This window comes from Haemorhous mexicanus, chromosome 6, assembly GCF_027477595.1.
Source record: "Haemorhous mexicanus isolate bHaeMex1 chromosome 6, bHaeMex1.pri, whole genome shotgun sequence".
In the NCBI taxonomy this organism is placed as follows: Eukaryota; Metazoa; Chordata; class Aves; order Passeriformes; family Fringillidae; genus Haemorhous; species Haemorhous mexicanus.
Window position 1 is genome coordinate 1,938,071 of NC_082346.1, and position 288,358 is coordinate 2,226,428.

Genomic DNA, 288,358 nt, shown 5'->3' on the forward strand with positions numbered 1-288,358 from the left:
TTGTAACTTACTTTTGTCAGCACAATCCCTCTCACTGGTTATCAAATAGCTCTTGGATCCAGCAGTTCTTTGGAGAATGAATCAGATAAGGGTTATTACTTGCTCTGGGGAAGAAGGCTGCTGGTTTTGCCTGTGTGACATGTAATACATGAACTCAGTTAACATCATTTTAATTATGTTTCCAAGATAGACACAAACATTTTGTTAGCACGGGCTTATCTCTGGCTCAAATATAATTAAGAATAAATATAATATGGCCTAAATATAACTAATATAATCTCTGGCCTAATTAAGAATCTAGGCTAGAAATGGAAGAGCTGTCTTTGGGCATTGCAATGGAAACACAACGAATAAGATGGCAGAAATCCTAAATATGAAATACAAAATCTAGTCAAGCAATAATGGCATATTGTAAAGCATGATGTGATTTGTTTATATAACAGCTAATGGAAGGTTTTACACAGCTAAGTCCCTTCCTCAAGAGTCAAAAATAATAAAAATGACTACTGATTAGAATCTGCCACCTTAGAAACCTAAATAAATTAATGTGAAAAGCACAAGTGTTACTAATTACAGTTAAAAGTAACTAAATGTGTAATTTCTGAGATCCATCTATTAAAGATGATGTTACACTTTATGCTAAACAAATCCTTAAATTCTCCCCATTTCATTAAAAAATTTAATACTGGAATTTCATAGGCAGGGAAACCCATGACAGTTCAGGAGAGGCAAAGACAAAAATTGGAACTCAAAGAAAGGAGTTGTGAAATCAATTAGTGAAATGATTTCCGTTAGGATAAACAATTTTGCCCTGTGGGAACTTGAAATGAGAGATGACTTTCAGTCGGCACAAACGTTGTTCCAAGTATATTTTAAGAGCATCGAGTGTCTCCTGAGAATTTTATTTCCCACATGGCAGAAGGTCATCTAAATCCCAGCATCACGGGCCAGCACCCTGCACTCCCTACTCCAAGTGCTGAACCATGTGCTATTTGATGTTTCCCTGATGAGTACCAGAAACAACCTCATGCCAAGACCCTTACATCCTGCAAATATGGAGGATTCTTCCTTCTGTCACCCCTTGACCCACTTCACAGGCAGAAGCCACAGGAAGGGGATTTACCAGCGATGCCTTGTGATGCACTGTGGGTTCAGTGGTAAAATTCTCGCCTGCCACGCAGGAGTGCCCGCGTGAGTGGGGTGCCAAGAGCTGAGTGCTCCTCTGGCTCTGGTCCAGGGGGTTTTCCAGATGCCTTCTGCCCCATCTGGGCCACCAAAAACTGATGCCTTGTGAAGGTTGACCTAGAACAGAGAATGGACAGAGTTAGAGAATAAAGTAGGGATTTATTAAACTGAAAACAAAAGCTAGCCCTTTTCCCTGGGAAACAAAACTCACCTTCCTGGGTTCCTGATGGCAGATTGCAGGAGCCATTTGGCACTGTTAAACCAGCCCGATTTGGCACTGGTGCCAGCTTGGGTCTGGGAGGCATCCTGCACAATGTGGAATTTCAGGAGCCAGCCGGCCACTCTGGGCCACAGGCCCCTGAACCAAAACTCCAGGCCTTTTCCCTGGGAAACAAAAGTCACCAGCCCAGGTTTCTGAGGTCACTTTGCAGGAGGCACTTGGCACTGTCAAACCAGCCCAAGTTGGCAGTGGTGGCTGCTCAGGTCTGGGTGGCATCCTGTGCAATTTGGAATTCCAGCAGGCAGCTGGCCGCTCCAGGCAACAGGCCCCTGAACCAAAATTCCACCCCTTTTCCTTAAGAAACAAAACTCACCTGTCCAGGTTCCTGGTGTCAGTTTGCAGGAGGTACTTGGCACTGTCAAACCAGCCCGAGTTGGCACTGGTGCCAGCTTGGGTCTGGGAGGCATCCTGTGCAATGAGGAATTTCAGCAGCTAGCCAGCCACTCCAGGACACAGGCCCCTGAAAAAAAATTCCACCCCTTTTCCCCGGGAAACAAAACTCATCCACCCAGGGTCCTGATGGCAGATTCCAGGAGCCACTTGGCTCTGTCAGACAATCCTGAGTTGGCACTGCTGCCAGCTTGGGTCTGGGAGGCATCCTGCGCAATGAGGAATTTCAGGAGCCAGCAGGCCGCTCTGGGCAACAGGCCCACAAACACTAACACCAGCCTTTTTCCCTGGGAAATAAAACTCACCAGCCCAGGGTCCTGATGGCAGATTGCAGGAGCCAAATGGCACTATCAGACAATCCTGAGGTGGCAGTGGTGCCAGCTTGGGTCTGGGAGGCATCCTGCACAATGAGGAATTTCAGGAGCCAGCAGGCCGCTCTGGGCAACAGGCCCACAAACACCAACACCAGCCTTTTTCCCTGGGAAATAAAACTCACCAGCCCAGGGTCCTAAAGGATTGCAGGAGCCAAATGGCACTATCAGACAATCCTGAGTTGGCACTGCTGCCAGCTTGGGTCTAGGAGGCATCCTGTGCAATGAGGAATTTCAGGAGCCAGCCAGCATCTCCAGGCAATAAGCCCCTGAAAACAAAATTCCACCCCTTTTCCCTGGCAAACAAAACTCAGCCTCCCAGGTTTCTGAGGTCACTTTGCAGGAGGCACTTGGCACTGTCAAAGCAGCCCGAGGTGGCAGTGGTGGATGCTGAGGTCTGGGTGGGATCCTGCACAATGCGGAATTCCAGCAGGCAGCCACTCCGGGCCATGGGCCCAAGGCCTCCATGGATCCACCTTGGGCAGCACAAGAGCCCAGCCAGGGCTGCACCCAGGATGAACCAAAATGGTCACAAAATGGACAACCAGTCATGGGGTCTCTCACTTTTATCAGTTCTGGTCCATTTTATTTTTGAGTTAATTGTCCAATTATAGCTTTAGCTTATGAAATCCCATCCTTGTTTTTCGCACTTCAGTCCATGGTGTTTGTGCTCTTGGGCCTGAGATTTGGATCATTTGTCCTTGGTCCTCGGCTAAAGGAGGAATTTTTCTGTCTTCTTGTCTGCAATTGCCTTTTTTTGTTGCTTATAATCTGCTCAGCCAGCAGTGAAACAATTCCCTTTCCTTCTCTGCTACATGCCCATTCTGTCAGCCTCCAAGAGCCAGGATCCACGGCGGAGCTCTTCCCTGCCCAGCCCCAGCACGAATGGGTCAGGGCCAGGAAAGCACTTGCCTTTTTCCTGGGCCCTGTCAGCACTCTTCAAAAAGAAACACACGATGGCACTGTCTGCTCTCAAATGAGGGAAACGCAGCCAGCCCAGCTCAGAAACACACCGAGTGCAGCACCCAGTTGCAGAAGTCTCAGCTCTCAAATCTACTGTGCAGCACACAAAGATTTCTCTGATCTTCCCCTTCTAACTGCATACTCTTTTTTACACCACATGCAAAGGAAAAAATGAACTGCTCTGCTTCAACAAAGCTTTTTGCCCTGAGTCTGCTAACAGACTTGAAGACATCAGGCAAAAACAGAGCTTACAAAAGTGCCAGCTGAGAAAGATGCTTGCTTCCTACAGTTTCAACTGCACCCATTAAACTACGAGCACACACCTGCTATGGGCACTTTCCTTCCCAGCTCTGGGTGCCGTCCTAATCTTTCAGTTTCACACAGTCAGGATCCAAAGAGAACGGCACGGGGGAAGGCTCACACACGGAAGCTTCATTCTTCTCCATGTGTGATCCAGACAGCACTGAAGCCCAGCCATGGCATTCAGCTTTGCTGCTTTTCAGCGTGTCTACTCCACAGAACCACTGTGGTTTGTGCACAGTTTTTCCTCGGCTCTAGGTACACTCATGTGTTTTCTGCTCTGCAGAGTCCAAGCTCTCCTTGGAACTTTCACTCAGGGAAATGTGGCAGGAGTGAAGCACATGCTGGATGAGTCATTCTATGTCCAAAGCATGCAACACAGCACCAGAATCAGCAAAAGGACTATGAAAGCCAGCAGTGGCTTTTCACTGCTGTAAGACTTTTCTTTTTTTTTTGAGAGAGAGAACTCTTTTTCAGTCTTTTCAATCTCTCAGAGCCCGCTAGCAAACATGAAAACTTCAGGCAAAAACAGAGCTCACAAAAGTGCCAGCTAAGGAACATCTCACAGCCTACAATTTCAACTGCACTCATAAAACTATGAGCACAAAAAACTATAGCACCTGCTACGGGCACTTTCCTTCTCAGCTCTAGGCACTGTCCTAAGCTTTCAGTTTTGCACAGTCAGGGTCCAAAAGGGATGGCACCACTCACTAATGTTTCATTCTTTGCCTTATATGATCTGGACAGCACTGAAACCCATCCGTGGTGTTCAGCTTTGCTGCTTTTCAGCGCTACTCTACAGAGCTACTGTGTTTTGTGCATGGTTTTTCCTCTGAGACCTTCAATGTCCATCCAGCTAGGTGGCACCACTGGTTTTCAAGCTCTTTGCTATCCAAATGTAGGGTAGTACACGGCTCCTGCTGTGCCTCTCCATGTTTTCCTCAACACAGGTATAGATGATAAAACACTCTCATGGGAGGTAAAGGCCACTGAGATCATTATGCCCAGGGACCTTTTCTGTGGGAGCAATTCAGTAGAATTATTCAGTGTTAGCTGTACACCAAATATTGAAACTGGGTGTCCCATTCCTTAGGAAGGGAAACAACTGATCTACTGCAGCTGCCCACCAAAGGCAAAGGCCTTCAAGTTTTTTCTGTTCTGAAAATTTTGTGTTGGAGCAATCCTCGGACATACTAATTACTGGATATATTATACAAATTTTGATAGTGTGCTCTTGAAAGTGTTTGAAAGTTCTTTTCCATAGGAGGGAAAGCATCCAGCTCTAGTGTTTCTGGTTCTCTCCTGGGTGTCAATGGTAGGTAAAGGCCTGCTAAATGCTTTCTAACCTGGCAACATTTTTGTGGAAGCAAGCCCTGGATTGTGTTCAATAGGTGAACTCAGCTGTAAATTTCATTTGTCGAATCCACATATTGAAACCAAGCATCTTTGTGTCCTGACATGCTGTGTTTGAGTAGTGATGTTTTCAGCTTTGGATCTGTACCCTGAGTTGCTTAGTTAGCCATGGTCCATTTGCTTTTTTTGCAAATAAATATTATCATCTAGTGGAACTGTTAAACAGCGACAGAGGCAGGGTAAAAGCCAAGATCTTTTCTCCTAGCACCTTTGTTTGGGAGCAGTAAGTGGAGGGGTAAGGTTTTGGATTCTGTTTTTCTTGGTTTTCAAGACTGAAAGAATGAGATCCTGCATATATCTGGGAAGGAAAGAGAACAGCCTTATTGTTGGCAGTGCAGTTTATAGGTTGAAAAAGAAAGGTTCAATCCAGCACTTGCTCTTTCTTCTGGGCCTTGGTCTCTGAGACTCACTGCTGAATTTTTTTGTTTTTATTTTTGTAAGACTGAAAATGTACAGTTTTACATAGGACTGAGGAAGAAAACACGCAGAAGTGTGTGGAGCAGTTTATAAGCTGTAAGAAGAAAGTGAAAAACTCTGGCTTTTTGTTCTAGGACATTTAGTATGGTAACAATTTACTAAACCTGTTAAGTTTTGAAGTTGAGCTCCACAACAGTACATGCAGTCCAATAGGAAACTGCATTGCTCCATAGTGTGGCTAAAAATTCAGAGGATGCAAGTTAAAAGAGGAGCCAGCAAAATTTTTCTGGTCTCTTTTTGTGACTAAGATTTTTGCCAGACATTTTTGATTTTGTAGGTGGACTCTGCAAAAGTGAAAAAATGTAAAGGTATATAGAGCTGGAAACAAAAACCACAGCTCCAGTGTGTGTGTTTATGTGTGTGCAGTTTACAGGAAAGCTGCCAGAGCCATTTGTTCTAAAGCCTGTGTGTTAGAAAGAATGTGGTAGTACACATGGTAGGACAGGGAAGCTCAAACCCCTGGTGGTGGGCTGTGGTTGATATTCTTTGATGTGTATATTAAACCCAAAAACTGTTTTGTCCCTGTCACTCTTTGGCCAGATTAAAATTATAGGCCTGGACTTAGAGAGAGAGAAAAAATATGAGTGCATACAGGTGAAAGTGAAAAGCATAGCAACAATGTGTGTTGTGCAGTTTAAGACTGTAGGGGAAAAGTGATGCCCAGAACTCTTTTTTGTTCTAGGACTTTTTTAATGGTGGAAGCAGTTACTGAACTGACAAGGAATTTGCAAAAGCTCTTCACTGTCCATTTGAAATGTTCATTTTGCACAATAATCAAGGGGCAATATCAATTCTCCTCCAGCTGTATGTAATAGCAACTTATTTCACTTTTGCAGATGCTCACTACAAGATTGAAAATATCCCACAAAAACCTTGTACACAAAATGGGCAAGAGGAGAAAGCTGTTGCTGGCTTCACCTTTCCCTCACTCCCCTGGAACTGCACCACACACATTGGTGTTCTGTGCTGTCCTTCTCAGCAGCACATTCTACCCTGTAGAAAGGATATTTAAAATTTAAACTGTCCAGCAAGTGCTCCCAAAACCAAGATCCTGGAACAAAATGACATTTGTAGGCATCGCCTTCCTTTCCCAGCCCCTAAAGTGCTCACATTGTCACCAACATGTTTTAGGAAAAATCCTTTCCTTAGGATTTTTCCCTCCTGAGAAGCTGAGAGGCCTCAGGAACAAACTGCAAACAATTCTTATCTGCTGCTGTGGAATGCAACAGGTGGGTCTGGGATCGGTCTCATGTGTTTGTTTGGAATTAACGCCCAACCCCAGTCCAGCTGTCTGGACTGTCTCTGTCAGAGACAAACCTTTGTTATTCATTCCTTTTCTATTCTTAGCCAGCCTTCTGATGAAATCCTTTCTCTTCTGTTCTTTTAGTATAGTTTTAATATATTTTCTATCATAAAATAATAAACCTAGCTTGCTGATACATGGAGTCAACTTTCTCGTCTCTTCCCTCATCCTGGGACACTTGTGGACAATACTACACTCACATAACACAGCATTATTCACTTTCTCTCAGGTTTGTATACCTGCACATTTCTTTCTTGCCAATGCAGGATGCAAAAAGGACCTGCCCCATTTACTGATCACACACTCAGGGTACCAGGAGAAAGCACTTGTTGGCTTTTACCTTCCCAGTGCTGCTGTCCTGGAGTGACTGATCACAGGCTGAGTGAGCCGAGCTACAGCCCACGAGGGGGAGTTTGTCTTCTCTTCAGACCTGCAAGAGGTTTTATTGTTTAATATCGTCCAATTTCTGGGCTGGTGAATGCTTTGCCTGTTAAATAAACAGGTTTTTTTCCCCTTTTCTCCAAGGAAATCTTTTCCCAAACCAGATGGGGGAGGGGGCTACTTGGATTTGCTTTCTAGAGGGACCTTAATTCGGAGGTTTCCTCCAAAATGTGCCCCAAACCAGGACAGCTGCCTTTCACTAGCTCCGCTAGATGGCAGGGTGCACTCACCAAAGAAGCAAATGCATCGTGGTGTTTTTAATCCACTAAATATGCAGATCCAACGTGGAAAAAGTCTTGTCGCTACTCTCAAACAAAATGTTCCAGGACAGAAAGATTTCACTGACATCACTGTTATTTTCAAACGTGTATTTGAACATGAAGTGGCACACACCTTTCCCTTGCAACACGTAGAGTGCAGCCACCTTATGGTGGTGTGCAATTTCCTCCTCAGCATGCACTTTTGTATGTCCACAAGGGCTTTTCCATGGGAATGAAAGCATGTAGCCCCAGTGCTTTATGTAGTACACATTGTAAAGATTTCATCTTTACCTGCCCTGGGAGGTAAGGATCAGCAAGACATTTTTGTCCCACCACTTTTGTGTTAGGACTGTGCTCAGGCATGCTCATTCTTGATGGGATTATTTAAATGTTGGTGCGTGGCTTCACAGGGAAGAAAAGCATACAGCCTCAGTGTTTTACATGTAGCCTTCCAGGGGGCAGAAAGGGCCAGAAAACCACTTCTGTTCTGCCACTTTTGTGTGAGAAGAATCTTTGGACAAATTCATTACTGGACCTGGTATCCTCGTTTTGGTGCTGGCCATTGAGAGTGTAACAAAATGTTTGAGGTAGATAAATGCTGAATCATCACTTCTGTCCTTCCCTCTCTTGTGCAGGAGCAAAACTTCCCAGTCTTTATCATTATATCATTGCTAGCCTGTTGAAAGAGCTTTTCCTTGGGAAGGAAAGCATGTACCCACTGTGTTTCAGGTGAGTTAATAAGATGTCCATGGGAGGTAAATGCCACCAATCACTTTTCTTCTGTTCTCTGTTGTGTGGCAGCAATCCTTGGATATATTAATTATTGGAGGTTGTATCCTCATTTTGTGGCTTGCCTGCAGAAGTGTCAGAAAGGCTTTTTCCTTGGGAAGGAAAGCATGGAGTCTTAGTGTTGAGATTGTAGGTTCTAAGCTGCCCATGGGAAGTAAATGCCAACAAGTTCTTCTGTCCTTCTCTCTCTTGTGTGAGAGCAATCCTTGAATGTATGCATTGTTGTAAGCCAAAACCTAATTTTCATCAGGCCTTTGAAAAATCCAGGAGGTTCTCTTCCATGGGAAGGAAAGCATGCAATGCCAGTGTTTCATGGGCTGCCCAGGGAGCTGATATCAGGAGGAATTTCTGTCCTACCACCTTTCATGTGGGGTCTTTCTATTTGTGTGATCTTTGTTGCTGAATGTTGGTGGTGAGCTCTGGCCAGAGAACATCAGTTCCACTCTTTGGGAAGGAAAGCACTTCTCCTTGGTGTTTCTGATAGAAGGTGCAGTCTACCAATTAGAGAAAGGCAAAACAGGGCAAGGTAAGGGTAGGCAAGGCAATGAGAGTTTTAGGGGAAGAAAGCAAGGCAAGGCAAAAATGGGAAAAAAGAGGTAGGAAAGTCAAGGTGAAGTGTGACTGACTATGGCAGAGCAAGACAACAGCGTGGTGGGAAGGGCAAGGGGAGGACATGGAAGTGTAAGTGAGGAAAGGCAAGGCTCAGATGGGAAGGGCAAGGCAAAGGAAGGGAAGACAAAGCTGAGCAAGGCCAGGGACAAAAGCTGTAAGCAAGTCAAGGCAGGAGATGGGCATGCAAGGCAATGAAGTGCAAGGGAGTGGTAAGAGGCCAAGGCAAGCCTAGGGTTGGCTTTGTCAGGAAAGGAAAGGTCATAAAAGCTGACAAGGAAGACACCAGAAAACTGTGTCAAAGGAAGAAAAGGGGTGTTCCTCTGGGAGGGTGACAGGGCTGACAGGCAGGCTGAGGTGCCTTCAAATCAACACATGCAGCATGGGTGACAGACAGGAGGAGCTGGAAGCCACTGTGCTGCAGGAAAGTTATGACCTTGTTGCATTACTGGAACTTGGTGGGATGAATCCCACGAGTGGAGTGTCACTACTGATAGCTCCAGCCTGTTCAGCAGATACAGGGGGGAAGGAGAGGTGGAGGGATTGAAGTGGATTCCATGTGAGGAGCTCTTTTTGCAAAAGAGCCATGAGCGAGTCAAAAGCCTGTAGGTAAGAATCAGTGCCCAAGGCAGCAAAGGAACCTTGTGGTTGGTATCTGCTACAGGCTGCCTGATGAAGGGGATCCTATTGACAAAGGCTTCCTCCTAAAGCTACAGAGAGCATTGTGCTCACAGGCTTTTGGCCAGCTGCAGGGCTTCAACCACTGTGCAGTGGAGATCCTTTCTTGACAGATGACTGAAACAGAGTTTCAGTGACCTTTTCAGTTAAGGTGTGTCATGTGCAAAGAAAAGTTGCTTTTGGCATCACTAGAAATTAATGCCAGCTGTAGATATGAGAAGATCAAAAGTCTCTTGCACACTGAATATTTTGAAAGACAGCAGACTGTCTTCAGCAAGATTTAGGATCAGATGCAAAAAGCCACATCTCTTTTCTGATTAATGTTTTGGCTGTGATTTCACTTTTTTTGACTCTTTACCTGGATAGTCTTAAGCCATAATTTGTCATTATTTGGTCAGCTCATGAGGGTTCTTTTCTTTTTAAAATGGTATTTTCTCAAGGCAGAGAAATTGCAGCTATCTACCTTTGAGTAGAGGAGCATATACAAAGTGTCAGGGTGAAAGATTATTCATACCAGCAGGAAAAGGCAGACTGTTGAATGAGAGGTAAAATCTTAAATGCTAAAACTGAAGACAGCACCACTAAGTCAAATAAAAGATTTGTCTCTTTGCTTTTAAACTGATACAAAGCAAGAAAATGTGAATTATTATAACTACTTTAAATTTAGTAAAAAAGGTGCTGAGATGTGCATTAAGACAAAGGTGGAAGTTTACAAGTTACAAATGCTGAAAACACTTCGTGCTAGGGATAGCACAGCATTGCATCAGGCAGTTTACTATTCCAACTGTTCTGGAAAGATTTACATCTCAAAAAGATATGGCATATGGATTCTTAAATTTGACCAATAATGACACACACACAAACAAGCAAAACAGTCTCTCTTCTCCTCCCTTTCTTTCTGCTTTCTTCTCAGAGAGTATGTGACCAAGGAGAAACTGAAAGAATCCACGAGTGACAGAGCTTACTGCAATCAATCCTCCCTGATGGAGTGATCAAAGGCCAACTGCAGTGGACAAAGCAGGGCTTTATCCTTTAAAGTATATTTTATCCTGTTGAGAGCAGCACAAATAGAGGGCATGAAACTGACTTCCCATGGCTGCCATCCAAGCTAGGAAACTGTAACTCAGCACCACCTGCAAATTGTTTTTGCTTGAATCCCCAAAGTAATGATCCTCTCTCTCTCCATCCCTTAAACTCCAATTCTGTCAGTTTTTCAGTGCTCAGAAATGGACTAGTTAAGATAGCAGTGAGGGAAAAAAGGAACAAAATAAACATATTTTATTGTGTAAGTAAGTAGATTTGAGATGGAAGTACTAAAAGGGAAGTATACATGGACCCCCATGCACACAGTTCTCTTTTTACAGTTGCACTTTAGGACTGTACTTCAGATGTGGTTACACAGCTATCTTCCCCCCCTGCCCCTAAATATTAGAACCTAATCTGCCACAAAACTACATGAAATAAAACAGACTGAGAAACAGACTTGAGAATGACTGTTGTTTACAAAGAAGGTAATTTACAGTATACAATTACTGATAAAGGTAGAACAAGAATTCAAAACCTGGACTGCATTACAAAGCATTTCTTCAAACATCCATTTTGGATTATTGCTGTAAGGTACTAACTGGTCTGTTCTAGACTAATTTACAGACATTCATAAAATAGTGAAAAATCCATGCTTTAGAAACCTGGGACATTTCATGCCTTTGTGCTAACAGAACATGAGGATGAAGTGATTGGCAGTTTTCAATGTAGATCAGTAGCATTTAGAGGTTTTTTCCTGGTGAACTAACTGATTCTTCGTATTTTTTCTCCTTTTTTTCAGGTGATTTTTTATCTTCAGGTGTAGTCCATGGAGGGCTGTGAAACTTCTGTAGAGGTAAAAACATAGTACAGAATCCATATGGAATACATATATCCATAAGCAGAAATAAAAAATGTATGTTAAATTAAAATTAAAATTCCATGGTATAGAAAAACATATAGAATACATATATCCATAAGCAGAAATTTAAAAAAGTATGTTAAAATTCTATGGCAATGGAATTGTCCCTGGAAAAGGGTCCTGATCTCTAGTAAAGAAAGGATAATTAACAATTATGCTTTCTTTAGTGCAAAACCATACAAGTCTTATGCTGCATACAGCTTCATATCAATGCATATTTTTTATATATATATATATATATATATATAAAACTAATTATGTATGTATTCAATATTTAATTATTTTGGAAATCTCTCTCCCTACTCCTGCTTCCAGGGCTACAGACATCACACTACCAAATTAAGTAATTTGACTACTAATTCATTTAACTATGAGCTCTTAAAATATTGAATAGTTTGCAAACTGTTACCAGCCAGAAAACATTTTGAGCAGATGAGCTGCAATCAGATGCAGTCAAAGTCTGAACTAAGTAGCCTTCTCTCTTGAGACAGAACTTGGTGAAGAATGTGGAAGAATACTTCAAGCAGCTGCATTTCACAAGACCTTTGAGTACAGCCCCACCAATTACTCTTAGAGGGAATACCTGAAAGCTTGTGCCTGTTTCTGCAGCCTTCAAATGAGATGTTGAGTCATTACGATTCCCCAAACATGTCTTGGCAACCTGTCAATAGAAATGTCAGAGATATTTTTTCCAAAATCATTCAGCTTTCAAAAAAAAAAACCAAAAAACAAAAAACATCACCGTGTCTTCTCTTAAGCCTACTTGATGAAATGGAACAAAGTTTTCATAGCTGAGCTTATCCCAGACTCCCATCATCCCTGTAAGTCTTCAACAAGATAGTCCTGTGACAGCCAGTTTAACAGCTTGAAACTTGATATTTATCCAGCTTTTTTACTTCATGTTTAAATCTCATCACCAACAGTGAAGTTTACCTCTACAAGTGGTCCTAGGGAACAGAAAATTATATACAAGTGTCTCTTATGGGTGAGGAAATAGTAACAAACAGTAGAAAATCAGAATTACAGTTAGAACTCCTCTATTACGACTCTCTTGTCTAAACTCTGAATCTCTTGGGTATAAGAATCCCTGAAGAGGAATATAAAGTCACTGAATGGGGAAATCAGATGACTCTCAAGGTCCTCATTTACAGAATCAAATTTACTTCAAGGATTTTCTTAGTTTGAAATTTTGTTATAAAAATGGCTTTTGTTTTCCTCTTGTTACACCCTTTGGAAAACAATTGGAGAGTGCAACAGGATCAAAGCTCTGAAACTGATTTAAGAAAATAAAGCAAAATGCTGTAGTTGTTTAGAAATGTGTACAATTTTGTCTCCAATACTGAATGTCCTTTGTCATTGAATGAATAATGAACATATAGTGTTTGTTTACTGCAGGAAATTAAGGCAGTAAATAAAAGCACTATCACTTCTATTTATCAGAGAAGATTCTATAAGAACAAAGCAAAAAATCTAATATGACAACAGAGAACTAAGAATAATTTTATAAATTCTTTGATGTTTTGGCAGTACCAAACAGGTGCTTTAAAATGATATGTTACATGCATAAGAATTATTTGACATGAAAAGGGAATGAGGTAAATCATGGTCTAAAAGCCAAAATTTTGGGAAAATAGAAAAAAGGAAGGGACACAGGGGAAAAGCTCTGCAGAACTCTGGTTCTGCACAGAGATTTTTAGGAGTCAGGCATTGGAAAACATCTCTGGAAAGGCCAAGAATGAGGTAAATCATGGTGTAAAAGCCAAAATTTTGGGAAAATAGAAAAAAAGGAAGGGATACAGGGGAAAAGCTCTGCAGAACTCTGGTTCTGCACAGAGACTTTCAGGAGTCAGGCATTGGAAAACATCTCTGGAAAAGGCCAAGAAAAAGCAGTATTGAAAAGATGCCTCTAATAAAGTACAAATAAACTAAAGAATGGAAACTTTTGCAACAATATTTAAATTACTGAAATTAGTATTTTTTTAGTTTTGGATGAATTTCAGGTTCTGTATCACAGGATATTCTACCCACTTCTGGCTATTACTGGTCCAATGACAAATTTCATTACAGATAAATATCAGCAGTGTCTAATTTCCAAATTTGCTACTCTGTATCCCCTTTGTCAATACATTTTCATTTGCATTTGTTCTAATGTAAACTAGACTAATTACTGTCTAATTACTAATTACTGAATAGGCATAAACCCCATAAATATAAAATTGCAGAAAGATCACAAATTTAAGCTAGAAATGCTTAGCCACACACTTAAAAACACCAGCTGGAACCAGCAACTAACCATTTTGATTTATTTTTTGCCTCAGTAAGGTTGCATGTTCTTCTCTAGTTCGTCTTCACTACCTTAATTCTTCCAAAATATAAATCACATTTTATTTATCAGAGACACAGTAAAAGGATCTTTGTAAATTTCTGAGAAAGGATTGCTGAAATATTAGGTTTCTAAGCAACAGAGGTTTTTAAGTAAATCATCAGTAATTTTTCTTAAAAATGCTGCATTACAACCTTAACTATCCAACCTTAATCTTCCTTCACTGGAAGTTAAGCAGCTGTAAACGCTTCAGAAAAAATTATGCACAGCCAAGTAATGAAAAAACACAATTAAAACTCTTCCTAAGTGTTGAATTTTCTCCAAGTGAGTGTGTTCACTGAAGTAATATGATCCTTTGGGAAAATAAACTCCTTCCAGCTCTTTCAGAACTTCAAGGTTCTGACATTATTGGCATTCTTCTTTAATGCCAATATATGAAGGCTAACTGTGGAAAGAGACATTTTCTGTTCACCTCTCAAGGCTAATAATTTGAATTCTTCCTTGTGTCTGTCTTCCTCTCCATGTTGATGTGAGAGGATGGTGATGATGATGATGAAGTAAAAGGCTGCTAGACCAATCTCATCACCTGCACTATTTTTATGTCCATTTTAGCCTGTGTTAAGATGGACAGTGTGTGTACATCTGCTGACTGACTAAACAGCTGCTGACTGACTAGACAGTTGGAAATACCAGTTGCTAGAAGTACAAAAAACAGCCACCAGCTAATCTAAATAACTAAAACCTTGATTTTATGGAAAAGTGAATATTTTAGGTGTCTTTCATCACAGTACTTGATACAGAAATTAAATACTCTCTTGATTTTTGAAATGCATTAACAGTTATTTTCTTTTCCTTTCTCTTTTAATGAATTCACTTCTGTAAAAAAGAGCTCTTTAAACTTTCTGACACAAGTATTTAGCCTGAATTATTGCAGTCTCTATTGAAAGTATTCTAAATTTCATCAAGCCTTACACAACTTTTCCAAGGAATACCTAACCTCTAGTCATAAACTAAATTGAGTTCCCTCCAACTTCATAATTTTACACGTGTTTCTTCTCCTTCTTCAAATTTTATTAAAAACTGAAGTTTCCTTTACCTTTAGATATTAAGAAATGTGCAACAGCAAAGAAGGCACTTTTATGGATATGCAATTTCTCCTTGTTCTGTAGAGGACGTGGCAGAAGGGAGGTAACTCATAACTGAACAAACTTATAACACCTTTGTAATAAATGGATACAGTATAATTTTTTAAAAAATTATTGTATACTGAATTATATAAGATTTTTTTTCCCCAGAATTTTCTTCACACTGTCATGATCACTAACAGCAAGTTACTCAGTTACCTCCACAGGATTTTTTTTTTTATCCTAAGACATAACAATATATTCACTATATATTGAATATTTGATTATATGTATATATATATTTCACCTGCAAATTAGTCAGAGCAGCATTATACTTTTTGAACTATTGAGCAGAAAATCCTCAACAGTCAGAGCAGACTCTCACAACAAAATTTGTCTTGCTCATTTTTTCTGCCTTTTTCCCCTGTTCTATTTGTATCTTTATAATTACAGCCACAATCCATGCATTTGAGATTTCTGTTTAGGGCTCATACCATACTGTTTGACTGAGTAAAAGCAGCAGATTTAGCTTTCTGTCAGAGCTGTCGTGGGAAAACCACAGCTTACAGCTTTTCTAGACTGGCAGTGAACAATATCACATCCTTTCAACTGGTACACTGTCATGTCTTACACCTCCCCAAAGGCTTTGCTTTGCTAAACAAAGCATCTGTGAAGGCTGCACCTGATTATTAGACATAAATAAATTAGAAATAAATATAATGATATGTAAACAAGGGGTTTGCATCTCACTATACTGCAGGCAAGGCTTCACCCAGGAACAAACAAATTTTTGAACTGGTTAAACATCAAATGACACTTCCCACCACTGCTCTTCCTGCAACAGCTCTACCAGTTCCATTAAGCAGGTTTTAAACCTTGATAATACATAGGCACAGACTGACAGCAAAGAGCATTTGCTCCTCAGCACTTGCATACAGAACACAGTGGGCTTGTAAAATGTGTCTGCCATCCTGAACAGGAGAAGTCCCACTGACAGTCACCTGAAGCTTTCATGTTTTCACACAACCCAGATTAGGTCTTGTTTTACAGGTGAGCTAATCTTACATCTTGAGAGTCACACTCCTGGGTGCTTTGATTTTCTTCCTTTTTCAAGGCCACATGAAAATTCTCTTTCTCTGCTGAGGCGTTTTGCCAGACCTGATAAATAAAAATATAAAATAATAATTTAAAAATGTGATATAAGTGTGATAAAATATCAAATAGGTCACACCTGAAAATTTAGGACAACAATGAATAACCAAGAGGTCATATACTGCAAACTTTATATATTCCATTTTCAGCAAATTTTATACAGGGAAGTTAAAACTTCAGACAACAGTTTTGAAACCTTTCTCATGTCACTTATACTGCATTGAATTACTGAATAACATAAATGATGATCAGAAACTATCAACAGGACAAGCCAAACTAAGCAGGTCACTATTTACAATTTAACTTGAAGCATGAAAAATAGTTCAATTCATGGTTGAAATAAAAAAGTTCAAATAGTTCTCCAGTCAACAGCTCTCCAATGAGGATTTGTTAGTTTTATAGAGCAACTGACTACAGGAGGAAGTAATGTGGAGATAAACAAATTCTAAAAATCAATATAATGGTTTTGTTAAATAATAAATGTGATTTGATACCTGTATTGAGTGACCTGTCTGTTTGGACTGAAAGAAATCACAGTTCTTGAAACCTAAATTTCTTCCCATGGAATAAAAGAAGCATATCTTCGATAAATAATAAAACCAATGTTCACTTGATTTCTTGAGTACCTGACACAGTGAAATTCCATGGGATGCCAGCAAAACCAGAGAGCTTTAAGCCCTACTAACTGAGGGGAATAAATGCCTATGCACAGTACTTACTTCAGAATTTGATTCTTGCTTAAGATTGTACCTGAGCAAACGAGACACAATTTCTCAGTGTGTTGTACTCATTGTTGCAGAACAAGGGCAAGTTTGAGATTTTAGCTGAGTTGTCATCAAAAAACTGAAATTACACCTTGTCAGTAAAAGGCAATACAAGATTTCAGCCTTGCCATCAGCAACACTTTACTCCATAAGAGCAACCAGTGAGAGTGGTGAAATATTTGCTTTCTATGATCATCTGTAACCAGGTAGGTGTTCCCACAGCTGCCCACAGCTTCTGTCTCACTTTAATCATTTGGCTGATGTTTAAAGAGGAGAAAACTACCTCTTGAAAAGCATCTATATTTTGAGTGTATACCAAGATATGAAAGCTTGTGCCTTAAAAAACAACAGCTAAATTACACTTTATTTAATCCAGTTCAAAAATTTAACAAGTCCTCTTAGATCTCTACTGCTCTGTTGTAGATGCTACTGCATTTCACACCAGGAGTCTTCTGACTTTACAGGTAAAAGAAATGCTCTATTGCTGCTCAATTCATGTTCTTTGAAGTCAGCAAAAATATTTGCCAAAAGCCAGCACTGCTTCTAACCATGTGGCCATGTGTGATCTGAATCCATGTCATGGATTTGGAGGAGAGCTTCCTGCTGTGTAAAGCTGCTAATGACACATCTGGGGTTTGGTCCTGAAAGTCCCAAGCACAACCACAGCAATTTCAGTGGAAGCTGAGAAGGCTCACTGCCCTCACAAAAAGGGAAGGGCTTCCTCTAAGACTTTCCCTGCCTCTATTTATTTAATCCCCAAATGCAGCATTTTCTGTGACATTTCTGTGCTGACATTTTCCTGAGATTAATTTCCCATCCTGGCACATGCTTTTAAGGAAATGTTTGTGTAGCATTACAGGATTGGAGTCCTGAGTTCAGGTCTCATGGCACTACAGCTGGGTCACTTGCTTATCATAAAGTTCTGCCACAGCCACTTTTATAACTAATCTGATGGTGTGTTGCTAAGGTCCATGGACATCATTTGCATAGATATCCCAAGAGATCAGGGCCCTAAAACCTTTATTTATATTGTGTAGGCATGCAGATGCTGTTGGATGTGTTGAAGAGCATAGACATACCAGTCCTAAATTGCCTTCAAGGCACTTTGCTGCAGCAAATATACTTGAGCATATAATACCCAGATAAAAGGAAAATTAGAATAACCTCTAAATGGCAAGGAAAAAATTACATTTATTACAAATATGAATGGGTTTTCTAAACAACATCTCAAGACCTTCTTCAATTATTGTTTTTCAAAGGACTTTGTAATAAACTTTTATTATTCATATCATTAATCCTTCTATTTAAATGATAAAGTTTTAATTTCTTGTTTTCCTTAGTCAAATAAAAAACTGGGGCAACTTGAGAAATAACTGGCTTGGCATGTAGTGAAAGCTATATCTACTTTTGATCTGCTGTAGTTACCTAATGGTTCAGTTCTGTGGAATATTATCTTTGCTACAGGTCTGATAAAAAAGCACTTAGATATCAATATTTTTATAATATTTATTTAAAGGCAGGATAGCTCTACTATGGTTTTCTGCATGACAGTAACAAAAGTATCCTTCAACTCTCATTTCAGAACATAAACTTCAGATTTCAGGGTCTTCTATTGCTGTCTGGCAATATATTACACAATTTTTTTTATTCAGGAGATCTTTCTAAGTATAAATAATTATTTGAAAATATTTTCCCCAATACCTTGAATACTGTAGTCCTGAATATGCAGCAAGACTGCAGAGTCCCCTACAGGTACTCCCAGTACCTCCATGGTCATGGATTTTATACTTTCTACCTACTTATTCTGCCTCCTGCAAACACCAACCCACATTCCAAAGCAATTTAGCAGTCAGAGCAGCTAAAGAATTACAAAGACAGACACAGAGCACTGTGTGACTGACCTGTGCAAATCAGAGCCTTGGGGGAGCTGAGAATTCATCCCCTAGATGGTGCTGCTCACTAAAATAAACAAAGTGAAGCAAAACCCCAAAACCAACCTTCCACAAAGTGAAGCAAAACCCCAAAACCAACCTTCCACAAACTGAACCAAAACCCCAAAACCAACCTTCCACAAACTGAAGCAAAACCCCAAAACCAGCCTTCCACAAACTGAACCAAAACTCCAACCAACCTTCCACAACCCCAGATCAGAAGGACAAGATGGCAGAAAGCACATAAGGAAAAAGGCATCCATAGCAATATTAAAAAAGGAAGAAAATGAAAGAGGCATTGGAGACAAATGATAAGTTAAAAAAAGGAAATTTGGTACGTTTTGAGAATCTGTCTGTATGTCACTAACAACAGCAGATATTCAGGCAATGCTGTCTTCTTTTCTCCTGGTCTTTAGTTCTTGCTTGTCACATAAATCAAAACCTATTTGGAACAATGAAAAAGGGTGGAGCTGATAAGATGGCTTGAAAGAGCTCACTTGAGCTCACTTAAGCATGCTTCAAAGAGCTCACCTACTACATTTTGCAGTGAACAGTGCCCCTGATTTAATAAATGAGAAAGCAGAAGTCCTGCATGGCAAAATGCAGGATCAATTAATTAGTGCAAATTACAGGAACAGAGCTTTGCTTCATTCAGTTGCCCATGCTGCACTTTACAGCCCTTACCCCACTCAGGGGCAAAAAGTGAAACAACAGCCCATCAGAATTAGGAATCTTCTGGCAAAATATAGAAATAATGTCATCTGCAAACACATCCAAGTCTTCTTTCAGGCCCTGAACATGAAAAATGAATGAATACATTTTTGGCTTCCTGAGAGACCTCACACACCTAAAATAAATTAAAAAATGGGAATAAATAAAAATCAAAATGGCAAGTAAACTGTGGTTTGCATTCTGCATAGGAACAGGAAAACTTTAGAAATACACTGTAATAAAATTTTAAAAATGAATAAATATCCAACTGCAAAGCACAGGTTGCACACCATTTGTACAATACAAACTGTATAGCAGCAGGCAAAACCTGGAATTTCATTTGTATTATCTTTGCATCATAAGCTATGATATCTATCCCATTAGGATTTTACATTTTTCTAGACTTCCTAGCATTTGGGAAAAAAAAAATGTTGAGAGAAAAAAAAAAAATAAAATAAACCAAGCCCCAAAACTTCTTCAATAAATAATATATACATTTTAATCTCTAAATGATGTATCTGGACACAGGCTGGGGTTGTTAATCCCCTTGACAGGGATTCAGACTTGCTGTAGTTGAGGATGTGTGATATAGTACACTAAATATACTGCAAATATCTAGGCACAGTATGAAGCTGAAGGGTCACCTTGGCCAAGCTCAATTGCTCTTGGTATTTATGTAACACTCTTACTGCCTTTCCACAGAATTTTATGCAAGTCAATACCTTTTTAAAAAAGCTAGGCGATGTGCTTCTGCTATTTTTGGCTCTAAATTCACACAGAAACAATTTCATGCAGCTCTACAGAAGCTAGTTTCACCTTAAAATCATGCATTTGTGATGATTTTTCACTTATTTTCTTCCATTTGATCTGCAGTGGGAGTTAGACTTTAAACCTTTCTGTCTACCCTTGTGATTTTCTAGGGGGTGTTCTGCCACAGCATGACAGAAATGTGAAGGAAGATAAAGCATGGAACCACGAAATCACATTTTTTCCTCTCAAATGTCTGATGATTCAGAGATTCAATTATTGCTATTATGACAGCCCAAACTATGGTGTTACATTCACAAACAGAAAGGCAGTTGAGGATGGCAGCTGGTTCCCTCATGTAGATCTATCTATCTATCCATCTATCATCCATCTATCCATGTATCTACCTATCCATCTACCTATGTATCCATCTACCTATCTATCCATCCACCTATGTATCCATCTACCTATCTATCCATCCATCCATCTATCTATCTATCCATCTTTCATCTATCCATCCATCCATCTACCTTCTATCTATCATCTATCTATCATCTATCTATCCATCTATCTTCTATCTACCATCTATCTATCCATCCATCTACCTTCTATCTATCTGTCATCTATCTATCTATCATCTATCTATCCATCTGTCTATCCATCTTTCATCTATCCATCATCTGTCTATCCATCCATCTATCTTCTATCCATCTATCATCTATCTATCATATATCTATCTATCCATCTATCTTCTATCTGTCTGTCTATCTATCCATCTATCTATATCTATCTGTCTATCCATCTATCATCTATCTATCATCTATCCATCCATCTTCTATCTATCATCTATCATTTATCTATCCATCCATCCATCTTCTATCTATCTATCTATCTACATCTATCTGTCTGTCCATCTATCTATCTATCTATATCTATCTGTCTATCCATCTATCATCTATCTATCATCTATCTATCCATCCATCTTCTATCTATCTATCATCTATCATCTATCTATCCATCCATCTTCTATCTATCTATCTATCTATCTATCTATCTATCTATCTATCTATCATCTATCTATCTATCTATCTATCATCTATCTATCTATATCTATCTGTCTATCCATCTATCCATCTATCATCTATCATCTATCTATCCATCACCTATCTATCATCTATCTATCTCTATTAATCTATCATCTATTATCTGTCTATCATCTATCTCTATTTATCTCTATCTTTTCATCTATCTCTATCTATCTATCTATCTCTATCCATCTTCTATCTCTATCATTTATCTATCATCTATCCATCTATCTATCATCTATCTCTATCTCTCTCTACCTATCATCTATCCATCTATCTCTCATCTATCTCTATCTATAAATCTATCTCTATCCATCATCTATCTCTATCATCTCTCTATCCATCATCTATCATCTATATATCTATCTATCTTCTATCTCTATCTATCTATCTATATCTATCTATCTATCATCTATCTATCTCTATCTATAAATCTATCTCTATCCATCATCTATCTCTATCATCTCTCTATCCATCATCCATCTATATCTATCTATCTATCTATCTCTATCATCTATCCATCTATGATCTATTATCTCTCTATCCATCATCTATCTATCTATCATCTATCTATCTATCTATCTATCTATCTATCTATCTATCTATCTATCTATCTATGCCTACCTATCTATCTCTCTCTCTCTCTCTCTCTCTCTCTCTCTCTCTCTCTCTCTCTATCTCTATATACACATATACAATATGTACATTTGAAAACTCATTTTGTTGCTCTCCCCTGTTGGATTCAATGAGCACCTTATAAAATTCTGACCCCGGGAGGAGGCATCTCTAATCTGACATTCATTGATTAAAACAGTTTCCCAATGTTGGTATTAGTGAAATGACTGAATAACTTTCCTCTTATTAATTTTTCCTTCTAGAACAGCTGTGTCCACAAATTCATGACAAGGTTGTTGTTGGGAGAGGAGCAGATTTTCTTCCTGCTGTGTGAGAATCATTGCTGTTTGCTGTACAAGCACTGCTCTGTACAAGCAGAGCAAAACAGATGGTGAAATTTCAGTGCTAATTCAGAGCCAGACTATTTGATCAGAAAGACAATAATACAGATATCAGCACAGATAAATAAAGATAGTAACAAACTTAAAAACATAGAGCTACCCATTGGTATTTTTCATTCTAATTGCAGTGAACTGATCATAGATCTGGGTAACAATGAATAATAATAAAAACCACCTTTCATTTAGATGAGGAATAAAGATCTTGCAATTAAAAAATGCAGAATAAGCATCCTATTTGAAGCCAGAATAATTTTAGTTTAACCTAGTGACTGAAATTTCAGTTACAGACATTCCTTCATGGCAAAATTTATGCCAAGGAGCTGAAGAAGAAATTTTGTATTTTCAAGAAGAAACAGAATGTATATGTTTAAATACTTGTAGACTTCACACCAGGAGCTACAACATGGGAGAGATGATACACAAAAAGTTCTAAGACTTAAATGAACACATCATGAACTAAATGTAGCTTGACTGTAAAAGGGAGTAAAGAAACTGAAGGTATTAGGCAAAAATCTTTTAAATACTCCACAGATGTTTAAGGATGGGTGTAGAAGTTTTAGATTCTATATAATAGAAATGAATTCCTTTATTGCTGGTGAGCTATTGTACTTACAAGTGCTGGAACCCAGGACATCCCTCTGGCTGCCCTGGAGGACTCCAGACCCTGGCAGGGGGCTCAGAGACCTTGGCACGGAGTCAAAACCACCTGTGCCTTGGATTTTAGCCCATGGAAACAATTCCCAACTCTGTGTGAGGAGTTACAAGCCACAAGAGTTTGAGTAGAATGACAGTGAATTTGAAACAGGGTGAAAGAGTAGAATTTTGGGGGTTTAGAATGGCTTTTCAAGAGGCAAGAGGGAGGAATCTGGGTGTGTCATGTCCTTCTCCTCCTTCTTCTCCTCCATACTGTAACTTCCAGTACTTCTGTTCCAGAAGGCAAGTGTATTTTCTGACTAATTATAAAACCTTGAAACCTTTTATTCCCATAAATACAAATTTTTTAAAGCTATTCTACAAACTACATGTAATGGCATAGTACTCCTAGGACCCTTTGCATTAAGTGATTAGTGAAATATCAGGCAAGTAGTTTTCATTATATAATCTTAAATGAATGAGGAAAATGAAATTAAAATGCAGCACTATAATCAGAAGACCTTAATTTTTAATATCTCTACCTTTCAAACCTTTCCATTGCTCTTGATTCTGGGTTTAATGATTCCTCTGGTAAATATGAAAAATGAAAGGCAGTCTGAACTCAGATTTCATTGAGATAGTGACAATATTCACTACAAAGACCTGGCAGGGTTTACAAGGGAAAGAGGCAGCTGTTGGACATAGTGTTTACTAATTTATTTCAACACTGTTTCTTTAATCACATTTTCCCCAGTAACTCTGGCCCAAGTTTCTTGGCTTGACACTTGATGTGTCCTTTTTCTTCAATGGTTTTTGGCTGTTGCCTGGATTACATGCCAGTGTGTCCTTTGCCAGGGCTGCACTGAATTCAGTGGTGATATATTGGCCTGACAGGGAAAGACATTTCCATACAGGCTGTTAAAAATAAAATCTGCATCATTCCATGTGTTTGGAAAGAGCTTGACTCACCTATTTAAACAATAAATATTAATGGGGTGGGCAGCAAAGTCAGGTGGCACTAGGAGTAGTCAGCAATGATGACACAATATCAGATGCTAAATGATTCCCTAAGGAAATTTACTGTCCTTTAAAATTTTATCTGTTCAGCTCTTTAATATCTAAAAACCAAAATATGCTTAAGGTTAATAGAGAATAAGGGATGGTTAGAATTCTGTCTGGCTGACTGGATTCCAGAGTTACCTAGTCATTTTTTTAATTTGGTTTTTTTTTTTTTTTTCTGTAATGATTGCCTGTGTACTAACAGGCAAAATCTGGGCTTCTCTTACACTGGATACCAGCATGCAAAATAGGAAAGGGCTGAGTTACACATTTATAGCTCCTTTTTTGCTGAATTTCTGCTGCTGAGGTCATGGATGAAAGCATTATCTAAGAGGTTTTATACAAGGGGTAAAATGGTGGAATGAACTTTCAAGGTGCATACATCAAGAATTGTATAGATAATCTTTGTGGCAAATGTTATGAGACAAGATGTCCACAGGAGTTTCTTCTGTCCTCAATGTGTATGAGGATATTAAAAATTCACAGCATAAAGCAATTATCAGTGATTCCAAAATATGACATCAGAGAGCAGGGGCAGAAAGCAAACCTTTTTTTTTAGTGTCTAATGCCAGAATGAAGTATGGATCATTTCACTTCAGATTTCTTCTAATAATCATTTGCTTAGCAGTAACTCTAGATGTCCTTTAAAAATTTATCTGTGGCTAAAACACTAAGAAAAGGATATAGAATTAATTAGATTTGAAAACATTCGGTCTTGTTGAATACTCATGCATACAATAAATATTATTACTAGATGAAAAAACTTGTTAGTAAGTTTTTATAAGTCAATTATCTATATTAGATTATATTTAATCCTGTAATTTCACATTCCCTTATTAAAAGCTACATTTTTAGATAATTTTTTCTCCTAGAGTGGGCAAGTTCAAATACCTCATACTTTGTAGATGCAGAGCTCAAGGATTGCTAGAGAGATGGGTGTATGCTCTTGCAAATATATGTATATATAAACTACATGTAAAAACACACCTTCTGCTTCATTTTTCCACCTCTTCTGAAGTCTTAAAAGAGGCACCCTTCATCCTTCACTGTAGGGTGTCACTGACATGTTTATGAAAAATCCTTCCCTAAGGATTTTTTCCTCTTGAGAAGCTGAGAGGCCTCAAGAAGAAAATGCAAACAATTCTTACCTGCTGCTGTGGAATGTCACAGGTGGGTCTGGGATTGGTCTCATCTGGTTGTTTCTAATTAATGGCCAGTCCCAGTCCAGCTGTCCAGACTGTCTTGGTCAGAGACAAGTTTTGTTATTTATTCTTTTTCTATTCTTAACTAAGCCTTCTGATGAAATCTTTTTTTTTCCCTGTTCTTTTAGCATAGTTTTTACATCATATAGATCATAAAATAATGAACCAAACCTTCTGAACATGGAGTCAATATTCTCATCTCTTCCCTCATCCTGGGACCCCTGTGAACAGTGTCACAGTAGGGAAAGGAACTTTCTTTTCTATGACTATTGAGGTACTTAGCAGCATCTTCAGTTGTGTGTGGGAGGGTGATGTTACCACACTAAAGAAACTGAAACCACCAAATAAACACATTCATCCAGCAACACTCTTCATTTCCTACAGCCATCATAAAGGAAAAAGCAATTATCCACGGGATAATGAACACTGAGTGACATTACTGCCACCCAGAGCAGCCATAATACACACCAGAATACATTTATTGGCAATTTCAGCCTTTCCAAAGGAATGAAGCAGCTATTCCAGTTACAGACATGAACAGCTCTATTTCCAGGGGGACAAAGCCAAGGATGCCCAACCCTGGACGAGGTACAGACCCCAGGAAGAGCAGCTTGGTGAATCTGGAACCCTTCTGAACCATGACCTGAATTCCATAAATGGGCTCACTTGGAGAAGGGCTTTTCCTTTTGAGGCTTTGACTTTCCTCCCTCAATTCTGCTTGAAAAGAGGCTTTTTTATCGATTTAAGTATGGTAAAGAAAACTTTTTTAAAAAGCCCCTCTACTTGCCTGTGTGAAAAATGTGTATTTTATGATTGGCTTTTTGCAAATATTAAAATGAGTATTAGATGTGTTATGTTAGAAAGTGATGCTGTATTAATTTTCTTAAGCAGTGTGGTAAATACAGTTTTAGGTTATAACATAATGTTAAAATAAAAACTATGCTATGTAGGATATTTTTTTTAAGAGAGGACTCACAGTGAGATAGCAACCACAGGACACCTAAATCTTCCTGAGAAAAATAATTTATTGCCCCATTATCAGAATGAAATGAACTTCTTCCTGCCTCGTTTTCTCAGGATGAAGCTGTCAGGACTCAGAGGCAGAAGCTGACACTGCCCAGACAGAATCCTGTGTGTGAATGGAATTGATGCACCATGGATGAGGTGTAGGAATGTGCACCAGGCTGTTGCTTTAAGGGTTAATCCTCTGTTAACGTGGGTCCTTTTTGGGGCTTATGCTGCCCACAAAGAGGTACCTGGACTGTCTGTAACTCTGTTTTTATTGTCTCATATTGTCCTAATCCAAATTGTCCAAATTTTTACTACTGTAATTATATTGCTACTTTTATAACTATTTTATTATTATTAAACATTTAAAATTTTAAAAACTAGTGATTGGCATTTTTTCACACCTGTTTATCTAAGTCCCTTCCAAACAGTTGCACTTATAAAAGATTACCTGGCAATTTAATGTGACGACAGTTCCACCAACAGATACAGACTATTGTCTTTCAAAAGATATGAGAGAAAAGGGAATTAATAAATAATTTATAAATTACCTCCAAATATGTAATGATTAAATATTTAATAGTAACTAATTATATTACTCCACTGCTTCAAACACTCAATTTAAGCACCATCCAAATAACTTTCAAGGATTTGAACCAAAATACACTCAATGTTAGAAGTTTTTTGTTGCAAATGAATGTCTGCTTTTCCATTATATGAGAGCACATTCCTTCAGACTAACTGACATTTAATTTCCTATTTTTTATTTTGCATTTTATCTATTATTGTTTTAGCATAAAATAATAAATGTAGAAAAAGGGGGAGATTAATCATTTTGGAAGATGATGGGGTTCCAGGGGTAAGGCAGTAAGTAGTATTTTACATTGCTCAGGGCTAAAATGAATTTTAAAGGCTTGGATTTAATCCCTAGCTCATTCCTCAGTTCTTATGCCTTATGATTCAATGCAATACTTCTAATCAAGTTACAAGAAAATTCCTAACAATGGCCAAAATGCTCAATGAATATTTTCTTTATGAATATTTTCCAAACCAGATCTTTGCTCAAATCAAAGAAAAGGATCTTAACTGTTTTAACATAAAACAATTTTTTAACTTCCTCTAATGTTTCCCGCTTGGCTGCCTATACACATATCAAGGCAAACTCTGTAAGATTAATAATACATATTTCATAAAGATTACATGCATTAATAATTTCAAATAAATCTTCAGTATATCTTTGGGTAGCAAAATTCCCTTGGGAGTACTTTCAAAATTACACTCTGTTTTCTAAACGACTTAACATGATCTGTTAGCTCCTCTGCACATTTTCTGTGTTCATTTACAGAGACAACCATAAAAAAATTGCTAATATTAAAAAAAAAGGAAAATGGGGTTACTAATGTGCAACTGCAAAGACAAATAAATTCAGTTTAAATGTCACTGCTCACATGCACATATTTTTAACAGAACATGTAACAAACACTTAGGAAAGCCAAAAGTTGAAAAATATATTATTATTTTTCTGCTAAATGCACCTTCAACTAAAATTAGAAATAGTGTACATTTTACCAATCATCTCTGCTGTCACCAGGCAAAAAAAAAAAAAAAAGAAAAACTTAAGAAAAATCACTTGATGTGAGTAGGTGAGGAAAGATCTAAAATAATAACATCTGAAAAGTAATTAAGGGGTCTTTATCTGTTTCTGATAGAGAAAAAGCTTGTCCATAAATCTGCTGAACACCACAGCAAGCTGGAGGCTGCTCTGTTTGGGGTCCTGGCTTTAGACTGCAGCAAAATCAGGTAAACTGGATGGATGCTGCAAATGCTAACCCACAGGTCCATGTCAGACCTTTCACCACCCCTAACAATCTGGATTTTGATGGCATTTAAAACATTTCTTAAGAAATTTAAATTCTGTATATACATATACCTTTCCAACCACTGTCAAGCAGTAGTCCACAGGATTTTGAGACTTTTTATGTAATAGATTATGGGAGACTTTATTGAAACATCTGAGAGGGAAAGAGCTGATTAAAAAAGGATATTTGGAGTAATTATGGAGTAATTTTAATTTACAAGCAAACAGATCTGCAGTTAACAGCCACAAAAAGTGCAGCAATAAACAATGAACAGTTACCACTTTGACCCATCAGCACATTGCTAATTTCAGAGCTGAACCCTGGGGTGATGGGCTACTTACACTCTGCAACAAAGAGGAGTGAGGGCAAACAGTGAATGAAATGAAGGCAAAGATTGTGCCACTAAAACTTGGAGGAAAAAGATATTTTTTGTGTGTGTGTGTGTGTTGGGGGGGAAGGGTGATTTAACAGACTAAATAAGAGATACCAGGTACTTCTTTCCATTTCCCTTGATTGTATTCAGCTGAATAGAAAAACCCCTCTAAAGGTAATTTACTATCAATATAATGTACTAATAATGAAGACTTCTGTAGAGTAAGTAATAAACCCAAAGAGCTTTAGGTTTCAATTTCATGGTCTCTGGTGTTCAACGTTTTTCCAGCGTGTAATAAAATTTTATTAAAAATTAGGAACAGAAGAAAAAGGGCTGTAGAAAAAGTTCTGTGGTATCTTGATGAGGCAACAGCAAAAAACATAATCTAATGTAAATTTCAGAAATAAAAGTCATGAGCAGGAATTGCCATAACCTTGTGAACCACCATTAACATCAATACTGGATTACAGCTGCCATCTAGATGATCCTAATGAGAATAAAACTCTATTAGCCCAAAGGCTGCTATGAAAAGCAGAATAGGAGAGAGTTACACGAATAAATAAGTCATGTGTTTGCAATTTAATTACCTTCTATCTATTTCAAAACAAAATTCTTTCTCCATTAGCCTTACAGACACTCAGAGTACCTGACACTTCTGAGGTAAGTATCATAGGAGACATGTATTCCTTTACCTTTGAAATTAAATCCTATAACAATGGGTAGCACCATTTTTCAATGCCATTTTATCCTTCCAATCTTTATGCACTGGGAAAGGTTTACATGATTGCATGTCATTACTGCACAGCACAGACTGTGTCTGACTCTCCTCTCAGTGATTGCCTTTTTTTCTTTTTAATTCCAGTTTTCTGACCCCCTGGTTAAACACAGTGATCTACAGGTGACTGAAACTGCAGGTCTTGGTGAGATCATGAACTGTGGCAGCAGTAAAGCTGGAGGCAACAGGAGTTGGTAAGTTCTGAGGTACCAGAGCTGACTCCTAAGACCTAAATGGAGCACAAATCCATACACTGCCCTCAACACTCCTGCTGGTCACTTAGAGCTGGCCAAAGATAGAAACACAGGGAAACTGAGGCAGAAAGGACTTCTCAGATCAAGTCCAATCACCACCTACCACTGCAAGGTCCACCACCCAACCATATCTCGATGGTTTTTATATTTTATATCTAATATAAAACCACAGATATAATATTTTGTGCCTGTTAGGTTTTCTTTCTGATGAAGTTATGAGGGCACATGTTATTTTTACCCCCAGCTGTGAGCATACAACTATTTTCAAATAATAACCCTAATCACAGAATTACTGGATCACAGAATTAACTAGATTGGAAAAGACCTTTGAGATCATCAAGTCCCATTCCATTCAGCCTGTATTTTCTGCACTGATACAAGGAATCTGACGTGGCATTCATAGGTTGTCTTCCAACTTATGCTAGGTACAAGATGGGAATGGGTGCTGTTGTTTACAGTTTGAAATTCAAGTGCATTTCCACTCTTAGAATAGTGCAGCTCACAAAACACACAAAGCCTGCAGGGAGCTTATAAAGAAGAAATTAATTTGGGGAATACATGGAACAATGCTTTTCCTTTAGGAGAAAACACTATGGACACAAGTTTTCCCATTTTATTTTGGTATCTCTGTGTTCCCCATGATTTTTGTATTCAAGCTCAGTACTGGAAACAGAATTTTCTTGTTTCACATTTGATTTTGGATTGCCATTAATGTTCCACAGTGCTGCTCAAGCTCATTTTGTTGTGTTTGGAGTACAGGTGTCTTTACACAGCCCAGCCAAAGGTATTATCACAGTTTTTGGTTTGTTAAATTGTTAACCTTCTCCAGAAAGAGGAATTAATAGAAATGGAGTAAGAATGCAGTCTCTCCACTAGCTCCACAGAAATTCAGAGGTTTTTTTTGTCTTGCCAAGACTAAGTGCAGAAAATGCATCACAAGCTCTCCAGCAGCAGTGCTTTGATTCTCTGACCACCCCAACCCACACCTCCCATGGCTGGCAGCCCAGCCAGTGTTATGATTTCCATCCCTAAACTACACTCTTTAACTATCCAGGTCCTCAGGCATTCATGTGGGGGACAAAAAGGAAAGCAGAGTTTCAGTCCTCTTCTGTTTCCCTTTTTCTCTTCCATCACCACCTCTGTCATGTGAATGAGGCAAGAAAAGTGCTACAACAAAAGGCAGATCCAGCTCTCTGCTAGCTTAGAAGGATTTTCCCCTGGCAGAACATAGAAGAGGTTTTGAAATTACAGTGCAAAAGAAAGATTATAATAAAAGTAATAGAGAAAGATAAAAATACCATGGTTAAGGATTAATGATCTGCCTTCTGGTTGTGCTTGATTTTAGTTGTGTTATTGAACACAACTGTTAGTTGTGTTATTGTGCACAGAGCCCTAAACCCATTTGTCAGTGTGTACTTTCAGCACCAGTGCTGTGTTATGACAGGTACATGACAGGCAAAACGGCTCTGAATTGAATATTACTGTCAATTAACATGGTAAATTCTGTATTTTATATTCTTATTCTGCAAATATTAATTTATTGAAGACATGTCAAAGAACAGACCTCAGACTTATACTGCTTTTGATCACTTTAAGATGACTTTTTCTTGATTTAAATGTAAAAATTTCTCATTACTACACAATTTTCCAGATTAATGAACTACCCAGAACAACTTTATTTTGCACTGATTCAGTCACTTAATAATGCCCTGCTTTGCACACATTTTTTTAAACCTAATTTTTTCTTTTTCATATCACATTCTCTAGAAAGAAACAAAATGCCCAAGTACTTTCTTTTCAAGAAATGTGCCAACTTGCTTTCCTAGTTATCCTTTCCACACCAGGTTCTTGTGCTAAATCTCTCTAACAAGCCCTCAGGTATCACAGTTACCAATAATGATTACAAATATACAACCCTCTTATTTGGAACTTTTTTTTTTCTTTAAAATGAGGGAGCAACCCCATCCCAGGGATAATTGCCCCCAAGTGGTACAGATATCATACACTGGATGATTTATCCTTCCATGGATTTGAAGTAAGTTTGACATTTTAGAAAGTAATTTTTAGGCTGGAAGAGAATAATTTAAAGATATTTACCAGACAAATTATCATTTGTTGCCTGAAGGTGAAAGTGCTGCTTATCAGACATGACAAGACCTGTAAGTGCTGCTCATAAGTTCCCACATTTATGTATGATAACACATTTAATTAATCACAAACACTTATATTCCCCCCAAATACTGGCCTGCTGTATCAAAATATTTACACAAATCTAATGATAATGAAAAAGAGAGCTATACATCTTTTTTTAAGAGTTAATTGGTGTTTGTCAAAGGGGGAAAAAAAGAAGCCAAGGAGAAGATATAAAACAAAGGGTGTCATAATAAAAAACCACCTATACAGCTCAAGTGCAGAGGGTGACTGACTGTGATTATCAATTTTTTTCACAGCAGCAGATTTCATTGGTTTTGTAATCAAAGATAATACACAGATCTTTAATAATAACCTATACAGCTCAAGTGCAGAGGGTGACAGACTGTGATTATCAATTTTTTTCATAGTTGCAGATTTCATTAATTTTATAATCAAAGATAATGCACAGATCTTTAATAATAACCTACACAGCTCAAGTGCAGAGGGTGACTATGATTCTTTGCCAATTTTCTTCACAGCAACAGATTTCATTAGTTTTATAATCAAAGATAATACACAGATCTTTAATGATAACCTATACAGCTCAAGTGCAGAGGGTGACAGACTGTGATTATCAATTTTTTTTCATAGTTGCAGATTTCATTAGTTTTATAATCAAAGATAATACACAGATCTTTAATAATAACCTATACAGCTCAAGTGCAGAGGGTGACAGACTGTGATTCTTTACCAACTTTTTTTCACAGTAGCAGGTTTCATTGGTTTTGTAATCAAAGATAATACACAGATCTTTAATAATGAGGTGTCAATGTGTGGAGGAAGAGGTTTGCAGGCCATTCTTTCAGACATTTTCATGGCCCATGCCAAGTGCAGAGAAATATGAGAGCTGCCTGTTAAGAGGCAGTTTAACTGGTTCCAGCACTCCTGCATACAGAGGACTGGAGGCTGGTTTCTCAAAAGGCCACAGCACTGAACTGCTGACACATTTTACCAAGTACATTAAACACAAAATCTATCATGATAGTTGAAAAAGAAAAAAAGAAGGAAGAGAACTCTATGTTTCAGTCAAATATCAAAAATCTAGTTTTTATTCTGTATTCTCATGTCCTTATGTGTAACATCAAGGAGACCCCAAATTCTCCAGAGGCTCTGACCCTAGACCAATGTTGAACAGACACATCCTGGCTAGCTGGCCCTTATCCTTCAGTACCTCTCTCAAGACAGAGGCATGAACACTTCCAACCTGAAGCAAAGCACAATAAGAGCAAGATAAACAATTCTACAATTCAACAATTATTCAGGAACAACATGCTCCTGAGATCCCAGAGCCCTGCTCAGCTTGCACAGCCTACAAAAGAAAAGTCTGCCATCCTGTAAACACAAATCCAGTGAGTTTAATCTAAATGAACACTATCACACCCATGTGCTGCTAATAATTAATGCAGCAGAGGTAATCAGTTTTGGGAATGATGGTTTCATCCTGCAAAACAGATATTAATAAAGCAACAATCATAATTTTAAGAGTAGCAATGTGATATCTAGTTTTATAATTATATTCTGCTTTCTGAAATGGTGTTTTAATTACATATAGAAAGATTACTAATTTTTGGCTTCAGTAACAGTAAATACCAACAGCTGCCATATATAAATAAATGCAAACTGGCTATGGGTTAGCAATTCCTATTTTTATTTCAGTTTTGTAATGAAAGGAGGACATTGAAGTGTCCTTCAGTCATTCTTCTGTACAACTTCCTTTTCACTGAAATTACAGATTTCTTCTAGATCTATCTACTCAATCAGTTGAATTCAGGAGCAAAATGCAACACTGCAGATGAAAATTACTGGCACAGTTGTTAATCAGTGTGAATCTTGACTGTATTATAATGTTTGAATTTACTGACTCAAACCAGTTTTCATCTTTTTCTTTCCTCGTGCTTTCTCTGAAACTGCCCTGCTCATCTTGCAAGACTGGAATATTCCCTATTGTCAAGTTCACTGATCCACTTTGGCAATTTTGATCTGGGTGTCCCAGATTATTTTATGTTTTTTTATATGATTTTTTTATCCACTGAAAGAAACCATGATAAGCAATCCCATATTACTGTTTAGTGCTGCATTACCACAAACTCACCTTCAGTGCCTGACAGGTGAATGACCCTCATTTATTTTAAATGCAAATCCATCTTCACTGTAGATTTGTCATGCAGACATGATCCATTTACCAAGTGATGGAATTTTGTTACTCAGTAAAATGTAGCTGCTTCCCAACTAAAAAACCAATTTATTGACTTCATAGTCTTAGAATTATCCTTGAAATTTGTCGTAATCTTCCAACGAATTTGAAATCCTCCTTAGTCTCAGTTTGATGGTTTTACAGGACAAGATGTTAAAAAAAATAAAAAAACCAGCCAAGAGTGAAACCATACCTTGGTGCTTGTCCCTTGCAGTAGAACTTTGGAGCCCTTTGCACTGGGGGAGGTCAGCCTCCCAGCTGGTTTGGAGGAGACGAGGTTGGCGGTGGCAGGCTGGCTGCGCAGAACAGAGGACAGGCAGAGCTGCACAGTCTCCTTCAGGGCTTTCAGCTGGGACTCCTGGGGAAAATAAGGAACCATCACTCCTCTGAGATGGGCTGTGATGAGCACAATGGCTTACCTTCCCCATCTGTACTAAACCAAACACTTATGAGCAGCTGCTGCTTTTTTTTTTACTGATGGAAGGAATTAGAACTGTCCAAAGCAGCATTTTTATGGGATTAGGTGAACTGTACATTAGACTCCAAACTAGGAAGTCACTGCACTCTCTTCCCATCCCTTCAAGCATTGATTACTGCAAATAGTACTTATTTATAAATTTTTTTTAAAGGAAAAATGCAATTTTCAAAATATCATACAGCATCCAGCCTTTTATGCATAATATCTACAGAGAAGTCATAAGTATTGCAAGACACAGACTTTGCATGGAGTTTTGTCTATAACATTTCTAATAATTGCTATTTTTCCACATTATAGATAGATTATAATCCAATTAAAATGGCTTCCCTCATGGGAACATTATACTTTTGCACTATAGAGTAAAAAAATATAGGTCTTTTTAACACTTAAAAATATTTTTGTCCAGACCCACTAGAGTCCATTAAGCCAAAATAAAAGTTCTAAGTGGTAAAGTGCTTGAGACACATGTTAGAACATTTGTATTTTACTCCCAGAAACACAGATAGATACATTAATGGAAATAGAAGGCTGTAATTTAAATAAACTGAGAGAGCAAGAATAATGAGATAACTACAGCAGTGAGGAAATCATATTTTAAATCTTTATTTCACCAAAGCCAGACCTGTCAAATGTTAGCCATTGAGGTAACTTTTTACACTCACATCAGGGGGAGTTAGCAGCATTTGACATTAAAAAACCACCTAATTTCTAGTTTTTTTTCTTTTTATTAAACATGCACCTGTAAATACAGAACATGTTCACATTTCAATCATCAAAGATTTTTTAAAATTTACATAAATCAAGGTGTACCATGGCAAAAGCTGGTGGAAAACATATGTATATATGGTGAAAAATGTGTATATAACATTACACACTACATACAGAGTATATAAAATATCTAGTATAAAATAAAAATATGTCATACTCATATTAATCCTAAGCAATGGCATACAGAACGTTTTAGTTTATTTTCTTAGCAAATATTTTTGAGACCATGACAAATATTTTGTTTTACATCAGATAAACTTCCCCTGAACTGAAAGCAGGGAGTGTTTCTCCTAACTGGAAAAAACTGAGTGTTTTTCAAAAAAACCAAACAAAGGTTTTTTTGAAAAACACTCAGTTTTTTCCAGTTAGGAGAAACACTTAGTTTTTTCCAGTTAGTAGGGTGTATTTCAATAGTGGGGAAAAAGACAACACTAGAAAGACAATTAATGCAGAGCACAAGAGGGAAAATTAAAGAAAGAGGAGATGGAACATGTTATCACCTGCCCTGGTAACTCAGGTTCTTGTTAACAGATCCCCTGGGGCAGATTAGAGTGAAAAACACAGCATTATTTGTGGTTTTTATATGTTTTATTTTAGAACAATTTGGTTGCAATGAAAAGCAAATATGTAAGTGTTTTGGTCATTACCTACAATAATATGTCAATAAAAGGGAAGGGAAGGTTTGGCAAGGGAGAAAAAGAAATGAAAAAGAAGAGAAAGAAAGAAGAGAGAGAGAGAAAAGGAAGGAAGTGGCGGAAAGAAGGAAGGAAAGAAGTGGCGGAAGGGGCGGAAGGGGCGGAAGGGGCGGAAGGGGCGGAAGGGGCGGAAGGAAGGAAGGAAGGAAGGAAGGAAGGAAGTGGTGGAAGGAAGTGGCGGAAGGAAGTGGCGGAAGGAAGTGGTGGAAGGAAGTGGCGGAAGGAAGTGGTGGAAGGAAGTGGCGGAAGGAAGTGGCGGAAGGAAGGAAGGAAGGAAGGAAGGAAGGAAGGAAGGAAGGAAGGAAGGAAGGAAGGAAGGAAGGAAGGAAGGAAGGAAGGAAGGAAGGAAGGAAGTGGCGGAAGTGGCGGAAGTGGCGGAAGTGGCGGAAGTGGCGGAAGGAAGGAAGGAAGGAAGGAAGGAAGGAAGGAAGGAAGGAAGGAAGGAAGGGGCGGAAGGAAGGAAGTGGCGGAAGGAAGTGGCGGAAGGAAGTGGCGGAAGGAAGTGGCGGAAGGAAGTGGCGGAAGGAAGGAAGGAAGGAAGGAAGGAAGGAAGGAAGGAAGGAAGGAAGGAAGGAAGGAAGGAAGGAAGGAAGGAAGGAAGGAAGGAAGGAAGGAAGGAAGTGGCGGAAGGAAGTGGCGGAAGGAAGTGGCGGAAGGAAGGAAGGAAGGAAGGAAGGAAGGAAGGAAGGAAGGAAGGAAGGAAGGAAGGAAGGAAGGAAGGAAGTGGCGGAAGGAAGTGGCGGAAGGAAGTGGCGGAAGTGGCGGAAGTGGCGGAAGTGGCGGAAGTGGCGGAAGTGGCGGAAGTGGCGGAAGGAAGGAAGTGGCGGAAGGAAGTGGCGGAAGTGGCGGAAGGAAGGAAGGAAGTGGCGGAAGGAAGTGGCGGAAGGAAGGAAGTGGCGGAAGTGGCGGAAGGAAGGAAGGAAGTGGCGGAAGAAGATAAAAGTAAAAAGATATGACCACCCATGGGTCCAGTTAGAGACTCGATTGTTGCAATTTTGCTGTCCATTGGTCAGTGATATTCCCAGTCTTGTTTCCTTGGAGATGAGGGAAAGCCCATGGAACACAGAGCTCAATGTTTGGGCTTATGTGGGAGTGCCCAGGGTACCTCTCCTGAGGGAGCAGTTTACACTGTCTGGTGCCACACTGTGGACAATGGAAGGTCCCAGAAAGAGTCTGGGGACACTCTGGGCATCTTTGATGGGTTATTACACTTTCCAAGACATGAGAGCTGCCTCTCCCATCAGCACAGTTATGCCCCATCAGAAGGGATGAATACCCTCAAGCCCACTGAATGTCCTGTGTGAATGTGAGTGTCCCCATACCTTCCCTGGGGAGAGGAGTTTTACCACTGAGCCAGTCATTCACACAATCACATAGTCCCTGGGTTGGAAGAGACCTCCAAGACCATCCAGTCCAACCCATATCCCAACAGCTCAGCCAAACCCTGGCACCCAGTGCCACATCCAGGCTTTGTTAAACACACCCAGGGATGGGGACTCTATCTCCTCCTCAGGCAGGCCATTCCAGAACTTTATCACCCTTTCTGCAAAAAACTTTTTCCTAATATCCAACCTGTATTTCCCTTGGTGCAGCTGGAGGCTGTGTGCTCTGGTTGTGTCAGTGCTGCTGGAGACAGAGCCCAGCCCCAGCTGAGCACAGGCACCTTTCAGGAGCTGTGAAAGTGATGGGGGCACCCCTGAGTCTCCTTTTCTGCAGGCTGAGCACCCCCAGCTCCCTCAGGGGCTCCTCTCAGGGTTTGTGTTCCCAGCCCCTCTCCAGCCTCACTGCCCCCTCTGGATGTGCTCAGTGTCCCAAGGTCCTTCCCAAACTGAGGGCCCAGAACTGGGCACAGCACTCCAGGTGTGCCCTCCCCAGGGCCAGGTACAGGGGCAGAATCACCTCCCTGCTCCTGCTGGCCACACCATTCCTGACCCAGGCCAGGGGCCATTGGCCTTCTTGGCCCAGGGCACTCTGCTGGCTCATGTCCAGCTGGCTGTGACCAGCACCCCCAGGTCCCTTTGTGCCTGGGCACTGTCCCCAGCCTGCAGCACTGCAGGGGGTTATTGTGGCCAAAATGCAGGACTGGGCACTTGGACTCATTAAACTTCATCCTACTGGACTCTGCCCATCCCTCCAACTGTTCCAGGTCTCCCTTCAGAGCCCTCCTACCTTCCAGCAGATGGACAAATGCTCCCAGCTTAGGATTGTCTGCAAATTGACTGAAGAAAGACTCAATCCCCTCATCCATGTCATCAATAAAAACAGTGACCAGAGCTGGCCCCAGCACAGAGCCCTGAGGGACACCCTCAGGTGGGTGCAGCACCCTCACCACCACTCTCTGGACTGGCCACCCAGCTCTGAGCCCAGCACAGAGTGCTCCTGTCCCAGCCCTGGGCTGCAGCTTTTCCAGGAGGGAGCTGTGGGAGACAGTGCCAAAGGCCTTGCTGGAGTCCAAGCAGACCCATCCACAGCCTTTCCACATCCACTGGTCATAAAAGGAGACCAGGCTGGTCAAACACGACCTGCCCCTCCCAAACCCTGCAGGCTGGCTCTGATCCCCTGGCCATCCTGTAGGTGCTGGGTGGTGACACTGAGGATAAACTGTTCCATCACCTCACTGGTACTGAGGTCAGGCTGACTGGTCTGTAATGACCAGGATCCTCCTTCCCATCCTTGTTGTGCATGGGTGTCACACTGGGCAGCTCCCAGCCACCTGGAACCTCACCAGTGAGCCAGGACTGCTGGAAAATGATGGAGAGCGGCTTCCCAGGCTCATCTGCCAGCTCCCTCATCCCCCTGGGGTGGATCCCATCTGGTCCCAAGGATTTATGAACATCCAAGCAGCTCAGCAGTTCCCTGACTGCCTCCTCCTGGATCACAGGGGCCCATTCTGCTCCCTGACACCATCCACCAGCCCAGGAGCACAGCTGTCCTCAGGATGAGCTGTCTTCCCACTGAAGGCTGAGGCAAAGAAGGCATTAAGCACCTCTGCATTCTCCTCATCTGCTGTTATTAGGTTCCCTCCTGCATCCAGTAGAGAACAAAGGTGGTTCTCACCCTTCCTTTCACCATTAATATATTTGTAAAAACATTTATTATTATCCTTTACAGAAGTTGCCATTTTAAGTTTGAACTGAGCTTTGGCCTCCCTAATTTTTCTCCTACATGCCCTAGCAACCCCCATAAATACTTCCTGAGAGACCTGACCTTCCAAAGATGATACATCCACTTTTTATTCCTAAGTTCCTCCAAAACATCCTTGCCCATCCAGTTATCCATTTGACTCAGGCACCCTTTAATTTCTAATTGGCAGCAGAAGATACTAGCATGCTTCTTTTCAATGTAACATGCCTTTAATTCCAACTTTTCAAGTTGGTGGCTGCACAGGCAGCACAAATCACCATTTGTTATGGTTAAATGGGCAGAGGTAGCAGACTGTCTAATTCTGCAGGATGACATGGACTCAGTCATTCTAGTCTGATATGACCTCAGTGCACCCATCTGAAATCACTCTCCTCTCATCCAGAAATTTCTCATCCTCTCACTTCCTAATCCTGCCATCCAGTGCTCATTCTTCCTTGGCTGCAGCCACTCCAATTTTGCCAAACCAAAGGCAAAAGAAGAACCAGTAAATTTGTTTCCATCCTGTGCAAAGCATCATTCAGTATTGACTTTGCTGACAGGAGATCTATAAATGAACACCATGAGAGCACAGGTGAAGGAAACACTGTTGGAACCAGGGATAGAATCTGACAAAGTTCTCTATAACCTTGCACAGATGGGAATGTGGCCAAAACAGGCTGCTGACTGGCCAAAATACTGCCCACAAAAGATGCATGACTTCATATTTCCCTGATCTATTTGTACTCCTGTCACATGGCAAGATCCACAGAATCAGCAAGATTCATCTTTAAGACCACCTGTCAACACAGCACCATTTTAATCACCCCTAAACCCAAGGTTTAGAGGTGATTAAATCTTAATTAAATCCAGATGCCACATCCAGATGCCTCTCTAACACTCCTAGAGGTGGTACTGCCACCACCTTCCTGGGCAGCTTATTCCAATGCCTCACCACTTCTGCAGGGAAAATAAAATTTCTTATTTCTAATCTCCCCTGGCACAACCTAATGCAATTCCCTCTCATCCTTTCACTTGAGAGGTGGCAGAAGAAACCAACCCCTGCGTCAGGAGAGTTTCCTTTCAGACAGCTGTGGAGAGCCATGAGCATGAGCCTCCTCTTCTTCAGACCAAACAAGGCCAGTTCCCTCTGCTGCTCCTGAGAAAAGAGCTTTTCTAGGCCCTTCACTGCCCTTCTCTGAACCCACCCCAGCAGTAAAATGTCATTTCTTAAGTGAGTGGCCCCAAACTGAGCGCTGTGTGAGGTGTGGCCTTGCCAGCTCTGAGTACAGGGGGACAATCCCTTTCCCAGTCCCACTGGCCACACCATTCTTGCTGTCTGGGACCTGCTCATACAAAATCTGTAACCATTCCAAGGGTCCATGGAGGGAAACAGAAAGCTGCTCTGGTGTAAATCAACTTATGGCCCACACTAAGTCTACTGTCAGCACAAACTATAGCTCAATAAATATCTAAATCTACTAAAAATCAGGGACAAAAAAATTGAGCTGTTTTTTTTGTTTCTAATTTGACCAGCCTCTTCTTAAATAACTTTGCAGATGGACTTAACTTCCCATACCATAATCAGTTCCACTGATTTCACTCTCACGTACAATTCAGATGCAACTTAGCATGCACCTAAATAACTGCAAGGCTTTCACTTGTTTTTTGTCAAATTACACCAAAACACCCCCAGCTGATACAGGTAAACACTTCTTACTTTGTCAAGGGCTGCGTTTTCCAATTTGTCTTTTGCAACTGACAGTTTTTGCTCCAGATCTGTGAGCTGTTGTGCCTGTGGGAACCAAGAAAAAAAGCTGATGCAATTTCCAAAGCATTTTTTTCATGTGAGAGAGAGCAAAGAACAGAAATTTTTACAGGTTATATATATGGGTTGGGTCAGATTTGCTTTTCCTGAGGAAAAAAAAAAAATTCCATACTATAAAATATTAAATATTAAACCATAATATCCTTCTGGAAAATTTAAGGTATTCAAAAGTCTTTGAATAATTTTGTTCATTTGTCTGACTTCTGAGTGCAATTTGAACATTGTTTTGTAGTTTTAAACACTGAGATGCCAACATTAAGCTATCAGACAAATTAGAAAGCACCCAAACATTCTTGCATGCAGACACCTTATGAAATTACACTACCTACTGGTATAGAACATCAGATTTTTTTTCTCCATGTCTTTTCCTGGAAATACAAAAGGAAAATTCACGAGAAGAGCTGACTATGCAACTACACAGCAGGAAAGCACTTTGGGAGACTTGTGTTTGAAGCCAGGATCAGGCTAGCAGCCTGCACCCTGAGTGGAAGGATTCAGGCTCTGTACAATCTACCTGTCATTCATGGAGTGCAGGGGCTCAGAAGATGCTTTTAAATGTTCAGTAAATAAAGACAAATATTTTCTCTCTCTTTGCCTAGGAGGTGTATAAACCCAGCCTGTTCACTTGAAGGAAATACATCTTCTGCAAGGATTTTCTGTTTCAGGGAAGCAGATCCCTGCAGTTCCCAGCCTTGTCATTAATAACACATTGCTGTGCAACCTAAAGGAATAAGGATTCTTTTGCTGTTGTACCTGCAAAAAACCCCAGCCTTGTCATTGTTTTCCCTGTTGGAAAAGGGAGCCATAGAGAAGGACACTGGAGTAGCCACTTATCTTTTCTCTCTGAAATTCTGCTTAAGTAAATACACATTTTGTACATGCAGAATAATTGGATAAAATCCTCATAAAATCCTTCACATTTTCATTTCAACCCAATATTTGCATTTTCCCTCAGCACCATTCCATGCTCCCAAGTTTCTGCAGTTCAATCCCAGCCAGAGATTTTTTCTTGACAGGCCTTTGAAGACCTGCTGCTCTCTGCTGAGTGCAGCACAGCTTAATGGAAAACCACACTGCACAAATGCTGTTTGGTGTAAATGCCATAAAGGTGGTTAACTTGGTTTCTGCTGGGCTATGACAGCCATAAATTAATGTCATGGATGGGGTGATGAGCTTAGGCAAGCCTGTAGCCCTCAGCAGACAGCTAATGTGATGTTCATTGACACTGGGCATAGGCTGTCCTGCTAAATGAGATGTCCAAAGCCTGGAATTTGCAGTTCCCAGCTCATGCAAAGAACTGCTCAGTTGCATTTTAAAAGAGGATTAGGCATTTGTCTCCAGATTTATCACCAGAGTCACAGCTTCACAGGTCAAACTTGATTCAAAGTGGAAGTCAGCTGTTTGCTCAGATGTGGGAAAGTCTCTTGAGAATTGCAGTCCCTGATTTACCCTGCATCACTTTCCTTACAGCTAACACCAGCCACAACACACATGTCAGACCATTGGCTTGATCCTTTAGTCTGGCAACAGGGGATTCACTACAGAAATAATCCTTCCATTTCATCAGTTTGCAAAATTTAAGTGGACTTATCACTGATTTATTAGAGAAAAAATTACTAAGATATAAGAAGTTGCTAGACTTCAGTAACTTTTTGGATTTTTTCCTAAATATGGGATACAATATCACTCACAAGAAACATGGCCACAGACAATGTCTGAAAGACTGAACATTGACTCCATGTGATGCAGAGACTCTTCTCACAGAACTAGACCAAGACACTTCTCACATCATAAACATTTTTATATTGTTACTTATTACATTATTTTTCAGTACAGCCATACAAATCAATACATTCTCAATTAAAAGAGGATCAAGATTTGAAAACCTGTAGGATTTCAATGGTAAAAAGGAAATGACACAAGATAACACATGACAAACGTGAGGCTAGGCTGGCACCTCTGACAGTGTGCACTGCTGAAGAATTAGAACCAGGGGGAAGAAGGTGAGGTAACTTCTTCCTCCAGCAGTGTTACAGTTCAAACCAGTGGAAAACCAGAGCTACAGTTCTGAATTAGAGGGTGTCTGGTTCCCTTCAACACATGCAATAATTACAGAGGCATCTGAAAGCCTGGGTGGGTGACAGAAAGCAGGCACTGGTGATTAGAAATGACTCCTGTCCTCTTCCTTTCAGGGCAAGATGGAACTCAGAGAAACTGCTTCCACATCAAAAATGCAGTTGGAGGAAAAGTACTTAAGCTTTATAATAGATATTTTATAAGCTTTTATAATAGATATTTTCCATGACAAAGAATTACTATGTTGTAATAACACTGTGCTCATACAGGAAAACATTTGTGGTTTATGGTGAATAGCTGCTCTTCCAAAGAACAGGTTTCAAATGTATTAGTGTAGGTTTTCTGAATGCATCATTTGCCAAGACTTATTCTCATTTTTCATTTAACTGTCCTATGTTGATGGACTAAAGTTTTCTGTAATGTTCATGTATATTTATTTCATTTCACAGAATACTGAGCAAATAGCTCAGTGATATCAATCCAACTGAAACCAGTAAGAGTAAAATTCTGGCATTAAAAATGGATTTTGATCAGCAATTCACTTGAAAGTAGTGATAGTTATTTACTTCTCAGTACCAAATCTGCAGAATAATCTGATTTTTTTTTCTGAAAGTTTTTGTCTCTCAAGGCTAAATTCATATTGCAATAGTTCCACTGCTGCTGCAATTTAGGAGTTTTTTAGGGAGCCTAAATGAACTAATATGGCTTTGATGCTGAGGAAAGAAAAGGATGAGCACCAATGGGACTACTCAAGCCCAATTCTAATAAGCTGCAAAGAGTCTTAAAAAAAAGTAGACTGGAAGAGCTAAAAAAATATATTAAATTCCTCTAAAGTATTCTTATAGAATGAGGTCCTTGGCAGGGAACAGTGAAATAAATGAAAGCCTTCCAATGCCTGATGAGTGCCTGCAGGAAAGCTGGAAAGGGACTTCAGGAGTGACAGGACAAAAGGATTTAGCCTGAAAGAGGACAGGTTTAGATGAGATGTTAGGCAGAAATATACTTTCTGTACTGTTCCTCACTGTGAGGATGCTGAAAATTCAAGGGTGCCCAGAGAAGCTGTGGATGCTCCACGGGGATGCTCCACCCGTGGAAGTGTTCAAGGCCAGGCTGGATGGGGATTTGAGCAACCTGGTCTAGTGGGAGGTGTCACTGCACATGGCAGAGGGAGTTGAAATCAGAGGTTGTTTCAGGTCCCCAGTGCCCTTTTTCCATACTGAAAAATATATATGCTAACAACCCTCCACCTTCTTGTATAAAGATATTCAAAAATTCCTGTCCTGTAAGGGTTTTCCAGCAGCAAGCTGGGTTTAGATCATCAGGCCCCTCCTGTGTTGTTAACATTAACATATTATTAATGATTATATATGGCAACAACATGCAAATGCCAAATATGACATTTGAAACAAGAATACACACCAATAAAAAGATGCCAATGTAAACAGGGACATCTACTTTCATCCTCATTTCTCTTGGGACAGAGTTAATTTTTTAGCAGCTGGTACACTGCTGTATTCTGGATTCAGCTGGTCACACACTGATGCCTTGGTTGCTGCTATGTAGTGTTTATCCTTTGAGTCTCATGCTCTGCTAGTGAAGAGGGGCAGGAAAAAAACATCTGGATGAAGCAGAGCCATTACAAGGGCCATTTTCAGTGCTGTCACCAGGACACCACAATGGCCATCATGGGAACAGGAAGAAGAGACAGAAACTTTTTAGAGAGACTTTCTAGACTTTTTTTTTGTCTTATGTGCAGTCTTTGATAGTTATTGTCTCATATAACCTACTTAAATGTGCTTAGAAATGCTACCCAATAAATGTATAACAACAGGAAAGAGTCCTCTTCCAGACTCTGTTCAGCTGTTATGCAGCATGATGAAGTCAGCCTGTAGCTTATAGAAATTATTATCCCTATTAATGCGTTGCAAGATCTCTGGAAAAAAAAAATCCCTAATATTTTGCACTGCATTTATGTTTATAACTGGTATTTTGCAATAGTTTTTAGTTCAGTTATAACTTTCCTACACGGCTCTGGTAAATTTTCCAAGGGAGGTTGCACAAGATCCAGAGGCTGAAGAAACACACTGGATGAATAAACACAGCACAGACTAAAGATCCTGTCTGAAAGCAGGGGAAATTGCAGTATTCTCTCAGGAAAATCCATACAACAGGCCAAAAAAGAAACTGCTCCCAGTTTTCTCCTGTCATCTCCTTCGAAGACTGAACTATAGCAATTATATTTACCATTACAGGGCAATGTAAAAGCAGCAAGAAAGACAAGAGCATTCTTTCTGTGCTAGGTACATGAATGCACAAATAAAATTATAGAAAAATGACATTCCTTGTTTTTTTATTTTTTTTTAGAAAGCTTTTTGCAAGGAAAATAGAAGTTTAATGGTACTTTGAGAATAATGAAGCATGCTTTAAAATCTGTTAAATTTAGTTTTTCAAATAGGCAAAGTCAGCTGAATTCTGCAGCTGATAATTTTAATTTAAATACGTGCAGATGCAAATCGTGGAATATGTGAAATGGGGTGGTTTAGGATCAAGCCTAGTCACCAGCAGGATTCAAATCTGGAAAGCCTGAAACTTGCATCTTCATCTATGTGCCAGCACAAAAATACTTCTCTAAAAGATCACCACAAATTTTAAATATGTAGTAAATTATTACAGGCCCAGAAAGCAATCCTAATGTTTAGACAAGTTCTCTGCCAAAGCAGGTCTTTGGTGGTTTTCTGCTTGGCTTTTTTCCTTTGTTTTTCTTTTGTTATTTCACCTCTTTCTTTGTATGTAATATGGAATCTCATTGCCTTAATTAGGGGGAATAAGTAATTTAAAATTCTGGGAAATCAGTTTACTGTGGCATGTAATTAACTTTGCTAATAGAGAAGGAAACACACATGGCATCAGCTCTACTTCAGAGGGAGGAATGGGACAGATGTTTACCAAATCCAGTCAATATGATGCAAAAATAATTTCACATAGCTTTGTATTGAACCCTACCACAGCAAATTATTTAAATGATTGTCACATGTCAAATAATGACCTAATTTGTGTAGAACCAGGTGTTTCAAAGAATGTGGAAAATAGTCTTGACTCTAAACTTGCAATAGTGATATGGCCCTTAGTTCTTTGGAAGCATTGAGCACTCATAGTACTTGAAACATTATTGAGGAGTGAAAGAGTACTGAAGGTAAATTACAATCCTGTTTGTGAAGCTGCACTTCAAAGAAACACTTGAGCTCTAGAGAATCATCGTGGAAACACTTAAATTTTACAGAATCATCATGGAAACACTTGAGTTCTAGAGATTGAACATGGAAACAAGCTAAAAATCAGGCACAGCAGAGCTGTCAAGTGCTGGCAGCAAGGTTCCCCACTGTTGTGGTTTGCTTTTGGGTTTAAATGTTTAATTTGTAATATGTTAATGTTCCTTCCATGCCCCCCTGCTCAGTTTCCCAGTTGGTCACCCCATATTTTCCCACCTTCCCTTATGTCAACCTCCTCCAGCCCTGCCATGTTTCCAAACTCTCCCCTGTCAATGCTCCAACCCCAGCCCCTGCACCTTGTCAGGTCTGGTTTGCTGCACCCCTTTAGCCTGAAAGTTCTGGGTCAGTTGTGCTGCTTCCCTTCACCCATTTGACAATGATGGATTCACTCCCCCCTCCTTCTTCCTCTTTGGTGTTAAATGAATGGGAACCCCATGCTGCTCCTTGCTGGCCCCTGGCTGGTTTGTAGGCAAGAATAAATATTACCTGACTTGTTGTGAGCTAATAAGTGTTTGTTAAGGCACCAAGTTGTTGTATTATTTGTTAAAATAGCCACTCCTATTTGTTTGCTTCTTTAAGATTAAATACATCTGAACTTTTTCCTGTTTTTCTAGGACTGCCTATCAAGAGACTTTCTCTTAGAATTTGAACAAAAGGGAAAACAGATGGAGTGGTAGATCAAATATGCCTGAATCTGTAGCAAAAGCCTTAAAAAAAAGCAAAGATACACTCAAACTACACCACTGAAGCATGGTCACCTTTTACATTTACAAGAGGAATTTCAATAATACAAGGTACTTGTACAAACTGACATTGGAAATCATTGCTAGATTTGTTTTTATTCATCTCTTATCACTATCATATGTACACATTTGGATTTCACGAACAAAAAACCAAACTATTTTTAATTATTTCCTATTTTAGTAAAACATGAGACTTCTTCCAGGGCAATATAGCCTAAAAATGGGAAGACAGCTACTGAAGGAGAAGTAATTGAAAAAAGAAGTGGTCTGTAATGCCTGAAACAAATGCAGACCTCAATCTAGCAAAGCACTTAAACTGAGAAGTACTTCACTGAAGCAGGGGTTTAGGCTGATAATTTAAATTATTACAATTCAGAGCAGTGTCATTCAAAACTAGTAAGTACCTACTTACAAAGGCAGTGATACAATTAAGAACATCCAGTGGCAATTTTATTAATAATTTCTTGGTTTTCTCATTAAAATACAAAGTGAATTTTAACTTGGGTCAATTTTTTTAAGAATAACATGCTGCATGCTTTAAGGGACTGAAATGTGAGAAAGAGACAGAACCTCAAATTATAATCTGTAGAGATACTGACAAGCTCTATAACCTTGGGTGCCTGAATTAATTTTTGTGATGCTCATTTCTTTGTTCCATGGCTTTATATCACTTAGGGAGAGTTTTAAAAATATCAATTAATATTAATTAATCCCTAATGAATCAGCTAGGTTATAAAACACTTTGAAAACATAAGAAGTGTTAGTAAGACATGATAAAGAGGATATCATGTACCAGTTCACAGTAATGTTAAGGAGAAAGTTGCCTTTTTCCCATTTCTCTTCTTCTCCCACTTAATGCCCAGAGGTCTAGCTCAGACCAGAACCACTGACAGCAATAGGTACCAGAACTTAAGAAACAGTTTCTTGATGTGAATTATGTAAAATAAAAATCAAACAATCCTCCCTATTTATTTCACATATATCTGCAGAATTGATGCCTTCAGAGAAAGCATTATTGTGATGGACATGAGCTGCAGCTTCCCTTCTTGCCCTTTAGAAACCCAGCAGCTTACACCCTGCTGCTGAACTGCTCCAGGAAGATTGCAGTGTTCACATCTATAGGGAGAGCAGACCTCCCTAAAATCCTCAGTAAGGCACTCAGGAAATAGAGTTTAGTGGGATGGGAAGGGAGTGGAAGGGGAAAAGCCAAAAGCCCAGTAAGGTGAAAGTAGCTGGCAGCCAGGGTTTCATCCCAAACATTCATGCTGTGCTGACAGGAGGACTGTCCATCCCATTTACCAGAAAGAGCAACAGCTCCATAAAACAGGCACAACAGCAATGCTAACATGAAATCTGTTATGTTTCCAGTATCAAAGCAACTAGAAATGAAATGTCACCTGTTCTTGCCCAAACCTAGCAGCCTCTCTGACCAAGCAGGGTCCTGGGTCACAGCATGGGGCTGTAACCAAGGTACACCACCACCTGCTTTACCTCCTGATGGACTGCTGAGGTGGCTGCAGCACTGCTTCTCCATCCCTGCCATGACTCACAGCCACCCTGAGGGGTCATCCCTGCTAATGGGCCATCAAGGATTGCCCAGAAAGACTCAGAATCACACCAGCCCACCGTGCAGTTCCCCACTGTGCAGCTCCCCACCCCAGGGGAGGTACTGAACACTCCTGCCTCTGTACAATCTGGAGTTTGGGACAAGATGGCACGTGCCACTGGAGTGCCAAGAATCACAAGAACTCTCCCCCACTTCTCTGTACCTCCAGAGAAGGACCAGACCTTTCCACTGGCTCACTGCTTTGACAAGACCACATCCATCACTCCCATGAGACTGCAACCCCCATTTAACTGGGCTGCTGCCCCCACACTGACCAACAGGTCTGTCCTGACTTTGTCAGTTTAAACCAGTGTTCCTGTACTACTGCCTTCATGGTAATTTTCCTATTAAATTGTAGCTCTGCCTTGAAATCTTTCACAAGATATTTGAGTGGGGTTCATTCCTCCCACTCAGCACAAGCAGATACTTTAAAAACTCTCCAGACTACACCCAGTGGCTTCTGCTCTGCTTAGTGTGTCTGTCTTCAGACATGAAACACACACAAGCACACTGAACCTATGTTTTAGAACCTCAAATGATTCAGGAGGATGGCATAAGGCTGCTGCTCCCTCTGCTTCACAAATCAAATTTTCTTGGACAGGAAAAAGGCTGATGAATAAACCTGCACAAATATTTCTGGTTACATACAAAGGATATATCAGCATTAGCAAAGCAGGCATTCAATCTCATACAGAACTGCACCCTGTCAAGAGATGTTTGAATCATTTACATATAAACACACAATACATAGTTCTCAGTGTAGGGGGCTTTGGAATCCACAATTCATCAACATTCTCCATCTAAAGTTAGTTTTTTAAATTACATTAGATCACAGTTTACCTGGAAGGGAAGTAACTATCCTTATTTTGCAATAAGAGGGCTCAGAGGAGAACCCACCCTACCCAATTTGGGACCTACATCTCAGCTGGTGGCTCTAGTGTTCAATCATGATCAAGAACAGGATTTGTAGAGAGCTCTCAGGGCCTGGCAGAAGGCCCACACAGTGTGCAACCATATGCAAACTTTGAGACAAGAGATGCTGACTTGGAAATGCCATGGAATAGGACAGACATTGCTGGGAGAGAAATGGAGCTAGAAACAGGTTTCAAAATAAGAAATAAGCCTTGCAAATAAGACTGGATACTGTGGAGAAACAGAACTGTGAAAGATGCATTGTAGTGGGACCCATGAGGGGTGATTTTAGATCATTGGCTTTAAGGCATTAACACCACTGGTGTGGCTAAAGCTGAGAGGCCAAGAAACATTTGTAGTGTATTGTGATTAAGAAATAATTCACACCATCAGATTGTGGTGGTGTCACTTATAACATCTGTATTGTCCCACCCTAATTAAGAAATAATTCACACCATCTGATTGTGGTGGTGTCAGTTATAACATCTGTATTGTCCCACCCTAATTAAGAAATAATTCACACCACCTGATTGTGATGGTGTCAGTTATAACATCTGTATTGTCTCACCCTAATTAGGAAATAATTCACACCATCTGATTGTGATGGTGTCAGTTAAAACATCTGTATTGTCTCACCTTGATTAAGAAATAATTCACACCATCTGATTGTGGTGGTGTCAGTTATAACATCTGTATTGTCCCACCCTAATTAAGAAATAATTCACACCATCTGATTGTGGTGGTGTCAGTTATAACATCTGTATTGTCTCACCCTAATAAAGAAATAATTCACACCATCTGATTGTGATGGTGTCAGTTATAACATCTGTATTGTCCCACCCTGATTAAGAAATAATTCACACCACCTGATTGTGATGGTGTCAGTTATAACATCTGTATTGTCCCACCCTAATTAAGAAATAGTTCACACCATCTGATTGTGATGGTGTCAGTTATAACATCTGTATTGTCCCACCCTAATTAAGAAATAGTTCACACCATCTGATTGTGATGGTGTCAGTTATAACATCTGTATTGTCTCACCCTAATTAAGAAATAATTCACACCATCTGATTGTGATGGTGTCAGTTATAACATCTGTATTGTCCCACCCTAATTAAGAAATAGTTCACACCATCTGATTGTGATGGTGTCAGTTATAACATCTGTATTGTCCCACCCTAATTAAGAAATAATTCACACCACCTGATTGTGATGGTGTCAGTTATTACATCTGTATTGTCCCAACCTAATTAAGAAATAATTCACACCATCTGATTGTGGTGGTGTCAGTTATAACATCTGTATTGTCCCACCCTAAGAAATAATTCACACCATCAGATTGTGGTGGTGTCAGTTATAACATCTGTATTGTCTCACCCTTCTCATGAGACTGAAAATGGAATAAAAGTTTTTAAAACACCTCTCAGTTGCCCCATCTCTGGGTCAGGAAAAGGGAATTGTCTGACAAAGAGCTGTGCCTATTCAATGTAAATCAAGGACTTTAAGCTGTAATTCATGTGGTCAAAAGCAGACCTAGTGTTCAGAAGACAATGCTCCAAGGACTGGAAGTGGAGACTGTGATGGAGAAAGCCACATCCAGCCAGATGAAACCACATCTATTCCCATTCCCACTAGACACATTTCCTCCCTCCACATGTGTGCCTTAACTTACATGGTCACAGCTCACTGAAGCAGCATCAGGAGAAGGTGGATTTCCCTGCAGGTGTGTCAGTGACTTGCTGCTCAGCCTTTCTGCCATGTTCACCTGTTTATGGTCCCATTTTCATCTTCTGTAAGCTTTTTTCAGGTGGGCAGTACTTGGCAGGAGGTCCCTTGCTAGGCATTCAATACACCCTACCATAGCTCAGATCCTTTTTTGGGATCACTGTGTATTACCACAATGAAAACAGCAAGTAGATAATGGTGCTGAGCAAACCTACTGCTCAGCCAAAGAAAACAAACTTTCACAGCAAGGCAAGATCAGAATTTTTGATCTTTACCTCTGCTCAAGCTCTCCATTATACTGAAGTTGAAGAAAGATGTGTTGCTTTTGTTAATGCTAGATGGCATTAAAAGTTGAATGCCTAGATCTATAATGTACCTAATTTTTGTCTCTAAATCTGTTTCCCTGGTTTTGGTCTTATGGAGACCAGAAATAAATGTCCCTGAAGAACCCTGGAATAAACCTATGCATTAAAAACAAAACAAACAAACAAAAAAAAAAGCACAGAAATCACACTCTCTTTTAAATGGCCTACATTACCCTATATTTACATATTTACAGCACTGTATCTACAACAGACACACAGCAGAGAGAGCTAAACACTTCAGGAGGACAATTTGGAACTCATATATATTGACATGAATGACTTTGTAAGTAATTCTAGGTCTAGTCCCTTTGGAGATGACTCCTTCATCTCCATCCTTTGTGCTGGGAATATATAAAAGCATTACTCCATTAACAGGCTTCAGTCAGGTTAATCTGCATCTCTCTTCTCTTCCTTTCAACAGGGATAAACTTCTCCCTGTGCTAACAAGGACTTGATGCCCTTCAGCAATGTCTTCCTGTTTTGTCTTCCCCTCCTTTATTTTAAAAAATTTTATTATTTTTAAAATGTGCTAGCTAGAACAGACTATGAATTTGGATTGTTTAAGCAACAGACGTTTCTTTTTTCTTAAATCTTCAGCCCTGAGGAACATTACATTGCTCAAGCTTATCATAAACCCAGAGGTTTGCTTTAAATATTACCAATACTTTGCCATGGAGGAGTGCTAATTAAAGGAAAAACAAGAAGCATCTGAAAAATATTACATCATTCAGTTAGAAAGATGAAAGATATGTTACAGAATGTATGGAATAGGGCAACAGGTTTTGTTCATCAGCAGTCACCTAGAATTTGGCTTTTTGTGAGCACAAAAACATAGATAGAAGTATATTTCTGAAAATGCATTACAGTATTAAGTCTGCTTTGGTGTTTTGAGCTCTTTTCAGAACAAACTTAGAACTGCAATAATAAAGAACTGCAATAATAAGACAAAGTTAGAACTGCAATAATAAAGGCAGCTATCATATTCCTACTTTGCTCCAATGCCATATTAACCCTAAAATTTCAGCTAACTATAGTGAAATAAAACTTACCTTAAAAATCAAATCCTTTTTCCCATAACGAAGCTCTTTCAGCTGGGCTTGAATCTTTTTTGACTGAAAGTGAGGATAAGCAAATCAGGTTTTGTGTTTTTTTTAATTTTAAATATTAAAAAAAAAGCATTGTAAATTCTGAGAACAGCAGACTCTAGATCAGATTGAAAATGTAGAACTCTCCACTCCAAACAATTGACAATTGCTTTTCCAGGTTCATAAGTCAAACCAACCAAAAGCAGAGAGGAAAATGCAGAATGGCACTCACCTAAAGCACACACCTGAGCTGGTACTGTAAAGAACAGAAATGGGCTCACACATTTCAGACAGGAGCTGTTATTAATGCTTTCCATGAAGCATAACTGAAGGAATCACCTTCAAAGCAAACAATCTTATTCTTAGAAGCAAAGAGGCTCCTTAGGCTTATCCAGGTCTTTGTCAAGATCAGGGTGTTCCAGGTGGCATCCAAAGGAACCCAACTATCCAAGGAATGTTAGTTCAGTTTTTATCTAAGAATCCTCTCAAAGTAATCTTTTTTTTAAATAAAATCCACAGTCTGTCACTGACATGTTTTCTGAAAAATCCTTTCCTTAGGATTTTTTCCTCCTGAGTTGCTGAGAGGCCTCAGGAACAAACTGCAAACAATGATTATCTGCTGCTGTGGGATGCAACAGGTGGGTCTGGGATTGGTCTCATCTTGTTGTTTCTAATTAATGGCCAATCCCAGTTCAGCTGTCCAGACTGTCTCTGTCAGTCACAAACCTTTGTTATTCATTCCTTTTCTATTCTAGCCAGCCTTCTGCTGAAATCCTTTCTTCTATTCTTTTAGTATGGTTTTTAATACAATATATATCTTAAAATAAAAAACCAAACCTTCTGAACACGGAGTCAACTTTCTCATCTCTTCCCTCATCCTGGGACCCCTGTGAACACTGTCACAACAGTCCCAACTGACACTCAATAAATTTTCTTGTATTAATTAATGCCGAGTGTTTTGAAGTCCTTGGAATGGATTAAAAGTCTGTTTTCACCTTTACTGAAAGAGCATTCCATAAACATAACACATTACAAAAGCAGTATATCTTTCTTAAGCTGGAATTTTTGGAAAGATTTTATCTCTTTCCACTCGATGCAGTCAAATTCAGTGACAGACTTTTGGGAAGGCTGAATGAATCTAAGGAATCAAAACTTTTAGAACCTGCTTTAAATGTTTAAACAGCAAGGCCAAAATGGTTATGGTGTTCTGTAAAATCTGAAACTAACAGCCAAGATCAGTCCAGCAGAATTCTTTGTTCTGGGACTTTATCCACTGCTACTTCATTCAACAGCACTGACTTCTGACCTGGGCAATGCAATTAATTGAGCTAGGGAATATATTCCACACCACCTAACAACCAGTGAGAAAATGTTCACCAATTTCAATTATTCTGAGGGCTGTGTTTAATAAAATATACAGTTTCTGTGATTTACAAGGCATCCAAATAGGCTGCAGAGGAGCCTGAGAGTGGCAATTAAGGTATAACTCATTTGCTAAATATGAAGCCTGTGATGAAATTAAGAGTCATAAAGATAAATAAACTCAGTGCTGGTCAAAAGCACGTGTATGGCCTGGAACTCTTTGTGATAAAATTTGATTATTTTGTGGATTTTCTGTGCTTCAAGGGAGAGGACCTCTTAGTCCTCTCAGGCAGATAAAATTACCATTAAACACAGGTCTCTAAAATACAGAGTTTGGTAGTATTGCCCTGGCATGTGTCCTGGAAACCCCAAGGTTTGCAGCCCTGCCTTCCTCCTTCCAAGGCCCTGGATCCTTGGAGAAGGGAATCCAGAAGGAAATCCTGTCTGTCTGCATGCAGCCTGAGGCAGCAAACCAAAGCAGGACCTTCCTGGCAGGCAATTCTACCCTCAAAGGGTATTGGAGGTAATACCTGAAAGCAGCTCACACAGTTGTTGTGCTTGGAGAGCACAGTGCTCAATTAAAAACAGAAAACACACTGTGTTTTTCTGGCTGGCACAGCTTAACTGGCAAAACAAGCACAAAAAAAGGAGCATTTCCAGTAGCAATTCTGCTTGTTCCAATGGTAACATGCTTAATAGCTGCACATTTGCCAGGAGGATTCATTAATCAAGAGATTCTCACACTTTGAAATGCACTCACAATCTGCTGTCTTGACTGTTACTTAATTTATGTTTAATTCTCTGCAGATCTCTGACTGCCAGGGCATGTCACACTGCATGTAATAAAATTAAGTTATCCTTAGGCTTCACCCTTAGATGCAAATATTAAAAGAGACATAATCAGAGAAAAGATCTTCAAGTTAAGGACCAAAGGTTCAAATATTATATATTATTATCATCTATAAAAATGCAGCTAGGTGTGGTGCTTTGACCCTGTCTGGATGCCAGGTGCCCACCAAAGCCACTCCATCACTTCCCTCCTCAACTGGCCAGGGAACAGAAAATATTTACTCACATTACTTTAGCCTGGGTTTTTTTGCATATATCATTTCTGTTAAGGTCATTGCACCTCTCCAGAATGAAACCAAAGCATGAAAAACTTCCTCTGTGCTAAAATTTGAAACTTGACCTCCTAAGCACTGATGTCTCACTTAAAAGGTAGAGACTCTAATGAAGAAAATGCATTCAATAATGATTAGGAAAATTTTAGTACAGAGGAAATTCTTTATGCTTTGTTTTCATTCTGGTGAGGTGCAATGACCTTAACAGAAACTATGTGCAAAAAAACCCAGACTAAAGTAATGGGAGTAAATCAGATGCATGTGTAATAGCTTTTGTTTAAATGAAAAGAAAAATAAAGGGAATGCTCACGTGAGTGCAGGCACTTCTGCACTGAGGAATTTGTCAAAAATAGGGCTTTTGTATCATTGTCTATCTCACTCTTCAGCAGAGGGGAGATTGCTCTCCCTCAGTTCCACAGTGACCATTTTTCCCTTGAAATAATGAAATATTCTGGGAATCAACAACAAAAGGACTTTCCTGTCTCCATTTGAAAATGGGCCTTTGGCAATTCCTGGCTCAGGGTAGACATGGAGTCCATGTAACTGAAATCACTTTTATCTATGTTATAGAGGCATATATCCAGAGTTATTAGATTATATATAGAGTTATTAGTTATTATATCTATTAGAGTTATACCACAGGCACGCCCAGATAATTTCATTTGTCTGAAACTTGTATTTGCAACTTGCTTTCTGATACATTTGAAATGCTTCTTGTGAAGACACAAAAATTAGTTGAGATGGCAGCACTGCAGGAACACTTACCATAAAAGCATAATATATATTCTGTATTCTGCTGTCTCTGTATATCTATATATTTTCTTGTGTATCTGTATAATGCACCAGGACCTCAGTACAAAACACTTTGATGCAAACTTTTTGGGTACATTAAATTCAGAATAGAGAGGAAACTTCCTTACCTCTTCTGCATGCATGCCACAAAGCTTGTTTCCTGACAAGAGCTTGTTTTTGAGGCTTTTGTTCTGAAAATGGGACAAAAAAAACCAAAATAGTTTATTAGCAAGTGTTACTAAAATATTAAGGGACCTTTTAACCATTTGATCATACTGACTTAATTTTTTTATATGGATAACATCTTCAAGTCACCAACAAAGATAAATAAAACAAGAGAGATTAATCAAGGCACAGTGTATCCTCTCACAGAATTCTTAAAGGCATTTGCATTAAAATTTGGTTCAACAGGAACAGGACTGCCCATAGAGACCTTCCCAGAGCACTGGGAACTGAAAGCAATTTAGATTTAATAAGCTGAGGTACAAAAGGGCAGAAAAAACCCTCTAATCCTTGCTTGGTGTCGACTCCATAGCTCAGTATCATTTTCTGTAAATCATTTTAACAACTGAGTAATAGGGTCAAGGCCTCATCACTTGGCCTTGATGATCAAAATCAAGGGGTGTTTCTGCTAAATTTTATAATTAAAAATGCAAGCAATAAAACCAGTAGAAAGTTAGTTACCTGACAGCATCCTGCCAAGTCAATATGGTTTTTCATGTAGGAGTTTTAAAATGTATTTCTTCTCATTTTCAGGGAAAAAACCAAACCCTGATAAAATTAATTCTTCATTGTAATTATTTTTCCACTACTCACTCATACTATCCCACAACTGACAATCAAGGTTGAAGATTTCTCTGGAGTGTGAACATTTTTTAAAACTGGTCAAAACCATAAGTATTCATTAAGCAGATCTACAAGTGCTGAACCTAACAAGCTTAACATGAAAAAAAAAATATTAAAAGGATACAAAAACCATCTATTCCTGCATTAATGGGCTGTAAATATACAAAGAGAAACTGAACCCACCCAATTTCAGGAATGTAAGTTTATTACTGAAGAGCAGTAGCTTTCCTGTACATTGAGCACAAGAACAAGCTGTCTTTAGAGGAAAAAACATAAATCCATCCAGTTCAAATTTAGGTCTGCATCCCACTGAAACACTGGAAGCTTTAATTCCAGGACTGGGAGCTTTGACTTTCTCTTGGAAATAAAAACCTTTTTTTCAAAGCAAATGCAAAGAAACTAAAATTTCATTTGAAAACTCATTTTCACGAGTCCAAAATAAGAAGGAGACCTGACATAACTTCACATTTCACTGTTGCTGGCTACCTTTCTGACACAACAGAAAGGAGCTAGGATGTCATTTTGAATGAGACAATCCAACAATCCAGATTCTCTTTGAAAATATGATTTGCATTTAGAGCTGGATGTTGCTCCAGTAAGTGTCACAGTCAATTTGGTTCTTTGTTTTAAAATTTATGTTGTAACTCATCAAAGAGCAATAGCCTATTGTACTAACCACTAGGGAAATACAGAACAAGACACCTGGCTCTGAAAAAAATGGAACTGTACAGCAGATACAGGATGAACAAAGGCAAACAAAATAAAAATCAAAGACATGAAGCACCCCTGACTCATCCACTGCTCACCAGGGGTGCACCTAAAGAACCAGGCTGTACTTGTGAACACAGGGTGAATGTGTTTTACACACATCCTGATGGTTTCAGCATCACCTTCTGGGATGATTAAACATCAGGCTGACTCATTATCCTCCAGTCCCTCTGCAGACTGGTGATGGTTGGTTCAGTAACACCCTGTCCATATTTCAGAGGCAAAGAGAATTTTGAGAATATTTTGAGAATACCATGCAGTAACCCAGAGTGTGAACAGCTGTGTGCCAACAGGACACACAATGTCCTAGATGGTTGTCACAATTTCCACATTTTGTGCCAAATAAACCTGGCAAAAGCATATAGTTATACATATACAGAATTTGTCCAAATCCAAAACTTGATGAAAATATTCAAAGTTAGGAGATGGACTCAATTTTTGAGATTTAGAGAGGTTGGTTTAACATGATTTCCCCATTCTGTCTCATGATCCAGACTGTTTGCAACAAAAGCACCCAGCAGGGTTATCAGAATGCAAGCAAAATATTCCTGATTGCATCCTAACTTCATAATGCTTTTGGAAATGAGAGCAAGCATTAAAAGTTAATATTATCCAGAGTATAATAAGTAGGAGCTTGTTAGAAGTAGATGACAACTTCTTGGCTACAATTTGCATGATTTTATGTTCCTTCACAAATCACATATGGCTGTTGAAAATAGCTCTGCATCCTGATTAATAGTACTCATTCTTATAGCAGAATATGAAGCATACCAGTAAAAACATCTGAAGTGTAACAGAACCTTTTTTTTTAAAATTAATTCTGAATTAAGACCTTTTTTTCTTCTGAAAGAAGTCTAATCAAGTACATATTCTGGAGGAATATGTCCCTTTTGCTAGAAATTGGCTATTCAAAGCCAGATTAATTAATCAATGACATTTTAAATTGACAAAGGCCTATTGATTCAGAACAGAACTTCTGACTTCTAAGACGTACAAGGATTAAAGATTATGCTCCTTTTCTTATTAAACATCCCTCAAAGAGCAAGAACAAATAAACTAATCAGAATTTTACGCAGTTTTAATTTCAAATACTTCATTTGTAATTAAGCACTTCAGTGCAGAAGATCTTGGACATTTCAATCTGAAAAATAAGGAATGAAGTATCTTTAACTATATCTTTAGTAATCAATTTAAAAATTATACAGAAAAATTATTTTAATTAGCAATGGCCTTCTAGACTTGGAGTTAAAATGTCATTATATTCAAAATAAACAGGTATTTTAATGTACTGGAACATCTTAGAAAGCTTTTAGCAAAGCTGTAGGGTGAAGTATTGGCATGCAATCACATCACTGAGCCACGTTCCAGTTGTACCTGCACTAGCAGGGAAAGTCTGTCCTCCATGAGGATCCTCCAGTCAATCCACAAAGAGTTGACTTAATGAAAACACAGACAAGGGACAGCTTGGGTGGGCACCTAGGGGTTCTCTTAATGCAGTGACACAGAACTCCAATTTAATCACCTTTAATATTTAATGATTTCCTGAAAGTCCTTGAACAAGATGAAGTGAAGTCAGGAGTGGGACCTAATTTAGAGGATCCAACTGACTTTTTTTGAGCCACTAATGTCTTCATGAATCACTGACCTACCCATGATACTGAACTTACATTTTATGCCTGAATCCCTTGCCTTGGGAAAAGGGTAATAAAGCAGAATAGTCTAATTTAAAATGAGCTATTTTTCCTTGCTTTTGAAAAGCCTTTCCCCCTATTTAAGCTCAGCACAGCAGCATCAGACAAGATATTTTGTATCAGGCTTCTAAGTATTATGAAAAAATAAAAAGAAGGCTCTGAGTACAGCTTAAACTTCTTGGGGTTTTGAGAGGAAATAGCACGTTTTTGCAAGCTAAACATTTTCAGAAAAATAACCTCCAACCAAACAGACTATATAATATTTCAGCAGAAAACTGAGGAAGTTAAGGACTGGCATAAAAGAGAGTTGGAGACAACATTTCTTAGCAGTTATAAACCAGCCTAACCTGCTAAGGGACACCTAGCTCCTAAGAACATCTGGAACACAAGGTGATCTGCCTGATCATCTTCTAACCACTCCCTAGTTCTACATGGACATCAGCTTCTCCTTAGTCCTGCCATGAATGTGGACTTGGGTGAATATCACAAAGTCAAGGAAGCCTTTCAGTGAGGTTGGGGTCATGCCTGAAAATGGTAATGGTTGCATATTGAGAAATAAACATTTTCTCAGTAATTTTCAGTTGTGTTTTATGTGATGTGATCATCCAAAGTTCTTTAAATTATTCTCACAAAACCTTTCCTGTTGATGTCTTGATTCAATACTTAAGCTCAGCAAAGAAAAAAGGTAATTTGTTGATTGTCACCTCAAACAATGTATTATTAAACAACAGAGGCTGTACTATGTAACACTGAAATTAAATCACCATTCTGAATTGTATTAAAAAGGACAAAGCCCCAAATATCCAAAGAAAATGAGTTGGTTTCCATGCTGAGTTTCTGCCCCAACACACTGTAACATTTGGCAAAGTTACACCTCCAAAATTTGGCAGTGAACTGTGCCTAGAAATGAAAAGCACATGCTCCTGTTTTCAGAAAAATGCATTTCTAGTATTTCCCTCTATCTTTTAGTACACCAGGAACTGTCCAAGAAGTCCTTTCCTCTCTAACCAGACCATTAGTCTTTATGTTATCTCCTGGCATCCTGCTTTCTGTGCTCATTCCAAATGTCACCTAGTATTGATAATATTCTCTGAACAGCTGCACTGATACAAAAGCTACAAAAAGAAATCTGGGTCCATGTACTGGAGCTATTTACTGTAGTTGAATGTAAAAAACCCAACTCTGTAATTACTGAAGGACTTGAAATTTTTTCCTGTATTTTTATTTTCCCTGCAAAAAGCGAGATTGAGACTGCTTGATACCAACATTTCCTCTAAATCTATTTTCATAAATTAGATCACAATCTCTTCAGTGCAACTTACTGAATTTATGTCAGTATGTCAGACTTTATATGTCAGGAGCTCAGCCATGAGTCCATCTAGTTTGTAATGCTTGGCATATTGAATTAGCTTCTCTGCACCCTTTTTTGACACATTTTCACCTCCCCAAAGCAGAGGAGAAATGACACAATATCTTTCATTCTGCTCTTTTTTTCACTTTTCTTTTGATCACCTTTGTCAAGCATTGCTGGGATCAAAAACCCTTTCATTTCTGGTGAAATTTCCAAAATAAAAATACAGTGTTTCAGCCATTCTACTAGATTAGCTCCAGTGCATCTAGTGTAAATATCCCCACTGCATTTTGCACGTAGCAATGTGTGTCATTTTACTGCAAACACTGTAATAAAGACACATCATTAATTAGAAGGACAAGCTATTTACTGTAGTTGAATGTAAAAAATCCAACTCTGTAATTACTGAAGGACTTGAAATTTTTTCCTGTATTTTTATTTTCCCTGCAAAAAGCGAGATTGAGACTGCTTGATACCAACATTTCCTCTAAATCTATTTTCATAAATTAGATCACAATCTCTTCAGTGCAACTTACTGAATTTATGTCAGTATGTCACACTTTATATGTCAGAAGCTCAGCCATGAGTCCATCTAGTTTGTAATGCTTTGCATATTGAATTAGCTTCTCTACACCCTTTTTTGACACACTTTCACCTCCCCAAAGCAGAGAAGAAATGACACAATATCTTTCATTCTGCTCTTTTTTCACTTTCCTTTGATCACCTTTGTCAAGCATTGCTGTGATCAAAAACCTTTTCATTTCTGGTGAAATTTCCAAAATAAAAATACAGTGTTTCAGCCAGTCTACTAGATTAGCTCCAGTGCATCTAGTGAAAATATCCCCACTGCATTTTGCACATAGCAATGTGTGTCATTTTACTGCAAACACTGTAATAAAGACACATCATTAATTAGAAGGACGAGCTATTTACTGTAGTTGAATGTAAAAAATCCAACTCTGTAATTACTGAAGGACTTGAAATTTTTTCCTGTATTTTTATTTTCCCTGCAAAAAGCGAGATTGAGACTGCTTGATACCAACATTTCCTCTAAATCTATTTTCATAAATTAGATCACAATCTCTTCAGTGCAACTTACTGAATTTATGTCAGTATGTCAGACTTTATATGCCAGAAGCTCAGCCATGAGTCCATCTAGTTTGTAATGCTTGGCATATTGAATTAGCTTCTCTGCACCCTTTTTTGACACACTTTCACCTCCCCAAAGCAGAGGAGAAATGACACAATATCTTTCATTCTGCTCTTTTTTTCACTTTCCCTTGATCACCTTTGTCAAGCATTGCTGGGATCAAAAACCCTTTCATTTCTGGTGAAATTTCCAAAATAAAAATACAGTGTTACAGCCATTCTACTAGATTAGCTCCAGTGCATCTAGTGTAAATGTCCCCACTGCATTTTGCACATAGCAATGTGTGTCATTTTACTGCAAACACTGTAATAAAGACACATCATTAATTAGAAGAACGAGCTTTTTATATCAGTGATAAATATGTTCAATTTCCTGCACTCACAGAAGGAGAGGCTGGATTGGCAGAGCATTGCTTACCTCTCAGACCACATGGTAGTCATCTGGTAGACATAAAGGTCTAAAATGTGTGAGGACAAGGTGTGTTTTAAACCAGAAAACAAATATTGCCACGACAAGCTGTAATTCCAGCATTTTTGACATTCTGGATGGGAGGCACCTCAGAGTCAAGGCAGGCTGCTGAACATTCCCATTAATTTACCCACCAACAATGGCCCATTTATGCAGCCCCTCATGATGCCCATTAAAAGGGGTCTAGATTTTCCCTGGAGACTGCAGCACTTTTTCTCCTGGCTGTGAATATCCAAGCCAAAGCCACGTGGGAAGCACAGCAAGATCTAATACCAGAGAACAGAGCAGCCAGGATCTGCAAAGCAGGGCTCAGGAACTCCTGCTTCCCACATTAGGCAGCCACGAAAAGACTTTGCTTTCAAGGTCTGAGCTTGAGTGCTGTGTATTTAAAATCTTCTCTGGAGAAGTTTAAAAGGAGCTGCATGATTGTGGATCCATTCTTGAATGGTTCTCACAGTTTGAAATGTTAAGCAGGCAAAGCAGACTGAGGTAAAGAGCAAAGTCAGTAAAATGCTGCTATGCTCTTAATTTCCACCTTACTCTGCTCCTTCTTTTAAGCACAGGAGAGTGGTTTGCTGCCACAGACATATTTTATGAAAAATCCTTTTGCCAGGATTTTTTTTCTCCTGAGAAGCCTCAGAAATGAAGTGTAAACAACAATTATCTGCTGCTGTGGAATGCAACAGGTGCAACTTTGATTGGTCCATGTGAGTTGTTTTTAATTAATGGCCAAGCACAGTCCAGCTGTGTTGGGACTCTGTTCAGCCACAAGATTTTATCATTCCACTCCTTTCCTTGCTAGCTTCTGATCAAATCCTTCCTTCTATTCTTTTAGAATAGTTTAATATATCCTTTTCTTTAGGGATATAATATATAATTAGGGATATAATTTATAATAGGGATATAATAGGGATATAATATATAATAGGGATATAATTTCTTCTTTAATATATCCTATTCTTTAATATATCCTTATCTCTTTTAATATAATATACATCATAAAATAATAAATCAGCCTTCTGAAACATGGAGTCAAGATTCTCATCTTCCCTCATCCTGGAACCCCTGCAGACACCCCCCCAGTTTGCAGGTAGAAACTTTCTAAAGTCTTTCTTTCCTTACTTTAACATTTGCAAAACATCAACTGTCACTATGTGATGACTCAAAATTGTATTTAACTATTTTTTTCAAATGGTATTAGTAAAATCTGCTTGAGTGTGTTTTCTCTAGATTAGGAGCAGTCTATATACATTGGCAAGGTATTTTTAGGACTGTAAACATGCTTTAGGAAAAACAGGGGCTTGCTGTTAGTTATTTTGCTGAATAGAATGTAGGCTTATTAATTTTAAGAGCAATTATTCTGATTTTGAGTCAACCTTCACAGGACCTTTTATACTAAAAATAGAACCAAAAATATCTGGTGAGTAAGAGAAATAATTCTTCACTTCAAGTCAAAGCCACTAAAATATCCAGAGGCCTATGAATGTGCACAAAGAATGCTCATATTCCTCCTTGAGATTAACAGAATGCAAAATAATTTGCTGAGTGTGGTAACTGATCCTTAAAATTGTATCAGAATTTGCTAGTTGTACTTTCCTGAGATACCTTCTGGATTACAAACCAAGATAGCAAAAAACAACATATGCTGATGGGTTGGAAAAACTGAATAAAGTCTATGAACCTGGAGAACTTCCATGAATACTTTAACAACCTCATCTGGTTAAGACAAAAGTGTTGCATACCCCAAAATAAAGAGAAATCTTAGAAAGACCAGGAAAACTGCAAGGGAAACAGCCATGTAGTCTGTCCTTGTGCTGAGTCTGACACGAGCTGCTCCCAGTGCCTGCCCCAGGCAGAAGTTAGCAGAGATAACCAGCCACAGCCAGGACCCAGGACATCCCTCTGGCTGCCCTGGAGCACTCCAGACCCTGGCAGGGGCTCAGAGACCTTGGCACAGAGACACCTGTGCCTTGGATTTTAGCCTGTGGAAACAATTCCCAACTCTGTGTGAGGAGTTACAAGCCACAAGGGTTTGAGTAGAATGACAGTGAATTTATCACAGGGTGAAAAAGTAGAATTCTGGGGATTTAGAATGGGGGTTCAGGAGGCAAGAGGGAGGAATCTGGGTGTATCCTGTCTTTCTTCTTATCCTCCATCTCCTGCTCTGTTGGTGGCACTTCTGGATTGGTTTAGAGTAGAGACAGACTGTCTAACACAGGTGATAGGAATTGGGAAATTATTGTAAATAAAGCACAGGTGGTTCTTAGAGTAAAAAGCCAACAGCACCCCAAGGGCAGGGACTGTGCCACAACCCGACCTGCTGGGCAGAGCTCAGCAGGGCAGAGAAGGAATGGAACAGAGAAGGGAAAATAAACAACCTTGAAAAGCAGAACTGACTCATCTTGACTTCTTTGGTCCCAGGGCTGGGAAAAAGAGACTTTCTAACACCTTGGGGGTCATCTCACCCACAGAAACCCGAGGCATGTGGACATCACAAGTGAAGACAAAGCTAGGTTGAAACCCAACCCAGACTGTCAGCCCAAAAGGAGGCCAGGGGAAGTGAGAATTTGTCTGTCTGGGTATTTAAGATGACTGTGCACCAGGTCCATCATTCCTGTGCAGGGCCTTGATTAAACACTGAAATTTTAGTGCAGAGAGGTTGGGACTAGATGATATTTAAGGTCCCTTCCAACCCAAACCATTCTCTGTATCTAGAAATGCAAACACATCAAGAAAACCCAAGTTTTAAGAAAACCCCTGTGCCATAGATGTGAGTGATGCCTCCTCTGCAAAGGCCCAGGGAGGTGAATGATGGAGAGCAGCCCAGCTGCTCTGGAGTGGCTCTGTAAGAGGAAAAGGCTTACACAGAAAGCAAAAGACCAAGCATGTCAACTTTGCTCTTTAGGTGCAGGTTCTGGGGTGACATGAATCAGGAAAACTAGCTAGTAAGGATTGGGGAAGAACAAAAAGCAAAAGAACAAACAAAAGCCTAAACCAGTGCCAAAAAAAAAAAAATCTTCAATATTGATCTGAATAATTGTTGTACAGTCAGGCAGCTTAGCTAAAATAGTTAACTGAATTTCAGTGATTTAAGGCTAAGCAAGTGTCAGACAACAGGTCTGGGTTTGAGTTTTTCAATATTATATAGAATCCAATCAAGTCACACCCAAAAAGCTGTAACCACTTAACACATTCCAGTTCACCTTCTCTCTCCCTCTCTCTCTGCTCCCTAGTCCTTCAATTCCCAGTATTTAAACCTCAGATTACTGACAAGGTGCCTCAGGGCAGGTCATGCCTCAGCAGCACAGAGCAGCTCAGCTCCACCTCACAGAGAACCAGAGCTGTCATCCTGCATGACAAGGAGCTTGTGCAAGGTCTGAGCCTGCCTTCTTGATGAGTGCAGACTCAAAACTTGCACATCTCTTTTCAAAAGGATGCTCTAGTCCTGAATTTTTTTTTTTTTTTGTATTTCAGGGTGATGAAAGAAAAAGCACAGAGATTTTAATCCCCTCCTCCAAAGTTTTTCCATCCTGCACAAAACAAAAAAATCATTGAAGACATTTAGTCTAACAGAAGACACACACAAAAAAAAAATCTCTGGATTCATTTTTCACCTTTTTAAATTCAACCAAATTATCTACCTCAATAGATGCATTTCAATACCTATTAGATTTTTTTACTTGAAATGAATAATTAATAGGTTTGGACAGGAAAGCAAATTTGACTGCCAGTAGATTTCCCATTAATACTTCTTTGGAAAAGAAGGGATATAAAAATGCAATTTATCCAATCCAGTTATATCAAATTGAACATTGGTCTGTCAGTCATAGGCAGACAATCTAAGTAATGCATCTAGCCAGGAAATTTCATAACTTTCATGCTTATGTACTTTTCAGAACTGATGTAAAGATCTGGGTCTAGGTCATAGCAGGTGTACTTCTCATGAATGTTTCTTTCAGCTACAGCTGACTATGCAGACTATTTAAAAGTGGCATATTTTTATCTGCAAAGTGTATTTCAAGATTTCTGAAGGCAGCTGAATTTTCAGAGAAGCAATCTTTTAATGAACTTACAGCTCAACAGCTGCATGTCTCATCATCCATAATTATTTCGCAAAATCCAAAACCCCCAGTGATGATAAAGCTGTGTCATTCCAAAGTCCCAGCAGTCCAGGATTAAATAGAAACATTTACAGGCTTATATTCCTGGCAGATATGAGCAACTATCAGACCCAATATGATGTGCCAGAAGTGAGCTGCTCACTCTGTAACAGGCCATCTAAAAAATGAAAATTTTAAATTATCTCTTTTTATACATATTCTATTTTATTCTAAATTTTTGCAAGCTTCTTAGTTCTACTGGTGCTTCTGCATTTCCAAACTTCTAGGTTTCTTTGCCAATAACAGAAATGGCTTGAAATAAGAGCACCTCTATTTGCATGCCAGTCCTTTAAAACTAAATTAACACAATCCACACGATGTTCCAGCTGGAAGTCTGACAACAATTTCTGTGGTATTTGCAGGAAGCACTCAAGGGCTTCTAAAACCCAGATGATTTTGAGATACCTAATCCCTTTCTGCTCTACCTGGCACATTTTCTCCTCAATACCACAGACTTTTTTTTTGTTGTTGTTGTTTATTTTTTTTTCCCCAAAGCCTTGAATAGGCTAAAAATTGCCTTTCTGTACAATGTCCTCTCCTCACCCACTACAGGACAGCTGCAGCATTCAGCTGGAAGGCTGCTGCCATCTATTTGTATCTCCAAAAGGCAAAGCTGAATGGCACTGAAAGGGCAGAAATAAATAGGAAATAAGAATAATAAGAGCAGAATTAAATAGGAAATAAGCAGAAATAAATAGGAAGTTATTTTTACAGTCACAGAAGAGCCTAAAATTGCAAAATTCACAATTTGGCAATATAAAACGAGGGTGAATGCAATATTTGAAAGAAGAGCAGCTATGAAGGAAGCATTTTCATTATCTGTCTCTATATAGTTGTATGCAGGTGATTGTTTCAAAACCTACACATAAAATGCTATCAAATATTGAAATATATAGCACATCCAAGTTCATGAGACTTTAAAAAGCAATGTGTATTCAGTGTTTGGAGGCAGGACCTAAATAACATTATATTTCCTCAAAATCATATCATATAAGTTCAGTCAAATTTCCAAAAAAACCCTGATATAAGTGGTTACTTTCAGGGAACTAACAAACATGGTATAAAAATTTAATAGAGAGCCATTAGGTAGGAATAGCTTTTGGTTCCTCTTCCACATAGTAGCTGACATTTGGTGCCAAAAGAAAGATTCCTTTCAAAGTAGATTTTCTAAATTTGCTATAAATACAGTAAATATTAGAAAAGTCTACTGACCTACCTAAGCAAATCAATGACAAAAAGAAAAATCATCAGACAGTTTGAGTGTTGAATAATGAGGTATTTGTGTTCAGTGAAAGATTTTTAATGACTGCTCAGTAGGATGAGGCTGATATGATTTATGAGAGTTTAAAGGCTCAATTGCAAAGCATCCAGTGGTAACAGATGAGAGCAGACAGCAAGGCATTTTTGACTGCAGACAGAGGAAACTGAGAGCATGGCCTGAAGAGGATGAGCAGCTGAAAGAGACATTTCCTGCTGCTGTGGTTTAGGAACAGAACCCCCAGGTCAGCCCCCAGTGAGACTCTCCCAAACCAGCTCACTCACTCACTCACCTCCCTCCCACTCTCCACTCCTGGAATTGATTTGGGGATTGGAGGCACAAAAGTGAAAATTGCAGCTTGAGACAAGAACAATTTACTAGAAATAGCAGCAAGATAAGAAAATGAACAGTAACAGCAACAATATTAGTAACAAAAGGTGTAAGAAAAACAAATTATACGGAAAGCAAAAGGGTACCAGACCATTTCAGGCACCATGCTCTTCTCTCTCAAACAGAACCAGAAATCAGAGAGTCCCCCCTTCCTGCCCCTGGCAAGTGATGTGGTATCAAACATTATGGTTCAGCCATGCCCCCTCCTGACTACTGTAAATAATTACTCCAAAACTAGGATACATTTATGACTTAAGAAGCAATGTACACATTTTTCAGATTGACCATATCTATACAATCTCATAGACCAAGGAAATCAGAGATTCCTGTTTAAATGACAGCTCCAAAGAGATCAAGGTTTCATACACATAGAATAGTTCAAAAAAGCAACAGAATTGAACAAAGCAGATAAAGACAAGAAGCCTGGCTGGCAAGAGAACAAGGCATCAAATGAATAAAATATTTTCAAGTGTAACGTTCTTTGCAAAATGAAGGAATGGAAAGAAAAACTGCATCCTGATTTAGGCAAATTGTGTGGAGAGAAAGGGATAAGGGGGAAAAGAAATATAATGCTGCTCAAATATTTCATGTTTCGATTCCAAGACCAAATTTCAAAGTAAATTCAGTTTAATACCACTAAACACTATTTAAAACAATGCTATATATTTTATTTGGAATTTTGGGATCAATCTAGGATTGATATTCACGGCACACAAAGCTTAAAAAAAATCACTGTAGGAGTTTCAGTTTTTTTAAAATTTGATTAGGAATCTCAGCTCTGATATTGCATTTCCTTTCTCCTCCTCTTGCTGTGCATTTCTAAAGTAAGCAATAACTGTAAGAACAAAGTTTCCCTGTGTGTCAATAACCTACAGAACTCCCTTTCTGAAAAAGCAGCAAAAGTTACAGAAGTCTCAAACTAAGCATGGAGTCAACCACTGCATTCCATAAAACACTATTTCTAAATGCACCCAGTCCTCTTTGTTGGCTTTTCTGTTCAGAGGATTTCTCTGGTGCCTTTCTTGCCTGCTACAATGCCATGCTTCACACGTGGAGCCAAACCAGACTCTTCCAACATGAAATCTGAATGGAGGTGACAATCAAATGCTCCTCTTACCTCGTTCTGGAGGTCTCGGATCATTTTGCTCTTCCTTTCCATTTCAGTCTTCAAAAAGTTAATCTACAATTTTAAAGAAATGTTGAGTGGAGTTGCTGAGGTGTAATTGTAAACACTAATTATTTTTTTATGCTTTAAAAAGTTTTGGGGGAAAAAAAAACCCAGCCACCAAATCAAAAAAATTTGCTTGCATACCAGATTGGTATAGGTCACAGTCAAGTATCTGATAAATCTACAAACATTTAGCATATTACCTAGAAAACTTACAATCAAGAGAAGAAAATTGCTGCATGTAAATAGGCTGACTTTTGTTTTGTACCAGCAGGCATAGTGTTTCTTTTTCAATATGATCATCAAAGAACTGAGGATTTTTAGAACAATGTTAACTGATTTTCTAACAAAAGCATTTTTCCCTCTAAGAACAAATCTATCAGAGCAGGTTTCTAACACATTTTATTTGAGTGTACAGTGCTGGTCCTAATTAGATGAAGACCTTGCTTCCAGTCAGACCCCCCTGTGGAATAAAGTGTGTTATACATGAAAGCATTCAAATATGGTCTTTAGATCCTACTAAAGTCAATGACTTGACTTGGAAAGTAGAAACTCCAGTCACAAGGCTTGACACTGAATTTGAACACAGTTTAAAAAATTATTTTTACAGAAGAGTTTTTTCAGGACTGAGCTTTAATCACAGGTTATGGAATTCAATGGGGGGAAGGAGGACATAATTATAAAAAAGCTAGGATTAAAAGAGCACATTTCTGTTGTTTTGAAGGAAGATGCTTTTGGATTGTTTAATTAGCAAAATACTCATCCCCATTTACCCTGTGTCCCATGCTGTTGGTACAAAACTCCAGGAAATTCCTCTGGCTGCCCTGGAGGACTCCAGACCCTGGCAGGGGGCTCAGAGACCTTGGCACAGGGTCAAAGACACCTGTGCCTTGGATTTTAGCCCATGGAAACAATTCCCAACTCTGTGTGAGGAGTTACAAGCCACAAGAGTTTGAGTAGAATGATAGTGAATCTACCACAGAGTAGAAAAGTAAAATTTTGAAGCTTTTAGAATAAGAGTTCAGAAAGCAAAATAGAAAAATCTAAGTGTGTTCTGTCCTTCTCCTTCTTCTTAACCTCCATCTTCTTGCTGTAATAGTAATGCTTTTAAATTAGTTTAAGGTAGAGACACTTATTATAAGTAATAATTATTAAAAAATGATTGTAAATAAAGTAGACATAGTTTTTAGTATAAAAAGCTAACACTGCCCTGAAAGCAGAGTGCATCAACCTGACCTACTCAACAAGCAAGTCAGAAAAACATGATTAGATAACAAAAAATAAACAACCTTAAAACAAAAACAAAAAAATCCTGTCGTCTCCTTCAGTCTTGAAGGTAAGAAAAAAAAAACTTTCTAACCCCTCAAAGTCATCTCAACCCCAAAACCATCATGAATGATCAAGGGAAACCACAGCTGTTCTGGCATCACAACAGAAAAACAAAACTCCTGTAAGAAAACAGATTCAGATTACAGAGCCACTGACCAAAAGGTTAATGGGTTGGATGTCAAGGGCATAAAAAAATGAACACTGCATCCACCTGATGTGACAGCTGTTCTTGTAATCACACTCAAGCAGGCATGTCAGTACTTTAAAAAACATCACAGAACTGGCAGCACCCTCAGCTGTATCAAAAGCAAAGTCAGACAATGCTATCATCACTTCAGACAGAAATGCAGGTGGGGGTCCATGAAACTAGTGCCACCTGGCATACATCAATTGAACTTCTTCTCCAAACTCTTCCAAAGTTCTAAGTGCTTTGATTGTGCAAGTACTGATTTCACAGCCACCTGCTGGCAGAGAATGATGCTTTATTCAGCACCTGCCTAGAAATGACATCCACAAACACTGAAATTTAGAACGTGCCTGGATAATAAATATGAAGGTTTTGCACAACAAAAAACAAAGGTCATAATGACAGTATCAGATCAAGATCAATGGGGAGAAGCACAATACAGGTATTTGTTGTGGTTACTTTGTTTTTTCAGCTGTTCAAAGGAATTGCCAGCTACCTACCATTAAATACTGAAAAAAAAAGATGTACTGACCTCCATTAAAGAGTGCTCCCTTTCTTAGATCTATCAGGAATATTAATATTCCTTCAAGGCACTTCACTTCTAGCTATGAATATATATGAAATAATTAAAGAGATGTGATACCAAAATTATTACCTCTGCATAGCTTGGATCTTTTAGGGAAGAGACATTTAAGACAGCCCAGTACTATAAATTTATCCAGTAAATTTGTTTAATTACTCTTCACATACAAATGTATCTTATATCACTGGTATGGACATCCTACACAGTGCAAACACACCATTTTAGCTTAGCTGAAAAAACCAAAAATTAAAATCAACAATTTAAAAATTAAAAAAATATTTTTACATCACTTCCTTTTTCAAAAATAATGAGAGTATTATTTAGGAACTCATTAATTTTTGCCTTTAAATTGTAACAGCATTTTAAGGGTCTTCTGCTAAGTCTCTAACAAATGAAGTGACAAAAGAATATTTAGGACTTTATAAATAGACATAAAGGCTTTTATTAGGAAAAAAAAAGTGACAAAGTACAGATATGGAGAGTTACATAGGAGGGATTGATATGACTTGTGTACTAAAGGGATAATTTTGCCTCTCCGTTTAAGTCTACCCATGTATAAAACTTCATGCTTAAGGCAGATCAATCTGTGTCAGACCATCAGAATGATGCTTTCTAAATCTCAAGGACAGGACATAATATAATTTTCCAGAAGAGATGTAAAAGTACTCCTTTCACTCATCAAATACTGAGAGTGCAGTAAGCAAGAGTAGACATTTATACCCAGCTCTAAATTGATAGGGAAAAAATGGCATTCACCTCTTTCCACATGTCTTCTGCCTTTCATTGCAGTAGACAATTGCCTTTAATTGCTATCTGGCTGCAATTATGAGAGTACATAATGAAAATACATTGTTCTAAGGCTGGACTTTCCAGTACTGAGCAAGGACACTGCTTCCATATCCTGGAGACAGTCATTCAAGACACTCAGAGCTTTGTGTCTTTTGGAGCTCATTATGTTTCTTAAAGACAACAATTTCCATCCAGTGGCCTTTCCTCACTGCAGTTGGTGACCTTGAAATGTTTAAATTAAATTTTCCCCCATCAAAACAGAGAATGCTTTAGCAGATGGTAGTGATCTAATTAAAACAGTCAGACAATAGTAGTTATTTGTGACAGGATGGTAAGATCCCAATATAACATCATTACTGCACAGCCAAGACTCAGCTGTAATCACATTCACTTACCTCCAGGCTTCTCTATCTTGCTCAGGACTAAAATGAGCAGTTAAGGTTTAACTGAAGTTCCTTCCTTAGCACCTGACTATTTTGGCCATATCTGGAAACCCTGACACACTCAGTGTTCATTTTCCTGGTCTGCTTTTCAAGGTATAGTGCAAAAAATTCACTTCAAAAGCCAGAGAGGACTGTCAAGGCTAATATGTAAAACATAGAAAACATTCTTTCCTTTGGGCAAAAAATGTGCTAAATACTTTTAAGAGCAAAGCTAAACAGATTTCACCTATTAGTCTTTCTAAGATGAATGTAAATTTTAAGCTGCAAGTTATAGTTTGATTAGTGAATGAAACTTTTGTCAAAGGAATATTTAGGACTTTATGAATAGACATAAAGGCTTTTATTAGGAAAAAAAAAAGTATTTTTGAAGGGAAAAGAACTTCAGATCGTTTTACTATAAATCTTCCATGTATGGGGATAATATTGAATCAAATTCCCCAAATTCTGTTAACCTTTTATTACTAGCAAAACCCTACTGATTTAAACATGCCCCTATTGTTTATGATTCCTTTATATGTCATATATAAAGTGTTACTTAATTCTCATTTCTCATAATGAACACTGAGCAAAAAAGGAAATTACACAGACAAATTTTTTCCTTTATTTTGTCAACTGTAACTGTAATGCCAAACAATCCTCTAGCATACCTTCTTTAAAACTGCTAGCATGATATAAAATACCAACAGAATAAAATAGAAAAGGTAGATTAAACTTACTCTACTTAGCCAAACTTTTTTTGAGTGTTTCCATATTTCTTTATCTTCCCCCTCACCCAGAGCCAGCCAGCTCTTTATATAAACTTTAACTTAATGGGAAGAAAGTTTTCCAACTTGCTAGAAGTGGAACTATTTCTTAACATGCACACATTAGCATGAAGGAGAGCCAAGCAAAGAGTCAGGCTCCCAAAAGCTCCAAGAGCTTTTTAACCTAATGAAGACAAACAGAATCAATACTTTGTTCATTCAAATTCATTGAAAAACCCCAAACAAACAAAACAAGACACTCTCAAGTTACATATGCCATTTGCTCTGTGCCTTTTGGATAACAAAAGTGAAAATCAGTCAGTCCACCATCTCCAGCTCTGTTTCTGGAAGAAGTGGCTCCACTTCACATTTAGAGATAATAGCTTGACATTACAAATTCTTTTTTCACTGCATGAAAACTTAATACAGATTGCTTTAGGTATTTGATGCTAAATACGAACAAAAAACTTTTTCAGCCTTTAATGATTGTTAAAGAGGACATCAGGGTGGTTTGGAATGATGTCACACATATTTTATATGCATATTGTATAACTCAACCCAGTATGGTCCTTCTGAAATGTTTTTAGATATAAAGTTCTAGTGTAATTCTTGTGAATTCTTACTTGCACTTTTACCTTGACCCAATAAAGAACACCTTCAGGCAGGTGTTAGGTGTTGAATTTGTGCAGCCATACCTACAGCAAGCATTGCATTATGCCTCCTGCACAAATGCAGGGAAATGTATTCCCACCTTTCCCCCTCCCACCAGGGCTTTATTAGTCTTTGTGAAATGTAACTCTGCTTTCATTTCCTCTGATTTATTTCACCAAGTCCTATAATATAAAATGTGCTTAAATCGGACTAGAAACAAGTTTTGCAATTAAATCAGAATAAAATTCAAGCTCCCATTCTATCACTGGTGTTGCAATAAAGTACTTAGACCTTCCTTCATAGAGTTCACATTGTTCTCAGAAAAACAAGGAACCCACAGAGAAAATATAAAAATAACCTTGTGTGTCAGGAATAAAACAACCTTGTGTGTCAGGAATCATATCTATCTCCATTTCTCTTGCAATTTTCATCTGAGGATCCTGAGCTCCTTTTTGAATATTCATTCAGTCTCACTGTACTGCTGAGCTTCACTATGTACATTGTCCTCTGAGGCACAGAGAAGTAAATCACAAGCCAAGGACACAGTTCTGATTTCCTTTGAATTATTAGCAAGTTTAATGTGCTATTAATGTCAAATACTGGAATTCAGCTGGAGAATTCTCATCCTGCCACCACCCCGAGCCAGATTCTGTTATACACTCAGAGCAGCTCTCCCTGGTTTCTACACCAGGTGATGTTTTGCTCACAGTTAATGGCAGATTTTGTTTTGTGTGGAACAAATCTTGTGCTCTTCCAAGTGCCAGAGTGGGAGTGAGTGTGCACAAGGCACTGTGGCTCAAATAAAAAAAGCACTCTATAACAAACACCAACAAACCCATTCACTGTATCTGAGATTTAAGTAATCCACACCTGAGTATCAAAATCCAATCAAGAGATTCAATGCTGAAATATGTTTTCCACCTGCCATTTGGAGCACCAGAATTGTGCTGATAAAGTCAATAGGAGCACACTGAACAAATGTCAGCTTTCCACCAGCATGTTCTGAGTACTCATCAGAGATAACTAGATACTCCTGTTGTTCTTATTTCAGAACTGGATTGAAGGAGGTGGTTCTGCCCCCCACTCTGCTCCTGTGAAGGCCCTCCTGGAGTGCTGTGTACAGTTCTGGTGTCCCCAGGGTAAGAACAGCATGGAACTGTCAGAGCAAGCTCAGAGGAGAGCCACAGAGCTGGGCAGGGCTGATCCCCCATGAAGACAGGCTGAAAGAGTTGTAGCTGCCCAGCCTGGAGAAAAGCAGGAATGGGGATCTCAGAGCAACCTTGCAGTGTGAGAAGGGACCTGCAGGGAAGCCAGAGAGAGACCCTTCACCAAGAACTGCAGTGACAGGACAAGGAGCAAAGGGTGTCACCACGGTATTTTCTGCAAGATCCCCTCACCAGGATTTTTCTCCTGGGAAGCCTCAGAAAAGAAATGTAAACAATAATTATCTGATGGCTTGGAATGTGCTCTGGAGGTTGCTCACCAACAGGTGCAGCTTTGATTGGTTCCATGTGAATTGTTTTAATTAATGACCAATCCCAGTCCAGCTGTGTCTGGGCTTATTATTCATTCTTGTCCAGCCTTCTGATGGCTCCTTTCTCTTTCTTTAGTATAGGTTTAGTATATAATTTTATAATATTTCATATAATATAATAATAATGTAATGAAATAATAATGTAATGAAACAATAATGTAATGAAATATACTATAATATACTATCATACACTATACTATAATATAATATAAATTATTATACATTTATATAATATATATTATAAATCATTATATATTTATATAACTATTATATTCTATAGTATACTATATAATATATTATAATTTCATAGAATTTAATATAATATAATACCATATCATAAAATAGAATTTCATATAATAGAATTTCATATAATAGAATATCATATAATAGAATATCATATAATATCATAGAATTTCATAGAATTTCATAGAATTTCATTAATATAATAATAACATATAATTTCATATAATATAATTTCATGTAATTTCATATAATATAATTTCATGTAATTTCATATAGTAGAATGTCATATAATTTCATGTAATTTCATATAACATAATATAACATAACAATATAACATAACATATTTTCATATAATATAATATATTCACATATCATATCATATAATTTCATATGATATAATATGATAAAATTTCATATCATTTCATATAATTTCATATGATATAATATGATAAAATTCCATATAATATAATTTCATATAACATAATAAATCAGCCTTTTGAGAACTCGGAGTCAAATTCTCATCTCTCACCTGGTCCTGGGGACCCCAACCACCCCACAACGTAGAGGGTGTCAATCACAAGAGGGGGCACAGAGAGAGAGAGGTGAGGCAGTGGGACAGGCTGCCCAGGGAGGCTGTGGATGCCCACCCTGGCAAGGTTCAGAGCCTCTTCAAAAAGGCCTTGAGCAGCCTGATCTGGTGGGAGGTGTCCCTGCCCACAGCACAGGAGGTTGGGACTAAATGATCTTTAAGGTCCATTCCAGCCCCTTAACATTCTACAACTCTAGGATTCAACACAGACAATTTATAGATTGTCTCAGCACAAAAGGAACTTAAATGCAGTTTGTTTTGGTTTGTTTCTGGATATGTGCTGTCCTGGCTGGAAAAAACACAAAATATGCCATCCTTTTCAAACTCAACACTGTTGCCACATTTCCCTTCACAGAGAAAAACAAGGCACAATTCTTCCCAAGGATATTTCTGGGTTTCACATTCTCTGAACCTCAGAGAAAGGGAAAACACAATTCTGGTCACTTGCTGTGCCTGGGTTGTGCCACAGCAGAATGGAACATGGAGATTGTTTACCCAAAGTGAGGAAATGTTTTGTGTCCTTGGTCTATCAGGGCCAGCTGTGTGTGTGTGAGCAGGTGTGGGCAGAGTGAGTGCCTGGCAGATTCAGTTTTAGATGTATAGAATAATATAATATAATAAAGTAATTAATTAGCCTTCTGATACCCATGGAGTCCTCCTCATCATTCTCTCCCCTTTGTCAGAGTCACCTTTGATTTCCAACACAATACAGCTTTCAGATTACTTCTTTTCACTCCTGAAGAGGATAAAAGCTCTTTTTTTTTTTCCTCTAGACAAAAGTACAAGCACCAAAAATGCACTAATTTTATGTTGTGTGGTACACAAGAATGAAAAGTATCTTTACCCTTCAGGCTATTGAGCAACAAAGGAAAAAAATGTGTTTTCAAAAATCAGATTAACTGAAAGAAACCTAGACTAGGAATAGTTGGGTCCACAATCTGAGCTGTTTCTAATTAGAAGGCAGGAAAACATACACTCTCACATTTTGTTCACCTAGGGAATAAAGCCACATACAAATCACAGTCAGACAAAATAAGGCACCCGAAATATTTGTTGAATTTAATAATTACATTTAACCCTCTGTCTTGGACAAACCCTTGCTTTGTGACCCTGGAAGACAGCAAAATCTTCATCAATAAATCAGTTTTTATCCAATATGAGCTAGAAAATAGATCTATAAACACTTCAAGCAGGTTGTTTTCAAATCCAGAGTTGAAATCACAAAACACTTTGAAGGAACCTCTGGAGATTATCCAGTTAACCTATGCTCACTTGTGTCCATGTTACAGGAATATTAATAACCAACATATGAAAAATTCCCTTCTTTCATCTTAGTAAACATGATTCTACTTCTTTTCCCCCTGCAGTAGCAAAATATATCTATTTATGCTCCAGAACATTACACTGCTACATCAAAGTCAAAACAGCTGTGCAGTTGGTCCAGAAAGAGAATCCCAATAAAGCATGAAATCTTAATGGGACTTAAAAATACCTTCCAGAGTGAGAATTCGTTCTACTGTGGTCTCAATCAGACACTCTGCTATCTATATTGCTGCTGAAAATCCATAGAAATTCCTAAAAAAGTCAACAGATGTATGACAGCCTATATTAGTATAGATGAGACATGAGGATCCATAAAGATCACCTCACCAGGGAGAGGACTTAGGCCTAAATTTCCTAAAGTCTCCAAAAGTGTACAAACATCCCTAAATTTCACAGAAATAAGGGAAGACAGGAATCTTCATGTTTTAGAACATTAAAACTTTTCCCAGATCCTTTCTTCTGAAGCTTGCAGAGTGCTAACACATATGTGAAATCCATTTTTTTTTTTGACAAAGTTTTTTGAGCTAATAAATTCTCAAGGCAAGATTAAGAAAAAAACAGAAGAAAAAAACCAAAAATAAGGAAAGAAAGAGAATTACTCACGGTGGCCTGCTGCTTCTCTGCTTTCTCAGCTGCCTCATTAAGCTGCTTTTGAAAAGCTTCCTGGAGAGATTTCACTTCCCTGGGTTATTGGAAACACAGAACACAAACTTCAGCACGAGTGACCATGAGGAAATACTTATTCAGGTTAAAAAAATTAATTATTCAGAGTAGCAAACAGATGTGATTTGTCTATGAGTCTCACCAATTAAATCATAGGGATTCCACAAAGCCTAGTGCCAGTGCAAAACAAAAATTATCTGTGCTGCAAAGTGGCCACTGTTGATATCTGCTGAATGGCCTGCTGTGCAAAACATCTGCCTGTGCATCATTTCTAACTACTAATTTCTAATTTCAATCATTTCTAAAAATGATTGGCACCAAAAAAAGTGAGGAAAGTAGGCAAGTGAAAATCCACTGACCTCGAGACAAGCTATCATCAGTAAGAACTACTTTATATCTGCTTTAAAATAAACAAATAAATCATGCTCTGATAAAATTCAACCTCATCTGGCACTTTCTAGGGACAAGCAATAAAAACATCCAGTAGGAGATTCTGGCATGAAAAGGAAAAAGAACAGGATAATTGCTTGGACTGGGATTTATTTGAATCAAGTGAAAACCCTTTGCATGACTGAGTCAGTCAGAGATTTTCTCCAAATTGTGAAAATTTTCCACCCTCAGCATGTGACACACTTTGGAGATGGAGCAGAGAGCTAAAATGACATATTTCATGACAGCTGTAGAGCTTTTGCAGGATTGCTGCCTGCATGGATAAACTCTCAATGAAGATCAAGCCAAAGCTGGATTTACAGACAGTAACATAAAATATTTTAGCCCTGTGAAAACTGAACTGAATGGGAACCACATACTTTTAAAAGAACTTGCTGCCTGCTGGATCATCTCTTTTTCTAGCTGATAACCCCTGCTACTTTCAGCAATTTTGGCAACACTAGAACAGAAGAGATTTAATTGAAAAAGTGATTGAGCAGCATGAAAGCAATAAACCATCAGCACTAACAGATGCCATCCTTTCAGTGCTGATGATGCACAGACAGAATAAAATGGGGGCAGCATAGTAAGTGACCAAGTTTTACTTGCAGCTTGGGAATTATTGCAGAATTTGCACAAAAGGAATTTTTCAAAAAGCTTATTTTGAAGTCTTACAAAAGCTGAAACCCCAGTACTCTAAATTTTACTGCATCATCCAGCATTGCAGAGCCCCATCAAAGTCACACTCAGACCAAGTGTGCAGCTCATGTTTGTGCAAAGAAAGACCATAACATTAATACTGGGATATATTTTGAATTTTGGCTTCAATGCAATAGATTTAAGCACAATACTTATCACTTTTCTTCATTTACAGCAGATAAAAGGTAGCCTGAGGACCCTGACTAATAAACTGTGCCTTTCCCTAGTGAAATTCTATGAGGAAGATTCCCTGGCACATTTTTAATACCTCTTTCCTACACTGAACTTTTGCACCTCTCTGGAAATTAAATCTAGTAAGTCTGCACACTGCTGGCAGCAGCAGTAGCCCCAAAGCATTTCCTTGTAGTGTACTGTAAAAAATTCCATTTTCTGAATGGTGGAGTGGGCTGCTCAGCAGCAGATTGCTCTGATCCACTTCTTATTTCTGGGAGCTGCTCTGGTGCAGTACACTCAGAGTCTGGATGCCCTAGAAGCAAAAGCCAACATGTATTTTTGGGTGGACCTTGAGAGTGGTGCTTTACAGAGGAGATTAGGAAGGATATTTGAAATATGCAATAAAATTTTCTTTTGGCAGACTCAAGTTTCCCACCTGCAACCAAGATCTGTTTAGCAAACAATCCATTAATACTTTCAATCAATTCCTGTCTCAGTTTCAGAAAGGAAAGCTGCACAACAACCAAACTACCCCAAAACTGCATTCATGCATGGTGAAGGATTTTGTCTGTGCCAGGGACAGCTGTGATGCTGACACCTTCAGTCCCATCCAAGCCACATAAGTATTTAAATAGAACACTAGCTCAGGTCTTTCCTTTATCATTTATTTGTCTGGAATACCTAAAAGATTGCTATGTATCACTGTAAAAATAAGAAATTCTACTGGTATTGGATTGCAGACCTTATTTATTGGATATTTAGGATGTGAAGTTATTTTTCCCACAAAGTTTCTATGAAGCAATGAAATTCCATGTGAACTTCTGCAGTGAATGTAGATGTAAGACAGCCATGGAATTTAATTATTAGCAATGAAGGAAGCATGAACTTAATCATTTTTCTTACTAAACATTTTTCCTAGGGAGAAATAGGAAGTATTGATGCACCCATTATATACTATTTTCTCAGCAAAACAGGTCACTGTATTAGTTATGTTTTGTGGTCACTAAAATTGTATTGATGCTGCTATTTTCTGGGCTGAATTTCAAGAATTAAGAGACACAGAATGATGAGACTTACTCTCAGTGAAGCACTAGGGAAACTGAGACCAAGGACTAGGCTGGGAACTTGCATTCCCAGCCATGGGAACTAATCTTTCAAGTACTCAATGAATAATTTGAAATTAATAGTTTTTTTTCCCTTTCTAACTCCATTCATCACAAAAATCCAATGGAATATTCCAGTTTGCACATGGACTAGTGATTTTGAGAGTCTACACACATTTAATTAAGAGGTTTGAATAAATGTCATCACCTCCAAACTTAGGGATTTAGACACTTTAGTATTTGAATTTTCTAAAAATCCTGAATTTATTTTTAAGGAACACTTCATGACTAAATCTTCCTTTAAAATCCAAAATTCCTTTCCTAGCAGACATTTCACCATACCACTTTAATACATTTTCCTATCATAGGTCCAATATCAGCAAATCCAGCATTTGTTTCAGAAAGAACACTTCCTGCCTTTGTTTTACTGTTACAGTGAGCAGACTCTGGAATACAGCACTGTTTATCTCTGTGGTGAAAGGAAAGGTGGAATTTGCCAGTCTGACAAATTCCACCTTTTAGTCAGGAAATGGAAAGAGAAGGAAGGAAGTGAGGGTCTTACCTTTGGTTCTGGCCCAGTTCCAGAAGTTTCTGCACATCACTTTTGGTGGATGCTTCATCATTTTTTAAAGACTGAGATCAACAAAAAAAAAAAAACAAAAAAACAAAAAAACAAAAAAACAAAAACAACAAAAAAAATCTGCATTAAAGAGATCCTTTTTATTAATAAGCTGTGCAAATATTTAGCCCTCATTCATAAAATGGTCCTGGTGAATTGCAGACATTACCACTTAAGAAAAATGGAAGAATACTCTGATTTTTCATTACTGTAGCTCAAACACAGTTAAGTGCACACAGCTGTGTATTTTTCAAATACTAAATGAGAGATAAATACAACAGGCAGATTTAGAAACAGATGAATGACCAAAAGCATTATTATTTTATGACCAAGTAAGGGTGCATATGCAGAAGATAATACTACAGCTTTTTGCCCATATCAAGATCTCTGTAGTGCTGAGCCTAAAATATTTCACTGTGTAATTTTGCTGAATAGTACCTTCAACTGTGCTGCATTCTAAAATAAATTTGCTACAAGGAGAGGATATTTCTCTAAAAAGTAAGAAAAAGACTACAATAATGGTGATAAAGCAGTTAAAAAACCCCAAATTAAACCCAACTCTCAAACCAAAAGGGTTGAATAATTCAAACCAGAGAATTCTGGAACATAAGAAAATATAACATAATACTATAATACAGCACAGCACTGGTGCATGCACACCACTAGTATTCTCCTGTGAACAGATAAGAGTGCTTCTTCTCCTTTTATTTTTCCCAGCTAGCTTACATCCATGAAGACAAAGATGTATGGTCAGAAAAATAATTTATTTTAAAATGAAATGCAGAGACCAATTTCAATTGATAACAGTCTGAATGTTTTCAACAGACCCACAGACTCTACTGGGAAAAAACAGGTGCTCCCTATGGAGGGGTTTGACACTTGGCTTGTAAGCAAAGTTGAGTTAATAGAAGAAAGAATACTTGATGATTATTGGGTGTATCTATAGTAAGGAAGAAGACAAGGTTGTTAGCATGGAAATTGATTAGAAAAGATACATGAGAATTTTTCTAAGTTAGACTACATGTTTAAGCAGATGTGTATATGTGTTTTATTAAATTTCTGTAAAACTTTTGCCAACTATATTGACACTGATTGCATTGCACCAATGAATATAATAAGTTATTGTGATGTAGTTAATGACTTAAGACCACGCTTTGTTAAGAGTATATAATAAAAAACACACAAAATAAAAATTTTTTCTCTTCCTAAACCTTAGTCACGTGTGTATATCACATCCAACCTAACAGTGACACTCCCTCAGCTGAATATCTGGACCTCAACTCCAGGGAAGCATTTTCAATCTAATTTTTCCTCTGAGGAGTTATTTTACTGCCCTTTCAGCCTAACCATGGCATCCAGAAGTTAGAAATGAAGTCTCAGCTCTCACCACAGGCTCATCCAGCACAGTTTGTCAGGGGAGAGCAATGCCCTGCAGTAGATCCAGCCAGGCTGTGCAGATGGCAAGGCAGAAAGGTAAACTGAGCTAAACTAAAATCAAGTTGAGTGTATGGAATTCAGCAGCCAAGATCCAAGCTGCAACAGCAAAGGCCATCCTTTGCAGCAGCTGCCAGGACAAATGTGAGGCAAGGGGCCAGCTGGAAATGTAACTGGGACACTAGAAGGTGACATATTTTAGTTAAGATCTTAAAATTAGTTAAGAAAGGAAGTTAGCTAGCAAAGATCAAGTAAGTACCTCAGCTAAAGAGTTACAAATCTATGGAGAAAGAGAAGCTAGAAGTGGCAAGGACAGATGAAGCAAATGTGAAGAAGCAGAGACCATGGAAATACCTTGCCTCAAGAATAATCCAACAGCTGGGAGAGGTTTAGGCTGTGACCAGCAGGTGAAAAGGTCCTGCTAGCTGGCTACAGGTAAAGACTTCACCATGAGGAAGACGACTTTCTTCCTCCCATACACCCACTCCTCTATTTCCAAATCCCACCAACCCAATAAAGGGAGCACAGCTGAGCAGCCACAGTGGATTTTCAGCTGATTATAACACAAAGCAGGCAGGTGATGATTATGTATTATGAGTCCTTAGGAAGCACTTGGATATGTCAAACCTTTTCTGTATAAACAGTCTGCAACTCCTTGCACATGTATTTGGAAATGATTCCACATGTGCCCAGTGCTGCAATAAAATACTCTTCTTTTCAGCTTTAATTAGTTGAAGAGTCATCTGTCCATGCTTCAAATGTGTGTCAGCTGCATTAATACTGTGTATTTCTTGTCCTTCCCTTCCTTTCAGTAAGTTCTATTTTCATATTTTCTTTATTTTTATGAAATTGACAAAGGCCCCAACACATTAGGATGAAATTTTCCATGACACTATCAGATTTATGTCAAGTGGAAGATCACCAAAATAAGCAAAATAGGAATTATTCACATAATGATTTTTAAAAAGAAACATTTTTTGTAGTTAAAAGACAGCAATAAGAAAATGCTGAGGTAAGTAAGTAATCTTACAGAAACTGAGACAAAGTCTAACCTGGAGGTTGACTTTAATTCCCTGAAGTTCTTTAGAAGTCTTTAACAGTTGTTGAAGTAGGTTGCTCCTCTCCTTAAAGACTTCCTTCAGCTGTCTTTCCAGTTCTTCATAGCCCTGTCTAACACACAGAATAAAAGCATGAGATCATTTCAAAACATCTGTCAATGCAACTGAAAACATATCTTAGTCCCCTTGAAATCTATATAGGGTGTTTGAATTATTTAAGTTTGGATGAGCTATGTCCCCTTGCCCACCTGTAGAACTTCATTTTTCCTACCATAGATGAATGGATGTTTTATACAGTGAAATGATGTCCAGATTCTGAGGGAGCAGATGACCAGACTGAAACACTGCCAGTGATGGATGGGCTGTGGTGAACAGGACACATCAAGGGATGCACTCAGCACGAGTGACAGTGGGAGATTCTTCTGACCTCAGAACATACACCATGCAAGAAGCAAAGGAAAACTTTGAAAGTGTGAAGTTTTGAGACATCAGCAAGAACAATTCAGCTCTGTTATAACTTGGTAATTGGAACACAGGACTCCTTTAACACAAGCACCTTAGTATCAAGTACAGATTAATGGATGAGTAGAAGCATTCTATCCTTTTCCAAATGGAGCTTTTACTGATTTTTCACACAAGTTCTACAGGATTGAGTAGATAATTTTAAACTGAGCACACCAGCTCACTCTTCTCCTAAATTTACCCTTTTCACTTCTGATCCTCTTTATCATTTATGTCCATTATACCACCTTTGCTCTGATTTTCTGCTGCCCATCTAAAACTTTTGTCTAAGACCTCAGTGCTGTTAGTGTTCAGGAACACATAATCACAAAAAATGATTATATGCAGGTGCTTTTATTGAAGAGCTCTGGGTGTCAGGGGCACAAACCCAAATCTGACTCCGACATGGGTTTGGGATGAACATGTTTTATATTCTATTGTTATATAACTTTCATGTTAATTATTAAACTTAAATTGTTCTATTGTATGCATAGATTTCAGCCAAGCATTGCCTCCTCAGATTAGGAACACACAGTTTCTCATGGTTCCTCTTATGATGATACAATAATTATATTTAGTTACTAAACAATCATCACATCTAACAATTATATCATTTATCATACTACTTACACAGGTGCAACACAAGGCTTAACATCTCAGAGTCTATCCTGACATTTTCCAGGGCCCCACTATCAGTGCTACACCCTTAAATACAGCACTGTTAATAGTGCCTCCTCAGATAGCATCTCCTAATTTCTGTTACACCTTGTTTTATAATCTGATCCAGTAGCTGCTTTGGAATGTAACATTTCCTTTTGATGGACATTACTATATTTTGATGGATACTGCTGCATTTAATAAAAAAAGGAACCTAACAACCTCATGAAATCTATAGAAAATGATAGCAAATCTCTTTCAGTCCAAACTGTTATTTCAGTCCAAATTTGTTATCTCAAATTTTTCATCTTGATATCAGTATCAAGATAAAAAATTTCTACTTTACTTGACAGAACTGTCAATGAGTCTATTGCAATGTTTAATGACTTAGTTCAGTAAAGTTCACTGACAATACAATTCTAACCAATGCTGCTTTCTGCATCATTTACATGAGGGAGGTTTGGAGTAACAAAAGGTAGACCAAAAAATTCAACAAGTGAATACAGATTATGAGGAACAGACAAGGGAAACAAGAGAACTGGCAGTTTAAAAACTCTCTTCACCTGTGAAACATTAAAGACAAATGCTGAAAAAAAAAAAAAAAAAGGGATAGATTTTAAAGAACAAGAAATGCAAAACAAATGAAAAGGGTATAAAAGAAAAATTATTTCTCTAATGCTTGCCAAATATTGCAAACTTATATAAGAGATATATAATCCTCTCAGGTTAAATGACAGGAAGTTATTCAGAAATGGCTCCATGCAGAAAACACTGCAATATAGCACAGGATCTACTTTGTGTCTCTCCTTTCAACAGATGACATGCAGAGCTATGGGGATTAATTCAACAATTCTTGATCCTGTTAAATGGCTCTTTCTGTTTCCTTCCAAAATGTATTGAAAGTAAAGTTTACAAAAAGTGAGACGTAGTAGGGAACAGCTGCTCCTCCCATTTGGCCAGGCACTAAAACCATATTGACTTTTCTCCTTAAAAAAAGTTAAAGACATCTCTTTGAAGTTTGTCTCCATACAATTAGGCTTAATAACATTTCACTGTCTAATAAAAACTGATTGTGACATTTATAGCTTGATGAGCCATCAGTAATGTATCTGAAGAAACAGAATAACATGGGAAGGTACAGACTCTGATGGAGAACTTGATGGATCAGCCAAACAGGCATGCTTTACTTTTTTTTTATTAGGTTTAAGTATGTGTTTTCTTTTGGAAATAAAATTGTATGTTTATAATAGTCATTTTAGGTTAACAGGGATAATATTTATTAATTGCCATTTCACCCATCCATTTGGAAACTTATCTTACTGGTGTGTAGGACTTTGGTGAGATTTAGATCAATTCTTCATTAAATCTTTGGTGGTTTTCACTTAATGTTTCTATTTTGAAAAACACTGAAGATCTATGACAAAACATTCAGGCAAATTGTCTGTCAGTGTTCTCACTGTGTTCAGGCTCTCATCCAGTGCCTAAAGCAGTTAAAAGCATTATTTTTTGTTTGTTTGTTTGATTTTCATCTATCATTTCAGCATCTAGGTTCAGCAGCTGTAGTTTTTGTTGATCCACAGACCACACCAATGCTTACCACATCTGGTTCCTGTCTAAATCCTCATGTTTGCCAGGGCTCACTACACTCAGTCACTCAACTCTTGATCAAGACCAGGTCGTGATGTTCTTGTGACATGGACAAACAAAAAGAAGAACTACAGTTGTATCCATACCTGCATTTGGACACTGATTCCATAGCTACTTCATCTTTAAATGACTTGGAACAATAAAGAAACATCACTACCTTCACAATTGCACCCTTTTCTTTTTTGAGACTCTATGGGAACTACAGATAGATGAGGTATTTTTCAAAGATACCAGTGTAATATATAATGGAGAGCATTAGCAAGTTCAAATATTGATGTTTCTGTCTCTTCCAAATATAATCTTCCAAATAAATTTAAAAACATCCATTTTCTGACTATGCCATGATGAGAATTACATGGGGAGGGAAGAAAGAGCCAAATTTACCACACAGCAAACACAAATAAAGTGCTAAGCTTATCACATTTCAGTCAAATTTGCGTTTGCTGTTGAGAAAATCCTTCTGAGCTGCTGAAATGAAGATATAAAAAGCAAATGCTGACAACAAATGCCCAGCTCACTTCCTCCAGACTTCCCTTTTCTCAGACATCTTCCTGCAGCAGATGGCTCCATCAGCAGCCAGCATCTGCTGTGTTTTCTAGTTGGAGCTAAATGGAACCTCACTGCTAAATTCTTCTTTTCATCAGGTTCCCAGCTCCTTCTTGAGCTGCACCAAGAACTCTGTGAGCTAAACCTGCTCAGGGAGTATGTAACTTACAGAACAGCTGGCTCCATGTATCTGTTTGGGTTTTCCTCCTTCTCCCTCCACATCTCCTTTGAATGACATTTCCATTGCTAGACCAATGAAAGAAAATGCTGCAGGACTAAATTCTTCAGCAAGACAGTGAGATGAAGTTTCTTTGAAGGAATGGTGCATGAACATGCCTGAAATTTACAATGTACGTAAAGATGATGGTTCAAGAAATTATTTCTCCTGAAAAAGATCTTCCTTCACTCTGTATTCATCACATTTTTACTAGATTAATACTGAAACTTATGTAGCTTCATTAAATTGTCTGTATGTACACTTTTTCTTAGCATGACTGTCACACATTTTTCTACATTTTGCATTGGTTTTTGTGATCTTCCCTTAAGTGATCTCCAAAACAACCAAACCAAAACTGAAAAGGGTGGAATGTGGCATTACTGTAGCAATGCTGAAGAATTCCAAATTCACTCTGAAGACATTTCCCACATTAGCAGCATGTAAGTTGTCCAAACTCCAGCCTGCAAGTGTCACTGTAGAATTTAAACTTTTCTAAATGCCCCAAATATCAGATTCCATAATTCTATCCTCATGAATAATTTTCATAGATGAAATTAATATATAATTTAAAATAAAAATTCAATTCAAAAGATTTCCAGGAATTTAATTTTGAGCAACTCTTGTTATAACTTAAAAATCCTCCTAATTCCCCAAAAGAAAAACAAAGATTCTGGAAATATTTACAGCAGCTAGTTTCCATATATTCTCATCTCTGTTAAAGCTGTGCTCCTGTGCAGTAAATGTAGAGATTTTCCTACACTAGGAAGAAAGGTAATGGTCAAACTGCATTTAAATATATTTAATGTTAAGAAACTTATTTGAATAGCTTGCATCATTTTATTTTGAACCTATATTCAACTTCCCTCTGATAATGGCTTAGTCTTGAGGGACCTAAAAATGCTAATTTAAACAAAAAAGCTTTAGACAACTGAGCTTTTTTGCTGGTGCTGTGTCACAGGGCATCACCCACCAAACCCAGGAGTGACTGACACATCTCTGATGAAGCTGCAAGAATTGATCCCCAGGAGGTTGGAGCTCAGACCACTGGGAATATCCAGACTGGCTCTTTCAAAATGCCCTTTACAAGGGGGGGAGGGCATGGAAAATAAAATTAATGAAGGACCTATGAGCTGAGATAACAACTGGGAGAAAATACCCTAAAGGAGAAACAGGTTCACATTTAAAGGTACAAGGTAAATTTATTATTCAGAGAGTCAGAGGAGGATAATGAGAAGCAAAATAAGCCTTTAAACCACCTTTTTTCTCCCCCAGCCAATCTAGTTGAACTGGAACTCTTCCTGATAAATGCACTATTCTCATCTATGTATTTAAGCTTGGCCCTGTAAATGCCATTTACAATTTGCACTTCAAAAAGTCTTTGGCAAAGCTATCTGTTTATGTAGTGTAGATTTTTAATTAGAACAGCATAAAAATATTTACATTAACAGACAAAACTGAGTGGAAAAGGAGAAACTTCTGGATCTGACAGCTTCAAAGATGAATCTTGGAACAGAACATCTTTCACATTTTTGTCTAATGAGACAAACTCAAGCTTTCTTTGCTCTGTAATATGTAGGTATTAAATGCAAGACAGAACCTATTCCTGGTGCTATATCTCTTGCTGGGATGACAATATTTTTCCCTATAAAATTTAACTTGCAGGATTTCCACTGCCATCCAAAGCCAGTGAAGCAGCTTGTGCCAATTAAGTCCACCCACGGTGTTTCTCAGCCTCTTTTTTCCAAATGCTTTCTCTGCAAGTTGAAAACCAGAAAACAGTTGGAATATCATATTTAAAATACATGTGAGGATGAGAGGTACAGAGAGCAGAACCCTAAAGCCTGGAGGCCTTTTCTGGAACTACTCTTTTATCTACCAGTGGAGCAGAATTGTAAGGACATCATGGAAGAAACAGGACAATGAACCCTCATTTAAAAAATAAAAAAATCCCCATGTCTGGCTCTCTTTTAGCAAGTATTGTCCATTTTATTTTTCTCATCCTGGGTGCAACACTGCTGTCAGTTGAAAAGATATTTTTAAAGACTAGCAGATGATCTAGTGTTATGTTAGGCAGCTTTTCTGCAGGTTCTTTTTGTGCTACCTACAGCCCACCCAAGTAAGCACATCACACTATCAAGGAATACATTAAAAAATTAACTGTCCTCAGGGTTTCAGCAACTGAAGAGAAAATAAAAATGCACTCCATTCAGGAGCTAAGAATTTAGCATTAATTTTATGCTAAAAGGTGCAAAGGCTAATTTTTTTAATCTGTTAATTAAAGATTTAGATCCTGGTTGTCAAACACTTTGTTACATAAACCCACCTCAGGTGTTCTCAGCCTGGAGGTTCCAGAGGTACAAACAGAATATTTTTATTATTCTTATAATTAACATTCCAGGTACTCTGGACAGCTATGAAATGTATGAGCAATTTACACCTCAAGGAACTGCATTTTATGTTATATAGGGCCACAAGCCTGAAAACAGACTACATCATGATTTCCATGGTAGTGAAGGACATTTTCAGAGAACTAACACAATGAAGGAGGCAAGTATGATACCATGCAAATTATGAATCTATAAGCCTGTTTTAAGTTCAAGCAATTATGGGGTGGAAAATGTAGGAAATGTAAATCTGTATTATTCTCTAATTCTCTCTTTTTTTTTTTTTTAAGTTAGAAAACCATGGATTGACAGCTGGATAAAATATAGGCTGCATTATTTCATTCCCTAAAAATAATTTTCGTAAACAGTTTTAAGTTTAATTTATTATTAATTTTATGCTAAAAGGTGCAAAGGCTAATTTTTTTAATCTGTTAATTGAGTATTCAGATCCTGGTTGTCAAACACTTTGTTACATAAACCCACCTCAGGTGTTCTCAGCCTGGAGGTTCCAGAGGTACAGACAGAATATTTTTCTTACTCTTATAATTAGCATTCCAGGTACTCTGGATAGCTATGAATTGACATCCAATATGAAATGAATGAGCAATTTACACATCAAGGAACTGCATTTTATGTTATATAGGGCCACAAGCCTGAAAACAGACTACATCATGATTTCCATGGTAGAGAAGGACACCTTCAGAGAACTAACACAATGAAGGAGGCAAGTATGATACCATGCAAATTATGAATCTACAAGCCTGTTTTAAGTTCAAGCAATTATGGGGTGGAAAATGTAGGAAATGTAAATCTTTATTACTCTCTAATTCTCTATTTTTTTTTCTTTAAGTTAGAAAACCATGGATTGACAGCTGGATAAAATATAGGCTGCATTATTTCATTCCCAATAATAATTTTTAAATATAGTTTTAAGTTTAATTTATTATTAATTTTATGGCTAAAAGTTGCAAAGGCTAATTTTTAAAATCTGTTAATTGATGATTCAGATCCTGGTTGTCAAACACTTTGTTACATAAACCCACCTCAGGTGTTCTCAGCCTGGAGGTTCCAGAGGTACAAACTGATTATTTTTATTACTCTTATAATTAACATTCCAGGTACTCTGGGCAGCTATGAATTGACATCCAATATGAATTGAATGAGCAATTTACACCTCAAGGAACTGGATTTTATGTTCTATAGGGCCACAAGCCTGAAAACAGACTACATCATGATTTCCATGGTAGTGAAGGACACCTTCAGAGAACTAACACAATGAAGCAGGCAAGTATGATACCATGCAAACTATGAATCTATAAGCCTGTTTTAAGTTCAAGCAATTATGGGGTGGAAAATGTAGGGAGTGTAAATCTGTATTATTCTCTAATTCTCTCTTTTTTTTCTTTAAGTTAGAAAACCATGGATTGACAGCTGGATAAAATATAGGCTGCATTATTTCATTCCCTAAAAATAATTTTTATAAATAGTTTTAAGTTTAATTTGTTATTAATTTTATGGCTAAAAGGTGCAAAGGCTAATTTTTTTAATCTGTTAATTAATGATTCAGATCCTGGTTGTCAAACACTTTGTTACATAAACCCACCTCAGGTGTTCTCAGCCTGGAGGTTCCAGAGGTACAAACAGACTATTTTTATTATTCTTATAATTAACATTCCAGGTACTCTGGGCAGCTATGAAATGTATGAGCAATTTACACCTCAAGGAACTGGATTTTATGTTATATAGGGCCACAAGCCTGAAAACAAACTACATCATGATTTCCATGGTAGAGAAGGACACCTTCAGAGAACTAACACAATGAAGGAGGCAAGTATGATACCATGCAAATTATGAATCTATAAGCCTGTTTAAAGTTCAAGCAATTATGGGGTGGAAAATGTAGGAAGTGTAAATCTGTGTTACTCTCAAATTCTCTCTCTCTTTTTTTTTTTTTTTAAGTTAGAAAACCATGGATTGACAGCTGGATAAAATATAGGCTGCATTATTTCATTCCCTAAAAATAATTTTTATAAACAGTTTTAAGTTTAATTTGTTATTAATTTTATGCTAAAAGGTGCAAAGGCTAATTTTTTTAATCTGTTAATTGATGATTCAGATCCTGGTTGTCAAACACTTTGTTACATAAACCCACCTCAGGTGTTCTCAGCCTGGAGGTTCCAGAGGTACAGACAGAATATTTTTCTTACTCTTATAATTAGCATTCCAGGTACTCTGGACAGCTATGAATTGACATCCAATATGAAATGAATGAGCAATTTACACCTCAAGGAACTGGATTTTATGTTATATAGGGCCCTTAGCCTGAAAACAAACTACATCATGATTTCCATGGTAGAGAAGGACACCTTCAGAGAACTAACACAATGAAGGAGGCAAGTATGATACCATGCAAATTATGAATCTATAAGCCTGTTTTAAGTTCAAGCAATTATGGGGTGAAAAATGTAGGAAATGTAAATCTGTATTACTCTCTAATTCTCTCTCTTTTTTTCTTTAAGTTAGAAAACCATGGATTGACAGCTGGATAAAATATAGGCTGCATTATTTCATTCCCTAAAAATAATTTTGGTAAACAGTTTTAAGTTTAATTTATTATTAATTTTATGCTAAAAGGTGCAAAGGCTAATTTTTTTAATCTGTTAATTGAGTATTCAGATCCTGGTTGTCAAACACTTTGTTACATAAACCCACCTCAGGTATTCTCAGCCTGGAGGTTCCAGAGGTACAGACAGACTATTTTTATTATTCTTATAATTAACATTCCAGGTACTCTGGGCAGCTATGAAATGTATGAGCAATTTACACCTCAAGGAACTGGATTTTATGTTATATAGGGCCACTAGCCTGAAAACAAACTACATCATAATTTCCATGGTAGTGAAGGACATCTTCAGAGAACTAACACAATGAAGGAGGCAAGTATGACACCATGCAAATTATGAATCTATAAGCCTGTTTTAAGTTCAAGCAATTATGGGGTGGAAAATGTAGGAAATGTAAATCTGTATTATTCTCTAATTCTCTATTTTTTTTTTTTATGTTAGAAAACCATGGATTGACAGCTGGATAAAATATAGGCTGCATTATTTCATTCCCTAAAAATAATTTTTGTAAACAGTTTTAAGTTTAATTTGTTATTAATTTTATGGCTAAAAGGTGCAAAGGCTAATTTTTTAAATCTGTTAATTAATGATTCAGATCCTGGTTGTCAAACACTTTGTTACATAAACCCACCTCAGGTATTCTCAGCCTGGAGGTTCCAGAGGTACAAACAGACTATTTTTATTATTCTTATAATTAACATTCCAGGTACACTGGACAGCTATGAAATGAATGAGCAATTTACACCTCAAGGAACTGGATTTTATGTTATATAGGGCCACAAGCCTGAAAACAAACTACATCATGATTTCCATGGTAGTGAAGGACACCTTCAGAGAACTAACACAATGAAGGAGGCAAGTGTGACACCATGCAAATTATGAATCTATAAACCTGTTTTAAGTTCAAGCAATTATGGGGTGGAAAATTTAGGAAATGTAAACCTGTATTATTCTCTAATTCTCTCTCTTTTTTTCTTTAAGTTAGAAAACCATGGATTGACAGCTGGATAAAATATAGGCTGCATTATTTCGTTCCCTAAAAATAATTTTTATAAACAGTTTTAAGTTTAAAAAAGAAGCAGAATCCATGATAGGAAAGCAGAAGCATCACTAAGATGACAGTCATATTTCACTTACATTGACAAAGGAAAACACAAATGTTTCTGACACATAGATTTAAAAGCTGAACCTAAACTCTGCACTTAGGAGAGAGCAGATTGGTCAATGACTTTGTTCTGGATCTCTAAGCTGCCACAAAAAAAACAGCTTCATCCCAACATTGACCTAGAAGCCTTTATTTAAAATATCATCAATCTACCTACCTAATCTTTATTTTCTGCTCTGTTCTGAGTACACATAGTGCTTATTAACTTGAAAGAGAGAGGAGGATCAGCACCTATCAGGCTGCCAAATAAAAAAAGGCAAACTAAAAGAATGCAGAATCACAGGATCATCTGAGCTTCAAGGGATCCATAAGGATCAGGGAGTTCTGCTCCTGGCCTTGCACAGGATGGTCCCCAGGAGTCACCCTCAGCTCCTGGCACTGCAGAATAATGACTTTAACACAAAGTTAACAGGAAAAGTGTTTCACTGCCACCCCAAAATGTTCTCATTTAGTTTGAAGTCTCCAGCTGCACAACACCAAACCCCACAATATAAAGTACACAGAGGTTTAATTACTATGCTCAAGAAATTTATTTGGATTGGATGAAGAAACCTAACTCATCAGTCTTTTCAGAGCTTTGTCAATACCACATTAAGCAGCTGCCATAAAAAATACAAGATTTCATCCATTTCTTTGAAGCAATGCCTACCATTTCTGTCATTAATGAGCAGACCTGTTTATTAGTGATAAGATAAACCTTGAAGGGCATCACATGGAGTACATTGATTTTGACATCCCTTTAAACACCACCTTCTGCCCTGTGTGCCAACCCTCAGGAGCTGCACAAGAGCAATTAGAACAAATCAATAGATTTTTTTGCTAGTTTCTAAATTCAATAGGTTCAGAAATTATACAGAACAGACACCTATACACTTTAAGAATTCTAACTGAAATCCTATGAATTTACCATTATCATATTTTCCCCTTTCACCTACTGAAAACGATTTTGCTCATAAATCCTCCCCAAAACACACTAATAATTTATTTTCATAACAGAATACTAAGATTATGCTAATTGGATCCTTATAGCACCCCAGAATAAACCTCTGTCTAAAATAATCAGAATTAGACCATGTACAAGACTGGCATCCAAATACTTTTTCTAAATACAATAATCAAGGTGACCAAATCACTTCTGGTAACTTTAAAGCTATGCAAACTGGTAGATATTTGCTCTGACAGTCAAGTTGCTTCAAAAAATAATAAAAAAAGTTATATATAATATATATAACTCATAACACCCTTCCCTACCTTTTACATTAAGAACCAGAGATATCCCAGTAATATTTCATCATCAGTAAATCACTGTATCCTCTTCTCCCACTCCCTTTGTTGAGATGTGTAATTCACTATTTGATGTACATGAACAAAAGCTTTTTCCTACACAACCATCCTTCCAGATTTCTGCAGCAGAGAGGAGGTCAGGGGTTGAACATCAGTTCAGAAGCAATACCCTCTCTGAAAAAGCTGTAAGTTTGGCATGAACTTATTTGGTATTATAGGTTTTATTTTATATTTTTTATTTTATAGGTTATTAGAGAATCTGGCTTAGGAAAAAACAAGGCAAACTGATTTTCATGCAGCACTTGGCCTTTGAAAATTCAAGTATCTTTAAATGGTTCAAGAACACACTGAAGCAGAGATGTCCTCAAGTTTAATAATGAAAACCTCTTCAGAAGTACTTCAGTTGACCAATGTTGATTCTCACCCATGAATATAACATTTGGATATGCATAAAACACTTGAAGGTTTCTGTTCGTCAAATCAACAGGATGTTCTACTTCTGCTCATTCTGAATTTGCACAGAACAATCCTGTTTCATGCCCTTTGTCCTTCATTCATTTTCCTTTCTTAGAACATGCTGACATTTTAAATTCAACGTGATCATCTTCTGCCAGCATTTGGGAATTCTGCATTCTGGGAATGCTGGTACTCTGCAGCACTCAAAGGGAGAAATACACATGACAATAAATAATTTCACAATATTTCACATAGGCTCTTCATCAGCACTAGTTTTCACTATAGTTTCTGACATTTTTTCCCATTGGGGAACACAATTATTTTGTTTATGAATGTGTGAACACTCAAATAAAACCACACCAATAACTACATGTACACAAACATTTACATCAAAGGATTTTTATGTATTTTGGAAGTGCCAACACTGCTATCACACACTTCCCATCAACCTGCTCAATATTTTTCTTGTTTGTGCATCGATTTTTAGGTACATCATGGAATCCCTCAAAGTCTTTTTTTTCTGTTTTCACTAAATTAATTTTTATAAAGGTGCCCATTGCTACTCCTGCTACCTGCCTCGAATGCTCTCAATTCATATTTTGTGGACAGGAGTAAAAGACTTGGCTTTTAAATCCTTATTCCACATTTAGAAAAGGAGAAAAAACTCTGCAGTGTTTGAGAAAGCATATCAAAGTCTTTAAAACAGAACCAAGTCAAAGTAGAAGTATTTCAGCTGTGTGACTGCACATAACAAAAATTAGTTCCCTGTCTCCTCTCAGAGAGGCTCAGGCACTATTATGGAGTTTTCTATAATCCAGTTACTCCTTTACATACATTTACAGTTTAAATATATATATATTTACAACAAAAGAATGTATGTGTATATATATATATATATATTTATAAATTCTCATATTGACAGTTTCAGACAAAGAGCCATTCAGCACTTGCTTACATTACATTAACCAGCCATTTCTATGCACCTATTTGTATTTTCAGACATATATGAACCATCTCATGCCCAAGAAAATACTCTCAACAAGCCTGATGACTCACTCCTTCCTTGAAATCAGAATTCCTAAATCATTGTCTAATTCAAGAAACTTTAGGAAGGGTAAAAACAAGCACTGGACCTTACTTTTAACTGATGTTTCCTCTTTAAGGGAAATCTGCATGTTAACATTTGTCTGAGAGACTCAGTGAACACCAAACAAGCATCTCCACCAAATACAGCCAATATAGTTTTAATTACAAAAATAATTATTTTGAGAGATCTGGCTGACTTTTCTGAATTATTTGCACTAGCTACAAGTAATTCTTTCAGCTTTTCTGTTTGCAATTCTGAAAGGAAAGACAAATTCCATTTAAATTGTTGATCCACCATTACCATGTACATTTTCATGTCTATGCATTATTCTTATACAAGAATAAATGCATAGACATGAAAATATTACAACTATTGAACAGAAAAATGGAATTACATGCAATTTTTATGTACTTTTGAGCACCACTTCATAAATTTATGTGTCATCATGAAATTAAGAGCTTCCAGAAGGGTGACCTGACCCAAAAGAGATCAATTTCAAGGGCACTTGCCATTTATTGTTTAATTGGACTAAGATCTTAGATTAGAAATCAGAATTGTAAATTCAGTGTCATTTATATAATGGTTTTTGGACAACTGCCCTTTAGACTGAGTATTTTTTGTACAAGTATAAATATATCAGCTCTTAAAAGAATCACATTAGAATTCAAATGCTTTACATCTCATGAGTTTTCTTCAGGTTAAATAAATACATTGAAACAGAAACTGAAATGAAGATTTGACCTTGAAGTTGTCTTTTAATTTCTACAGCTCTCAAAGGTACCATAGCATCAATAATTTTCCTGCTGAGATATAAATTTCAGTCAGGAATATCTGCATGTTCATTCAGCAGAGAATCTGGGAACTCTACTTCTGCAGGAATTGAATCATTATTATCTTTTTAGCCTTCTGTAAGTATCCTTTCTGTATTCTTTAGTATAGTACAGTATTCTTTAGCATAATACAGTATCATAAAATAATAAATTAGCCTTCTGAGCACATGGAGTCAGATCCATCCTTCCTTCCTGCCACGAGGGACCAAGCAAACACAATAATTTCCAGCCACATTTCCAGCAACTCATCTTCATCAGCCAACATCCAAGGCCATCTCCTCCATATCTTCATTTTCCTGCCCCTCTTTCTTAAATATGTGTGAACAGGGAGACCCCATGCTTCTCTAACAGGCTGCAGTGTTGGCATGGGATGGAGTGTTAGCACCCATAAATGGAACCAGAAGAAGCTTGTGTCCCCCTCCTGTGCCTCAGAAAATGTCTAAAACCCTACTCAATATGCTCACAGAAGCTGTGAGAAGTTTAACAAATATTCACTGAAAATTGATCTGCAACTTGTTTAAATAAACGCAGACAGAAAGTCTCTCTGAATCAGATGAAATATATTTCATAGTACAGCAGACAATGTGCATTTTGCACAGTGTGTCTTGCTGCAGGTTGGTTCAGGGAGATGCAGTGCAAGCTACAGACAGTGGCTGCAAACTGAAGTCATGCCCCACAATTAAGGCAATGAGAAGCAGTAGGTGCAGTTTGCTCAACTCCTTCACATCAGCTCCAATTAATCAGGTAATGACTTCGCCTAGAATATATGTTTTTGAACTCAGTATAGAATCACAGAATAATTTCAGTTGGAAAAGGCTTTTATGAGCACTGAGTTCATCTGTTAACTCAGCACTGCCGAGCCCACCAGTAAAATATACCCCCAAGTGCCAAAAAACCCAACATCCTTCTAGATTTATAATGAAATTAGGGTTCCTCTTGATTTTCACAAGCACACCCCTGCCTCGTGCATTCCATGGGTATATGCTAGCAAAATCACCTTTGACCCATCCATTCACAAGAGTTACAGTATCTTTATTCTAGATATTTCACTTTCATTCCAAATGAAAGCCAGGAAAACATGCAACCCATGTTTAAACAATAAACCCATGTTTATTAACGCTGACCAAAATGAGATGTGGTACTGCTTAAGCCCTTTGGCAAGAATCAGCTTTTACTCACTAGCAAGAATACAGATCAGCAACTATGTGGAAATTACAACCAAAAAAAAAGAGGATAAACATTATTTGGAAGGAAGATTTTAGAAGCCACATGCAAAATCAAACAGCTTTATTATAAGTAAAAAAAATTAAAATTAAATTCAGCCATCGTACTTAACATTGTAATAAAACTTCAATTTCCTTTCCTAAGTCCTGACTCCTTGTAAGACTTGCTTGTAAATTTAACACTTACACCATTTTTTTTAATGGGATAATTTGCAGAGCTATCAGTTAAGGTTAACTGAAAGCAAATGTCATCAGTTCTGCTAAAGAAGCTGCTAAAGTACCCAGGTCTGTGTGGCTCTGAATGGAGAAACAGCATTTTCAAAATCTGGTAAGCAGCATTATTTACATTATTTACATTATTAATCTCATGGCAGAGTCAAATGAACATGCATGTGGACAAACAAACTGCAGAGACAAATAGCTAGAATTACAGATTTTAATTTCTTCAAGTTTCTCTCCCCTTTTTCAGTCCTTTAAAAGTATGAACTCAAGTCAAAAAACCATTTGTCCAAAAGACATATAGAGATGGAAGAAAGGAAAATAAAGGGTCTGAACCAAAGCCAGCAACTAAACCAAGAGCACCCAAAAGGTGGTGGTGGTGATTTTGATTGCACATAGATATCTCTAAATATGTTTTTTTCCTAGGGACAATAGTCTGCATCCTCATGCATGTTTCAGAATGGCTGTCAGACCTGGCACCTCCCAGAAGTCACAAAAGACAGGACATGCAGGGACATTTTTACATCATTCCAGTATTTTTTTAAATTTTTTTTACATTTTGGCCAGTGACAACTTTTAACAGACCAAAACCAACAAGATACCTTGCTGCTGCTGCTACTCCCTCCTCCTAGGGAGGCAGAGACATGCTAATTCCATCTGGAGCTAAATATAAAGTGTGATCCTTTCCTAGAATGCTCATCCAGCACATCCCTGAGCTGCTGCACACCATCAAGCTCTGAGCCAAGGCTATATTTAAACTGCTGGGTGTCACTTACCAAGCAAACAACCAAAGTCAATCAGAACATCTTGACCTCCTGTTATAAATTAGGAAAGGATACAACTTTATATTAAAAGAAAAAAAAATCTTAATATTTAGGAGGCAAAGTGAGGCATGGAGAATTGCACTCCAGAATAATCTGATTATGTTAGAGCTTGTAAATACCTACACACACATTCCCACATGCAGATCCTAATGCTGGGAAGCTTGTTTCCTGTTCCTTAGTCTTGTCCCTCTCACTCTGGGAAACAGACTCTCTCTAAAAATAAGATGCAGAGAATTCCTCAGGAAGATTCTTTTTTTTTCCTAAATGATGGATGCCTCTCAATGACTTATTTGCTTTCATAACTAGGTCCTTTGTAGTATTAAACATCCTTTTTTAATATTATACTGAAATGCCAGAGATAAACAGTAAGACAGAACTTCAGAAGGGAAGTTTATTAGATTTCCTTTCAGTTTTCAGTTTGGGCTTTTTTCTTGGTTTTAAACAAACATTTCCAAATATCCTTACAATGAGTACTCCTAAAGGCTGTAAACTTCCAAGCTTCTCAAGTCCCTACAATTTCCACAGTTCCAAGGACTGCTAACATGAAATTAAGCCATTGCTACTGCTTAAGTTAAATATAAATATTTATAAAATATTATAATAAGAAACACACTTCAGGCAATGATGATGGGTGCATATTTCCATACTATTTTTAAAAGGAAATAAAATAGCATCATCTAGGAGCTTGTGCAACAGAAAGGAGTGCAGTGGAGTTCAAACACTTCAATACATTTTATGAACAGCTAAAGTCAAAATATCTGGAAATACCAAACAAATAAAATTGAAACATAATGCTGTCCTGTCTTTCTTAATTACAGGACCATATTACAAATATTATTACACTTAAAATATTCAACTCTCTCCCCCCAAACCAAACCAACTCCCAATGAATTAAAGGAAGAGCCCACAAAAAAAGAGCTTCCCACATTGCTCTATTTTTAATTGGGCATTTAACTTTTTAATTGCAATCTGAGAACTTCTTCAGAATATTTATTAAGCTCCTGTTGAAATTCATATGCATATGTAGGAAAATAAAAAATGGTTGTCAAGTTATCACCAGGCAAAACAGAAGAGATGAAGAGATTTTTGCCATTCTTTATCTCTCAGATAAAAAACTTCTATATCCCAGTTGTTGTTCCATAACAAATAACAACAATAAATAGGAAATGCCATTCTTTCTAGTACTAGAAAATCACATAACTGGCAATATTTTAATATTTAATCATGCATATGCAGGAGCAGCAGAATTTGCAATTAATTCATGCAAAACAAAATGCAGCAACAATTAGGTGACCCAGTATTAAAGGATGTAGGTCAGAGGGGTAAAGTAGTAAATGTGTGCCACAATAACAAGTAGAAGTGAAATAGTCTGGTGCATTTGACCTCTCTATAGTTAACAGGAAAATGATAAAGGGCAGTGAGTCTATGAATAAAATCATCCTCACAAAAAAAAGGCATCTTTACTTTTGAGGAGCTATGAAAATTGAACCTCATCTTTAGCCAGAACTGCCATTTAAAAGCCAGTCAGGGAGTTCATACAGACACAGTAAAATCTGAGCAGTACAGCAAGCCAAAGAGTTCTGGAGGAGAGTAAAATCACAGCTATTGTGTTCCATTTTAGAGGAAAAACTGGAGAGGGGTTGAGAACTGTTTTCCTATGCAAGCACACACGTCTCATCAGTGCAGGACCTTGAGTGCAACGCCTCATGAAACAAATATTTCCTTTGCCACCACTTGTCTTGTTGATCTGCACTTCCAGGAATTTGCAATAGAGATGAGAAACCACAAAGCATCAACCAGACAGGAGAAGACTTGCAAGTCCCTTGAACAGATTTCAGTCATTAACTATCACAGAACTCATAAGGGATGGTTGTATAACTCCAAACCAAGTTCAGCTAAACCTCTTCAAGGTTTAGTCATTCCAGAAAATACACAAGAGAGAAAGCTAGGATAAATCAAGAAAGCAAACTTCCTGATTCAAGTTGAAAGACTGGAAACTGTTCCACAGTGCTGGATTTTTATTTCTACTACCAGTGAACAACCTGCATCCCTGAGCTTGCTGCTGAGAAACTTTTCCCTAGAAGAAGATTAAAAAAAAAAAAAAGCCCACTGTAAAAAACACCAATAAAAAATTTTTTTCACACATCACTGAAAATTAGTAGATATTTTAAGTTTGTTTTCATGCCTCAGGAAAAGCATTTTGGTTTGTAATTATTTTCTCCCCCTCTGAAGGGACATGGCCCAAATGTGAGCTTTAACAGAAGGTGTACAGGCTCATACTTCCCAAAGCTAAGCTACAGGAACTGCAGAGGGCTCTGCATTTTATCTTCTGAAGAAACTCAGGAAAAGTACCTTGGGAAGGGGTCCAAAGCTGCTTATGTGCCATTTGCAGGCAGATCTTTCTCCTGCAGAACTGTGATGCTATGCTGGGAACAGAAAAGTTTACTAGAAAGGTCTCAATAAATCACTAAGAAATAAATCAGCAGGAAAACAACCTCTACCATTCTCTACTTTGTGCAAGCAGTCGTACACCTGTACAAGGACATTTTCCATGCTTTTTAGTCAGCTTGGACTTGCACTTTGTGTTGCCATAAAACCCAAGAGCTGTACCCAATATTGCCATATATAACGCCCTATTAGTCACAGACACAAAGACTTCTCCTCTTCCAAATTGTCACTTTGTCTTGAGTTCTTCCTTCATTTTACTGAAGGGACTACAATTCAGCATAAAATCAAAGATTCCAGCTTTCTAAGTAACTTAGAATACAGATATTCTGTCTCCATGGTATTCTCACCTCATGGCATTTCCTGGAGTACTGGATCTTTTTCTACAGAACTTTTTTATTATTACTCCTTCCAATGCACAGCAGAAAAAAGAGAGGTGATAGGAAGTTTATTACAATCATCTGAATGTGATCTTTCCCTTGAATTTCTTATCTGAGAAGCTCATTTCTACTGTTTTATCTCAGGTTAGAAACAGAAACAAGTAGTATTTGTCCAAGCACAGCAGCATTGCCTTTCTTCCAACATACGAGCTATCGACCTTATATATGACCTATGGAATTGATTTTGCTTTCTCTCTTTTTTTTTTTTTTAATTCCTTTTAATGAATTAACTCAAGCAAAGCCAACCAGGAGTGATGTACTGCAGTGGATTTGCTGTACATGATGGACATTTTTCTCCAGTTTTGTTTAAACTAAAACAATAATTTCAAACTCCTCCAGAAAACAACAGCTAAAAGTGTAATACCAGAATCAACAAATCAAATGAGACATTTCATTCACTCTGCTACTCTCAGCTATCCCAGAATTAATCCTTCTGGGTGTCTGTTTAGAGAAAAAGCCTCAGCAATCCCTTTTCTGTCAAGGAAAAAACAAACAGCAGGGGATGAAAGTGAAAAAACCCAACTGTTCATTGACAAAGTGCCAGAATGGCACGGGAAAAAAAATTGAATACAGGCTAGATATTGAACCATCAGAACCCCACCTCCTAGTCCCCACACACCCACCCAGAGCAGAATAGAAAACCCCAGAATGTCAGGGGAAGAAACAACCTGGCTGGCTTCATGGTGGGGTGGCACCCTGCTCTTGCCTCAGGGAAGGAAAGAATTTCATGCAGCAGCTCAGGCAAAACAGAGCTTGTTGAACCTGTGACATTGGTCTCCTCCTCAGAGCAGATGAATTTGGGTGCTTTTGGATTTGTGGATGTTTGAACTCACAGAAGGTAGATTTTGGGGTCCTTTCTCTAGTTGGTTCAGCTTTTCCTCAGGTCTGGGGCCAGGCAGAGTGGTTGCCATGGCTCCCTGGAGCTCCCCATCAACCACCTCTTGGAGACTGTGGATATTGGAGTAAAAGCAAGCCAAACAGTTCAAGGAAAAACAAAAGCTGGCTGCAGGATTGCTGCTGCAGTCTGCAGGCCAAGGAAAGGGGAAAAAAGAACCTGCTTGCTTAAGCTAACAAAAAACCCAAGCTAGCTAAGCAACCAAGCACCCACCAGTCTGCTGTGACAGTGTTCACAGGGGTCTCAGGATGAGGGAAGAGATGAGAAAGTTGACTCCATGTTTCAGAAGGCTGATTTATTATTTTATGATATATATTATATTAAAACCATACTAAAAGAAGAGAAGAAAGGATTTCATCAGAAGGCTGGCTAAGAATAGAAAAGGAATGAATAACAAAGGTTTGTCTCTGACTGAGACAGTCTGGACAGCTGGACTGGGATTGGCCATTAATTAGAAACAACCAGGTGAGACCAATCCCAGACCCACCTGCTGCATTCCACAGCAGCAGATAAGAATTGTTTACAGTTTGTTCCTGAGGCCTCTCAGCTTCTCAGAAGAAAAAATTCTAAAGCAAAGATTTTCCATAAAACATGTCGGCGACAGTCTGCACCACAGTGAGCACCCCCGGGAGCAAGGCTGGGAGCAAAGCCCTTGCAGGAGCCCCCAAAGCTCCTGCTCCTCCCCAGGACCCTCCTAAAATTCACAGCAACCTTTTCTGGACTTTACAGAACACCATAAAACCAACCTCAGACTGGGTGAGTGGTTAAATGAGGCCTCACAAGAAAAGAACCACCAAACTCTGGGAAATCCCAGAGTGTCCAAGTTTCAGCCAGGACAGGGCTCATTTTTAGAGCAGCTGGGCAGAGTGGCTTGTAGTCCCAGAGGATGATCCCACAGGATCACTGGAGCCCAGGAGTTGTGGTCTGCTGTGCACTGTGATGAGGGGTGTTGTTTCATACCACCATGTCACTGCCAGGGGCAGGAGTGAGAGACTCTTGTGTCACTGTCACTTTTTCTGAAAAACCCCTTCACCAGGATTTCTTCTCCTGGGAAGCTGAGGAGCCTCAGAGAAAAAGGAAAAACAATATTATCTCATTTTTCCCTCCTGTGTTTTGCTGCTTTGGAATGGGGTTGGAGATTGTTAACCCAACATGTGAATTGTTTTTTACTTGATGACCAATCCCAGTCCAGCTGTGTCAGGACTCTGAGGAGTCAGCCACGAGTTTTTCATTAGTATCTTGTTAAGTCTTCTGCAAGTATCCTTTCTCTATTCTTTAGTATAGTTTTAGTATAGCATTCTTTAATGTAAGATCATAAAATAATAAATTAGCCTTCTGAGAACATGGAGTCAGATTCATCAATTCCTCCTTCCTGCTGGGCACCCAGCAAACACCCCACTCTTGCTTCCCAGAAGGACACACTTTCTGTTCTGGAGAAAGCGTGGTGGGGAAGAGCCAGTCATGATTTGTCACAGTCTTTCCATGCAAAAAGTTTCTTTGTCTTATACTTTTTGTTACTAATATTATTGCTTTACTATTCCTTTTGTTAGATCATTGCTGTTTCCAGTAAATTTTGCCTCCCATTCTCAACTCCATCCCACTGGACTGGAAAGGAGGAGTGAGTGAATGGTGTTTGTTGTGGGAGATTCTCTGTGGGGGCACTGAATTGAGGAGTTTTAGTCCTAAACACAACATAAAGGTATCCAAGCAAGAAGGCCACAAATATTAAATGTTAATCTCACCTGAATGAAGCTTTTAATTCTGATCAAAAATACTTAAGTAAATTTTTCTGCATTTATGGTTCAGCATTTTGACACTTTTTAGTTCAGTTAGCCTAGTTTGATTTTTCTCCAGAAATTGTGACAGTAGAAATTCAGAGCTGTCCAGTGCAAATCCTGGGTTTTTAACCTGTATGAATGATGATTGTCTACTATGTATTAGACCCAAATGAAGCAAATATTTCTCTGGAATGGAATTGCCTGAGCCTTTTGATCTGTGGCTTGGATGCCTGTTCAGGTACTTGCCTGTAAACCAGTAATGCCATTCCCAAAATCCCTGAGTGCAGAAGACCTGGTACCAGGTGTACAAAAGGAATAGGGGCCTGCTGCCAAGAAGCTGATGACATTACCTACATGTCCCTGAAGAAAAAAACCCAATATTTACTGGAGAAAAGACTGAGAGGTAATGAAACAGTACAAAGACTTCAGAGACGATGAAAGAGAAAAACTACTGTGTAAGCCAAAATAAAGGCATAAAAATTACTTTAGAATAAAGTAAATAGAACACAATAAACTTTATTTACCCTAAAATGAAGTGTTTACAGTAAAATTTCCAAGTTATTCAAGTAAAAGTTCAGATCCCAAATCAATTCTGGTGTCATAAATGGCCACTAAACAGTGTACAAGTGAAGAAAACTGAACACTGTTTGAGAGTGTTATAAACTTCACTTTACACTTTACCCCACATTTCACTGAAGTATTTAAGGAAATTTTTTCTCCTGAACCACTTGGAAAAAAATCTATTATAATCTAAGAATAATCTTTTCAAAAGGATGGAATATATCAGAATTACACAATATTGAAAATTCTAAGTGATGCATTGTTCACAGGGGTCTCAGGATGAGGGAAGAGATGAGAAAGTTGACTCCATGTTCAGAAGGCTTGGTTTATTATTTTATGATATATATTATGTTAAAACTATACTAAAAGAGTAGAAGAAAGGATTTCATCAGAAGGCTGGCTAAGAATAGAAAAGGAATGAATAACAAAGGTTTGTGACTGACCAAGACAGTCTGGACAGCTGGACTGGGATTGGCCATTAATTAGAAACAACCACATGAGACCAATCACAGATCCACCTGTTGCATTCCACAGCAGCAGATAATCATTGTTTGCATTTTGTTCTTGAGGCCTCTCAGCTTTTCAGGAGGAAAAATCCCAAGGAAAGGATTTTTCATAAAACATGTGGGTGGCATTCTAAGTTAATGTAAAACAGCAATAACAAATAATTAAAATACATTAGGTGTATAAAGTACAAAGGAAAATAGGTTTTAAATACTTTGGAGAAAATTAAAGCCTGCAGTTACATTAATGTAATTTACAGTAGCACATGGTTGTGCTTTTCCTGGCTCAAATCATTTCAATGAGGATGCCTAGGGAAATTTCAAATCCAATTTTACCAACAGAGCTCAACCTCATCTCTGTTACCAGACACATCAGCAGCCATGGTGGGTAAGGCTGGAATCAAATCCTCTTTATGCCACAGTTGAGCAGAGAACTGGTGCTGTAAATGCTTCTTCCTCAATTCATCACAAGTGTGTGAAAGCCTGAATCAGCCACACCAGAGGTGAGGGTGAATCTATACAAGGTATAAAAACTGAGCAACTAACCAAAGATTTTCAGCAACAATGATGGGTTTGTGCTGGCCTCAGCATACATACTGAAAAGAAAATTAAAAGCAAGGCAAGTGGGAGAAATAGCTGATTATTGTTTGCCATTTCTTTTGTTATGTTTTTGGTGGGTTTTGGGGTTTGTTTTTTGGGGTTTTTTTACAACACAATCCTCTTGGACTTACTAAAATGTCTTATCATTAGAACTGTGCTGACTTCTTTTTGGCATGAACAGTTCTAGGGAGTCTTTGTGGTTATCCAGAATCATTTCACACAAAAAACAGGTAAAACATCCAAAGTTTTCTAACCTAATTTTTAACTTTCTTACCTTCCAAGGTACCTGGTCTCTTTGGCTTCCTGTATCAATTAAATAAATTACCCCACTTCCTCCAAGAAAGCAGTACTGATTTTTTTTCCATGATATCACCATCCTGCTAGCTGCTAGTTTCTTCTTTCCCTCATTTCTCTTTGGAGTAGACATGAATAAGCTACTGCTCATATTTACATAGCAGTTAGCACAAATGAGAATTTGATATTTCAGGCACTTCCAAAATTTATGTAGAAAATAGCATCATTTGCTAGTCACAATTAATTATTCAAATCCTTACATTGAAGATGCTGTGAAATCTGTGAAAAAATAAATATTCCCATTAATAGCAAAAGATGGGCAAAACAAAAAAAAAAAAGAAAAAAAAAAAAAGAAGGTCCTAAATTTCCAGGATTTTTTTTAGAATGGACAGATAGATGCAATTCCTAGTAAGCTGAGTGCTCAGACTAATAAAATATTACTGTTTTAGCATTGTAAATACAGTACTGGGACAGCTGATGCACAGCTCACACAGCAGAAAGGTTTGTGAATAATTCTGCAAACACATAACAGCTCTTCCCAGATCTCCTGGGTAACCCAAAATGTGCAGGAGCAAGAATCTGTCTCACAAATACACACTTTGCTGTCCATACATGGCACTGACTACAGAAAGAGCCCAGAGCACCCCAGTGAGAGAGTTAAGGCTGATTTTGAGAAAATGGATCTTCTGATATGCTGGGGAAGTAGCAACCCAGGAGAGCACTTCTGCTGGCTCAGAAATTTATCATCCAGTGCTGCAAGGTGAAGGGCTTGGTGTCTTTCAGGCAGAAGAGCAGCAACCAAGACAAAGCAATCCACAGCAGCACAGAATGGCCAAGGTTGGAAGGGACCTCAGACATCATCCAGTTTCAAACTCCCTGCCATGGACAGGGACATTTTTCACTAGATCATGTTCCACTAGATCAAGGGAGACACATTCAACCAGGGACAGAACACTCCCAGGCATGAAGCATCCACAGCTTCTTTTTGCCACTCCTTCCAGTGCCTCAGCGCCCTTCTAATAATGTAAAGATAATTTTTTTCCCCCCAACATCTTTTTTTCCCAATGTGAACCTACTATCTTTCATTTTTCATTCTTTCCTGTGTCCTGTCACAACATGCTCTTGTAAAAAGCCTCTCTCACTCTTCCATGGATGTTCCCCTGAGGGGCTGGAAGGCTGCAACAAGGTCACCTCAAAGTCTTGTCTTTTCCAGGCTGAACAATCCCAACTCTCTCAGCCTTTCCAAGTGGGAGAATTCCTTCATCCCTCTGATCAGCCTGGTGGCTTCCTCAGTCCAACGGGGCAGTGTCCTTCCTCTGCTGGGGACACCCGAGCTGGACACAGCACTCCAGCTGGGATCTCAGCCTGGCACAGCAGAGGGGCAGGAGCCCTTGCCCTGCCTGCCCACCCTGCTCTGGATGCAGCCAGGACACATTTGGCTTTCTGGGCTGCTGGTGCTCGTGGCTGGGTCATGTCCAGCCACTCCAGCAGCACCCCCAGATCCATCTCAGATTCCTGACAATTAAACACTTCCTGAGGAGAACTTTGAACAAGCAAAATAATTAAATAATCTTAGCCCACAGAAATTTTTTTGGCATCTCAGAGGAAATAATAATGCATATATTTTATATATATATATATACACATACGGAATAATAGTTAGAAATATACAGATCACAGAAAACACAGTGCTATTATTTGTAAGAGATAATATCTTAATGAATATATGTTCTTAATGAGCCCTTTTCTGCCAATAAATAGTACAAGGATATGTACTAAGGAATAGTGCAATTTAGTATGGGAAAGCTTTCTAAAATCTATAAATGTTGCACACAGCTAGAGCTGAATAATTCATTAACTGTTTAACACATTTCCTTAAACAGCAATGTAAATTACTGCCATCACAGAGCTAATCCTAATTTTTTGTTTTGTTAAGGGATTCCTTTTTTCCTCCCACAATCTGAGAGTTTAATTGCAAAGTGATCAACATGAAGCTTTGCTAATTAAATCAGCTGAAGGATATTTAGGCTGATAGCCTGCTAGGTGCTCAGATTATGAAACTGTTCCATCACATTAGATATTGTGAAAAATGTGTATTTTATGATTGGGTTTTGCAAACATTAAAATGAAGAGTCTATGTGTTGTGTTAGAAAGTTGTGCTGTATTAATTCTCTTAAGTAGTGTGGTAAATATAGTTTGAGGTTATAAGGTTAAAATAGAAACTGTGCTGTGTAGGATTTTTTTTTTAAAGAGAGGACTCACACCAGATAGCAGCCACAGGACACCTGAATCTTTCAGAGAAAGAGAATTTATTGCTCCATTATCAGGAGAAATGAACTTCTTCCTGCCTCCCTCAGCCATGAAGATTCTGCCAGGATTCAGAGTTAGAAGCTGGCACTGCCCAGGCAGAATCCTGTGTGTGAATGGAATTGATGCACCATGGATGAGGTGTATGAATGTGCACCAGGCTGTTGTTTTTAAGGGTTAATCCTCTGTTAACGTGGGTCCTTTTTCAGGCTTATTTTGCCCAGAAAGAGGCACCTGGACTGTCCTTAACTCTTTGTTTCTATTGTCTCATATTGTCCTAATCTCAATTGTCCAAATTTTTATTACTTTAATTGTATTGCTATTTTTATAACCATTTTATTACTATTAAACTTTCAAAATTTTAAAAAACAAGTGATTGGGATTTTTCACAGATACAGCACATTGTAGCAGCCAGAATAGTTGCTAGTAAAGCCCAGGGTAAGGGAGCAAGAAGGGCCTTTGCAGAACATCCAGATGTTTAATTCAGCAGTGTGGTGAGATGTTCAGGGTCCAGGGGCACTCATGGGGACAGCCCAGGTGTTCCTGTGTCCCCAGAGGCAGGGGCTGAACAGTGGCACGGGGCAGTGCAAGGATCAGGGCCAGGGGGGACAGGGAGGGAGAGGCTGAGGGACTCAGGAACAGGGGAAGGAGCCAAAGGGGTCTAAAATAACAGGGAATCTCTTGAGGGAAGTTTCTTGTGTCTCCCTAACCCAGGGAATGCCCCCCAGGGTCTCCACAACACATGAGAGATAAACTAAGAGCCTGTTAACTTGAACTGGCAGATAATGGAGGAGAAAAAAATAATCTTTACAGCACTGCATGTAGTAGATACACAGCTCTGCTAACTGTAGCTTTACAGTTTTCTGAACCATTAGAAGGGGTTTTAATAATGTTGCTTTCAGCTTGAGATGAAAAAATAATACCTCTCACTAGCATTTTACTTACATGACCATATAATTACCAAGGATGTGCACCTGTTCCTGTGTTGACAGACTGCTAGTAAGTAAGAAATCTTAGAAAAATCCATTTAAGTTTAGAAACTTTGACTACACAGCTTTAATAAAATTGGTGGTAAACTATCTAAATTAAACTTTATATCCAAATTATTTTCTGGGCATTTATCATCTAGATGGTGGTACTCAGTTAATGTAAAGTCCTTTTTCATGTCAATACCAGGGAGTGTGTATAATCACCCATAGACAGAGAAAGAGGAGCAGGGTTTGGATAAAATTGCAGTGAGATTGCTCCTTGATATTCCCTGTAAACAAGTACACTAACACACACAAAAGGAAATGTGTCTGCCAACCAAGAAGCACAACACTGTTTTCCTGTAAGATTTAAGTGCTGACTGCTCATGAAATTGCTGGCACCAAAGAGCAGAACTCCTCCTATTTAAGTAATTTCAATCATTATAGCTGTCCTTTCACTCAAGAATTTAACCTCTCCTGTCATCAAAGGAAAAAAAAAAAAATAGAGCAGATAAAACAAGGTCAGTCAGTTTAGAGTATATAGAAAATGCTTCAATTTTGTAAATTAAAATCCTTGGTCTCCTCACTCCCCTTCCAAATGACTGAAAGAAAAATAGAAGCAAAGGCTAACAGTAAATATTACTATGGATACTAATAGCATACAATTAAGACTAAAAATTATTTAAGAGTCTGCATCAGAAATGGGTTTAGACACAGACACGATATTTTCCAAGATATGATTAAAATCAAAATACATTGATGTGTTAAACTTCAGAGTTCATGCTCCATGAAACTTCAATACCAAGGGATGAACTGCTGCTTGCCTAGTTTTCAGGTTTAGAAAAACACTTACAACTATTATCCTGGTTGACTGATTTACCTTGCAGCAATTATTTATTGTTGTTGCCATGCTCTGGACAAGACTAAAGCCCTTCTTACTAATGAAAATATCTTCCAACCAGATCAGTCCTTCATTCTTTTCAAAGTAAACTAAATCAATGTAAGAGAAACTTTTCTCCTGACACTAAGAAATGATTGGATTTTGTGGGCTTTTTGAAAACTTGCACAAGATGATGGTGATTCCAGCTTTCAAGTGGACCAGGCACTGGGAAAATGTTAATAAGCTTGGAAAACATCCCAAAGCTTCCTCTCCATTTCATACCACCCACAGGAAAATTGTTATCATGCATCACAGAGGGCTTACAAAGGATGCTAAGCCATTCCTGTAAGAAGAGGTGCTCAAACATAACTTGAGATTGAAGAAGTTGGATCTTTGGAAGAGATCCAGCATTTACAGAGTGTTCCTTCACAAGTTCTCATTTGCTTATTCTGTAAGCTGTGTTTCACACCTGGCATGTCCAGAAGTAAGAAAAGCCATCAGAATTTACAGAAGTGATTAAAACATTGTTGGATTTCACCTAGAAAATTATGTTTTTCAGAGACTAATAAACATTCACAAAAAAACAGAGCTGATGCTTTTTTCAAAGTTGATATTACACATCCTAAAACTGCCACTATGCCTATATGTCACATTTACATATATATGATTCTAGATAAGTCATTTTTCTAATGGAAATTCAAGAGAAAACTTCTCCCTTCAATAAATCTGCATTCTCAGCTCCTACCTTGATCTTCTCTTTTAATTTTTACCTCTGCTTCTCAGAGCATCTGTCAAAACTTCCAAACTTAATTGAAGCTTTCAGTGTTTCAGCATGCAAGTGCAAACTTTTATTTGCAATAGCAAACAACTGCTGATTTGGATAATCTCACTGACACTGCATCAATTCAGCAATATGATCTACTTATGTGGGGGTTTTTTTGAAGCTAGCTATTATTGTCTTTCTCATGAACACAAAAATCTTCATTTTGTGCTGATTGGGTTTTGGTTTAATTACATTCAGCTGAACTTTTCAGCCACTTAAATGACAGCTAGCACAGACTTGGACTCTTCACTACCATGGTGTATTAGCTGTACATGTTATTTCCCTCTACTCTCATGCAAGAACATCAAGAACAAAGTGACCAAAGGCTTTGCAGTCTTGGTGTGCTTGAGCAGAGCTTGACTAATGACACCCCAAAAAAGAGGCAATACCCATCAAAGAGCATCTCAGAGTAAAAAAGAACTTTCTGTCACTCACTGATATTGAAGGAATTTTGGCATGAATAATTTGATGGAGGAGTATAGAGTATGCACCAGAATGAACAGATCTCACTGATAACTTTTTTGAAGGAATTTTGGTATGAGAAATTTGATGCAGGTAGTATAGAGTATGCACTAGAAAGAACAGAACTCACTGATAACTTTTTTGAAGGAATTTTGGTGTGAATAATTTGATGCAGGCAGTATAGAGTTTGCACCAGAATGAACAGAATTCACTGATAAATTTTTTGAAGGAATTTTGGTATGAGAAATTTGATGCAGGCAGTATAGAGTATGCACTAGAATGGACAGAACAAACCTTCAGTCTGAGAAGAGTTCACAGCATAAATCTACATTATTGTACACCTGCAAAATTACATCTATTTTGTGCAATGGTTACTGACTGATATTTTACTATTTTGGGAGAAAGCATAACCTGTAGTAGTCAAACATTTAGATCCTAGAAAAATATGGGTAGAACTTAATCAGGACAAATCCATGAAGAAGTCACTTTATTTTAAAAGCTACATAGAGTCTATTCAACCTTGTTACTAATGAAGTACCACAGCTAATTACTTCCCACTAATACACTTGCATTAGTCTTACTGACCAATGAGCTTGAATTTAAACAAGCACTAGCTAGAACTCAAGAGATTTTTGAGGAAATGCATACATTGAAGGCATATATAACATATATATAAAATACAAAACCACTAAGAATACACTGAAAGCTGATGTCTTGTCCAGTCTGTGATTTGAGATAAGAAAAATTTATCATTTTTCAAAGAGAATGAAAATCTAACTGGAGAAAGGTGGCACAATCTTCAATGGTGTAAGGTGTACATGGATAAATGTATTGTTATTTCCAAGCCTTAGAGATGAAAGCTATTAATTTCTGATTTTGTTTTTTCCAATAACCAAGGTTTGCAGGAAAACAAAGGAAAGAGAAGCAATTTCTAATACATACAGTAAAAGCAAGATAAAGTCTCCATTATAATTTATTGTGAAAAACTTAGAACTCAGGTATTCTTTCCACTTTACCATCCAAAATTCTATTATTATTATTATTGTTAATATTACATTTGTTTGCTCAACAGCAGGGCCCATAGGATGGAAGTAGCAATGCTGACATTGCTATTCAGGCACTTATAAGAAAGGCTCAAGTCCTTATACTAAGAAAAGTAATTATTTCTGCCCTAGAGTATTTAACAGATAAAACACACAAGTGACAAGTGGCCCAGAGAGGCAAGGGCAGTAACTTGCTCAAGGTTATCCAGCAGGTCTGCAGCAGAGCTGAGGATAGACACTGGGTATCTTGGCATCAACTGGACTACTGTATTTACTAAAATAAGCTGATCATGTGAGATAAAGCAAGTGTGGCCTTTATGGAATGAAGGTTTTGATAAGTGAGGAAATATTTCCACACCATGTCCAGGATTAGGATTATCTTCTTTCTCCAGCCTTCCAAAGCTGATGGCACAGTGACAGCTCCACTGGATAAGAACTGTTTCATAAAGGATGCACAAAAGTGACAGTTTCCTTGCATGTGAGAGGCCATTGACTTCTAAAATAATTACATTGAGGAGGATTGCTAATTCATAACCTTGGCCAAAAAAACCCATGCACTGAAAGCCATTGCTAAATTTTCAGGATTTTAACCTCCCTATATACTAAAATTATAGGGGAGACTGCTTTAGTAAACTAATATTTCTATTACCTGATTATAACAGCAATTAAAGAAAAAACAAACATTACAAGTGCCTTCATTTTTAATTAGGTGCTAGTTTAAAAAAAGAGAACAACCACTCCAAACCAACAACAAAAAAATCCTTGCTAACCACAGCCACGAGAAAACCCTGAGAACTCTCAAAAAGAAACTGAATTGCAAGCATCTGGAATGTTTATGGCTGTCAAGTTCCATTTGCAGCTATTCTGTCTCTATTTCCTGGCAAAGATTAAAATGTAGAACGTAAAAAATGGATGTGCAAACATTATGAAGAGGTTTTTGTATTACATTCTTGTATCTGTGATTTCTACTTGTAAAGGCATCCCTGTTGTTGCACAATCTGGTTGATGTAAAATTTCCTTAAGAAAGGATGATTTTGGTGTTTGCTCTTTGGAGACTTTTCAAGTCTCATCAACAAGAAGAGAGATTTAATCCATGGAGCAGAGGGCAGCTAATATCTGAGGGAGTTGGAAAGGCAAATTACTTGTTGGCAGGATGACTTTGTTACCATTTAGGGCTGGATGTGCTTCAGTTGTCTCTGACCTAGGGGGAGGTTCACAAAGCTTGGGAAGGAGGATGTGCCACTGAGAGTGGTCCCAAAGAATTCAAAATTTACAGGCCAGGAGGACATTTGGAGAACCCCCAAGGAAGAAGCTAATAAGGACAACTCAGCAACTGTGCTGAATCAGCTCCAGCTGGGTAAAAGGTCATTCTAACAAAAAGATCTCAACCACTGACCCAATAAAACACCAACTCAAAGGAGAAAGAGTGTGCAGACTACCTAGCACGAGGAGTGAGAGAAATACTGGCCAATTGTAGGGAGAATATCAATTAACAAAAGAACTAGGTAACTTGTACCCAATAATCATTAATGCTTTTGTTTATTAAAATGTATAAACAGTGAAAAGTTTTGGTGGCTGTTGGGCTGATTTCATGGATTTGCCACCCAGCCCCCCTTTGCATGCAGAGCTGTAAATAAATCACATAGCTCAGCTGTGTGTGTGGATTATTGCACACCAGGTGAAAGAATCTTTTTTGGGACAACACTTTCTCTGCCTCATTGATTTTGTACTAGAAAGATTGAAAGTCTTTTTATTCTAGTGCTTCTTCACATGGCACTTCATGTCTATAATTGCAGGTACCAAATAAAGAGATGCAGATCCCTGTAGGTAAGGACAATCCCACTGAGATCTGTAAGAGCAAAAATGAGCAAAGGAGCATTTTTTATTTCCTATTTTATTTTACCACACAAACCTCTCTCTCTTTTACTTAATTGCAGGTTCATGTTTATTAATCACACCACACAGATTTCTCATTCTAACTGATGAAATAGCAGATTATCTCTTCCTTGGAGAATGCCTGCCAAGGAATAACAGGTTTTATAAAACTAAATGCTATATAAACCCAGTCCAGACTTTAAAGAAAAAAATCCTCCCATTCATATCAGCTCAAGGTTTTGCTAAAGTTACATTTTGCTTCCACAGTTCTTGTTTTGTCTGCTTTCCTAATTAGCACATCATTTAGGAACCTAGTTGAGGATGCCAAATTCTAGCATTATTCATTCTTTCCTGCAGAGCAGCACTGAATAGGCAGACTGTATGGATTCCTCTGCCATTTCCTTGGCCATTTCAGGGATATTCACTTCCCTGTGCACTGGAGAGTCATTTGAATGCAGAGCACTGTCACTTCTCTATGAAGCATTGTTAGCACCAGGATGCAATTTTATTTATTTAACCACAATTCCTGTAACCCCTAGGAGCCTCCATCAGAATGAAGACCAGAAAAAACATTTGGCATGTGCAGAGCAGACAAGCAGGCTGGGTTTTCTTTTCTGTGTCAGTAATAAGGTATTTCCTTATAGCTGCACAAAGGTCCAAGACATTTCTACTCCTCCACCTCCCTCCAGAAATAACTGTACCAGGGCTTTTCTTGATCAATCATGAGACAGCCCATCAATACCCAGCTCTCTTCCAACAACTTGTGCTCCACTAAATTTAAAGGTCTGCTCACGTTGGTAGGCAAAGATAAAACCTGTGCAGCTAAAATAATTCTGCTGAAAGGTCTGCTGTCCTTGGATATTTTGACTGCCTCTATTTAGCTCTAGGGACTCACACAGTCTGAAGGCCTTGGTCCCCAAAATGGGGACAGACAATCATGTGCACATCATTTACGGTGACATCTCCACTGTTCACTAACCCACCCTCATCCAGGAAAACAAAAACTCGAGCACAAGAAATTCCACAAGTAGGGAGGACCCCATGGTATTCCCCTAATGCTCTCTTCCATCAGTACATCCTTCTCAGTTGCAATTTTCTATTGCCAGAACACTTGCTAGCACATTGAAGACTCTCCTTATGGGCCAAGGAATAGAATTGCCAGTAAAATGAGCCACAGACAGCAAAAAATCAAAAACCTTTTTAGTAAATATGGAGAAACATATGTGATCCCAATTAATCTGCTTCAAATGCTACAATCACTTACTGAAGTACAGCCATGAAATCTGACCTGTTCTGGGTTGGAAAAACACTCAGGTACAGAAAAGAAGCCTTCCCAAAAGATGGAATGCTTCAAACCACCAGCCAGAGCAATAATATTTGTAATAGTGCACTTGAAAAATAAGTTTATATCTTAAAATGGACAAGGAAATTTAGTTGGCATCTCAAAATACTCCAAGCCAGAAAAACCCAGCTTTTATTAATTCCTCTGCTTGAGAGTTGGATGGGATTTTTTGCCTTTGGGTTGGTTTTTGTGTGGTTTTGGTTTGTGGTACTTTTTTCTTCCCTCCTTCATAGTTTATGAATTATAATTGCTCAAGCTGGTGGCTTTACCTCAGATTAAATCACAAATTCCTGGCTATTTTCCAGACTCAAAACAAGCTGCAGCTTCTAGATAAGCTGGTTGCATGCTTTTCTGGAGGGTACAGATCCATGTTGCTCTAAGACATCTGCTCCATCTAACTCAAAATCATAAATTTTAAATTGCTCATTGAGAAGAAAGGGGAAAAAAAGAAAAAGAAAGTGTTTGTACATCAAGTAAGTATATTTTCTGATTTGAGAGATACCAGAAAAAGTGGTACTCAGCCATGCATAAAATGGCCTGGTGGGAAGGAACCCCAAAGATCATCCAGCTCCAACCAACCTGCCACAGGCAGGGACACATTTCACTAGACCAGGCTGCTCAGAGCTCCATCCAACCTGGCCTTGCACACTTACAGACAAATTCAGTATTGCAATGCTAAAGTAACCACAGCTGGGCATCACTCAAACAGATTTCCACATTTCAGGTATTTTTTTAGAAGGTAATCCACTTTCACCTTAAAGCCTCAACACCAGTTTAAAATTGCATCACCAGAACACACAGCATGCTTTCATTTCTTTTTAAAAGCCATTTCCAGAAGCTGCAGGTCCAGTGACCATATCTACTTAGATCAGAGCAAGTACAGTCAATTCTATGTATAGAATTAAATAATTGACAAATCTCTATTCTTCCAACAAAATTGGTTTTTTTTAGTTCCTTACAAATACACAGTGTCAAAATGAGCTTTCAAGCTTATTTTCTCTCATTCACATCTACTTACAGAAAGGAAAAAAACCTTAACATTTAACATTGACCTGTACTCTGAGTATAGGAACCTTAGCATTTACCTTTAAGTTAATAAAATTTATAGGTACAAAATTTCTGCCTTGAGAGCAACAGGGTAAAAAGGGGATTTTGCATTTTGATATGAGTCAGATTTCTAATAAACTTTAGCATCTCAAGTAGTCTGTGCTACTCAGTACAAGAAGGAGATACTGGAGGGGATCCAGCAGAGGTCCCAAAGGTGATGAGGGCTCTGGAGCATCTCTCCTGTGAGGAGGCTGTGGGAGCTGGGACCATTCTTTGGTCAAGAATCTCACACTGAATTTTAAATACCACTTGTTTCCCATTTTGAAATAGTAATCAAACAAAATATCCAAGGTGAATGTCTCTAATTTAATATTTCTCTGACCAATACATTTACATTTGTAAGGATCAATAATGTAATGTAATGATTTGTAATAATGTCATTTTGCTTAATATGCTCATTAATAAATGAAAAAATCCATTGCAATATTGACTTTAGATAGTTGATGAATTTTTTCTCCCTGAAACTGCCAGTGTCATAACTTTTACACTTTCTATTTCTGTACTTCATGAAGAGTCATTGCCAAATATTGCCACATAAATCTCATTCTTATAATTTTCCAAATACTTGCTTGACACTGAAATACAGAATTTACACTGTTCAAGGCAGAACCTTGAAAGCAGTCTGTTCTCTCAACAGCATCAACTGTGCAAGAAGTCACTTCTATTTTACTGTGGTCCTTTATTAGAAACAGGTTTTGCTGTGCTTAGTGGTTTTTTAAGCATTGGGGGAGGTTCATCATTCATACAACATGGAAACCACCTAAATATCCTTTAGCTGGTAGAACTGTGGAAGAAAGCTGGCAATGTGCACATTTCATGGGATGGTTTGGTGATATCCATCGAGTCTGACAGCAGGACTGCTCCATATTTTAAATATTTCCAACTGCCTCACAGTGCATTTTCACAATCAGCCCCAGAAACCTGTTTTGTGTTTTCTGCAGAAGCAGAAATTCTTGGAAATCACATCTCACTGCTGAAAGGGATTCCTGCTTCATCTTTTGGCTCAGGACAAGGTTTTTACTCCTCTGCTGCCTGCATTGATGATCCTCCTGACTGCTCTCTCTGCCTCCTGACCATCCAAGATAAATTCCTGCAAACACACACCAGCCATGCCTTTGTTTGTTGGGGGAGGGACTCAGCACACTTCAGTGGTTTCCCCAATCAAATGTGTACTCAGTTTTTAAACACAGGACATCCAAGAGTTGGAGGTTGTCATGTAATTTAGATCTGTCATGTGTTTCTATAAACGTGAATAGAATTAACCCAGCTGTTATGGGTAGGTGTTTTGGAGACTTTGAGCAGAGTTTTTTGAAGTTTTCATAAACACATTTACAGAGAAAAAATACATAGACTACATTAAAAAAAAATCTTTTATAGCTTCCTTACGGAAAGCATGAAAAATTTAATTCCCTACTAACATTAATTATAAAAAAAGGTTCAACCTCACTTTTCATATTTAACCAAGATCATTTTGTGTTCCAAAACTGAATTTTTGAACAATTTCTGGAGTATAAAATAAGCTCTAACTTTTAGGACTCAATATAACAATATATAGCAACAAGAACTCAAAACACTATTTTTATGAAGGTCTTACAAATTCATTAGGATGAAATATATTATAGGCCTCCAGCTGATTGCTGAGCTTTGTGCAAGGTGGGGGACAGTGCTTTCTTACTTCACTCTGAAGAGAATGGCTGACCATTCTGCTCAGGTGCATTAAGTTCTCAATTTTATTTCCATCCAAAAGTCTTTTCAAAGTACAGGGAATGGATCCTGGACCTGAAGCCACCCTTGTTCTGCAACAGAACACAGAGGTTTCAGACTAACCCCAAACCAAAAAGCATCCTGTTTCCAGTCCCACAGTTAAATTTCTACCTCTTAGATACTTTTATAACTCAATTTTCAACTGCTCTGCTAGCTGACATTTTACCACTACAACAGAGATGTCCTCTGCTGTGTGAAGCATTTGTCCAGTCAATTAATACTGGTGAACCCTCAAGCATTTTTCATAAACACACTCCAAAAAACAGCAGAAAAGCAAGAAAAAATAAATAAAAAATAACAATCTAATATAAAAAAACCCCATGCAGAATTAGGAATACATCCCACACTGTTTGAATTCTTGTTTTCTGTACTATTTGATGTTTTCCATGAACTTTATTATTCTCTCAAGAGATTAAAATTACTTCAGTCCTTATGTAACTCTTTGCAAGGAGGTTTTATGAGAAGAGATACAGGAAATAACACAGAATGAAACAGGTGAAAGCAAAACTAGCTGGCTTGCTGTTTACTATACAGAAAGTTTAAGCACATTTTACATTTATAGAGCATTTTCACAGTAAGATTAACCCTAAGGTGGAGACAAACCAGATGAAATGATACACAGCACCTGAAGAGACAGCAGATGCCACCAGAGAATCCTAGCAGAGATTCTGCTGAACACTTCCAGTCCTTCTTAATAACCAGAACAATCCAAATACATGAATGATTTTTTTCTGGCATAATTTCAACAATTCAAGGAGTCAAGTCACTTCAGCTTTCAGTGAGAACCTTAAATATTGTGGGCCCTAAACTGACTGACAAACATACTTTCCCAGAACTACATTACTTCCATAAACCACTTCCACAACACCTAGGTAGAGAAGGAAGGGGGAAAAAAAATCCTCTTTCAGGGATTACTATGTTTGTTAGCCATTCATTAAATAAGAATTCCTCTAGCAACAAAAATGCTCCAGACAGCATTTTTGCTCCATAAATGCTCCAGACATTAACCCTCCCTCTACACTGCAAAAAAAACTCTCCAAAGAAACTCCCCAAAGTCTGAAACATCACAACTTCCTCCAAAGAAAAAACCCCAACATGAAAAAAATCCCAAAACACAACAAAAAACAACCTTACTACCAGAGAATGAGCTTCTAGCAAGTTTGGGGTTTTTTGGGGTGGCTTTTTTTTTCCCCTTTGATTTTGTTTGTTTGTTTGGTTTAATTTAATTCTGCAAAGAATGTATTTTCATTCCCAGCCAGTTCATTCCCACTGATCCTTACAGAGGGATGGCTATAACCCATACAGTCAAAACCCTCCCTGATGTACAGAGCCACCCCACTGCCTCTCCTGGCTTGTCTGAAGGGCTTGCAGCCACCCATGGCAGAGCTCCAGCCATGCAAGTCATCCCAGCACACATTTCTGATGGCAACTACATCATGTCCTACTGCTCACCTTAGGGCAGTTCTATTCTGTAATGTGCAAAGAAGAATCAAACAAAATTAAAAGTCCACGTTGAAATACCTTCAGAAATGAGTTCCAATTAAATGGATCTCCTCTGCAGCATATCAGATTTGCAAGGCACCTCATGGCTGTACAAATAGCTTCTCACACACACTGTGGTTCTGGAATTGTGGTTTACAAGACATTAAAAGATCAGAAGGATGTTAATTCATCCTATAGTTTCTACAGAAGCAATCCTCTTACTCTCTGCTGAATTCCAAACTGACCATTCAAAGCTAAGCCAGAGGAGAGAAATGAAACATCTAACTGGTGTTTTATGATTAATCATTTTGTTTCATGATGCTGTGAACTGTCTGCTGGTTCCCTCTCTCTGTGGTTCTCACATGTTTGTCTACACCTAACTGCTCCTGCCTGCACTTGTGTTTAGGGATATTATCAGCTCTTCAACAGAGCTGGCTAAGATTCTGCTTAACTAGTGATTAGTTTATAAAAATTAAAACAAAAGCTTTTAGTCTGTTAAAAAGATATGAAATAAATTTCTTGAAGGAGAATTATAAAACACACTCCAGCATTTCCTGCAACAATGAATGAGAGGAGTCTCCAGCCTCAGATCTCTGGGGGTCTCCAGCCATGTCCCCTTCCACAAGAACAACCTGCCATGCTGTCCACACTCCTGTGCACTCCAAATTTCTATCACTTCCCCTGCTTCTTCACTAACAGTCCTGCTTGCTAAAGGTACAGGAAGAGAAGTTTCACAGAGGCATGAAAAGCAGTAAAATCACGTTTGCTGTTGTTTTGACAGTGTTCCTGATAATCAGTATGGTACAATCCTTTTAGATCATCCAATCTACCTGTGTCCAACAGATTATTTAGAAAAATAAATGTGAGCATTTTGAAGCCATAGAAACAAGCTTTAATTGTTTTATATTTCCTAATTCACTAGGCATCCACCTTGGTCTACTCATGCTAGACATACTTCAATATTTTGATCAGCATAGAAAAGCCTGAAAGAAAAGAAAGGCCATAAAACAGGCACACTGTTTTAAAAAATGAGTATTCATTTCAATTGGTAAAAAGAATTTTTTTTCTAAAGTGGAAATACAATTTCTGAAGAGAAGAAAAAAAATCTATTTCTTTTTTAGCCAATAAAAGAGGTTGCTGCAATAAATTTAGGCATGCCTCTTTAAGATTCCAAGTAAAAATAACATATTATTCTGCTATGCTGAATACTCTATTTAAAAAAAAGTTGAAACAAAAATCAAATACTTTTCTTTGCCATTAATTTTTAACCTGAATTCTTTACTCAAATTGACTTTAATTTTATAGTCAACCCCCAGCCCAGCTATTAGCTGGGTATCTTTCTGACAAAGTAGGTGTAACAAGTTTGGTATCATCTAAGTCCACACTGAAATGGAAAGCAGCAAGGAAGTCTGATTCACACAGTCCTTTAAATAGTAACTATATAGCTCAGTAGAACTATATATATTATAAAACTAAATTCAAATTAAATCTTGTAATGATGTAATGTCATGTTATGCAAGAATATACAAATGCATTTTCCTTTAATGTTTTTTTTAAGCCAAATTCAACTACTGACCTGACTTTCACTTGGAAAGAGAGAGATGAGAAATAGCTATGATATGGCACTAGAATGAACAAAAGTGGGAAAAAATTATACATATTTTGTCTTTCCCTTATTTCCATTGGGAGGACACCTATGTCATGATTTTAAATTAATAAGAAAATGAATTAATTCACTCATTAGAAAAACCAGCCAGTTAAATACACTGCATGTATTAAAGCCAAAGTTCATCTGCTGGCATCAAAGACTGCTAACCATACACCAAGTCCAAAACCAAAAGTCTCCTAATTAATGCCAAAACCCTGAATAAACAGGTCTGAGATACTCTTCTGTAGGATAGCAGCCTGAAATTTCCCAATTCATGGTGCTGCTTTTTTCCATTTACTTGCTGCAGAAACCACTTAATGCACACTGTTCCTCAAACAATTTAAATAACAGCTGAACTTGGAAATTTATCCTTTCTGACTGCTGGTATTAAAACTAACCAGTTTTAATAAAATGGCTTAAAAATTGTCAGAGTCCTGAGCTTAAAAGCCAGACTTTTTCATGGTGAAGTTACCTTACCCTGTCCTCATCACTCCAGGAATGCTGTGCAGGTTAAATGCATAGCACAAGCACTAGCTGGACTGCTTTGCTATTTTTTTCCCCCCTGTACTTGACACCTCTGCAGCAATTTCACAGGTCTAAATCCATACTGCTGCTGGGAAATTATACAGGCTCCAGGAAGGAGTTGGACAATTGTAGCCTTTTTCAGCATATTGGTTTTATCCCTTCAAGCAGGGATGACTCCTTCTCCAAGCTGGTGCCCTCCACAGGGAACAACATCACTGACCTCAGGTCTTGTCTGGGCAGCATTTTCCTCTTTTCTTGGTGGCACAGATCCTACCACAATCAGAACATTAAATATCCAGATGGCATTTGCAACAGAAACATCTTTCAGCTGTGATGTGCAACTCTTCCCATTGACATTCCATGCCCAGTTACTTACAGACACCATTTTTCTGCCTTGCCTGTTGAATTCTAAGAGAAATGGAAATGCAGCCTTGCCATGGCTGCATTCTTCACTTTGGCATGATTAAGCTCAGTGCTAATTTGATGAGTGCTGGTATTTCCCCTACTCATATTATGCAGCAATATCCTATGAGCCACTCTAAAAAAGTTCAGAAAAAAAAAAGGAAAACAAACTTCTAAAACAAAGGCTTAAAATGTTAAATTAATAAATAAACTGGAGCTGTTAAAGGTGCACTTGGGACACTAGGTGTCTTGCAACTACTGTAACACCCATTAAGGTACTGAATTAAGGGCAAAATTAAGGTACCCATTAAGCACTAAATTTTCATTAACTTAATTCAAAAAATAAGAAGAAATTCCACAAACTTGGAAGAGCAATGCCTTTTATTTCCCAAAACAAGATGACTCTCAGAGAAATATAAAAGGAAGGCAAGCTAGAAAGGTTTGTGTACCTGAGAGCTCTGGTGTGTTTGGCAGTGGGATGCCATAAAATTGTGACAGTTCACAATTCAGATTCTCATACTCCTTACACAAATAAAAAGTTATAAAACTGCTGAAGAACAGTATCCTTCAGAAAACCAGACATTAAAAGTAAAATGGGAAGAGGGCAAAGCCTGAAAGAGTACTTCCATAACACAGGTGACAAACTCTTGTACCAAGAGTGTCCCTTTTCTCCTCATTCCCCAGAATGATATAAACAAGAGGCATGACCTTTTCCCACAGAACTCGAGTAAATATGCTAGCTGGTTGTAAAACAAGAAACCTGTTGACCAAAAAAAGACAGATCTGTACATTATGCATTCCACAGTTACTGTTCCACGGACTTTAAAGTGAGCAGTAAATCTGATGTGCATTAACAAAATATAAAGGCTATAAAGAAGGAAAGAAAAACTAGAATTCACTCAAGGTATCTTCAAGGATCTAAATATGAAGCCAATTTAAAAAAAATAAAAAGCCAACTTTCACAAAAGAAGCTTTAACTCTGAGATTTTCTATTTTAGAGAAATTAGAGCTAAATAGCAAAAGGTGAATTTTAAAAAAAAAAAGTCTGTAACTCTCTTGTATTTAAATAAGAGAAGAATTTTATCTTTTAAAAAAATCTGTGTTGTCTTGGTTCAGGTGCTGCTAAACTGAATGCCAATTTCCTATTCTCTTTTCACACGTGCTGGGAAGATGCTAGGATATTGTTCTATGATTAATGGGGACTTGTGAACTCAATGGATGCTACAATCACTATGAAGGGATCAGATGTGATTTATTTAGTAATTACTGAAGGTAATCAAATAATTGATTTGAAGCTCCAGGCTGTTATTCAAGTTTACTTTAGTGCAACCCTGCCAAGCCACTCAATATTCTCAAGGCTACACATCACCTCAACAAGGCAAACTCCCACAACCTTGTGCAGAATCCCTAAAGATGCCATAAACGTGTTTCAACACACAGTAGGGAAGAAAAGGAGGCTGCTGGAGCAGGGGGCCATGCAGAGGACAGGCAGCCCTTTCCCAGGACAAACATCCTTGCTCTGGTTCCTGGAAATAAGCACAGGGCAAGCACGTGCAGCTGAAGGGCAAGAACGAAGCCAAGAAGTGGGCACAGCCTATAAAGGTGGGGATCAAGACCACCAAAGACCTCTGAAGCCCTCTGACCCATTTCTAGAAAGTTCCCATACTCATTCTTTCAGATCTAACTTGAACAGAAAGTGAGAAACTTTAGGTTTTCCCAGCCTAGAGCTAACCCTATTAATTTTTCATCTTACCACACTGCCAGTGCTTATACAGCAGGACAGGTGCTAACATATCCATTTCCATGTCATTGTGTCATTTATTAATAAAGCTTTAGTGAGTTTTTGTGTCTCTGTGACTTTTGTCACCCCTTTTAACCATGAGAACCTCTGAATCTTGGGTGCACCCTTCCCCTTGAGGTTGGGATGTCACACCTTGATCCACAGTGCAAATCACAGTTTTGGTGGTTTGCTGTTTTTAAGCTAAAAGATCTAAAGTCCATGGTCCTCCCTCATTTTTAAGATTAATATTTTAAAGAGTGCACCTTGATGCTCACTGTGAATTTACACATATCTATGTTCTAATATATTACTGAAAGAATTATTCTCTTCTATTATTCCTGCTTCAATAACTGGAAGACAACTGAACCTCCAAAACCAACCTCCATTTATTATCCATAACCTAGGCTATAGCCACAAACATGGATCATAGAGGTTTAAAACAACAAGAATATCAGTTTAGTTTACCCAGAAGCATACAAAAAAAAATTAATTTTGTTTTCTACAATTTTTTTAATTTTTCATACTCCAAATGAAGCTGTTATGGAAATTCTAGGTCTTCTGGATATCTTAAGAAACAGGCATTGACACAAGCCTATTAAGGATGATCCTCAGACTAGCTCCAAGATGAAAACCCAAATCAAATGCAGAAGCAGCAAGCCTTACCATGCCCACAAACAGCCACAGCTGCCTTTTTATGGAGGCAGGATTTAATCAGCCCTTTCACTTAAATCAAGCTTTACATATTAATTCCAACACAGGGTTTTGGAAGAGGAAAAAAAGGAAAGAAAATACACCAACTGCTCAAGTTTCTCTTTCAGCAGTGTGTCCTAAGCCCTAATGACAGGAACCAACAGCCATCATCAACACAAATATAAAATTCTGTCAAAATACAAGGAATTTAAAGAAAGTGAACATCTTCTCATACACTGAAATGCAAGACTGTCTAACTGAAAGACAGCAAAAGTGGAAGCTGGCAGAATAATTCCAGGTTAATATATTTGCCAGAAACAATGCTTGTCTCCAATAGAATTTCTTGCATTTGAAAGAAGTGGCAGGATATTAAAAAAAAACCCTCAATGTTACCTGTAGAAATAATTTGATATTTTTATCTGCAAAAATACAGTCAAATTTAATGCCTTAGCTGTTGAAAAAAATTTCAGCTGTTTTGAAGTATTTAATTCTGTAGAATCAGATATAGATATATATATAGGTATGTATGTATATGTATATATACTGATGAAATTGATATCAATTTTGCAATTCCTAATTTCTTTTCATCAGCATCCACAATGACATTTTGGTATCTACCCCAGATGAGGAGACTTTCTTACTGCCACTCGTTTTCATTAAAGTAACAAGAATCAGGTAGGAGTTCTGTCCATCCTCATTAATAATGAACACTCAGATTTCCACACATACAAAGAGTGTTGTCTGCAGAACCCCAAAATTTGTAGCACTAGGTGTATATAATTTGTGAAATTTAAAATGCATGGAGAATAGATATCTGCAGCACAAGAAGAACCTGTTCTATTGCCCAAAAATTGAAGTGGAATGCTAGTTTTTTTTACTGCTTTCTTATTAGGAGACTTTTAAGACATATTTTTAAAACAATTTTTAAGCTTCTATTTTCAAGAATTAAATACTATATATTTAATTCAATACTATACGATAAATATACTAGATATATACATATTACACTATATATAATTAAATATACTATAATTTCCAAGTCCTGAACAGTAACAGAAGAGCCTAACAAGTCTCCTCCTCTCCAATATTGTCTCTCTACACAAACAGCATTTTTTAAAACCTTTGTTTAGAAAGAGCAGCACCAGATACAGGTAGCACCTGGTAAGATACAGGTAAATAATTTGTTTCTAGAATAGCATCAATATTTCAACTTACTCACTCACTACACAATGTCCCTTTTTATCCACTCCTTCTAGCAGGCTTTGAAATGAGACTGCTTTCCCACCACCCTCCTTTGATATCTCATCTCATCCTAGCAGGTCCCAGAACTTCTCTGGCAATTTCACAAAGCTGACTTTGTAAAGTGATTTTTCCTGAATGGTTTCCTTGAAAATCAGGTGCTTGAGGGGATTGCTCAGACATGAGTGTTTGTTTCTGGCCTACTTGGCAGCTAAACTTCTGAAAACACATCCACTTATTTCTCCAGATGGGTCCTTGCAGATATTCACACAAAGAAAGACTCTGTGGTAGATACTGAAAACTCTTCTAAAGGGATGGTGCAAGCTACCCTAAGGATCCTTTAATTCCTTAAACCACTAAGAGAATTAAGGCAGATTAAATTATTCCCTACTGCTTCCAAGGTATCATCAGGTTTAATCTAGTGTGCTAAAAACTTCCACGTTGCTGTAATTACTGAACAGTTTTGGAACAGTTTCCCATTCCATTTAAAAAGTTCCACTTTAACATGAGACATCACCAGCAAGATGGAGCAGCAAAGAAACAGACCATGAGAGTGAACACTAAAACATTTCAACCTGACTGCAACATCAACTTCTGCACAGCCCCTGTTTGATGGGAATGGCTTAAACAGTTACAATTATATTGTAGAAACCATACAATTATATTGTATACCATATAATTATAATTATAAAATAGATATTATAGATATTATTATATATATTGTTATAAATAATTATTGCAAACCATATAATTATATTGTATATTTATACAATTATAATATTGTATATTTATATAATTGTATATTTATACAATTATTTGTATAAGCCAGTGATGCAGTAACCACCTCATGCAAAGGAAACAGATATTCCTTAAACCCTTAGTTCTGCTACACATGTCCTGTATATCTTCCTAGCTCTTTGCAGAAAAGAGCTAGGAAATTAAATTTTGTCAGTTTAGGTACACATGCAACTGACAATCCTACACACCATGACATTAAAACAGATAGAAATGCAGGTTTTTTTTTTTTTTTCTGAGTCAAATGGACTGACTATCATTTCTTTAAAACTGGTCTTGCTATTTAATTTTTACAACATTTTAACTCTTTCTGTGCCCAGGAACAGACAACAGTCTGCCCTTGTGCCAAAGGAGCTCCATCTAAGTAAAAATTAGGGAAAGAACTAGGATGTTTGAAATGGGAGCAGAATAAAAGAAATACATTAGATTAAATTAAATGTCTGCTTTCATGAACTTTCCTGAGCCAAGTACAGCACATCTGTGTACTGAAGAGCAGAGTGGTTTTACAAGCAAACAAAAAAAGCAGATGAGTCTCTATTCACTATCTGTGCACTCGAGGACAGTGGGTTTTTCATATATGAATGAATATATATATTCATATATATTTATTTATGAATGCAGTGACGTCACAGAAAGTGGTATTTGAGACTGATTCTTCACCAAATTAAACAGCATAGTCTGCACTAATTGCAACCTTAAATTTGCTTAAGGAAACAGAAGGAAGGCAGCAATGCTGTGATGGGCTCTGACCCCTCCTCACTTCACTGCCATTGAGGCTCCATGGTTACAGATTAATTACCCAAGCCTTACCCTTTGCACTGAGCCAAATCTCTTATTCCTCAGCTGAGGGTAAAATGAAGACAGCTGCTCCTTCTAAAAGAGGTCAGGATGGATTCCTAACAATCACAACTGTTTGGTATCCCCCATGCCATTCAGCACCTAAAGAATGGTCCAAGATTCTAAGAATACAGTAGCTCTTGTTCCAGAGTTTCAGAAGGTTACTGCAGTCAACCAGCTGTCTCCTTCTGAAATTCAAAAGTCACCAGATTAGACTCTTTCAGCACACTTGAAAGAAAATCCATTGCAGATTATAGGTAATAAGCCCCTCAAAAATAGCTGGTCCCTTGGCAAATGTTGTCCCCCTTCACAGAAGGGGGAAGGAAACAAATCAAAACCAACAGAAAATCAACAGTATCTATTTCCAGATGAGGAAATAACAGGAGCTTCTGGAGCTTCATAGAGCAGAGGGGGAGAAGTGAAGCAGGACTGACAGACTGTGCCAGCCACTGAGGAGCAGTAAGAATACAGGAGCTATTTTGGACATTTGGGCACTGAAAATAACAATTAATGATCAACTGATTTGTTTCAGGATAGCATCTCAAAGGCTCAGCTACCAAACACCTAAACATACTGCAACCCTTGCTGAGTTTCACCCCATCCTGAAGAATACTTCTTAACAAAAAACATCTTAAGTGAAGCAGTATAAAAATTGATTTTATTTCTCCATTTTCAAGAGAGACAGTCTCTCTTTGCACATCAAGCACTCATTTCATTACACTGCCTCAGGAGGAAGAAACTTCCTTAACAATTTAATGTTACCCAGAGCACTGCTGCTGCTTTTCAGTCTTGTCAGCTCAATTTCTCCACATAGTGTTTTAGTTTTCTCTTCCACATCTCAATAAAATCTCAGTTTTTTTCCCCATGTTTATTGTCACTGACTAGCCTGAAACAAACACAAGGCTGCAAAATCATCCAGACATGATGAGGAGGATGCTGGGCATCGTGTAACTGCTGGGTTTATTGCTGCTCTTGCTTCACCAAGCAATTCTGAGGTACCAAGTCACAGCTCCTACTTCTGTAGTCTTTCAGATCAACAAAAACACAACCACCTAAAGAACTGTATCAACTACAGAGAATTAAACAATATAAAGCATGAACAAACTCTTTTGTTTCCCAGGCACACCAGGCAATTTGTCTCCCTTCCCACCACTAAAAGAAGTTATACAAACACCCATAAAAGCTGCTGGTGATTTGTTTATGCATGATTTTACAATGGTGAAGTCACAGAGGCTGAGCCCCACCATAAATCCCTGTTGCTGCACAGAAGGTGTTTTGATGCTGTTAAAGCAAGGGCATCTATCTGGGTCATGGATAGAAGTGTGGTGGCCTGGAAGACTTTTAAATGGAGACATTAGAAATATATTTTCCACCTCCAACTAAAAGGGAAAAGTTTTAGTTCTGCAATTACATGTGACTCAGCAAACACATGCTCCATTTTCTAAGTGCTTCAATCTCTCCAAAGCAGGTTTACTTTCTTTTTCCCCTTCCATAGTTAACAATGCAAAGAAAACCTACCTATTTCCTGCAAGGAAACTGACCACAAATTGACTAAATTTGGCCATTCAAAAATAACAGCAAGACTATGTAAATGGCTGGAAAAATCAGCACTTTGGGTAATTTACACTAGCTGGCAGCAAATGAGTCTTTTCTTCTTAAGACAGCACATGAAGACAAGATACACCAGAATTTTTTGACATTTCTCTACTCTTTTCCATAGAAACTATTATTTAATACCAACAAGTAAGATATCAATAAATGCTGATCAACAAGTAAGACATCAATAAATTCTGTATGCACTTATTTCTTCAGCTTATAAGATTCACGTGCTGATTTCTCTCATAACTGACTGAAGTATTTTTTGTATCTACAAATACAGCAGAAAAGGAGGGAACACCACAAAAAACATTGCTAAGATAAAAACCAGTAAAAGCAAACATTAAAAACCCACCAGAACTATGTAAAGGGGAAGATGAGCAAGGAAGGAAAGAGTAAAGAGAATCACAGAAGCACTTTAAAACTGCTATTTGATGAAATGTCATATTTATTCTTCAGTATTTCTAAAAGGTACTTGCCCTCCAATGTGTTTGAAATAGCAAATATAACAATACACATCTTAAACCTCTGCACAATATTAATACTGAAGGAGGGTGTGAAAATTTCCTTTTGCTTTCTGACACATTACTTGACTTCCAAACAGAGAATATTTACAATCTGACTCCTTACAGGACAGACAGCACACCCATTGTGCAAAACTAGACAATGGGAAGAAACACTGCTTTGACAAGTGGCATAAATGAGGTTTCTTTGTCTGCAGAGTGGCACATCACAAGGAATACTGTCTGTGAACAGTCTTCTATTAAATGTAGAAAATGATATTGAGCTCACAATCTCACTGAAAAAGGGATTACAATTTAGGTTAGGATATCCTTGTCTTCTGTCCTGACTGTAAACTAATAAATGAGACAGAGGAAACTGTCAGCATTCTAATTTTTCTAAACACTAAAGAATACACTAAAATGTCAAAAGTAACTCCATGGCAAGTCTCTTGGGCAGAAATGCACTACACCTAGCATTACAAGCAGAATTCCAATATCACAGATTTATTATTTTTGTTTGAGTTTTTCTGGCTAAACTGAGACTTTCTTTCTGGATTTTTAGTTTAGGTTGATGATATAGATATATATGGAGCACCATCAATATTGCCAGTGCATTTTTCTCCATTCCTTTGGCAGCAGGCTGCAAGTAGCTTCCAGTTTGCTGTGTCAGGCACTTTCTTATAAGTCATCCAAATAAAGCCATCAAGCCAAACACATTCCATGAAATTATGGAGTTGCACCACTGGTTTCAGCACCCATTATACTTGTATAGTTTACAGGTACAGAACAGCCACAAGTCACATCCTAAATACCACATCTGTACCTCAAGTATAAATCCTTACAAGCCATCAACCAAACAAGCATCACCATCCACACTGATAGAAATCAGAAAGCTTTTAGGGCCCAGAAAATTAAGACAAAACTGTGAACTCTACACAGGAGAAAAATTATATTTATTAGCCCTGCATTTCTGAAAGAATTCCAAAAGCACATTAAGAACCTACAGCAAAATAAGGGATCATATTTTCTCCTAAATAAGTAGCCTACTACCACTGTGCAGATTAAACCTTCTGTTGAGGGGAAGAGAAGGGACACTGCTGGACCTTAGTGTGAGATGCCACAAGTGAGAATCAGTTCTGGCTTCCTGCCAGACAGGATGTTCCAATGGCATGAGCATCCACACCCAATGAGCCTTGTACTTCACTTAACACTCTATAAAGAAAGGCTCCATCTACCCTCATATCAGTCTGAATGAAAAACAGCTCCTTTCAACATCTCATGGTGCTTTTCACAACCAAAATGATCTCAAAAAAACTAGAAACAAGGATTTTCAACTTCCCATGCCAGCACAGTAACAGCAGACAGGTTCCTCTGTACCTTTTCTCAAGACACAGGCTGAGTTATTTACACACCTTTATCTGAAAGGAGGGGAAAATTATCTTCAAGTCCCTTAAAAACAATTACCAAACCCAACAAATGTAAAGAAAATAGCTGACCTTAAAAATGCACCCAAGGAAATCTCAACCATTCTCAAGCTTAATTAGGAAATTCATCATTTTTTTATCACTTCCAACAATAGACATATACCAGGTCAACACCTGTACATTCATTAATCAGCTTGAAATGAGCACACTGCTTTTTTCTTGCTACAAAACCCAAAAGGTGCATTATTCTTAAGCCACAATATTTTGCTTTGTAACACCAGTGCAGTGAGACTGACAATTAACTGTACTCTTAGAAAAAAAATTACCACCAGCTACTTCCCCACAATTAAAAAATCCTGCCTTTTACAGCCCTGTTATTTTCACATTCATTTAGTGAGTTGCTGCAGTAGAAATATTACAATTGTTGTTGAAGTGCATTTTGTTGTGTTTAAGGTTCTGTTCTCTGCTACAAAGCATTCTACTGCAATCAAATTATTCAGTGTCCTGTACCTTTGTCATATTTCACATGTGGACAGAAAGGAATGCACTGTCATAAGAAAAAAAAAAGAAAAAAGGAAAGCTCTGTTTCACATCAGGCTTCTTCTAAGGAGTTGTATTTTGCTGTTTAGACAAAAAAATTTGGTATACAGCATTTCAATAGTAATGTTCAAGTAATATTCAGAAAAGTGTCATTTTAGCTAACAGTAGGGAGGTCTCACTAGAGAAGATCATCTGGACCATAGTTACTGACCCCAATGAGTGCCTTCAGGTAAGATTCCCTTTTACAAGCAGCATTCCAGTCAGACTATCCAGGTATCTGGGGCCACAAAAGCAAGCAAGTGGCCACAGAACAGGATCCTGAGCTTACTGTGCACTGTGTCTACTCCCCAAACCCTCAGGGCACTGAGACTCATTTCTGATGTCATATGGAAACCCTCAATTGTCTTCAGCATCATTTGAAAAAAATCAACTTATAACATCTATCTCATTAAATCTGCCAAATCTGAAATGTTAAAGGAAATGTAAGAGTGGACAGGAAAACACCAATTTCGTATTTTTACCAAGCTAAATTAATCTTCAAAAATGTTCCTCAGTGATTTTAGCTTATGCCATCAAAACATACATGTTTAACTGGACAGACAAATTGAATTCAATCTTATGACCTCTCTGGCACCACAACCATCCAGAAATATGATAAAGACTTATCATTGTGTCTCAAAGCCATGCCAAAATCCAGTTTAGATAATGCAGAAAAGATCATTCACTTCAAAATCATGAACTTTCTGTACTTTTATGGGCGTTTGATTAATGCATGTGATTTTAGACCAAGATTAGAAGTAACATACAATTATGAAATAATGGTGATAGCTGGGTACTTTCTTCTTCTTAACAATGCCATCAAGTAAGAAAAGATTACATGCTGCCTTAACTCATTAATTCATATTTGTTTGCAATTAGGTTTGAAGATATGCTGAGACCTTTCAAAACAATCACCACAACATGATGCAAAAAGCATGGCATCACTTCCTGATGAGGAAAAAAAATCCCTGAGTTGTCCACCTCTGCAACAAGTACTGTGTTCACTCATTTTGGTGTGATGTATGAAATAGAGTACAAACTTTTACAAAAATAAACCCTCCTGATGGAAAACTCTGTCCTGCAAAGTTAATATTTTGCCTTAGCTAAGCAATTTCACATGGAAAGGTATTGTACCCTGATTTTCTGCAAGAAAAACTATTCCTGCAATCCTACCTCGTTGGGTCCCACCAACCAATTAGGCATAGGCTCACAACAAGTATTAACTGCCAGAGCCAGAGCTGCCTCCTGCTGAAGGAGAGTAAAGCATAATCTCTTTCCAGAAAATGGCATGTTGACATCATGGCATGTTTTAAACTTCCTGCATGTGCTAATGAAATGTTGAACTCGATCTTCTACACAGCCAGTGAAAAACCAAGTGACTGCTGAAGAGAGCAGACCAGGGCTTTTATAGATCTCCAACTCTACAACAGAATTTCAGCCTCCTTCATGACCAATCTGGTACCCAAACTCACTTTGCAACACATCCTGTGCTTGGGTGGAATTTTAACTGGAATTTCTCTCCCACTGATCATTTTCATCTCTCAATTGCATGAGAACACGAACCATCACAGGCCACAACATTGTGCTCCTACAAAAATATACACACTCCTCAGAACTGTGATTTGCATAATTAGCATCCACATGCCAGCTTCAGCTTCTTGATATTCTTTGCAGCAATGTTTTGAAAGTTGAGGGAGGATTTGAATTTATTAGTGTTTCTGACAACTATCCAGAATGAACTATGCTTCATTTCCCATACTGGTCACACTTGCTCAAGAAGATAAGGACTCAGTTTTAGGGCTCTGCACTGAATACCTTGACTCCCATGAATGTTCAGGCAGCTTTTAAGCTTTCCAGATCTCTTTTAGGTTAATCTGCACAAGCTCATGCAAGATACAAACCTGCATCTGCAAAAGCTGGCTTGGTGCTTCCTCTCAATTTTAACTCTTCTTCCAAGGATGCATCACTCTTTTATGAGCATAAAATTATCAATCCAAATTAATTCACATGACTGCTAGGGAAAGTTTCCTTAGACCTCATATTAAATCAGAAGAATTGAACCACAATGTTTTCCCCCAGGGGTGATATTCTAAAGCCCATCAGCATGGCTCATAGGGACCAGCACTGTGGAAGCCCTAACAGAAATGTTACCTAAAAAAGGTATTGGTCTCCTTGTGCCAATAAAAACCCATTCTGAAGGAAGGAAGTTACTGGATAAGTGAAGCAATTTCCTGATTTCTCCCTACATTAGGACATTTTCCCATTCAGAAATTTTCAATTATTATTTGCCCGTGTATGCAGCTCCTGCTGTCCCTCACTTGACTATGAAGCAGGCATGCATTTTATTCTTTTCTTTTTACATCTCAGTGAACACCTTATGTTTCAAGCCTTAAAACATGCAGTGCTTCTGCAAAAGGCTGCCTTGATGCCCATTTTACAGGAGGAGACAGAGTAAAAAGGAAAAAGTCACATTTTCCTGAAAAATGTACACATGTATATCCTCCAAGAACATGCTTTAAAGACTCATTACTATTTACTACACACTTATTTCTGTGTTATTATTCCAAGACAGCACAGAAATACCACAGCCAAAATTTCAGCTTGATTTACTGATGAGGAACTGAAGTTGAGCAGTCTAAAGAGCAGCATCATAACAGATCTGCTCTGTACCCAACATTAATTTCTCCTCTGTGCACATCAAGACAATGGGATAACGTGCCTCAGCTTTACCTTTTCCTTGCTGAACACGTTATCCTGACTGCACAGACAATTTACTGTCTCTGAGCAAGTGAGCAGAACACATTGCCTGATCAGAACACTGCATGGGCAGATCAGGTTTATTTTTCAGCTGCAATAGATTTGGTTCATCTTTTCTCACACTTACACTTTCACAGAAAGGAATTATTCTAGATTGCAGCAACTTTTTATACATTTACAGGCATTGAGATAATGCTACAATATCTTACAGTAAAAAAAGTAAGTCCCCAGGCATTATTCAGATACAGAATCCTGAGATGAGATCGTTCAGGTGTTTTTAATTATTTTGCACTCTATAAGGGAAAACGTTAGCAATTCTCAGCTTCACCTGTTTGCCTTTCTTAGCAGTGCAATAGAGCCTACCTGGTTTAACTGCTCTCTATATAAAGCTTACATTTGTCACTGCCTTGTTACACTCCACAAGCTGTGGGTCAAATCATAGAGGAGCATCTTCTTCCCAGCATAAAAAAAAAACGCCAAATCGATGAACAAACCAAAAAAACCCCAACAAAAACCCGAACAAACAAAAACCAACCACCAAGAGAACATTCAATCTTGAGACTGAGGAGGGGGAGCGAGACAGATGAGAATCGCAGACGATCTAAGATCTCTAAACTTAACACCCCAGCAAGACCCGAGATCTGCATTATTTCCCTTCAAAGCACTGAATCTGAGCCAGGAAACAAAGCAGGAGGGCTGTAAGGAAAAGAGCGGTCGGTGCTCACCTAGTGCCAAGGACCAGAGCAGGAAAGAGAGGCAGCACGTAACAAGCAGCGATGAATTTCATCCCGGCCCTCCTCTTCCTCGCAGCGCCTCCGTCCGCCTCTCCTCCAACCTCTCCTGGCCCGGGGAGCTGCGGAGAGCTTCCAGCAGGGCGGACAGACAGACGGAGTGAGGAAGGAGCTCCGGGAGAGGGGTTGGAGCTCCGGCAGCGATGCCGGGGCACAGCGAGCCGCGGCAGCCCCGCCGCTCCAGCGCCGCCGGCTGCGCCAGGACGCGCCCCTTAGGGGCGGCCGAGGAGGGATTACGGCGTGATGCTCCGAGCTTCATTGCGGGGGAAACGGCCGGGAAACCCTTCCTGGAATCAAAAAAAAAAAAAACGTAATAAAAAAAAAGAGAGAGCCGCAGTTAAAGCACCACAGGTATTTTGCAGTTAGCGTCTTGGTGTGATGGGAGAATAAAGAAGACAGGTGATAGAGGCAGGAGCGGCTCCAAGGAGGTGGCGAGCCCCAGGGCAGCCTGGCACTACACGTAGCCACGTGTCATCCCTGCAAAGCAGGAGCACACAGGCTACTGTTTCAATCGGGTGCTCATTCACCCCGTATCAAGTTGGAGGTAGGAGCAGAAAGAGCTTCCAGAATAGGGTTTAGAGCAATGTCATCTCTAAAAGCCCTTCATCACCTGAAACAGTGGACAAGACGAAATAAATACCCTTCAACTAAATTAATGCCCTTTTCCTGTTTCTTGTGCTTGAATTCTCCCAATCTTAATCATAAATAACATAGATCAGCAAATTTGGTTTAAAGTGTTTTCAGTGTGTAGGTAATTGCCTACCTTAAAACAAGTTCATCTGATGGCAAATCATATGAAAGTATAACATTTAAACAGAAGGAATCATTCTCTGCAAGACCCCAATCAAACAAACTTGTCTTCAAGTGAATGAATTATGGTCATTACAAGAAAGATATCTGGCCACCTATGGGCTTCTCTGCTCTTACAAAAGACATCCAGGAACTACATTATACATCACAAGCATAAAATAAAAATGGCCTTAGTTTAAACTGGTTGGTCATTGCATTCAGCTGTTTATAGCAAAGTAATTTTGTGTTCCATGGCAGAAAACAGAAATTCGCTCTTTGAAATGAGTGAAAAACTTTTTAAAATTAGCTTTGCCCCTTAATAAGACATGCATATGGTGAATACAAACAAAAGTAATAAATTGCATCCTTCAATAGCAAACTGAGAATGATGGGAGGTAAAAGAAAAAAAAAGAAAAGGTGACATACACTGGCAAAAGGGAACAAAATAATTAATGTCTGACTTTCTGTGTCCCAACTCTAGTATCTTTCTCAGCACACCTGGCAGCACATTCTATTCAACAACATGAATTGAAACCTTTATTTATTGTTATTTTGATGCTATGTACCAAAACAGCATGAATGAACAGTCATGTTACCATGGATACTTATAATAACATGGTAAAAAGGTCATAAAAAGAACTGCTAGCTTGTCATTTTCTCTTCTAGGAAAAGCCAACCTTTCTAGTCTAGCAGGTACTTCATAGTAATGTACCAGCAGCTAATACTTCTTTCAACTTCTTATTGTGAAAAATGCACATTTTATAATTGGCTTTCCACAAATATTAAAATGAATATTATATGTGTTATGTTAGACAGTTATGCTGTATTAATTTTCTAAAGTAATGTGTTAAATATAGTTTGAGGTTATAACAAAATGTTTAAATAGAAACTATGCTATGTAGGATACTTTTTCTTAAAGAAAGGACTCACAGTGAGATAGGAGCCATGGGACACCTGAATCTTTCAGAGAAAGAGAATTTATTGCTCCTTTATCAGGCAAAATGAACTTCTTCCTGTTATTAATGTATTTCATAAGTTCCATACCTTGTCTGTGATTTCTCATAGGCAGCTCCTCACAGCACTGACTCCTTCTTCATCACAGCACAGCCAACAAACCCCAACTCTCTCCTCACCCAGCTAACCCACTCTTTTGTAGAAGCCTCTTACTGGACACAGCTGTGGCCTGTTAAGGGCAGGCCTGTTCCTAATCTTTGGTGATTAGCACAGCTGCAGCTCCTCAGGTGTGAGACTGCCTTCTGCACCATCTTTATTTCCTTACATTCTATCCCTCCACATCTTCCTGCCTCACTCAGCCCTGCAGATGCCGTCAGGATTCAGAGTTAGAAGCTGACACTGCCCAGACAGAATCCTGTGTGTGAATGGAATTGATGCACCATGGATGAGGTGTAGGAATGTGCACCAGGCTGTGGCTTTTAAGGGTTAATCCTCTGTTAACGTGGGTCCATTTTCAGGCTTATTTCACCCAGAAAGAGGCACCTGGACTGTCTGTAACTCTTTGTTTCTATTGTCTCATATCATCCTAACCCAAATTGTCCAAAATTATTATTACTCTAATTATATTGCTATTTTTATGACAATTTCATTACTAATAAACATTTAAAATTTTAAAAACAAGTGATTGGCATTTTTCACACTTTTATGTGCATTCATACAGGGTGGAACAGAGGGGAAAGTACTAGTGCATTGAGGCAGTACAAAATGCTGAGTGATCTTAAGTAACCTTGTGAAATTTTGCATCTTGAGGAACTATTTTTTAATTTTATCAGTGCTCTGCCTCTTCCTTTGGGAAGTGGGGGTGGAATGGAGAGAACTACTGCTGCTTCTTGGCTTCACCTCCAGGGGTTTTAACAGGCTTGCTTGGGAGAACATCCCCACAAGTGACTTCAGTAGAGGCTCTCTGCAGCTAGCACAGTGCTACACCACCCAGATATAACATCACCATTCCATGCAAAATTTCTCCATCCCTTTTAGAGGTAAATGTCTATAATTAGGGTTGGGCACTTAATCTTCAAGGCTGCTCTTGTCATACCTGATTGTACTCCAACTGCTTGCCTAAAGACACAAAAAAGCATCTTTTTCCTCCCTCCTATTGAGATAAATGACCTTGATCTTGACAAGTTGGAGGGGGTCTTGTGTTTTGGTTGGTTGGTCAGTTTTATGTGAAAAACGAGGTTCATTCTTCTGGTAAAATTTAAATGTTTAATAAAGGACAATAGGATACAAAAGTAAAGCAAAGCTTAATGGCCGGGTGTCACTGTCATATTTTCTGAAAAATCCTCTTTGCCCAGGATTTCCTCCTGGGAAGCTGAGAAGCCTCAGCTTTTCCTGTGTTTGGCTGCTTTGGAATGTGGTCTGGAGATTGTTTACCAGGTGCATGTTTGATTGGATCCATGTGAATTGTTTTTAATTAATGGCCAATCACCATCAGCTGTGTCAGACTCTCTGAGTCAGTCACGAGTTTTTATTATTCATTCTTGTTAAGCCTCCTCTCTGTATCCTTTCTCTTTCTTTAGTACAGTTTTAGTATAGCATTCTTTAATATAATATAATACATAAAATAATAAATCAGCCTTCTGAGAAGATGGAGTCAGATTCTCATCTCTCACCTGGTCCTGGGGACCCTCACAAACTCAACAGCTGGGTGCTCAGCATTCAGCCAAGAGCACACCTTGTTTCAGAGACACCCTTTACACACCTTTCCTATTGCATATTCATCAACAATTCTGCATATTTAAACATTTCCCCAAACTGGATCACATGTCCCAAGAGCTGTCTAGCATGGCTCCTCCTCAAGACCACCTTTCCAAATTAGAATGAAAAATTATGCTCATGTAAGTATAAAAGCTGTTATAAATGCAAAAAAGGAAAAAAAATAAAAAGAAGACTTAATAAGCCTGCATTAAGGTAGCTGAAAATCCTGAAAGGCTAATGAGGATAAACCCAGTGAAAAAGGTAAAGAGAAAAGCCTCCCTTGCTTTGGGGAAGTTGCTGCAGGACTGAAGGAAAAGACACTCAGAAGTGTGAAAGGCACCACCCCATACATGCTCATCTTTCAGGACCTTACAGAAATTGGCAAGACAGCAAAATGGTAGAGCTGAGACTTCTTTTCCAAAAACCCAGTTGGAATTCTGATGCTTAAAAGGATGCTGAAATGAATGCAGCCTAAATCCCATGATAACCAGCTAGATATAAAGGGGGTTTGGTTTTTTTTCCCTAGATAAACACATTTTCTTTCTACAGGAATATTCTGCTTTTATGACTTTAATTCATAAATGTGAATTTTCATTCATTCATGAGCTGTCCTTTAAGATTTTAGGAGAAATATCTATCCAATGAGTTGCATGGGAGCCACTGAGCAGTAACACAGGAACAACTCTTATCTCCATAGATCTCTTGTCCATTCCCATCTCTCCTCTCTGATGCAGGTTTTGCCAGCAGAAGTAAAAGAAAAATGTACCAGTACTAATGGCAGGAAAGTTCAGCCATAAAATAGCCAACAACACAAGGGCACAAGCTAGAAGTCAGCCTCTATGAAGTTACCTCATGGCTAGGTGAATTGCTGCCTTTCCTTCCAAAAAAAAGAGGATTTTTGCAAAGGAGAATCTAACCTCTAACCACTATTTTTGTGGAGAGATATAGTAGATATTTTTGCCCCCAATGTCCGGGAGGAATGATGAGGAGGACTCCATCTTATCAGAGGGCTAATTAACTACTTTATTATTCTATATTATTCTACATTATATTGCACTACATCTGAACTGAATCTGCCAAGCACTCAACTGCACCCTACTGCACAGCATCTTGTGACTGTCAGCCCACAGTCCCCACACACACCTGGATTCAACTGGTCAGTGACTCACAGCACTCACACCAGAATCCATTTCCCAATCAGTTCCCTTCAGGTAAACAATCTTCCACACTGCATTCCACTTGTGAGCAACACAGGAGCAGGAAATCAGATAAGAATTGGTTTTCCTTTCTCTGAGGTTCAGAGAATGTGAAACCCAGAAATATTTTTGGGAAGTTGTGCTTTGCTTTACTCTGTGAAGAGAAATGTGGCCACAGAAACACTCAGGCTAGGAGGCTGGAGAAGGAATATGAATTTTTTGGTCATAGCAATGAACTGGGTCATGAAAAAGTCCATACAAAGAAGTCAGGCATTAAAGTACTGCACAGAGCATGGCATGTACACACACAACTGTGCAGCTTTCAAATTCCATTCTTTAACCACAATAGGTTCTGTGGAGAAGTAATTTATTTGAGCTATGCATGAGGTAGAATGATTTGGCCCTGAGTACACTGGCATTTCTATAAAAGCCTCTGGGAAAAGTGCTTTTTAGTGTAATTCACTAGAAAAACTGAGTCTTCATTCTACCTGTATTGAATAGTTTTTTGTCATATGGAGCACTTTTCATTTAGGATACTTGAGACATTTTATCCACCTCTGTTTAAATTAGGGACCAAACACCTTCAGGCAGAATTTCAAAGATGAAAATACCTGTCTGAACCCACCCATACTGACTTTTCTAAAGGTCTGCTTAGAGACACATGATAAGTACATATTATATGACTTTATTACATAATTTTCATTTATGAAATAATTTATTTGGAACCAGCTGATCCTATATTTTCACCTGAATTTGTGGTTATATTCACTTTCTTACACCCCCTAAATGAAAAAGATTCCAAAAACCCCAGGCTTTTCTGACATTTCTAGATCAGTCTTCCTGAAATTTTTTTCTGCATCTTTCTCACAGGGTAGGTAACTCTGAATTTAATCTGGTGTATTTTTCATATTTTACAAAAAGCTGTTGAAAGGCTGGTAACATAACAGCCCTACTTCAAAGAGGGATCATTTTTTTTAGGCAAGATACCAGTGCAAGGCTGTCCTATATGAAGACAGCTGGAATAAAAATTATGGAATATAGGAAAAAAAAAAACCCAAAAACATAATATAAAAGAATTTACTATAAAAAAAAGAATTATTTAGATCATCACATTATCTGCAAATCTGCTCTGACACATTTTTGCTGATCTAGTCTTGTATTCCATCTATGCTGAAGGCACAATGGAATGTTTTGGTTTCTAAAAAAAGCAGCAGTTAGGGAAGGAGAGGGCTTGGATTCTTACCAAGTAAGGCTGAAGTATCCCTGTTACTTCAGCCTCAAAACCAAACAACGTAATTTTTGTGTTCCTTTTGAATTAGCAAGTTTAGAGCTACATTGTCATCCATATTAATTTCTGCTTTGTGACTCACCAAAGAGTAAGCCCATTATCAAGGTAAAGCAAATCCAAGTATGGAGCAATATATTTGTATTTATTATCACCCCATAAAGGGATAGGAATTGAAGAAAGGGCTTGTTAATCATTTCTGAAGTGTGAAGGAATTATCAGCATGCTTTTATGATGTACAGAGACTTTATTGGCTAGTGATTTTCACCCATAACAGAACAGGTGATGGAAAGATTAGCTCACTCCATACATTATTTCAGCATTTCTGCTGAGATTTGTTATTAATCTAAGGCAGACCATGATATTTCAAATCTTTACCCTGGCTACACTGTGAAATCTACTGAGGGACATGTTAGTTTATGAAGAATTTTTTATATAATCTTTCAGCTTTTTATTAGTCAGTGAAGGCTGGAATATAAAAGTGCTGATCTTTTCAAAATCAATATTTAACCGTGGAGAGTTCCACAAATGTCATGAGTAACTAAAAATCAGCATGTATGTACAAAGTACAAATGTATACTTAGTGTTCTTTAAGAACATCATTCATTCCCTTAAGAAACATCACAACCTACATTCCACATTTAGTAGTTAAATCCTCCCCAGTCAACTTTCCTATATTTTATTGGAGCTTCACAGTTTTGTACTAAGTGACCTTTAATATTCAATGGCCCAAGACTTTCTTATTGTAGTTTCTTAATTTGGCTTGATTCTGTCACAGCATAAAGCTTGTCATAGCTTGATTCTGTCAGAACATACAGAAGAGGCACTGGGGTCACAAATCAGGTTTATAATTATCTGCTTTTCCCTACCACTCCCAGCTGTCTTGTCACTGCTTGTCACACAGAAATTTTAATTATACAGCACTGTAAGTGACAAGTGACAATTTACCAAAAAGTTAGTTTTATAACACCTACAAGACTGAGACCCTTAAGAGGGTAGTATCATGATAGTACCTAGGGTAGCTAGGCTCTGTTTCATTGTTTGCTGTCCTCCAGGGAAGCTGTGTTCCTTTACCAAAGTCTTCCAAATGCCAGTGTCCTGACCTTTAAACTCTTCAAAGCCATCATGGACTGTGACACTGTTCACAGGGGTCTCAGGATGAGGGAAGAGATGAGAAAGTTGACTCCATGATTCAGAAGGCTTGGTTTATTATTTTATGATATATATTATATTAAAATTATACTAACAAAATAGAAGAAAGGATTTCATCAGAAGGCATAGCTAAGAATAGAAAAGGAATGAATAACAAAGGTTTGTGACTGACAGAGACAGTCTGGACAGCTGGACTGGGATTGGCCATTAATTAGAAACAACCAGATGAGACCAATCCCAGACCCACCTGTTGCATTCCACAGCAGCAGATAATCATTGTTTGCATTTTGTTCCTGAGGCCTCTCAGCTTCTCAGGAGGAAAAATCCCAAGGAAAGGATTTTTCATAGAACATTGGTGACAATGGACTTCTCCCTGTTTGCACTCTCCCACACAAGGAACTGCTGAGCTTTCTTCAGAATCAATAATTCTGAACAGAAAATTCTTCCTGTGTTTAAAGTTACAGATTAAATTCAGTACACAAGAATATTATGTTATGATTTCTCCCCAACCTTGGGCAAACCTTCAGATCCATAATTTCAGTAGGGTTGAGTGCAGAAATGCTCTGAGGCAAGTAAATATTAGATAGCTTAGATGGTTTTTAAATATAACAGAAGACAGAACTAGTGTACTCACTCCATTTTTCCATTTAATCTATTTAAATATTCTCACACTATAATGTCTTAAACCAAACCTGCCCAACTCTCCTAATATGCTATTCTAATCAGAAAAGTTCCTAATTCCAACACAATTTGCTCTTAGTGCTACTGTGTTCTTGCACAATCAGACATGATAAGCAGCTTCTCTCCCAAAAACAATTGTGAAAATTATTGATGAATTTTTCTATTGTGCAGTCCAGAGCAATTAAGGAACAGTGTCTCAGCTGCTCCAGTAGTTGCCAGTCTCTTGCAAACACCAAACACAAAAGCTGATTAAGTTACCAGAAAGAACTGCCAGCTTTTAATTATCCTCCAATATTCAGGATGGATATTTGGAAGATCAATGGCTCCTGAATTACTCCCCTGGAAATAAATTCACATTGCTGGTTCAATTACCATGCATTCTAAAGCAAAACAGAAATCTCTTTGTTCTGAGTAAGCTCTTTCTCTTTATCTTTGTACCCCTTTTCTGGCACCCCAGTGGTTAGGTGGGAAAAAAGAAGTAAAAATAAATATTAATAAGACAGAAATCCCTGGACAGTGTGGAAATGACAACAGTTGGAGACTTGCAGAAGCAGTTGTTTTTCAGGGTAGTTGTATTTCAAAAGGTAGGAAATAATACAAAGTTCCAAAATGGGTTTGAAATTAATCTCTCTCTTTCTAAGAAAGGGTGGGGGCCATGGGAGCTGATCAAGAGACCCTCCTTGCTAAGGGAGCACCAGTTACAAGCAGAAACTTCCTTAGAATTTTTTGTTAGCTTATTTGTTTTTGGGTTTTTGTTGTTGTTTTTTGTTTTGTTCCTTTTCAGTGTCTTATTTTTTCCTAGCTGTCATCCAGGATCAGACTGAAGCAGTTCCAACAAAAATTCTTGGAAGCTTATGCATTTTACCTGTCAGGGGAATTAGATAAGATTATTGATGAGTACAAACTCGTAGCACAATTTACAATTTAATTTACAAGTGTGAACCATATGTGACAATGCTAAATTCCTGGTCAAGTGCCATCTTTCTACAGCTTAGAACTCTGTGAAATGTAATTTACAGGTTAAACAAGGAACAAAAGGAACAAAATGGTAAAAAAAGCTGGTTTCAATGTGTTCTCTTTACTGCACAGCTTTAATCCCTTCAGTGTTTCTGCAGAGAAGGAAGGGAAAAGTTGAACATTTTATCTTCAGATATGGGACTTTGTATATTTTATTTCATGTAACTTGGTGGCAAATCTTGAATAAAAATCCCTGTTTACTAATCCACAAAGAAGAATGAGCTTGAACTGCTGCTGATGTAAAACATCTTCACTTTCCCCTCACATAAGTCAAGTTTTCAGGGAAAACTTGATATTTCAACACTTGACATAAAAGAAGTTGTTACAAACTCATCCCCCCTCCCCTGCCTCTGCTTCAAGTGACAAATACTGGAAATCCACTTCTGTAAGAGGTTTTAAACAGGAACAGCATGAATCATCATCAGGATGCTGAGGGAATTTGCAACTTAAAAGTTTTACAGCTGGAAGCAGTTACAGAATTGGAGAACTGGAGTGACCTGGCTGAGTCATCAAATGCATCACTCACTTCATGCAGTGCAGGTTTGTCATCAGATGTGGGTCTGACTTACATAAAACAGCAACCAGACCTAATTCAAATTACTGAACTTGATTCTCTCAGAATCAAATCATCCAGAAAGTTAATTCAACAGACTCTGTAGAGGTGACTTCCTCAGACTGAAAATTTCCTTCCTGTCCTCCATTGAACAAGCCTTACTCTACTTCTATTTTCTTTCAAAACAGATTTCTTTACAGAACACTGAGATCTCTGCATTAAAATTGCTCTAATTTTGCCACCTCAATCATCCTCTTTTATTCATACTTCTGAGAAATACTATTATAGTGTACTTCAGTGCAGCTGGCTTAAAAACAAATTTCCCATCCCCAATATGATAGTAATATGTCTTTCCTTCAATTTTTTGGTCCCTGACAACAATATTCAACTAAACCAGAAAGAAGTTATACATTTTCATTGATATTTTTTCAAGGAGTGTGAATATTTTATTTTTATCTTTTATTCAGAGCTCCTAAAATTAGATTTAGACAAAAACCCTACAGAGCACAAGCAAAACTTTTATATTCAATAACATGGAAAGAAAAAAAGAGTCCAAACCTCCTCCTACAAAAAAAAAAAAAAAAAAAAAAACCAAAAAAAAAAAAAAAAACAAACCACAGAAGAGATAAGTATTAACTCAAAATTGCCACAAATCCCTTTATTACACTTTCTAAATAGAATCTATTATTTTAATATCTCATAAATCTGAGGAGAGTTTCAGTCCTACTTGAGTGCTGCAATTCAGTAATTGGGGGCTGTGTTTAGCTTTCATGTATTATTCAGCAGACAAAACAAGTCATGAGGACATAAGACTAATTCCACAGACACATGAACCCATCCCTGCTCTGACAGCAGCTGGAGAGAGATGTCTGAAGGACACTTTGAGAACTTCCACCAGCTGTGGTGCCAGCCACTGAAAATGGGGAGAACAGACTCCCTAGGTCTTTACACAGCCCTCACTCTATTTCCCTTTTTCCCTGTGAAACAGCTCCTACAGGGCTGCCTTAAACCCACAGACTTCCATCCTGGCTGGTTTGATTTTTCAACAAGAGAGCTGGTGCTCACTCTACAGATAATTTGATAAAGTATTTCAGTCATGAAACAAGAATTTTTAGATTGCAGGTTTTCTTACACCTTGATTTTGATAGTATTTACTATTAATTAATAAAGATAATTTCAGGGGCAGTAATAAATATTAAGAACAGTACACGACAACAAATTAATATATAACAGCATAAAAAAAAATTTATCTGAAACTTCTACACTATATCAGATTCCTAGTTCAGGGGATTTTTTCAGGGGAGAAAACCCCAAACTTCTGCTGGCTAGCAATAATGAAAACCCAACACATGTAAGACATAGCTGTGAAGAACTGTTAGAGTGCATGCTCCTGCTGCAACTATTCAGAATTTAGAAAAGACTGAAAGACCATACCAGTTTTCAAAAAAAAAAACCCAAAAAACCCCATGCAGGGAACAAGCAGGTCTGAGATGGAGCACGTTGAGCAACTCAGGTATGGCAAATTTGGGTGCCAGCTCGTGTGGCTCTGCATCACTCACTCCTCAGTCATCTGCCCACCCATCTGTGAAGCAGATGTGTCTCCTAGCTGGTCCCACAGCCTCCCTGGTTCATCACTTCAGTTTTGGAGAACCAATGAAAGTGTTTTGGAAGAGCTCCAGAGACACTTGATATTCCATGGAACATTGCTTCACCTCATGCCCTGAGCAGCTTTCTGTCCTCAGTGACCACACTCATGTGGTTTGTAGCATTCACATGCTAAAGATGCTCTATAAAACAGTGGCTCTCACAAACTCCTTTAAATCCATTTTTTGTTTCTTATTTAATGCTGTTTCAGCATAAATTTTTTTAACAATTGAAGTGTTTTACAGCTCCATAAAAAAGGAAGTGCTATACATCAGTCCTGCCTGCATTAAAGCAACCCAATAAGCTGAATTTCCCATTTTTGAGTGAATTTTCACCAATTCTGCATGAATCCTTTTGAAATAGCACCAAAATACTTGCTGGTGTATTACACAGAGACTTAAACAATAGAAGAATAATTGCTGGACTACTTCCCTTGAGCAATATTATAACTGCTAATACCTAGAGAAGAAATCTCTCTAACATCCAGGCTGCAATTTCATAATTTCTCACAGATCTTGTGAAGATCTTTGATCCTTTTATCAAAGCCATCCTCTTCTGCATGCAAAAATAGGCCCATTCAGGCTTTCATATTTAATTAGGCACAGCTTTCTCATGATGTCAGTGTGGGTCATTTGCCTTATTCAGATACAAATTCTTCCTAGGCAGGATCAAGAATATTCATATGGAGCAATTCCATCACTAACATCTCATTCTGTCTGATATCATGCTGCATGTTTGCCTGCCTTGCAGAAGCAGGATGATAACATTCCACTAACATTCCTTAGGTTGTTGTGATATATTTCCAGCCTATCCCAATTTTTAAATAAATTAAGATTTTCAGTTTTTGTAACTTTGGCAATAGAGTGAAACATCATTTTATGTAATAGTTCTTTGAAATTGGTGGTGATAATAAATCTACCCTCATCTTAATTACAACAATAGTTATGTTAAATCAGAATAGTGTTCAAAAGAGAAGGTGATCTGCTTACCAGATCAGGTGTTGAATGTGTCCTGGTTTAGGGCAAATTTGGAAGAAAGCCCCTGAAAATATCTCCTCTAGAAAGCAGATTTCAGTGGCCCCTGCCCCAGCAGGTTCCAGAAATTATCTCCTTCAAGAAAAGTGGGAAAAAACCACATTTATTTAACAAACAAAATATTCACAAGCATGAAAAAATGTGTAATATTACCTTATTTTCTGATTGCTTCTGTAAATGCATTGTTAAGCAAAAAGCAGATACACAACCCCAGTGGCCCAAATTCCTGTTAAATGGCTGTTCTCCTAAAAAATATTATGTGTAAGTATACCAGGAGTTTTTTTCAGTCTGTCACTATCTAATATTACCTTTTCTTTTTTTTTTTTTCTATCACACAAATCTCTTCTTGTCTGTGGAAAACTTCACTTTAATGACACACATTATTAGCAGCAAAGACAGCATTTCAGAAGTACTGTCATCATCCTATTCCACTATTAAAAATCCAGCTGAGAATTCCATCATCCTATTCCACTGTCGGGGATTAAAAATCCACCTGACAATTCCATCATCCTATTCCACTGTCAGGGATTAAAAATCCAGCTGAGAATTTAGCAATCCCATGGGAATTTAAGCCATAAACCACTGTATTCATAAATACTTGAGTCTTTACTGCTCTTGTAATATTGACAAGTCTTGGTCATGATGTGCTGAGAATTTACTACAGGGGTGGTTTTTATGTTTTGTTTTTGATAGTTTTTTGGGGTTTTTTTGGTGTGCTTTGAACAACTCTTTAAACTCACTTGAAATAAATATAGATGCAGGAATCCTTCCTTTATGAAGAGTTTTCACCATGAAATTTTACTTAGATATCTGCTATTAACTGTTATTAGCAGCTACTTGGAATTCTGAAATTCTATTTTGAATTTAAGAATTCAGTACACTGAAATTAAATTTTCAGAAATTTCAAAAACTTCAGGAAATTCAAAATTCAGAGTACTGAAATGCTTTCTGAGTCTGTTTTAATTGCTTCAGTAGCAACCTCCAAAGTTAAACCAGAAACTTGATAGTCATTAATTTCCATTGCTCGTGCTGAGCATACTCAGATTCTTCAAAGAGAACCCATTGCAAAAAAATGGAAAAGGTTAATATCCTGCCCATAAGAGATAGAGCTAGTTACATAGAGATAGATTTGATCCATAAATCCAACTAATGATCTGGTTTTCCCTATCAATATACTGCATCAAAGGAAAACAAAAATAAAATGTAGCTGGGGTTCTGAATGCAGGTTAATACTTGAGTGCAACAGACTCATTGTAATGTAAAATGTATTAAGGCTGGTGAGCAACTGTCATGGTTATCCATGTGTGAGGAACAGTGAGAAATTATTAACCAAGACAGTAAATACATAATGAATCTGACAAATGAAAGATTCATTATGTATTTTCTTCCACTTCTCAAACTGCTGAAACAGTATAAAGTATTCTGGATCAAGAGTTTAATAGGAAATTAATTTAACATCGCATCCAAATTATTTCTTCCCCTCATATGTCATAAGAATGACAAAAAAAAAAGGTACAGGGTTTTGCATATGCTTTCTCTTTTAAAAACACTCAGAGAGCTGTACTGCTGTTCACCTGGAGCATTGCTGAATTTAGAAGTTAAGCTGTCACAGACTCTACACTCTTAGCTACAGCAGACTAAAACCCACGCTATGAAATAGGAGAGGAAAGGTGCAATTCCATTCATTGACCATGCCATTTTATTCTCACACAGTGAGTGACCTGGAAAACAGAAACCACATTACCTAGACTGCCTGACAGTTATTGTGGCCACCAAGGGCAGCTATCAAAACCCCACAGTTAGCTGTTGTCTTCTTATTGCAGAGCTCTTCTTCTTCTTCTTCTTCTTCTTTTTCGTCTTCTTCATCTTCTTCTTCTTCTTTTTTGTCTTCTTCTTCTTTGTCTTCTTCTACTTCTTTGTCTTCTTCTTTGTCTTTTTCTTCTTCTTCTACTTCTTTGTCTTTTTCTTCTTCCTCTACTTCTTTGTCTTCTTCTTTGTCTTTTTCTTCTTCTTCTTCTTTGTCTTCTTCTTCTTCTTTTTCGTCTTCTTCTTCTTCTTCTTTTTCGTCTTCTTCTTCTTCTCCTTTGTCTTCTTCTTCTTCTTCGTCTTCTTCTTCTTTGTCTTCTTCATCTTCTTCTTCTTCTTCTTCTTCTTCATCTTCTTCTTCTTTGTCTTCTTCTTTGTCTTTTTCTTCTTCTTCTTCTTCTTCATCTTCTTCTTCTTTGTCTTCTTCTTTGTCTTTTTCTTCTTCTTCTTCTTTGTCTTCTTCTTCTTCTTTTTCGTCTTCTTCTTTTTTGTCTTCTTCTTCTTCTTCATCTTCTTCGTCTTCATCTTCTTCTTCTTCTTTGTCTTCTTCTTTGTCTTCTTCGTCTTTTTCTTCTTCTTCTTCTTCTTTTTTGTCTTCTTCTTCTTCTTCTTCTTTGTCTTCTTCTTCTTCTTCTTCGTCTCCATCTTCTTTGGTGATTAGTACAGCTGCAACTCCTCAGGTGTGAGATTACCTTCTGCACTATCTTTATTTTCTTACATTCTGTCCCTCCACAGTTAGCATTATCAGAGTGATAAGGATTCAATATTTCTGCAAAAGCCTACTGAGATTATTAAAAATGTTTGCCTTCTTTACAAGCAATTTAAATAGCAGAAAAGTAAAAGATGTTTCCTAGCTCCTCAGCCTTCAAACAAGCACCAGTGTCCACTCAAGAAAGTTCACAATTTTGCTACAGAAATAAGCCCAAACAGGGTTAAATTCTTCTTAGAAAATGCCAAACAGTACAGTATTGTTGCTTCCCTTACAAACTCTTTGAAGAAAGTTACAGGTCAGAGCCCTTGACCAAGCAGTGGCACAGCTCAAACCCTTCCTCACCTCAAAAGCTTTTGTTCTACAACTCATCCCTCTCTGCTTTCAGAATGCTGAATACTGTTGGAACATTCCTGAACAAGTACAGAAAAAGGCAGAGAAACTTTCTCTGAAGACTTGGCGTGAGTTTCTTGATTCTTTTTGAGTTTAGACTCCACATATTGAGATACAGAGTGTATGCTGACAGAGGGCTCAGCACCTAACCTAAATAACATGCCAAAAGCAAGCACACCCTTAGGAGTAAGAAGCTATTGAGGGAGGCAGGTTTGGACAGACTTTGAATAGAGATATTCATCAGGCTGATGATGAAGTCTCAATAGTTCCTCTATAAAACTGGAAATACTGAATCAGAAACTTCTCAGACTAGAAGAAATTTTATTCTTTTAATTAAGAGTACATTGGAGCCAAGTGAAAGACAAGGAAATAAAACAAAAAATACAATGACCCAACAAAACCCAAACCCCCCCGTACTGAAGATTCAAGACCTTATTGGGGTATGTTAACAACCAGGAACATATTTCTGTGTGTGGCAGTATTTCACCAGCCCAGATTACAGCTGGTTTCACTGGGCTTTTTTTATTATTCATCATGTAGAGGAGAACACTGCTTTCCAATGCCTCACTGCTTGTCCTTCACTCCCATGTTTCTTGACTCTTTTAGAGACTGTTAAAATATTTGTAGAATATATATGTTCAGCACTTCAATACAAATAATATATAAAACAAAGCTGGAATGGAAGTTCCCTGATCTTCTAGCCATATTTAGTAGAGCCAAGAACCAAACTATTTTTGCAACATAGTAATGCTGCATGGCGGATAACACCTCAAAAATCAGCTTAGCTTTCTTCCAGCTTCAAACAGAGATCAACCCAAGGAGATGAGTCATTAAAGGAGATTAGCTTCTTCAGTCTAATGAAGAGGAGAGCAGCAAATGCTTCCCTCTGAATTCTGGTGATAACAATTTCAAAGCCTTTCATTTCAGAGAAGTAATCAGCAGCAGTTATAAATCATAAGCTACCAGAAGCATTATTCAAGTTTCTGGCATACTCATATTCACAAAAGAAAACTTATGTGAGTAAAGAGGAACATTAGTATATTGCAACATATTTAGCAATTACTCATACTGGGTATGGTTAAAACTTCCATGCCACTTTGACTGATGGAGGTCAAAACTGATGTATTTGTAAAATGAAATATAATGGATGGAATAGTGAGCAAGGTAGGAGCTAAAGATTCTTCAATACAGACATTTTGCCATATACCTATATCTATATCTATATCAATCATCTATCTATATCTATCTACATCATCTATATCTATCTATATCTATATCCATATCTATAGCTATCATCTATCTATATCTATATCATCTATCTATATCATCTATCTATATATCTATACCTACATCATGTATATCTATCTATATCTACATCATCTTTATCATCTATCTATATCTACATATATCATCTATCTATATCTATATCATCTATCTATATCTACATCATCTCTATCTATATCTAATCTATATCTAATCTATATCTATATCTATACCTATATCTATCTATATCTATCTTTATCATCTATCTATCTATATCTGTATCTACATCATCTATATCTATATATTTATCTATATCTATATCTATATCATCTATATCTATATCTATATCTACATCATCTATATCTATATCTATCTATATCATCTATCTATATCAATCTACATCTATATCTATCTATATTTACCTATATCATCTATCTATATCTATATCATCTATCTATATCTATATAATCTATATCTATATCTATATATATCTATATCATCTATCTATGTCATCTATATCTATCTATATCTATATAACTATATCTATATATCTATATCTATCTATATCATATATCTATATCATTTATCTATATCTATATCATTTATCTATATCTATATCATTTATCTATATCTACCTATATAATCTATCTATATCTATATCTATACCTATATCTACATCTATATCTAGATCTGTATCTATCTATATCTATATCTATATCTATATCTATATCTATATCTATTTCATCTATATCTACCTATATCTATATCTATATCTATATCTTTATATCTATATCTATGTGTATATCTAATCTGTATCTATCTATATCTATATCTATATATATCTATCTATCTACACCTATATATCATCTCAGTTTTTTCTTTCTCAGAACCAAGTAAAAACTCCAGAGTGACAGTGACTAGTTGTAGCAGATAAAGGAAGGCTTGCATGATGTACCCATTCCCAGGAACCCATGGAAATCAGTTTAGTTTGGAGTGCAGTTCATCTGCTCCTGGTTTGCTGCCAGAACTGCCTAGGTGACTCTAGAAATGCTGGGACATTTCAAAGCTCCTGTGGATTTTCTCTTGTGTTTGGAGAGAGAATGAACTAACTTCTGCTCTGAAAATGAAAGGGCACACAGAGCTTCACAGATAATCACTTGATTCTGCCCTAATGAAAACAACTAGAAACTAAATTAATAGACTAAGCAAATGAAATTGACAGTGCCAAAGCACTAGCCCTGATCTCTTTCATAAAGTTAGAGTTTTTACCAGTGAGAATAGGTTTTGATTTCCTGCACTCTACTGACAGTGTTGAAAACCCCAATACTACATAATAACTGTCACAGTCACCTGTGTGATTTGGCCCAGTATTTTTGGGAAATTCACATGAGTTTCAAGTACACCCAAGGATTTCCACCATCCTTCTAGGACATGCTTCAGCAACATCAAACATTTATGCCACATCCAAGTCTTCTTGTACATTAGCCATGTAAACCAGCAGAGCTATGTGGAACAAAAAGTCCCCCAAGAGTAGCACCCTGAACAATCTGTGATACACTAGCTAGTCATTTTTACATGACATGAACATGATCAACATTATTTGTTATCATATTTTTGTTTTCAAAGTATCACACTCTGCCTGTGTACTTATAGAAGAGACTGCATTTAGCTAATTAACAGAGTCCCAAAGGCAGGAAGTTTAATGCATAACTCAGAATAGTTGTTCATTAATTAAACAATGCCTCCTAAGCATACTGAATTCCTTGTTTTAGCTCCCTAAGGATCAGCCTGCTGGAAAAAGACTGTAAATCACAGTAAGGCAGCACATTACAACTCTTGGATACCATTCTTTTACTCTGTGGGATGAATAATAATGCAATCCTTCTTTATTGCACAGTTCATAGGATTTACTGACTGTGGAAAAGCTCAAGACATAAAACTAAGGAAGCCACTCAAAAAGCCACCTGCATATTGATAAAGTTTTATTTTGAATATTGTGAATACAGATTCCAGTTGAAGAAAGTGGTCTGATTTAACTGATGTGCTCCGAGTTGCTTGGAGTAGTTCAAAACCTGTTCACAAAATATTCAGTGGACCAAATTCCAATTATTAGATGTAGCTCTCTAATAGACAGAGATCAAATTAGCTAGAAATAAATGCAAACAGCAAGGTTTAGGTTAAAATTAGTCCACCTAAATCTCTGTATCAGCTAATGGGGCACTTCACTCAACAACCATCAGAATCTGATATTTACCATTGTCCTAGGTAACCTCAAGTCTTATTGTATTCCAGATAGAACTGTGCCCAAAATTGTTTAAGAGGCTGTAGCTGAGAAACAGAATAGAGGAGCAGGGGGTGCCCTGGGCTTCTTGAGCTTGGAGGAGCACTCAGAGACACCTCTCCCCCCTCTTGGATTGCCTCTTGGCCCTGTCTTGTATCTGCCTTGCCTCTTGGCTTTTGCTGTAGAGCAGAGGCAGCAGAGGTGGAGGATCCCCTTTTGAGTTTTCTTTTGTTTTCAAAAGCTGTCCACCATCTTTACTACCGATTTAGCTTAAAGAAGTAACAGTCCTTCTAGTCAGCTGTTATTTTTTTATTTATATCTTCTTGCATTCATTTCTGCCCATTGATAGAAAGGGGTTGGTTAAAGCCATAAGGGGATGCAACTTATTTTAGAGGGTCCCCCTCTGAAAATTGCCCCAAACAATGACAAATTTGTTGCCCAACTAAAGGGCCATGAGAGAAAAAGTGCAAAAACAACAGTTTTGTCCAAAGCAATTTGTCTATTGTGTACAGATCTCACTAGTCAGCACACTGCTCAGTCTGATCATGAGGATGCAGCGCTGAATCTTGTACCCTTGTCCAGATATATTGGGCAATTTTCCCCCAAGATGAATCTTTTTTGGATCAGGGGCACAAATCAAGATTGCTTTGTTGAGATACTCTGTGGTACCAAGTTCTATCAAGATAACATCAGAGACAATGAATCTTATTTGGGATGTGCATTCACTGCTGTTTGCCTGTCCTGACCTCAGCTGCTACTTCCAGGGCTTTGGTAAAAATTTCACTCAGTCTCTTGGGGGAGCAGTAGGGAATGATCTTTCCCAGCCACTCACCTCCTTCTCCCCTTCAGGTCTGACACATCATCTTTTGAAAGTGTTCACTCCCTCCATGATTTTTGATAACCCTGCCATGTCTCCTCTGCTGAGATTTCCAGAAAGGTCACTCAGAAACCTGCCCAAGTGGTGGGAAACTCCTGACTGGCATGGGATGTGGGCTCATGCTCTGCCTGTTTTGAGAGGTAGAATAAAGATAACAGTAGTGTAGAGATAACACTCTCCCAGACATGCTCGAGCCTGCTGCTGGGGCAGAGAGAAAGCCCCAAAGCACAGCCTGGAGATAAGCTGTGCCTGGGGGAAGATGTTTGTTATACTGGACTGGCAGTGGGCCTGCCCTCCCTGCTGCCCTCCAGGTTTAGCTAAGCCTGATGGTGTCTCTGCCACCTGGCCTTGTCAGAAAGGTAATTAAATCAATCTGCATTTCAGCTGGGGGTGGTTAGAGATGAAATGAAATAAATCTGCTCTTTGCATCTCAGCTGAGGCTCGGCAGTTGCCCTGGTTACCTGGATGTGCTGATTCACACAAGAGGCAAAACCTCCACTGTCATCATGACATTGAGATGTCTGGCTTTTAGCTGATAGATTCTCCAATTCTTCTCACAATGTTTATCAGTGACACCCTTGGAAACTTTTTCTTCTCTTTTTTAAGCCGAGTCATGTCCTTTCAGCCATAATCTGGCAGCATAAATACTATTTTTAGACCTATTCTATCCAAAGCATCAACAAAATAGAGATGTCATTTTTTAAGTCCTTTGAAACTCATACACACAGCTAATTCACACTAGAGGGCTTGGCCCAGTGTATTTTGAAACGTTAGCTTCTATAAGTAATTTTAGGAGGAAAATTAATTGTGGGAGACCAAAAAATAGCCCTCTTCATTACTGCAAGTAATTTGGGTGAAGAAAGTCCTCCTATAGACTATCTAGAAACAGTAGACAATTTTGATATATATGGTGTCTGCAAAGTTTTCCTCTGTACTCAACACAATCAGCTTCCATACCAAAGGATAACTAAGATGAATGACTCCCAAGGGGGGAGGGTAGAGGGGAAGGACCATTTGTTAAATAAATTGTTTTTTAAAAAATTTCATTAATCAAGGCTTGCTCTTTAACTGGATCCTAAAAGGAGCTGGCATGCATATGAAATTCCAGCACAGTTCCTTACTCAACAGAACCTTGCCAAATCAGTACCTCCATTTTCTTATTTTCTTGGGGTTTTTTTTTCATCATTGATAAAAATTGTAGCCATCACCAGCTTTAAAAGACTTTTTTATTGCATAAATTCCCCAAGCTGGGACTTTTCCTTAATACTCTTTTCTTATCCATCTATCATCAAAATGCAGATTTTAGAGATAAAGGGACTTGAAGTCCCTTATAACAGAGGTAGAAAAAACATGACTGAAGAAGACTCCATATATAGGCTTCATTTTACACAATTTTTTTATTATTATGCAACAGCATTTTTAACACTTCTGCAATGACTTTGCTGAGAAGAAAGTTGAGGTACTCTTTATGAAGTCTAAGGAAGTTACTAATATCATCAACATCTGAATCAGCAAAATTCAATTTACTATACTCATCAGGCCTTAAAGTAATTTAGCCTACAAAACTGCTTTCAAATGGCAGAGGTGAATTTTCTATTCCCCAATGAAGGCCCCAGCCTTTCTGAAAAATTTTGGAAGGATAGAAACAATGCATTACACCAATAACACCCTACACTGTTACAGTTTAAAATAAATAAACATTAGCAACCTCTGGGTGGACCAGTTCTTTTTGCATTGACATCTCTATTTAAATATCTCTATTTACATCCCAGTATCCCAGATTTTGGCCACTGTTGGAGACAATTCTTCTTTTTCATTACTCAGCTCTTCAAGTTTGTACCATTGTGTTAGAATATCAAACATAACATTTAACTCTGCAAAATTATGGTCATCCCTCCAGTTCTTCTGTTTCATTTCAGAAACATTTTCATACACCCTGCTTCATTTCAGATGAGTTAAGTAGCACAAATCAGCTTCAGTAATAAACAGAGTGAGGCAACAAACTTCACATTTGAATGAATGTTTATTCATTACCCAAGTGTAGCTTCACTGTTCACTCCAGCTGGGGTTTCCTTATTTAAAAAAATTGGCAGATGTTTCACTGCCTGCTTTCCTTCACTTTGCTTCTCTGGTGCTGCCAAGTGGAAGCTCTGAGGAGATGCTGATGATCTGGGAAATGGCCATGTGGGAGCTGTGAGGGACATGGTGTGACAGTTCCTTGGAATGGGAGTCCTTGGCACTCTGGTGATGCTGTGGAGCTCAAACTGTTTCAGACTGCAGAATGAAATAATATTTGACAGACATTAGGGGCAGCAGTTCCCCAGAAAATGTGTGAACAAAACCTGAAGCTATAAACTATAATTGCCAAAATTAAAAAATAAAAAAAAAAAATCAGATAAATCCTTTTACATAGAGAATAATGTCCAAAATAACATAACACAAATAAAAGAGTTTTTATGCATCTGTGCAGGGAAAACTGAAATATTAAAAACTGTGAATTATTTCATCTGTTCTTAGGGAAAGAAATACTGCACAGCAAACACCTTCTCCCCTTGATGGACACCCAAACATTTGTTAGCTGCACCCTTATTCACATCATTTAAACAGCACCTGAACCAGGATTGAGAGCCTTCCTAGCAATCTCCTTCACAGCACATATCCATCTGTGATTTTGCAGATGAAAGACTGTGTTCTATATTGCAGTTCTTCACTGATTAAAACACCAATGTGGATGTTCCACACAGGAAGCAAAAGGAAGGATGGAGTCAGAAAAAAAAAGCATGAGGGAAGGAAAAGAAGACAGATGAAAAAAAAAAAAAATCAAAGAAAGAGAGACAAAACAGCAAAGGAATAACAAAAATTCATTCAGAATGAGGAAAAAACGATTTTTAGTGCAACTGATAAAAATAAAAAACCCCAAAGCTATTCACTAATCTTCATCAGGTGTAGTCCTCCAAATGTATTTAGCAATTATTAAAGACTTTCAAAGTGAAGCAAGGCAGCCATGAGGAAAGCCTCAGTGGTAATGGCAAGGTCTGCTTTGTTTCTCTTATCCCAAAGATATTGAGAGATTCCTCTCAGCTCAATGCAGACACCAATTTATTAACACCTAAAGGAAGCTCTAAACCCTCCCTGTGACTGCTACAGGCAAAGAAGCCTCTGTAGAGGAGAATCCATTTCACACACACTGGACAGAGTGACTCAAGACAAGATCTGCCAGTTCCTTGTCAAGTCCAACCAACTCTTGATGACTTGCACAGAGTTCTCTGCATTCCTGGAGTCAAAAGTTTAAACTTCAACCATTTTTTAAAAGCAGTTCAGCACCAGCCAAGCAGAACACTGTGTTCTCACCATATTTGGTTTTTCAACACCAGGTCAGGTTTCATTTGCTGAAGAGCAGTCTTTTAATACTTCACAAAATAATAAGCAATAAGAGCCAGCATTGCCCAGGGTGTTTAATCAAAGCTTGATGCTGTTCTTGTCGCTATAAATAACACGGGTGTGCACACACCTTTTATTTTTATATATTTACATAGATAACACATTCACACCTTGTGATCAGAACAGGTGGAAACACTCAGCTGGCTTAATTTGCTGCTTGTGATGACAAACATGCTGATGAAGCACACACCACACCAGACTGCCCCGTTTGAAGTGCCTGGCAATGCCATCAGACTGCTCTGTTACCACCATCAAAAACCTTATCATGAAGGACCACCCATTTCAATATGTTTTAATTCATATTCTGTGGGGTTTGCCTGGCTATATCTTCCATTTCCAATTTTGCAATGAATTCTGAGGTCTCTTGCTAAAAACCAGAAAGTGACACCTCCTTTCCTCTCAAAAAGCCAAATATGTTTCCTCTGTGAGCACCCTAAGAAAATAGAGTTAAAAGACATCAGGATCCAACCAGTAATTCCAGATTGTCTGAAAGATCTATGGAGATTTCCAATTCCATATACAGCAGTACATAGACTGTATATATATGTACTTTATATATATACTCTATATATACTCAATATATATATTGAAATTTCAGAAGAGAAGTTTTAGAAGCTCTTGAGTGCAAACAAATAATTGATAATGTTTTCTCCCCTAAATGTCTTATCAAAAGACTTATTTAGATGAAGCTGCATCTTCTCCAGAGATGAAACAATGAAGATTTTTTTCAAAATGATCACATTTTATAACACAAGATTTATTAGTAAATTTATATATTGTCATTTGTAGGAAACAATTTAAAATTGAAGTATTTTACATTTTCTTTCACAGATAAATTACAAAATCTTCCCCACAGAAAAGAACACAGGATTAATTAGATGGCTTCATTCCTAACTACTGCTGGTGAGTGTATTTAACTCCTTTGATAAGCCCTCTCCACCAGAGGTGGGAGTGCAGTGCTTTTAAAGCCAATGCCTCAAGCTTCATTGCACTTTTCCACAGACAGCCACGAAAAGCAAGACCTGGAAGGCTGTTAATGAACACCTTCAGACCACCAGGGTCTCTCCCAAGCCAGAGCAGTTCTAATTCAGTTCCTAAAGGACAAGAAGGGTGAAACCCAATGGGAGTGGATAGCCTGTCTCAGGTTCAGCAGGAAGCCTGCAAAAGCCTCCCATGTTTCCTCTGTTCCTATTTCCTCTTTCTTAAGGAAGCCAATTACCTTGTAGAACCTTTTTCCCCTTCCCTAAATTGTAAATGCATTTTCTACCTCTCTGAATTTCTGCTTCATTCTTATTCAAGCTTTCCTATTCTGTATTCAACACACACTCATGCTCCCACTTGGTTATTCATCTTCAGCTGCCCTATTTCTCTCTCAGACAAAACACACCACATTTCCTTCACTTCCCTGGAGAGGTTTCTCTGCTCTCTAACTGCCCAAACTCAGGGCCCACCAGGTGTGCCATAGCTACAGCAATAACATATTTGACACAACTACTGCATTAGAAAAAAACCCTAACTACTTCTCTATAAAATATAAAAGACCAAGTGAGGATAAAAGTGTTCCTTCCTGCTCAGAGACAGAGGGCACCCTGCAGAACCTCCTCCCAGTTACCACAGTGACACTCCCTCCAGGGAGGAGAAAAACAGCAATGATCAAGGAAAGGACAAAGGTTCCCCCAGCTGTGCTGTGCACAGCTCTGGATTAGTCACACAAGCTTTAGCTCTGCAATCCATCTAGCTCACAGGTTCACAAATTCTAATTTCCAAAGTGCTTCTTTTGGCACAAGCCGTGGTTTGTTCACCACCATTATTCACTCTGAGGAAATTTATGACTGGCTCTGGCATTCACTCTTGTTTGCCTTTGCAAGCATTGAAACTGAATTCATTTCATTTCTTAGCACTGCCATAGTTTCTTTTGTTAGTAAATTAGTACTGCTATTGAGCAGATGCTTAGCTGCCTCCATTACTGACCTTTGCTGCTCATGAGTTTCTTATTTTTACCATATCCCTTTCTGAAATCTTCCTGTCATCTTTGACCTTTGTTTTCTGCACTTTTATCCTCCCTTCAAGTCTTCTGAGCCTTCAATATTATGAAATACTCTTTACTTGCTCTTTTTTGCCATAAATTTGATTTTTATATGTTTGCTTTAGATGCATGCACACACACAGAATTTATTCCTTGCTCATCCCAACTAGAAACCCCAGAGCATGGCCATATACTGATCAAGAGTAAAGGGCAAAATGTGTTTCAACAACAACTCAAATTTGATTCTGGTCAAGGGCTTTTTACATTCAATAATTCTGTTGTGTTCCAACACACTCCAGGCTATTTTAGTGCTTTGAGCTGTAGTCAGAAAGAAGAAACATTCCAGTTTTATATGGAAGTTGAAATTCAATGACAAACTGAGAATTACGGGATGATGCAAAGTAAAAATAAAATTCTACAGTTGCCATAGCCAGACTGATCCTGAGCTGTATAGATCTATAGCAACAGTGACCTGCCTTGACAATGTTTAGTTCTTCTCTCACTCACTGCTAAAGGTTTGTCTTGTGTAATTTGAATGCATAAAAAACATAATTTGCAAGACAAATTTCTTTGATGGTTATTTCTTCTTTCCATACCAATGCTTCTTTATGTCTGTTAGATCTTCTCCACAATGAAATTCAGAGATAAATCTGCTGTCAGAGTCTCTTTTTATTGACACATACTTCTCTCAGTGCTGACTGCACATCTTAGTTCCACTGCTGGGTTTTTTATTTTTCAATTTAAGCCTTGCTACATTCAGAACTTGTCTTGCATACAAATCACTGAATAGCTATATGTGGAATAAATTATGAGCATCAGAATATTTCCATTATCAACTGTCAGAACACAGAAAGGCCTGAAAATTCTCACAGAAACTCAGGTTTCAACTCTAATCCAACAGAATGGGGGGGCCATGAGGATACACAGGATCAGAGTTCCCATCCCTCACTCTATTTCTTGGAGGGTTCTCCCCACCACCCTTGCCCATGTTTCAAAAACAATAGCAAAAGATAACAAAAATTCTAAACCCCACAGCCAGAGGAGGCAGTGTGTGAACAGAGACTGGTGTCAAGTTATTTCCATTTTGGTTAGCCAAAAAAAGATCACCTGCCCATAGGGGCAAGCCCATCAGTTTTATGCTTGTTTAGAAGCTTGGTGTCCTTTGTGATTTCACAGCAAAGATCAAAGACCTAAACAACCACACCAGCAGGCAGGAGAAAGAGAGTTAAGTCCCACAATGTGTGTAGAGACCCCTTTATACAACCCACCTGAACCAAAGCCACCTGCTGTGTGACATCCCAAAACTCTTCTCTGAGTTCAGTACTTCTGAGAGGCAGCAACTGAACTGAACACAGATAACCAGCACAAGAAGGATAAACTATTTTTACAGCTAACATAGTTACACACAACAGCCTCTGTCATGACCTTAAAGTCAAGCCTGGTATTTTCTACAACTGTGTTTATTTGTATTTATTAGTGACTTTAGTAACACCCTAAGTATTTCAGAGAAACTCAATAAAGCTGTAATTTAGCATTGTCCTTTGTATTAGCCTAATGGCAGCAAGATTAATTTTAAGTTGAAATAAAACAGCTGCCCCTTTATCATCCCAAAAGATGAAATTGCATTTCATTTCCTTCTTCTCTCCAACAGCTGCCCTGACAAGAATCTTCTATTCCAGAAACATATCTTCAGCTATGACAGAGATGATGACTGTTTGAAAGACTTCAAATATATCTGATTGGGAATTTTTATTTCCTTCCTTTGTATAATGCAATATGTACTTGTGGATAATATATACTTTTTATGTATATTATTTGATATTTTTGGCAAATGTTATGATGATAGGGTAAGCATGATGTAACCAAATACACAGCTATAAAAATAATTTCTGTGGAATATATAACACTATGATGAAAACACAATAAAAAACCAAAAGGAATCTGGATCCAGGCTAAAAGATTCCTTTATTTTGTTTTCTCTACCCACATTTCAGTTAACTGGATTCTTCTCACTAGGCATAGAAAAAAAGACTATAAATAGGAAGGACATGGTGTAAAGGATGAACCTCTAAAGGGAGGCCACTCCTCACAGATGGTTTTAAACTCCTTTAGATGGTTTTAAACCAAGACAGGGAGAGAGGAGGGGCAGGCACAGATCCCTTCTCTCCAGTGACCAGTGACAGGACCTGAGGGAATGCCCTGCAGCTGGGTCAGGGAGGGTTCAGGATGGATATCAGGAAAATGCTCCTCACCCAGAGGGTGGCTGGGCACTGGAGCAGGCTCCCCAGGGAATTGTCACAGCACCAAGCCTGGGAGAATTCAAGAAGGGTTTGGAAAATGCTCTCAGGCACTTGGTGGGACTGCTGGGGTTGCTGCTATGCACAGCTAAACATTGGACTTGATGATCCTTTGCCTTCCAACTTGGCCAGCATATTCTGTGGTTCTGTAGTCTTGATTCCATTGCCTCTCCATAATTTTAATGTCTAAGAGAAGCCAGCTACTTGCTTCTCACCTGTTTTGTCCATCTCCATCACAGAACTCTGGATAGCTTTGCTGTCCTAAAAGAAAAAAATCCCCTCAGCAGCAAAGGTGAAGTTGATGGTTAAAGCTGAAATACCTCCCACTGTCTCTAGGTCTGTGGAATTTTGACAGCATGCTACCCATCTTCATTAAAGATTCCCTTATTATTCTTAGGGATTATTATTCTTAAGAATCTTTATTATTCTCAAGGAATTGACTGCCTATCCCTTGCTACTTCATTCAAAATCCAAGCATTAGAATGAAACCAACTCAAAACATCCTGTCCTACCAGGTTTTTTTGTTGGTTGGTTTGTTGGTTTTTAAAAAGTTTGTGGTTTTGTTGTTGTTTTCTTTTCCTTTTTTTTTTTTTTTCAATCCAGACTCTCCATCAAACTTCTCTAAATTCAGACATGAGGTAAACAAACATTTACCTGATCAGACATTTGCCTTGAAAACTTTTTGCCAGACATAAAATGGAAAATGGGTACTAACCTGTCCCAATCCAATATAAAAGGGGACTTGGGGAACATTCTTTTGGATAGATTTCTCAGATGAAAATAAAGCACAAATGCAGCAATATTATATCTGAGATCATTCATTGATTAAAAAGGGTAAAGTGTTCCTGCTAAGGTGGGACAGAAAAGAGAGCAGAGAGGGAAAAAGAGAGAGGGAGAAAGAACCAGAATACAGGGATGATGTTGCCAGAAGAACCCCAGGGGTCTGTCAGCATCAGCTTAGCAGGCAGAGTGTGCACAGACTCAACAGGCACTTTCCTTTTTGTAGATGGAGAAGCTCCATCCCTTCAACAACTCCTACCAAATTTATGGATTTTTGAGTGCATCTTGCACCATCATTCTTTTTTTTTACATTATATTTGAAAGGTGGGTCAATATGGAAGTAGCCAACTTCATTAGCTCATTGACCATCTACATTTCTGTGCAGTCACAAAAGTCATTTCCTGCTGAACTGGCAGCCAAGAGCTAAACTTTTTACCAGAAGATGATGAAATATTTTGCAAACTAAGCAAGGACACTGCAAGAATATTTTAATGTCTATTTACATGTCCTTCCATGAAGAAATACACAACGTTTACTCATGTCAGGTTCCAAATTGTGCTAAAGCAAGAAATCAGAAGGCAGAACTGTCAGAGGCCTGAATCTGGCTCAGAGTGGTCTTCACCAAAACTGGATTTCCAGAGTGAGCACACAAAACATTCAGCTATTAGTTTTAATGAGAACTCACTATTCATTCATCAGATGTGCTGCAGAGGCTTAAAGAAAAAGCTTAAATTTTTTTTTTTTTAAATGTAAAGCATTTTAAAGGAAGTTTTAAGGTTTAAAAACCTGTATCTCTCCTATCCTCAGATCTAAGACTACTCACACTAAATCTATACAAAGGTAAAGTGTTCATTGTTTCAGTATTTGACATCAAACCTGATCCAACATCTCTTACACAGCTCATACATTCTCCAATCCAAATGCATGCTCAATGGAAATGCTCTTTAATAGCTTTCACAACAAATTTTAAAAAGCCCCAAATTTTAAAATACCACCATCCTCCCTTCCCCCCCCATCCATTCAAATAACCAAAACACCATGCAAAAGACAATTTAAAAAACATTTTAAAAAGCAAAAGGGAAAATGGTGAAAGTTTGCTTGTGGCATTTTGTGACTCCATTTCACCCTGTCACACTTCACTCTGTAGCTGTCCCTTATCTCTTAGGCAAGGCTGTTCTGCAATTACAGCACTTCTCTAAATAGTTTGACACTTCCAACTCTTTCTCTTTCCCCTGCAAATAGTTATTTGGTTTTTTTTCTGTGCTATTTTAAATTGCCCACCCTTTAGGTATAAAATCATAACTTCTTATTCTGATCTATGAAGAGATACTGGAATGTTCAAGTTTCTTAAAGGGGGGAAAAAAATTGCCTTTCAGTCAGATTTGCCTGTGATTTCTGCACTTTCCCCATAGACACAGCAGCAATTCATACACAAAAGTGCCATTTAGGTGATTGTAGCAGTGGCTGCAAATGACATTTAAATTGCATCTGTTAACCCAGTTTTCATCTAGGCACCAAACCATTTCCTTTTGTATCATAAAGAAAGGGACTCCATTGCTATGAAATTGCTGCAATCTCTTGACAATAAGAACTGTCACATTTATCCAATGTGATTTGGAACTGGCCATGGATACAGATTCACTCCTAAGTTTAATGATGATGTGAAAATAGTTTATAAATTACTAAGACACACTGACTGTAGCAGATACATGACATAATTTTTTTTTTAATTAATGCCAGTGAAAATCTCTTTTTTGCTCTGATCTGCAAGTTATGGCTATAGAGCAATAATTAAAGAAAGTAGTTATGGCAGTTCTGCTAAACTACTTCAGAGATTTACTACTTCTAGATAATTTTGACTAAGATAACCAAGCTCACAAAGTTGTACTAACACAGCTGAGAAGACAAAACACAGATTAGAAGAACGAGAATTCACCATTAAAGGACAAGGTGGAATCATGACCTTTGTAATTAATATTTTTATGTTCTTGGACTCTTTTATAACCAGCTCAGTCTTTTACTGCTGAACACAATTACTAAGCTTGAATGCTCATGTCAAGTTCCTTCTGAAGGGATGCACAGTGCCCTGGGACACTGACCACTCCTCCAATCTTGGTGCTACCAGCCAATCTGCTGAAGGGGCACTCCATCCCTTGATGAATAACCTAAACAATACTGGAACCAGTACTGAACTTCAGAGGACACCACCAGGTACATGCCTCCAGCCAGACCCTGTGCCACTGATCACACCCTCTGGGGTCTGCTCTTCAGCCTCTTCCCAATCCACCTCACTGCCCACCCATGCTTCCTGAGGATGCTGTGAGAGACAACAGTTAAAGCCTTGCTGGAGCTGAGGTTGACATCTGCTGCTCTCCCCTCATCCATCCAGGCTGTTGTTTAATCACAGAAGCAATCAGGGGATGGTCAAGCATGATTTACCTTTGGTGAATCCATGCTGATTACTCCTGATCATCTTGCCTTCCATGTGGACAGAGATGGCCTCCAGAAGGGGACACTTCTTTGTCACCGACATGTTTTATGAACAATCCCTTCCTTAAGATTTTTTTCTTTTGAGAAGCTGAGAAGCCTCAAGAACAAAATGCAAACAATGATTATCTGCTGCTGTGGGATGCAACAGATGGGTCTGGGATTGGTCTCATCTGGTTGTTTCTAATTAATGGCCAATCCCAGCCCAGCTGTCCAGACTGTCTCAGTCACAGACAAACCTTTGTTATCATTCCTTTTCTATTCTAGCCAGCCTTCTGATGGAATCCTTTCTTCTATTCTTTTAGTATAGTTTTAATATAATATATATCATAAAATAATAAATCAGCCTTCTGAAACATGGAGTCAACTTTCTCATCTCTTCCCTCATCCTGGGACCCCTGTGAACAATGTCACACCTCTTCACCTTTCCAGGGTTTGGGGTGAAGGTGACTGGCTGGTGGCTCCCTGGGTCCCTCTTCTTGCTCTTTTTGAAGGCTGGGGTGACATTTCCAGTCCCCAGTCACCTCTCCTGGTTGCCATGACCTCTCAAAGATGGTCACAGCCTACCTAAGGAATCTACCAGCTCTCATGAATTCATCTTGGCAGGGCCTGTGGACTTGTGGATGCCAAGTTACCCAGATTCTCCTTGACCAAGGAAAAGTTTTCCTTCTGACTGATTCCTTTATCCTGGTCTCCTGGGTAAAGGAATGACTTCTTGTCAGTGAAGACCAACACAAAGAGAGCATTCAGTAAGAGTTTTCTCTGTGTCCTCTGTTACCAGGGTCCTCCCTCCACTGAGCAATGGCCCACATTATCCTTAGCTTGCCTTTTGTTACTGATATATTTGATAAACCCTTCTTGTTGTCTTTGACATCCTTGCCCAGATTTAATTCCAGATTTAATTCTTGGCCTTCCTTTCTACTTACTCTGACAACCTCTCCATATGGATTCCAGGTGGCCTGACCCTGCTTCCAAGTGCCATTCCAGGTGGCCTGACCCTGCTTCCAAGTGCCATTCCAGGTGGCCTGACCCTGCTTCCAAGTGCCATTCCAGGTGGCCTGACCCTGCTTCCATCTCCTGTGTATTTCCTGCTTGCACAAGAGCAATGGCAGGAATTCTTTTTTTCACCCATGCAGGTCTTTTCTCCCCTTCACTTCATTTCTTGTTCATCAGGATGCAGCATTCTTGAGTCTAGAGGAAGTGATCCTTGAATTCCAGCCAGCTCTCTTGGACAATCCTTAGGTACTTCAGTAACAATAAGCTAAATTAACAGCTGAAAACAGGCCAGCCTGTCTTTGTTTCAGCTTACAAACAAATGTTGGAAGCCCATAGAGCTGGGTTTAGTTTGGTCTCTCTGTGCCTTATTTTAGTGTTTTCTTCCCCTTCCAGTGTCAAGTTTTAGAGCAGGTGAAAAATCTGGTTCACACTGTGCCATTAATTCACCTTTTTCCCCTCTCCTATTTGCATCTCTCCCTTGCACCTCTACAAGCCAAATACCTCCTGGAAAGCAGAAACTGGAAGGAATACCTGTTTCAGCATAGCAAGTTTCCAGCATGCTACAAATGAGCCAAGGAGTACCTGATGGTCAGCCTCAGAAATAATTACCTCCAAGCTCTACATCTGACAGCATCTCTGTATTGTCTCATGGCAGATTTGCAGCAAAATTGTATCATCTTGGGCAAATCCAATGCAAAACAACTAGAGAAATTCATTATAACATGCTAGAAAATCAAATGGTAAGAACACTCGTCCCCCCAGATATCAGTGAGAATTCATGATGATCTTTTCACCCAAAGAAAATTAATTTCCTTTCATTTAGTTTTGAAATATTGTTGTTAAAATATCAACTTTATTTTCCCTCCAATTATTATTGATTACCATGGTAACATAAGCTACATCTCATTCATAATAGATAGAAGCCTATGAAGGAGAATTTAGATTCCTGTAGTTTCATTTTTAGAACTAAAATTATTATTAAAAAGGCATAACAACTTATTGAATAGATAATACAAAATTATGAACTGGCATGTTACTCCAAACAAATTGGCACAGCTATTACCCTCACTGAACATAACAATAAATAATAGATAATGGGTAATATAAGCCTGAAAAGCATCCAAATCTGGCAAGTGATTGTTTCCAGACAGAAAAAGTTCTTGCCTAATGTAAAATGTAACTTGAAGACAACCAAGGAAAACCATAAAACTTTTTGGAAATTGAAAAATCCTGATAAAGAAGGGTCAGAAAGATGCATTCATGGGATAAAGAAAATGCTTAACTATGGTGAGGAGAGCAGACATATGTGGAAACACATTGGTCTGCAAAGAGCCAGGCTTAGGAAACCAGAGAGCATGCTTCTAAGGGTATTGGCAATAAACTCAGATGTTTAAAGAAACAGGGAAAAAAATGATGAAAAATGAAAAAAACAGAATACTGAAGCCTGAAAAATATAAAAATTAACAATAAATCTGAATAAAATTACCAGAAAGTTGCACTCTGAGATGTAATGACCATATTCTGCCAATATTGCTATGCATATCTCAAGATGTATGAGAGCACTTCAAGAGGTATGGATGTGGTGCTGTCAGGAGGGCTGGAATATTTTTGCTGACTGGAAGGAGCCACCTGTCATCATGAGAGCAAACACTATCAGATGTCTTCAAGTCTGGACCTGGCACACTTCAGTTCTTCTGCTGCTCATCCCTAAGCCACCTCTACCACACAAGGATTGCTCTTAAGCAGGTTAGTGTTTCAAGAATTTAATAGAAAGGGTAATTTGCAAAAGATGAGGTTGTTTTTTGCAGAAAATCTATTGGACAGAGCACTGTTTGTTGTCTGCAGTTCCTCATAAGCAGTGAAATGCTATGTCTAGTTCATATAATTTTTTCAGTCACCCCTAATCAGCTAGAAGCTGAGTGATTTAGTTACAAGGCCTTCAGGTCCAAAATGCAAACTCAGGAAAGAATTCAGGAAATATTTATACTGCATGTGAGGGAGAGAGAGGGATATAAGCCCAGGTCTTCACTGTTAGGTAACTAGAAACAGCAAAACATCTATCCAAAGAACACTGAATTGAGAACCAAGAGGAGAGATAAAAGCAAGAAACCTCCAGTAAATCAGCTCTTCTTCTTCTCCTCAGCCTTTAAACCATTTCAAAACTTGTCAACTGACTGGCATTGTGTATTCCCAAATGTGTAAAGTTACAAATTTATAGTAAAATTCAGAGTGGAAAGGGAAATAAGCAATGCCTAGGCTGATCACATAGAGATAGGCTCCTGCTTGTGAACTGGTTTTACAATTGTCTTCACAGATGGCTTAGAAACAGACCCAGTTCTGCAGAAGCATTTATTTGAAAGGATACTCTGTGGCAATGCCAATTCTATTTTAACATGCATTTCTTGACTGGTGTGCCCACTTAAAAAGTAACCTGAGAAAAATGTTGAGATGGTTTAAAAGAAATCAAACTATTCATACAGTCGTGTTGTCAAACCTGATAATGGAATGCCATTAATAAATATCAGAACAGCAGAAGAGTGGAAGTCTGAGTGTTGAACCAGTCAGAGGATGAACAGCCACTAAGTCACAAATAATGTTTTAGCTTCATCAGAACCAGAGGAGGTCCCAAAATCCTCCTAGAGTTTCGTTTGTGTTCAGTGAACATCACCACATCCACATTACAAAACACAGTCCAGACATTGTTTGGGAATTAAATGCACTTTAGAAGATTAATGCTTTGCCCTTACCTAAAATTGGTGTTCATAAAGCAATGTTGCAGGAATCATCTGGCTTGGTATGGAACAGTTTAAAACCAATAGCATGTCAGTTTCTCCTATCAACATTTAAGCAAAAGTCCCCAAATTAGATTCATCAGGCTTGTAAATATCACTGCTTTGTGATCTATATAGAAAGGAAAAAAGGCAGAAGTAAATCCAAAATATTTATATTATTCAAACTCCTATTATATTCCTAACAAGCATGCCAAGAGGCACTCCAAATTATGCAGGTGGAAATATACTTAGTGTGTCAAAGTTTAGGACTTGTGGACTTGATCAGAAAGAAAAGGAACATTTTAGCTAAATAAAAGGAGACATTCCTTAGTGTTGTCTTGAACTAAAGCACAACTACCTACACTGAAGCATCCATTACACATACAGAATCCACAAACAAGAAATCATGGTCAAGACCTATTCAAACTCTTTCCCCTGTTGTTCATGAAAATATAACCTTTTGTCAAAAACAAAAATGTAAAAAAGATATACATAGTCTGAACAAAGATGTACAAAAAATAAAGCAACAGACCCTCCAGAAGTTAAGAGCCCAGGAGTCTTGAGATTCCATTGTTCTATTGTTAGCTACATTGTTCTGATGTGAATTAAAAATGAAAAAGAAACCATGTGAATAAAACCTTTAGTTCAGTAGGGTCTTTTGTACCAACCCTTGTATCCAACCACACAAACAGTGAGGATAAAAAGCATATTGATTTGCATTCTTCAGCATATGGTCCAGAACCAAAAGCAGTTTATATGGTGAATAATACAGTATCTATGGATACAGCCACTACAAATTATTAACAAAAGGCTCTTTGTGAACTATTGTTGAAATACAAATGCCAGATACTATTCTACCCAATAAAATATTTTCTTCTTTAATTTAGGACAGATCACCAGGAAATTTTATCTTTTGCAATCTAAAACTTCCAACTACTTTTTTCTGATCAGAAAGGTATTTGTCTTCTCTCTTTTGTGGACCAAACTCAGAACACCCAGTGTCCAAACTGGTAATTTGCCTTCATTATCACCCCATGCATTTTCTAATGATCCACTTGCAAATCTCAGGGATTTCCAGCTTGTACAATTCACATGCTTTAATTTTTTAAGCTCCCTGCTGTTCAAATCTAAGCAAACATTTTTTGCTGGTGTGAAACTCCCCCTTCCTATATGTGAGTTACAGGTCACATGTTTGTACATTGCTCAGAGACTGCAAAACAGGAGAGGAAAAAAGAAAAATCCTGTCTCTGATGAAGTATAGTCATATGCTTTTTCCCATTTAGCCCATGAGCTCCCTGTTGGGGTTTTCATGTAACCAAAAACAAGATGAAGGAGCACCATCTGGAAAAGTGTTATTGCTATTTGCTGCAAAGCCAGTTTTATATTTTCCTTCACTGCCTCCTATTAAAGAAAAATGACATTTGAGCTGTGCTTTGTTTACAAACACTTAAAAGTTCATAGCTCAGGTGATGCATATTCAATGTACAGGAAAAGTTGTCTAATCTTTTCAGCTTCCTGGAATGTTCCTTCATTCTCTCTCTGCAGTAGATTTTCCCCCATTTCTTTCTCTCATTTTCTCCACTTTCCTTCCAGAAGACTCTGTGTGTGCTCAGTTATTTCTTGATATGGACAGGTCTAGTTGACATCACCATCCATCTTATATGGATTTGTGGGCATGTGAATTACATCATAACCTCAGTGGGTGATATCAGCTTATTCACTGATGTGCCCCTTTCCTATCATGGAATTCCTTCCAGACTGAAGATCTTACTTTCTGTAGTACCCTAAGATGCCTCCCCCCAAAGGTACACAAAACCCACTTAAAATTCAAGTTGTATAGCTCATTTCTGATTGCCCTAACTTAATTTTGTTTTCAGAATTTCAATATCTCAGCTGAAAGAAAAATGATCCTGGAACTTTGTTTGATGCCAAGAACTCTTAAAATTTGAGGAGTCAAAAACACTAGCAGAGATTTTTATTCCACTGCTTAAATCATATGATAGATTATGACCTTTAGCCTTCCCATTATACCACTTTATTTTACTGACCATAACAAACTGCCAAGTCTTGCTTTATCAATAAATTCTCCCAACTTGCAAAGCACATTCAGTGTTATATCAGCACAAAAATATCTTCTCATCTCTTAATATGGAATTTAGAATAATTTAGACTCACAGCAGAGCTCCCTTCAAGCAGGCACCAGTGGTGCTGTTTTGGTCCTGGAAAAAGAAATTAGGGAGAGTTCTCTACCTGGCTGCAGCTTCAGGGGAGTGCTGCTTGCCCAAACATGCCACAGGCAAACACAACCTTCAGATAGAAAGCCTACAAGGTTGTGCAGAAGCTGTAAATTATAGAATAGGTTTGTCTTCATAAGCACAGAATACCCAGCAAATTTCCATGAGGTGCCAAGTACAAATTGGATTTTGAGGACATTTTGAGCTGCTGTTTTGGGTGGCATGGAACAGCAAACTTCCTAACCCCAAAAACACCTGAAATATTTACACACAATAAGAACCTGGTCACTGATGTTTTTATATAACAACAACTACTACAAGGGGCAGTCATTACTCATTTAAACAATCATGACAAACCATCTGACCTGGTTCAGACTCAAGATCCAAAATTAAATTCTGAGCAATGAGCAGAGGATAGGAACAGAAACTAACACAGGGGTGTAAAAATTCACTGAAGGAAGACCATAAACCAACGAGAAAATTTTCCTTTTGGATATTTTTACTAGCTATGAAACTGAATTATCTACTCATATCTACAGCTATGTGACATGTCTTGTAAAAACTATCCCAGATATTGCAATAGTAAGGCAGAGTCCATTGCCATGTCTCTCAATGATTGATTTATATATATATATAGTTAAAAAAATATACAGTATTGTCAGTATTTATATATATATATATTTAAAAAAATATACAGTATTGTCATGGTTTGTTAAACCCATCATTTTTTCAGAGTTTCTGTAAAGATGTTCAGAAGCCACTTTCCTTGTTCTGATTTCTTATTAATTTACATGTCTAAGGCAAAGGCCAAAATCTCAGCTGTAAAAAGAATGGATTAATACTTTAAAGAAGTCTTACACAAGAAACATTAATTCAGAATATTGATTCAAGAGTGAGGTTACACTCAACCAGTGAAAAATTCCATTATAACCTAGCTGAGAGGTTAGGTGGCTCAAAGGCCAACTCTACTTTACACTCTCCTGTTCTGAAATGAAAGAGTCACTTGCAAAACCAGAACTTTTAACAATGCTTCAGCATCAGGTACATATAATTTAACAGCTTTTAAATTACATTTTAATCAGAAAACTGTCTCAATCTACAGATCTGTAATAGAAAAAGTCAGTATGTTCTCTTTTGCATTAAGGTACACTAGATTACCTGATTATTTTCTTTTTTGTGGTGCCAAGTTGGACTTTCAGACTGTTTCATTTTGGCTTGCTAAAAATATAAAAAATCTTGTACCTTCAGGAACCAAACATCAGTGTCCTACAGACCTTGTCACTGAATGAGCACCATGACCAAGATATTTCTGAGCTTAATCACACACTGGGGACTAGTTCAAATAAATTCTGATTCAATGCTAGCCTATGCATGGAATATGTATAGAATATTCTATGTAACACAGAATTTAATTCTCTCAAGAAACCATGCATTTACTCCTGCTCATTGTTCTACAAAATGGAATTTCACAGAAGAGCTAAAATAATACAGTTTTAAATCTTAATTTCTATTTATGTTTTTAAAATATCCTTTTATTTGTTTTGTATATTTTGTTTACAATTGTTTTTGTGGGATGGGAAAAAGATATTACATGTGTTGGGAAAGCTTTCCAGACATTTTGGACAGAAAAAAAAAAAATGCATTGAAATCAGCTGCAATTATACAGCAACAGTATAATCCTGCTACAAACTAAAATCCATCTTGAAAATGTTAAGGTTTGCATTGCATTTTGTGTTTCTGGGAAGTCTCACTCTGCTTCCTTTTGAGACTCATTAGCCATTTAGAGGATGGCTGTGGTGCTGCTAGTAAAGAAACTTTTTACATAAAAGAAATTGTGGCCACTTTAATTAGTGATCCTATAACTTTATTTGAAGAGGGCTAATTGTCACCAACATGTTCTATGAAAAATCCTTTCCTCAGGATTTTTTCTTTTGAGAAGCTGAGAGGCCTCAGGAGCAAAATGCAAACAATGATTCTCTGCTGCTGTGGGATGCAGCAGGTGGATCTGGGATTGGTCTCATCTGGTTGTTTCTAATTAATGGCCAATCCCAGCCCAGCTGTCCAGACTGTCTCAGTCAGTCACAAACCTTTGTTATCATTCCTTTTCTATTCTTAGCCAGTCTTCTGCTGAAATCCTTTCTTCTATTCTTTTAGTATATTTTTTAACATAATAGATATCATAAAATAATAAGCCAAGCTTTCTGAACATGGAGTCACCTTTCTCATCTCTTCCCTCATCCTGAGACCCCCGTGAACAGTGCATCAGGCTAATATTCAAGGTATGGCTGAATGTCAACCAGAGTTATGTTTTGAGCTGAAATTATTGATTTTATCAGTTTGTTTTAGCAGAACCAGCCTGGCTCCATCTTCTTTTTGCATACTCCCTTGAAATATTTGTGCACATTGATGAGATCCCCTCAAGCCTTCTCTTCTTTCAGTTAAGCAATCCCATAGGAGAGGAGCCCCAGTCCCCCATCTTCACTGGACTCTGTTGTAGCCCCACACCTGCACTGAGGAGCTCAGACCCAGGCACACACTCAGCCTGTGTAGAGGGAGAGGATCACATCTTCCAGCCTGCTGGCAAGGCTTCTCCTCATGCAGCCCAGACTGCAACAATTCTTGGTTGCATTTTCTAATGCAAGCAGCTTTTTTATACATTACACACTCTTTTCTTTTGTGGATACCTGTATGGAGCCATTCAGGCTTCAACAGCCAGAAAGTGGGCCACATGAAAGTGCTTCCATGCCAAAAGAACCTGGACTAAACCTCACAGAAAATTAAATTCTTCTATTTGACTCGAAGATTTGTTTGAATCAAACAGGCACCTGTTGGTAAATGACCCCCAGACCACATTCCAAAGCAGCAAACAAGGAGAAGCAAACAGATAATTATTGTTTTCATTTCTGTCTGAGCCTTCTCAGCTTCCCAGGAAAAGAAATCCTAGCAAAGGGATTTTTTCCCAGAAAATACGTGTGGGGAAGGTCAGCTTACCAGGGCTTGGCTTGTCAATAGCATATAGAAGGATTGTTACAGGTGTGGGCAGTGTGCCTCTGGCAGCAGCTAAGTACCCAGTGCTGTCCCCTTTCCCTTTGTTGTGGTTTAATAAACCTTTTAAAACTTTAAGAAGTGAGGCTTGTTTCCCACATGCTGATACCCAACCCAAAACCCCCCTCATGCCATTTCCTTGAGTCCTGCCACTGCTCACCAGAGGGCAGAGATCAGTCCTGCCCCTCTGCTTCCCCTCTCTAGGAAGTTGTAGATGTGATGTGGTCTGACCTCAGCCTCCTTCTCTGGGCTGAACAGCCCAAGGGACCTCAAGTGCTCCTCAAAAGGCTTCATTGATTAGGTACAGCCACCTACCATGGTCTGATGCCATGGAGCTCCTTTCAGAGGTCACCACTGACAAGCACTGCATTTAAGCATTCAGGACTGTCTTCCCTGACATATTTTGGGGCACAGCTTCACTTTGAAACTGCTTGCCTAATGACTGCTAGCTCATATCACTCTAGCATCTTCTACTCCAGGCTGCTGTGGAATAATATTCACACACTCATACCATAAAATTCATAATATTCATACAATAACATTCAGACTTGAGTTACCTGTGGAAAACACTCCTGGGGCTGTTTCATGCTTGCAATTTCTGCAGTCTGTGCTCTTTAAAAGCAAACCACAAAGGACTAAAATATTCATGCCTGAAGTCACTCTTTATTAACAGAGAATCTGTCCATAAAATAAAGTAGAGAAGCAAATAACAGACACCAGAACACAAACCAGGGGCAAACTCTTAACTGAAGCAATGAAGGTTTTTTTAGGGCACAGTGTAAAAGATGCATTCTCTGCAGGATATCTTGGAGAGGCAGTAGCCTCTTCAGCCAGGACTTTACATAATTGTGGAGGACTAGTAGACAAAAGGATTTATTTGTTTTTATGATTTCTTTAGTTGTCAGCACAGGACTAAGGCACTTTCTCTCAGTTTTTCAGAACTTGGAAATTTAGGTGCAAATACCACATAAACACACAGCAGTTATTTTAAAGCAAAGAAATTCCAGAGCATATGTTGTTTGTGTGGCTCACTTGGAAAAAGATCACACACGATTTTTTAATAGTACTTTTCCTTTTACTGCAGCAAAATTTAGCATTCTGTGCTAAACTCTTCTTGCAGATAGAACAACTGAGATAATGTGGAGAGTGACAGAACCCTGGACAGAAGCTATCATACTCCCAAAATGTGACCTGCAGATGTCAAAGACAGTAATAATTTCAGGAGTGCACTAGCAAAGTACACCATCCATTGCTTGAAGAATTCTGCAATTACACATTTCTAAAAAAATCCTATTTATTTAAGCAAAAGTGTAATGAAGTTTAAAATGTGCTTTTTGGCTCAAAAGTAAAATTTTAGCCCTCTGTTAGTTTGTATAAATTAAGTATGGTTGTTCATAAAGCACAGTTTGGTTTTTTTCCTTTGTGCTAGATATTACAATATCAAAACAACATTAAACAGTGGAGAAACACAAGAAATTCCAATATTTTGGGACAGCACAGCATACAGGTCTATATTCTCAACTAAAATTACTTCTTTTTAGCCATTCAGTTTTCACCCAAGTATTAAAGATTTCCAGATGTTAAAAATTACTTAAATCCAGCTATTTTGTCCTAGTTCAAAATCCACTGTTACTGTGCAGGTCTTGCTGGTATTTTTGACCCTGAAGACAGCTGCTACTGGGAAAGCACATGCTATTTATCAATTATGCTTCACTACATACTCCAAACACTCATTGCTTTTGCTGTGAAAACATTAAACTCTCTTCATATTTAAACAGCAGCCTCATTTCACCCCCTTAATGTGGAATGGTGCATAAGAAAGCAGAAAGACAGTCAGGGTAAGTGTGTGTGGTACTATCCTAGTCACAAGCATTTTATTCCATTTAGTACTGTTTCTTATCTACACACAAAGATTTAATGGTCTTACATAGATGGTTTTGAGACACTTTCACATTAAAATTTTCAAGGGACTGAAGAGCTGGACTAGAACTTCTCCCTGCATCTGCAGGAGCAGCAGAAGGATTTTGTATCTTTAAGAAAAATGTTAAATTATCACATAGTCACCAAGAAGGATGCACCACCTGGGGTGTTCCCAACACAAAACAGTTTGAGCTCTGAGAGAACAGCAGCAACCAAGTGCTTTAATGGAAGCACTTTGACTCCTAAGCCAACAATGCTTACTTTTTAAGGTGAGTAAAAATTCACACCTGCTTGACCAGCCCTTACTTCTTTCTTTGAGGATTTCACAGAGAGTTTTAAAACATCTTTTCTTTCTGCTAGGCTTTGCCTTGCCAGGGGGCCCAGGACCAGCCTCCAGCTGCCCTGTACTCCCCCAGCATGTTTTCCTCATGGACAGCACTCAGCCTGAAGGAGACAGATCACTTGTTGCATTGTTCACAGGGGTCTTAGGATGAGGGAAGAGATGAGAATCTTCACTCCATGTTTCAGAAGGCTTGGTTTATTATTTTATGATGTAAAATATATTAAAAACTATACTAAAAGAATAGAAGAAAGCTTAGCCTTCTGATGAAATCCTAAGAATAGAAAAGGAATGAACAACAAAGGCTTGTGTCTGACCTAGACAGTCTGGACAGCTGGACTGGGATTGGCCATTAATTAGAAACAACCAGATGAGACCAATCCCAGATCCACCTGTTGCATCCCACAGCAGCAGATAATCATTGTTTGCATTTTGTTCCTGAGGCCTCTCAGCTTCTCAGGAGGAAAAAATCCTAAGGAAAAGATTTTTCATAGAACATGTTGGTGACAATCACTGACCAAAACCATGGAGCCATGGTCCCTCCACAGCAGGGCCCTTTCCCAGAGGATGCTGGAGTCATACTTCAGCACACAAAGGGCCCTTAGATTTTATATAAACATGATGGTATCAGTCACCATCCTCCACCTGTCCCATTTAATTTTTTAAGTGATACAACCAGGGGTTTTCTTTCCATCAGCCTGACTGCTGTGTGCCAGGCTGCAAAGGCACCCTTGTCACAGACTTGGCACTGGTTTTCTGGCATCAGCCTCTCAGCTGAGACATCTCCCATCACCAAGGGCAGAAAATGTGTCTTCCAGGGGAACAGATGTAGTGGAGATGGATGTGATCAACAAGGCAGCAGCAGCAATGGTCAGCTGAGAAGCAGGGGATGCTGATCCCCTTTCTGGCTTGCCTTTCCCTAATGAGCCCATTACCTCATTGTCAGGTTCTAGAGGGCACATCCCCCTTTCCTTGGAGCATAGTTTGATTTATTGTTACCCTGAAACCAGAAGCAAAATTTACATGAATGCAAGGACAGATGATGTTGACTGACTTTGCTGTGTAACTCAAACCTCCAGGTGCAGGTGAACCCTTTCAAACACACACACAGAGTTCCAGCATTGGGATATGCAAAGGATTAGGCACTCAATTAGCACTTGAATCCTGATGCAGCAAAGTGCTTAACACCGTTTATCTTTTAACACATGAAGACTTACAGTAGCTTACTCAGACCTACTGGAGTGAAATAAGCTAATGACATACTTCACCCTCCTGCACTGCTGCAGAGCTGAACTCCTCTGCTCCTGGTGGGGCCAGCACTCAAATCCTTGTCCAAATGAAGCTTTCAGACCTCTGTAAATGGGAGAAGCTGCAGCTTGCACTGTTACTGAGCTATTTATGTCAAAGTACTGCATCCCACAAGAGCAGCAAATCTCAGGGCTTGTTTACAAACTACAAGATAACAAAACCTACTGAAACATTCACACAGTGCACAGGTACAGGTTGATTCAGGATAAAATGACTGCTAAACTGTATTCTGTTTGGGTTTTTTAAAGCCTCTTCCTCTTTTCACATATATATTTTTAATATGTACACACATATATTTGTGTGCCTACATGCATGCAAAAACACAATAGGAACTACTTCATGAAGTTATTTTGCACCATAGTAAGAAGGGTAGTACTGTTTAATCAGGAGTATAATATGTTGCCCACTCAAATAAGTAGAAAAACAGAAATTATATACAGCTAGTTTTATTATTCCAGTCACTACAAGCAAAAGGGTAGCAACAAAAAAATAGATTAGAGAGAGTTGATATATTCCTTTAATCACCTTGTACTCAAACTCCACCTGAACCACAAGTCATGCAGGGCAGGGCAGAAAATTGACTTGACATTAAAGGTCACACAGGCCCTGAACACCAGGTAAACTGAGAAGATATATTAGTTCATTACCTGTGGGGGTTCCAGTTGTGGTTTCTCTGGCTCTGGACTGAAGGCACTGGAGACAGCAGTTCATGTTCACACTCAGGAGTTTATTATTTCCTATCAGTGAAACAGCCTCACTGCTGGGAGTTCTGCAGCTTTTCATTAGAAGGCACAAAATGGCCAACAATCTCTTGTTCCAAGGGCTTTTAAGGCTAAACTATCCAATTAAGAGCTGAGACCTGGATTATTTTCCCTTTTACCCCAATAACTGATCCCACAGAGCTGGCATGGGGACTTTTCTGCCCAATTACAGAATGCCACCCAAACCCATGGAGAAGGAGGAAGAGGAGGGATGAAGAAGAAACCCAGGACCACACCCTGTGCCCTCCATCTTGCTTCCATCCACAACACACTAAAAATCCCAAACCCTCAATTTCTCACCCAGTGACACACCCACACTGCTCTCTATAATCTATTGCACACTTTTGTGGGTTCCAGTCTGTCTTGGAGTCTGGGAAACTTTCTCCATGGATGAGGGTCAGAGTCAGAGCTGCCCTGGGGGTCAGGGCACCCCAGAGCAGACACAGAAATATTCCCTGTGCTGCCCTGGGTTTCCACAATTACCTTGAGCCCCTGTAAAATCAAAGGCTTTAGTCTTTCACACAGCTGCTCCTCCACTGAACCCACTAATGTGCATCTGCAAAATTCTGTCTTCCAGGAAGGCAGAGAGTCATGACTTCAACCAACAGTCACATTATGGAAAGAATTACAGCTTCCCTGGAAATTAGGTCCAGTGTTTGACCACCACATTACAATGGAGAATGGGTGGGGGTAAAACACAAGAAGATCCAATTCCAAGACAAAGTTGTCAGACTTCAGCTTCCAGCTGCTGGGTACCACTGGTCTGGTGAACATTGAGTGGCTGTTCAGTTTTTATTCTTTTTTCTCCTGTTTGATTTCTATCTATTTTTGTCACATTTCACTTCTTTCCTTTCTTCTTTGATCTTCAAGTATTAAACAGCCTGATCCTTCTCCCACTACAATGAATTTTCATCTGCCTTCAAAAGCATTGGACCTTTTTTCCCCTTTTTAGAGCAGCAGTTGTGTCACAACCTTAAAAGAAGTTACTGAAAATTCAGCACCATATGCCACTATCATCATTCTTGCTTGTGCTGTGAAAAGACAAATTACTTTCTTGCTCTTATTTAGTACTTCCTTCCTCACCCATCTGCAGAGCAATCTCACCTTGTTCTGTTATAGCACATCATCTGTTCCTCCTACTGTTACCCCCAGGTCCTTCCAGTTGCTGCCTTCCACTAATTTCATTTGAAGTGAGCTCACACTCCTTATTTCTACAAGGATCCCTAAACATTCAGCATATTTAAAGTTCATTTATCTTTCAATGAATATCTATGTATCATTCTTTCAGTTGCTGATTTATTTAAATGTTTTCTCCATATTGATTTTGTAGTTGCTGTTGCAAAAATGTAATAGCTGAGCCATGAGACACTTAATGGGAAGATTCCACAAAATCAATACTGAGTGCTGGGGACTGCTAACATCCATTACAGCACTGCTGGAAAAGGCCATTCCATCCTGCCCACATATTTGCTTGGGTGGGAGTTTGGAAGTAGGGAGCAAACTTGATCTTTGCTGTAAGATAAAGCAATGGCAAGAGAGCTCTCTACTGTGCAGTCAGCAAAGGTACATGGAAAATAAAGAGAGATTAGGCTGCCAAAAGGGCCCATGGAACCCTCAGCTCCTACAGTGACACTAGCCCTGCACAATTAATGACAAGAATCATTTAAATCAGCTTTTTCACCCCCTCCCTAACAACTGCATAAGATTTCAGGCAGGATGGCCACACTTTGTCACCAGATGAAGCCATGAAATGATTCAAGGAGAAGGTGAGGAAGATTAGTTTATGCTAATCCTCAGTCCACCTTGCAGGAGAGGGAAGGAGTGATATCCCAGCCTCAAAATACAGTAAAAGCCACCAGATGAGCCAAGCACCAGGCTGGGACAATCAGGCACAGTGTGTCACACCCTAGAGACATTGCAAGGAGCAGCAGCTCAGTAATTCTCCTAATGATGGATGGAGAAAGGCAACTTTCTCACTGCAAACCAAACTCATCATCTGACCTCCTAAGCATGAAAGACAACTCAGGAGAGTCAGGACAAGGGCTCCTCTCACAAATGATCACCTTGTCCCAGATCTCTGAATCTGGGCCAGTCTAATTCTGCCAGCACTCCACTGATGTGCACATTTCCTACCTGTCCTTCTGACCACACAATGCTTGAGCAAAGTAATTTATAATTATCATTTCAACATCTTACAGGCACCACCACTTGAGGCTATCATAACCAAGAAAGAAAGAAAGCAGTGCAGATGACTGTATCAATTTTGCAGCAGCTCAGTGGTTGCATTTCATGCAGCAAATCCACAGCTAGAACTGCAAACAAGAGGTCAGCTCAGTACTTCAGTCTTGCACACTATTCCTGCCTGTCTTCCTTTCTTACAGTAGTTTGGAAAATAAGAAAGAAATAAAGGATTTTACTGCTTTAAGTGACAAGAGATAATATTCATGTTTGCCAATTCAAATAAAATATACTCTGTACAGGTGATTTCCTGCACTATTTAGTGTCCTTAATTAACAATCTATTTTGCTTTATTAAACAGCTTTCTGCATTAGACTAGTCAAAGGAATTAATGCATCCTTAAATACTCTGGTAATCTTGACCCACTCTGCAAGCTTTAGGTTTGGTTTTGGGTTTTCTTCTGTTGCTGGGGTTTTTTTTTGTTAGGTTTTTTTGTGTTTTTTTCTTTTGTTTGGTTTTGGGTTTTTAAAAAAAATTTTTGCTGTGGACTGTGGACCTCCAAAGTAATTTCTAGAGGTTTGAAAAACGTTCCCCAGCAGAGTCAGTCTGCCTCTGCTTCAAGTTCTGTGCTTCCATTTGGGACTTGCTTCCTTTCCCACATTATTGGTGCAAATAAAATGTCTCCTATAATAAGAAATCCAGCATGAAAGCATGCTTCATTACTCCATATGGCAATGAATATTGATTTTCCCTTGGACTGTCAGGAAGTTTTCATCTGTGTATCAAAACACCAATTTTATTTCATGAATCCTAATTACAGAGGATTTTTTCCTACCTCCTTAATAGTCTTTACAATGACAGGGAGCAGAAGCAACACTGTTCAAGACATTTCCATTTTAAAGGTGTCATGGCCACTGCAAGCAATTTCAACTACCCAAGACAACTTATACAGCTTATTTTCAAACACTGCTTATTTTTATTAAGACTTCAATGCAGTTTTCTACTGTATTTAAACAATTATTTGCCTTGAGACACTTTGTGATGACCTTTCAAGAATGGACCAGCTTATTTATTGCTACTCACATTGTTCATGCAGTGTGTGAGGACTCACATTAATACTTTAGAGAGTGGCACTCCTCATCAATGAAGCTGTGATGGCTTCAGGAATGGCTGGGGATAGGCCCTGGCTGCACAAATATATTCAAAGCAATATCCTAATTAAAGGCAATACACTAAGAAGCTCTGCTCCTCCATAAAGAGACAGTCATGGAGCACACACTCAATATTGTTCTCACTCAACAGGTGTCCCCATGGACTGATCCCAGAAGTTACAATGGAGCCTTTCTTCTAACTTCTCCCCAGTCTTAGCTCACTTTTACACAATTTGTTTTACATTAGGTGGAACTTGAGTAACTGCAGTCATACATCTTCCACAGTGAGGGATGGTTGTACCTGGGGCAGGTGTCTCAGCATGGTGCCAGAGATTACCTTGGGATGGGCACCTGCATCACTCCAAGGAGACTGATTTTGCCCTGGGGGCTGATTTAACAGTAGGACATCTTCCTTTATTTCCTTTTTTTCTCATTTTCTGTGCAGCTTATTAGCCAGAAAGTACCAACTAGTTCGCTCCTCCAGAGCCTGGCTTTGGTGTCCTCCCTCTGTTCTACTGTCCCTTTAGGCCCCCTTAGATTTTATTGTGTGGGGAGTTTGTATATGTTGACCATGTTCCATGCAGGGAATAGCAACTGCATTTTTCCCTGTAACTCCCATACCCTTGTCTTTCTGCCCCCAGTCATCTTCCCACACAATCAAAATAAATTACACTTACAGTTCCCTTCCTTCCCATTTAAGTCTCACACAATGATGAGGGAAAACAAAAGTAACATTGTAGAGCTTTGTGTGTTTGCACTTGTCCAGCTATTCCACACTGATGTTATTTTCAGACAGGACTTAAAGTATTATCACCATCATGATCACATACTGGAGCTAGAAGCTGACAAAGTACACGATAAAAATAGAAAAAACCATGATAAATATAGAATTGTGATGAGCAGGAAAGCTTCCCTAAAGAAAGCAAGAAGTCAGCAGATAGAGATGAATAGAAATCATAGAAACTTTGATAGAGATGAAGAGTATTGCTTTATAATATATTTCAGTTCACAATTCAGTCACCTAGACACCTTAGATTTGCACTGGGCTACAAAAAACCCTACAACAATATATTGTTTCCTCTGCTTAGCAGGGATTTGGTCAAACAAAAGGACCTCCACTGTGCTTGAATATAAGTCTGCTGAACTGGCTCTGCTCATCTGTACTGTGCTCTCAGTGCAAATAGAAGATAGAGGAGGGTCCTTAAACATGGCCATGAAAAGCCCTGAATTTCTCTGTATCACTGCCATACATTATCTATCCCACCCCCTTTCAAAGGCACTAGGAATGTACTAAAAACCAAAATGCATGTAGAAAGAAAACCTATGGACAGTGCTCAGTTACAAACAAACATTGAATAAAACCATTGTTGCTTCCAAGGTGGGAATATTTTCCTCATTGCAAGACAGGAAAGTGAAGCTCCATTATGAATTCAGAGATTAAATGCTTCTGCACGCTCACCAGAGAAACTGATAGTTTTGACACATGTTGATGGTAAGTTTTTACTTGTATCTTGCAGTCAGAAGCTCAAACAAGCAAGTCACCAATACTGTACTTGTGGGAAATGGAAAGATAAAAACTTCCACAGACACTGAAGGGTTTGATGTGCAGCCTTAGAAGAAGCTTAGATTAATGTAAAAATAAAATACACAGACATTAAAACAGAAAAATCATAACTTGTGTTTCTATAGTTCTAAGAATATACCTTAAATGAGTAGGAAATTGTATTGATCAGATACTGAAGGGTTCATCATGTAGGGGTGTGATTGTACAGAGTAAGCCAAGAGTTTAGATGTTATGATAAAAACATATGTGTATGTGTGTGCTAGTAGCCCATTAGATAAAATACTCCCCAGTGCAACAGAATTAAACAAAGGTGATAAGTTAGAAAAACAAAATAAACTTGGTGGCAGCTGTCCATTAGATTAGTAAGTTCTGTATTGTCTTGTAACAAAGAACTTGTGACTGCTTGCTCTCACAGATCTCACAGCCTCTAGGACTGATGTTTATCTGAGTAATAAATCATTCTTAGCCCAACTGTGTTCCCATCCCTTCATTAAAAACAACAATAATAATGTGTACTAAAGCTTCAGGTTAATGACAGTAGTATTTAGAAAAGTTTGGTTTAAGAAGGCTTCTAGCTTTCTGATGTACACAAACTCTGCTCTGTGATTTAAGGAACTTGGCATGTAAAGATAGAAAGTTCTATAATATTTTTTTTTTCAGCAGCAAAGCTAATCTCCTGTCTCAGAATAATGGAAGAAACAAGATCATTTCATCATCTGCTGAATATGAGTTTGTAGTGATTCTTGTCTCAGTGCATAGAACCCTACCAAGCTTTCTCCAGAAGTAAAAGATGAAAGATGTAACAAATGCCTACTCACCAGTGAGGTTCAACAGTTCTGACAATGGGATCATGAGCCACAGTGTCAAGTTTGTCCTCCTTCAAAATTCATCACAAAAACATTTTTATTTTTTTCCCTGATGTTAACAGACAAATAAACACTTCTTTCCTAACACAATCCCATTCCTTATTAAAACACATATCACCTTTCTCCTCTTTCTTTAGTGAAAAATGCTGTTCTCTGACAATCTTTGCAAACATCTTATGTATCATGGAATTCTCTAAATCCAGTTTTGATACTTAGCAATCACAGTAGTTAACACTGGCAAGACTTGCTCATGACACCCCTGCTGTTATCCTTGATCTTGTTGCAGGCTTTACATTAGCCAAATATTTAGCAGGATTCCTTAGACATGCTCAAAGTTTCTTTTCTATGAAGCAAAGAACATGCCATCCCAGAGAGCATGAGACACAGCATCAGTCCAGCCACAGACACACATGACTCACTGAATTTGATCTCAATATGAGTGAATTTCTTCAGGGGGCTATCACAATCATCTCAGCTGATTACTTCCAGGACCCCTACTTTTTATATTCCTTATTATCTATGTCCACATACTACATCATTATAAATGTATTTTTACTGTAAAATGCTCCCAAAGTACTACATGCTTCCTTCACAATTCCAATGACCACGAATCCAAACACAAATGGAATCTAAAATCAAGATCTGCCTTAAAAAATACCAAAATGTCAAAAAGAACAGGCCTTCAATTAGATCAGTTTTTATTTAAAGTGAACTCTGAAAATCTGTAGCACTTGGCTATTAGTCTCAGAAAAACAATCTGTTGAAAGATTTCCCTTCCTGCTTCCAGGCAGACCAGACATCCACACAATCTTCTTTGTGGTATTTTAGTGTTTCTAGACTCTGCTGCATGAAAGTACATTAAAATATTGAGGTATGATACAACTGGTCCTCAAAAAGTATAAATTTACACACTTGTTTAATAGAAGCAATCATGTAAAAAAAAAAATCACCAAAGGATGACTTAAAAACTAAACCCCTCATCTTACAAAGTTGCAAGCAGTACTCCTAAATAATAGAGGAATTATTCTGTAGAGATGGAGGCCATTTGCAACCTCAACTATTCTGATTGCCCCAGGCTCTTGAATGCTTTAAATAATTTCCAAGTTTAATGAACTGTTCATTCACCAGCAGAGTTACAATATTTCCTGGCAGAATTTCCCCTCCTAATGGAAACCCAAACCTAGTCTATTAAAGGCAGCTAGGACAGTGCAAGTGAACCAAGTAATTATGGCTGAGGCAGGGACTCTCCAAAATGATGCTGTTTTGCCAGCTTTGGGCATGACATAATTTAACCATGCAGCCCCTGGCTGATCCATTGCATTTTCAAACTTCTCAGCACTGCAGCACTAGAAGGTTATGACACTGGAGGGTATATGGTCTCTCCACAAAATTACCAAAACACCTACATGACCAGTTAATTTGCTTACAGATAAAGTAGTAGCAGCTGGCCATAGATAAGACAGCAGATATTGGCACTTGCAAATCTTCAGCTTGCTGCTGGTTCAATCTCAGTTTAAAATGCCTGAGGTGTCCAGGTCCCACAGCTAAGGGCAAGGCTCCCAAGGTAAAAGCTCTGTGTCCTCCCCACATCCCCATAAGCCTGGACTAACAGTTCACATTACCACTGAGAACCTGTCCTGGTGGAAGGTGTCCCTGGCCTCAGCAGAAGGATGAAACCAGATCACCTTTAAAGATCTCTTCCAACCTAAACAATTCCATGACTGTGTTACATACAGGCACCTGAGTGATGTCAGGCATGTAATGGCCACACCTCATTTTTTCCTCTCAAAAGAAAATTCCTGCCTTTTTGATCACCAGGTCCAAATCCTCCATCAAAACTTTAAAACTGGATGGATATATTCCTCCAGAACCAACCCAGAGTCAGGTACCAGAGGGTCCTTCCCACCCCAGCTCCTTGTCTCTTTCCAGAGAATCACACAACATCCTCTGTTGGAAAGGACCCACAAAGATGATCCAAGTCCAGGTCCTGGTCCTACACCAGGCAACCCCAAGGATCACATCATGGATGACCACCAGCATGGGATTCATAGCAGAAAGAAAAGACTTGCAGGCTCACAGGTCTGACATTTCCTCTGCTTTGCTGGAAATGAATAAACCCGAGGTGCAGGCTCTGCCATCTCCAGCATTAATGCACATTCACAGGTGGCACTTTGGGAAATATCTCAGGGCAGCCTTTATTTCATGCAGGCAGTTTTTGTGGCACAGAGCTGGCTGGTTTCAGAGAATGCTATAGAAATACATCTGCCCTTTGATTGACTTTGTCAGAAAGGCTAACACATTGAGTTTTGAAACCTGCCAATATTTCACAGCCTCTGGAACAGACAAGCTGTCAGATTTCCTTTGGGAGGAAGAAAGGAGGGGATGTACATCCACTGAATGAAAATAACTAACACAGAGCTGAATCCAGACTCAAATAAGCAAGTCTTTCATTGAATCAGGGCTACAGGCTTTGCCTTACTGATTTTAGCTGAAAGACAGTTCTAGGATTTGGCCTTCACATTTAAGCATAAGGCTATTTTATAGGAGTTGCCTGCCTGAAACCAGAAAAAGACTGAAAATCTGCATGAGCACAGGACACAGAGAAAACCTTCAACATGTGAAAATTTATTCTGCAAGCACACAATACAAGACCAGCAATGATTGAAAGCTTGTATTGTTCAATACAACAGCAGAATAATTCAAAAAAACACCATACAATGGAGCAAAATATCACAGAGCTTTGTAGTTATACTTGCTCTGACTTTTGAATGCAAAACCTATTTCTGTTACCTGCAACAATATCAACATGAGACAGCACACTGACCTAGCTGTTTCAAGTATTTCTGACAGAACCAACTGAACTATTACATTGGATTCACAGGAAAATGTGGGACATATCTACACCATACTTAGGCATAGAAAAATAATTCCAGCAAGTGTTTTAGTGCAATGTTTGGAAAAGCAAGTCTCCATCTTCACTGTAAGACTCACCTTTCTTGTCCAGGAATTGTGGGGTTTGTGGGGATATTCTTGAAGTGTGAAAAATAATTCCACAAAGATAACCAAGAAATGAGCTGCTGAAAGAAATAATCACATCAAGGCTTACCACAGTCTCTCAAAACCCATATGCCAACTCAGAACTCCACCACTCTTAATTAAAACATATCACCACCAACCTTTAAAACTGATTAACTATGCCCCAGCAAAGGAGGACAGAAACCCAGCAGCTGTCAGGCACAGTTACATAAAGAGACTATTGCAAAGGGTTCTGCTAGGCAGAGGAAGAGAAAACTTTTTTTTTTTGTCCTCACATAAAAATAAAGGTTATAATAGTGGAGGGTTGAATAACAGCAAGAACAGTTACAGAAAAAACTGATGAATAGGGAAAGACATGCTGCTGGGGCTGTGCATTTAGAAAATCTGCATGGGGTAAAAAATTGCTGCATTGGAATATTACTCACATATCTATACAGCTAATGCCATCAGCCAGGCACGGGTGAGAAATGAGGGCTGATGTGCACCATCCAGAGAACTCCCACAGACATCCAGGAGAAAAGAATCCTTTCATCTGTTCTTACCTTTTGCTGGGGGAGAGCAATAGATGAACAGGGTAGAAGGCCAGAACATTCACTCCAAACCACTAAATGCTAAGCAAACCCCTTGCCTCTGTAGTCACAGGTGATTTCCATGAAAATGAGGTAACTCAGCTGGGAAGCAGTGCAGCCTACTTGATTGACTGCCCCCATCTAGATTCAAGTAGGAAATCATAGAGACTCTGAAAAGAAGGAATCTTTGGCTCAAAGAAGCCTGAAGCACTTGGAATTTCTCAAATTCCTGGTTCAATGATACACGTCTGTAGGTATGTTTATCCAATGTTACAGCTGTAACCTTCAGTGTACAGCTCTTGAGCCTTCTTTCAAAGCACTGGGGACCTACCCAGTCCATAAAGGACAAGTCCTCTCTTCCTTACAGTGGAAGAATTGCCAAAATAATGCCAGGACAAGGAAACAAAGGGCAGTCCAGAAGCAAGACTGTGTGCAGTCCCAGCATTGGAAAGGATGCAAATGCTAAGGCCATGCAATAAGGTATCAAGCATTTTCTGCAGGATATGGTGCCAAGTAAGAGAAAAGAGAGAAATATCATTCCATTTGTTCTAAATCAATGCATAATATCGAGAGGATTCACATTTGTATCTGAGTGCAATATTTAAATTATTATTAAGCATATTTTCTTGGCATATGTCTTATTGTAAGCCCTGATTATTGCAGTCACTGGGGCTATTCATATGCTAAAATGCTATGATGGAAGATGCATTGGAAAGAGTAGCTGAAATAAGAAATAAAAGATGTATTTTTAAGTCAGAAAGGCTACATGACACTCTCAAGAAGCACTAGGATTGAAAAGGGAGGGCTGTTACAGGTGGGAAGACTCCATGAAGCTTTCCCTGGCTTACACCAAGCCTCTGCAGCTTTTCTGGACAAAAGAAACAAAACTCTTTTGAAACAAAACTCTTTTAATGATAAAAGCAGAGCAGAATTGAGGATTTGCCCCAGTGCAAGAAGTGTGCTGATGTTGACTTGGAATTCTACAATTACTTTTATGTTTTAGAGCCTTATGAGATCTGGATGAGGTGATTGTGTACTTCAGGACCACTCTCACCTGAAATGAGGGACTCAGGCATTCATGGACCTCTTGCTGTCCCTGGCTCAGCCAGCAACCCATGCCCTGCCAGTCCTTTTCAGTGAAAACTTAGTACAGCATCCAACCTACTACTTCTAATTGCAAACAAAAAACTTATGAGAAATAAACTAATATTAGATTAGCTGCAAGGTCGGTGCAAATCTCTGATGAACATAACCCCACCAAAATCAACTCCACAGAGCAGGCTACAGAAGACAAGTGTACAAAGTCAGAATTTCACACTGTTCAAAACCAGAAACTGAAGATTTCTTTTTAGTAAAGGTTAATGCACACCTGGTTTGAAAAATGAACTCAAAAAATACATGAGTACAAAGTCTTTTGCATTCCAAAAACTCCAAACAAGCAGAAATGAAGTTGAGGATAAAAAAACAGTAGCAAAATTAATCTGAACATTTCTAGCCTCGATTTGTTTGTTATTTTACCTTGTAATCATTTTATGGGATTTCTTTATCTTTTTAATTTACCAGTCAGAATTAAATAGCACACTCATCACTTCTCAGATTTCTTGGATAAGAATACTCCAATCTTCAAGGACAAGAGGATGTCTTTTTCTCCTGTCTTGATCTTCAAAAGCATTTGCTCAGTATTTTGTCTGCTATGTCAGGGCATCTCAAGTACAAAAGATGCTTACAAACATACTAAAAAAAAAAAAAAGCCTAAATTTGAAAAATTTAAAGAGTTTTCTCTGACCCAGAGGTCACTCACAGTGGTGGCAAAGCAACTAGAGGACAATGCATTTATGAAAGATTTCTTGTGTTTAACATACAGAATTTCCCCTATGCCATGATGTTGGCAGGGCACATAGAAGCCCAGGGAAGGGCTCTGCCCAGGTTCACAGGCATGAGAGCCCACAACTAAATCTAGCCAGGCCTCTCACTCCCTCACCATACATCACAGTGTCTCACAATAAAGCACATGTCTGGCTGGCTGTAATACATTGTTGTGCCATTTTCCTCACTGACTAGACACAGGTCAACTCCACAAAAAATTATTCTACAGCAGCATTGATTGCTAGGGTCCATGGACTGAGCTCTGATAATGTACTCTTAGGGAGATCACAGAGTCACAGCATTAACTAGGCTGGAAAAGACCTTTGAGCCCATCAAGTCCAACATGTGCCCCAACACCTCCTCAGCAACTAAACCATGGCACTAAGTGCCACATCCAGTCTTTTTTTACACATGTCCAGGGATCTTTAATCCACCACCTCCCTGGGCAGCCCATTCCAGTGCCCAATGACTCTTCAAGTGAAGAATGTTTTCCTGATGTGTAACCTAAACTTCCCCATGTGCACCTGTGTCCTCTCCTTCTGTCAGTTGTTGCCTGGGAGGAGACCAACCCCACGTGCCTACAGCCACCTTTCTAGAGAGTGACAAGGTCTCCCCTGAGCCTCCTTTCCTCCAGGCTAAAGGACCCCAGTTCCCTCAGTCATTCTCCCCAGGGCTTGGGTTCCAGACCCTTCACCAGCCTTGCTGCCCTTCTCTGGACAGCCTTACTCCAACAGAAAAATCCCCTGGATCAAACACAGAACCCAAATTCAGCCTAAGGCCACGTGCTTAACTTGGCTCCTGCTGTCTTCCCATTGCCATGAATATTGAGTTCACCTTCCCAAGGAGGCCCAGGGTGCTGCTGGAGTCCTGCACCTTTATTATGCAACAAACAAATGAAAAGGAGTGACATGAGACATTGCTCCAGGACTGTGGCTATGAACAGGGGAGTGGCACAAGCTCCAGCTGATCTCTGCTCTCCCAAGCATGCTGTCAGCACCAGCTTCCTTCACGAGGCTGTTTTGACCAATGACAATCTCAGTGACAAAACCTTCCCTCCTCATTCCAAGACTGGCACTTCCCAGGGCTCAAAATTCCAGAGTATTTCCAGAGATATTCCAGAGAACAGTGAGCCCTTACTTGGAGACTGTTCTTATCTATTGGATCTTAGCTTTTTTAGAGGGAAAGAGCAGCTTGGCAGAATCCAGGGCAGCCATGCACATCCTGCTATTCTGACACAATTCTGTTGCAGATGCTCCTGTTCTGCACAATCTGAATATTCAACCCTTACTACTTCTGACTTTTTAATAACAGACAACTGTTGCCACATTTCACTTCACAGAGAAAAGTAAGGCCATCTTCCCAAGAATATTTCTGGGATTCACATTCTCTGAACCTCAGAGAATGAGCAAAACAATTCTTATCTCACTTGCTGTGCCTGTTGTGCCAAAGTAGAATGCATTATGGAGATTGTTTTGTTTCCTTGGCCTATCAGGGCCAAGCTACAGACAACTTTCAGAAAATCATTGTTATCTCCAGTTTAGCATCTCAGACTTGATGACAAGGAAGAACTGGGAGGAACTTTTTTTTAAAGCCTCACTAGAATAAAAATTATTCAATTGAGGCCCATGGCTACAGGCTGTCATGCATGCTGAAGTGATTCCATACTCATCATGGCTTGGGAACACTGTATTCTACTGTAATCAGTCTTTTTACAATGTGAAGCTATATAAATATATTTATACTGTAATTATAAAGTGATTTTGATTTCAGAAATGGCATTGCAGTACCTCACTTAAAAACACCCTCCCTGAAAACAGGATGCTAAGGCTTTTGTTTAGCAGAGGGACAGTAAGTTTGGCATGAGAGCAGACTTTGGCAAGGAGAAAGCCAGTCACTTGTCTGGCAAGAGACCTGGCTAACAAAATAAGGATTGAAAGTATTCCATTCTGCTATGGAACACATTCCGCGAAGTTTTGGATTATGACTTTTGTCCTAAAGGGAAGTAAGGGGGAAAAAATGGTAAAGGCATGATGGATTGTTAAATAGCAAACATCATAGTGAAGTTTCCTTTCACTAAGCACAGGCCAGGACTGAGGCATGTGTCAGATGGTGCAGGATGTAGGTGTGATTCAGCTTCTTCCTTCTAACATTTAAAACACTTTCAACCACTCAAGACCATTTTCTGCCTCCAAGTCTCTGACTGGATTTTAAGAGTGGCAGCACAGACATTCAGCATCTGCTCTCAGAAGCAATGTTTCTCCTATGACCCAAAACCATAATATAATTATTTTCTTTCTACAAGATCAGCTGAGTTACTGCAAAAAACAGAAACAACACTCTCCCCTTTCTTGTTATGCACACCAGGCATCATCTATTTTTTTTAATCCCCAAAAGTTACATATTTTCTCCTGAAAAGGCCAAAGGGGCAGCTAATCCCAAACCTGTAAGCAGATATGTAATCATCAAAAACTTAAACCTGTAAGTAGATATCTAATGATCAAAAATATTTTAAGGCTGCTCAGCCAAGCACCAACAGCAAATCTATTTTCACAAGTTGACTGGGCTTGATAAACCAAATTATAGTCATAGACAGAAAAGGAGTCGTAGTTCCTCTCTTAGGAACAAAAATATTAATTTATTTTGATTTAAATATAGGTAGGCATCTCACGTAATTTAACAAAAACTTCAAAAGACATTTTTGTCATGTGTTTGGACACCTGGTAAAGTGTGTGAGAGATTGCCAGGTGACATTTCACTCATCTTTTATATTTAAGTGCTTAAATGACTACGCCTGCAGCTGGTAACTTTTCATGCAGCCAAGTATGGTTCAAAGTCAAAGTGCCATTCCAGGTCATGGGCAGCCAAGGCCATGCACATTTTAAACACCAAAAAGGTAAGAGTAATTTCTTCCCTTCCTATCTCTGTCATGGTTCTACTAAAACAAACCAAACATTTTCCACCCCATTTTAAAATTCAAATCTGCAGAACTGGTTCATCTGAAAGATAATGTTACAACTTATATTATAATAGAACATCTAGTGATGGAAGCACTTTTGAGAGGTTATATTAAAATGTCACAAAGTTATAATCACCCTAAAGGATCTCCTTGTATTGAAGTAAAAATCCTGTAACTGCAATACCATTCTGGGAAAGGATTCAAAGACCTTCCTTAAAAAACAGATTATTCCTTTAAAATATGCACCTTTCTAAAGTAATTTATGTAGAAAACCTTATGGGTCTCTTTCCTGTTAAATGCCAAAAGATTCTTCATAATGGAATTAATTACAGAAGAAAAAATACCATTTAATTCATTCAAGCCCATGCATTAATAAAACCATTTCCTGGCCTAGATAAAAAAAAGGACAGGACTGGCCTAAAATGAAAACACAACTCCACTGAGATGTTTTCTCTCCTTTGTAAATTACAGCACTTTTTAAATTAGACAGACTTCAGACATGAAACTCAACTCAGACCCACATCTTCTCATTCACACAAATAATAGAGTCCAGAATTTTAAAAGAGTACTAAAGTGGAATAGTGGGTATAAAAAAAAAAGTTTTAAAAAATAATGAGCATTTACAAGTAAATGAAAATGCAGCACTTCTTCTACAATTCATAGAAAGTCTCCATATCAATGGTTCTATGCTGAAAAGAATTCAAACTATGCAGTAATCCTAAAAATCACTACTTAATCAAGAATGAGGAGAGAGGTGAAATTTAACAGCTCTCAAAACAAGCTCTGCAATTCCTGTTAATCCAGAGATTAACAATTTGATAAATGAGGTTTGTGTTGTATTTACATCTTCAATGAAAAGAAGAACAAGAGGAGCTCTAAAAAAACAAGTAAAGCCCCAAATATCTTAGATTAATTATTATGTAAAGATGCAGGATGCACAGCCCTAAAAAATCAGTTATACTGCATTCTGAAAAAAAAATCTCAAGACAATTAGTTATATATCTGAAGAATATGACCCATTTCTATTCCAATTAAAATTTCCAACACCTTAATTGTATATTTATATATATAAAATTATATATATGTATATATACATATATATGATATTGTAAGTTTATATATATGTATGTATGTTGTTTGTGTATATATAGATACATACAATAGATAATAAATCTAATATATATAATCTAGATAATATATAATATATATTTTATAATTACTGTATTATCTGAATTATAAAATACATATTTAATAAATATTGGAGATACAGCTATATATATATATATATATATAATATATATATTTATGCCTTTTTCACACAGCTCATTTGGAAGTCATTAATATTCAAGTGCTATGGAAGGGATACACATCATTCCAACACAGCTCCTGAGTCCTGTGGGAGATCTTGGTCTGTCCAGGAATTTTTAGCTTTTTTAAGGACTTGCCACTTACTCTTCCACTTTTTCCACCTGCTCAGCTTTTTCTCCTCAACCAGTCCCAAAATCTCCCACGTGTTCCCAGTGCTGACCAGGAGCTGCCAAGGGCTGGCTGGCATCTCCATCACTGCACCAGTCCAGCATTTCCCTGGAAAGGCTCATTGTCTGCTGATTTGTTTTAAAGCTGGTGATGAACAAGGACACATTTGATTCACCATGAATGGGTATCAGAGACAAAGAAAGCCTGGGAACATGAAATCCTCTTCTCATTGCCATTCTCTTCTGGTATGGGATTAAAACATGAACATTCTCAGACACTGATGTGCCCTGAAAAATATGGTAACCATTTTTGGAAACACCACTGAATAAAGATAATTCACAGCAACAAGATTTATTGGCAACACAATACATCAGCAAAATTCTGGAAGTTAACCACATCTTTACTTATTTCCTGATTTTCACCATGGTTCATGGGATGAAAACTATATGGCCAGTGTGATGATTTCTGTTCAATTATTCCTAAAGCCTTCACTAAATATAGTCAGTCACAAGGAAAGCAGAAGTTTTATATAATTTGATGAAATTTTTCTTCAAATCATGCTATTTCAAATCGAAAAATTAAGATATTACATGGTTCATTTCTTGTTAACCAACATATGAGAACTGCATTTTTTCTACCAGTCTGTCAAATTTTCTTGCTCCTCCATATAACTCTGGCAATTTAATTGTTAGAACTTCATTATCATGTTATAGAATTGATTTTTACTTTTAGTTTTCCAGTTCCTATTCTCTGTTTGACTTTTTAGGTTTTCATTTACAGTGAAAAGCTACATCAATCATTATTCATGTATTTATCACTAGATATAGCCCATGTGTCTAGGTAAAGTTTAGGTATGTTCTTCTCTTGTTTTAAGGACACAATTGAGGGAAAGAAGTATTGCTATGTTCATGCAATCACATGTTACCTTACATTTCTTATTTTTGTCAGAACATGCACCCATGGTGGCAGACTAATTTATATATCACTAGAAGTTTTATCCTTAAGACCTAGTCTGATATTGCTATTCCTACTCCCATATTTTGCCCCTTAATTTCAAAATTATAACAATTCAGAGGGAGAGGTTTACATTTTCCATTTCAAGGGAGGCTCCTGCCTTCCTTAGCAGACATCTGTCTTTTCAAATCAAGACAACTCCACACAGAAAAAAATGAAAGAGAAAAGTGGTAAATTTTACTCAAGTATGTTGTCAGACATTCCAGCATGTGTTGACTGCAAGCATCAATTTTGATGCTTTGTTTTGGTAGTGAAAATTTGTATTACTTTTGTCTTAAAGTATAGTTTTTAAGTCATACTTCCAGGATAAAAGAAATGCATGTTTGTGTCCTTCCCTTTTTCCTTTCCCCCTATCCCTGCAACACTTATTTAAAACATGTGTTCCCCAATAAGGAAATTAATGAGTTTTTAATAAAAACCAACAATTCAAACACACACAAACTATACAGTTATGTATTAAAATACAAGAGCTCATAGAAGACTTTGTAAGATGTCCCTGCTCTGACAGCCTACATTTTCCATGGCACTCTGTTTGCCTAGGCTCAAAGCATTTCTCAAGTCTAAAGATGCAACTCTGCAGAGTGACCCATATTAGTGAGTGGTCAGCCAGTACAAAAAGAACCAGAAATTGTTAGAGCAGCAGTACCAAGCCAATTTTGAGCAGGACAAAATTCCAGAGAGAATATATTTTGTAATGGGGTGCTTTATAGCTGTTCCAGTCTCTTGGAATTCAGACTTCACAGCAGGAAACACTCTGCAAAGCTGTGCCAAACTGGTAAGGGTCATTTGACATGCAGAAGCAAGATGTGCAAGAGCTTAATTCCCTTCCATATCCAAGATATGAAAGTGGTGCCCCAGGCAGGCCTAGAGAATATCAGGTGCCTGCAGAAATCAAGCAGAACCTATAAAAGCCAAGAATATCTGCTCCCATTCTTATCCAGTTGTGGGGAGAATTTTATTTGTTTTAGAATTCGTTTTATAGCAAATAACCCCAAGTCCACCTCTGCTAAGATGCTTGAGGGAGGAAGCAGATGCCTGGCTGTATGGTTGGAAAGGAATCTAGTGCACAGTGGTTTTTCAGACTGTGAGAGGAAGATTTCACTGCTTTTCAAGGTCAGTTTGAACTCTGCTTGCCTTTGTGCTGCTGCAGTTTTAACTGCCCTTGTACTCAAACAGAAGCTAGTTTATTATTTAGAAGCAAATTTCTGCTTAGACATGGTAACTGTAAACAGATGTTCTTTCTGCAGTCCCTAATTATTGTCTAACTGAGGTGTTCAGGACTGACAAAAGCATCTTGTCAACATGCTCAGCACAGTACCTATAACCTGGTCTTTGGTTTACTTAGAAATTGGGAGGGAGCTTCACAAGAATTCAGAGTTTATCATTATATGCTTTTACAGATTTTATTGAAGGATATGATGCTACTGAGTTTTACACTGAATTTTTCCAGACTTTTTAATGCTTCATATGCTTTTTTGCACATAAGGAAAATGTATAAACAAAAGGCTTGTATTTAATGGGCATGTTTTTAGTCACCAACTAGCAACATCCTTAACCTGTAAAGCTGTCTTGTTTCTGTGGAGCAGTTGTGACAATCTATGAAAAAAGATGTGAAGCTAATAAAAAGGGACTCATTGCTGATGAAGGAAAACTGAAGATTAGCTGAAAGCTTCCACAGCAAGTTAAGATAGAGCTTTAAAAAAAGCTCAGTTTTCATGGGTCTCAACAAAAACTGTACCCTCAGAGACCTTCTAGAGCTTGGATTAGAGTCTGACATTCACAGTGGCCTCTACACTAAAATGTAAAAAGAAATTTGAGGAAACTCATGAAGTAAACAATGAATATCTGCATCTGTGATTAGAATTAAGCACTACATCATATTTGCTCATTTTAGAAAGTCTGAATAATAAATTTTAAAAAACAAGCCTTCTTTTAAAAAGTCTTTTAAAAAATCTCAATGATATTGAGAATTAGTACATTTAATCTGCCATGAACTATTAATAGTATATATTCACCAAACTGCTCCTTACTGATCCCATGTCCTTCCCTACATTTTGGATTGAATTCCATCTAAGTAGAGGGAAAGATTAAAGTTCATTATTATTTCACTGCTAATATTCTACTAAGGACATACATAGTATCTTCTGTCTAAAGTTAGGGATTTAAGAGATAGTTTTCCAAAATGTCCAAAACCAGCTAGTACCTGGAAATCTTTGTCAAATGTTCCCAGATAGGTAGAAATCTAAGGTTCTTGTCAGAAGGAACTCTTGAAGTTCCTCCAGGACAACTCAAAATACTAAAACACTAAATCGTGCTCATCCTCTGCAACCATCTCTTTTCTCTTGGCCCACAATCAATTTATTATAATAAAAAAGACCCTAAGGTGGAAGCAGTAAGAAAAAAAACCTTATCTTTTTTTTCATCATGAATGCCAGTGGAAGCACTATAAAGTACTGAGGTGACATAGAACTTATACTTTAAGATTCCATGATCCTTGTGGAGGCAACCAACTTCCTCATACATCAATAAAATATTATGAATAATATTAATCAGTCACATTGTTTGTTGATTCCTTGCAGTTATACTAAGAGCCTGAGGCTCCCCTAACTATGCTTTGCATGGAAGACTTGATACAAATGGTTGCTCTCAAGAACAAAGGGTCCAGAACAAAGTAGCTGAGCATCTAAAACGAGCACCACTGACAACTTCAATCTGTTCAGCATCCCTGAAGTGGAGCAGAATTTATTGGCTCAATTATACATAGTTTATAGAATAATGTGGTGGTTTGACACCAGTCCAACACCAGAACCCACCAGAGTCAATCACTCACCCTCCCCAGCTAAGCTGGGCAGTGAAGGGTTCATGAGTGAGATAAGAACTGGGAAAAATATTTCAAGGGCAAAACAGGCTCAATTTAAAGTTGCAAAGTGCATTTATTACCAACAGAATCCGAGGAGGATAATGAGAAGTTAAATAAACCCTTAAAACACCTTGTCCCCCCAGCCCCTCCCTCCTTCCTACCCAAAACACAGGCAGACAGGGCATGGGGGTTTGGGTTGGTTCATCACCAAGATTTGCTTCTGCTGCTCAGGGAGAGGAGCCCTTTCCCTGTGAGGCCCTGGGGTCCCTCCCACAGGAGGCAGTTCTCCATTAATTTCTCCAGCATGGTTCCTCTCTCACGAGCAGCAGCCCTGCCACACCTGCTGCAACCTGAATTCCCCCCACGGGCACACAGTCCTCCCAAACCTGCTGTGCCATGGGTCACTGCCACGGGGTGCAGCCCTCCAGGGACAGGCTGCTCCAGCCTGGAAGCAGGGCCCCTCTCTCCTCTGGGTCTGCCACTGGATCACACTGGATCTCCTCCAGGCATCCACCAGCTCTGGCCTGGGCAGCTCCCCCAGGGGCTGTGGGTGGATCCATCTCTGCATCCCCCGTGGATCCCCATTCCCTGTGGGTGGATCAATCTCTGCATCCCCCGTGGATCCCCATTCCCTGTGGGTGGATCAATCTCTGCATCCCCCGTGGATCCCCATTCCCTGTGGGTGGATCAATCTCTGCATCCCCCGTGGATCCCCATTCCCTGTGGGTGGATCAATCTCTGCATCCCCCGTGGATCCCCATTCCCTGTGGGTGGATCAATCTCTGCATCCCCCGTGGATCCCCATTCCCTGTGGGTGGATCAATCTCTGCATCCCCCATGGATCCCCATTCCCTGTGGGTGGATCAATCTCCGCATTCCCCCGTGGGTCCCCAGGGGCTGCAGGGGCTCAGCTGCTTCACCATGGTCATCACCACGTCCTGCAGAGGAATCTCAGCTCTGGCACCTGGAGCACCTCCTCCTCCTCCTTCTCCACTGACCTTGGTGTCTCCATGTTGTTTCCCTCACATGTTCTCACCTCAATCTCCTCTTCTCTGGCTACAAGAAAAACTGGGTGATTTTGTTTTGATCTTAACTAAGTCATCACAGAGATGTTACCAGGCTCTCTCATTGTCCCAGTCTTGGCCAGCAGCATGTCCATCTTCAGAGCCATCAGCCACAGGCTCTGCTGGACATGGTGGAAGCTTCAGCAGCTTCTCACAGGAGCTACAGGGGCCTGTAGCCCCCCTGCTACTGAAAACCAGGCCATGCAAAACCAATACAAGCACCTAAATGGTCCTGAAGAGACCATGACAGAGGTGGAAATGCTCCCTTCCAGCCTGACCTGCTGGTCTGTAACCAACCAATACTCACCTGTATTGCAACTGGCATTTACAGAGACACGAGCTCTTTTACAGACAGAAATTGACTGTCCCTTTTAATTTACCACTCTGCAAGGATGGTGGCATGTACCCAGACAGCCAGAGAAGGACCAGCAAAGTCAGAGTGCTGTGGAGAGTGCCAACCCTGGAGCCCTGCTAACCCAACCAGACAGAAGCAGGCACACATCTCTGTCCATCAGGGCTGCAGCTGCTCCCACAGAACCCGTGACACCACTGACTCACCTGCTTCCCACTGACATTCAAACTGGTGCCTAAGGACTGTGAGTAACAGCAGGGCCACAAAGACCTACATGAGCACCCACAGATGCTGCAGTTCCTCTTCCAGCAGAAGCCTGGCTGGCACTAACTGTTCCTTTGCTTTTCCTGCAAAGCAGTCCATGTCTTTATCACTTTAAGAACTGCCTATAACAAAAGCAAGAACCTCTGATTCCCAAACTATTGGGATACTGGGACATGAGACAAATGATGGACTTTAGCCCTGGTTAGCATAAGAGATTTGATAACAGGATGCCTTGGCAATAGCAAAGAGAACTTTGAGGATTACATCAAGATTGGAAGAAGATTAAATCAGACAAGTTTACCATAAAAACAGAATTACATCAAACTCTGCAAGCAAGGGAGAATATATTTTCATGGGGGCACTGGCATTACACCAGCATCAAACCATGACAAAGTGCTGTAAAATGCATAAGTTTGTTTATGTGATTTTTAGCCCAATCATGGTAGTAAAACATTACTAGCCTTCTAAGATCCCATATAAGCATTTGTACCCCACAATAAAATCAGATTCTTTGACCATCTCACCGAGTCCCCATCATGGCCACTCTTACAGGCACTTACCTTCTCTTGAATACAAAGTCCTAAATTTTAAAATTCAAAAAACTACAGGGTATGATAAGTAACTGAACAGGCCCAAGTTAAAATCCAACTATAATTTAATAATGAATGAGTTTTAATTGTTATATAATTAAGGATGCAAGACAACTTTATAGAGTATCAGCCAGAACTGGTTTCTCTCTCCAGACTGACATGCAATAGAAATAATACAACTGCCTGTAATATCAAACCAAAGCAGGAAAGTGAAGGCGTGATTATCGATTTGGAAAATACAGGATATTTTTGTGTCAACAGTACCACCTGCTGGATACCAAGAAGATAAGAGGCAGAGACTAATCAACAAGTATAAAAGTCAAATTATGGCACAACTCAGTTCTAGTTTTGCACAAATGTCAGCATAACTAAGCTGTTATAAATGAATTGATAACAACTTTTCAGATCTTCTAGCACACTCCCAAAATCCTGAACAGAGAACACAGACATTTTCAATATGTATTTTGTCTTACATCAGATATTCAAAAGTCAGTAAACATAATTAATTAGGTGAATAAAAAATTTATCTAGCAGCCCAATTTAAAATCAAAGCTACTGCTATTAATTGTTATCATTATATTTCAAAGCTCTCATACCTTGGGGATCTCTCATGGGCAGCTCCTCACAGCACTGACTCCTTCTTCCTCACAGCCAACAACTCCAACTCCCCCCTCATCCAGCCAACCCACTCTTTTGTAGAATCTTCTTACTGGACACAGCTGTGTCCTGTTCAGGGCAGGCCTGTTCCTAATCTTTGGTGATTAGCACAGCTGCAGCTCCTCAGGTGTGAGACTGCCTTCTGCACTATCTTTATTTCCTTACATTCTATCCCTCCACAATTAATGACTGTGTTAAGTATGTGGTATTTAAATTTAATTACACAACTAATGTGTCATATCCTTACAATCTTATTTAGCAGGGTGGGAGGAGTAGACAAAAATGGCCTCAAAGCACTAAAATAAGCAAACTCCCTCCCCCCATCTATTACTATTAAGGTACTGTGAAATCCCAAAATTAAGCACTTATTAAAGGACCTCAATCCAAGTGACTTCACTGAAAGGTTAAAGCTTCAGCAAAAAATCATCACCCTTGAAACCCCCTAACGTACAGGCCCTCTGACACAGAAAATTGCTCCCTGACCTTGGTAGAGGGTCTGGAGCTCGGGCATTGTCTTAGGTTGGAAATGCAAGATGTGGCTGGGGTGTGTATTCTATTGCCATTTGTTAGATGTGGGGCAGTTACCTTCTGTTCATTGGGCCACCTGTTAAAAACAGGTGGGGCAGTTTTCTTTATCTCTTCCCCAACCAATCCTCCCCCCAGAAAATACCTTCTGTTAATGGCCAGTGAGTGTCCCTGCATGGCTGATAAAATTACACCATCCCACGGGGAGATGCTCTGCCCAGGGGAGGAGCCAAGCATTCCTACCTGGATATGATCTGAGATATGGAACACCTCAGGCAGCCTTTTCCCACTGCATTCCCAAAGGAGCAGCTTTCTTTTTCACTAGATTCCCAGAGGGAGAGCAGGCCCATCTGGACCACCACTGGAGCTGCAGAGGAAAACTCCCCCCTTGTGCAGGATCCCTGCTCCAGCAGAACCACAGCTGGCACTGCAGGAGGGCTGAGCCCCCCTGGGATGGGACTGTGCCACCACCCTGAGCCCCCCTGGGATGGGACTGTGCCACCACCCTGAGCCCCCCTGGGATGGGACTGTGCCACCACCCTGAGCCCCCCTGGGATGGGACTGTGCCACCACCCTGAGCCCCCCTGGGATGGGACTGTGCCACCACCCTGAGCCCTCTGGGATGGGACTGTGCCACCACCCTGAGCCCCCTGGGATGGGACTGTGCCACCACCCTGACACACAGGGGGCCAGGACATAGTCTGACTCTGTCACTGTTGTTTTATACTACTGCGCTTATTTTTTATTATTTTTATTTTTTCCTAATAAAGAACTGTTATTCCTACTCCGTATCTTTGCCTGAGAGCCCCTAATTTCCAAATTATAATAATTCGGAGGGAGGGAGTTTACATTTACATTAAGGGACACTACTGCCTTCCTTAGGGGACATCTGTCTTTTCAAACCAAGACAGGGCTCATTAAGATCCCTGCCAAGCCAACCCACTCTATGATTCTACCCTCACATGATTCCATGCCTGATTACAGATGGATGGAAAAAAATACAAAAACTTAAATCTGTGCTTCACAACAATGTATGACATCACAAGCTCATGAAATAAATGCTAGGACAAGAACAAAAAAGATAAACCTTGTTCAAAAGTACCGAGGTAGACAAGAATCTTGGCAGATGTTGCATGATCCTTTATTCAGAATACATTTGTGAAAAATGCGTATTTTATGATTGGCTTTTTGCAAATATTGAAACTAATATTATATGTGTTGTATTAGAAAGTTACGCTGTATTAATTTTCTTAAGTAGTGTGTTAAATATAGTTTATGCTTATAACAAAACGTTAAAATAGAAACTGTGCTATGTAGGATACTTTTTTCTAAAGAAAGGATTCACACCAGATAGCAGCCATGGACCACCTGAATTTTTCAGAGAAAGAGAATTTATTGCTCCATTATCAGAATGAAATGAACTTCTTCCTGCCTCGCTCAGGAGAACGGCACCGTTAAAATTAAGATGTTGGCACTGCCCAGACAGAATCCTGTGTGTGAATGGAATTGATGCACCATGGATGAGGTGTAGGAATGTGCACCAGGCTGTTGTTTTTAAGGGTTAATCCTCTGTTAACGTGGGGCCTTTTTGGGGCTTATTTTGCCCAGAAAAAGGCACCCCGACTGTCCGTAACTCTTTGTTTTTATTGTCTCGTATTGTCCGAATCCAAATTGTCCAAATTATTATTACTCTAATTGTATTACTGTTTTTATAACCATTTTATTACTATTAAACTTTTAAAATTTTAAAAACAACCGACTGCCGTTTTTCACACATTTCATACTCCTCGCACAATCCCTGGGGATTGATGTATGCACCAACACTCAAACTCAGGCAGTACGGTGATGATGGAGTCTACTGTAAATAACCGGAAGGTTTCTTCCTTTTCTCTGAAGAAAAATTGGGAGAAAGAGCAGAAGAGCCAGAAAGAGACAGCTTCAATCACCGGGCCGAGACAGATCTGCGGCGGCCTCAGAGCTGAGCTCCGGCAGCCCGGGCGGGCAACGGGCCCGACACCGGCCGCGACCCCGACCGCTCCGTTCTCCCCGTGCCGTCACAGGGAGAATTCCCGATGGAACACCTCCCGCTGAATTCACTACCGGGGGCACCCGCGCCTCCCCGTTCCAACCTCCGCCCCGGCGCCGCCCGCCCCCGCCGGGCCCAGGCCGGGGCGGGCCCTGCCGGCGCTTCCTCCGCGGGGCCTGTGGCTGCCGGGGCTCGCCATGGGGCAGTGCCTGCCCTGCATGGGGGGCGCCGTCAAGGACGTGGTGGAGACGCCGGACCCGGTGAGTGAGGGGCGGCGGGGCTGCCCCGTCCTTCCCCGCTGTGTGTCAGCGAGGCCCGGCGCGGCCGCGCTGAGGGGAGCGCGGGGGGCGGTGACTTTCCTTCCTTCCTTCCTCGCCAACATGGAGGCCAGGCCGCGGTGCCCCGGGAGCAGGGGCTGTGCCGGGGACACGGAGCCGCTCCTTGTCCCCCTGGCCGGGTTGGGGACAGCTCTGGGCCGAGACAGCCGGGGCAGCCCGCAGCTCGGGGCCTGGCGCCCCGGAACCTCCCGCTGCTCGGCCCCGCGCTCAGCCGTGGGCACTGGGGTTCTCTGGGCACCGGGCTTCCCGTCAGACGTGTTAGTGCAAAATCGTGGCCAAGGTGAGCTTTTCCTAGTTCACTTTTACAAGAAAGAGGAAAAGCTGTGCCTTTTTCCCCGGTGGATAGCGATGCTCACTTCTAACTACCCTCCGCTACGTGACGTTTTCCTGTCTGTGTTTGTAGCCTCATCGGAGGATTTCAGGGAGAGCAAGCATTCCCCTTTCCCGACTCTAAAAAGATGTTTCATACACTGCATACCGTTTCACCCCAGGCTGGATTTTTGGAGAGAAGGTGCAGAGCAGCTGAAGAGTGATTTCTGGTGGGGTTTGACTGTGTCTGTGCCAGCAGCTGCTCTTCTGGCATATTAGTCACTAAAAACACTTGGTTCTTGCAGGCTGGCAGTGCAGGGAAAGATGATGCTAATTACCTTGAAGTTGTCATTTTGCGGGAGTTAGTGTCACGGATTTGAGTTGTACTTAAAAATTAAGGCTTGAAAAAGAATGCGAAGTCTATACTGAAGTAGAATTTCACTGTCTTTAACATTTTTTCTAGGAAATAAAAAGAAGACAACTAGCAGAAGCCGCAGAAAAGAGGCAGATGGAGGTAATGTCTGATAAAATGTCATTTGTTGGAATTATTTTTAGATGACTGGTTTATGGGGAGAATGGCTGTGGCTTCTCTGGTGACACTGGGTATCATGTTTGGATTGTGGGAATTGTTGTGAAGTGCTTTCCAGATATTATTAATGTTGTACATTTATACCTTTTTTATATCTATTTAGAATTTCACAGGTAGGAGCTCTAAGACCATTGCAAAGTAACTGAGCTTGTTTGGATGGGAGATATTGTGCAGTAGTTTATAAAATAACCTAAGAACTGGAAGAGCAACTTCAACATTATTTTTTCTATGTTCTAAGACTTGAAACAAGAGATGGAGAAATATTCAAACCAGAGGGGTCAAACACTTGTTGCAGTGGCAATTTCAAGTGGTACTGCCCTTGTACTTTTCTTAAAAATGCACTTGTAGTTCTTCTTTATCAGCAAGGCAACAGTTTGAACATGTTTATAAGCTCAGATTCCAGCAAAGATGTAGCATTAACTTAGTCTTTTGTCTTTTTGAGGTTGCCAAGCTTTAACTGCTTAGATATCTTTAAAGTTAGAAGAGGTAGGATACAAATGTTCTAGCAGAACAGCCAACTTGTTTCTTTTTTCCTTACATACCTGTAAAAGGACTAATCTTGTTGTAGATTTGGAGTGGTGTGTCTTGGAGACCACAGCTGAAGTGTGAAGAGCCAGGATTGTTATTTGTGTGAATGTCAGTGACATTACATATTGAATTATGGATTGGCCATTATGCATGGGGACCATGCTGACCTGGTTTGAAGGCAGTTTAGTAAATAATTGGAGCAACAGCTGAGTGATGCATGAGATTCCTTAAACCCTTTGATTTTTTTGTCATTCTATGTACTGAAAGCAATCCACGTGTTGTTTTTCAACCACAAATGGGTTTCAGTCACAAAGAGATTTTTGAGCATTACTGTAGGAAATAGCTGACTCTTAAGTGGGTAAAAAGCTTTCCTGAGAGGGAGGAGAAATGAAGCAAATAGGGTTGTGGATGTCCTTGAACCTTTTGTGACCCATTATGCTGACAAAGAAAAATGGAAGTATCACTCTGTTGCTTTTTGTTTTCTTGGAAGACAAAGAGATAAAGCATCTACCAGGACTTTTCAGGACAATGTTTGAGGTCATTTTAGCCTCTGAATGTTGGGTAATGGAGATGTCTTGCAAGCAGCCCTACTTAGTTTCACCCTTGTGAGAGGACAAGAGAGTAGATGAGATGTCCTTCCTTCTCTGCTGAGTGTTTTCTTGAACATGCTTCTCAGCTGCTCATTATCCCTCCTGACATCATATGAGCTGTTCTTCCTTTTGGGGTGCTGTAGAAAGTTTGGCCTTCCCAGTTTCCTAAGAGGCAGAGAACATATGGTCCTAGTAGGTTGTTATGTTGTTATTTGCTGGGAAGATTTGTCTTGGTACCCCACTGAGAACTGAGCTTGTTGTCAGGACCTTGAAATTCAGGTGAGAACGTTGCTGGTTTGCCTTGATAGATTTTAGCATCTTCTGTATAAGTTCTGCTATGTTATTATAACCCTAAACTTAGATAAGAATCAGTTTTTAAAACATTTCCCTTTTTTTTTTTTTTTTGTTCTATTTCATGGTGTTAACTGTAATTCTGATGCTCCTGCCATCTAATCCAGATTGCCATTAAATAGTTCCAGAAGGATATGAAGCATGCAGATTTTTCATTTCATTCTGCTACCCTCACACCCTGTGACATTTTGAAGGGTGGACTATCATGCAGGGTATTTCTCACTGATCACAGTTGAAAAGTTTAACTTCTTCACAGCCTGGGCTAGCACTACTAACACAGGGTAAAAGTAGGCCTTGGCACTGAAAAAAACTAGACTAAAAATTTGTGGACTTTGAGAAGTTCTGAGGATTAAATATCTTCACCTGGATGTAATAAAAAAAGGGAAACAAAAACACCCTCACTTCCCTAGAGTTTGCAGAATGAGGAAATATCCTGGAAGAGCTACCTTGATGGAATACTAGCATTATTAAGTGCTTCAGTCTTTTCATGCAAGCCACAGTTCATAAAATAGTGTTGCCAACAGTTGTAGTTTGGTTTCTCTCCAGAAAAATAGCTAACTTGGTCTTACTCAAATCTGTTGTCTCCCAGGCTTCCTCTCGAGGTATTAAGAACGTTTCCTCTGTAGAGCAGAAGAAAAAGAAGCAGGAGGAAATAGAAAGAAGAATGGCAGCTTCACGTCCTGGGGGAGAAGGAGGACTGAGAGTAAGTTTAAAAAAGAAACAACGTGATTCAACCATCCATATATTCACTGTGAAAATCTGTTTTGTCATGTGTAGAAGATTGAATAACTTGGGGAAAAACCAAGAGGAAGGGAAATGGAATAGAAATGGAAGCATGTCTCATTGTTGTGAAGTGTTCTTAATGAGACTTCATCACTAGGACAGAAAGGCAGCAGCAATGGCAGAGAGCTTTTTCCCCCTCCCTCTCCTTCCCAATTTCTGCATACATGATTCCTGAGTTTTACAGTCTCTCAGCCCTGGGGCCCTCATCACTGTGTTACCCTGTGCTCAGTGTCCCTTTTCAGTGCCAGCTGAGATTGTCTCTTCCTTCAGAGCTTATAGAAAACATCTGAACTGAGTAGGGCAATGGTTTGGGGTTTATGTGTCCCTCATTACAAAAGAAACATACAGTGTTGGCATAAAATTACTACTGCTGCTATTCTAATGTGAGCTTTACCTCAGAAGGCCAGGCAGAGAGTGAATGAAGAATTAGAACTCTCCAAAACAATAGATGTATCTGATCATTGAAACTCAGCCTTCATAAGCCTTCATCTTTTGCCCTCATGACCATACATGATCCAGGAGGCAGGAGTTTGTCTAAGTTGCCAGTGATACACTGCTTGTCCATCACTTGCTGGGATAAAAGATTATTGAGAATTTAAAGGTGAATGGAGAGTTTATTGTAGTTCGACAGCCTTACAGTGTTTGTTTGCTTTGGGATTTTTTCCTTTCTTTTCCTTATCTTCATACAAACCTGTGGTGTGTTTTGTCTGTTTCTTCAGTGGCAGGTTGGATAACACATGAGTTCTGAAGAGAAGATGATCGATGTTTACTGCCAGTAACTTGTCAGTTTCTGCAGCCCAGTGGCACTTACTCATCATGTGGCTTTTGCTGTTTACCTCTGAAGACTCAGCAGTACTTTGCCATTGTGGGACAACGGATGTGGAAACATTCACAAAGAAACCTAAGAACTAATTCTGAACACTATGGTTTTGCCAATTTCGTTTGTTTGTTTCCCATGCATGTTTTATTGCTTCCGTGTCAAGACTTCCTGTCAGCTGGAAGTGGCCCCTTTCCCAATATGTGTATACTGTCTGGCCAGTTGATGTCTGTCTGTCTGTGTATGACTGACCTGAGCAAGCTCAGCTGCCCACCTGTTGGTTTTGATGCTTATTTCAAGCTCTACAATTAAACTTTTCCCCAAGTCCTCATGTAGAAAGTTTTTCACATATGTATGTATTTGAATATGCAGATGACAGCATTTCTTTTCTGTTTCCTATTGACTCTTGCACTGCTTAGGAATTTAGTGCCTTTTTGAAAAAAGAAGAGTAGAGTCATGGCAGGTCCTTACAAATGGAATAATTTTGTGACTAGTAAAAGAAGAAATAGAAACCTTTATAAATCCTGTGTACTTAGCTCAAGAATGCTGTTTTATTATGTGTGTAATAATTGTTCTCGTTTTCTCATGTGGGTTTCCTTTGAGTCTGTAAGTATTTATAATGAACACTGAAAGTTAAAACATGAAATTAAAAGTACTGTTCTTAGTTGTATTCATTTATTACCACAAGAGGGCAATGCTAACCTTCTCAGGATTCTGAAAAGCAAACAGGAAACCAGTTACTATGCCGTCACTTTGTTCATTTCCCAAAGTTTGTGTTATCTATTTAGGTGGACTACTTCCAGTGCAAAAGCGTTTCCTTTTCCCCAGGGAGCATTATGCACATTATGCATGGGCTCAGTGCTGCAACTGCTGCATTTCTGACCTCCTCAGGATATAGAGGGTTTTTTCCCTTCCCTTGAACTATGTATTTTGTCTTTCAGATCTCAGTACTGCCCAATGTTGTCCCAAGAGTGCAGTCTTGACACAGTTTCCTAGCTTAGCCTTCAGAATTGAGTTGAGAAGGGACAACTTTCAATATTAACATAATGGTGTTTGGGCTGAAAAAAGCAGTATCCTTGGCAGTTTCCTTTGATTGCTGGCAATTGCTCTCTTCAGTCTATTAACTGTTCATAGTAATTCTTCTAAAGTCTAGTGAAAATGCATTGAGTTATAAAAAGGTATCTCAGACATTAATTTGAAATGAGTAGGTGTCCTACAAGACACTTAAGCAGCACTTACACTTTGTTGGTCAATTGGGGTAGTTAAAACTTTAAACATTTTTCTCTTTGTTCTCTGTCTTATGCTCCTTTGAAATTGCAAGGGGAGCAAATAACTGCCTCTTGTCATCCAGGCCTCTGCTTGCATTAGTGCCATGAACACTCATTTAAAGCCACTGGAAGAACCTAGGGAAGCCAATCCCATTCTTCTCTCTCCATCCTTTATGTAAAAGCCAGAGCTGTCTGTGCTTCTTAAGAGACCTAGTTTTGAATGTTGGATTTATTCTATGGCTAAGGAACCACATCAGAGGATGTGGGAGTGTGTAGTTCTAGGTTATCAATCCCCTACAAAGCTGTTCCAAAAGATGTTCCTATACCATACGTATCCAATTGTCCAAATGGCCAGGCTTAACTGACTGGGCAATTATTTGAGTAAATAAAGCCACTCACTGTTGGTTTAAGTTTTGTGTCAGTTGACAGTGAGAGCAGAAAGCACTGCAGATCAGCAGTGCACAGCTGATAGCAACCTGCCCTGTACCACTGAACAGCAAGGCTGAGAGCCATGCAGATGAGAGCTCTCCTCAGAGATGTCTTTCCTGTCTTTCTTATTGCTTATCCCTCAGTCCTGGATGTTTCCTTCACCTCAGAGGCTGTTAAAATGCACCTTTTCACACAGATTATCTAGATGGTTGATATTTTGTTGACATCAGTACAACTCTTTTTTTTCCTTCATCTTCTGAAAGTGCAGTCTTATATTTCAAAAGCAGGCCAGAGCCCAGTGCTGGTACCCTGGGCTGAAAAAGGGTAAAAAGGGTAAAAAGCTGACTCCATGACTGTGATGGCATCATCTTTGTAAAAGTAACAAAGTGAAACAATTTGCTGCTCCATATGGTTAAAATACAAAGATTATGCTAGAGAGAGAATGTTTGTAGCAGGAAATTCCTGAAAGTTGGGAAGGCACAGAAGCAGTGTCTCCACAAGGACGGGCAGCATCACAGCAGGCTGTGGAACACAGGTGACTTCAGCATGTGGGTTTGGCACAGTGACAAGACTAAGTACTTGAGACACAGCTCATCAGGCACAAGCAGTTTTTCCAGAGTCTGGGAGAGCCTGTCCAGCCCCATCAACATTTGTGTGTTCCCACCTGTCTGTTCCACCTTGCCTTAGCTGACACACCACAGGCAGAGCAAGCAGCTGCACTGTGCCTCCTTCCCTTGTCAGGTACTCTCAGGCTGCTGCCCATGAGCAGTACAATGAGGAAGCCCAAAAAGATCCCAACCTTTGTCAGCATCTCTAGCAGATGCTTCTGTACCTCTGTGGTGTAGCAAACAGCTCATCTTCCAGATCTGTAGTGAATATGTGTAATAAATTCAGGATTGAGCCTTCAGTTACAAGAAACTTGCTGTACCTTCCCACACATATTGTGCCTTCTCATTTCACTCCTCCCCACCAACAATCTTTAACTGGCTGCCAGAGATTTTCCATATCGTCTCTAAATTGCTGTTGGGAAAAAAGGTGGCACTGCAAAGGAAGGAGCAATGATCCCTCTAATAAAGATGTGAAAACCCCTATCCTCAATCAGTGATGTAAATAATCCTGCTTAGGAAAAAATCTCCAGGTAATGCATGAATAGCGAGGTGACAGAATGCACTTCCTATAAAGAGCAATAACAGATATCACAGTTACATTTCCAAACCAGTTTTGAATGGCTTCCAGCATGATGAGTCATATTTGACATTATACAATAATAATGTTTCTTTCTAAGTAATTTTACATCATTTATCCATTTTAAGATTAGGCACAGTTTATTCACAGGCATCTCCCGTGGGGTTTGGTCTGTGAGGACTTAGAGAAAAGGCTTTGTTGTAGCTCCTATCACTGAAAGTTTTTAGGACTTCAGCCTCCTCAATATTCACAATCAGCCAATTTACACAGCAAGATAGTTAAAACATCATGGAAAATGACCTCAATTTGTTCTGCCCCGTCACTGCCACAAGGGCTGTACGCTTTTGAGCAAGATTCTGCTGCTCAGCTTTACCTTTATAAATTGAGCCACAGGTTCCTAACAAATTTTCCAATTCCTACATTGCTACAGGACCTAATCCACAATGAAAATATTATTTATCAGATTAGCAACACTTACCTCCAACCCCCTCTTCCAGACTAACCAGCTTACTGCATGTCTTTGGTTGGTTGTTTTATTGATGCTTTCATTTCCTCCTCTTATTCACACCCACTTCAATGCAGTCAGAAGCAGTAAGTCCCACCTGCGTGGTTTTTACATCAGGTGATACTGGCAATACTTTAAATTAAATCCTATATTCTCCCATTCTGGAACTGGCAAAGTTGAAGTTTTAAGTTGGGAAGTGTTTTAATGTGATTTTTTTAAAGACATTTAAATACCTCAAAACAACAAAAAAAAATACTATTTTGACAGGTACAGTCCAAGCACAAAAAGGAATTCCTGTTCAGTTTAAAATTTTGCTTTGCATTTACTGGGACTATTGAAGTTTACTATTAAAATAAACTTACAAATACCTTTTTTTATAATTATCTGCTCTGATTTATTAATATGTAAACAATTTCAAATATTTAAAAAAACCAACATCCTATTAACAACACAAACTTAGTCTTGCATGATGGAAATAAAGATAGAACTTGAAGATCTTGGAAGTCTTTTCAACCTCAATGATTCTGTGAAATCAATTAAAAACCTAGCCATTATTTCTAAATAAACATCTCACATTTGCACGAGTGATTTTTTTTCCTTCCCTTTTCACTTGAAAACAGATCTCTCAGTGCTTGTATTGATATCATGATTTTCTTCAGCTATGCTACATTTTTTATAAAGTGATGCTGCTTGTGGTCTGCTTTCTGCCCCCTTATGGAGGACATATGACAACTTCTGTGACAACTGAGACTTCCCATGGCTTTTCAAAAGATTTATTGCTGCATATGTGTTTCATCTTCCTAGAAAGTGTTTTAAAATAAGAATAAAAGGCTGCAACTTTGGAATTATGTCCTGCTGCTTTGTCTGCTGCACCAAGCAGTTGGGAACTGTTTGTATTCAGCAGGTATTTTTAGATGGTGAGGTAAGACTTTCCCACAGAAGTGAGATCCAACATGCTGATTTTAATAAGGCATGGAACATGAAAGATGGTCTTGATCCTTCCTAGCCCACAGACATTTTGCTGTTAAAGACCACAGGAGCAGATTATAAGACCATTTAAAAAAACTTAACAGAAAATAGAGAAAAATACTAGTCAGGACTAAAAAAAATACTTCCAGGATGCTTTTGAATATTTTTCCCTGCAAAGAAAAATTATTTTTGAAAACATATGGGTATTTCTGTGTTACCTGTTTGCCCCTTTCTTTGTGCAGCTCATTATTAGGGCAGCAAGCAATGCTGTGCATTGCAGGCATCCAGTCAGCAGCAGCAAAGTGTTGCCACATTTCCCTTCACAGAGAAAACAAGGCACAATTCTTCCCAAGGATATTTCTGGGTTTCACATTCTCTGAACCTCAGAGAAAGGGAAAACACAATTCTGGTCACTTGCTGTGCCTGGGTTGTGCCACAGCAGAATGGAACATGGAGATTGTTTACCCAAAGTGAGGAAATGTTTTGTGTCCTGGCCCTATCAGGGCCAGGTGTGTGTGTGTGAGCAGGTGTGGGCAAAATGAGTGCCTGGCAGATTCAGTTTTAGATGTATAGAATAATATAATATAATAAAGTAATTAATTAGCCTTCTGATATCCATGGAATCCTCCTCATCATTCTCTCCCCTTTGTCGGAGTCACCTTTTATTTACAAAAGCAAAGTAGAGATGAGTGACTACAAATAATAAGAGATACAAAATGAATGAGTATTTTAAAAATTTTATTTCATTTTTAAATTTGTACAGTCAGTGAAACAATCCTATAAAATGATTTTTCTAGGATGTTACAAGGCACATAAATTACCAAATATAAACATAGAGAAGTAGCCAAAATAATGAAATAAGCCCACATACACCTTTAGCTATGTTAGAGGTGTGTGAATGATTTTTGAGAATGTGAACTCTATTTACAGGGTAATGAATATTTCACATTTAACAATAACCAACAACATTAAAAAGAAGGGGAAGGAAAAGTTCATATCCAAGAAGAGAGCCATGTTTTGTTCATTTTCTGAAGCTCCTCCTTGGGTCTGAGGGCTGTGCACCTGTTACTGCTTCCCCCATGGGCTGCAGAACATCACCTGGGGTGACCAACCAGCTCTCCTGCCTGGCACAGGGAGGGGCAATCTCTCCACTTCCCCATGCTTCCATATGGGGCAACTTTGTGAAAAACAGAAAGGATCTACACATAGATCAAACACTCAGCATTGTCTTCAGCCTTAAATAGTAAAATGGTGTGAAGGGGTTGCTTGGGCTTTTTCTTTCAAGCAATGGCTTTGAGAAGTTGTTTGGCATGCAATAAGCCATTATGATCTACTAATTAAGAAAAGATTGTAAAACATACAAATTGTCAATTTTTTTTTCATTTCAAGAGACATTACCAAATAATTCCTCCAAATACCAAATTTCCACCTGCATATATATATTTCAACTAGACTAACAGTCAGGGATTCAAAGTAATAAGATTTTGGTACAAATATATTTCATTGTGTATTTTCTTCTGTTAACAGGATCCACTCCTTTATGTAGCTCTAAGTATACATTCACATAATAGAGAGTAATAATTTGGCTAAAAAGATATGTCTATTTATTATCCCATTGTAGTAATTTGCCTATCAAGGGTAATTTGCTATAAAAGATACAGTACTAGAAATAAATAGTTCTAAATTCAAAGATCTTCAAAATGGGGTGTCATTTCCAGTCTGTGTTAAATCTTCCAAAGTCCTTTTAAAGCATTAACTAAATTCACTACACTTGGAAGAATAATTTGAACCTACCTACATGAAGTCACTCTCACATGAGAAGCTTATTTCACTTTATTTCCTTCTTGGTTTTGTAATGGGCAGAAACAACCAGATAATTGTCTGGATTGATGTCCCTGATGTTTGGAGACTTGCTCTGGATTGGAGAGGTTTTCCCATCTACCCGGGAGATCTGGAGCATTCTGCAGGGGTCGTGCTTCAGCAGGTAACCTGCAAAAGTCTCCCAGCCTCCTCCAACACGAACCATCACGTGTTTGTTGTGCAGCATCTGAAATTGCACAGGCAGGAAAAAACACAAACACTCTTGAGAGGCAGCCAATCACAAAGAAATCATGCTTTTTTTGCTGTAAAAACCTGCTTGCTTTAATTGAAAGCAAAAGCATATGATGGTAGTACATAAAAGGAAAGGAAATACTGTACAATAAAAGGAAAGGAAAAGAAATAATGGAGTGGTTTTTATTTGCATTTCTGTTGGGAAGGATGAAAGTTTGACAAGAAAGTCTCACAGATATGAATGCTTGGCAGAAAGATTTTTGAATGTAGAATCTGAAGAAGGAATAGAGTTGGAAGCAAGTTTTGATATAGAAGAAAAGAATTGCTGAGCCAGTCTCACTGGATAACCAAGGAGGCAAAGGGTGTGTTGGTTAGAAGGGGTTTTTATGGCTTAGAGCAAAGGATAAACCCACCCCAAACCAGAAGATGTTTTTACCAAGCAGGAAGATTCCACAGGCAAACAAGGCAGCAGATGTGGCAAGTAGAAAAAAGGTCTCAGAATTTTCCACTGCAAGAAAACTGAAAAACAACTTCTGGCTTAAACTGTAATGTACTGACTGTGAGTGACTGGAGAACAGTGACATGAATATGGTAATTACAGCAGTTATGATAGGCTAGAGGTAACAGTTAAGGGATAGATTGGTTCTACTGTATGAAGATGCTCAGCAAAGAAAAGTAAATAATGCACTGTAACCAAAGCCAAAGGGTCTCCAGGCCTGCCTGCAGCTGGAGCTGACAGCTGTGGGCACAGCTCTGTCACCCACAGCCCTGGACTACTGTAACTCTTGGATGGAATAAACTGCATTTTGGAGAGCCCCTGGAGTCCCACATCCCTCACTCAGGCTCTTAGACATTTTAAAAGTAAATTAAAAAAAACTGTAAGAAAATGAGTTGGTATTTTAAACTAAAGATTTTTATTTTTTATGTAAATAAATGCTACATGTTCTTCTAGTCTATAGCATGGAGTCATTCTGTTCTTCATGAGTTTAGTAGAAATATGAATACTTAAAGATTATATTTTTTAAAATATATTAGTAAAGACACTGTCTTATATTGAATTGAAACTGGCTTTTCTTTACAGGAGTAGTGAAGGGCAAACAACCAAAACAATTTTCCCTATATCTGAAAAATTTAAGAAAACCAATGTTTAAGAAAATAAAGTTACATTTATTTTAACAATTAAGTCTTGCTGACAATACATTCTAATAAACTAGTTTAATGCTGTAATTAAAATAATCCAATGACATACATCAGAAGTAATTTATCTGGGTTTGGAAACACCTGAATTTTCTGCCTTAATTAAAATAAATTTTTTCTCCATGTGCCAGTGCACCTTCTCCCTTGCTTATCCTTGAGTTCAGTTGGTGATTTTGCTAATTTCTCCCTTTTGTTTTGCCCTGCAGAACAGTAAAATAAATACCAGTGAGGTATCAGAAAACAGCACATTCTATATTTTATTGTTTTATTTTATAACCAATGTGAATACCACATTGAAAAATGCTTTGATCAGGATATCTCATGAAATGCTAAACAACATTTAGCTGTAGTACCAGAAATTCAAAATTGGTCCAGTAAAAGGTGTCTAGAAGACATTTGACACAGTCTGGGTTTTTGAATTTGGATGTATAGCAGTGATGCCTATACTGACATGTCCAAAACTCCCTGGAGGGCTGGCAGTATTTGCAGTTGAGACCTAGATGGCAAAAAAACCTTTTGTAACACAGCATAGCCAACAAAACAGGAAACATCCTAATCCAACAGAATCACAGATAATAGAAGGTATGGAGGGGCTTGACAGCTGGCCTGCAAGCAAAGCTGAGTTAACAGAAGAAATAACAGTTGATGATTTTTGAGTGTATCCATAGCAAGGAAGAAGACAAGGCTGGCAGCATGGAGACAGATTAGAAAAGATCCATGAGAATTTTTGTAAGCTAGACTTTGTGCCTCATTAAATTCCTGTAAAACTTTTGCCAATTACATTGATGCTAATTGCTTTGCACCAAGGAATGTAATAAGTTATTGTGATGTAGTTGATGACTTAAGATCACTCTTTGTTAAGGGTATATAAGCTAGAGAACATGCAGAATAAAAAATTTGTATCTTCTTGGACCCTGCTCACGTGTGTGTGTCATGTCCAGCCTAACGGTGACAAGAAGGCAAAAAATTAACTTAAAAACACCCCTCAACCAAAGAACCCCTCACCTCAACCCATGGTTTGAATTCTGTCACATAAGGAGATTCACCTGCAGTGAAGAAAGCATGGCCAGCTGTCCAGCTTACTGAAGTCTGAAAATCAGGTTACATTTATAAGCAATGGAACTCTTCATTAGAATAAGCAGCTGCAGATGAAATCTCATTTGACAGTTTTCATTTAAAACACTGCTACACAAGGAAATTCTTGCTTGTGCACTTTGGTTTTTCTGTGAAACACACTGTGCAGTAATTATGGATACTGAAAAATAAAGTTACTTCTGATCCATCACAAAGAGGTGCTCAAGCACTCTCAGTTTCATGAGTATCTCCAGGGTTGTGTGAGTGTTCTCTTCTACAATAGCTGGACACTAATGAGCTTTTCCTCTGGATTGGTGTCAAGAAGGCAAAAAATTAACTTAAAAACACCCCTCAACCAAAGAACCCCTCACCTCAACCCATGGTTTGAATTCTGTCACATAAGGAGACATATTCACCTGGAGTGAAGAAAGCATGGCCAGCTGTCCAGCTTACTGAAGTCTGAAAATCAGGTTACATTTATAAGCAATGGAACTCTTCATTAGAATAAGCAGCTGCAGAAGAAATCTCATTTGACAGTTTTCATTTAAAACACTGCTAAGATCCATCACAAAGAGGTGCTCAAGCACTCTCAGTTTCATGAGTATCTCCAGGGTTGTGTGAGTGTTCTCTTCTACAATAGCTGGACACAAATGAGGTTTTCCACCAGATTGGTGTCAAGAAGAAAAAAAATTAACTTAAAAAAACCTCTCAACCAAAGAACCCCTCACCCCAACCCATGGTTTGAATTCTGTCACATAAGGAGATTCACCTGGAGTGAAGAAAGCATGGCCAGCTGTCCAGCTTACTGAAGTCTGAAAATCAGGTTACATTTATAAGCAATGGAACTCTTCATTAGAATAAGCAGCTGCAGAAGAAATCTCATTTGACAGTTTTCATTTAAAACACTGCTAAGATCCATCACAAAGAGGTGCTCAAGCACTCTCAGTTTCATGAGTATCTCCAGGGTTGTGTGAGTGTTCTCTTCTACAATAGCTGGACACAAATGAGGTTTTCCTCTGGATTGATGGGAGTGAGAACAGAATCAGACTTTTTCTCTCAAGGTTTGTATTTTAGTTTCAAGACTTTGATTTGAGCTGACAAGGATATGAGATTTGAATCATGTCTTTAGTCTGGACAATATATCATGGAAGAAGCAAATGGTTTTTGCATCGAGTTTGAAAATTGAAGTTCAAATGGAGACAGAGCCTTAAGACAGTCAAGAGAATTTTATTTAGCAACTTTCTTCTCTGTGAATGTCTTAAAAAGTTTTGAGAAGTGCCCCAAAAACTTTTACCATTAAAACAACTTCAGCCAAACTGGTGCAATACACCATGGGGTGGGGAGGGGTTGATTGTGCCTGAATTTCAGCTCCCCTGTGTTATCACAGGGGGATTCACATTCCAAGAGCAGTTAGTACCTGGGCTTTTGATTAAGATGCAAAGTTAGCAAAAAGTGTATTTGGTTCAGTTTCCCATGCTGACTACTGTGCAAACACACCACAAACACACTATTTCCTGATGCATAGGTTAAATGCACATCTTTTGTCTTTCCCCTCTTTGATCTTTATCTTCTGTTGTTAAACTATTACAAAATTCATTGAGTGCTTGCTTTCTACAGGCTGAGTTTTTCTACATCCTAAATGTAGCAACTGTTTATGCTGTGCTGTGTCACAAATGCACCATTTTACTCCTACAGTCACATTTTGATATTAGTAACATCAGCATGAATCCAAAATAATTCTGCAAGTTGCAGAATTGCTCCAGCTCCACAGAAGTATGAAAGAGTTCTTAGCATGGAAAAAAACCACCAAAAACTAGCTCTACTTTCTGACTCAAAAAGCAGTTTTCTCCCCAAAATACTTCAGCTGAAGATGAAACTTCTGAGATTTCATATTCCATCCAATTCACCTTTTCAATTGCATGGGATCCCTGAGAAGAAAAAAGCTGGATTCTACAATAATAAAGTTTATTAGTACCAATTTAAATACATTCATGGTGTACATGTATTTTCACACTGCTATCCAGCCAACTAAAACTAAGAAAATCCTTTCTGAAAATCAAATCCAACATATGTTTATGATTGCCATGAATTCCATTATTTCACTTGTGTCTGAAGCAGGGCTGTCACCAAAGCTCTTCTCTCTTGAATCTGTCACTGAATCTACTGTGAGCCAAACATAGAACAAACCAGAGGACCAGAAAATGGCATTACAGAGGAAGAAATGATAGATTGCTTTGGCAGGCACCAAGGCTGCATCCAGAAATAACAAGGGAAATAGTTTGGTGAGTTTGATGCCTTATTAAAGAGATGTTAAGCTGTATGTAAAGACAGTAAGTTCATCTAAATAAGCAGCATTTTACTGACTTGAAAAAAAATTTATTCTCTTTTATAGGAACTAAAAATGTGGCCCTATATAGTTACACTTCTGTGGATGCTGACAGTTTAGTCAGAAAAAGAAACAGATAACCTTCCCAGGCATCATCCTGAGAAGCTCAGAGAAAGAATTAATTCTTATCTGTCTCTGCAGCTGTTTGTGAGCATGTGGAACATGTTATACCTGATGTTATGAAAAGACATTTACAAAGAGGTGTTGCTCCTAATTACCCTGTGGGGTGACAGGTGTTATTAAGAACCAATCAGGTTCTTATGAAAACATGAAGTTTTGTAATAAAGTAACTTTTATGCTTTCTGAAAAGGCATGTCTTCATTCCCACTCCTGACTCATTGGTGACACACTTCAGATTATTACTTTCTTACAGAATATTTCAGGAGGTGAGGGGCAGAAGAAGAAGGAGGAATTACACACTATAGATCTGATCCAAGTACTACAAAAGCCAACACAAAAACCATGCTGGCTCAAAAGGAACTTGGGCTGGGCTCTGGAAGCTAAAAACCTAAGGCAAACAGAGTTAGTTGGTATGACTTCAGACCAACTTCAGAAACAGTGTAGGCTACATACTGAGAGAATATTGACTGTAAAAATTGAAGGTGTTTGGCAAAATAATGCAGAGCATCACACCAGGGGCTGTGCAAGGAAAATTTCACACTCACAAAAGTGAGATATTAATGAGATTGCTGATGAGAAGAAATCACATTTTACTGAATATAAGCCACTTAGACTTATTGTCATCAATAGATGTATCTTGTTGCTTGTATCTTAGGACTTAAGGATCCTTCTTTGAGTGGCATTCAGAACAACACCAGGAAATGGCCTTCCAGATCAATAGATTTCACAGCACCCCCAGAAACATCACAGGCCAACACTAAGGAAATACCACTGTTCTGAAGACTGATGTGCATTTCTGCATCAGACTGCTGCCCACAGCAAGCTTGAAGGCTTTGCTGCCTCCACTGGGAGGTACACCCACCCACCCACCCACCCACAAGGCACCCTCAGACATGGTACCTCTAGGTGATGGTTCTGCTGCAACCCCTGCTGATGTCATTTAGGAATCATTTTGCTCCAGCTTGTCCTTACCACTTTTGATGATCTACCCTCCTGTCTATGAAAAATAAATGACTTTCTCAAATCTCAGCAGTGTTCAGCATTCACTAACCACTCAGTAAAAAAAAAAACAAAGTGGGAGCAGGATACAAATCTCAGAGCAGGAATGGGACTCAGATCTAGGCTGTTAGCCTGCCCCAGTGAGGCTCTGGGCCTCTATCTGGAATATGTTATTGTCAAGCAATGACAAATTATTCTGCAGGGCACAGCTCATGTGGACATTGCCATGGAGTAGGACATCTCTTCCATATAAGAGACTGTGGTCTATCTCTTCCCAGTTGTGATGAGAACTGATGTTTGGTTCTGGCAAAAGGTGAAGTCTTGGAATTTGATGCCCATATCTGTATGGAAATGAAAAAGTATTATCTGCAGATTTGAGACACTACTGCTTCAGGAAACAGGGCCAGCAAAATCAGTCTTCTAAATCCCCAGAGATTGCAAATCTTGGCAGTTACCCAGGCCTGCTTGAAGGTGCCCACTGAAAATCTCACATGTATCACTTCATGTGGAAGCAGGTCTAGCTGGGGGAAGCCCTGAGAAAGACTCTGGGAGACTGGCAGTGTGCAGAAAAGTCTGTCCAGCTGTATGCCTACCCAGAGGCTCTGAGGACAGTGCCTCAACACCCCTGACAGTCACCAAAACATACAAAAATCCTTGCTAACAGTCCATGCTAATAGTCCATTCAAACAGGATGACTGGGGGCTGCCCAAGAAGAGGACTCCACCACAGTCCATGGCAGAAGACATTTCTACAAAATTAGACGTTTTCTAAATTAATTCAAACATGCAAATTTCCAAAAATTTATAGGTAACTGTTTGCTGCTATATGAAGTTTTTGTACTTCTCTGAGAATTCAGTGGCCTGAAAACACCTGAGTGTGTAACAGGCTCCTGGTTATTTGCTTGCAAGCCAAATGTAGACATTAAAAATATCTCATTAGCAAAGATTATGCAACTTCATCACTAGAATTCCTCATAAAATTTATAGCAAAATCCTGAAGTATGGTCTGATTTAATCATCAGCCAGGTTCTATTTAGATACAGTCCTATTTTAAAAAGTTTACAGACACTGTAGCATAAATATTATAAAAGGCAGTACTGCTCTTACACACAGAGGAGTCCCTTACACACAAGGAATCGTGAGAATAATTCTCAGCAGAATATGGAAGAAAATCAGCTTCCAGTGGGAAAGCTTCCCTCCAACTACACTCTCTCCTGGCTTTCATTCCCCTTTTGTCACAGAATTTGTGTCTTCTTAGAGAAATGTTTTAGTTTAATAAACAATAAAGCTTATTTTAGACTTTTAAGGAGTCACTTACGTGCCTGAGTGCACGCCCAAGGGATTAAAACTAAACCTCACCTCTGCAAATCTGAAAAAGTGCAAATTATGGAGCCCATTCCAGGTGCTAATTATTCATCCATACTGAAGTAACCTATTTGCAGTCTATTAATGTATATTTTGGCAGATGATAATTTATTAGTCCCTTCCAACCTCAATTATCCTAAAAATAAGTAAAAATAAGTCTTTCTCCACCTGAAAACCAGGAAATATGCACTCCTCATTTTCCCTTGTCATCCCTCATTAAGTCACATTTTGCCTAGCTCCCCTCTTTATATAGGATTATACAAAAATGGTTTGTATAAAAATGTCTTCTAGTTTTAAAAGTTCCAGATGATGCAACCTCAGCCATTACATATGGATTTGTTTAAGGAGCAGCTCTGACTTTGCTGTCATTCTAAAACCCCAATAAAACAGCCTGCACTTCCTCTCTCTTCAGACACTATGATAATGACATGGAAAATAAATGGCTCTCTGGATCAACATCTCCCTCTCATTTTTGGGGAGTTATATGTTGTAAATCACACTAAACAAATCTCTTTTAGTTGGAAAAAAGGTCATAAAAAAGCTAGGACTGAAAAAAATAGGTCGAGAACACATGTTAATTGCTTGTCACAATATTTCTAGCCATGCTACAGTTTGGTTTAAGAATTAACATACTTTCTGAATTATAAAGAATTTTATTTTAATGTTACATCTTGGGCTGCATCAAACACATCAACAGGTATCCACTTAATTCATTGAAACACCCTCTGTTCCAGATCAAAAGAACAAACAGACTTTGTTTACACAAACACCAAAGGCATCTAAATAATTATTCAGATATGTAAATACCCAAAGGGCTATTTAAGCATTAAAAGTATTAAACAGAAAGTGGCCAGTGTAATTATCCATTTTTATTATTTTCAAACTTTAGCTGTCACTTCACTCTGCAAACAAAATTCATCAAAGAGGACTGCAGACATCTCTCTGCATGCAGGACATTGAGGAAGTCAGCTTCAGTAAAAACAGTGGTTTTAAGCAAACCCTTTACCTTTTGAAGTTAAAAGTGAGGTTTTCTGCAAAACTGTACTGAGTACTAAATGCCATGTAATCCTCCCCTCCCAGGGAAAAACTCTAATGATAATAAGAGTACCAAATATAAAAAAAAGGAATGGCAGCAGAGTGGTATATTATATTTAGTGGCATCTTTAGAAGAAACACTATCTTTTACTTAATATATGGCAAGATACCTCATCTGCCCAATGAAGAATTTAGGGTTCAATTTCATATTTTTGTACCATTTTCCATATTCAACTCCAAACTGCTTCAGATACCTGCAGCAGACACAAATTAATAGTGAGGGCTTTTTTTTGGCAGTAAGAACGAGATGGTATTATTATTGGGATCTATCACAGGTACCACTGTATCTTCAAAAAGACTTATTCTTTAAAAAAAGCCATCTCTCTTCAATTAAGACATAATGAGAGACTCATGAAATTAGTGGGCAACAGACACACCTAACAGTCCCTATTCTAGGACAGAATTTTTAAATTATAAGTGTATTTTCATTACATTTTCTTCCCTACCCATATTTTTGACATTTTTCTATTTCACAGTTGAGTCTTGTAAAGTGATAGCAGCTTATAGTATCATTATAAAATACAATATTAGGTATTATATCTTGTTACTGTAAAATAATATTGTATTATATTACTAAATAGATTTGACCTATTTTTACACTTTAACCTAGTAATACATTTTGAAATAGAGTAGAGATGGAAATGTTTAAATATATAAGTAAAGTGAAGATCTACTCCTTGCTGGACACTTACTCAGTAACAGACACACTTTTTTACCAATGAAACCAGTGACACATTTTCAAGAAATGGGTAATGTAATTCCTACTGAAGTCAACAGGAAGTTCAATTCTTCAAAGTGTATTTTGGGTCATGTTTTTTGGAAATCTGAGCCAGACCCTTTTGCTAAAATAAGATTTTTTTTCTTTTATGAAAAGGCTCCTAGGATAAAGGTTTTAAAACCCTAACCACTATATCCATTGTTAATTAAATCCACTCCCTTCCAAGCAGCCTTCTCCTTCTCCTGTTAATCTCACAGATATTTCTATGAAAAGATGTATAACAACAGCAGCAGTTTTATTTCACTAAAGCACATAGCAGAGAGCTCTTGTCATTTAGAATAGGAAGTGAATTGCTTCCATCAAACTCATCTTTACTTAACTGATTGTGATGTTGCATTTTACTGCAACAACTGATTAGTCACTTTGCTTGTGTGTTGATTTCTCCTTTTTCTAAACTGCTATTGCTGTCCATTTGGCAACTGCCTCCATTTTCAAAGCCACTCCTTCCTTTGAAAAACTTAAGCTAACAAGGGTAAGTAAAGTGGAGTTAAAATGAGACTGCCTTTGTCTTTTGGGATTCAGTTTCTTTTCAAGCCTTTTTGTATTCCATTTGTAAGTGCCTCAGAGATTAGGGCCTCCTTTGAGATTTCTACCTCACGACTTTCCAATTTATTTTTGCAATAATTACACAAGTTGTTAAACTACCTTATCAGCCAAGAATCTTGTTTTTTACAGTGCTTATGGAATATATATATATTATGCTAATAGAAGATGTGTTTTTGGTGCAGCACTGGTAACACAACTGGGAACAGAAAACATCTGTGCTGAAGACAGGCAGAAAAGTAAGTGGCTAGTGATTCCACTGAAATCAGACTGCTGCAGCTCAAAAACAAACACTCCATATATTACTATACCTTGTTGGTACGACCTGTATTATGTTAAAACACTGCTTAAGCAACTTATAATTCATACATGATTGCAAATTACTCCTAGCAGGAAGGCAAGTGGAACCTGTAAAATGGTTTAAAAATCTGGGAGCAGTGCTCCCAAGTATCTCAACCCTGTGCCTTTCACCACTACACAGAGTTAAATCCTGCTCCACTCTTTTGGTTTATGCAGAAAGCAAATCTCCACCAAGCCTGACAGCAATAGGAAATGAAAACAAAAATCGACTGAGATTTAGCCACAGCTCAGGAAAGTAGCATGTAATCAGAAACCCAACATCACGGGGAAAAAGTTTGTAAATTGTTCCTAGAGAGTTCCCCTAGAAGAGGTACAGACGTGGAAAAGCTGATGGCTTACTTACACCTGGGTTTTTAAAGGCCTGAAAGAAGCTCAGAAACACATATTTGATCATGAAGACACAGTGTGTCTAAAAATGAATAGGATGCTAAATTATTAAAATCCTATGTGATCTAAGAGAAATAAGTAGTTTCACAGGCCTCCCTTTATAGCAGAGAGCAGGTTAATGGCATGTCTGCAGTGGTATCAGGAACAAAGTACCAGAAAAATCTTCCTTTTGATATATCAGCAGAACATCAAACTAGGACAGCACCAGAGCCTCCCAAAAGGGGCAACATCAATTGCTGAAAACAGTACTCTGATAAATCTAACAGGGTGGCACTGAAGATCAGCCAGTTGTGGGTTGGGAGAAGTACATCCACAGCAGGGTGGTGACAGAATAAGGAAGTAGAAAACAGGATGTGGGAGTGAGCAAAATGATAACAAACAGGTGGCCCAGAAGTACCCACTGGAATATTGGAGACAATAGTACTTGAGAGCCAAGGTGTCCTGGAGTGATTCATACTGTGATTGTCTTCCACATCTGTCTGTGCCAAAAATCTGTTACTGTCTCTTTCAGACCCTGATGCCTTGAGAAGGCTGACATAGAACAGAGGCTGGACACAGTTAAAGAATAAAGTAGGTGTTTATTAAAAGGCTTCAATGGATCCACCTTGGGCAACACAAGATCCTAGCCAGGGCTAAACACAAGATGAACCAAAATGGTCACAAAATGGACAACAGATCACAGGGTCTCACACTTCTATAAGGTTTGGTCTATTTGCATATTGGAGTCAACTGTCCAATTACAGCTTTAAGTTGTGAAGTCCCATCCTTCTTGTTTTCTCTCCTTCCATGCTCTTGGGCCTGAAACTTGTAACAGTTGTCCTTGGTCCCTAGCTAGAAAAGGAATTGGTTTTTTTGCCAACCCTGTGAAGAGAACTTGCTAACACTTAATGTGAAGTTCAGAACTACACAGCTAGGCAGCACAAAGCCTGAAAAATATGAAAGCTAAAACTTAAGGCATCACCCTGCATCCGGGACCCTTGTGTACGTGGGGTTGTGATCATGGGCATTTTCAAAATCTCCCTCCCCAGGGGTGCTTTGCTGTGGTGTTTGCTCACGGGCTGCTTGGTCTTTGCTCAGGGAAAGATTTTGGTTTTTTCCTTTTTTTCCTTTTCCCCCTTGTCTTGGAGAGAGTGTAGTTATCAGGTTTGAGCTTCCTTGGGAGTTCCACATGTCCCTGCTGGCATCTCTGCTCCAGGAGAGAAGCTGGGAGCAGAGCTCTCGCTCTTTTGTGACGGCTACAGTTAGAAACACAAAGCCATTCGTAGAAAGTGCATTTCCCAATTGGAAAATGTTTCAAAGTGAACTTTGTAAACTCTGCCAGCAGTGGAAACAAAAAGCAAGTGAGGTGCTGGGGCTGGGACAGGCCGTGTCCCCCTTGGCCTGCTCGTCCTGCTGCCACCCCACCCCTGCAGTGCCGAGTGTGGCACCACAGGAGCCTGCAGGTTTCCATCTGCCTCTGGAACGGCCCTGCAGCTCCTGCCTTCCCTGCAGGGGCTGTCACCATCCGGACTCTTCCTCCTGGGGCCACACGTTCGCCTGGGAGGTGCCACTTGTCACGATCCATCCTTACGAACGGGTTTTGTGATGGTTCGTGGGTTGATCTCAGAGTGCAAAAAGAACCAACACAGCACGGGGGTTTGCAGTGATAATCATAAACAAATGCACCTTTATTGAAATGACCACTGCAAAATGTGTTGGGGAGGAACTGGGGGAAAAGGGAAGAACAAGAAAAAGAGGGAGGAAGAAGAAAAGGGTTTATAGCTACCAAACGTAGAACGGTGAAGTCCTTCGGTGTGCAGCCGATGGAGTTCACCAGGTCACAGCAGGGCAGATCTCAGGGATGCAGTTCATTCAAACTCTAATTATACTCTTTTTTGATGGGGGAAGGGGGTGAATCTTGAAATCGACTCAAAAGTAGTCTGTTGTATTTCCTGGGGAAAAATGGTATTAGAAGAAGGGTACACACAGTCCATGTTCTCAGCGGTGGGCGAGAGCCATTGTCTTCTTGGTCCACTGCTCACACCTGCAACATCCACCTTGCTCTGGTCAGCTTGCCACCCCCTGCAACCTTCCCTGGGTTGGGGGTTTCAGTCCCAGTCCTTGGAAAGAGGTGGGGGGGCTTTTCACACAGGGATTTCATGTCTCGGTCCTTGATGGAGAGGCTTCTTCCATCTCAGTCCATCTGTCACAGTGGTTGTAAAACAGGTGAGGGGGTCTTCTGTTTGGGGACCACCCAAACCTCAGGAGAAGTCCAGCCATGCCGAGGGGTGGGAGAAATTCCAGGGCTATTGTTGCAAAAGGGCAAAGTGCCCCTTTTCTCCTTTCATCAGGCTCAGTGTAGCATACACAAACACACCTGTATACAATAGCTTTGCAATGCCAGGGGCTGTGCTCAGGCCTCAAGGCCTTGGGAAGTGATTTTCTCCAACAGGGCCAGAATTTCAGACAAGGGTCCTTTTCCTTCAGTGGTCCCCAATCTCTGTCCCTCAGAATTTCAGACTTCTCCACTTTCTCCAGCAGGGCCAGAATTTCAGACAAGGGTCCTTTTCCTTCAGTGGTCCCCAGTCTCTGTCCCTCTCATGATGATTGTGAGGCAGATGAGGGAAACTTTGGGCAGAGACTTACACCATTTTAGAAGTGAAGGGTGTGATGCCATCTCCTGCCGTGTCCTTCAGCCATTTTGGGAGTGGGCCTCTCTTTATTCTCACAGGGTTATGAGGTCTTGCAGTTTAGTAACTAGCAGTTATTTACTGCTTTTTTTTTCTCTCCTGCCTGTTGGCATTCTGTTTGTTAATAAATTTTTGTTGGTTTGTTTCACTTTGATCTACTCATATTTTTTCCTTATTAGTGGAAAGGGATTGCATGAACTCTTAAAGGGAGACAACTCATTCCAGAATGTTCTCCATTGAATTGTCTCAAACCAAGAGACAAGGCAAAGAAAGTTTCTTTTCAACAGGCATTTAAGAGTAAGCAAGAATCTAGCAGCCCACTGAAATCCTGAACTGATGCAGCACATGGGATAATGAAGGCTAGAGAGGGAACTCTCAGGGCAACTCACAGTAATTACAACCTAAAAGACTGAAAGGACAAACTGGAAGTGGGACTGTCAACACTGGCTCATAAAGTATGGGATCCAGCACAGCTGTGATTTTTAGCTGATACACAGCCTGCTGAAGAGATAGTAGAGATTGTTCCATAGTTTCAGTGATAAAGAGAATTCCACGTGAAACCTGACCTCAGGACCTGAGATATTTGCAGAGACCCATATGGAAAGCTGTGCCTGGGAAACTGAGAAATTTACAGGAATGGGATAGGAACAAAGAGAGATCCACTAGCACAGTGGAGTGAATGGAAAGATCTCAGGAAGCCTGAGATGCTGAAGAACAATCCTTTGATTAGTGTACAAGTCCCAGACTGAGGGTGAGCATTTCTGCAGTCACTCTGTGTATCATCAGACACACAGAATACTTAGATACTTAGAAGTCATGAAACATCTTGCCTTCTGCAAGGCAAGTGAGGAAATGGAAATTTTTCTTTTCCCACTGCAAAAATGCAACATCCTTCGTCTGTTTGTGCAAGGCAAGAGATGAAGTCAGTATGCTTGGTATAATGGCAAAACCCCCTAATGCACAGGAGTTCTGCTATCTGTATTCCTGAAGCAGCCAGGATTTGTTTTAGAGGCTGAAACCACAGCCAGGTAAATCCTGTATGGCACAGACAGCTATTGAATTAACAGTTGCATTAAACATTTCTGCAAAGGGAAGACACTGGGACTGACTGTAGCAAAGACATTGCACTTAATAAAGCTGCTTATTTCTGTTTCCAGACAATAGCAGGCTCATTGAAATAATTATTCCAAGTATTCCTGCCTAACTAACTGAAATTGAGATACATTTTTGTACTGATAAAAATAACATGACAGTTTGGACATTTGAAATTCTTATTCTTGATTTAATTTTCCCTCAAACCTTACCTTTGGCTTCTGTCTGAAACTATTTTATAGAATTTGGAAATGGCATATGTTTCATGTCTAACACTAGATCTTGCTTTACTGTTTGAAAACAGCATCCAGCATAGGTGTGCAAGAAATAACACAGATGCAGAAGTAAACACAATTCCTTTTCAGTAAGAACAAGTGTATTTCTGACAAGTGAAGGCATTTATGCCTTGGACAAAGATTAATAATGGCAAGGAAAATTATTTATATGGGATTCATGTTCAGAATGGTATTTGCAAGTAAAGGGAGCGTGCATTTCCAAGCATTTGGGTGACATCTGGTGCATTGAGCTGTGAGGGCAATTAAGGTGACACTTTTTTGTTCCTTGCTCTCTAGACACATATGTCTGGGCCAGCCACAAGGAGGACCTTGTCCCTATCAGCTGAAATGTTTGATATTGAGCAGAAATCTAGTTGCTCTTAGCTGTAACACTGACTCATAAGAAATATTTTATGCAACACTCAGCAGAAGAGATGATATGGCAAACAGATGAAATACATAAAAAGAAATCAGACAGAGTTTATGAGAGTAAGTGAAAGTGTCAACTTGCAAATGGTATGTCTGGATGGAGTTATGGAAAACCACATGTACTAAAATCAAATAATAGGGGTAGGAGAAGACTGTATTTAAGAAAAATATTTTAAAAAACATTAGCATGAGGCTGCTAAAATAAATTTATGAGAGATTTCTTAAAAAGAAGAAAACGACTTTACTCTTACCTTTGAACAAATACCCAAACAAACAACTAATTTTCTTAATTGCAATGATTAATGTTTTTCTTAGCATTGAAAAGTTTCTGTTAAAGAAACCCAAATAGCTAGAGACAATTCTCTCTTACTTTCTAAAGTCAACTAAGTTTTTACCCCTCAAGAAATACCTCTAAAATAATGTATTAGAGCAGTGAGGTACTCTTCAGAATAAGTTAGAGGCAGAATTGAATAAGAAATAAAATATGAGTTCTGTCTATAAACTGTGCAGAAATTTAAAACAGAAACCCCACTGAATACAAAAAGGAATTAATTTTGCCCAGATTATCAAGATTCTCCTAAAAGGATGTTGAGTCACTTTCAGAGTGTATTCCTGCAGAGTGATCATCTGTTTAGATTTTGCCACTGAATTCAGCTGATCTGGGGTTCCATCACACAAATGTGTGTGGGCTGCATGTGAACATGCTCGTGCTACAGGATTGCAGAAGTACATGAAAATGTTCTTTTGAATCCCAAAGTGCCATCTGTTCTCGAGCTCTTTTATCAAGACTCATTCTGTCTCTTCTAATTTTCTGCCTCAAAACAGCCAAATAAAAGAAAGTACCTCCTGCAACTAAACAAAAACCTGCACATCTTCACCTGCAGAATTCTTCTCCCTGCCTGCCTCTGGAAGTGATGTGCATGTGGTAAGGGTGACAGATGTTTTAGGTCCAGCACAGACTGATTTCAGTTACCACATCCATCCAACTGCAGCAATCTATGTGTTTTATGTGTTTCCCTGTCTGGATTTTTTTTTTTCTAACGTTCCAAATTGCTTCACACAGATACTTTCAAGTGTATGCAAGATTAATGCAGAAGCTGGAGTTAAAATGGTTACTTGTTTCTTTTATCATGCATCCCCATCCTCTGGGATACCAGTACAGCAAACCCAAAAATACCTTCCCTGTAGCTGTGATCTTTGTAATGTTTGTCACAAAAGTGATTGTTGGCCACTTTCCCCAGATCACCAACTTTTGCCCTCTGTTGAAATAAAGACACTGCCAGTCCTTTAGTGGTTAAAACAATGAGCCATAAACTTTAAAATTATGTTTAAGGTACTTCGATTTACCCAACATTCAAAATTAAGTTTAGTTGAGATAGGTATGGTAGCATCCTCAAATTGACCACAGCATTTCAGTTTAACATGTGAAGTCTAAAACAAACAAACAGCATGTCTAGAGTCATCACAATTCAATTCAGTAGCATAGTATAGCCTATTAAAAAACATAACCCCAAACTAAAACCAAGCAACCAATAAAAAAATCAAAAAACCCCCACAAAGCCAAAATCATTGAACACATCAAGTCAAGACTGCAGTAATAAGGAAAATCACAAGGAGGCAGGCAAACATCACAATCAATTAAAAGCATGAGAAATAAGAATAAAAAAGTATACTCCAGAGAAATGAAGATCTCAAAAAGGATAGGTAGCACTTTTTCATTTCCTCGTGCAATAAAAACTAATAAAAATGAAACATTTCTGGATACCTTACCAAGGAACTGAATGCTGTGTATTTTATGCTTGCAGATTTATCTTTGGGAAGAACTAAAAAATATATGGGCACTGTAGAGGTCTTCTGCACTACTAGTCAGTGTCACAAATACTTTCACTTTTAGATAGTTTTCTGCCTTCTTTGAATTTATTCAGGATTAGCAGCTGCCTCATTTGGTTTGGCACTATCAAGTAAGCAAAAGGAAATTCAATAGTTTTAAAGTGGAGGTCCCAACAAAAGAAAACCAGAAAGATTTGAATTTTTCTGGACATTCTCAGCACTGTCTTTACACTTTCAGATGCAGAAACTGCCTACATATTTTTGCATGAAAAGTTGCAAAGCCTTTGCTACTCAGGCTTTTTACTTCTTCATGGCATCACTTTCAGGAATGGCAGGTGCTGAGGTGTTTGATGCAACCCATAAGAGAAAATAATATGTAATGACTATAATACTATTTCACTTCCTCAAATTTATGAGATGGAGGTTTAATTATAAGCTCTAAAGACATATTTTTCACATGTCCTTCAGCAAGTAAATATATTGTAATTCTGTGCTTCAAGTCTTTAGGCTTGGCATAGCAAGACTGACTTGTTCCAGTTCCTCTGTGTACAGGCTAATCAAAGGTAGGAACTGTGAATATGTGTGGATAAAATAGCAACATTAAAAAGTACAGTTTCTGGTAACTGAGATAAAACCAGTCAGAGGGTAGCTATCGTTGAAATTAGGAGTTTTTAACATTTAACAGATGCATAACATAACTCCTCACTGAATGCTTGCAGATGAAATTGGTCTGTGCTCAAGATTATTGAGCTGCCTGTATGTTCCTGAAGATGAAGAACCTATAGTGCACAATTTCAAAGTGCACTAGCCCCTGCCTTACTGTGACTGCAGCTTATTAAAATAAACATATAAAAATAAAGAAACAAGCACAAAAGAACACCACCAACGTGATGCATGGCAATGATGGCAGTTATGAAGTTTAATTAGAGTGAGACATGTAAAACTGGGGAAGTTTCATTCATATGACTACACTGGCCTGTGGAGAACATATACTAAAATCCAGAGGTTGTCCAAGAGAAACTATAATATGTTTACAATCAGTTTATTCCTGTGCCAAAGAATTAATGTTCTTTTAAAAAGCTTTTTAAAGCAATACAATATACTAGCCAGACATAAAGCCATTTGTCCTTGGTTGCTTAGCAATCCTAGAATAGAGATGCAAATAAATTCATCCAGCCTTTATTTCTGACTAATTCAAAATTACATTCTCTTGTCTGATCATCATAAATATACTTATGGTCCTTTAAAAGGAAACTATCATTTATACAATCCTCTACAAAAAGACTCATTAAAATGTGGCTATATTGAGGAGATTGCTTACAAGAATCCTTTCTAATAGCATCACCAATTAATAAATAAATTGAGATACATCTATTGTTTTCAAGCATGGGCTATACTTCAGTAATTTAATCCACCTACTTTTCCTCCATCTTTTCTCTATGGATATTTGTTTCCTGTACTTTCCATAACCTAATCCACAGGCTTCATGGAAGTCTGGATTACAGGTGAGAGAAAATGAAAACCTCCTAAGGAACAGAAGCACAAAGGAACGAGCACTGAAACAGAGAGGAGTGCAAACCTTATGTCTACAAATGCCCCATGGCAATCCAGTACTCCAGAAGGGCAAGGAGAAAACAGGGAGCTCTTCTTGTTCCAATCTCCTAGCTGTCTTGTATTCTGAGGCCAGAATATTCCTCAAAGAGCTGCAGTACAATTTTAGTATCAGTCCAGCAGGAGCTATTGCTGAACATTTACATTAAGGTGAAACTCTGCAAATGAACATTTGCTGTGGAGTAGCAGTAGCTGCTAACTCACATTCCTAAAAGTAATTTGCTTAATTTGCCCAAAAACCTAAGTTACAGTCTAGTTCTCCAGAAATGTAAATTAATTCCCAATATACTGAAATGGATTTTCTGGTCTGTCTTCCAAAAAGTTCTGGACCATGGTGTGAAGGCTTGGCCTCCAGTTGCTGCTCCTCATTGTGTAGGTGCAGCAGTAGCTGTAGTCCCATCTCCTCCCACCAAGACTCTGCTCTGAGTTCCCAACTTTCCAGCACTCCAGACTCCACCTCCTTGCCTTGATGAGCTGCACCTACCACCCTTCCCATTTATAACAAGCAGTGAGGAACTCTGGATGCTGGACCAATGCCACTCTCTCTTTATCCTGGACTATATCATGTATACTTTTAAAGCAGGAAGAGTACATGGACAGAAGACCAAAAAATGGGCAGAAGACTTCAGAAATGAAAAATACTCCCCTCATCACCTCATCTTTATACAATTTCACTTCTACAGCTTCATTCTACTTGATGTCCTTTTCTTCTTTTGAAAAATGCTCTCCTAGATTTGTAACCCTGTACTTTCATAAGCCTGTAGGTGGACCATGGTAAGGTTAAAAACATGAGCTGACCAACATTTAAGAATAAAGGTAATAATGTGTATAAGTCTGTATTTGCTCCATTATTTGTTGTATGTCTCATGAACAGACAGTAATTAACAATTTTTTTAACTTGTAGAGCAGTTATCTTTGAAAAATGCATCACTCAAATATTATATTTCACTAATAATTTTTCACTAACTATAATTTTTCCCATTATCTCCTCATCATAGTCCTGAGCACCAGCAAGTCTCTGCTAACATTGTCCTTTGGCCTCACTCTAATGTCAATTCACCAAAAAAACCCCAAAAAACAAACACCATGACCAACAAAAAACCCCTTATATCTTTTAACAACACTGTGTTCTCACTGTGGCCAATTTCCAGCTCAATTTGCCTTTCCATACAGGGTGCATTATAAATGGAAGCAATCTTTACAATTTCATGCAAATTGAAGGAAATATCTGAGAAACCCAAGGTCCCAAGGAGTGAGTGCACTGCCAGCCAACTCTGCCCTGCAGTATCACTGCTCCCATTGACCTGCCCCTGGAAGAGGAGCAGCTCTCATGGGAGAATTATTTCACAGAAAAATACCAGTGAGCTGGCAATATTCAGATAATATTCCATCAACCAACACCAATTTTATTCATGAGAATAGTCAGGACTCTGTAAGGTGCTCCACAAAACCTATGCAAAGCCCAGATAAGCCATGATTCTGGTTGGCTGCCTACAGAGTGCCTCAGATTCCTTCTGTTTTATGATTCCTAGTTATGCTGGAAACTCTGGTCCATGTGCTTTTAGATAAAATCTAATGGGCAAAGAACAGAAAAGTCTCAAGGTATGTTTTCCAGTCTTATATACAGTTAAGGGCAACACCAAAATGATGAAAACAGTTACACAGAAATCTGGAAACTGTCTCCTACCTCCATCCCCTGGTTTTTAAATCAACAGAGCTACATGCATAAGCAAGAAAATTACATTTGGAAAGTATCTAGAGGCAGATTGTTTTATTAGATCTTGCTTGAATTTAGACTAGAGGTTATTTTAAATGAACAGGCCTGCAATAAATTTACTTAACTCCATGGGTTTCATTAAAATGCCTTCTAATTTACACTGGGTTATGAGGGGAGAACAAGGGTGGCATAATTTCAATAATGTTTATCCTTAGGCTTAATTTTCTTTAAATAGTACAAAGCATTCTCTCAAAGTTTTCAAAATGATGTCAGTGTGAGTCTGTGGGGCATGATGTTACAGAGCTGGAATGAAATGATGTCACTGCAAATCCATGAAACCAGCATTGTCAGTAATGAACCAAAGCTCTACTAATGTGTTTTTAAAAAGTGAAAATCATCTGAATGGAATGAAAAACTTTAAATAAAATTAAGGTATTGCAGATTGCAAACTATTTATCCAAGAGTGCAGTCATTGGTTTTGACTGTAGATCCAAACCCACATATATATTTGGCTAGGGAATCAAAGCTAGTCCAATGCCATCTGTAGCATTTTACATATTTCAAATCTACCAGTTCTCAAGTGACTTGACTGGCATGGAAATCTTTGGGCCAAATTTGACCAGAGTATAAGTAAAATACTGGGAATTACACACCAGGCACATCAAGGGGAGAAGAGTACAAATGGCTGGAAAATGGAAACTAGCATACCAAGTGGACAAAATTTACTCTTGCTGCCATGTGAAAGCAGGAAATCCACAACTGGTCACTCTCCCAGCTTCTAAAAATAGCCATCCAAATGCAAGTCAGAGGTGAATCTGTTGCATTTATGAGGAGAGCACGAGCAGAAGTTAACATGTGACAACATGGCTGCATGCTATTTCACTGATACCAACTTTTCCTGCTACACCTCTTTCTTTTCTTTCTGGGCCCAGATTTGCACTTGCCATCATCCTGAAGCAAATTTCTAAGATATTTAAACTTTAAATGGGTTTGCTCTGTATTGTATTGCCATAGAGAAATTAAGGATTGGATTTCAGCTTAAAAAAGGTGTGACTTTCAGGTGTTGAAGTTAACTATCTCATTTCATACACATCACTGCTTTGCCACAGTCATTACACCCATTTTTCAAATCTCCTTCCAGATCTACGTATATATCCTTACACTATTACTCCCTTACTACTGAACATAACTAAACATACAAATTAGAAGTATTTTATTTCTCAGCCACATTTATAAATCTTACTAATGTCCTAAACTGTACACATATAAATCACTTCAGAGCTTTAATTTATTCAGGCTTTTATTCTAAACAGTTTAGCACAAAATAAATTTCAGCTGAAATCAGTCTCATCTACTTTGGTGTGTTAATGTTGAATTTTTAACTGCCTTGACCCAAGACAAGATATTTTACATGGACAGGAAACTGCCAGAACTCACCAGTTTGGTAAATTTGGGCGGTAAAAGACAAAATGCTGATGTTCTTGTTCTCCACAGCCCTACTTTGACAGCACATCTGATACTAACTTTGTTCATAATCCTCACTTTTCCATGAGACAGATCCAGGAAAAATCATGGTAATACTATCACTTTTGTTCTGTGGAATTCCAAGTTTATCTTTGGAATGCTTTCCAGGAGTTTACTGTACTTGCATGACACTTGTGAGTGGCTGACCAGGTGCCAAGCCCTGAAATCCATTTAAAGTGCAGTAAATGTTACCAAAAAACCACACTTCCTTGGCATGAAATTTTAAAGATAAAAAAACTGATGAGGTTAAAAGGAGAAGCAATCAGACTTAAAGAATGCACAGACTTTTCATATTGTGCTATTTTTTCTGTGGGCTATTTAATAATTTTAGGACTCTGGTAACTCTCATGACACAGGAGTGAATTATTTGAAGTTAGTATTAGTAATTCAGTTTAGTTTTGATAGCTGCTAGCTGTAACCTGACAGCACTTCAGTTCAGTCACATGGAAATTCCCTGTTGTATATATTCTAGCATGCTGGATCTCTTTGCACTCATCAGTTTTATATCTTTCTGCAAATACCAGAAGAAACATCGTTCTAGGTTCTGGCAAAGATCTTGGAAAGGGAAAATGTGCTGGTTGCCAAAAAGACACTGATTACTCTAACAGAGTAGCCCAGAGTGTCTATCCTTTCCCTTTTAATATGCAAACTTGTTTCTGATTTAGAACTGATTCCTGGCAGAGGTGTTTTCCTCAGTGCTCCTTTGTGGATAGCTAGGCTCTGTGTTGACTCTCATCTTAGAGAACACAAACCACTTTTCACTTACTCAGAAGCATGAATAAATTTTATAACATTTAGCCCTGCATTTCAGAGCAAGAAGGCAGAGTGAGCACACATAATAGGAACAGAAGCAGTACTTCTATTGCATGTATGCTTTTAAATCATGATTGCAATAGCAAGAATTATGTAAAACTCATTTTAAAAAATGTAACAAAAAGAAGAGCTATGTTTAGACAAATCCAGTATGTATGCAGCAAGTATGCAAGTATCCTTGCATCCTGCAATACTTTATCCTTAGATTTCACTTCTTTCAGAGATGTACTTTTTAATTATTGACAGAATAACAGATTTTCCTTTGATAGGGTGATCAGGTGATGCTTGGGTAAAGCCTGAGAAAGCAATAGAAACATTCTTGAGTGAAATGCCTTCTCAAATATTGTCTGTTGTTCATTGCTGCTGCATCTGAACTGTGCAGCAGACAGTGCTTCCTCTGCTCCACACCTGGATGGTGTGCCCTGGCCATATCTTAACCCATGAGAAGACAAGATTTTTTTTAACCTTACCTCACCCCCTATTTTCAGGTTATCACAGAAGAGGCTGCATGCTCCATCTGAACATTTAAGAAACCCTGTGTCTCCAAAATTATATCTACTTCATATTCTAAACACAGACCTGACTAGGAACCATTGCTGCAGTTTCTAAAAATTTCAGTTGACTTCTACAGGTCTGTTCAAGCTTTAAAGCTTTTTTCCATTTTTATTGAGGAACCAGTTTCCCAGCTGGCACTGAGGAAAGTGATTTCCACAGAATCTTTGTGCACTGATCTCTGCCTTCACAGTGTCTCTCCCTATATGCAGTTTAGTAGATACTTTTCATTACAGTCAATTTGTTCTGCAAAACACTTTGACTAGATTAAAAATTAGCATGCAGACATAAATATTTCAAACTCAGGGCCAAACCAGAGAAGGTTAAATCAACATTTCCTTCCTGCATTTGCCATACTTAAAGGGTTCAGTTCTCACCTTTAACTCACCTGGATGTCTAAAAATTACCCAGCTAACATATTAACCCTTCTTGATGTATTTTGAGGTGACATCACCGAAATTTTTTAAATTTTTAGTCAAAGGACTATGGTTTCAGAGACTGTAGTATGGCCCATGTGCATTTGTATGCACCCATGTATAACTGTGTTCACACCCAAACACACTCACATAAAAGACATGAAGCACCCTGTGCACAGGTAAGATGGGGTACAAAGCAGACAAGAGTTCCTGAATGCAATCATATGTGTTAAGTTGGTAGCTCATAATAGATCTCCCCATAACATTTTTCCACTTCTGTCTCAGGAATAAAGGCAAATGAATGTGTGCTGTAAAACAAAGCTTCTTCAGACTGGAGAATCTATTAAGTTAGTATTAGCTTTTGTTCAAAAATGACTTTGCTTTTTAAACAGTTTTTTAAATTATGTTAATCTTGAAAGTAAAAACTAATTGTTGGTTAATTAATTGTTAACTTTTATTTCTAATTGCATCATGGATAGGCCCAAGCAGTAGCTCTAAATGGAGATAAAACTACAGAGATCTTTCCCTTAAACAAGCTTTACTAATGCTAAGCACCAGGGCTGAGAAATTCTTTCCATGTAACTTTCCTCTCAAAGTATCTCCTAAGCAATTATTATGAATTTTGAACAGTTAAAGAAACATGAATGTGAAGATCATAGTGTCAAATGTAATTATGTCTATTTTCACATCAATACAATCTCTCATCATCTGGATACTCTTAGTTTTTGAACTGGACTCTTTGCTTCAGTATTAACAAAAAGGGAATATTACATAAAAATTCCTGAAGTATTAAATGTCAATACATTCACATTCACTAGAATCTGCAAAAAATTACTTGATGGCTTGAAGTCAAATACAGCCAGAGTCTTGGCTTCAAAAAATCCTCATTGATGACCCTTTTAGATGTACATATACACACACTGCCAGACCTGAATCAAACACCTGATCTCCATATTTCCTACAGCAAAGATCTCATGCCACAGACACCATGGTATACAGCACAAAGCTTTAAGCTGTGAGGCATCCCCTCTGGCTCAAACCTCAGGCCAGTTTTTGGACTAAATGGAAAGAACAGTAGAGAACAGACAGAGTTAGAGAAGCACCATCACAGCCTGGTCAGTGTGTCACAGATATATTGCTTTTCTGAAGGAAGGCATGGGGATGCCTTGCACATTTAACAAAAAGCCTTTGCCCTGCTATTCCATTTATACTGAGATACTCCAAAAGCACTGTTTGCTTACTTGTCCTCAATGCTTTTTTGTACTGATGGGGTTTCCTGAAGCACTGAGAACCAGCTTTACTTCTCAGAGATTGAATTTTTTTGGTGCTGTTTGCAAGGGACTCAGGGAGAGGTCAAGACTGAATACTAAAATGATAATAGCTGATAAAAAACCCCCTGAACAAAACCACATCCCCTTTGCTATTACTTTTCCTAAGTTGGAAATGTGTTTTAAAAGTAGGCCAGTAAGACTATAACCCTGAATAAATTAGCTACATTATAGCTGAATCTGTGACAAAATTATACACAATTATCAATACATGCAGAACAGGTTTTCATGGCCTCCTTCAAAATCTGGGTTTATTGCTAAGAATTGTTAAGTAGGACTTTCTATAGTATCTTTTCCAAACACTATATTAAATTTAAAAACCAAACAGGAAAAAAAAATCCTACTACTCTAGCAAAGACTAAAGAGAAGGAGGGATATGAGAACAATGTATACTTTCAGCATGGAATTGCCATGATATCATTCTTTGGCTTGCCAATACTTTGAGAAACTGGGGTGGAAAGTAGAGAATGAAACAGAAACAGGGTTCTTTGAACCCTAATGAAATGCTAAATTTTCCTTCTCCCTCTTGCCTGTCAGTAAATCATGAGGAAGTTAAGCAAAAGAAATTTGCATGAGCACCACTGAAATTTCTGAAAAATTGAGTTTTTTGCAGCCTACCATTTTACTTGATTTATGTGAGTTGGGTTTGAATGTTATACACAGAATTCTGAATACTACTGTGGTTCTACCCCTTAGACACAGGAGAAATACATTTAAAAGGAAAAATTAAAAATATTAAAATACATTTAAAATACATACATTTTGACTGGGAAAAGTTTTAGGTTAGGAATTTTTAAGCCCCATCATTTAAAGAATTCAATTAATTGTTCAAAACAATATTTAAGTATTATCTTCAAGTACAGTGTCTGAAAATAAGTGAGCTATATTAGTTTAACTGGGTTTATAATAGGCTAGCTAATGGCAACATGTTTCTCAGGTCTGATATGGGAAGCAAAACCTGAGCTATAAAAAGAATAATTTCAAATAATAACAGCTTTAACAATTTTTTATGTGTTCCCTTGATGGAAACCAGGAGGTATTTTGGAACCTAAAGCAACACCAGTTTAGTTGAATTCAAATACCTTCTAGGGAAAGCAACATGCTAAATGTTATCAGGAGCAAAATGGTATCAAAAGGTGAAATATCTGTGTCAGTTAAAAAAAAATAAAATCTAATCGAAACTCATTTTGGGACTTAGCTGGGCCACCTTTAAGTGACCTGTTGAGATGCTCCATGTAAGCAGAACAGGGCCAGGAAGCCATCAGTTGGTTGCCAAGCCCAAAGGCCCTGGCATCACCTGTCTTTGAATCTCCCTGCCACACCAGAGCCACCTGCACCGGCCCAGATCCATCCCTATTCTCATGGAAAGATCCAAAATTGTGTCTGGGCTCCAGATCGAAATGCAGGGTGTAGAGATCAAATATTCCTTGACATCTTCATTCAAAAGGAAAAATAAAAATTAAACATTCAGGAAAAGGAAGGATTTAAGATGGGGAGTTGCAGGGACAGAATACAGATGAGGTAGAAACCAGTTTCTTTACAGGTAGTCTAAAACATGAAAAACTTTGACACAGAGGCAGGAACCCATTTCCCCTATAATTAAAAAGTCTTTGAGATTATTAAAGAGAGTCTTTGAGATTATTAAAACTTACTTCAAATGAGACAGAAAATTATCATGGTTATGCATTTGCCAGATTGTTATAAACATCTCTCCATATGAATAAATAATCACTCTTAAATACATTAATGTTTAGATAACTTGGTATTATGTTAAAGGTTGAGAAAAGCAAGACTGTCAAAGGCAGCAACCACAGCAGAGGAAGCAGCAATTTTCCTTATGCTGAGACATAAAACTTCCTCTGTGACAAGACATGGTAATGGTTTTAAACTGATGGGAGAGTTGATTTAATTAGATATTAGGAAAAAGTGTTTTACAAAAGGGGTGGTGAGGCCATGGCACAGGTTTCCCAGAGAGATTTGGGATGTCCTGTCACATTCATATTCTCTGGAAAATCCCTTCACTCAGGATTGTTCTCCTGGGAAGCTGAGAAGCCTCAGAGAAAAAGGAAAACAATAATTATCTCATTTGCTTCTCCTGTGTTGTGCTCACATGTGGAATGTGTTTGGAGATTGTTTCATTGCATTCTGCTGGGAGTTGTTTTCACTCTTTGGCCAGTCAGGGCCAAGCTGTGTCAGGACTCTGGAGAGAGTCATGAGGTTTCATTATTATCTTTTTAGCCTTCTGTAAGTATCCTTCCTGTATTCTTTAGTATAGTTTAGTTTAGCATTCTTTAATCTAATATAGTACCATAAAATAATAAATTAGCCTGCTGAGCACATGGAGTCAGATCCATCACTCCTTCCTTCATCTGAAGGCAACACAAATACAATCATGTCCCATCCCTGGAAACATCCAAGGCCAGGTTGGATGGGTGAGCAAACTGGTCTAATTTAAGATAACCCTGGGAGTTGGACTGGATGAGCTCTAAGGGTCCCTTCCAAACCAAACCCTCTGATTCTATGGATGATAAAACCTTAATGCAAATTTAAAAATTACTTAACTTCACCTCAGTATTATTTACAAAGTAATCATGACCTAGTAAGCATCACAAATGGCATGTTTTGGGTAACAGTGCTGGCTCTCTTCTGAATATTAAAAGCTTCAGATGGAGTTGCAGCTAGTTGGTTAGAGAAGAGGTGTATTCTTGGGACTGCAAAACCTAAAATATCTAGCAAAATAGCTAATAAATTCCACAGCATATGTTCATCTAAATAGAGTGTTTATCACAACTAAAGCACTTCAGCATCTGCTGCCATGATTGAAATACTATCTTAATAAAATAAGGCAATTTCAGTGACCTGGTATGTGGAATTTTGTGGGGGTAGAACTGGGGGGAGCTTGAGTTGTATTTTAAACCTTTAGGTAAATCCAGTTTTGATGAGTTGAAAGCAAATGGTGTGCTCATGACAGCACACCATTAAGCAATCAGTGATGCTGATTTACAACTTCACAAGCAATCTATAGCTGGTCTGCACTTTAGTAGTTGCTGGTTTTTGGTAAGTACACTTAAAATAGCAGTTGACTCTGGAATCTCCCAAGTTTACTCATCTTTGGCAAAAAAAACGTTTTCTGTGTTTAAAACTTCCTTATAGCAACATACTCTTGTTTTGTTCTGAGTTTCAAAAATCAGTGCCAACAAAAAGAGTAAAAGGAATGCTCCTAAATGCCCATTAAAGCATGCAAAACCATCTTTAAGTGTCTGAGCAGATCTGTTAGACCTCAATGAGATTTGTAAAACAAACTCTTAAAAAAAGTATTAATAGAGTTTTAGAAATTTGAGCATTCACCATTTTAAAAATCAAATATAGGGGAAGGTTTGGTTTTGTGTACAGCTCACCCTCAATGAAATAGTTCATTGCTAGAAGACATGATGAACTATATTGTTTTCAGAAGGGGATAAATAATGGCAACTGCATATTCAGTTTAACTCTAAATTCCACATTAGGAAAGAAGGTTTATCCCTTGGCTCGTGTGGCCTACCACTGACTTCAGGGTATTTCTAACAACTAGAACCCAATTTATTCTTGCCAGAAGAGGAAAGTCCCCATGACACCTGGGGAATGTCTTGCTTTGCCATCTTTAGCTCTTGCTAAGGAAATCAGCTCAATTTTAGGGTGATACTTTTAGACACAAAGCTTCAGAGTACTCTATCCTAGCCTCCTCCTGAGAAAAATTCTCTTTCTACTAATTTCAGGTAGTGTAATATTGTTGTAACTTCAGTTCTGGAAGCCTAAATTATAAATACTATTGCAGAAAATGACCACAGGTGTATTAGTAATTTCAAGAACTAGAATGTTACTCTTCTTGAAGATGCTCTACACCCTAAAAAAGCACAATATGATTGGCTAAAAATGTTTGTTATCTCCAAATGGAGTTCTCATTGTGCAATAATGCATATAGAGAGACATTTGGAATTAAAGAAGAGATGGTATTTGATTGTCCACAGAAGGAGATCACTGAGGCAAATCAGTCTGAGCTGAAATGCAGAGCTATTGCACAGCCTGTCAGTTCCACTGAATCTGAATATTGCATCAAAGATATATTCTGTAAAAAAATTTCCACCAAGTCTAACAAGAACTTTATTGGGTGAAAGTAAAAAGGAGTAGTTTCAACAGTTTTCCACTAAACTGGGAGCTAATAACTTGACTTACAAAGGGTTTTTTTGTAAAGGAGTTTCTGATGAACCCTTTCAAAGTTCTAGACACAAAATTAACATGAATGGCTGCACGAATGCAGAGTGTCAGTGAAAAAAGGTAGAAAATCAAACCAAGAGGAGCAAAAAAATATGTATTTAATTTCTCATGCCATATGGGTTTGGACAACCCTCAGTGAGAATCAACTATTTAACTGAAAATGTCAGTTCTCCAAAGGACCAGATAGTGGAGCTGTAGCTGCTTTTTTATTGAGTGTCAAACCAGCCCCATCAGGTACAGAGTGAAGAGAGAGATGTCCATGGGCTTCTGGCTCCATGGAGGCATCCAGGCCTAGATAAGAGAGGGGGAAAAATAAAGAATAAAAGGAGAGGCAGGAGAGAAAGGGTAACTAAAAGAAGAAGTAAGCTGCAACTTCAGCTGGGTTCTGCCTTAATCTCAATAGATTAATGGTGGAATACAGAACAAAATGGATTTCCTGACAGTTCCACAGGCAGCACTCCTTTCCAGCCACCCCACTGACACCTCCAGGATCACTCTTTGTCCAAGAGCTTCTGAGTCTTGTGGAGTGAATTTTACTGGCCCTTTAAGGATTTTTTGTTTGTTTGTTTTAAACAATAGATGCAACCTGAGAAGGCTGAGAAGAATTCCACCTTCAGTAGAACTGAAATGTCATGTTTTCTGTGGTTGTAAAGCTGATGGAGAGGAATTGGCACAGAGGAAAGAAGTGTCCAGCTGAAAGGTCTCCAAAACCACCCTGTACCTGGGCACAAACTGGGGCTGCCCTGCAGACAAGCCTTCCCCCACTTTTGCAGTCTCCAGTGGGGAATTACTGCAGTTGGCTACAAACACAGAGAAGGTGAGATGAGAAGCCCAAAGAGACCAATGACTGTTGCTGTCCTCAGGCCCAAGAGGTGCTTTTAGAATTCACTCAAAAATCCCAGGCATCCCACTGTGTCTCCTTTGGAGTTAGGGTCATGAAAACTCTTGATGTGCCCATGATTTTGACATTTTAAACACCCTAATAAAAGTTATTTCTTATGGATAAAGCTTAGGAAAGGATTTTCACTACTAAAAACATAAACTCTTACAGATTGGAAGTGACTAGGCCTGGGAAAAGCAGAACAACTGTGAAAATCTTTGGAATAAGGGAGACAAAAAAAAGCTTGGAAAATTATGCTGAAGGAAAAACAAAAGACAGAAACACAGCATACAAAAGCTGTGAGTACAAATGATGCATTTGAACTGGAAAGGCAGAGCAAAGCATTTGAGTCTTGAGATCTGTAAAATCAGTCTGCTTTCTATCTCTCCTTCTTTCCAGTCCTTCTATGGTATATGATACATCATCCCTACCTAGCTGGTTTGGAGTCAAATGTACTTCTATATTTACACACAAGGACATTTTTCTCACCAGGAAGAGGCAATAGAGCACACTAGATTGTCTGCAGAGTGAGATAGATATATATATATAGATATATATATATATAACATATATATAATATATATACACACATATATTAAAAATATATAATATATATATATTATATATAATTTATTTATAAACATATTTAAAACATATAAACATATTTTAAACATATAAACATATATAAACATATTTTTATATAAACATATCTATAAAACATATATAAACATATATAAAACAATATGTTTATAGATTTATATATAAATATATATAAAACAATATGTCTATAGATTTATATATAAACATATATGTCTATATATTTCTATATAACACATGTGCTTATATATTTATATATAAATGTGTATGTTTATGTATAAATATATATGCTTATATATTTTATATAAACATATATGCTTATATACAAAACATATGTATATAAACATATTCACACATATATTATATTAGTGAATCTGAAAATAAAATTTCTACACAAGTGCTGTAGCAGGTAAACAACACCTTTCCATCCCTGGGATTTAGAACAAGAAAGTATTAAATAAATATTTTGCTATTACTATAGCAAAATAATGGTACATGATATTAATTATTAAGGATTCAGGGTCAGATATTTAAGAGCAATCACATACTCATCAACTGGTCTGCAAGACAGAGAACATCTATATGTTACATCTATATGTCACAGGAAAAATCAGAAGCTTTAAAACCAGGACCCATCACATCATCTAATGGGACTGCAGCTGCACAATCTGAATGTCATCAGAGGCATGGACCAAAAGGACAGATCTTTCTGAGAGGAGCTGGTTGGTTTGTGGGACATTTTCATACTAATGCACATCCAATGCAACATGAGAACACTGAAAACAGAATTCTTGTCACTTTTTGTAAAGGTGTGACTGACATTTCTTACTATAACAATCTACTTGCTGCCTTCTGCAAGAAGCAAGCACTTCAAACTCTGTGACTCTCTTTTCCAATTTATAAACCAAACATTTGTACAAGTTTTCATGAGTTTTTATTCCTTATTTTTAAAAACAAGTTTAATCATTCAGTTCTATTCTGAAAAATTAGGGCATAATTGTTGGATGTCAGGAGAGTGGAAAAGCAAATGATTAATTGTATGTTGCACACATACAGAGATCCCACTAACTGTAAACCAATGGTTCAATTTTAAATTGAAAATTAAAATTTTTCAATTTTAACTTGAAAATTAAAATTTTTTAATTTAAAATTGAAACTGGTTTCATTTTAAGCTGGTCATTTATTTCAATTTATTAATATAATCCATTAATGTAAAACATGGCTTCCATCTTTTCTGTGGAAGAGGAACTTAGAATTGTTCCTACTTGGAAAGAAGGAAAAAGAATGTATAAGCAGATAAATTTTTATTGAAGATAAATTTTTAGCATCTAAGCCATCACAGCATTATTTTAATCATATTCAGTTTATGCATTATGGAAATACTTCATGCATAAAAAACTGCTTTGGAGGCTTGCAATTTCATCAGGAGATTTAAGTATCTTAATGTTTTTATGAAGTTTCATAATTTCCCTTAATTCATGGATTTAAAACTTCCATTAAGAATTTAGGTATTTTCTCACCTTAAAAGAAAAATATTACTCTAACTTTAATGGGACCACTTTTTGCTACATTTTCCAAAAGATTTCCTTTCCTTTGAATTACATTAAATTGACACATGTACTTTGTTTCTGTGATTTTTTGCATGAAATCTATGCTCTGCCATGTTTTATTTTGCTTTGCTATTCCTTGTTCACTTATTTCATATATGGATATAAATTAATAAAAAGAGGAACTTGGGACACTTTGAATGCTGGCTTGGGATTTTTTTTTCCTAACAGAACTTGCAAAATTAGAAAAAAATTACAGATATTATTAAATAATTTCTGAAAAAATAATTTTAGCCATCAATTAATAGGAGTTAACTCCTAGCACATGGCATTACTGAAATGATAAAGGTTTTAAATTCTGTAGAGGTTCCTGGATAAAGCCAACAGGCTAATACAGTAGTGGATATACTAAGCCATCTTAAAACAATGAAACTGTTGATCTCAATTCAACTAGAACCCAATGGGCTGAAAACAAACAGAATTTGGCTGTGTCACACTGTGTAAAGAACACACAGCCCAGGAGGAACTACCTCATGGCATCAAAAATACCAACAAATTTAAAATCAGCTCTACACCCTGAATGTGCTTTTTCACAACTGTCCAAAGGATTCCAAAGAAAGGCTAAAATATCTAGTTATGTACTCAAGAACATGTAGAGTGAAGAGTAAAAACTTACTGTGATCCAGTGAAGTGTTCCAAAGTGAAGCTCAAAGCAACCAGACCCAAAAGACAACTGGCTTTTAAAACCTAGGAAAATGAACTTGTTCCCACTGAAATGCATGGCAAGTTTCCACTGACATAGGTTTTGTAGGAATGATCTTTAATACTGCTGTTTAATGCCTAATCTATATTACTGTTATTTTTTTGCACAATTCAACTTGGAATGCAGCAGTGTGATATGAAAAGGGATTTTTGTTTGCAAACTTGGAATGAAATCTGGCTTGGACTAGATTGCATAATAAAGAAGCCAGCAAAAGGGAATTTGACACTCACCATCCTGGCAGAACTCAAGTTTCTCAAAAGAAAAATATTAAAAATACTTTGATACTGTTTTTAAAATGAAAACCAAAAGGAAGAAAATGTAAATGTTAAACTGTGCCAGATTACTGAGGTCTTTGGTTAATAATCATTACCTTTTTCAAAGTGGTATGAAACTAGTAATAAGGCTACTACCTAAATATACTGCAGAATTTAAAAAAAAGTCTCTTACTGGCTAGAAACCAGAAAAGCTATTAATCCTTTATACCAGCATGATCTGTGGTTTAACAAATCCCTTATTTCTTCTTCTTTATGACCTATTACTGAATTAATTAGGAGTTCTCAGTACTTATTCAGCACAATACTTACATATGTTCCCAACCTCATACTCCCCAGAAAACCCAGGCCCTTATCTGGCTTCACTGACTTCACTGTGAGCTATGCTAAGCAGAAGTTTGTGACTGAATAATAGCTCTGGTATTTTGTTGAACCAGGAACTTGACTTCTGCAGATAAGAAGGGATCCCTCTGACCTTTTCTGTTTACAAGTGCTCAGTTTTATCAGGTCACAGTTATGTGCCTTTAGCACAATAGGGATAACAGTTATTTGAGAGCAAGCCCTATAATTTTGTCATGACTCATGAATAGTGCATGTGGGGAGGAAGAAGGGAAGAAGTGCAGTATGAATCAGATTGACATACAACTACAGAATAAAAAGATTAGCATATTTTCAATTATTATTACCATAGCCATGTATAGAGAGGATTAAGTGGATCAGAGGAATTATTCTTTGAAAGTATAGATGTGCTAAATTCAGCCATATAATAATGCTAGCAAATATTGATCCTGATTAACTTTGTGCTATGGGAGTTAATAATCTACATACAAACACAGCTCTGGGTTTGGAAATACCTGTTCATCAAATGACATTCTGTGGATTTTAATGGTTTGCTCATGCTGCTTTAGCAATATATCTTAGTCATGCCTTGGCAATTCAATGATCATGAAGCCTTTGATCTGTTTCCTGACCTGCTAAATAGTATCAGTCAAAACAGAGTGGGAGAAAGGCTGTTCTAATGCAGGTGATATTCTTTCAAGCCAAACTGAGAAGTCACCAAGTCTCTTTCTGAAGACTTTTCTTTCGGTTGCCATTGCTTAAAGAGAGAGCAAATTCAAAGACCTAAAGTCAGAAGGATATTTATCACATTAATAATTCCTTGGGCCACTTAACACACTGCAGGTTATTTATTCTCCAACGGTGTCATAAAAATGAGTCAGTGCTGGTTAACCAGAAAATATTTTTTCCTGTTAATCAGTGATGTAATTTTCAAAGTGGAAGGCAGCAGTGAAGTAAAAACAAAGTAAAAATAAAATCTTTACCCTAATAAAAAGGATCTTCTCTCCAACTCTGTATCTTCCCTGTGAAAGACGCTCCACACAGAACTTATTAGGGCATTTACAAGGTGGATCTTCAGAAATGTGTTTAACCTATTAAACAAGAAGTTATTAATAGGAACTGTTTAAAATAGCATGGATAGCAAAACATTCAATAAGACACTTGTCATAATGTATCAATTAATACAAGTCTTAATTGATGATATTGTTCTTGGTTTTGCTTAACATTTCTGTAACCCCAGAAAGCACCCTGTGGTGCTTCCAATAGCACTGATTTAGTAGCTGAGTTAAAAATGTTACACAGTCCAGCATCAAATTTGCACTCTTTATCTGAAGTCAAGCAGTTTGTTACATGGAGGTTAGCACCAAACTTTTGTAAGTGTGTTCTCAGTATTTTATGATGAATCAGCTCACAGTGCTAATACAGCTAACAGGCAAAATGAAGATGTCATGAGATGCATCCTGCCTTCTAAATATATAAAAAACAGAGCTATCTTCCTTACCAGTAAGAGGCTCTGCCTCTTTAAAATTGTGCTCAAACACCTTAAGGAAAAAGCACACAGAAAATACTGTGACATGATTAAAAATTAATGCCAAGACACTCCCCAGCAGTTTCAAGTGCCATTTGATGATCTCCTTGTCATGGCTGGTTCAGTCTCAGTTAATTTAAAGGGACCTCAGGAACACTGTCATTGCCAAACCTAACTACATAACCCCAAAAAATAAGGGCTGAGAAAAAACCAGATGAAAACCTCCTTCCTGCTTGTTATCAGCTGCATCAGATTGACTTTGGCCTCCTTGCTCTGGCACATGCTACCAAAGACAGTGACACCCAGTAGAAGAACACTTTGTACTCTTCAATGATGGGAAAGTAGCAAAGGCATCAACACCAAGACAGCAGGTCTGGCTGTGAAACTCCTCCTTGGCATTCCAAGTGCACTTGTGCAGAGGAACTGCAAGAATAAGTGCAGCATTTCCATAACTGTAGTTTTCTTGGACAAAATACATACCTAGTGTTTCAGCATCAAATAGTGCAAAATGCCAGAGGAACTTGTAGATGTTTGTCCACTTCAAGCAATATTCCAAAGACATTTTCATATCCAGTTTGTAAACCAAGGCCTGCAAAAATGGTCTGAGGCCCAGGAAAGGCTATTTTCAGAATAGCAAACAAATTAAGGTCTTAAATTGTTTCATAAAAAGAAGGAGTGCTTGGCCAAAGCTGTAGCACTCTAATGAGTGTTTTGCTTATCATGAATAGATAAGGTTTCTGAAGTACAAACTTTTTCAGATCTGCTTGAAGAATTAAGGTATAGGATGTTAAATAAGCCAAAAAGAACTTTTAAGGCAACCAATTATTGTTTCTGTATTTTTGAAACCAGCCCTGTTGAGTGATTTAGAGGCTTTCCAATTATTTCTGAAATGGTTCAATGCCTTTACCTGAATAACTTCATTACCCTGTGGAGGGGAAGTATAAGTACTTTGTATAAGTATTCTTAGGACTTGTTTATTTTTAATCAGGGCATAATATTTTTATGAAGAAAAATAACTAAAATAACACTAAACAGAGGAACTCTACATGTATTTTACACACAAAAAGTATTTCTCAAGTATCAGATGAGTTGCCCTCAGTTTGAATGAATCAAGTTTTGAATTCTAAGATCAGTTACTCAAATTATTTTTCTCAACATGGATGAGACTTAGCCCCCATTTCTGGTGAATAAACTATTTAGGTAGTTAATGTACAATAAGAATAATTTACATTAAATCAGTGGCTGCTGACTTAAATCCAAGTGCAGCTTGCTGAGGGTGAAAAAGGTGTATTCCTGTATTTCTTGGAAGGTGGTACCAAGACTGGAATCGTGCTTGGGGAGCTTTTTGGCCATGAATGCTGTTCAATAATGAGGGATTCCTGACATAATATCCTCTGGCATTATTCCCCTGACAGCTGGAAATGGGCAACAGGAACTTAATGCTTCGTCCAGCAGACTTCATAGAAGGAATCAAAACCCAGAGTTACTGGGCCTAAACAAGTTCAAGGTTGTTTTGAACTGTGTAAGACCAAAATTGACCCATCTTCTGCCTGTGGAGAGTGAAAGCCACAGATCTATTCTGGTGTAAAACAGAGGATAATAAGATCTCCAGTGCTGATCCTGCTGTTGTGGCTTCCATTGCCTTGCTGTCCCAAAGGACACAGAAGTATTGAGAGTGGAATTTGGAAATCAAATAAGAAAGCAGAGGGAGGAATTATATTCTATTTTATTTTAAGTCTGGACTATATGAGAAACTGCTGCTATTTTATGGTGTGAGTGTCTGGGGCAGTGCAGGTCAGGGCTCTAGCTGGATGAATTCCATTCTGTCTCTATCCATACTGCTTTCTAAATTAAAGGAGGTGGCTAGAGAAAACCTACATTCTCTCTCTGTTCAATTTCTACATGATATGCAACCACCAGCCTCCTTCCACACATAACTGTTCTTTCTCAATTCTGCTGAAACACAAGTGCTTTTGCAAAGTTAAGGAAGAAATACAAACCAGAAAATTTTAAATGTAATTATAGTCATCAAATAAAAACAAAAAAAGAGTGTTTCAATAAAATGAAGGAACATTATATTCCATCTGCTCTTTGTAACAGGAAAGTGGCACATGGATTTTTCAAGAAGTGCTTTGTAACTCCCAGGTGGCACATCTACCTTGCACTGTAGTAGTTACTATGGTAACTGCCTCTTTTTACAGGCTAGATTTGTACTTTTCCAGTTTAACCTCTTCATGGTCTCAAAATGTGTCCTTTTCATCTGATTCCAGCTATTTCAAATGAACCCCTGTGGGTTTGCACCAGAAACATGAACACACAATATGCTGCAACAATTTAATGAAATTCAAAGCAGGATTCTAACAATGAGGAAAACAATGCTTGTTTTTTACTATGTGAGAATCATGCAGAACAGCATAAAAAATAGGCTGAAATATCTCAGAAGTGTTTGTTAACATTCAGTACAAGTCAGTAGGAGCCAAATCTTGTCCTGACTCAGTCCTTCCTCAGACAAAGCACCAAGTGGGAGTTGGTGAATAAGGAGTAAAAGAGTAATAAGAAGGGAATGTGGCCCTAAGCACAAAGCTAAGCTAAGCTGCAGAGCTCCTACACAGTGTGACTTTTTTTTTTTTCTCTAAGCTTCAGACATAAATAATTGTGGTCAAAAAGCAAATACTCTCTAAGTCTACAAATGTTTAAAATAGAGTGAGATGTTAAACTCAGGCTTGTGTGTGTTTTGCAAGTGAGTGCATGTCAGAATCAATAAGGTAGGAAGAAGCTTCCTCCCACAACTTACAGCATCATCCAACAGTTTCCCTGTGCTCTTTTTCCCAGGAGACTTTGTGGGTGATGGTGAAGGAGATGGAAGGGGAGCTGAAAGTGTTTCTTCTTGTTCAATCTCTTTTTCCAATTTTATTAATCCAGGAGGTTCTACTCCACACCTTTTGGAAACGTGCAAATAATAAATTACTAATCCATATGAAGTATTATATACTTTCAAACAAAACAGTGGAAAGAATTTCTACTTTGTGTACAATAACAGAATGATACACACACTAATAGACATGCTTAAAATACACCAACCCATACTGCCATAATTTCAAATTAACAGAAAAAAAAATTTAGAGGCAGTCTCTCAGTTAATCAAATGTACAGAAAATACAGGGACTTTTTCAGCTTCTCTGTCGGAGATTATATATGTTGGTGAATAATTTATGAACAACACTAGACCTCAAAAATTGCAATACCATGCAAGACAGAATCAAGTTCAGTACATTTGCACTTTTTTTCTATTTTATTTTTTTTCTTTCCAAACAGCATCTTTTCAAATTACTTAACAACTTATATTTTATGTTAGTATTTTCTGAAGAAATGCAAATGCAAAGGGACTAAGGGCTTTCCTGGTTTCAGCTATTGCACTGAATTTATAGATGAGTAAACTGAGACATGGCCACTACTATTCAGAAGTGGTTGGTGATTCTCTAATTGATTTTTGACATCCAGCCTTCAGATCTCTGCTTACAGTGGCAACACACTTGTAGCTCCAGCTAGAACAAATTGCATGGATAAACTCAAACCAGAGCACTTGAAGAGCAAGGTTCTTTTGGAAAGACCTTCTGAAAGCTTTATGGCAAGTGATTGAGTCAGTATCTCACAGCAAGTAGCAGAGCTTGGACAAAAGTCAAAAGTGTAAAAGCCCATCCCATTTTTCTAATTACTGATAATCCCCTTCTGGTTTTGGGGTTTTTTGTCTGCCAACACTGAACAAACCCCAGAAAAACATCCAGAGTGTCATGTCATTGTTATATTTTCTGAAAAATCCTCTTTGCCCAGGATTTCTTCTCCTGGGAAGCTGAGAAGCCTCATAGAAAAATGAAAACAATATTATCTCATTTGCTTCTGCTGTGTTTTGCTGCTTTGGAATGTGGTTGGAGATTATTTATCCAACATGTGAGTTGTTTTTACTTAATGACCAATCACAGTCCAAGTGTGTCAAGACTCTGAAGTCAGTCACAAGTTTTAATTAGTATCTTGTTAAACCTTCTGTAAAGTATCCTTCCTCCATTCCATTGGTATAGTTCAGTATAGCATTCTTTAATATAAGTACATAAAATCATAAATTAACCTTCTAAAAACATAGAGTGAAATTCTCAATTCCTCCTTCATCCTGGAGACCCAGCAAATACCACACCAGAGCTCCTTTTTCAGAGAATGACTTCAGCTTGGAAAAGTTATCACACCAGGTGGATTTCTCATAGCAAACTACTTGTACAAATGAAATTATATTTTTCTCTGCAGCAGAAAAGTCCATAGTCTAAATGCAGAACTATGCTGACTTACCAAGATAAAGACCTGGACACTAAAATATTGAGCATTAACAAATACATTCAATGAAAATTAAAGCTAAATACCATAATGCTCTTAGAAGTGTACAGAGAAAAGATAAAACCACACATACTAGCTTTTGCATTTTTTGATAATGTTTAATTTAGTCATACTGCTGCCTAGTAAGTTAATAGAAAGCAAAGCAAGAACCAAATCTGTGCTTGTATTGGCTTCTAACTGGTGCAGTCTGTGTAATGCAAAGTCAGCCAACACTGAAGCAAGCACTTATATACAATCTATTTACTTCCTGTCTGTCTGCAGATGCTGACAGGCTGTAAATCATGGAACTCCCCCTGGGCTCTAAGCCTACTTCTGCATACAGCCTTACTCATCAAATAAAACTCTTCAACTGTAAGAAATGTTGCTTCGTTGCTTCTAATACTTTTCATGGTTTCTTAATTTTGTCTTTGTGACAGATTTTTAAAGTTTCCTGTACTTCCAGTATTCTGAATTCCTCTGATGAACAATTGGAAAATAAAATCAATGCTCAAACAAACACACACCCTTTTTTTTCCCCCACATGCTGTATGAACCCAAAGCAAATTTGCTGGAAAGCTGAAATTGTAAAAAGCCACATCTTTTCTGAGAGTGGTAGAGGTGCAAATTCTGGGAAGGTATGCTGAGCATTTCCTTTTCTGCTCCTTTCTAGCCTGGCTGCTCACAGCTCCACGTGAAGCAGCAGTGCACTGTAACATGATCTCTGTTAGGCTTCTCAGAGCACCACTTTCCATTTTTATCAAGGTAAAATTGAATACAATTGCAGAAAGACCTTGAAATTGCTCAACAGTAAATCCCAAAGAGCTGTGAGGGTTGTTTAACCCTGCAGAGTTTAACAGCAACCCAAGAACTTCATCCTTTGTGCAGAAAAAATAATTTAGCTGTTTTCCACTGTATAATCTCTGAGTTTCAAATACTTAGGAGAATGTTGGACCTGTGCAACCCACTGCAATAGTCCTGTGCATTTTCAGAGGTCAATTCCACCCTGTAGGACACTTCCCTCTCTCATAAATCTCACTGTGTTGACATAACATCTGCCAGTGACACAAGGCCTCCTTCTAACTATTGAAGTTTTGCGGAGGATCTCAGAACTTTGTTTTCATAAAAAGCTGAAATTCAGGATAATTTATCAGGCAATTGTATTTTTATTTATATAAAAATACAACTTTGATCTGCCACTGTTTGAGCCAAGTGGTCACACCAGTTTCCCACTCACTGTGCAGTTCATCCATCAAGACCTGATTTGTCTAACAGGACATTGTGACACAACATGATAAAAGCATTGCTAAAGCAAAAGTAAATTATCACCTGTCTCCCCTCCTCCAGAGAGGATCTTTTGAATACAAGTTCAAGTTCAGCAGAACAGAGCTCAATTTAACTCCTCCTCAAGCAATCCTCATTCTTCCTCTCTTGTGCCTCAATCACAAGTCCATTGGCATTAAATAAAAAAGCTCAGGTTGACTTTGGGGAGTTACAGAGCTGAGGACTGACAGTAACCTAGCTGGGCAAAGTGTGCCAAAAGCTGAGGCCTCATGATGAGTAGGCCCCTCTGAACATATCTTTCTGCTTCTAAAATTACTCAGTGTCTCTGACACTTTTTGATCTATAAAAACTGAGGCACTTTTTCAAAGATCTCCAGAGCTCCTGTTCTGGAAAGCAGATCCCTAAGACTGCCAGCAAAGCATCCATCCATTCTGTCTTGTTTAAAGCAGCACAACAACCTCCCTTTAATGTGCTCTTTCCTACACTTAAAGAAGGCAATTATCAATTCTCCTTTCCCATACAGTTCTAGTTTATCACAGCTCAGGCAAAACAGGCATCAAATATTTGGTTTTGAGTTGTATTAGCCTGACACTCCAGTTCAGTTTTTGTGTACCTTGGAAGTGTACAAGATCATAAATGGGGATTGGTGTGGTTTTGAAGAGCTAGTAGAGCAGGGAAAAGCAGACAGACATGTTACTTGACCCCTAAGCTAGAAATAAAATTAAAATAAAGAAACAAATACAGAAACAGAAACACAATATATAAAATAATATTACTGAAATATGGTAATATTCATGCATTATAAATAAAAAATACAATAGAAATATTTTAAGGGTAAAGGGATAGATATGCATAACAAATGAAAGCATGGCTTATTTATTTGTTCAGTGCTTCTTTTCATGTCTGGAACAGAAAGCATCCGAGACACAGGAAGCTTAAGACAAAGATTAAGGATAAGTTTCTCTTTTCATTCCCTTGTAGATCTATTGAGACATCAACTCTCACTGCAAAATGACTTTAATCTAACTCAGCCAAGTTTAGCAGAGTCCAACACTGCCTAACCCCAACCATGCACTACCTGAGGAAGTTGGATACTATAAATAACCAGCTGGGGCAGATAGCCCTGACAGTTCTGCCCCAGCACAGGGGCTTTGGGTGCTGGCAGGTCTATTTCCAAGCTGGTCTTGAAAGCACAGTTTGTTTGCTCAGGTAAATTAAGATTCATTAATTTTAATTTCATTATGCACCTGCAGATCAAAATACTTCCTTTTTTGTGATAAGTTAAAACAGTTTGCCATTTGAACTCAAGTTCCAGAGATAACAAAATAAGTGAAAACCTGAAATCACTATTTTTTTGATCATTGCTGTTCCCATGCAAGCTTCCACTGACAGCAAGGGTTTTTCTGAAACTTGACCATGAGACAAATTTCTAGTTTTCCATTCAGAAAATATGAATACACATGATGCAATTTTAACACAGCCAATACTAGTTCTTAAACTAGGAACAAACAGAGGTCTCCCTCACCTTGATTGTTACCACAAGGAATTCTTCTGAAATAATTGGAACTATCTGAACAGCAAGGTACGCCAACTTTACACACATCAATGAATGCAACTGCAATTTACATGCAAGACTGGGCAGCAGTGCTGCTGCTCATGTATTTTTCACTAAATCTTATGCACTATGCTGGTTAAATCTACATCAGCAAAAAGGGGGGGAAAATCACATTCTAGTTACTGTCATTTTGATTGCTTAGCAAAAGTCTTTGCCTTGATGTCAAAGATAACATTACAATGTAGTGAAGGTCCAGCACAGCTAAAATCATCTTGGTCAGATTTAGATCAAGTGAAGATCACCTTATTACCAGTAAACTTCATTAAATTGCAGTTGTTTATAGAGAGATCTGACTTTAGAAGGAGAAATGGCTCAAAGCTTTACAGAAAAAAAAATAATTCTCAAACCCTTCCTCTCCTCATAGAAGAACAGCCTACAAATATCTTCACTGAGGTACTGATCTTTTGTTATATTTGCTAACAATTGCCCTCAAGAGTGACATCAAGACAAACATTCTATTTGAACCTAATGAGCACAAAAGTTAGCTTGAGATGTGCTGATTTAATATGCCTGTCAATAGCCCCTGCTGTCAAGAATTCAAATTTTTCAACAGTCTTTGATTTTCACCTACCTTGCTGCAATTCTTCCAAGTTCCAGCAAACAAAGGCACACTTCTCTTGGCTGCTTGTGGAGTACTGGAAAAGCAAAATGAAGATGGAAAACATTGATAAATAAAAGCTATTTTAAAGATCTTAGTGATGGAATGGAACCTAATCATCAACATCTGTTACTCTTGACTCCGATAAACGTTTGTTTTCTTTGGCTTGCAGTGGAGTTTTATTGGAATAAAAAGGATGGGATTGATGAGTGGTTCTCAGAGTTCAGAAGCTCCATTTAATTATCTAAATCACTGAATAATTATTTGGGGTAATTGGTTATCTGCAAGCAGTTCATAACTATTTAAAAACAATCAAGAGATCTGGCATATTGAAAACACTTTCATTAGTAGAAAGTCAAAAATAATAAAATTAGACTGATACTTTTCTTTCTACAAACTAAGAGAATTCATATGCTTTAGATCACTATTTTTCTTAGCCAATTTAATTGTAAAAAAATAACAAAGTTGCATTAAGAAAGACATACCTCACTATAAATTTGGCCCTCAATTTTTTTTCCACATCTACTCTCAGAGTAAATATGAAACTAGAACGCTTTAGGAATCAGTTCTTCACAGTATAAAAATCCCAAACAGACAAAAAAGAGTTTCTTCATAGATAGATACATATAATGTAAGTCTGCATGCCTGGATTCCACAAAAAGTAAGTTTTTTATGATTCAGAAGTAGCTGTGACACAGCATGATGTTCTCATTTTTGTGAGAGATTGAAGTGTTAGGGGCTGATGTCCCAGCCATCCATTTGCAAAAGCAGCAGGTGCTTTGCTGAGGCCAGGTTTGCACTCCTAACTGGAAAGAGAGCGGGGAAGAGCTTTTGGGTGTGTGGGGGTGAAATATCTCAGCTGTGTAAGAGCAGTCCAGGCACAGAGCTGCTGTGCACCCACCATAACAAACCAACAAGCTGGGGTTTGAGGCAAATTAGGGAAAAAACTCCTGAGAAGCAGATTCTGCCAAGTGCAATAGTGCTTTTTATCACACCCTCACTGCAGGGGTGGCACCCTGGCTGCTGTCACCTGAACCTGACTGCATTTTATCCCACTGAACCTGGTGCTTCATGGGCTCACCGCCCCTCAACAGATCAACTGTGACCATCACTTTCAACAAGAGACATTGAAATTGCAGCAATTAAGTCTCATTTCACTCTTCTTATCCTTTCTCTCTTCTCCCTCTTTATTTTCTCAAGTGGTATTTTCATACTTTGCTGCATTTCTATAGATGATAATATGACTACATGCCTCCTTTCCATTGCAACCAAACTGATCTAAAATAAACCTGCCATATATATATATATATACACACATATATATACACTATATATAAATATATAAACACTATATATATAAGATATATTTAGATATAGATATATATAAACACTAGTCACTCAGTGTGGTTTCACCTGCCCAAAGGAATCTATTAACCAGAACCTCAGTTACCTTTGCCTTCAGGGGTAAGTTCTAGCAATTATCAAGTACCACCATAAACCATTACATTGTTTTTTTCCTCCACGATTCAGAATAGGTAATGTTCTGTAAAGAAGTTCAGCAAAGCATATAAGCAAAATCCAAAATCAGTAAATCGAGAAAGGTCTGTGGCTGTTTGTAGAATCAGCTCCCCAAAACTTCAAGAAGAAGAAAAGAGAAAATAGTAATTATAAATACATTTTAATCTACTCTTCAGAAATACCTACTAAAGCCCTTATGTTGTTGTGAGTAAAAAATCAGGTTCTAAAAATTTCCATAATATTAAAAAAATTTGCACCTTACATTTCAGATTTAATTGAGACTAAAAAGTAATTGTGTGACTCTTTGTATAAATCAGAAAAAAACCAGAACATCATCAAAATAAATTTGTTTTAATGAGTTAAGGTCAAGACAACAGCTATGTAAACTTTTGGTAATCTAAAGACTCACCTAACTCAAACGCACGAAGAAAAAATACCATACCTGAAAAAGATATTTTAATGTCTAGTTAAAGCCATCTCTGAAAGCCATCACTTTGTTCTGTGTATGTATGAGGCCCAAAAGGGGACTCCAGAGCCTTGAACATCTCCAAGGCAGACCTCCAGTGCCTTCACCTGGAGCTCCACTGACATGGATAAGTGTAAGTGGGGTGAGCTGAATGCTCATCCCAACATCTCTCCCTAGTGTCTGGGCAGCCCTTTGAGAGGCATGCATTTGTCCTCTAATCCCATCCAAATGCATTTCCAGAACTGAAACTGCAGAGCATGAAAGCTAAACAGGCACTGCACTAGGAAAAATATATTTATTCTTCAGCCATCTGTTACTAAGAATATAAATGATGAACACTTGGACATTCAGCTATTTTCAATAATCTTCCTTCCCACTACATAGTAATTAAATTAAATATTTACATTTACTAGTAATCAGTATTTTTAAAGTGTTACATTCATGACCCTAGAACTGTATTCTGCTATTTTGGTTTTAAACTGGTTGTGACAGCCCCAGAATGAAACTTGATTTTAAGAAGTAAGGCATACCCCAAAACATAAATAGAATAAACTGGGTTTGGAATAGTCAAACCAAGTAAATTGCAATTCATCCATATGTACATCTGAATGACTTTGGAATGGAAGAAAAAGAGGGGTTCAACTACCACTATTTGCAAAAAGATCCATAAATAGAGCTAGAAGAAAATTTGATTAAGGAAGTAAAAAAATCATCTACCCAAACAAAATTCATAGACCTTTAGCAAGTCTGACTCAACATAATCTAGACACATTTCATGCATTTCACACAGAACAATGTGGCACAGTGACATCATTGTTAGAGGATGGAGACGTGTGCAGGCAATAACCAACCACAAAAACAAACACCAGGGCATCTCATAAGACAGTGCTTCTGATGAGAAAATACCAGCATTCCTGAGGACTATACAGCATATGTATTTGGGGACTTCAGAGACCAATAAATGTCATTTTATGCAGACCCCCTGCAGAAAATGAATGGAAATATCCATCTTTCTAGAGAATCTCACTGATGGCATTAGCTTGACAAGAATGCAGTGGGAGGATAGAGAAATAGTACAAGCAAGTCTGGCTTATTTTAGGTGTCCTGCCTTCTCATCTCATCTCTTTAAATGCTCCTTATTTGCTGTCCTCACTGCCTGCATCTTTACATGCTACCTCCAGCTACTCTTTGTTTACAAAAATTCTTTTTCAGTTTCTGGAAGTTTTTATCCTTGCAATAACATTTCTTCACACTGCTCCCATCTTGTTGCTGTCCCATTCTCTTTTTACAGGTATTCCTCTTTTGTTAACTCAACCTTTGTGCTTCCCCAGAGGTCCTTACCTTTCTCAGGTTTCTGTGGCTGAAAAGGCTCCCAAGGTATTAAAAAGTCTCTTTTTTCCCAGCCCCATGACCAAAAAATAAGTTGAGATTTGTCAGTTCTGCTTTTCAAGGTTGTTTATTTTCCCTTATCTGTTGCATTCTTTCTCTGCCCTGCTGAGATCTGTCCAGCAGGTCGGGTTGTGGCACAGTCCCTGCCCTTGGGGTGCTGTTGGCTTTTTATACTAAGAAAGAACTACCTGTGCTTTATTTACAATAATTTTCCAGTTCCTATCACCTGTGTTAGACAGTCTGTCTCTGCTCTAAACCAATCCAAAAGTGCCACCAACAGAGCAGAAGATGGAGGATAAGAAGAAGGACAGGACACGCCATTCCTCCCTCTTGCCTCTTGAACCTCCATTCTAAATCCCCAAAATTCTACTTTTTCACCCTGTGATAAATTCACTATCATTCTACTCAAACCCTTGTGGTTTCTAACTCCTCACACAGAGTTGGGAATTGTTTCCATGGGCTAAAATCCAAGGCACAGGTGTCTGTGACTCTGTGCCAAGGTCTCTGAGCCCCCTGCCAGAGTCTGGAGTCCTCCAGGGCAGCCAGAGGGATGTCCTGGGTTCTGACAGTGCCTGGATGCCACCAGGAGAAGAGAGGAGGAGCAGCCTCTGCTTCCAGCACTATCAGAACCTGTGACTGTGAGGAGACAGAACACACAATGCACACATAGTCTGTGTCTTTACTGAGGAGGTTTAAACTGAAAGTTCACAATAACATTCAGGGGTTTTGTTTTGTTTGTGGTGCTGTGTTTGTTTTAAATGAGTAAAATATCCAATTACAGAAATAAATACGGAATATCCAATACAGAAATAAACTTCTCACAACTTCCTGCCAAGTTTCAAATCTTGGCTCCTAACACTTTTATAAACCATGTTTAATGAAGTCAGTCTTCCTTCTAACATAAACTTTTTTTTGTTTTAGAGATTAAGATATCAGGCATAGCTGAATCATAAAAAGTAAATATGATTTCTGTTTCTAATGCATTCCTTATCCCACTAGAAGCAAAGATTTTTACCAAGTGCCTTAGTATTTATTATCACAGGCTTCCAACTGCCATCAGAACTCACACTAGTTTAGGGAAAGTTTTCCAAAAGAATGGTCCTTTGGTCCTTCTTCCTATTGTCTCTCACATTTTCCTGTAATTTTTACTCTGACCCTACAGAAGGCTTTTTGTTCTTAAAAAAAAAAAAAAAAAATTGCTTTCTGTTAACTTATAACAAACTTACCCTTGCTTCTGCATCAGAGTTATGCTCTGACACACTTGTGCTTCCCCTACAGTCCCTGCCCCAATTAAGCTCAATCACTTATGGAAATCTCAAAACAATTCAGGTGTCAAACATACTAGATCTAAGGATAATAAAGAATTAATCTAGAGGGGATGTAGAGATCATCTGAACACTAATAATTTACTGAAATTCATTAGTTAAACATGCAAATCCAGTAGTAACAACAAAGAGTCTAGGATGCTTCTATAGTCCTCAAAATGAATCATATTCAGTAATATTATGAGTAGTTTAGTAAAGAGTTGTGAAAGATGGGACAGAATCTTATTCTGATGCAACTTCAAGTAAACTTTAACATGGTGCTACAATATGTAGATGTTTCAGTATAAAAGAACAGAAAAAACTTCCATCTTGAAATCTGATGAACAATCAGATAAACAACATTAATAATTTAAAAAATAATATTCCCCATGTATAAAACATTTTTTAAAAAGCAACATTTGAGTATTTTTTTAAAATAACCTTTAAACCAACAATGTTAGAAGAAAGATCAGAGGTGTTTGTGTTTCAGTTTACTATTTCCCCTAAAATACTAAATGCATTTATTTAGGAAATCTGTCCATGAAACTCAAATCAATCAGTTGCATCAAAAGAAGTCCATGTCACATACTGAGTGCAGATACACATAGAATATCCAAGCACAAAACATTAACCATCAACAGCATCCAACACCTCCCAAAGCAGATGGCACATCAGCATGCTGGCACACTCAGTGGCAAACCCTTTCCTTGCTGGGTTGACTTTATCATGGAAGAGATGCAGAATATTCCTTGGTTCCAAATCCTATAATCATCCAACAACACTCCATTACCACAAAGAGCTCAGAACTTATGCTTCATGTTCACTGAACTAAAGCAATCATAGAAAATCTTACCATTCTTATCTGGCCAAGAGGAGTTTTCTTTGAGTATTATACTCTTCAGGCATGAGAACAATTACAAGTATCTCCACCTAGTATGGTTCCATAAAGAAAATTACCAGAGCTGTGGGGATCTGCTGCCCTAAAGCCCTACAGGGGAATTTACAAAGTGTATTTATGGGAACAGAGGAGTTAAAGGCAGTATTGATATCCTTACACTGCATGAGAGAGTTAGCACATCATGTTCAGAGTCCCACATCATCTGATACATCTAAGACCATTCAATGGCACTGTACCTCAAGATTTGCACAGATGATCAAAATTTGGATTTGGGATCATAATTTTTGGTATTAAAGCTAATTCCTTCTCCTTTAAATACACTAACATTAAAAGTAAAAAATATGACAAGCATGCTAAATTTGGCAATGAGTGCAGGGAGCACACATGGTGTCCCTCTATTTTGCAGCACTCAAGATTATCCCTATGTACTGTGTTGCTATTTTTATCAATTTTTTAAAATTTATTGTCATTATCCCTATGTACTGTGTTGCTATTTTTATAAATATTTAAAAAATTTATTTTAATTATCCCTACATACTGTGTTGCTATTTTTAGCAATTTTTTTAAAATTTATTTTTATTATCCTACATACTGTGTTACAATAATTTTTTTACAAATGTAGCTCATCCATCAGGTACCCCAGGCACCTTTTCTTTGCAAAGGCATTAACTTGGAGACCTTCCTGCCATGTCTCTGCACTTAGGGATTAATTGCTATCAGTCAGCTCTGGTTGTATTACAAACCTTAACAGGAAACTGTGTTTCCAAATTGTTTGCATTGTAACCTATGTTAAAGCTTGATAACATTCAGCAAGACAAACTACATCATATTATAGACCACCAACAAATTAACAGTACAAGTCTTCAAACTTTTGAGCTCTCTACTGTTCTCTCCCAATGATATTTAAAGAAACTAGGGATTAGACAGCACAATCATATCTACTAGTATATCAAGCACCTCTGGTTTTCATTTATTCACTTTTTCATGTATTTCACTCATTTTTTTCATATTTACTTTTCCTTCTATTTATTTTGAAGACTCCAGTCTCGTTTCCTTGCTTAGCTCAGCTGAACAGCCCAAATCCAACAAAGCACTTGAAACTGTGCTTAACTTTAAATAATGACACAAATTGCTAAATTTACCACAAGTGAAGGACAGCAGTAAAATGCCATGAATAGGTGTGCTCAGCTGCTTGTGTGGCTCTGCCCTGCAATGTTAACTCTTTGCAGATCAGCCTCTAAGAACACTCAAGGGTGCCATTAACATCACTTACCTGCCCCTATCTGCTCTGCTCCATTCCAGTGAGGAATGCCTTTGTGCCACTTGAGCCTCAGTGCTAAAAAGTCAGGAGGGATGGCTGCATTTGTGTGCAGTTATACTTGCATGATTTCAGACTTCTTCAGAACTTATAACAATGTGATAGTGCTTTTAAGTAATGAGAAATAATGGCAATTAACAATTTCTTAGCCAGCACAGACTTCGTTTTGCTGATCTATAATATACTTGGTACTTTAAAAAAAAAAAAAATCAGTGCCATAAATCCATCATTCAAGTATTTCAGTGCACTACATCTTCAAAATCACTCTTATAATTCTAGAATACATATTTGCCAGAAAAAGACCTCAGGAATGTTTAAAATGATACAGTAGCATGATGGAAATGTTACTATGTGCCTTTAATTAAATTACACAGTATTTGCATACCATAAAGCACACAGAATAAGAGTAAAAAAATGAGCATAAAAATCCACTCAAATGAGAACATTGATACAATAAGGTTCTCCAATACAGAGAGAAAAAATCTTCATTGTCACTATCAATTGACACAACAATTTACTGAGTTTATTAGCCATGGGGAGAAACAGAAGAAAATACAAAATACAGTTACCTCTGCAACCATAATTTCACCTCAATTAATAACAAAAAAATGCAGAATTCAATGAGGCAGTGCAAAGAAAGATGTCATTAACACACATTTCTCACTACTTTGAAAAGAACCTTTGATATTACTTACCTTTGCTGAATTTTTGCTTCCTATGCATTGGAGAAGTGATTTGTGGGAGAGAGAGGAACATAAAAGCTTTAGATTGGCAACTGTTAAGATTTATCATTATTTCTATTGCATTAGGAAAATCTCAAAAAAGCAAAACTTTGAGTTAATGATTAACTGAAGGAGAATAACAGCTACTGGTTTTATCCTTTTTTATTTTTTAAAGGCATGATTACCACCTCCTCCTCAAGTTCAGAAAAATGGGTCAAAAATGTTATCAAGACCTAATCCTATTTCCAGCAACATAAATCTCTTCTACTAGTGCCTTATACAATAAGGGAATAAACCTCAGAACCTAGTTTTTAATCAGTGAAGAAAATCAGTCAATAATCAAGCAAAATAGAGGACAGGTTTGCACACTCACTTCCCTTTTTTGAGAGAGGAAATCCTCTGGAACACACCTGGAACACACCTTTCCAGGTGGATTTGCCCTCTGTTTTACTATGGCAGGCAAGGCACTGTGCATGTGTAAAAATTAATTATCAGGAAATAACAGTATTCCAGCTATGCCAATTCCATCTCTAAGCAAGATCTAGTTTCTTAAAAAAGCACAACAGATTGGTGGAACAATGGCAAACAGCTGGGCTTGCCATAGCAATACAACCTTCAAATACCTTGAAGTATTCCATTAATACTTCCAGAGGTTCTCCTGCCTGTCTCTGGCACTGGAGGTCTGCATCTCCTGGTGCTTACAAGCTTCTTGGTCCTAGGTAAATGTCCAACTTCTTCACCATTTCAAATCATTGAAACTACAATTATTGTTCATCTTCCACATGATTTACCATATCAAATAAGAATTTCATCTTAAAGATTTAATTAGCAAAACAGAGCCAATACATATATTCAACTTACTATTTGTCACCTCTGAGATACTGTCCTCTGCCAAGCATTTTCTCACATATAAAATAATGTAATTAAGAAACTTCCCAGGATAAAAGAACAGACAAATGAAAAAGAAAACCTCTCTCAGAAATATCTGTGCTAGACTACAGAAGCAGAACCAGACTGTAAAAGAATGGGATTAGATCAGTCACAACACATGTAAGAGCTTCAACAGGGCAAAGGGTTTTTTGAGAACAAAGAGGCTTCAGCACAGTGTGTTCATTTGTCTTGCATAGAAATTGATCTGTCACCATGACTGCTTTACACTTTTATCTGATTTCAGACAACACACATTGGACTCTCTTCATTTCATGAGATTTGGCTGAAATCTTATGAATCTTATGAGATTCAAAAGATTTCCTTCGAAGAAGAAAGAGTTAAAACAACAAAGACTGTGTAGTATTAGAACAGTGATTTCCTGAGCAGCACAATTCTTTTCATGAAACATTGTGAAGCAGCAGCATTGGATAATTTTTGTCCAGCACAGCACAAGGGAACTGGGAAAAATGGTCAGCATGGGAAAGTAAAAAGTTTTGTATCTTCTCACCTCCTGAGCAATGCATTAAATCTCCACAACTAGCCAAGTGTCTGCAGACAGAACTGAGCATGCACTTGTATCCTGCTCTCCCAAAACAGAAAAGCACCATCTTATACACTGAACTAAGGAACAGCATTCCATGCTCACAAAAGTATGGGTGGGGTGAAAAATCATTTGTGTGCAAGAAAACACAGCAAGAGCTTTCCCTCATTTAAGTTCCTCTTAAAATTGACTTAAATGAGTAGTGTGTGACGTGTACTTCATTTGCTCATTCTACAGACAAGCAGCAGAATTAGCACAGTCAAACAAAGGTCAGATTTGGAGTCAGGACCTATTAAAAGCCTCTCTGTATTTCAAGGCTAAAGCAAAGGAAAAGTTAATTTAAATTACCAACTACTACATGAAGAATAAAGAAATACATACCCAAACCTTCTGATTCAAACAGGCAGGTATCATCCACACCTACATCTCTGCACCAGGATAAGAAATTTGCTGTGTTGTCCCGTGCAAAAAAAGACCCTGAAGGAGCATTGGCTTTGCATGGAATTTTCCGAACTGGTAAGGTCTGAAAAACAGGAATTCTTTATTTAGCTAAATGACACATGCTATCATAATACTTAAATATTAAGAAATCACTTTGCAAGTTTTGCATAGATGGTTAACTCCCAACAACTTGTTTCCTTGGCCATTAAAGAATTCTGAGCAGAGAAGCATGAGAAGTGAACTTAATGGCATGAAGTTCTCAACCAAAAAGTCTTTCCAAAAGTCCACACAAGGAAGTTGAGAGCTGAACCAACATTAGCTACTTCTTAGGAATATTAGTAACTAAAGGCTTCGGATTTAGTGTTTGGCCCAGCTCACTGAATTAAAAAAAAAAAACTTATCAAAACAGACTTTAAACTAGGAGCTGAACTTTCTCACAATTAAGGGTGAGTTACTTTCAGTTCTATGTCAGGAGGAAATCATAGTGTAAAGGAATGGATCTTGAGGCCCAAAGACTACAAACACTTCAGAAAGGTCACTGTCTCCTGTTTGACAACACCCAGAAGTGCTCAGTTGTTCCAGATTGCAAGGCAAGATGTATTCTATTAACATCTGTATAGCAGTTGTCTTTTGTCTAGTGGGCAATTCTCCTTATCTCTCTCTCTGAGTGATCACAATCACTCCTCCCTGGCAGTGGACATCTGCTGATAACAGGCTATTGAGTGTCACTGCATGACTGATAAGAACTACAGCATCCCATTGGGAGATGTGAGCCCAGGGGGAGGAGCCAAGCATTCCTACCCAGATATAATCTGGAGATTCTGGAATAACTGCACAGCCTCTCCACTGGATTCCCCAGAGGAATAGCAGCTGCCTTCTCTTCCACTGGATCTTCGGAGGAAGACTCCACCCTTCTCCAGGATCCCTGCCCCAGCAGAACCACACCTGACACTCCAGGAGGGCTGCAGCCACATTTCCAGCTGGACTGCTACCAACACCCTGACCAACAGGTTGTGTTCTGACTCTGCCAGTGTTGTTCTAGTGTACTGCAGTGTTTATTTTATCCTTTTATTTCTTTCCTATTAAAGAACTGTTATTTCCTGCTCCCATATTTTTTGCCTGAGAGCACCTTAATTTAAAATTTATAGCAATTTGGAGGGGTGGGGAGGGTTTACATTTCAGGAGAGGCTCCCGCCTTCCTTAGCAGGCACCTGGCTTTCCAAACCAAGACACCAGTGCACAACACAGGGCTGTAAATCCAGCAGGTACCAAGTCAAGGTCTACAGAGACAGGCTCTCACTGCACCAGAGCAGCTCCATTCACATGATTTCAATATCAGAAAGGATGCTACTGATACAGCATCAATATCTGCACCAAACAGAGCAACGACCACAGCAGTCCTGCTGCCTGCACTGGCACATCTACTGACACACACAAAAAAGGAGTCCTTAGCATTTAGTTCTCACTTAAGGGCTTCTCTTCCTCCAATGAAAAGTAGCTGTACTACATGGCCAAGGGAAGACAGAAAATGAAACACTGCTGCCATGTAACTTTAGGGATCTCTAAATCATGGAGGAATTCAGACCTTATGTTGATTTGAATGCACTGTTTGTCCAATGCTGATTTATGCAATTTTTACTTCTGTCTGGAGTCAGCTGTTACTCAATCTAAAGTGAGCTAAAAGGTAGAAAACTGCAAATATGGTGTCTCTACTCATTCCTAGCCTAAAATTGCTGGAAATGGGGAGAGCAGGGAAAAAAAAAGACACAGGAGTAGGCTTCCCCTTACAACAGCTGTATAATATTATCAGTATTAAACACAGCCTAGAAGGAGTTTAAATGTTATACATATTATACATATGACAGCAGCAATGTAATGGCAGAATATGCCTACATGCACTGAGCTACCCCTGCTATCTTCCCATCAAGACAAATAAACTGAAAATAGCACAACTGCAGGCACAATCACCACTGTACTTATCAGCATGTCAACAGGGACTAACAGGTTGTCTTAGATATATAAATATGTCTCAGAGATTCATGCAATTAAATCTATTCCTCAAATCACCATCTAGCTTTCATTCCCCCATGACTCTTACTCCAATTACTCAATTTACATTTCCTTGTTTTGGAAAACTTAACTTATGGTTCAAGCTATGTGCAAGGAGATATCATTATTTTTCTACAATTTATATAAAACACTGACTGATTTTGCATGTTATTTTAAACAAAAAAATCTTATCTTATGGCACAGATACCATATCACCTCCTGGACCATCCTGGAACAAGGAGGGGAAAGCAAGAAGGAAGCAGCAAAGTAAAAACAACTCTTCTCTAATCCAGAATAAATAAAAAAAACTATACAACATGAATTCTTTCAAGGGGCTTTAGATATGGAACAATCTTACAGATCAGAGCACAATGAAGTCTCAAAACATTATTTCTGTCCCTTTCCATTCTTCTGGAGGGAGAAAAAAAGAAAAAAAATGGAAATAAATGCTAAGTTCCTTACATATCAGTGATTTTTTTTTTATTTTCCTAAAAAAAAAAAAAAAAGTTAATAAAAAGCTGTCAGCACTAGACACATATTTCAGGCTAGCACTCTTTTCATTTCTTCAAAGAAACAATGAGTATCTCTTCTGAGACAAACACACTCTCCAGACAGTTTCTCCCATTGAATTTCCTCTTGGTGTCTTAGTCTTTAGGAAGCAGTAATGCAGCACTTGCCCACCTCTGTCTCTCCCTACCCTTTCCCAGGAGATTTTAACTGGACAAATCTAAAATAATAGTCTTAGAAGTACATCCACTTCTTTTAAAAGGAGTCCCACAAGTCTCTGGCAGGCTGGTGGAAGTAGGTCAGCTAGTCCAGGCTGCAGAGGAAAGCTGTCAAAACAGGACTCCCATTTCATGATTTTTCACTAAAACATTACAGAAACCTTAAAGAAACCCTTTCTTCAAAATGATATCCCAGAGAAGGTTCAACCCAACCGTGCCTCTTTCAGTGCAAAAGAGGAACAAGCAAAGTGGGCAGGCACAAAGCAAAATGGGGAAAAGGCAGGGAGCAGCAAGGCCTGGGCTGCTCCATGAGGGAAGATCATCCAGGATCCAAGGGGGACCCCAGCACAGGCAGTGGCAGTGGTGCAGTCCCAGACCACCCCAATAAGGCAGTGCTGGGTGTTGTGGTGTGAAGCTCTGCTTTCTCCTGGTTTCCCCCCTGCCCTCTTCCTAATGGCTGTCTGTCCAGTTCCACATTCCAGCTAGGGCATAGTGTGATTGGCAGAAGTTCAAAAGATGCTTTTCAGACCTGGAGTCATTGGCCTGTCCAGGTGTCATTGTCCCCTGAGACCCTCCCCCTCCCACCTGGTTGGTGGCTTACCTATCCTCTCCCTCCCACTCCCGGTGAGCTGAAAAGGTGTTGAGGCCATGTGGTCTGGGTCTGTCAGAACTGTACTGAGATTCAGAACTGTGTCACCTTGGAATAAACTCTGGATTTAACTCTCTGGCAGAACCCGCTCCTTTTCTCTTCACCATCACCTGAACTTTTTCCACTAGAGGTAAACTGAGTCTCTACTTAGCATGGGCCCATTCCGAGTGCCTGGCTGAAACTGCCTGCAGCTAAAGGTGTCTCTGAGGAGAAATATCCCCAGCAGTCATCTCTAGCACAGTGCAATCAATAGCTGGGAACATAGGAGCTTTAGACAATTGTTCTATTAGAGCAGGGAGAGCCAAGGTGGGTCTAGTGAGCCCAGGGAAGGCAAGTGAGAAACAGCAGGAGGCAAGGCTGGGCTCAGGGCTGCAGCAGACACTGCCCTGGCCATGAAACCAGGCTGGGTTCCACTGCCCCGGCCATGAAACCAGACTAGGCTCTACTGTCCTGGCCATGAAACCAGGCTGGGTTCCACTGACCTAACCATGAAACCAGGCTAGGCTCTACTGCCCTGGCCATGAAACCAGGCTAGGCTCTACTGCCCTGGCCATGAAACCAGGCTGGGTTCCACTGACCTAACCATGAAACCAGGCTAGGCTCTACTGCCCTGGCCATGAAACCAGGCTAGGCTCTACTGCCCTGGCCATGAAACCAGACTGGGTTTCACTGCCCCAGCCAGGAAACCAGGCTGGGTTCCACTGAGCTAACCATGAAACCAGGCTGAGTTCCACTGCCCCAGCCATGAAACCCAGCAGGCAGGCAGGCTAGAGATGGTCTGCTCACAACACAGCTCTGGCAAGAAGAGGGGCTGAGCCAAAAGGGAGGTTCTGGGCCATGGGCAGAGGGTGCAGGTCAGGGTCCCAGGGAGGCTGGTCACAATTATTAAGGTATTTTGATTCCCTCAAGTCTTGACAATTAATCTGTGTGTTTTAGTGCTTCAGTGGAATCAGAAATACTTGGTACTTTATCATTAACTCCATCTTGTCAGTAGGTCCAAAGAGGTGACATTTCATAGCCCTCTATCAATCCAGTTACATAAAACATCCACTGTAAATACATCATACTTGGTCATATTCTCACTGAATCAAATTATCAGCAGCTCTAAATTGGTTTAAAAATAAGAAAATCAAACAGAATGAAATTCTTTTCCCATATAATCTCTGCTTGGACCAGATTATCTGAAGTGATCCAGGGATGTTGAATCAACTGATCTAAAAGTCAACATAAGGGGACAAATAAATGATATCTGACACTACTCTACCCTTTGTGATTTTTGATTTATTATGTCAAATTAAAAGCACAAATTCTGGATGATCTATTATGGATGAACAGCATTGTGACAGGAACAAGATGCCAAGAAGCCAGCTCCAGTATTCCTGGCACTGGCAGAATTGTGCATGAGAACTTCAGAGAGAAGGGAAAGGAGAAAACTCTATAATTAATGTATGTGTAAGAGCAGACCTGCAGTGTCAAATCATGTCACCTCTCAGTTCCCTCTTCAGTTCCCATCTCTGGATTTTTCCACAGTGTCCGTGTTCTCAGGCTTACCTTTGCAGAAAACAAGTGAGTCTTCTCCAAGAAAAAAAAAATCTGTTTCTAATGCCAGGAACAGCTCAGAAGGGCTAGTGACATCATAGTGGGTTTGTTTGCTTCCACACAGCTCTAGATAGTTCTGTACCTTCATCTGCTTTGTCCTGAGACAACCATAACAAATAGCCTATATTCTTTGAAATCCTGCTAAGGATACTGAACACTGCTCTGGAAGTCTGTAATAAACCACTTAGATTTCCTTAGAACTATTGAACAACAAAAAACCTCAGAACAACAACAAAAAAACCCAGAGTAAACAACACAACAAAGAAATTCTTGTGTGCGTGCCTGGTGGCTGCCATCTGGCATCCAGTGGGGATTCAGGCTCAGTGTGGGCACAGCCCATCTGCTCTCCTTGGCCCTGAGCCTCCAGCACGGTCCTGGAGAGCAGGAGCTGCTGTGTGGCAGCACAGAGCCCTCAGCAGGAGCAGAGCAGCCAGGAGTGAGGAGACAGCCAGGAGAGCCTGCACTGCCTCTCTCCCAGGGAGCCACTGGGAAGGCATTGCAGTGCCTGGCAGGAATACAGAAACCCCCCCTAGAGACCCTTGGGTCACTGCTGCTCCCCAGGACTAACAGCACATGGATAAATCTGGTTCTAAATGTTTTGTATCTTTTGGTTTGTGTATATTGCAGGGACTGAACCTAGAATTTCTTTCAAGAAGAGCAATTCAGAACAGATGGTTGATGTGTCAGTAATCACCTGAAATTTCATACACATAAATTAAAATTCTATGCCTTGACAACTAAAACTTCTAAACACATCATTTGACCCAGCTTCACTATGAAGCTTAGACATTCATGGAACTTACAGCATTCCTTCACAGTGTCTTTCAAAAGCACATTTCTGGTAGTAAAAGGTACTTACAGCAAACAGTAAGAGTCTAGGTACAGAACATCACACCTAACTAAGCAAATATGAGATATTCTTAATTTCATAGTGACAGAAAAAATGTTGGATTGACAGATGTCCTGAACAGCTCAGAAGTGACAACCAGCCACATGTAAAAACAAAGACATTGTTGTGAACAACAGCTACACAATTTAATGACCAAAAAAGCTTCGAGTCGTTTTCTGGAGCAAATACTACACAGACAAATATCCCTGACATTGCATGATTTCACTAAAATATATAAATTTCATCCCCTTTCCCATAGTATCAGGGTCTTGCTGAAGAGAACAGCAAAAAAACCCCGCCCTCTTTTCTATTCAGCAATAGCCCTACCAGGTTTATCACACAAATTATAGGGAAATACTCATATTTTCTAATCACCCACTAAATTTTCCTACCACCTCTTAAACAGAAGTCTACTTTTTTTAATATTTCCAAAACTGTCACTGTACTGCTCAAACCATAACACATGAAAGCTTTTATTCAAGAAAGGTTTCATGCACAAATATTTTTTACCGAGTTGTATAAATGGCCTGACTATTTCAAAAGTGCTTTCTAACAGATCATTCTGAAATAATTAGGTTTCCACATGGCAAAACTGACTTTTGTTGACATAGTATAGTATGACCACAGTTGCTTTGAAGCAGCAGTGGCTGCAATTACTCCTATCAAGTATCAGGAAAACAATTCCCCAGTCACACTCCTTTTACAATCTTGTCTTGTTGACGTGCATGCATGTGGTTTAATACAGGATGTGAAAGTGAGAGTGAAACATATGATGCAATCCTGGAAAAATGCTGTCAGGTTCACTTCTAAATCCAAAAGGGACTCTCTTACATGGATGCTCTGAAATCACATGGAAAAATGGATTTTTTGTACTGCTTTTTCAAAATGAGTTCACCAACACATGCTAAAATCCCCATTTACTTATGGCAGACTTAGACTTGACCCATATTTTGAAGATTGTTCATCATATTTCCCTCTTTGAACAGATGATTTCAGGACATTTTGAACTATCACTTATGCTTGAATAAAAAGAAAATTATGAGCCATGTGTCTGCTATGAAAGAGGGTTACAGTCACTAGGTACTCACAGGAAAAATTTGCTTTTATCTCCTGATGACCTACATTAACCAAAATGGGGGTTTGGGGGGGGAAATTAGGCTATGCAGTACTAACTGCTCTGGTGTCTTGCTAGGCCATTCAGTGTCATATGATCATAAATTCCTACTTAAATGTGATTATATCAGCTAGATAGAACATGTATTATTTCAAAACTTTCTACCATTTGCCTTTACACTTAGCTCTGTGGCCAGTACCAATCATTTTCCTCCTTCAATTCTTTCCTCATTTTGCTCAAGTATTCTTAATCAACTGGACCAACAGTCAAAAGAATGTGCTAAATGCACATGTAAAACTGAATATGGAAATAGAATTTAAAATTAAACACTTCTCACTAAAATAAACAATTAAGAAAAGAAATATAAACCCCTCAGCCTTCCTAAAACTGCGAAATAGAATTTAAACCCCAGGGCAAATTTAGAATACAAAAAGTCAACACGGAAGTTCTGAAGGCTTAGGAGACAAAAACAAAGCCAAACTTTTTCACAGACTTAGAACTAAGAACAACTTCTAAACTGATGAAAAATAACTTTGAACATACAACAAAGCAATCACCCCTAAGCAATTCATTTAACAAGCAGTAAAACATTGTCCTTCAGTGAAACACAGTATTTACATTGTCATATCATGTCATTTTAATGGAATAGGAATAAGAAATTGCATTTCAAGTTTACAGATGATGTGTTGACCAGACTTTTACCCTATATAATAACCACAGAGATCATCAAAAGCCAAACATCACTCATTATCAACTTTCTAGATTCTAAGGGAACATTTGTGAATACTTTGGAATCCCTAACGTATTTACAATATGTCAATAAAAATAATTAACATCGTCAAGGCTTATAGAAATATACAGACTTCAACACTGAAATAACTGCAGGGCTAAATTAATGCTTTAACCACATTATTAAGTGTCAAAGTAGAACACATTCTTCCATGTGGCATTAGTGTTAGCTTCTTAAGAGTAAGCATATATGGAAAAAATCTTAATTTATCAATATAATTTTAAAAGTTAAGCATTTTTTAATGTCTTTTTTCATTTTAAGTTCTCTGTCCAAGACACACTCATCACACAAAAGCCAACGATTGCTTATTCAAAAAAGATAGTGTTAACAGTGATGAAAAACTAGTTTCACAGAAACAATGTAGCTTTTACTTCTAGCAGTGTGCCAGAAATCCAAGGAATACAAGAGACTATTCAACCCACAGACAATGAATACCAGAAATAAATAATGTCAGAAAGCAGCAAGGCAGAAGCTTCATTCACCAGCTACAGCACATTTCATTAGTTGACTAATAAGTAATTTAAATGTAGTCTAAGGCTATGTGCATTTCCACACCTCGAGGCCAAATCCCAAAGTCTGTCAGAGCCACCTCCAGGGGCTGGCTCACCCAGGGGAGCACAGAGATCACAGCCAGGAGTCCTGCACTGCAGAGCACAGCTCATGGAGCATCACAACAGAGCCCACCTCAGCAGGTGTCAGACACTGCTCCCTCCCACTCCATCCGTGCAACTGAGGGTGGGATTAGGCCACTCTGGTCCAAAACTTGGGGAGTGCAGCATCCATGTAGTCTGGAAAAAATTCCTTTGCCCAGGATTGTTCTCCTGGGAAGCTGAGAAGCCTCAGAGAAAAGGAAAACAATAATTATCTCATTTGCTTCTCCTGTGCTTTGCTCATGTGGAATGTGTTTGGAGAGTGTTCACCCACAGGTGACTGCTTCATTGCATTCTGCTGTGAGTTGTTTTGACTCTTTGGCCAATCAGGGCCAAGCTGTGTCAGGGCTCTGGAGAGAGTCACAAGTTTTCATTATTATCTTTTTAGCCTTCTGTAAGTATCCTGTCTGTATTCTTTAGTATAGTTAGTAAGCATTCTTTAATATAATAAAGTATCATAAAGTAATAAATTAGCCTTCTGAGCACATGGAGTCAGATCCATCATTCCTCCCTGAAAATACAATAGGGGAGGTCAATAAATTGTCTTTTAAAACTTGTAGACATCTACATCTATAACATATCCATGCCTACTGACAAGTTCACTTTTATCAACAGTCTTCCAAAAGCTTGAAGAAGTAATTTGCAAACTCCAGACATGCATGGAGTTTGCAAATTGGCAAACCAAAAATTAAAAGCCATTACTGCTACTCTCTGAAAATGCTAGCACGCCAAATGCAAAAATCAGCGGTGGTTTGATTTTTTCTAATGCTATAATTGCATTAAATAGAGTGACTAAAATGAGATAGCATTAAGAAAGAGACTTCAATTCATTTTTTTTAAGTGTATTAAGATTTTAGAAACAGAGACAATAAGAGAGAGGCATCAGGGTAAGCCATGGCAAAGACCTCCCTACAGTATCCATGAAAACAGGGGTTCAGTAGTTCATCCACATTCAACAAATGTGTTTTTTCCCTCAGATCTCTTGTTTTCAAAATGAACATTTAGATGGGGATTTTCAAAACTGGCATTTCAGAATGGGCTTCTTCAAAAGCATTTGATTAGAACAGAATGTGGCAATTCTCACAGTTGCTCTTTCAGAGGGCAATTACACCTTATGTTTGGTAGATGACCCTGAGCTTTTCCCCATCACAACCTCAGAAGTCAGAGCTGAATTAGCAAAGAGTAGTTGAAGGAGACAAAAGGAATCCTAGTTTCTGAATTTGCCTCATTTTTATTACAATTAAATGAGACAAAAATTGCAGGATTGCAATTAACAGGAGAATTGCATTTCTGTGTGGCATTGTCACACAGCACGACTTGTGAATGAACATGCCAATAAGCACCAATTATTCCATGAGATCTGAAAGTATTTCCATGAGATATAAAGGGTGAAATCTGTAAATCATGTGGATTTTCATGGGACATATTTAAAAGCATCTTATGTATTAGCAAATTTTGTTTTATCAAACATCACATTCCTAAAGGGGACATGATTCTCTCAAAATAAAGCACAAAACTCACTAAATTTTGGCAAAAGCAACTAATTTTAGTAATAGCAATTTCAAAATCACTTTATCCCTTAATTATTCCAGAAGAACCCAAGCTAAGGAAAATGCTTCCAAAAAAATTCTTACTAAATGGTTGAAGTTCATCAAAACACATTACAGGTTCTAAAATTTCTTATGGAAGAAGGTTTCCACATTTTCACTGACAGTGTGGTCAAATAACAAATATTACTTTGATCTATGGAATTGTAGTGAATAGCCTTTCACTGTCAGTCTAAATAAGAAATGTAAGAAGCTATTCAGATTCCTTGATAATGGTGGATATTACCATTATGCCTCCTCTTCCACCTGGTTTTCTCCCAATGATCAATCTCACATTTTGTGACACTCTGAGTGCAAAACAAGATGAGGGTTTTCCAGCCCCTTTTCTGCAAGATTAGTTCCAAATGGTGCACTTGTGCACTCCCATGAGGCAAGTGTCCAGAAAGTCTCTGAAATATCTAGACAGCCTAAAGAAATACAGAATTTTTTGAGATGCTTTTTCTGTTTGCTTTCTGAATTTTCAGATGCTTAACAAAGATGGAATTTTCATGCAGATGCTAAGACCCTTCAGGAAGAATTTAGCATGAACCTCCCTGCAGGTAAATCTGATGCTCCAAAGCCCTGGATGATAATTTTTGAGAAAAAAAATGCATCTTTGTCTTTATGATAAAGAATCTGAATTTCTGTAAGTTTTCCCATTAAAAACCACAAGGAAACTGCTAGAGCCCAGGGAATTCTAAGCAGGTGTGGAACTCAAAAACTTTCATGATTAGAAAAACATGGTGGAGCTTTTATCTATACAACAAAATTTCTAAATCAGCCTTAAATTAGCCTCAAGTTAAGAGCAAAGCTTTACTGCATCCTTGAAGCCTTTGGGGCTGATTTACTAAACACACACAAATTTGAATATTTATTTAAACAAACAAGCATAATTATGGCAGCTATAAATTGATGTCTGTGCCTCAAAGGGACTTTGTTTTCTTCTTCTGCATTGCACTAATTACTTATGTTCCCATTGCTTCAGAAATTTTGGCTTTTCTTGGTTCAGGAGTCACTATTGGTAATTGCATCAAATTCTGCAGCTCTTCCTTATTCATTATTCCCAGAGAACTGCTACCACTAACTTAGACCTAAGAACTGCACTGTAAACTGAAGACAGTTGGTCTAAATTATGTTGTTTTCTTAAGTTATAAGGTAATTTCCACACAAGTCTGTTACATTTCTCTTCCAGATTATTCCTAGTAGTCTAAATAAAAAGCCAAATATAAAGATCTGTTACAAAGATGTCTCTAGTTTGCTTTAAATAATTAATGAAATAAATAACAGGACAATAACAATGCATTTCATAGAAGAGGCAGAATCCAGCAAATCTAAAAATGGCTTTTCATAAATTTCTCTCAGAAAATATGCCATCCCTATCTTTGATACATGTATTGAAGTAATGGCAAAAACATTATGAAAACACCCAGGTTTAACATAAATGTTATGAAGTGTTTAAGTATTAGCATTCCATACAAAGTCAATGTTAATTAAAAATCTCTGGGAAAAAAACTTGGTGTTCTCCTGTTAAATTATATTACTGGAAATTAAAATTTGGTCCTCATGACCTGATTTGCAGTCCGAATCATTATATTTTCCAAAGCTGGACTACCAAGTAGTTAAATACTTAAATCTGGCCTGCTTTTTCCCTGACAATTAGCTTGTGACGCAAATTCTTGTTATTTCTGCAATGCTAAACAGGAGCAGAGAGAGATGGATGCAGGAGAATCACTGAAAAGAGCAAGGCCAGTTCACACCCACTGCTCTTCAGCCAAACCAGGGAACAAACCATGCCTTCCCAAGGACAAATATCAATGAGAAGAACAATCCAGATGTCTTGGTGCTGCCTCCAGGATTGCACAGCTCTGCTTCCAACACAGTGCATGGCTTGATGTGCATTTAAAACCTTTTTAAGTAGTTCCTCAATGGATTCACCTGGAACATGCCAAGCAGACAAACACACAATATCCCGGGATTGTTCAGAAATCTGCTTTCATAGTCTGATGGGCAACACCACTCTATTGTACCATGCAATCCTCCTGCAAGCATAAACTTGAGTTTATTATTAGCAGGAGTATTTGCTGAGGCACAGAAGGTTTGTGCATGTGATCGACTGAAGACAAATCCTTCAATATCTGCAAAAAACCTGGCAGCAACCCAGCTGAAGGAGCAAGCTATTGACATGTCTGAGAAACATACAGAGTCCTCTAACAAGCAGCTTTACAGTCTTGTGGAAATCATTCCTTCTAGATGGATCAGCACTTGTGAATCATTTTGCAAGATCATTCTTTCCCTCTCACGTCCACATCAGTCTGCCACTAGAAAGATTAATACACAAAAAACAATGCTGTTGTTTTTCAATCCTCCCAAGTAACTGAGAGTCATATCCATCATGCATGTGATTAGAAGTTGGCTCCATGAGCTTGTATTGCAAAATAAGTCCAGAAAAGCAAATTGCTGCTCCAGACCACAAAGGATCTGTTCACAGCCTAACAATGGATGCAGCCCTATTCATGAAATCCTCAACTGGAGAGTCAGATCTGTAACTTACAGAGGGGACCTGACATCACTGATGCAGATGAAGCTTTTTACACTGGGCAGACAGGTTCAAGGCACCAAGTTTACAGAACACCACACATTCATCCCACCTACAGGACACAGATAATCTTGAGAAACTGAAGCCTTCAGTGTAAATAAAACCACAATGTTGATTAGATCAGACTTTGGCCATCTGGGGTCTAAGAGCAAGATCCAGATTCCAGATCTAATTCTGAATAATTCTTTTAATTGTAACTCTTAAAATGCATAACATGACTCTCAAAGATAATTGACCTTCAACCTGCTGCATGAAGACATAGTTTTAAGTGGAGTATTTGTAAATATATCAGCAGCTCAGGATGGTGGGCACACTACTGTGCCCTGCCAACAAAAATGGTAACAACAATTCACACAGTTTGTTTATGCTTATTTTTTAAATCTTTTTTACTGGTCTTAGTGAACTAAGCCAAACAAATGAAATGTGGGCTCTGTGCATACTGCACATGTCTTGATGCTCTGGATTTATTTGTGCAGCTGTGAAATTCTCAAATTAACTATCTGTCAGGAAAAGTAAAATACTGACAGGAAACTGTGAAGAAGAAATGCAAGTCAGTGGGAGAAAATCAGAAAATGGCCTAGTGGAACATTAATTACTCTCATGGAAAAGCTGCTGCTATAACAATAAGTCTGTAGTTTCAAGACAGTACTCCATTAGCACATGCACAGGTAGTTTCAACAACTTACTACTACACAAATCTTGAGCATTTATTAAGATTGATGCCAATTATCTCCTTGTCATTTTATAAATGTACATGATTAGATTGATGACTCTAAAAATCTCCAGAAAGAGGAAAAAAATTACTTCTTAGGAAATACATTATATAGTCAAACTGACTTCCCTGTTTAAAAGATCCATTTTCATCTAAGACTCAAAAATTTTGTCTGTTTGTAGCAAAGGATCAGATACAACATCAATGCTTTCAGAATTATCAGGTTTTGAAGTATAGTTTAGCTGCTTAACAATGAAGAACATTGTCTCCTGGGATTGTATTTGTGGGGTGCCCCATGCAGGAAGGAATGATGAATCTGACTCATGTGGTCAGAAGGCTAATTTATTATTTTATGATACTATATTATATAAAAGAATGCTAAACTAAACTATACTAAAGAATACAGAAAGGACACTAACAGAAGGCTAAAAAGATAATAATGAAAACTTGTGACTCTCTCCAGAGTCCTGACACAGCTTGGCCCTGATTGGCCAAAGAGTGAAAACAACTCACAGCAGAATGCAATGAAAAAATCACCTGTGGGTAAACAATCTCCAGCCACATTCCAAAGCAGCAAACACAGGAGAAGCAAATGAGATAAGTATTGTTTTCCATTTTCTCTGAAGCTTCTCAGCTTCCCAGAAGAAAAATCCTGGGCGAAGGGATTTTTCCAGAAAATATGAATGCCACATTCTGGGATTTGCAAAAGAATCCTAGGACCTAACATCTTCTGAAATGAAGAATTTCTAAATGCTTCCTCTCTAGAAACTGAAATGCTTTTAATATTCTTATTACTGAACATGAAGCACTCAAACAGCAAAGCAGCCAGAGTCATTATGATATCTAAGGTGCTTATTATGGCATTAGGCTCACAACAGCAACCTGCAGAGACTGCCTGAACAGCACCAGAGGCTGCCAAACCCCTGTACTCTAAATTCCACATCACTCTCCTGAAAAACTAGTATCAAAGTGGACTTTGGCCCAGGTGGCATTTTTAGATGCAGGGATTCAGTCCTAAAAAGGCTTTCTACAGAAACAAAAAATCCAAATATAATTCAAAGTAATTTCTTAGAAGTTTGACTCTTGTGATAGTTTCCCTTTGTCCACTGGCACAGCCAGCAGGGTACTCATCCCCAAGAAACAATAACACACAGAACCTATGGGTGACCCTCATGCTTTCTCAAGTTCTAATACTTTTCAGCTATAGGGACTTCCTCCTCTGGGTGGGGTTTCTGTGTATTCAGCCTTCCAAAAGATCTCTCTTCCCATACCTTATTCAGTATTTACTTTTAAATTTATTCAATTTAAACATTCCTTGATGTGGTGTTTGTAAGGGTCCCCAGGATGAGGTCAGAGATGAGAATTTTGACTCCAGGTTCTCAGAAGGCTGATTTACTATTTTATGATATTATATTAATGAATGCTATACTAAAGAAAGAGAAGGAATACATCACAAGGCTAGAAAAGAAGGAATAATAAAAACTCATGATTGAGTCAGAGAGTCTGGCACAGCTGGCTGTGATTGATCATTAAAACAATTCATGTGGAATCAACCAAACATTCACCTGCTGGTAAACAATGTCCAAGCAACATTCCAGAGCAGCAAACACAGGAGCAGCAAACAGGTAATTATTGTTTTCATTCCTCTCTGAGGCTTCTCAGCTTCCCAGGAGAAAATCCTAGCGAAGGGATTTTTCAGAAGATATCATGGTGACTCCTTGACAAGAATTTTCCCATTTGTATGTAAACAAGGTCTCCCTTTTTCTTGTTTGGCTTCCATCAGCTTCATTCAATGCCCCATAGTTTTTGTACAGAAATTGACCATTTACCACACCATTCCTGATTTTGCCAGCTCTATCACATGCCCCTCTTTCCACACACAATCCTAATCTATCCAATCACTCACAAAAAGCAACACCATTATTTCCTTCATGCATAAAAAGTTATGCCTTCTTTGCCTGCCTCTGAGTCTTAAGGAAAGTAGACTACTTCTTCATCACAATCCATTTAATCTCCTTTTCAGCCTCTTAAAGCTCTATCCCCAAAGTCACATTACCAGTAGTTTCCTGTGTATTTTGAAAATGTCCCCAGTATCCACAAGTGTTTCCACATGACAAAAAAGGACATGTTGATATCAACATGACAATCTTCCTTCCAGATTTGGAAAACACAATATTTTGGGAACTTTTTTGACGTCTGTTTTCCCAATTTACTCCACACTCAAAATAGCTGATGCTGGCCTAGAGGATTCCTGAAATCTGAAGGAAGGTCAATGCTCATTAATAAGAAAGGGAATGACACAGTTTAGTTAACAAACCAACTGCAAAACTGACATTGACTTGAAACTTATTGCACAAGCTATTAAACCAGAAGCAATAGGATTTAACCTCTGCTATTTTGTAGGGTACTGCAATATGAATTTAGGGAATTATGGCAAAAAACCTGATGACTCAGTGCATGTAATATAAGCTTTTAATGCCTTCTTAAATCTGTTGCTATTGTTGCTAAACTGGCCAGACAGCCCCAAAGAGCTTCACAATGAATTCATTATCAGTATAACACATCAATCAGAACAGGATCTGTCATCTAAAACTAAACCCTAAATATTATATGAAGCTTTTCCATAGGAACAAGTTCACACAGAAGGTAAAGCTTTGCTTATGAAAGCAGACCAGATCTTCAAGCTTGTGGAAGGCCTTGGTTAAGATGACACACACTCCCTCCATTAAACATATCCTTATCATGACTTCCTCACTCCTGCAGCAGGCAAACTGATCCTTCTGGCTCATTTTATGTCATTATCATTATACAGCTGCTTCTATCTAAAAAAATTCCAAGTTACATATATGGTTAGAAAAGTTAGTTATCTATTTTGACTGAGGCTGAACTCCACAGAAATCAGTGGCTTCTCCCAGCTGCCAGTGAAGCCAGCAGGGCACCTTGGGGAAAGAACATGATTCTGTTATCCTGTGCAGATCAAGGGTCAAATGCCTTCAAAACTCCACATCTACTATTAATAAAATGCATAAAAATGATTCAGGGGAAGATTGTGGAATCCTTTCTGTGCTAAATTTCATACAGCATTATCTCCTCATAAATGCTCTTGGCACCACAAAGCCAGATTTCTCACCGTGAAGACTTGTCCTATTGCCCAAGAGTGCTATACAGGGAATTAAAATCTGAAAGGACAAATAGCTCCCTAATAGTATACAATGATGCAAATCTATTACTCTGCCATTTCTTTGAATTCTTACTAAGCATGAAATAACATACATTAAGAAAAAAGCAGTGAGGTAGATTTTTTTTCCTTTAAATGCATTGTCAGTTGTACTGGCCCGATAAATAAAGACCAATAAATCCAAATAATGACCACAAATAATGACCATATGGGACTGCAAATGTCTAATTGTCTTCTAATGTAACTTAGAACACAAAAAAACAGTACAAGTAATCTTTCCTTCTGCTTAGCTAGCTCCTAGGCTCAATCATAAAGACTGCCCTGTGTGTTTTCTCACTTGAAAACTACCACGACACTTGGGTGAAGACAAGCCAGACCACATTATGAAGAGGAACTCCAAAGCCACCCAATACTCCTATTAAAGAAGACCTGATTACAATTTGAACTAGGAAATATGGCAGACAATTTCTTCTACAACAACAATTATGAACTTGGAACCAAGAAAAACAACTTACACAGGTGCAACTGACACAAGGCTGTCAGTTCTCAGACCAGCTGACAAAATTTATGCCACGCCCTAATTCCTGCTACAGACAAGTTATGAAACATCAAGAGCAGAAGATGCATTATGTGATGTCTGTTCTTGGCCTCTTTTTTACCTGTTCTTTATTTGCCTGTTTTAGCTTTCAAGGAAGATGTACCTGAATGCAACCAAAAAATGTAAGAACAGTTACACATTGAATGTGTTAATGTGTCAATCATTTGATTCTACTTCTCCAATAAATAAACCTGCTGCACTCTTGAATGTTTCCCAGTAAGATTCTCCCATGAGAATAGTTTAAATTAAAGCAAGGTTATGTTCAAACAAGGTTGTGTTCAAATAACCTTCAAACAAGTCCTTAAACGGATCCTTCCAAAACTCCTAAGTATTTTCTAAGTTTCACATTTTCCATACAATTCCTTCAGCTCTTTACAGAAACCCCTCCCAGTACATGAACAGGATCTTTAAACTCAAGGCACCAAAACTAACAGTAGAGTTTTATTATTGGTCTCCCTAGAGCTGTTCTTAGAAAAGAAGACACCTCCCACAGCTCCTTAATATTCCCCTTGAAAATAAACACAAGGATCATATTTTTACTATTGCCTACCACATCCCACTGCTAGATCTGGTTTATTCTTACTGCCCACATATCACAAGTACTTTTTGAGTAACTGCTTTGCATAGATACTTCAATAAATACCAAATAAACATTATTTCCATCCATTTCATACTGCAATTTTTCTACACAGAGCAATTTCCTCCCCTCCCATTTGCAGAATCTCCACATATAAAACCTGTTAACTGTTCAAAATAAACCCTCAGTACCAAAATGGTGGGATACATCAGAGACTGATATTAAATGCTAGAGTGTTGACCAACACTTACTTTGCCAGGCTTGTTTGCATCAAAGCTGTTTTCCTTAAATTTCTCCTGCAGGGTCTCAGCTAGCCGGCAAAGCAAGGCACCATTATCCAATTTCTCCATAAAGGTTTCTGCTGTTATTTCTCTACCTGAACATCAAACAGAAAGTTAGCATGGCAGAAAGCATGCAATGGTATAGACTGCATTTATGTAAAAAGAGAAATAAAATTTAAAAAATTAAAAAACTTTAACTAAAAAACTTGCATTACTTTGAATATTTTAGGAATAACCTCAATACTACTTTACTGGCAGATATACAGCAAATAATGAAAAAAACCCCATGCTTTCTTTGGGAAGGCATGTGATATTTGAAAAATAGTTCCAGCATATCCAACCCTGCGTATTTCACTTTACTTATGTTTTAAAAAGAGAGAGTACAGCAGGAAAATGGTTTACATCAGTGTGCATGTGCAGTTATAGCATGAATTGCTAAGAGTTGATTTTGTAAGAGAAGTAGAAAATCATCTCAAAAAGGAAAGGGTGGTGTATTTTTAGTAGACTCTTAAAACTTGATCCTGCAAGAAGTAGAGAAGACAGTGACTGCAATGATCCTATGACTGTTCTTTTTCAGAAGTAAAGTTAGGTACATAACAAAATAATAGAGAGTAAAATTCCATGTTATACATCTACTTGCCACACAGATCAAAATTTTCAATAAAAAAACAAACCTAAAATCCCCTGCTTATAAACTACATCAATTCTCACATCAGGCTACATGACAGCACTTCAGCTGCCAGGAGCTGTCCTCTCTTCTGCAGACAAGCTCACACAGCAATGAAATCACATCCCCCTGGAAGAGGGGATCACCTGTGCCATGAGGAGATTGCATGCTGACCCCAGCTGGGAAGGGAATTATTTACCACCCCAGACTAAACTTCCAGGATCTTAACACAATCTTCAGTAAAAATATTCCCATTTCCTATTGAGGGTTTTTCATTTTCACATTTCTACCAAAAAATTTCCCTTTACTTTGAACACTGTGTTGACAGGCTGCTGTATTTTTCAGCCCTTTTAACTTATACTCCCATCCAGAGAACATCAAGGAATAATCCTTGTTCTTCCAATTACGACAGCATTTTTTTTCCCCTTCAGTATTTAAATATGCCATTTATGAAATAACACTACTAACTCATTCTTCATAGGCTGTTACACAGCATGCATTAGCAACAATAGTCTAGGGTGCCAAAAAAGAAAAAAGAAGAATATTTAAAAACTGAAGCGAGACTGGTTCTTCATCCCATCCATATCTACTCCTGCTTCCATGAGATGTCTGGAAACTGAAAATATTAATCTGTTTAGAACAGGTTCACTGCAAGTTTTGGGCAAACAAAACAGGAAAAGCTGTCCCATATCTTTTTCCTAAGAAGAGAGAAGAAAAAATAACATTCAAAAGTAACAAAAATGAAGTATATGCATTAGTACTGAACTTCTTGCTGATATATTGTAACCACTGATACTCCATGTCACAATACTGAAGACAGCAGCATTATAAAGCAGTAAGATTTTAAAAATGCTATAGGAAAGCTGATTTCTCTAGGCCCTTGTCTGAGAACTTTGAGATGCTGAAGTATCTTTTGGGCTAAACCCAAAATGTGAGTTCTTTCAGTTTGGTAGGTTAAGACAAAAATGATAAAGATTGTTGCAGCAAACCATCTTCAGATACAGCACACTTCTGGTTTTCATTGGAGCTAAACTTGTTTTTTTTCTGACACATTTTACTTCAGAAATATCTTTTTAACATGAAGAATTTCCCTGTTTTATTCCCACTTGATTCTATTTGCCATGCAGCCCACTTTATAGCTCCTGTATGCATAAATGACTTCTCCAGGCAAAAGAGCAGCAGCAGCACTGCAGACATGCAGAGTTAGCTTATGCCTAACTGATAATATTTTTGCCATATCTCCAGATCAAATGAAGCCAGGAATGAAACTATAATAGCCCAGACACAAAAAAAAACTGAACAGCTCAGCATCTCAAAAGACTTTGCCACCATTCTAGCCTACGTATTTTCCCATTTGCCCCATCAGCATTTTTATAAAATGCTCTAAAGCCACCAGAAAGTTAAATTTTAAAAATAACTATGCTTCAGAATCTGCTTGAGTATTACTCTTTATAATACACTCCTTCCCTTCTAAAAAATTCATTTTAAGTATCTTTAACTTATTTTAAGTGTCTTTAACAGACTAAAAATTTTTATTTTCTTTTGCAACACAAAATTTTTTCACAAACACAAACAACCCCCCCACACACATTCTACATATCTCTTCTGTCCTATGCTATACAGATGCATCATTTCATAATAACAGAATGTTATA

The 288,358-nt window shown here is 38.4% G+C and overlaps 3 protein-coding genes across 3 annotated transcripts in view; 1 reads left to right on the plus strand and 2 right to left on the minus strand.

The window, feature by feature from the left end:
- Positions 1–10,706: 10,706 nt before the first annotated feature.
- LUZP2 (leucine zipper protein 2) lies at positions 10,707–136,579 on the minus strand. The gene is made up of 12 exons (XM_059848152.1): positions 136,332–136,579; positions 83,593–83,710; positions 81,050–81,120; positions 78,023–78,101; positions 68,955–69,017; positions 55,884–55,946; positions 52,445–52,507; positions 40,589–40,663; positions 34,001–34,165; positions 15,917–16,009; positions 11,988–12,065; positions 10,707–11,330 (listed from the first exon to the last, which is right to left on the minus strand). The coding sequence occupies exons 1-12, from the start codon at positions 136,391–136,393 to the stop codon at positions 11,226–11,228; spliced, it is 1,035 nt and encodes a 344-aa protein (XP_059704135.1). The 5' UTR covers positions 136,394–136,579; the 3' UTR covers positions 10,707–11,225.
- A 68,734-nt stretch (positions 136,580–205,313) lies between these two features.
- Positions 205,314–210,166, plus strand: SVIP (small VCP interacting protein). Its single transcript, XM_059848293.1, has 4 exons — positions 205,314–205,469; positions 206,320–206,370; positions 208,504–208,617; positions 209,417–210,166. The coding sequence occupies exons 1-4, from the start codon at positions 205,407–205,409 to the stop codon at positions 209,429–209,431; spliced, it is 243 nt and encodes an 80-aa protein (XP_059704276.1). The 5' UTR covers positions 205,314–205,406; the 3' UTR covers positions 209,432–210,166.
- A 4,425-nt stretch (positions 210,167–214,591) lies between these two features.
- GAS2 (growth arrest specific 2) overlaps positions 214,592–288,358 on the minus strand; it is a 90,697-nt gene continuing 16,930 nt past the window's right edge. Inside the window, exons 3-8 of the mRNA XM_059848291.1 lie at positions 286,008–286,132; positions 267,985–268,126; positions 258,491–258,554; positions 253,456–253,600; positions 250,117–250,224; positions 214,592–215,917 (exon numbers count right to left, since the gene is read on the minus strand). Coding sequence (XP_059704274.1) covers positions 215,699–215,917; positions 250,117–250,224; positions 253,456–253,600; positions 258,491–258,554; positions 267,985–268,126; positions 286,008–286,132 — 803 coding nt within the window. The 3' untranslated portion in view covers positions 214,592–215,698. The remainder of the gene's footprint in view (positions 215,918–250,116; positions 250,225–253,455; positions 253,601–258,490; positions 258,555–267,984; positions 268,127–286,007; positions 286,133–288,358) is intronic.

Coding starts and splice junctions, on each gene's coding strand:
- LUZP2 (XM_059848152.1), bottom strand. CDS start 136,393: ATGAAATTCATCGCTGCTTGTTACGTGCTGCCTCTCTTTCCTGCTCTG. Junction 83,711..136,331: donor GCTCTGGTCCTTGGCACTAG/GTGAGCACCGAC, acceptor TCTGTGTGTTAG/ACAGGGCTATGAAGAACTGG. Junction 52,508..55,883: donor GTGGCATGCATGCAGAAGAG/GTAAGGAAGTTT, acceptor CCTCACTTTCAG/TCAAAAAAGATTCAAGCCCA.
- SVIP (XM_059848293.1), top strand. CDS start 205,407: ATGGGGCAGTGCCTGCCCTGCATGGGGGGCGCCGTCAAGGACGTGGTG. Junction 205,470..206,319: donor TGGTGGAGACGCCGGACCCG/GTGAGTGAGGGG, acceptor CATTTTTTCTAG/GAAATAAAAAGAAGACAACT. Junction 206,371..208,503: donor CAGAAAAGAGGCAGATGGAG/GTAATGTCTGAT, acceptor GTTGTCTCCCAG/GCTTCCTCTCGAGGTATTAA.